We start from the raw sequence: 243,793 nt of genomic DNA on the forward strand, positions 1-243,793 counted from the left end.
TACGCTAGATGTACTTCAGTGATACTTAAAACTGGCACTAGCAAATACAAGAGCACCATTGCTTGCCCAACATTTCTAGGGCAGAAATCCAGCTGTGTGAGACAAGAGATGCTCATCTGTTTGGTTGCAAGTGAGGTTCTGTCCTTCCATTGATTTCACAGGATCTCACAGTCATTAATTAACATAACCGTGTTACTGAAAATAAACAGATTTGGAGTAGGATTGACAAATCAAATCATTAAAGTCATTGCTGCATCTTGGATTTCTAAAGGGCTGATTGCTCCTCATACCTTTTCCAAAAAGCTGATATCTTCTCGGCTTTTAGTAGCAAAAGCTTAATCATGTGCTGTGAAGTTGCTGAAAACTGCCCACAAAAAAGAAACCCTGCTTTTTGAAGCCCTAAATGCTGCAGGGTGGGGGAAGTGCTTTTCTTTCAAGTCTCCAAGTTGATTTAAGGGAAACGCTGTCTGGAAGTGCCTCACAAATTGCATGTTGTATTGACGTTCTGTCAAAGCCTTCAGTCGGGGAGCAGGTACAGCGCCGCGGTGAACAAATCCCTGCACAGAGAAGCAAGCACACTGTGCCACAAACAGTTCTTGCGGTCACCCCCGAGCTCCTAGAGCAAGTCTGCACTGCTTGTAATGGCTTTTGGAAAACAAATCCCACCTCTGGTTCACTTGCCCTCGCGGCTGAGGGCAGATATAACTGCATGGAAATCTAAATAATAAATTGCCCCGAGTGTTCTCCCAATGGTACTGCTATATTGTGTGCAGTTATCTGAGGATATGAATCACATGTCAGTGAATGAAGATAAAGATTGCACTGGGAAAACCGGGAATAACACTTGCATCCCACAGGGTATGGGGCCTGGAAATCACAACCCTTTGTTCTAGGAAGAGACATAGGCAGTGGTAGCTTATAACTTGTGTTCTGGTTCACAAGGCAAAGATTTGCCATTGTCTGTAACAAGAAACGGCTGGTTTTGGTAAAATTCTTTGGCACGCGGTTAGCTGCTTTAAATTCACAGCTAAAGCCTACAGCTTTAAGCCATCTTTCTACTCAGAGCAATGCCCTCTTCTTTAACTTATTCAGCCCAGAGGGCTTTTCTAAATTGCGGCAGCATGAGTTGTGATGGGCTCCAGCACTCACTCCATTATGTACTCCTCTGCACTCCTGGCATGCTCTCTGGGCCTGGGCCTGTGAAGGGGTTCTCGAAGGGCAGCTTAATGTTGTCTCCCTCAGTGCCTAACTTGAGCTATTTCCTCCCAGGGCATTTTTATGGACTCCTTGCACCCCTCTGGCCCTTTCATACTGTATGAAGAAGGCAGAGAGGGGTCAAGGATCTAACCCTATGCTGAGGTTAGTTAGCATGCAGGAGCTAATCCCCAACCTAGCTGTGCACAGTCTTTTCCTTGGTGTTGAAGGATGTTAGCAGTGCACCTTTTGACTTCAATTTAGAGTCCACTTTGCAAGAGCATAGTCAGGGTCACTGTCTCTCCAATAATAATGATGGAAATGAAACTACATGCAGACAAAGAAGCAAGCCTTAAAAGGTGGTGGAGTAGGGAAGGTGTATTAGGCGGGAGTACAAAAAGAATGGCTGTCTGAGCTGCATGGGGTAATGGAAGAATTCATTCTCCAAGCGGCCAGTCCTTATCAACACAGAAAATCAAACTATTACTGTTCAACTTCACATTTCCTATCTCCCATCTCTAGGTTTTAGGTTGCATAACATGCATCGCCAGGTAGAGATAGATAAGCTATTCTTGGACCTGAGACACAGAAGTGTCTGAATGACACGCAGGTGAGATGGGTATGGGTTTACAGCCCTGCTTAAGAGCTCCACTGATTTGCAAGCTAATATTCATGCCAGGGTTTCTTCTGAGGATTTTTGAATGAGTCTATTTTTAGATTTAACTGTGATCTTACTTCCTTGGCTCTTGCATGCATAATGCAGCAACAAGTGGCAAATTTACAATCAAGCTGCAAATCAGCTGAAAGCTGTCACATTAAATTAAAGCCCCTGACTGCTGCTCTGGGGGAGCTGAGCAAATATGTCTTTCTGACTTTGAGAAAGCTCTGCATGGGATCAGGTTGTGCGACTGACTGATAGTCCTGAAATCAAGCCATAGCGCTCCCATATTGAAACAGGTTTTTGATTTTTGGCCTGCTGTTTATCAGAACTCCAGGTTTTTTAGACATCACTTAGAGTTTCTTCTCTGGCTGATTCAAATAAAGTTCATGATGGAAAGCAGAAAGCCATTATCCACAGATTCTCAATCAAGCAAAAACGTATGTGCAGTGCTGAAGTAATAAGCATTCCTTCCTTTCTCTCTGGGAGTCATCACCAGCTAAACAGTTTCAAAGTACAGTAGGTTTGAATACTTCCCATCCCACAGACAGTAAAGCTGTTTATCAACTACCTATATAGTTAAATAATGTAATTTTTTATGTACTGACGTATTAATCAGACACGTTAGGGACCTGGAAAGAGCACGGAAGTGTGAGCAGTAGGCCTGTTTATTAATGAGGAAGTTATTACTTGTTGCTGCTGTTGTTTCAGTAGTGAGGTCATCATTTCTATGCAGCTCTGCAGCCTGGTTGAATGTGAGACAGAATAAGGATATTATCCCATCGTGGCAGTCTTAAACCATCAGCACATAACCAGGTAAGAGTAAAAGCGAAAAGTAGATTGCAGGAAATACAGCACCTGAAAGTAACAAAGGCGACACATGACATGATGTCGCAAGGCATGTGGGTGGCGCTGCTTTAGTACTATACGGCACTGAACTGCCACATCATGATGCACCCTTGGTTTTCGCACGTGCACAGAAATTCAGATACCTGATGGCCAGTTATGGTGATCACAGAGGTACAGGCACCAAGTTGCATAATGATGATTAAATATTCTCTAGCAGAGCACACCACCCATTTTTGCTTGAGGAATAACTATGTTACCTGACAGTAAGTGGAAGGCTGTTATTCTGTGTGTGGGCCAGTCACTAGGGTGAGACAAGGCCCTGCATACTTAACTGAGATATCACATACTACCTAGTTACACAAATGAGTTAGCCCCGCAGCAATTCCAGTTCCACCTTGGGTGTCAAATTAAGCCTGAACACACAAAGTTTCCTTTTCCCAGGCAAATAATTGATTTGTTAATTTTCTGGTTCTGCAGCCAAAGCAAAAAGTTGGAAAAAAAAGCCAGTGCAGACCAAGTCAAAATCAAATGGTTGCAGAACACTTCCAAGCTGTCAGTTGTGCTGTGAAGAGCTTTTAGGATACCTGCTGTCTGAAAAGTGCAGTAAAAATAAAGTCGTATTGTAAAAGTCATATTAATATCAAAGCCATGCCCTACTGATGCCTGGGTGACCTTTTGTCTGCTGCCTGCGGGAATGCTCAGAAACGGCATATTCTAATGAGTCACTCTAATGACCCAAAGTCAAGTCAGGAAGAAATAGTCTCTGTACAGTGCCACACTTAATTGGGAATTTGAGATGATATTCTGGAAATATCAAGTTTCTGTTGTTCATTTTGTGACTCTGCACAAATGCGGCACAAAACTCTTCACTGACTGCTTTATTAACAGGGCAATGTCATCCATAGACTGTGAACATTTGTGGTGCTCTCACATTTTGAGTTACCAAGAATATAATGTTGTGCGCAAATTAATCCTCATGTACAGTCCAAAACAACTTTATTTCAAAAGCCAAGTAAGGTTGCTAAGAGACAACATGTGCTTAGGATACCATTTTAAAATACCAGAGCAACAAAAAGGGACATAAATAGTTAAGCGGGGGAGGGGAAGGAGGGGGGAAATCTAACATTGGTCACATGATAAATGTTCTCCCCTTGAGCAAAATATTTTAAACTGGGTACCAAAAGCTAAACATCTAAGTCATTCTCAGCAGAGGAAAAATATGCAATTACATATCTTTTTCCTTCTAAACTGGACCAATTTTTGTGAAACTAGAACAAAATAGGGTGAAAATGGTGTGAAATGAAACGTTTTCCCTCCCAAAATGTTGGATATTCTGCACAGCCCAAATACAAGTTGCTGCATTTGATCAAATCATTACAGGATCTAACACTGAATCTGCAGCACTGCCCTATATTGGATGCCTCAGGGGAAAGAAAAAGACAAAATGCCCGTACTTAACCATCCACTGTACAGTTTGTGGGGAGGGGAGAGGAGAGGGGAACTGCACACTCTTTTCTGACCCCAGAGAAATCATTTGGCACTCTGAACGATGAGATGAATTCCCTTAATTGCAGCCTAAATCAGATACTATGGGTTTGTTTCACACTGAATTCTTTCAGTTTCACATCAATGTGCGTGCCTATACGTCACCCTACTGCAGGGGTGGGCCACTCTATGCCGCCTGTGGGGCCCCTAAAAAATTTAGAAAATTAATATTAATCTGCCCTGACTCCCTGTCATGCAGCCCTCAATGGCTTGCCAAAATTCGGTAAGCGGCCCTCCGCCCAAAATAACTACCCGCCCCTGCCCTACTGCAACGTAGCAATGTGCTACATTGCCATATGGCATATAGGGATCACGTAAGTCTACACATGTTCGCCAGCTATGTTGCCACAGTGGCACGCACCCTGCTGATAGCACGCCACTCCGTGACGTAGTGAGGAAATCTTCCCGTGCATGGCCAGTACGGCGCAGTACGGGCAGTTACTGCACCGCGTTTTCGTACTTCCTTTTGGAAGTACCAAAAAGGAAGTACTAAAAGGAAGTACTAAAACACACTGCAATAACAGCATCGCCGTACAGTGATGTGTGGACATGCCCAGTATTACTTAATTGATTTCAAAACACTTATTCTGGTATATCACTGGTGGAAGGCTGTTAGCATCAGCTCTTTTATTTTCAAATAGTCCCCTTTGAAATTAAGTTTTTAAAAGGGGGAGGTGCTCGTTCATATGAAAAGAAAACCATTGAAATTAAGACATGTCAAATAATCTCCCTCTGCTTCTTTTCAGCAGGTAAGTGAACTCCTGGGATCACTCTGGATCCCTTGCTCTAGTAGTAATGAAGAAAGAGGTCATAATGAAGAGATGTGAAGGCCTGCAGTAGTGGGGGGCACGAAATAAGCGCCATCAGTTCCGAGTTCGAATTGTTTCCTTCCAAAATCTCTCAGAGTAAGTTCTAATTATCCCAGTCATCACGCCAAGAAAAATAAATTAGAGCCTTAATTTAAATGGATTGCAATGTTGTTGAGTTATATAACCCAACAAGATAGTCAGTGTTGAAGTGGGCAGTATGTACTCAAGTACTGAAAGAAATTAATAGAAAGGTAGCAGGAATGGCGTGCGTGCTGAGCGAGGCTGGGTCAGGAGAGTCTCCCTGCTTTGGAACCGTATTGGCGGAGGTAAAGCTGCATACAGGGAACGCTGATTTGCAGCCAGGGAGCTGCAGCAAGCAGTGCGAGTGATTCAGCAGATGGCACTCTAACACTGAACCATTCCCTCTAAGGTGCCTGGAAGGTAAAGGAACCTGAGAGAGACTCTCACAGCAGTGAGTTTTAACTTATCAGAAGCAAGAAACAAGGGACAATATCTAAACCACATGCAGTATCTGAAAAATCAACGAGTTTAAGTGCAGAAGTGGAATAGTGAAATAGTGGAAGTGGTGGGGATCTGTAAAACTGAGCTTCCTGGTGCTTATGGCCATATGTCGTGCCTGTTTGTCTATACTGAAGTTTGTCTGAATGCCCTAGCCAAGTTCCAGTGTGAACAATTACATTTGACCTAACTGAAATGCCCTCTGTTGTTTCACTGGGTGTAGTTATTTGAACAATTTGCCGCCCACTTTTCTTCCCGGTCTCCTTTAGAACGACTGCTTTCCAGGTTCCTTGCTCCATCTGCACATCTTTGTTTTGGGTTCTTTCCCCACATGTGTTAACTTGGGTTTCTTACCCTGCTGAATTTCTTTTTGTTATTTTCATCCACTCCTTGAATGAGCTAGATTAAACTCCTGCTTCCCACCATTTCCAATCTCATCGCACCATCTGTTTTGAAAATTAGAAAGAAGCCTAATCTCTTTTAATGGCATGAAATAATGTACTTTGTTCTGGGAGTTTTCTTCATGGGATATGTTCTCCATTCACTGATCGTGCCATTGTCTGTGGGCAGCAATTTAAATCCAGTGCCATTATGCTCCCCGCAATGCTGTGCCTCTCTGGCTGTTTCGTTTTGCTTATAACTTTGCAGACATCTTTTAACATTTCAAGTTTATTGTCTTCTCCTGTGGAAAAAAATCACAACTTTTATAGGTTCAGTAAAGAGATCATTTATGCATTACAGCGCAAATGTTTCTCTATCGGGCCATATGAAGAATAAGAAATATCACACTCTATAGAAGGATAAATATGTTGTTTTCTTATTGACATTTAAGGTAGTCTGGTTTCAATAGGATGTCCTAGGTCAGAAAAAGAAAAAAAGTGAAACTAGTACAGTTTTCCTCTGCTAGAGCTCCCCTAGCCTTTACTTCTCATGAGGTCTCCTCCATCAGCTTAGCCCAGCCCTCCACATTTAGGCTAGGAACAGGAGTCAAAAAGCCCAAGGTGGCACTGATCTAAGTTATGGGGGTTTTTTGCAAACAATGTGGTGTAAATAGGTAGCAAACAGCATACACATTTGCACTTTGGTGTTGGCGGGGGAGAGACAGGACAAATCTTAGACCGGGTTCTGCCATTTTAAACCAGTCTGTGCGCGCCAAACTTCTGTTCTGTTACATCTCTAGAACAGTTTCTGATCATTTATACTGGTAAAAATGTAATATCTGTTCCTGGCCTTAAAGAATAAGGGTGGGATTCTCCAAAGCATTCAAGAGAGTTGCTAGGCCTTGTCCCTCCCCTAACTAAGGTGCTTTTGGAAATGCTACCCAAGAAAGAGTCCATCCTGCCAAGAGATGCAGAAGACAAGTCAAAGGTGTAGGCCATCAGATAAAAAGGCAATGATGGGGGCTGTGGTGAAAGTTGTTTCTATAACATAGACATCTGTAACACAGAGCTGGAGGCTCCTATTACTTGAAAAAGAAAACCTGAAGCTAGAGAGGCCAGGCAGTGGCAAAACCTTGCTGCCCAAGCAGGGGAAATGCCCATCAGGGTAAACAGTTGCAACTGTTGCCAGTCAGGAGATCTCTCCCTAGGGCAAGCTGGCTGCAAGGGAATAGGCAGCTGGAGACATGAGGCCATGACTACTCACCACAGGCCTGGCAGCCCACAAAAAGCCAACAGGGAAATGCCTAACTCGAATAGCAGGAGGCTGTGAGAGAAGGAGTTTTAAGTCACCATTGCAACCAGTCATGAGGCCCTGAGGAGGAACCCCTGCAGGTGATTAGAAGCAGGCCAGGCTTGAAGTATATAAGCCCAGGGCCTGAGCTAGTGAGGCAGTCTAGCCTGCAAGCCGCTGGGTGATGAGCTCCAGGCCAGAAAGACTTCCAGGAGATGCCAGGTTGATTTCTGGGCTGCTCTAAGAGCTGCCAGCCAAATACTGGTGCCTTTACAAAGGAACACAACCCTGGGTAAAGAGAATCCTTGTTGCAAGACAACAAGCTATTGCTGTTGTTGGCTATTCCTAGAGCAAGTTAAGTTTTTGGTACAGTTTACAACCGGTGGTTTGTGGAAGGGACTACGGGATGGGTCGAAGCTCCCATTAGTGTCTGAGAGGCATGTGACTGCCTTGAGCCCTGCCAGGGGTCAGGCTCAAGGTATAGATTGGAGCCAGAGGGCCCAAAGCAAGGCAGAGTTTGGTAGCTGCCACTTCTGGAAGTGGCTGTGGCCACTTCTGGGGGCGCCACGGCACTCCTACTCCCTGGCCAGCACTTGCAGGGGGGTAGGGAACCGGTGCTCCCTCCCGCCTCGCCTATCCATCACCTAAGCAGGGAGTGCAGCCAGTCAGGGGGTGCACCGGCAGGGGGTGCACCGGTCAGGGGGTGCACCCCCATACACGCCCTACACATCACAACTGAGTAGGGCAGGCATAGGGCCAGGGGCCCCAGAACTAAAATAAGAGCTGGTGCCTTGAAGCCAGGTCCAGTACAGCGGGCAGAGGCTGAGAAGACTGAGGCCCCAATAAGGGAGTGATTGGACAGTAAATCTGCAAGGCACGGGAGCGGTGTAAGGGGCAGATGGAGCCATGTAACTGGCCCTTAAGTTGGAGAGTGGAGACATCTGAATGCCCACATGAGATCGGAGATCCCTGGGGCAGCCTCCTTGTCTAAAGAGCTGAGAAAAACAAGGCACAGCAGGCAAGATGAAGGGGAGCAAGCCTGAGGAATGAGGGAGGAGCAGGGGCTGAATGCCTACCAGGGATTGTCGCGGCCATCCCTGAGACAAGTGCCTGTTATGACATCCCAAGACACGCTTGTTCCTCTGTTACATCTCAATGTTTTGATTGTCTTAGCAATGTGCAAGCAGAAGATGTTTGTAAATCTACAGTCGTTTATCATAACCAAAAAGACCATACCTAGCATTTACCTAGTCAACTGCTTATATTCAAGCAGCCACAATCGGAAGGGTAACAGGGGTCAGCTGGGGTTACTTAGGTCACTGGCAGCCAAGCTCACTCTGGTAATCAGGGCCAGTTTGGGACTAAAGCCTGCCTACCGCCCTAACTCCTGAAGCAGCCCAATGGGCATTGGAAACTATGGTCCCTAAAACTGGTAGGTTATGTTAGATACTGGATTTATTCATTTTGAGATCTGCTAGTGATCTGTTTATAGCAGACCCTATTTTTCCCAGGAGCCAGGACTCTATATGATCAGAAGAGAAGCAGTTGTAGAAGAGACAGAGCAACCAGAACCACTTGAGTTCTCCCATGAAATTGGCCTTCCATGAAGAGGTTACCAAACCTTCAGATGCATAAATAGTAGGGGTGTGCGAAATGGGCCCGATTCAGTTCGGCACAAATCAGGGACAGCAATTCGATCCGTTGAATCAGGTCACTGTCCCTGATTCGATTCATCCGAATCTGCCGATCTGATGCTGACTCAGCGAATCAGCAATTCAAACACAGACGCACGCAGCTTTAAAAGTTTTTTCTACATACCTTGAGGTAGCAGCACTACCGATCACTTCCAGTCTGCTCTGAAAAGTGGTTTGCATTTTAATTTGTTCCCTCTCAGGATCAGGCCTGAGAGACTGGAGGCAGAGTGGTTTTTTGGTGAGGAACGTGCCCCGACAGGTAGTCGGGTTTTGTTGTCTTTGATAGATTCTGGTGTGTAGTTCATGGGGGTACTGGAGATAGTTGGCAGGTTTTGTGTTTTGAGCTGTAGGAAGGTGGCTTCAGTTCTGGTGATGAGGTTAGGTGCTTGTTTGAATGTACAAACCACTTTTCAGAGCTGGGCCTATGAACTGCACTTCATCAGCCTCCTAGGTAGTAGGTACAGAAACTCATGGGCTCAATATACACAGTGGAGTTCTGGCACGCTACGACCTGCCGGACATCTGACACCCCAGGCACCTCTGCACTTTTACATGTGCTACTACATCCCCCTTTCTCCCCTACCCCGCACCCCAGCCTGTCCCTCGCCCCCTGACACCTGCATTTCCATTTTCACTGACTGGCTTTCTTACCTGCATTGCGGGCCAGGCCAGCCTCTGGCTTCTTCACTATTCCTTCCATCCAGGACCAACTGCAGGTACTTCCTCAGCCTAACAAAGGGGTTTTCAACCCTAAAGCTTCCAAAGATGCCTTTTTTTTAAGAATTCCTTTTCTTTCTTAATACACATATAGACATAAAAACACAAGATAAGCCATCACACACCAAGAGTAACATCGTATGCCCAACACAACACGACACAATATCTTGACTTCATGCTGTCAATTCCTTTATAAAAAGAAAGCCTCTGTGACAGTGCCATGTGGGTACCTTTGATGCTGCTGCTACTGGCATTGAGCCAGCTAAGTTCATAGATTCATAGATTCATAGATGCTAGGGTCGGAAGGGACCTCAATAGATCATCGAGTCCGACCCCCTGCACAAGCAGGAAAGAGTGCTGGGCCTACATTACCCCAGCTAGATACACATCCAACCTTCTCTTGAATACCCCCAGGGTAGGGGAGAGCACCACCTCCCTTGGGAGCCCGTTCCAGACCTTGGCCACTCGAACTGTGAAGAAGTTCCTCCTAATATCCAATCTAAATCTGCTCTCCTCTAGCTTGTGGCCATTATTTCTTGTAACCCCCGGGGGCGCCTTGGTGAATAAATACTCACCAATTCCCTTCTGTGCCCCCCTGACGAACTTATAGGCAGCCACCAGGTCGCCTCTCAACCTTCTCTTGCGGAGGCTGAAAAGGTCCAGTTTCTCTAGTCTCTCCTCGTAGGGCTTGGCCTGCAGGCCCTTAACCATACGAGTGGCCCTTCTCTGGACCCTCTCCAGATTATCCGCATCCTTCGTGAAGTGCGGCGCCCAGAATTGCATGCAGTACTCCAGCTGCGGTCTGACCAGCGCCCGATAGAGGGGAAGTATCACCTCCTTGGACCTATTTGTCATGCATCTGCTGATGCACGATAAAGTGCCATTGGCTTTTCTGATGGTTTCGTCACACTGCCGACTCATGTTCATCTTGGAGTCTACTAGGACTCCAAGATCCCTTTCCACTTCCGTGCCACCCAGCAGGTTATTTCCTAGGCTGTAGGTGTGCTGGACATTTTTCCTCCCTAGATGCAGCACTTTGCATTTCTCCTTGTTGAACTGCATTCTGTTGTTTTCTGCCCACTTGTCTAACCTGTCCAGGTCTGCTTGCAGCTGTTCCCTGCCCTCCGGCGTGTCCACTTCGCCCCATAGCTTAGTGTCATCTGCAAACTTGGACAGAGTACATTTCACCCCCTCGTCCAAGTCGCTGATGAAGACATTAAAGAGTATCGGTCCAAGCACCAAGCCCTGCGGGACCCCATTGCCCACACTCTTCCAGGTCGAAACCGACCCATCCACCACAACTCTCTGGGTGCGACAGGTTATTTAAATAACAGGTTATTTAACCTGTTGTCATATAAAGTGGTGGACCGGGCATGAGGCTGTAGGGGAGGAGGAGGCCTCACTGTGGCACACTGCCGTGTTGTGCAGAGGCCCCAGCACCAGGAAGAGTGCACCTTAACACACCAGGAAGAGTGCACCTTAACATACACAGTGTCACCCACCCACATCACGAGTTTTGGCAGCCAGCAGCTTAAGGTGCAAGGCCCCAGAAGACAGACTCCCCCAGTGAGACACATACACAGCTGGCAGGTTTCATGGCCTGGCAGGGCCCAGCACCCAGGCCTGCACTAGATTGCACCCCCCCCCCCCCCCCGTGCCCCAAGACAGACGTAGTTGCCCAAGCACCTACCCACATCACAAGTTTTGCCTGTCAGCAGCTTGAGGTGCAATTCCCCTCCAACCCCTGCACCTATCTTTTTGAATCTTGTCAGGCTTTGTGGCCTCAGCAGGGGTCACCACCCCGGCAGTTTTCACCCCCCTGTGGTATAACATATAGGCAAATTTGGGGTGCAGTTCCCCCCAAACCCCTGCACCTATCTCCTTGAAACTTGGCATGCTTTGTGGCCTCAGCAGGGGCCACCACCTCTGGAGTTTTCACCCAAATCAGAGACAAAACGATAAAGTTATAGATATTTCATTGGTCCCCCATTATACCCTATGGCCGGATCTCCGAGGCGGCTCCAAAGCTTCAGAGCCGCTTCGGCTGGATCGAAGCAGCAAACCAATCCGGATCACTGACATCCAAAGTGGCCGGATCCAAAGCTGGATCAAATACCTGCCTACTCACACAGGCCTAAAAGCTTTGCACAGCCCTAACAAATAGTTTTAAAAGCTGGCAGCATCTATCCCAATGAGTATAACAAGAGAACTGGAATTGCAGCTTGGGACTGAAAGCTGCGGGGGAACTTTTCATGACAACAGTGGAGCAGAGTCTACAAAGAGCCATACTTTTTGAAACAGAGCTTCTCTTTTGTGATGCCATGGAGCCTCGCAGATTTTGTATATTAGACAGTCTTCTAGCTAGATACCTCTTTGAGATCTGTTCATTGACTGCTGTTAATCTGAGATTTGGTTTGTGCCAGATACTTTTCATGATTTGCTGCCGAAGTTCTGGGAGAACGGGGAAGCAGAATGGAGTGGCCACACATTGGGCTCAGAGAGATTGTAAGGGCACAGGACAAAACCAGAAAGGGCAGGAAAAGAAGGTAAGGGTATAGTGGGATCAGGGCTGCCCCTCACACTGAGGGCCTGAAGACAACCTCTTCATGCCCAAACATGGTTCTCCCCTGTCCCATTGCAATAGAGCTGTGCAGAGGAAGAGTCACTTATATTTCTTCCTTTCATCCTGCCCAGCTCTTTACACCCTGGTACCTGCACAACAATGGGAAGAACCTGTCTTTAAAAGTGAAGGGGCTGGACTCCGGAACCAGGCCAAGGACAATTATGCAACTCGCCATAAAATAAACAGTAATTATGGGATTGTCCTAACTTGGGTAGGCCCTGAATACGTCTGTGGTTCTTGCATTTCTTTCAAAGGAAGATGTGGAAGTACTTCTTGAAGTTTCAGGATGTGATTAAGCCTATCACAAGGAATAAAGCAACTGCTTTCTTCAATGGTGAGACACTTTTGTTTAGAAGTTGTTAATGATTTTCAGGTCAAATCAAATTAGCCCATCTCCTCCTGCTGTTCTTCCATAGGCAAACTTCCCATTGATTTTGTGGGGAGTTATGCTTGTTTCAGGTTTCAGCCCTCAGTGCATGTTCATAGCAGATACCAATTAGTTCTGATTTTTACATTCCTCTCTGAGATTAATTATTCATGTGCAATTTTTTAGAAATTTGCAAGTTGGGACTTATGAATTTCAAGCAATTTCTGTTCCCAGAAGCTGGTAATAGCATTATGTCAAACAGATCAATTTAATGCACAATAAAGTCACAGTCTTAAGTTCTAATTAACCATCAGACTTCTTAATAGCTTACAAACTAAAATCACATTTAAATAATGCATTTTTCTGAGATGATCAAGAATTCTGTGTATTCAGACTACTGATGTAATTTAAAACATAAATCAATTTATGTCACCTATTACCATGATTAGCATCTCATGCCCCCTTTTACCTCTTCCCACTGTATAGTCTTTACAGGGAGGGAAATACTCTTCCTAATTCATCCTGGCTCGGGAAGTGTTACAGAAATGCCCAGTATTATAAAAAATGCAGGGCCACCTCAGACTATGTGAGACTTATTTGGGGCAATTTTTCACCCTTTGGAGTGACTGACTGGAACAGCTAGAGGGCAGTAAGCCTTCAAAGGTTGTTGTTTGAGAAAAAAAATGGTCGCAAGTCAATCAGTTTTTCTTCAAAAAACATGAATGCTTCAATTCAAGCAGCTGTTAAAGTAGTTTCTTTTTTATTTCTGTGACACCCCTCCAGGATTCTGTTGGATAAAACTTTAAAACAACATAGCTCTCCAGTTTGATATATTTTATTAATATTAATAATTAATTAATTAATTAATATTAAATGATTAAACAAACAGGTTAGTTATTGAACAACATATTGACAAATCAAATTAAAAGCATGTGGCTTCATTTAACTCATTAATTACTTTTATGATCAGTTTGATTATATCGTATCAGATAAACCAGCCATTCCTTTTTAGGTCTATGCAATAAGTTGGGAAAGCAGTAGCCTTGCCTAGTGTAACAGGATGCCATCCCCAGGGAGGTCAAAAATCCCTGGAGGAACCCCAGAGTCCCCCTTATTCCCATTCATTACTGGGCACAGTCTCCCCTTCCCCCTCCTGCCATGTCTTGATGTTTCTTCTGATTCTCAAAGGGGAGGATGCCCCAGGGCTTCCCAGGTCTGGTCTTTGCTCCAAAGAACACTCAGAGTTGAGGAGCTTCTGCCTTAAGGCTAATTGCATGGCTTCATACCACCCCTACACCATGCCCCATGCCTCACAGATGTTACGGTCATCACTACTGGGGCTTCAGCCTCCCTGGCCTGTGCTCCCTTTCTTTAGCTAAGCCATCTAGTCTAGGCCCACTGCATCAGGCCTGGCTTTGGGGCTCTAGCTCACATTTACACTGGGCCCCTGTCCTCTGTCTGCCAGGCCCTTGTGTGGCTGCTGCCTAGTACTCTCTCTCTCTGCCTGCTCTGTGTTCAGTAACTGCCTGAGACATAAGCCCGCCCCGGCAGGGCTCAAGGCTATTGCGTGCCTCTCAGAGACTAATGGGATCTCCTTAAACCTCCCCTTATAGTCCCAACCTAAACCACCAGTTTAAACTATAACATAAATGCTAAGCCCCTGGGCTATAACAAAGAAGAAAAATAATAGAGGCAGTGTGCCTGCTTGCCGAATGGCTCTTTCTCTCTGGGTCACTCTGTGCTGTGCCCCAGGCTGCAGAGTTGTTTTACTGCAGTCTCCTGGGCCCACAAGAGCCCACACTCTGCCACAGCCTTGGTGGGGTGTACCCCCGGCTCACCCCAGGGCTTATATAGCTCTGGCCTGAGCGCTCTGCTGGTCAAGTGACAGCTCCCAGTCAGCTGACCAGCCTGCAGGGCTACCCTTTAACCCCTGCTCTGCCCACAGGCTGTGCTCTGAAAAATCTGCCCTTAAAGGGGCCTGGTGGACTCTATAATGTTTACAAGTGTACCAGCATTTAAAAAATGGACCCACCTGAAAGAAAGGAAAGGGCTGCCTGGCAGAAAGCCAGAGTTTGTCCCAGCGGGGACACTGTAGACTCTGAGGGCAAGTGAAGCTGTTTGGAGACAACCCTGTTGGAAGTGGGAGGGGTGACATAACCCCAACAAAGTTTTGAAAGAGAGCCTTAGCAAAAGCCCGGGAAGGGGGCTGGGCTGGGATTGGCTGAGAGGCTTGGATAACAGGGGGGAGCAGTTTTCCCACAGGAGAGAACAAGAGAGTGAGAGAGAGTGGGGCAGAGGGACGGGTTGGAGACTGGAGATAGAGTCTCAGCACAGCGGTTCCTCGGAGAGCCCCTAGGAGTGCCCTGAGGAGCAGCAGAAAAGGCTGCCACAGGCGAGATGCAGTATCCAGTTCCTCTCTCCAGCCTGGGAGCCTGTGGAGGCAGGATCACAGTGGGGCTAACTGTGTGGAGACTCCAAACCAGGAAAGACCTGCCTGCAGCCTGGTAACTGGCTGGGTGAGCACAGCGGGCCGGGGGGGGGTGGGGGTTACTGCTGGAGTCTGCTCTGTTTTCCCTGAAGGGTGAGTGGCTCCAAGGGCAGAAAAAGCCCATGGAGGGGCTGCGTTTGCCAGGCTATGAGGCTGTGTGGGATAGGAGAGTTGCTACAGCCTGCAGCTCAGACACTGCTCCCTGCTAAGCCAGGGAAGGGGGTCAAAAGCAGGGGAAGGCTGTCTTGCAGGGACTGCAAAGGAGGAGCCACTGCCTGATGCCTGGAGATCCTTGCTGCCCGAAGACCCCAAGAGAACGGAGACAGACATTGGGAGCATCCACAGACCACGTGCAGGGACACAGACAGTTCCGCTCCCTGAGACAACCTGCCAGGGGCAGTGCACATGGGATCCCCAGTAAACCATGTGCAAGTGAGAGACTGTGTAAATAATTTCTTCAGGGTTTAGTAGTTGGTATATCGATGTGTTTATTTATTGGTTATTTGTTATGTTGTAAATAATTAAATCTTGTAAATATTTTGAGAACTGCCCGTGAGGGTGCTTGTAAGGGGAGGGTCTCCGCTCGGAGGCACTGCAGCAGCTTCCCAGGGGGGCTGGGCAGGGCTACTGGCTACCAGGTACCCCAGGATCCCACTATTCAGGTGAGGGCATGTGTTGTGTCACGCCCAGGGTTACACAAGCATAAACCAAGAAACAACAGATACAGGCAGACAGGTGAGAAATCATAGGGAGACTATACCAGGGGGTGTCCTGGGGTCAGTCTGTCCTTGGCCCACCCACCTGTCTTTGAGCTAACCACTCACCTTCTTAATTTGCCATGCCTTGATGATAGTAAATAAGATGTTAATCAGGTGGGAGGCTGCCCGTTTGCTTGCCCTGGTGCCAAGGGTGTCACACATGGCTCCGACCTTCCCTTACCGGGTCCCATGCCTTGCAGATGGCATCCGAGGCAGCCAGGCTCTCCAGTACCCTTCCCCTCTCAGCTGTGGTCCCCTGTATGGGATCTTTGGCCACACTGGCCCTGGCTGCATAGGCCAGTCAGACCCCATGCCCCTGGCTCTAGGTATCCTCGTGGTGGGCCCCTGGCCCTTTTGACCCCCCGGGCTCTGGCCCCAGCATTGACCAGTTCAAGGGTCCATCCAGTCAGGTCTGATCTTCTTGCCTTCTCTCCCTCAAAACTCTGCTGCCCCCTCATTGTAGTTCTGTACCACCTGAGCCTCAGCCCTCCCGAAGTTTACCTAGCTCTGGGCTCCCTGCCTGTACTAACTTGTACCAGGGCTCCCTCCACATGACAATTCATCCCAGGGCTTCCTGCCCATGATGTCTCAGCTCCAGGTTCCCCAACTATCAACTCAATTCTGGGGTTTTTCCAGCCAGGACTGTGAGAGGGCTGGGGTTATAAGGTGCCCCTACCAGTCTTTCACCAGGGAGGTGACTGGCCTGGCATTTCTTGGGACAATCCCTGGCACAGGTAGCCCCACCAAACCATTGTACCTTAGCAGGGTGCATTTTTTAGTTATGCCCAGGACCTGGGGTCTCCTCCATTCCCAAAGCCCCTGCTCATACCTCCAAGTATGTTCCATGATGTTGTGAGCAGCAGCTCCAGCCAGATGTTATTCTTTCACCTGCTAGCAGCAAACTGCTGGATCAGCCCTGTTAGCCTGTATCTAAAATGGAGGCTGTTCAGCCCCCTCCTCCAATCCCAGGGCCCTCCTGGGGTCATGTGACATTCTCATTAGGGCTATCATGCACCTACCAGCTGCTCTGCTGCCTGCTCGAAACACTTAAAGTTGCAGTCACCCAAGGTGCTCTGCCACAGAGTCATAAAATATTCTGACAAAATCTAAACAATGCCATGGGAAATTCTAATTTTGTCAAATCAATACTTTCCAATGGCAGACGCTTCCACTGGGAAATTTTTGACTGGCTCTTCTCACAACTTACTCTTTGTTTTTCAGTTCAGATTTAGACAGTATTTTTAACACACAAGTTTTGGGTGAAGGGTTAGATTTAGCTCAAAGCAAAAGTATTTTCCTTCCAAAAATCACACTTTGGGTTTCAGTTTTTGATATGCAAACCTATATACCTTTGAGACTTTATGCACACAGATGTGCTTATACCCTATTGATTTCAAAAGGAATTAAGCATATGAAGGTGCTCATGAATAGAGATGGATTTAATAAATGTAGCCCATCTGATTGGCAGGAACAAGGGATGGGTTCAATTTTGGTGTCTAAATACATTTTACCTGGGCTCGAGCCCTCACCCAGTCCACCTGGGAAACACTAAATGAATTCCTCGGGTGTCTCACGTAAACAAAAAAAAAATCCCTCCTCACAAGCAGTTTAAATACAAAAGACAGATTTATTACAGAAAAAAGAGGAAAACACCAAATGCAATATAAAACACTAAGAAATGCAAAAATCTAGAACTCTTGGTTCAGAGGTGATACCTTCTATTAGACCAATTGAGAAATTTAATTTAATAAAAGGTATCATCTCTAAACCAAGAGTTCTAGATTTTTGCATTTCTTTTTGTCCCAAACCAACACCACTGCCAAATACATATAAAACACTACTAACTACAAGACATAATCTATAGGTTGCACTGAGCCAGGGGGAGCTGTTAGAGAGTGTGAGTCCTTTGGTGGTGCAAGGGGCCTCTCGTTGCTCTTGGAGGAATGGTAGTGTGCCAATCTTTGCTCCCATGGAGAGGCTGTACATGTATGTGGGGAGTGATTGTGGCTTCAGATAGCACGTACGCACTTCTGAGCTGGATTATTTGGCCTGCTAAACCAAAGCTCCAGGAAAAACTCCAAAAGGAGCATGGTTGATTAATGGCTCTTATCAGCCCAACCAAACAGCTTCTCTACAGCAAAGGACCATCAGAACAAACAAGGGGAAAAACCAGGTCCCCTCCCCTCTAGGCCTGACCTGCAGGTAGTTTGGGCGAAGAAAGTTGCAAACCTCAAGCCTGGCCCAAAACTGGCAGGATTAACAGCTCCCAGGTTTCGACCCTGTTTAAACTGCCCAGCCTAACTCCTGGCCAGCAAACCCAAGGAACCAAAACTCTTCTCCCTAGTATTAATCCCTTAAAACCTCAAAAGAAAAAAAGGGGAAGAACCAGGAGGAGAGAGGAGTTCCCAGACTCTGGGACAATTCTCCCCCTCTCTCCCCTTGACCTGAGCTTTCCTTCTCGCTATCTGCAGACTCCTTCCCCCTTGGGGGAGACTTCACTTTTCAGCAGCTCCTAGCAGCTTCTCCTGCCCCAAACCAACCTAGCTCACCTTGTATCCCTTTGCATGACATCACCCTTGCCTTGTCCAATCAGGGAGCACCACACGCCCATTCTTCTTCCAACCAATCGGCCTGCAGAATCCTCTGCTTCTCCTGGCCAATGAGGTGAGAGGGGATTTACATATTTTCCCCAGCTTGCCATGTGCTGAGCACATGGTCAAAACACAGGGCCATGTTGCCCACATAAAAAAACACACACCCCGCCACAATATACAACCAAAGCGCGTGTGTGGGTGTTACATAAACGTATTTAAACGTATCGCCAGATTGGGACCATGGGTGCTCAGATGTATACTGGGAGTGGAAGTTCAAGTCTTCTACTCAGAAGCAGCACGTCTCTTTCCACATGATATAAAAGAGGAACAAAAACTCTCTTAGATGTAGTGCTTCAGCTTGGTAGTTTTCCAGTGGAGGTCAAAGACACACATACAAACACACTTCCATTTTCTGGAATCTCTGGCATTCGGGATGCCAGCTTTCCAAAAATGTTAGACTTTAGGGCTAAGCACCTGACCTTCCAATTAATCAAAGACAAGTGGGTACTGTTTCCACAGCATCTGTGGCTTTATCGACCAAACCCCTCATGCAACACTGGTAGATCAATTTCTGAACATTTATGCAGGCAATCAATGACTGCTCCTACGCTAGTTACGTTTGCCAAACTCCCACTGATTTTGAAAAAAAATAGCGAAAAAGACCCTTACAAGTTTGTACCAAAAAAAAATAGCATCTCAATGTTTTATAACATAGAATCCAGTCTCGGCTCATCCAGCACATGTCACTTCCATGTAGTGTTGTTTATTTGCCTGGTATGTTATAGACACCAATAGGGTACTCTGTATCTTTACCTTAGTGTTATTTTCTAATTTAACAGAAGCACAATGTTGGGAGGGACCTCAAGGGGAATCTAATCCAGCCCCTATATTGAGTGCAGCCTTTCTGGCAGCAGTGGGTTTTGAATTGACACCCTCCAGGGAGACTTGAGGCTTAATCCAGTCCCTCAAACCACTCAGCTGTGCTACCTAAATAACAAGTGTGATTCTACCAAATGAGCTATTTTCCCAGCACAACATGATACTGTGCTCTTGTCGCTGCTTGGTTGGTAGCGGGGAGAGGAGAAGCCAGAAGGAAATTAGGTCCTGATGCTGTATGCCGAGGTTATTACTTGCAGTGTTCCAGTAAATCCACCGATTTCTTTAAGTTCATAGTACATCTGCTGGCAGTGGCTTCCCAATGAAAAAAACTCTGTTGCCTGAGAATGAATGTACTGCTTATGCAGATAAGACTGTGAGTCTTTGTCAGACTTTAAGCTATTGCTTTCTGTAGATGAGTGGACTGAGCAGAAAGCCCCTCGCCATGTTTCTGGAAGTTGATGCCAAACCCTTTTACTAGCAGCATCCTCGTATGAATCATAAACCTTACAGACAATCACACAAACAATTTTACAGCAGCTCTGAGTGTGGAAAGAATGGCAAATGAGAAGTAATCTCACATGGAGCCAGGGGTGGAACAAGGCCCCCGGGCACTGACTAAGAGAGGGTGCCAGGATAGAGGCCCCCTGGGTAACCTGAACCTTTTTTGTCACTGGGGCGAGGGCGGGAGTAGGGGGTTGATGACAGCACTTGGTGACGGCCACAGTAAAGATGCACACAAGAGCAGTGGCTGCATTAACCCTTAACTGCTAGCCACACCAACATCTGCCCTGCAGCAGGGTGTAATCTAAGCCATTACCCTTGTGCAAGCCAGAGAGTGGAAGAGAAGGGAACCCCTGGCTAACTATTTCTGTGTAATGAAGAGATAGGGGTTTACTTGCACTGTCCTCTCTAGGAGATGGCTCAAGTGAAGCAAACCCTGCTGTGCCACACATCTGGAACATTTCCAGGTCAAGCTTCATGCAGGAAAAATCTTCTTACAAATGCTTTAACAGGGGAAATCGGAGGCCTGCTAGTTGAGAAACTGTGGACTGTGGAAGACAATTGTTGGGGTCTTTAGGTATCTGTTACCGTGAATTGATGGAGCATGATGAAGGTGAGTTGCTGCCCTTGGGAGCTTGCGTGGAAAAACATCATCATACCTTAATATTGGTAAGGATAAAGAAAGGTTGCTGTGCACTCAAAGGAGTGGTGGAAGCTGCAAAGATCTAGTCAGCAATGCTGTTTAGCACAACTGTTTCAAGCTGACTAAAGGGTGAATTCTGGATAAAAGCAGCTAATGGGGCTGAGCTGGAGGCACAGCTAGTGAAGAAAACAGACTGCAAGGACTTTGTTTAATGTAACTGCTTCTCATGGGAGCAAAGGCCAGAACTGCAAAGCAGGTCAGTCAGTCAGAAGGTAGGAGTGGACTTTATGGCTTCTTCAAAGCAGCAAAAAGAAGCTATTTGAATGTATTTACTAAGCTCATGTATTCGGCTAGTGAAGACTCCAAGAATATGAAGAACTTGTGAGATATAGTCGGGCGCAGCAATAGGCTATGTTTAAATCAGGCAGTGATCTTGGAAAGCAGTCCTATGTCAGATTCTCCCGGTATGTTAAGTAGCAGCAGCACAAGACAGGCTAAATCACATCCGGGAGAACGGCCTGAGAGCCTGACAGCAGTCTGCATCATCGTAGTCAACAACTGTAATGGTGAAAAAGTCCAACATAAATTCCATGAAACACATTTATAATCTAATTGACAAATACTTTCAGAATGGTACCCGCTTCCTCACAAAGCAGACAGCTCCAAGATGCAACAGAGCCTAGCAGCCCATAGGGTGAGCCGTGTGTAACCACCAGCACGTGAGGGAGTAGTGGGGCTGGCATCATATGTGGCCACCTTTGGGCGCTTGTACATGTGACGGGTTTAGGCCGTGGGTTGCATTCTATGCCCCCTAATTTGAAAGAGTGGATTTTTAATTAAAATGGGGGGGGTTTATTTTCTATCGCTGTTACAAGGAGGGGCCGGATCCTTTATTTTGAGGGGGGGAAGGGGGAAGCGGGGCAACAGAGCTGATCCTTTTTTTTTTTTCAGTGGAGCCTGCCCATAGCCGGGGGGCAACCTGCCAGTCGAGTGGCCCTTGAGCTGCAAGGGGCCCCGTTCCTTCCATCCACAGTGGTGCCCCTCTCCCAGGGCCACCCAAGCGGGCTGCTAGTGGGCTGGGTGCTGCCCCAGCTTGAGTTGGGGAAGAGCTGGGTTGTGCTGGGTGCTGCTTCCAAACTGGGACAGCACCCAGTCTACTAGCAGCCCACTCAGGCTGCCTCTGGGGGCACCATCACAGCAGAGGGAAGGACTGGGGGTCCCCGCATCTCAGGGGTCACTGGGCCCACTGGCAGCTCATCCCCTGGTCACGGGAGAGTTAGGCAGGCTCTGCTGGGGGAAAAAAAAAGGATTGGGCCCCTCACCACTTCTGCCTTCAGCAAGTGCCTGCCGTAGGTACAAGTGGTGAGGGGCCCTATCCTTTTTTTCTCCAGAGCCTGCCCACTTCTTCCTCAGCCAGGGGGAGGTGAGATAATAGCTGCAATACATCATTGCAAGCTAAACTACATAGGGATGATGCAATGATGCAAACTCATTTAAAACCCCCAATACTCTTGCATATGTACAGTATGATACCATTAAGCCACACAAAGTGACATTTTCATCACGTGTACATGGTAATGGCATCACACGTATGTGATTCTCCAGCCTGTGGCTGCTTATAGCTACCCAGTTACTGTTGGGTCAGTAGAGGGGCAGCCTCTGGCAGAACTCCAGAATGGAGCTTAAACCCTCACCTCCAGAGCCAACGCATACAGAAATTATTGCTGGGAGATCTGCAAACCTTGTTTCCCCATGACCAGAATTCAAGTAGCAGGAATCAGTGTGGGCTAATGTATTTATTAGGGCTGTGCGAAATGGCATGGTTCCATTTCACCTTCAGTTTCAAGGTTTCAGCGGAACAGCGTTTCATTTCGAGTTTCATTTTGATTTGAAACAGCTGTTCCATTTCGCTTCCTCGAAATAGTGAGGCTGTTTCGACACTGTTTCAACGTTTTGCCCACTCGCTACAATGGGGAAGCTTGAAACAACTTCTCTCATCTGGCAGGCAGATGAAGGCCCGCAACCCCATGAGGGCTGCTTGCCAATCCTCCTGGGGTTGCAGGTCCTCAATCTGCCTACCAGATGAGGGAAGAAAGACGGGTGCTGCTGCCTGGGACCGGGAGCTAGGGAAGGGAACTGAGCCCAATTGCTCGGTTCCAATCCCCAGTGCTAGATCTGTCTGGGGAAACGAAGTCAGCCCAGCTAGGCTGAGTTCCAGTCCCCAGCGCTATGATCAAGCTGGGGAAAGGAAGTCATGGAAAAAGTAGAGTTGTGCATACATGCAGGAATGAGGAAGGCATGGCTATGTAAGTAGAGAAAAGCAAGAATTCACCCTGTTGTAGGGCACTGAGAACTGGTTCACAGATTCACTGAAAGAGAAGGCAAACAGAAGAAGCTCAACACCTATCACAGTGGGATGCAAAGGAGAATTTGGAAATACCCCTGCAGACTCCTATGGTTTTTCATGAGAGAGTGAACATGGAGGAAGAATCACTGGTATAACAGTGGGATCTCAGTACCCTGCAGCCTTGGCTTCAGCAGATATTTGTACACAGTACATAGGGCAATATCATCTGAACTTGGAGGCATAAACCATGTGTTCACTGGAAATCTAAATCCACCTATGAGCGAGGTCCATAATACAGAATACAGGGACTCAGGCTGGAAACCAACATGGAAGCCTGCATGGATGACAGATTAGCTGGATTCCTGGGAGATACAAATACAATCAAACTCTTGTTGCTGTTTTCAATTTCTTCTGCTTTCAATTTCTTATTAAACTAAATGGGAGAAAGTTGCAATTATCATGGCAGGTAGAAATTCTACTAGTAGGTATCTTTATCTGCGTGTTAAGGTGTTGTGAATATTTATAACACCAGTATGTAGATGTGGGAGGAGTTGAGGCAGAAGGAAATTTTCCTGCCTGGTGCTGCTGGAGCTGTCACTTGCAGCATTGCAGTCCTGCAAGTGAGCATTCACAATATTTTTGCACTATCCCTGATCAAAATGTCATCTGCTAGTATTCATTGCTCTTTCTCCATGTCTCTCTTTGTGTGGGATGAGGGCAACAGAAAGTACAGTCTTTGTAGAATACAATCAGCCAAGCTCTGTGTCGATCTCTGCCCTCTTTGATACAGACTATTACCTTCAGTGGGATGATCTGGGGTAGAAGTCAGTGTAGAATTTTTCCCCGTATGTGTGTTTTTTTGACTAAAAAGTAGTCTGCAATTTTAGCAGAAGTCATTTTCATTGCTGGAGGGTGGGAAGGGGGAAGAATTATCACTTTGATTTTAAACTGTTTCCCCCGCCCCATCCCCTGTCCCCACACAGGGATTTTGATCAGTTAATCTCTTTAAGTAGCTGTGCTGCTGCAGATCTCTCAGTCATCTCGGGCGCGTCCAGACGACTGCACACATGCCTCTTGCAGCATTTCAGAGCCCTTTGAGATGCAGCAAGAGGCACGTGCAGAAACAAGCACATTCCTGGTGCTGTAAATTTGCAGCACAGGAGCAAAATTAGACTCCTGGATGTCCAGGGGTCAAAAAATACCCTGGGGGGTAAAAGCTGGGCAGGGCACAATCCAAGACCATGCCCTGAAGCACCTGGAGGCTCGGGTCCTCCACAGAGATGCTTTGGTAGCCAGCCAAAGGTCTCTATGTTTGGCCCTCACCCCAGTGCTGAAGCACACTGCCTGCCCATGTGGATGCAGCCATCAGTGAACTCATCAACAACCCTTTACTTGACCCGTGGGAGTGATCACCCTCAACCATAAAGGATCGCTGCCACTGCTGAATCAGAGCAGAGGCACTTTTTTTCCCCAGCTTCCAGGTGCTCCAAATCTCTCAGGATTTTGAGTTCTGATACAGTGAAAAGCTGAGCAAGTCCCACAGACTACAACAGATAGGAGGCATTTGGCATCATCCCACATAAGGCCACTGGTGGGACCCTGAAAACTGTCACTTCCCAGGTACAAGGGAAGAGAAAAAGGTCAGCTGTTCACCCTCTTCTTGATGCTGCTGAGCAGGGACTTGCCCTTGTATGTTCAAAAGAAAGTTAAACTTGAGGATAGGAGGTGAAGGAAGATAAACAGGATTATGAGTCATCATCTGCAGGAAGAAGCTGATGTAACTTGTAGCTGATTCAGTCCCATCCAAATAATTTTCAAATCAGATGGCATTTAAAGGAACCATTTTTCTTTATGCAGAATATGAGAATAGGTAGATGCCTTCTGCATTTAGAGAAGTGACTGTGATTTCAGCCGTGCATCATTTTGTAGACTATTTTAATTTGTTGTCAAAATATTGCATTGCAGGTAAGTGCACCACAGAATATAGATTTGCATTAAAAATGCATTTGTTGTGCTTTGTAGTGCACTTAGTTCAGTAATCTGAACAATTTCTGGAATGCAGAGCTGTTCTGCTGTATTAATTCAGACCAGTGGAAGCACAGCTGCTATCATAAGCATGCAAAGCCTGCTAGATATAATTAGCAAGAAACAAATTTTGGGCCCAGTTCTAAGACCCAAGGTTCCCTGTGTTCACAGTGACAGCAGGCATAGGGGGGTCCTCAGCACTTCACCCTTTTATAAAACAAAAAACATGATGGAAGAAAGGAAGTTAATGTCTCCAGAATCTATATTGCTATGTAATGTGCAAAACTGCAAGTAGTTTCATGCAACAGTATGCTGTGGAGGAAGGGAGGAAGGGTAGGCAGTGTTGGCAATTCAGAGGTATAACCAGCTAGTTTTTGCACCCTGGGCAAAACCCTAGAGAGAGAAAGTGTTGCTGAGCCCTGGGTTTAAACCCTGCTGAGCCAGGGGGAGATGGGTTGGGGGAGAAGAGTGTCAAGTGCTTGCAAGCAGAAAGAAGGTGCCCCAGCTGCTGCCAGCATGGAGCGCCCTGACTGCTGCTGTGACTGCTGCTGCTGCCATTGCTTGCTGCAGCATCAGTGCTGAGTACTTGCACCCAGCTGCTGCTGCTCTGTGACTCCCTGGGGAGCTGTCATTCTGGTCCCCCCCCACCAAGCAAGCACCCAGGGGTGGGGCCTTGCTTCTTTGCCCCCCTCAACTTATGCCACTGTACCAATTATTATGATTTTACCACAAATCTCATGGCAATAAGCTTGCTTCCTAAAACCCCAGTGACACAGATCCCTCTGGGGTGGTGGAGGGAGAGGGGGTTGCTTCCTCAGGACCCCCGTGGCCTTGTCTGGTCTCTAAGTACCCCCCAGAGCCAGCCCAGGTGTGGCTTCTCGAGTAGGGGGAAGCCCTAGCATCTTCAGGGAATTGGTGATGCACTATTTACCAGAGCGCACCAGGGAGTAACTAGGAGTAATGGGTGCAAACTAGTGGAGAGTAGATTTAGGTTAGACATTAGGAAGAAATTTTTTACAGTAAGGGTGGCCAGAATCTGGCATGGGCTTCCAAGAGAAGCGGTGCTGTCACCTAACTTGGAGGTCTTCAAGAGGAGGCTTGATAGATACCTGGCTGGGGTCATCTGACCTTGGTCCTCTGTCCTGCCAGGGGCAGGGGGTAGGACACAATGATCCATTGTGGTCCCTTCCGACTCTATAATCTATGAATCTATGAATCTTCCAACTTGGAGACCCCAGCCTGCGAGTCCCTTACCCTGCCTGGTTATCCGGGGACCTCTTCTACCTTCCTGTTCAGATCCTGACCGAGGGACTTTACCTGTTGAAAGAAAGAAGGTATGAGCGAACAGAAAGATGAAGTGACTTGCCTGAAGTTATACAGTAACCCAGGGACAGAGAAAGGAAAAGAGCCCAAGTCTCCTGAGTTCCAGCCCCGTGCTTCAAAAGGGTGCGATCAGGTGAGCATGGGAATAATTTAGGGATAAACCATGCTGTTCTTTACCCAACCTTTTCCGGGGGGGGGCGGGGAGAGGTTAAGAGTAAAACAACAGGTTTTGCATGTTTTTTATGTAACTTTCACATTCTGTTTATTTGCTTTTGCCTGCAGACAGATATATAGGTCAGGGCCGCTTGCTGGTGGTGCATTTAAAAGATGTCTTCGGTAATCTATCTCTGGAGTACATTTTAAGGTAACATGATACAGTTGTCATGTATTAATTTAGTACCAGTGTCAGTAGTGTATCTCTAGGGATTTCTAAATTGATAGAGATGTGGATATATTAGGAACGTTTTAAATTATATTCTGAATTTCAGTAATGACTAGGGATGTGAAAACAGGTGTAAAGAAGGCCAGAATGTTACCATATCATGATTCTGAAGGAACTAGAGTTAGATCATCCCGAACAGAAGAAAAGCATGTTTTAGGGTCAGAGTAAGCGTTTCCTCTTGCTCTTGCTCATTCTGGCAGGTTTAGCTTTATTCCTCCTCCTGTATTTATGTACAGGATATTTTTCTCCATAAACATGCAGCAATATATAAACTCTCAGAAATATATAATCCAGATCAGTCCCTTGTAGGTAGAACAGCAAGGAGGCCAGTGTCTTTGTCTTTTTCCTTGACAAACCAGCTCTGGAAATGTCTTCCAGACTGCTGACCCTGTCTTTAAATTTTCTATTCCATACCAATTGCAAGGTAACCTATATTTTTATTCTAACTCCCATCTGAGGAGGTCATACAAAGGAGAGTGGCCTTCCTGACTCCATGGAGTCTGATTCCCATAGCGCTTAGAAAGAGGTATTTATGGAGAGTCAGAAGAAAGAAGAGGGAGTGGGGAGAAGACGAGGCTTCCCTTGTCCTCCATGTAACATTAAACCATTCATTTGTTTCCCCCATGTCTGGCAGTAAACATGATGATAACTGGGCTTCTACTATGGCATCACTGTGTGAGACATAATACTAAATATATATTTAGCACGTTATTAAAAAGAGTTATACACCCTCATGTCCACCCACATGTAAATGTCCTACTGGCCTTTTTTTCAGTGGAAATACATACATAACAGGATCCTCCCATGCGACCCCCCCACACACACTTCACTGCAAAAGCCTGGAGAGTGGCATGCTAGAGCAGGGCAGCCACCCTGCTACAACTTTAGAGGCCTGAGTTGGAGCTTTACTTTTGACTTGTATTGCCAGCTGTCCCTGTGTGATGCAACTGCAAATGGGTTTTGTCAATTCAGTTGGTGAGTCAAGGGTGACTGGAGATGGTGCTAGGCCGATCGCTCCTACATGTGCCATCGACTACAGAACTTGGTGTGATTTGTCCAGATGGGCTGGCTAGAAGACTCCAATATGCCCTCATCCTTGATACCACACAAGCAATTTAAATAAGCCAGTGCATTACAGTGCAATTTCAATGCCCATTGAAAGCAAATCTTTCAAGCTTCTATGGTTGTGACCAGAACCCAGGACCTCAAGGGCCAGAAAAGTCTCTTCCCCAAAAGGACGTCAGTCCAGCACTAAGTTAAAGAGTAGAGGTGTAATAGGTTATCAGCCTGGAACCTTCCACCAGCACCAAGGTTTCTAAAATATGTTTATTGACAAGTGCAATGTATGATTTGTTCTCGGGAGCATAGGAAATTGCCACTGAAACTCTGGAGGAGAAATTTTATCTGTGTATAGTGAGAGCTTCAAAGACAAGGAGACTTAAGGGCAAATCCTGAGTATCTTCAATCTCAACAGCCATGTACTCAACAGATTCATTATTTATTGATGTGATGAGGGGTGGAAGCAACAACGTAGCACTGAGGAGCCATGAAACTAGCTTTTCCGTTCGAATTGGCAGCCATCTTGAAGCTGCCTGACATGTTGCCTGAGAAGCTGAAGATAAGCTCCAGATGGATTCCTGCAACACTTAGTTGCCTTTGCAACTATGACAGTTAATGGTAAGCATGGATTAAAGTTAGGTGTGGATCAAACTGTTGTTTCTTCTCCCCAGTTTTTGCATGTTTAAAGCATACTGCATGGTTAGTGGCTATGTCAATAAAGTGACTTGATATCACCACACCCCAGAAGGCTGTCACAAAACTTGGGTATGTGGATATGTTCTTTATTTTATTCCGGCACCAAGGGACATATTTGCCTTATAGAACTATGCAAAAAAGACTTTGTTGCAAGCCAAGTAGAAAGGAATAATTGTATGGGCCACTTTACTTTGATATGAACCTGGTGAGGCGGGAGACAGTGGAGTCAAACATTACAGCTGCCACAGAAAGTCTACAAGAGCCCTTTTCTCTGGAAACACCCAAAGAACAAGGCCATGATTATAGGTCAGGAATAATTTCTATTCTCAAGTTAAAAACATGGATACAGGTGAATAATTGAAATATCCCCCCAAAATGTAAAAACTACCTGCAGGAAGTTTACAAAGTTAAAACACAATAGACTTGACCTGTGTCTGTTGGAAGTCAACAGTCTAATGTTGTTGCTGGAAGTGGGAGCAGGAATAAAACCCAGGCATTATATTTATACAGCATGCTTCAAACTGAAGTTTAGAAAGACATTTTACAAAATGAGGTTCTGATTTTGCAATAGGAACCGCACCAAAGCTTTTTACTTTACATTAGAATTGATTCAACACAGTTGCCATTTACTTGGTGATGAGAGAGGCTGATATTTATAAATATAGACTGTCCCCACCGTACTGTTTATAAATGGAAGAAGGGTTAGGCTGGGTCACATGCGAGGCTTCAGCCTGTTCAAGGGAAACAGTCACTCTAGCCATGTCAAGCATTTAGAGTAATTTGTTTTTTGGATGCTTTCCAAATTGAGGCATTGAATTTGTAGATACTGGCATTGTTAGTGTGAATTGTACTGAAGATGAGTTAAACTTTGAACTTGATGCTGATAATCTGGTGAGTTTGCTGATCAGTTACAAAGAAATGCCCACAAAATGATGGATTCTGCGGTCAAAAAAGCTAAGGGCAAAACTTGCAGTGATTTCCCTGAAAACTTAGCTGTCATGGGGGGACTTTGGAAACAGCCAGAAAGCAATTGAAACAGATCTGAAAGACAAATTAGCACACACAGAAGAGCAACCAAGAAAATGAAATAGCTTGTAATGTATCTAGATGTCTTAAAAGTTTACTAGCATATCTCCGTCCTAATTTGCACATCCCTGAGCTTCTTGTCCAGGGCATCTCTTGGATCTCTTTCCCTCAGAATCACAGAAACCATGTGGCTGGAAGGGACCTCAAGGATCATCAAGTCCAACCACTTGAAGAAATGATGGACAGTTTTCTTTTATTCAAAGGAAGTTCATTTTTAATTGTCAAGTGCCGGGTGACTTTTCTGAAGCATAAGTTTTTCCTTTAGGACTAGTATAATAAGGATCCTAATCCTGTTACTCAACTGAGAGGGAAAGAAAAAGGGAGAAACAGGGGCTGGAGCCATGGGATTAGAAAGGAGGGACCCATATCAATGAGCCAAGGTCCTACCCCAAGGGTGGACAAAATACGACCCGTGGGCCAGATCCAGCCCAGCCAGGAACTATTTTCCTATTTTGTTTCCAATCCACGGAGCGTCTCTTGGCCTCACCAGGCCCAGGCATGGGGAGCAGCCCAGGCCGTGGCACATGCAGCCGCTTTTGCCACCGCCAGGAGCATGGCGGGGTGGGGTGGCACAGTGGCCAGACCCAGCTTCCTGGTAGCCCCCATGGTGGCTGTTCACTCTACCTCACTGCCATTGCCAGTCCTCCCTACACCCACCATGAGGGGTACTGGACAGAGTGGGCAGGTCAGTGGGGTCTCCATGGAGACTGGCCCAGGACCCCCCACAGGCAAGGTGTGCTCAGATGGGGCTGCAGGCAGGCGGGGAGCAGTGTCTAGGAGCAGGGTGGGCAGGGAGGGCAAGAGCTGGGATTAGAGGGCAGTGACAGTGCGGAGTCAGAGCCACAATCCTCTCCCCCCATGTCCTTGCCCACAAAACCAGCACACATCACAACGACATGCAGGGAGCAGATCATGGCTCTTCCCTGGGCCCTGACCCTGCACTGTCACTGCCCTTCGATCCCAGCCCCGTCCACCCATCCCACTCCCGGACAATGTTCCCTGCCCACTGCAGCCCTATCCCACGCACTTGGCTGAGTGTGCCCTGCCCATGGGGGTCCCAGCTGGTCTCCATGAAAAGCCCACCTACCTGTCTGCACCATCCAGTGCACCCCGCAGTGGGTGCAGGGAAGATTGGCCTAGGGCCAAATAGGATCAATTGCCCCCCACCCCTCTACCACACCAGGCCAGGTCAGAACCCCCTTCCTGACATACTGGGCATGGTCAGCCCCCCTTTCCCTCAGCATGCAACAGCTCCCCAAAAATTCCTTAAGTGGCCCTCCAGCCTGAATAACTGTCCACACCCGACCTACTCCTTTAAGAAAACTGGCTGGCATGGAGGCTGCCCATTAATCAAGAGACAAGACACCCCCATGAAGGGTGAGACAAGGCAGGTAATTGGCAGGCTAAAGCGGCCATCAGATACTCAAGCCCCTGCTGAAAGCTGGACAACAGGAGAAAAGAAAGGCAGAAGCCCGGCCGGCAGAGCAAGAAGAGGCTCCTGATCTGTGCGATGTAGGAGCTCTTCTGCTGCAGGCATCCAAAATCTGAGCAGCTCAGATGCTGGGAGCCTGGGAGGAGTCACCAGCAGCGGTGGCCCAATGCCTCCTGTGCCATGTGCATACGCCGGGCAAGAGGACCGCTGTTAAAGCAGTAGCTTTCTTTTTCCTGTTTTGTTTCCTTTATAGTAGTGTACTCTGGGAAGGGAAAGTTTAAGTGACAACCTACATTTTTGTTGGAGTTATACCAACGGGCTGAGAGTGGCTGTAGGGAAGTGTGCGGAGGCCATGGTGGGGCACCGGTGAGGTGCAAAAGGCTTAGGGTCCTGCCAGAGCAGGGCATGAGCTGGAGATGGCTGGAGGCTGATAGAGCCAGGGGTCAAAGCCCACAGGATGAATCAGGGTCGAGGACCCTGAATCAGAAAGGGCTGGAGCTCATAAGCCAGGTCTGGGCTCAGCCCCAGCTGAGGATCCCCAACTGGAAAAAGCGGGAAAAAGCTAGGGAAGAGTGAAACCCTGACAAGTGCTTGGAGGCTGGAATGGGCCAGAATGTGTATCGAGGCAAGGTTCCTCCAGGGAACGATATCCTATGACACCGGTGAGGCATGGATGTGAGTATGGGGGCAGCAGGAGGTCACAATTACTGTCCTTTAGGCTTAAATTGGGAGACTGTCCTGAAAGGGACGACTCCTGTAGAGATCAGCGCGGTGAAGCCCAGATGACCACGCAGAAAGGGGTTATCCCTTCTTTCTGCTGGAAGCTCCCAACCTCACTAATTGTAAAAGAAGATCAAGTCATTGCAAGCAGCAGATTGAAGGCAGACTAGAGACTGGGCAACTGCGAGGGGACCTTGGACATCGGATGGATAGCCTTGGGCCTGCTACAGCTGGACAAAAAGAAAACCATGTTGGGCTAGCAATCTTTATCCTACAGAAAGATTGTGATCCCTCTCAGATAGAGAGTAAAGCATATCTTGTGGGTTACTGTTGGCCAGGTGAGTGAGGCCAGCCACTCTGCATGACATTATCCTTCACAAAATCCATCAGGGTTCGTACTGCTTGGTTCAAGCTCTGCTGTTTCAAACACAGGTAGAATGGGATTAGCAAGCACCCACACAACCAGCATCGGCACAGCACCCCACCAAGCACAGCCGGCAAACAGCATGGATGGTACAGCCCACTATGCAGATGCCAGAGATTGGTACCCTATGCCACATGCACAACTTCCTCAGAAAATGATCATTTGGTTCTCCATGCAAAATTGTCCATGGAAGTTTGCCTTGTCCAACCTTTTTCCCCCTTACTAAAAAAAGAGGGTCTCTCCAGCTTTGTCTGAGGGAAGAGAGTTGTGTGACTTTACACTGCCCTTTTCAGAGTGGCTCAATCAGTTGCCCTCTTTTTTAATGTCCTGTTTCTTCCTTTAGATGACAAAATTTTATTACTCGGGTTTTATTTTTGTTCTCATAGCCCCTTGTAACTGGTCCAGTTGTCCTAGCGTGTGTATCGCCGGACCGTTAATAGAGGAGCTCAGCAGAAGTCTAGCTGTGATGTTCTGGCTTCCTCCGTAAATTTCTGTTGCTGCCTCAATGGCCTCCGTGAAGCAGGGCACATCTCCTGGACTTGTTGCGAATCTGTGAGGCCAGGCTCCTTGCACTTGAGCAGGTGTCAGGTTCAAGGCTTGGTGAGTTGGATTTCACAATGCATAAGACGCCCCGATGATGGCATGGATTAACGTAGTCGCATTTGCTCAGCTTGCTGCTCCTTCATGCCAAGCATGAACCTTTTGCTGCAAGGCCTCGACGGCTAGAGCTGGAACCGGGATGGGTCAGTAATAGTTAGCGAGCACTGGTACCGGATCGACTACCTTTGCTCAGCTCCAGGTTGCACTTCATACCAATTGCAGTGCTTCATCCTGGTCTACGGTCTCATTCTCAGCCTTGGCTACTAATCATCCCAGCCAGGCAATCGGGGTTTCGTCATTACGTATTCCAGTTTCTCGTCGCAACTCATTCATTTCGGCTCGTGTTCTTTCAAGTGTAGTTACGGTTATTTGGGTACCTTGGCCTTGCAGGCCAATTACTAGCTTCTGAACCGCAATGGGGTATGCTGTAGTTAATTCAGAGGGTTGTTGTCATTCGAGTTCAAATTCATCGTTCACATGCTCTCGTTCGCTTATGGTTACATTGGTTTTCTTTAAAGCTTTCGTATTGGTTGCTGTCGTGTTCGTACTTCCGCTTGTAGTTTCGTTAATCCTTGCAGTTTCCTTGTTTACTGGGTTGGTTCTTTTACTAGCTTCCTCAGTCGTATCCGTTCCCACGCTTATGGTCACTTTGTTGCAATTCCTGCAACTCATCCGGTTGCAATTCTCCCATGCGTCCTCTTGGTGGCGCTGGCTAGCGTACTGGGGCGGTGACGTGTGTACAGCGGGTGGCACTGTTGCGGGGGAAGGGCTCTCGCTGGGCGGAGCCTTGACAGAAGGCAGGCTTGGGATGGGCAGAGCTGGACGTCTTGACGTCAGCACAGGTTTCGGCGCAATGATCATTTGGCTGGCGCCATCTTGTAATGGCCGTTCAGCCAGATTTTCATTCACAGCTCTGGTCACAGCCATGAGCTGGGCCCTTGTGTCAGTCAGCTCCCTCAATAGAAATAGAGTGTATATTATTCGGCCCTTCTTCCATTTCGGCCCTGTCCATTTGATCTTTCTCCCATCTCGCTCCAGGCCTTCTCTGAGTTGGGTCAGGAGCTCGTGCCCCCTCGACCCAACTGTAAGTTTCGGGCAGTTGAACTGATCCAGAGGGGTATCTTCGCCTCCCTCCTTCACATATTTTATCCACTGGGAGAACTCCCAGTCTGGGCTGGAACTAGCCGTGCCCGAGGATTTCGTACGGGCCAGTGTTACAGTCCCAGTTTCTCCCTGTGGGCGATACATGGCCCGGGGATCCCACACTATACAGCCCAACGCTCCCGGGGTGAGCCGGATGGCCCATTCCTCCCCGCTTGTCCTGCGGAGGGACAGGTACCCGCTTATAGAGTTTGCGGCCAGGTTAGCGGCCTGGTGGAACGCTATATGCTCCCAAAAATCATCCGGACCGGTGGTCTGCTGGACTCCACTGCACCATGGGCAGCTTTTTGCAAGCTCAGACTCCATTTCGCCTGCCGTGAATCCTGTTCGTGAAGCCATGTCAAACCGGAGTTGGCAAGCCAAGCTCACAGTATTGGTCATGGTAGGACGGCCGGGTGGTGGCAATTGGACACAGAACAGGCGGGATTTTTAGTGTGGAGTTCTGAGGCACGGAAGCGTAACGATTTCAAATAAGAGGGATTTATTTTAACTTACGCTTTTGAAGGCGTAGGTTGTGATGCTTGCTTCAGTTACAGCATAAAGTTGTAATAAACAGAACGAACACAAACACTAACAGAGGGGTCTGTTGGTCCACAAGGTTCCCCAACGAGCCCTTGCTTTCTAGCCGAAGCTAGGTGCGGCTGCCCGTTGGTTAGTCTTAGGACTAGTCAACAGCTCATAAAGGGTTAAACGAACAATACGAACAAACGAAAACTGTAACTCGTTGAAAAGAATGAGGTGGTTGTCACGCCAGTCCAGTGGACACCGGATGGTCGAAGGAAAAGCCGAGGTCAAGAGCCGGAACGTGATGCAGCGGAAACGATCAAGGTAAGTAGGGATGAGCTGGATCATGGTCCATAATGGATGCCAAAGTCAGTCAGATGCCAGGTAAGTGAAGGCCGGAATCAGTGTCGAAGCCGTAGAGGTAATCGAAATCGAGGTTGAGGTCAAGCCAATAAGTTCGGTAATCAGAGTAGTCAGTACGAGAGAAAACGAGATCGAAGGTATGAATTCGCTGTGTGAGATTGCGAAGAGAACCAGGGGATCGAATCCCAAATTGCTCTCTGCCTCACAGTCCCTGCTGAAAGCAGCCTCTGCTACAGATAGCGCACGGTCTCTCACTCCCTCACCAACGACGCCCACACAGCCCCCACCCAGGTGGGGGGTTCACTCACTGATATAGCAGCCTCTTAGCCAATCAGGCTGCTTGACTGTTAGAATTTTCTAGTACGATTACATCATGCTTTTTTGAACTGAGCATGTGTGAGTTAGAGCTCTATGTTGTAACTGGGCATGCGCAGGGCTGAAAAGTAGGTCACCGGTGATTGACAAGCCAACAGGTCCCCCGGGGCACATGCTGGGCACGCTGTGGAATTTTCCATGAGCTCGTGTTATCTGCGCATGATCAGACTTAACTCGTGTGTTGCCAGCACCTCTTTAGAATGTTGTTTGGAAAAGTTTGAGTCAAAATGCCAGGCCATGACCTGGCAGACAGGGTATGAACTGGCATGGAAAATTAACTTTGGCTCATCACTTTCGTCACCGGTGTCCTGTTAAAGACAACTCTGACACTGAATGGCAAGACCATATTTGGGACAGCTTTGGTCATTGCTGCCTAAGTTTTTTCTATTATGAAGATACATTAAATACCTTATTTGCTGGAGTGAATCGGTCAGCTCCCTTTCCAGCCCTAAAATTGGATTAATATTTATAAAAAGGAAAAAAATGGCAAAGTTGATGCATCTCACTTAAGATTTATTATGCACACACCCTATGGGATCAGTTAAATGGAGAACTGGACTCCCATTCCTGTAGCTGGGTGTCATGGAAACATTTTAAACAGGGATTTTTATAGCCTCATCAAGGATTTTAATAAGGTCCTACTGGAATACATTTGGCTCTGGGTGACCTGTCATTTTTCCCAGAGGCTTTAAATGCATTGTGTATTTGGTATATAAATAGTTCCATTTGTTTTGCCATGACAAAGCACTTCTTAATAACATATAGAATAAACTCAGTTCCTGGATTATTCCGACAGTACCTGGTAAAAGATTTCAGAATCAGGTCTAATTATCAGCCAATTCTATCCAACTATCTGAGCCAGACTAATAATCATTTTAATGGGGGGAAACAAATGATTTCTTCTACTATAACCAGGTTATCCTTCTATATATTAAATATAATTAAATCCATATCGTATTTTGTCGTATCCATATGATATATAATCCATATTATATTTTATTATATTGTATTAAATATAATAACAGCCATATGACATATATGGCTCTTATTAGAGTTCATATTTTCAAAAGGCTGCTTGTAAAAACAGTCCTATGGCTCAAACAAGTAATAGCACATGCACATTTTGGAGTTGCAAATATAAACGTGCCTCTTTTCATCCTTTCCACTTAGTCAGGAGGTTGTACACAGCGTTTGGTGATGCAAGAGCATGACGTATCCTTACATTGCTGTCTTGCATACAGAATTTCTGCAATACACCTGTGGACAAGACTACAAAGCACTCAAACACTTCACTGCACAATGCATCTGCTCCTTTATTTAACTGTGCTACCCACATGAGAGATGTTATGCAAAGCCTCTATAGAGCACACAGGGCTCTGGCGTCTGGATGACGCTTCTATTCTATAAAATACTTATGTGAGTTGATTTTGGATGATTTTAAAGAAACCCTCCCTCCTCCTCACAATCTACTTCTCAGGAGTGATCCTGCCAATATTGCCCAGACTGGAATTATGGGGAAATTGAGACAGGACATCCTTAGGGCAGGGTCTGTGCTTTGCCAGTTCACCTCCCTGCTTGTCTGACATTCATCATAAAACCTGAGTGGAAATTATGATCATGGGTCCTTGTTTTTTTTTAAATAATGCTGATTTTTTTTATTTTTGAGGATTGCTAAACCAAGACACACTTTTAGGGATAAAAAAACTAAGTTGTAAATCGTGCATTTTCTGTAAAAAAATTCCAGTTGTGCCCAGGCACGTGCATTTTGTCCATGCAACTTATCTTTCTACTTTAAAAAAGCATTCTAATGAATGCTAACCATTAGCATTGTTAACCTTAAAGTACCCTCCATAAATTAGGTAAATCTTATTCTCCAAATGATGCTGAGAGGTAAACAAAAGACAAAGATGCTAACAGGCTTGAGATACCGGTGAAATCCAGAAGACCCATTCTTCCTTCTCATCTTTAAACTATCCTGCCCATTTTCACAAGTTATTACCCTTTCCCAGTAGCTTTTACATAAATTTGAACAGCCTGGCCACAAAGCATAACAGGGCACATGAGATGCTTTACTCAAGATTAGAGCAAATTACTGCCCAGTAAGCATCTCCATCTACACATGCACATGCTTACTGCACAGTAATGTGCTCTAATTGCGAATAAACTGCCTACCTGTAAATACAAGTGACAAATTTACTCCTGATTACTTACTGCACAGTAGCACGTGTATAGATGGTGGACTGGGAGCAAACATGCTTGCAGTCAGCGAGGCAGCAGGGGCCAGGAGATTGCTCCCTACCCCTGGGAGCTACCTGCTGCTAGGGCGGGCTGTGCCACCAGAGCCCAGGCAGGGACAACATCCCCCTGCTCCAGCAGCAGAGCTCCCAGCCCCCACTTCACAGTCACGATAGGGGATCGGGGAGCAGGGATAAGAATCTCCTACCCCTGCCTCATAGTGGAGGGGCCCATGCTGAGATATTCTTGTCTCCCAGTCCTAGCTCCATGGTTACAAATCTCCCATCCCCGGCTCTTTGATCGCAATCATGGAGTGGGGACCGGGAGCTCCCTGCTGCAGGGGCAAGGGGACATTGTCCCTGCCTGGGCCCTGGTCATGGAGCAGTTCCTAAGGAAGTGCCTGCTGCCAGGGCAATGTCCCAGCCCCTGTCAGGAGACAGCCGTCTCCTAGTCCTGTGCTCCCTGCCAGCTCCTGGGCTAGCACTCAGGGAGAGCCTTGAGCTCCCCTGGCTGCTTCAAATGGCTGGTGCAGGGCTGGGGAGTGGTGAGAGCAGACTTCTGTTATGAGCAGCAAATCTGCTCCTGCTTCCCCATATGTGTAAATGCCTTTCTGGGGTGAGTTAACTCAAGGGTAACTTATTCTGAAGTAAATCCACCTCACGGCATTTGTATGTGTAGACGTACCCACAGTGAATCAAAGTAATACTACTGTGATTTCTCTTTTTAAAGCAATCCGCATATTTTTAAAGTGTTTAACCATATTGGGTAGACACTTAGTTGGTGGGGAAGACTGAAATTGGACTTTTATCACCCGCTGATGCCAAGACGAACATGGGCTGGCAGTGTGGGGATGCAGTCAGGAACACCAAATGTACCTTGTCATTCATCCACAGATGCATCTCAAGCAGGTCCAGGGAGGTGATCCTCCCCCTCTATGCGGCACTGGTCAGGCCGCAGCTGGAGTCCTGCGTCCAGTTCTGGGCGCCACACTTCAGGAGGGACGTGGACAGCATGGAGAGGGTCCAGAGGAGGCCACTCGCATGGTCGGGGGCAGCAGGGCAGGCCCTATGAGAGTCTACGGGTCCTGAACTGTTCAGCCTCCACAAGAGAAGGCTGAGGGGGGATCTTGTGGCCTGTTATAAACTAGTCAGGGGGGACCAGCAGGCATTGGGGGAGTCCCTGTTCCCCCAAGCACTGCCAGGAGTGACCAAGAATAACGGTCACAAGCTGGCAGAGGGTAGGTTTAGGTTAGATATCAGGAGGCGCTACTTCACGGTCAGGGTGGCTAGGGTCTGGAACCAACTTCCAAGAGAAGTGGTGCTGGCTCCTGCCCTGGAGGAAGCTGGATGAACACCTTGCTGGGGTCGTTTGACCCCAGTATTCTTTCCTGCCATGACAGGGGGTCGGACTTGATGATCTGCTCAGGTCCCTTCCAACCCTACTAACTATGAAACTATGCTTGTTTGGGTAATTCAAACAGGGCTTTGCTGTTTTAAGAGTCCTTTTCTGCTTCTCTTTACTTGAGTCTGAAATATGGCTTAAATGTAATCTAGATCCAAACACTTCTCATTCTGTCTTTAAATGTTAATTAGGAAGAAGAAGTCTATATCACTCAACCAACTGTTCTCAAACTGGAGGCTGTGAACTACAAGGCTAGCTCCTACTCCATCTATTGGGCATCTAAGTGGATTTAGGTGCTTAAGTGCAATTATATTGCAACCTGGTTCAGTCCATTAAAATCCATGAATACATCTACTTTTGTAACACATTGTCATCTTACCCTTAAGACCTGAGTAATAAAAAAGCAGCAGAAGGAGGACCCACCCATCTCCTGTATAAACAGTTTTCCAAGGACTCAAGTATGGTGGACTAGAATTATATTTCGCTGCCTAAGTGCATTTACACACCTAATAGGCAGAATAGAGACTGTCCTTTTACTGTGCTTGAAGTTCTCATTGGTAGCCACAAATTGCTGTGCTGATTGCATGCATGATGGAGACTCTTCTTGTTTGCTTCTAGTTTCAGCATCACATTAAAAAAAACTAAAAAAAAGTGTAAATGCTAAATTAGTATTGAACCAGATTTGCAGGGGTCATTTTATTGAAACTCATGCACAGATGTAGGATTAACTATGTAATCTTTCTTTGAAAATATTAGTTGCCAGATGGGTATTTTCTGATCACAAATGGAAGGTCAGATGACGCACAAGACGGTATCTATGTTTAAATGTGGTCCGTGTCATGTTCTTGTCTCCATGAAGAAATATAGCTATAACAAGTTGGAATAATTTTCTATGTGGACACTGCATTCAAAACTAAATTATTCCCGAAAGTGCCATTTATGCCAGAATGGTGTCAATAAGGAAAAAACAAAGCAGAATAACATATCCCAGATGCCAGAAACCTTTTGCTGCTGTTTGCCAGGGCTTGCAACTTGGCCTCCTGCCACGGGCCACAAATCTTGATCTCCACCCAGAGAGCTCAAGCTACCTGCTTAAGCAATGCAAAGGTACACATTGCAGCAGAGAGGGCTGTGAAAGCAACAGGCAGATCAGCTCAGCTGTGTGCTGTCTGATCACTTGTTCTGGGTTATCTCAACCCAGATTGAACCTCTTTGTGGGCTGGATCTGGCCCCCGGGCGGGCGCTTGCTGACTCCTGACTTATTCCACTGATGAATTTCCCTGTGTGGACGGGGGGCTGTAAAAGCATTTGAGAACTCTAATAGTGTAGTCCAGTTCTTAAATTCTTCCTGAAATATCAGGTGCATACAGAATACTTTTCTAATTTCTATCCTAAACTATTGTGCGGTGTGGTGGTACACTGTTTAAACAACTACCGCGTTGCATCTTAGAAGTGACTGTGTGCCCAGAGTGAGTGAAGTCGTTCCTATACAATAGTTTAAAATATGTTGGGATATTTGGGGATGAAAGTCATTGATTATGTTAGTCACAATTGATTTATAATTCCTTCAAATACCAGGCAGGTCATTTTGTAGCTAATAAACAGAAGGGCAGAGGGTGGGGGGGAATCAAAGGATGTCTATCTGGCAGACTCAACAGAAAGGGAAATCAACAGACCAGGTCCCTACTTTATGTTGTTTCACATTCAGTCGATAGCACTTCATAGGTGAAATCCTGACCCTAGTGAAGCCAGTGGAAAACTCTCAGTAACTTCACTGGGGCCAGGATTTCAGTCTATCTGCCGTTCTCAGATGGTTGGGCATGAATAGCTCCAGCAGGACCATATCACGGATTATGCAATCCATTCCCATTATTGCTGCGCTTGACTCCCAGGTCACACAGAGCAAGTATTTTCATCACTGCATATTTCCCATGAGAAGGGGGCACACAGCATTTTTAGCTTAACTCACAGTAATCAAAATTTCAATGGTTTGATACCATAATGACTCAATTCCAGGAGACTAAAAATATATCCAATCTCTCTTCTTTAGAAACTTTGACGTAGGACCCATCTCCAAAAATCCCAAATAAATTTCTCATTCCCCGAAAACAAGAGCTTGTTATTCATAGAGTGAAAGTCATTTTGTTCTGTAGGGCATTTTAAAAAATAAAGTGTAAGCTATCTTTCATGCTTTCTCCAGAAGGATAATCACAGGGCCAGCAGAAAATAGAAGCAATTGGAATGTAGAAGCGATTTAGAGATGCTTGTTTAATCTCTGTAATTACCTTATTCAGGGCAGAGAGGATTGGCTAGAAAAGGTTATGCATGTTTCTCTATTTAAACATGCAAGTGCTTTCTCAAGGGGGGCAAATACATGGTGTAATGGTTTCTACCGATTCACACTAAAAGAAAACCACCGTGTATGATCAAGCAATTGATTTTTACACTTTGCTCATTATGGGCACAGTAATAAAAAACTCTGGGCTAAATGATGTTCCTTCGTGTGTGCACCCCCTCAGTAACTTCACGAGCCTGCATGGGAGGAAGCTGACATTAGAACTGGACCCTGCCGGTTGGCCAGCTTGAATAAAAGCTCCCGCAACATTTTTAGAGCTTGTAATATTTGCAACAAAGTTCCACGGAAATAGATGTGCAGGGTTTCCACCTGCCTTTTGGACCACAGTTTAATTTGGAAATGTCAGATTGGTTGGAGGAGTACTCTCAACACCCATTTAATTCACTCAGAGTTGAGAGAGCTGAGAGTCTCGTGAGAGCTACTCAGCGCTTGGCATTGCTAGTCCCAATTGCTCTCGGGCAGCGGATGGCAACCTTCTCAAGCAGTGGGCCAGAACAATCAGTGCCAGATTTAGGCTTAAGCTATACAATATGAGGGACCTCTAAATAAGAAAAATAAAACCAGGACCTTTTCATTCCAATATGACAAAAATATACATGTATATAGCTCTATGGTTATTATTCATCTTGGGTTCATAAATTAGCACAGAAATAACAATAATTCATCTTAACATTTCATGAAAATCCATTTTTGTGGATTTCATGGATTACTTTTATTATATGGGGCCCCTTAAAATGGACATAGTTTAGGGCCTCTACATGTTGTAATCTGGCATTGAGAACAACCCAGCTCTAGTCTGACACAGGCCAGGTGGCTTTGGCAATGGGGCTTTCCCTGCACCTGAGCTGCCATTTTTCCCACCCCCCTGCTCCCCACCTGGGGTGTGAGTGCAGCTTCTAGCCAGTGGGGAGCTGTGTTCATGCTGGCTCTTTTCCCAGTACCCACTTTCCCTGCCTCTCAACTGAGAAGTGGGTGCAGCTGGAAGCTGCCCGGCTCTGGCACAGCTCCCCATCAGCTGAAAGCTGCACCCACGTTGCAGCCTTAAGAACGGTGTAGGGGAGGCAGGGGGAAACAGCAGTGGCATGGGTGCAGCTCCTTGCTGCTCAGCCCTGGCTCAGTTGTAGTAACAAGCGCAGGAAAAGCCCTCCTTCTCCACAAACAGGTCCGTGATCTGAATCTGATGCATGGACCATATGTTGCTGACCCCTATTTTGGGTCACAGGCCAAACATTTCAAGTTCAGGAGCCAAAGGATACTGAGCATGGCTACTATGTAAAGCCTTTGACAGTAAGGCTGCATAAATCATTGTCTAAGGGTAGTCCTCAGCTTAGGAATCGTGGGCTTCATGTCATCAGGACTCATGAGCAAGGACTACAGTCTCAATTTCAGCAAAGAGCTTAAATGCATGTTTAACATCAAGCCAGAAAGAAGTTAATAGAGCTACTAAGATGTTTATGTACTTTACTGTATGGGTTACATAAGATTATGTAAGGGACTAAAAAAATGTTTTAGCCTGTTGGGACCAGAACCAGGTATTGTAGTATACAGCAGGGCCAAAGCCTTCTAGTAAGCTTCCGAGTCAGGGGACCACAAATAGTGCTTTCTTGATCCTTCCTCAGTGCATTTTGGGCACAGCTAAAAACCCTGCAGAGATACTTGCTACAGTCTGTACATTTAGAAACTCAGTAAGTAGATGCAAAAAAAAAAATAGTTACAAAAACAAGTACAAGACTGAAATGTTACACACTCAGAAGTTAGGAAACTTGATCTTAATTTGGCCCCTGTAGTGAATGTGCATTGTGATACCATCTTTAATTACACAATGACATACTATTTTCTCTATGCTGCTCTGGATATGAATAAGCAGTAATGAGGGGATCCTGACTCTTGTTGAAAAAGCTCAGAGGTGTTGGGTGAATGAAGCAAAAGGTTATAGGAAGAAAGGGATGGTCTTATGGATAAAACCACTCTGGAGAATTAGATTCTCTTCTTGCCTCTGCCCTGAGTTCCTAAAGATGCTGGGAAAGTTACTGAAAGCAAAATATTCATAACTGGTCACTAACTGTGCACACCTCATTTTTAGATGCCCAACTTAAGACCCTATGTTCTGTTTTGCTGCTGAGGGCTTGTAGCTGCCGCTGAAGTCCCATGACCACTTTGCGCATATACAGAGCTACATAAATCTAAGAACTCCAGAAAATCAGATCCCAGGTATCTCAAACTGAGTATCCAAAGGAATGGATAATTTGATGTTAATCTCTTTGTGCCTCAGTTCCTCATCTGTAATAAGGCAGTAATGTGGTCTCAATATGGATGTTGCGAAATCAATTCGCCATTCATGTTTGTCAAGCACTAGCATATTGTGGGATAAGCAACATAGAAAAGCCAGTAAGAAAGGGAATAGCTTTGAGAGCAGTGTCTGAAAGGAATGCTATAAATATGACACAGGATACACAGCGAACAATGAAGAGTAAATACAATGTTGAACAGCTGCTAATTAACAGAACCCAGTCTACTCCGTGTACTAAATGAGGCAGAAGTTCAAGTAAAAACTGTGTAATTGTATAACTGAGGGGTGTATAATAATATAGGTGCACGAAGAGCCCAAATTAAAGTAGCGCAAACACATTTCTGGAATTTTTAAACTGATGCTGAGCTATTATTTTCAATTAATAGTAAATTAACTGAAAAAAAATCTTTCAGGAGGAATAAAAATAATTGTGAATTTGGCTTGAATATGGTAAACTTCAGCTGATAAAGGTGGAAATTATTTGTTTTGCTATTTAAAAAAAAGAAAAAAATCAGTTGTCTGAGTCTTTTCTATGTGATTTCCCATGTTTTTAAGATAACAAACTAAATTTAAAAAAATTGGGAAATCCAATGACATATGCCATCATACAGACAGCTTCGTCAGTCTGTTTGGCATCTTTTGATTGAGCTTATCTGCTAATTGAGCTAATGATCTACCTGGGCAACTGATCACAATATAAATTTGTTCTCCACTGAAGGAGGAGGGATTTTGCAATTGAGCTTCATAAGTATTTACAGTTGCAGAAGACAAGTGAGATTTCTGAGTCTCAGGTTCAAGTCCAGGCTCTGGAAGGGTGTGTGGTGTAATGGCCATTGCTCCCAAAGCTTGACCCCTTCTGTTCCAGCCCTTCAAATTGTCCCAGTCCAATTCCACATTTTTACCCAAGACTGACACTTTATCAAAGTCCCAGTCTCCTCACTTAACCAAAACTACTCCTGAGATAGCTACTCCCATTCTTCTTGCCACATGTCCTATGAGTTTACCAGTCAAGTTCTCATTCTAGTCTCCCCAGCTCCAATCCCAGTCTCCCCACACCATTCCCACTCCCAGGCCCCTTGACCAGCTATTCCAAGCTCCTGCTCATACTCCCCAACTTCATTCCTACCCAACACCCCGGCACCCTCCCCCACACCCCACTCCCACCTCCTTTGTCTCCCAGTGGCTTTCAGTCCCTTCTCAAGTTTCTCAACCAGTTGGTCTGGCCTCAGCTCCCCACCCCAGTTGTCCCCCCAGCACACTGGATCAAGGTGCCAGCTGTCTCCTCTCTCATGACATCTTTCCCCCTAGTTCACAGGTTTGCAACCCTAGTTTTCTGGACCTGCCATTTTCACTCCCCTGGGCTCCTTCTCTAACCTGTTTCTACCCCACACCCACTCCTATCTCCTCCTGTTTTCTCCCTTGGCTGTCATGCATAGCCTCCTTGCCCAGTAACTCCTAATCACCTCTCTGAGGCTCCTCTTCCGTATCTACTCTGTCATGCTCTTCTTCAGCATCCTAAATCTGGCTCGTGTCTGCTGTGCATTTGAATCAGACAGTTTCCTCCTCCACATCGCTGCAATGCTAGCAGTTGAAGACATTGAGATGACTGGAAAGACAACCTCCCTGTCCGTGAACCAGTGTTTGGTCCCATCACAACCTGGAACAGCTGAAAGAAAACATTCCAGGGAAAGCCCAGCTTTTACCTCTTTACTCCTGGGATCAAACATTGCTGGCTGCTGTACGGTGACAGTGAAGGTCCTGTCCTATTATATGTCGAAGCTGCAACCAGTTGGAATATGTCTGGCTGTTCTGTGTGGCTACCCAGAATATTTTGTAACCTTCAAAAACAAGACATTTTCCCATAATCTCAGTCTCAGAAGTACCCAAACCATTGTAAAGAGGCAAGTACTAGACGTGAAAAAAATCAATTCAGTGGGTGCACCTACACATGCAATTAATATGATGTGATAAACTCCAGTGCAGTTTGTGCTAAAGTCAGCTGCCTGGGGCCCGGCACTTTGAGTCAGGACGAAGCAGCGCCGGCTAGCAGGGGTCAGCACCTGGGCTCCGGGTGGCTGGGTGTTAAAGTACGGGGCTAGATGGTAGGCATCCCTGGCATATTAGCACCCTCATGCCCCAGCCAGCTCCTCTCAGTGTCTACATGTGTGTTTTGGTGGAGTAAATTACTGTCGGGGACAGTACTATCTTACAGTGGAGTTAATTAATTTACTGTGCCCTAACACCAGTGCACATATAGACTGTAATGTTTTACCACTGACCTAATTAGTCAACTTGGCAGTAAAGCTCACGTATAGATGCACCCACTGGCAAAGTACTAGATAACTGAAAACAACATCTAATAATAGAAAGTGTTGGGCAACCTTAATAAAAGGTGGTATATCCAACCCTGCCTATAATACTGTTTACCTTTTTAACAGGGGTTTTATAGTGGTGGATTAATTAGTTAATGTTTGGGGAGTAATATCAATATAGAAAAACACTGGGTACTGCTTTTTTCCCCTAAAACATATTAACATTTGTATCAAATTTAGAACTACCTCATTCCTCTCTTTCTTCATAAAAGTTAAAATTTAGACGTAAACCAGCAGACATTGTATCTTCCAAATATTCTGAGCTCTTTCAGGTGCAGAAATTAACTAGCACAATGCAAACATTACCATTCAAATTAATATAGATGGTTTAAAAAACTTAAAGGACTTCTCCTTCACTTTCTATTATTATTCCATTTTTATATTAAATAAACACACATTTATCTAAACATTCATTTTTTTCTGTGTATACTTCGAAATATTTTAACAGACCAGTCCAGGTTGTCAGCCAACTTCAAGGGAACTTTAACAATGTATACAGATGAGGACTTGGCCTACTATATTTCAAAACATTTTTTGCTCAGTGGAGACTGAACTGCAAGTCTTCCAGGAACTCCTTTAACATGATAACATACAAGAATCGGTACTATCTAACCACAGTTTGTTTCTCTGCAATTACACAGGCTCTTTTTTAACACAGAAATATTATAAAGAACATAATGTGCTATGTCTGCATTCCACCTGTAACAGCGTGGAGAAAGAGACTTTCTTGATAGCACAAAGGAAAACATTTATTCTTTTCTACAGGACTTTAATCAATTTTGAAAATGCACATAGTTGAGATTGGAAATGGAAAAAAATAATTACCTTCTATTTTTGAAGGTTATGGTAATCAAGAATTTTGACGTTACTGTTACCATGTGGCAGAAGAAAAAGATTGCTTCAGGTGGAGATATATAAAATCATTGATTTGGAGCAAGGAAAATTGTAGTGTGATCCACAGGGAGGCATCCACACAGCTAGCTCCCTTTATGGCTAGCACTGCATGAACTTTATATTTAACAAGCCATCTTTAATATCTTACAGTGTTGCCAAACCTCCACTGGTGTAGGAACTATACCAGCAAATTAAATTTTAACAATGCAGGCCCTATTGAAATATGTTGTATGAAACTGTATTTATCCTGTACAAACAATCCTAAAAATAAACCTGCATATATCAAAATTATTGTAATCTATAAGGAAAAGAAATGCTTCAAACACTCCAAATGCCAGAAGAAGAATGAATTGGGATGTAACTGGATGTAATTAGAATGACCTTTTCTGATATTTGAATATATTAATGATGAGTTTTCATGTGTTTTAGGGGGGGAATCACTAGCTTTACACAACACAGAAAATTTTAGATTCCTTATAAAATAAACTGCCGTTGGACTTAAAAAATATACAGATTGTCACAGTAGTTCCTATGCCCGTTAATACAGTATAATAGAAATGTCCAATTTGCACACACAAACTCCAACAAATTCTCCCTATGCCTAAAGAAGGGTGTTTGTGCCCAAAAACTTGTAAGGAACAATTTTTTCCAACTATTGAGTTGGTCTAATAAAAGATGTCACAATTTACTCAAAGAAGCTTATCTGCCTATGTTGTTAGACCAACACTGCTATAACCAACACCCCCGAAACTTGCTTCCTCTGACATTTATATGGATTGTATTCTGTGCATACAGAATGTATGGAGATAATTTTGAAAAACAATTAGTAATTTTCCATGCAACTTCAGAATTCCCAATCTGAATCTCTGTAAAGTTGCTTCATTTCTGCCTTTTCTAAAAATTCTGCAGTGCCCCTCTCCATTGTCTCTTCCCATGGAGTGAGGTCTGCAGACAACCAGTAACGAGACATTAATGTGCACGAACTCTTTGCTCTCTGGAATTAACGGTGGTTAAATGATTTTGCTTCCACTACCAGGGCATCTTGGAGCAGACAGTTTTGAATGAATCCCCACATGCTGGCCCTTAGCATCTAACCTCCGTGTTCTAACTATTCTTTGCAGACATGTCATCCTTTCTCATCTAACTTCAACCTTTTATAACCTATTGCTACAAATATATATATTTTTATTTATAGAAGCCAAAAAAGCCAAGGAAAAAATCAGATCTTCTGGTTTATTAAAAAATCCAGGCCATCAAACTACAGACTAAAAAAGTGGTCATTTAATTGGTAATTGATTGTACAGACTAAGAAGCATTTTCATGAAATGTCGGGGAACTTGCTTCTTTACAGGCTGTTCGATCTGACCGGTCACTGAGCGAGTGACATAAGTATTGCTATGGCAACTACTATTTTTTATTATTGAATGCCAGAATAAATAACCATGAAAGGTCTATATAATGTGCTGGTTAGCAGATGTAAACCACCCACAGTTTGACCTTTCAGTGGCAAGAGCTTGAATACTGTACATTTCTTGGGCTACTTTCCTCTGTGATTAGTCTAAATTGAAGTCATGTGAAACTAAACATGGTGAACCTTTCCCTTGCACCAATGTCAGACTAGGTTAACACCAGTGGAATTACTTTGTTTCCCCAGGTATAAGGGGGAATAAATCCTTAAGCACTTTTTCACAAACTCAAGAACTTGTTGAATAGAACTCAAGAGGCTGCATGTGCCATCCTCCAGTATGAGTCTTTTTGCTGCCCTTTTGAATGCCTGAGTTACGTGCAGGCTCCAGCCCTCTGTTCTGTTCTGCCAAAATTGAATGAGCAAGACAATGTTTTTCAATAAGTAGAATAAAACTTAACTAAAGGGTTTCACATATATTGGTTATTGAATAAAATAGTAGTTCTTGTATATTTCATTTAACAATGGATATAACAGATCTAATATATTTACTCAAATTCAAGTTTTTTCTACCAATCAGCATGGTGGGGGGAGAGTTCCCTGTATTACCTTTGCATACAAGAAGATTTCATTAACTGCATAACCTATCATTAAACTGCTGCCAAAATCAGCTTGTGTTCAGTAATGGAAACCAACTATGAACCTGATTAAATGCAAATAACACTGCGCATGACTGTGAAACACATGACCCATACTGAACCTACCACAAGGATAGGCTACTGCAGCCCATGGTAATTAATTTATTGCACATATTTCCCCTTCAGTGCTATTTTTCAAGTCATGGTGAACCACTGTTTAAATTTGCTGATGATACCAAAATTTGGGGTGAGGTCAGCACGCTAGTAGGGAGGGAAAGACTGCAACAAGACCTGGACAGGTTACAGGGGCAGGCTAACAAAAACAGGATGCGTTTCAATACTGACAAGTGCAGGGTGCTGCACTTGGGCAGTGTGGGAGGGTGATTCCGAGGTAGCCACCCTTCCCTGCGCTGGGGACCGCCTCCCCCTGGCTAAGGGTCTCTCACCTGTGGTTGCACGCGTCCGACTCGCCTGCCACAACTTTGATTGTAATCCGGTTCAGTTTTTGAATGTCTGGCACGTGCCAGTCCAGAAGTGAGACTCCCCTCGTGCACGGGGTCCCGTCGATGAGGGCTCCACCTCCCCTACACCCTCGCCCGTACCGCCAGGGTAGTGACCGCCTATCTGGGCTGGTCACTTGTCAGGATAACGCTCAAAACCTCTGTAAAAGAACTGTAAAGGTCAACACAAAGTTAACAGCCAGGGATTCCCTAGAGTGAGGGGCGGCTTTGTCCCTCAGCCGCCTTCCACGATATTACCCTGTTATCACCCTTTCTCTGGCTCCCTCTGAGCTCTTCAGACCTCCCTAGGGCTTCCGTAGGCCACGCAGTCCTCCCAATTGCGGGCGAGGCAGCCTTACCGTCTGTGAGTGCCCCTGTATCAACGTATATACGGTTCCCGGCTGCTTCCAAGTTCAGCCGCTCCCGGCAGCATCAAACAGTCTGCGGCCTCGCTGGGCCACCTGACTCGGCTCCCGTGTCCTGCTGGGGCTTACCCTTACCCCAGAAGGTCCTGCCGCGTCTCAGGATGGCTTGCATCCACCCGTGTGTGCTCCCACCGGCAGCGGCTTCTTCTCGGCCTTCTTCCGGTCCCCGCCTGCTTGCCACTGGCGCCTCTTTTATGTCGGCCCTCTCCGTCCGGGCCCTGCCTTCCTCCCTGCACCTGGCAGAGGCACGAGTTCATCCCACACTCTCGGTCTGAGAGTGGGGCTCGAGTGGGATTACACCGGGGTGAGGAGCCTCGGAGCCTGCTGGCTCCTTCCCTCCTTCACAGGCAGTAGTAACCAGCAGCACACTGATAAGATGGGAAACTCTGTTCTTGAGAGCACAGAGGCAGAAAGGGATCTTAGAGTCATTACTGACTCCAAGATGAACATGGGTCAACAATGTGATGTCACGGTTGGCAGGGCTAACCAGACCTTGTCGTGCATCCACAGGTGCATCTCAAGTAGGGCCAAGGAGGTGATCCTCCCCCTCTACGTGACACTGGTCAGGCCACAGCTGGAGTAATGTGTCCTGTTCTGGGTGCCGCACTTCAGGAGGGATGTGGACAACATTACAATGGTCCAGAGGAGGGCCACCCACATGATCTGGGGACAACAGGGCAGACCCTACAATGAGAGACTGCAGGACCTGAACCAGTTCAGCCTTCACGAGTGAAGGTTGAGGCAGGACCTGGTGACTGTCTATAAACTCACTAGGGGGGACCAGAAGGGTTTGTGGGAGACCTTGTTTCCCCTAACGCCCCCTGGCATAACAAGGAATAACGGCCACAAGTTGTTGGAAAGTAGGTTTAGATTAGACATCCGTAAAAACTACTTCACAGTCAAGACGGCTAGGATCTGGAAACAACTTCCAAGGGAAGTGGTGCTGGGTCCTACCCTGGGGGTCTTTAAGAAGAGGCTTGATGCCTATCTGGCTGGAGTCATTTGAGCCCAGTTTTTCTCCTGCCCAGGCAGGGGCTCAGACTTGAAGATCTACAAGTTCCCTTCCGACCCTACTTCTATGTTTCTATGATGACTTCAGGAAAGGTGACTTTGACAACCTCAGGAGGATCGTTGTTGAGGCCCTAAGGGACCATGACTCAACAGGCAGAGGAGTCCAAGAGAAGTGGTTGCTCCTCAAGGGAGTCATCCTAACAGCACAAGAGATGGCCATCCTATCTCAGAGGAAGGGTAGCAAAAGGGCGCAGCAACCCCCTTGGCTCAGCAGGGAACTTGAGGACTTCCTACGCCTCAAAAGAAGACAGCTGGAAGTACCACCAAGGAGTACTCAGCACTGGTCCATTACTGTAGGGAGCAGATCAGGAAAGCCAAGGCTGCAACCAAGCTCCACCTAGCTACACATATCAAGGATAATAAAAAGTCCTTTTTCAGATATGTAGGGAGTCAGAAAAGAAGCGAAGGTAACATTGGACCCCTGCTGAACCAAACAGGACAGCTGATAACTGACACTCAGGAAAAGGCCAGCCTGTTCAATGGATATTTTGCATCGGTCTTTCATCAGTCCAATGGGACCACTCTGCCTAACAAGACAAGGGACGGCCAGGGTGAGGGTGTATTTATACCTAGCATCAGTGTTGATCTAGTAAAGGATCACCTCAAGAGGCTGGACACCTTCAAGTCAGCTGGTCCTGACAGATTACACCCTAGGGTACTCAAGGAACTGGCAGATGTCATAGCCCAACCATTGGCAAAAATATTTCAACATTCGTGGTGCTCAGGTGAAGTACCTGAAGAGTGAAAGAAAGCCAATGCGGTGCCCATTTTTAGGAAAGGGTGGAAAGTAGATCCCGGGAATTAGAGGCCAATCAGCTTGACCTCAATCCCTGATAAGATTCTGGAGAAAATTATCAAGGAGACCCTTCTGGATAAGCCAGCTGAAGGCAACATCCTGAGAGATAGCCAGTACGGGTTTGTCGCAGGTAGGTCTTGCCTGACCAATCTCATCTCCTTCTATTGTGGACAAGGGAGAAGAGCTTGAGGTCATATATCTGGACTTTAAAAAAGCTTTTGATCTGGTGTCCCATGACCTCCTCACATAAAAATTGGCCAACTCTGGCCTCGACTTCACCACAATCCGATGGCTGGGTAATTGGCTCCGAAGTCGGACCTAGGGAGTAGTGGTCGATGGTAGCAAATCATCAGGGCACTCCATGACCAGTGGCATCCCCCAAGGACCGGTTCTCTTTAACATCTTTATCAATGATGTGGACATTGGTGTCAGAAGTGCACTGGCTAAGTTCACCAATGACACTAAACTTTGGGGCATAGTGTCCAACCTGAGGACAGGCTAGTGATCCAGGCTGACTTGGATAAACTTAGTAAGTGGGCAGATACAAACCTGATGACCTTCAGTATTGATAAATATAAGGTATTCCACCTCAGGAGAAAAAACCCACAGCATGCTTATAGGCTCGGCAGCGCTACACTTGCTAGCAGCACAGCTGAAAGAGACTTGGGGGTCATGATTGACCACAAGATGAACATGAACCACCAATGTTATGGTGCAGCTGGCAAATCAAACAATACTCTGGCTTGTATCCACAGATGCTTCTCAAGTAAATCTCAGGATGTCAACCCCCATTGTACTTAGTCTTGGTGAGGCCACAGCTGGAGTACTGCATCCAATTCTGGGCTCTGCAATTCAAGAAGAATATGGAGAAACTTGAGAGAGTCCAGAGGAGAGCCACATGCATGATCAGAGGGCAAGATAATAGGTCTTATGATGAAAGGCTGAGAGCCATGGGACTCTTCAGCCTGGAAAGGTGCAGGCTCAGGGGGGACCTGAGGGCTTATTGATAAAAGGAGTGTTTATCAGGATCTGGGAGAACATCTGTTCACCAGAGCACCCCAAGGAAAAACAAAGACCAATGGTCATAAACTCCTCCAAGACTGTTTTAGGCTGGACATAAGAAAAAATGTCTTTACTGTCCGAGCCCCCAAATCCTGGAATAGACTACCTCCAGAAATGGTGCAGGCACCTTCTTTGGACTCATTCAAGAATCATTTGGATGTTTGCCTTGCTGGGATCCTTTGACCCCAGCTGACTTCCTGCCCCTGGGTCAGGGGGCTGGTCTTGATGAACTTCAAGGTCCCTTCCAGCCCTAACTTCTATGAAATCTGTGAAATCTATCAAAATACATTCAGTGTAGTGGTGGTCCAAATCACTGATAAAGAAATTGAACAGCGCAGGCCCAAGGACTGAGCCGTGGCAGACTCCGCCCACGTTGAATATGACCTGTCCACCACCACCCTCTGAGTATGATCCTTGAGCCAATCTGCAATCCATCTGACTGTGTAGGCATCAATGCCACAGTTGCCTAGTTTTTTCATGAGGATGGAGTGGGAGACGGTGTCAAAGGCCTTGCTGAAGTCCAGAAAGACTACGTCCACAGCAACACCTGCATCCAATGCTTTTGTGACCTGATCATAAAAGGCAATCAGGTTGGTCTGACATGACCTGCCCCTAATGAAACCATGCTGGTTGCCCTTGAGCATCATCCCTGACGCCGGCCCATCACAGATGTGCTCCTACCTAGGATTGAGGTAAGACTGACGGGCCTATAGTTGCCCGGGTCCTCCCTCCTCCCTTTTTTAAAGATGGCAATCATGCTGGCTATCTTCCAATCATCTGGCACCTGGCTGGAGCACCACGAGCACTCGTAAAGCCCTGCAATAACCCCTGCTAGCTCCCTCAACACCCTGGGGTGGAGAGCATCTGGACCCGCTGATTTGAACATGTCCAGCCCCTCCAGAAGTTCTCTAACCTGGTCCTCCCCAACCTGAGGTCTGGAGGCGTTCCCCTCGAGTCCGTCTTGCATCACAGTGGGGAAGTCCCAGTCCCTGCACAAGAAAATGGAGGTGAAGAATTGGTTAAAGAGGTCTGCTTTCTCCTCTGGCGCAACCACCAGATTGCCCAGAGGACCTTGCAGGGGCCCAACATTTCCCGGTGCTTTCTTCATCCTCCCTATATATTTGATAAAGGACTTTTTATTATCTTTGATTTTGGACACAAGTCTTAGCTTTATGTCCGCCTTAGCTTTCCTAACAGCCCCCTTACAGGCCTGAGCAGAGGAGGTATACTCCTCTTTGGAGATAGAACCCCCTTTCCACTGGGTGTATGCCGCCTTTTTGGCAATCAGGCATTCCTGGATGCCCTTGGTGAGCCAGGGGGGCTTTCGGGCACTCCTGCCCCCCTTGCTTCTTGTTGGGATGGTCAACCCTTGGGCCCTGAGTATTGTCTCCTTAAGGAACGACCACTCATCTTGGGAACTGAGCTCCCCTGCCCTCGAGAACCCCAGCGCCTCTCCCGCTAATCTCCTCAACTCGTTGAAGCTGGCCCTCTTGAAGTCTGGGGCTACTGCCTTGCTGCAGGCCCTTGACACCCTGCGCTGGATGGTGAATTCCAGCAAGCAATGATCGCTATCACCCAGGTGGTCAAGGACCTGGAGGCCCCTTACCAGGTCATCGCCTGCAGCCAGGACCAGGTCCAACAAGGCATTTCCTCTGATGGGACTGTGCACTTCCTGAATTAAGTGGAGGTCCTGTATCTCGGCCAGGAATCTCCTGGAACGGTCCGACCTGGCTGACTGTTCCTCCTAGCAGATGTCTGGGTAATTTAAATCACCCATGACAACTACATCCTTTGCCTTAAGTGCCTCTGCAAGCTGGCCCGAAAATTCCCAGTTCAGCTCCTCCCCTTGGTTGGGGGGTCTGTAGTAGACCCCCACCGTTAGATCCCTCTCACCACGGCCCCCTTGACCCAGAGCACTTCAGCTTGCCCCTCCTCTGACCCCATTCTGCTGGCAGAGGATGTGTAATGCTCCTTGACATAGAGCGCCACACCCCCACCTTTCCTTCCTTCTCTATCCCGCCTGTAAAGCCTATAGCCCCTAATGCTAACTGCCCAGTCGTGGGATGAATCCCACCACGTTTCTGTAAGCCTTATTATGTCTGGGTCTGAACTGGCTATTCTGAGGGTGAGTTCCTCCTGTATGTTCCCCATGCTACGAGCATTGGTATATAGGCATTTAAGGCCTTGCCTAGCTGCGTGTGCCACCCCCTGATTTGGGAGACTGTCTGGACCCCTGTTTCTTACCTGGGCACTCCTTGCATTTGTCACCTGTCTTGCTCGGGTGGTGTCTCCTCGTCTTCCTGCGGCCCCCTCCCCCAGCGAGGCTAATTTAAAGCTCGCCGTACGAGATCAGCCAACCTGGAAGAGAAGAAACACTTGCCTTTAGGAGAGAGTTGAAGCCCATCCCACCCCAGCAAGTCCCCTGCCCAAAAGCATGGGTCATTATCTAGGAGCCCAAGGCCTGCCTGGCAGCACCAACTGCGTAAGCACCGGCTGACCTTGCCAATGCAGGCCTCATGTCACCGTCCCCGCCTACTCACTGGAAGAAGAGAGGAGAATACCACCTGTGCCCCTGTCTCCTTAAGCTTGTCCCCCAGAGCCTTGAATTCCTTCATAATGCGGTCAGGGTTGCCCCTGACCGCATCATTCATTCCCATGTGGATGACAACCGTGGGGTACTGGTCTGCAGGTCGGATATAGGCCAGGATCCTCTCCGTGATGTCCCTAACCCGAGCCCCAGGCATAAAGCAGACCTCTCACATCATGGGCCGGCAGATGGGACCTTCCAGTCCTCATAGGATGGAGTCTCTGATGACAAGGACCCAGCATTTCTTCCTGCTGATGTTCGCTCTCTGCCCATTCTTTGTCATGTGGGGAGTGGCATTGTCCCCGCCGGAGGCAATTTCTCTGTCTTTCTCCTTCACAGCTGCCAGGGCATCGAACTTGTTCCCCAGGTGAACCTGGGGAGCTTCCACCACTCTAGGCCTAGCAGCTCTGGTTTTGGACACCTTCTGCCACTCCTGCGTTGGATGCGTCTCCTGTGGGCCTGGTCGCTGTACAGTGGGCGACCGGGCCTGCAGAGAACCAGAGATAGGCATCAATTTCATCTTCTGCATCCCTGATCCCCCTCAGCCTGCTCACCTCAGCCTGGAGCTCCCTCACCTGCTCCTCCAGGGCCCTAAGTCGTGCACAGGAGGGACAGGCAAGGGGACTACCAGCCCCCTCACCCCAGGACCCCACTGAGCTCCCCCTACAGACAGGGGGACTGATGGCCTTATGGCTAAAGGCAAGGACTTCTGTATTGGTGACTGACTTGTCAGCTTTGCGATGGATAGTAAAGGTGATCAGCTCGTGGTCGCTGTCACCCAGCTTTCCATCGACTCTTAGGTCACTGACAAGATCATCCCCTCTGGCCAGTACTAGATCCAGCAACACTTTACCTCTCCTCAGCCCATAGACTTCTTGGGTCAGTTAGAGCTCATCCACACACGAGGAAAATTTGCAACCAATCAGACTTGGCCGAGTGCTCTTCCCATGAGATGTCCAGGTAGTTAAAGTCTCCCATGACAGCTATGCACTAAGAACATTCCACATCAGCCAGTTTCCTGGTGAATTCCTGGTCAAGCTCTTCTGGTTAGGAGGTCTGTAATAGACTCCTACCATGATGTCCCTTGTGCCATGTTCCCTACATATTTTAACCCAGAGAGACTCCAGTCATACTTCCTGGGTGCCAATGTCAATTTGCAGGGACATGTAACTGTCCTTGACATAGAGAGCTTTTATCTGCACAATCACGCCTGTACAGGGTAGAGCCATCTATACCTGTGGCCCAATCACAGGTGGAGTCCCACCAGGTCTCCGTTATCCCTATGATGTCATAGTCATTCTTGTTTAGCAGGGGGACCAGTTCCTCCTGTTTATTCCCCAAGCTGCTGGCATTGGTATACAGGCAGGCAAATGTCTCATTGAGGGCCTTTGCCTTCCCCACAGGTCGTTCTGGGGTTAGGGCAGGGGTAGGTTCCCTTGAGTGCCTTAGCTTGCTGGATTTACAAGGGTTGCCCAGTGGGCTCGCAGTGGCGGTACGCCCCCCATCCCCTGGCAGGCTCAGTTTAAAGCCTGGTCAAGCAGGTCAGCCAGTCTGGCTGAGAAGAGCCTCCTCCCCAGTGGAGTGAGGTGGAGGCTGTCTCTTCCCAGAAAACCACTGCCTGTCTCACCGAAGAGTGGACTATGATTGTGGAAGCCGAAGCCTTTACGATGCCGCAGCGCCGCAGTCTTTGGTTGACTACCTTGACCCGTCTCTCCCTCCTCAGCCCAAGACCCACAACTGGGAGAAGCAAGGAAAAGACCACCTGCACCCCCAACCCCCTAAGCCCTGCTCCCAGAGCCCTGTAGTCTTTCATGACCTGGCTGGGATTGCTCCAAGCCGTGTCATTTGTGCCCACATGGATGAGGAGCATAGGGTAGTAGTCCGAGGGCCGGAGAATCTTTGGGATCCTCTTATCTGTGCCCCAGATGCAGGCCCCCGGGAAGTAGCAGAACTCCTGGGCCAGGGGGTCAGGGCAGAAAAGAGCCCCTCATTCCCCCTCAGGAGGGAGTCTCCCATGATGAGCACTCTGAGTTTCATTTTGGCTTCCTTTTCACTCCCACAGCTGAGGTCTACCTTTCGTTCCCATTTCCAATAAGTCCTGCTTCTTCACCAGACTTAGATGCCTGGCATACATCACCAAATGGGGCCCAAAACAGTTCACCAAGAATCCTTCTGTCAGCCCTTCTCTTGGCCTGTCACATATGATTGCTATGGCCCTGCCCTCCATGAGGTAGAGCTGGACCAAGTTGCCCTGTACCTCGTGTGCGTATAAATTTTTGGAGGATCCCAAAATACATGACAAGAACAGCAGGTTCAGGTCATGAGTGGGGGGCTAATTAGCACATGGATCTTTTGTGTGTGTGTGGGGTTAACCTTCTAGAGTTTACATACATACTGAGCAGCGCTGAACTGTGGAGTCACCATGGCTTGAAACTCTGGCCCTATGAGCTATATGGTAAATCATAAGGCATGATTGAGGTAGATGTACCTCTTGAAGGCTCAGATCAAGTGTAATAGCTTCTTACCCCTGCACATGCCTATTGAAGGCTCAGATCAAGCATAATAGCTTCTTAACCTGGTAGGGGAAACACCATGTATCTGTGTCCATGAAGTTTTCCTGAACAGTGATGCTGCAGAACTGTTCTTCTGGCATGGTTTAGTGTCTGCTGAGGCATAGTGGCTTTAAGCCCAGTTTATGCAAATGGGAGCCTCCTCCCTTGCTTCCTCTGATGGCCTTATGGCTACAGGCAAGCAAAACTTGGGGGCATCTGAACCCCAAGTCTCTGGGCTTCGGCTTGCAAGTAGGATGCTTGCCAAAAGTTTTGGAAACATCTGAAGCCCCAGGTGTGGATGGAGGATATTTGCTGGTAGTAGGCCCACTTATGGTTCGGGAATCTTGAATTTGGAATTAGTTTGGGCTAATTTGGCCTCAGACACAAATTAAAAAAATTAAAAATCTGCATATGAAATTAATGCAATGCAATGAACTCAGGTGCTGCATTTACATGTGCACCTGGGACAGCAGTACATTGAGCCAGGTTAGAGCAGCTCTGGCTGGCAGAGCCCAGGACTGCTCTAACCCAGCTCAACATACTGTGGAGGGGCTGGCTGGGGAATGAGGGTGCTTCAGTGTAGGGGCTGCCTGCTGGCTAGCACCCTCATGCTCCAACCAGCTCTGTCAGCATCTACACGTGTGTTGCTGTGCACTACAGAATGCTGCCATAGGATAGTACTTGTGTTTTCAAGTACTATGCTAACCTACAGTAGCGTTATAGTTTCCTGTGGCCTAATAGGGCCTCACATGTAGATGCTAAGAAGTTTACTGCAGAGCTAATTAGGTGGCTTTATAGTAAGCATTTCATGTAGATAAGTCTAGTTTGCATTATATTTAAGTAGGCACAAAAGTGCTGTTTATGGAGTACCTGTGCTAAATCTTGCATGGTTTTAGAATGTTTTAAACAGGCAAAGTGCATTAATTCTGAATGAACTACCATATACAAATAGATATATTTATTTCAAGGTCAGTGTTTTTAGATTTGCTTTTCACTTCCATATGCTTAAGGAGAACAGGGTCTGACAGTACAGAGGAGGGGAAGGAACTGAAGGGAGAAGATGTTGGGGTGAGGACAGAGGGCAAGGGGGCTACTTAACCCTTCCCTGCCTGCTCCTCCAGGACAGACAGCATGGGTAGCCAAAAGTAAGCGGGGTGGGGGGGGAGGTGGGGAGAGATTGGCAGAAGTAGGGAAACATCTGATGATGTTTGATGTATGATGTTCTGTCTGATACAAAAATACTGTACTTTGAAGGCATCTACTCTATATGGAAACCTAGAAAGTACAGATTTGCTACTTTTTATCTACAATAATAAAATTAAAATGATCCACTTTTCATTATTTAAAATACTAGTGCTGGAGGAACGAAGTGCTAGAGCAACAAAGAAATAATGAGTGGCCCCACAACCATGAAATTAGAGCTGCATACACACACACACGTGCACACCCCTGCCTTGTTCTATGGTTCTTTCAATTTTTGAATTCCCCCTGAGTATGCCTAATATGTGTATACAATCACAGTGCTGCCAACTTCCCAAAATGTATTATAAAATAAGGTGTTCTGGGCTCATGCTAAAAGACCCAACTAAAATAAAACAGCTGCCTGCTCAAACAGAGCTTCCAGCTTCTGTCCAAATTGCTAGAATTCGAATGAATTAACTCTTAACCCTGTCTCCCTCAAACCTACCCACTCTCCAGCCCAGCAATTAGTTATGCTCCCCTGTACACCAGCATCACCTCTTCCTTCCAACTGGCTGTGCATTAAGTAAATTACTGAGAGCACATCTGCTTCTCCTGAAGCTTGAGAACTGCTTCACATCCCTAAACAGTCTTCACCACTTTCCATGCACGGTGTTAAAAGGATGGAGATTAAAAGGGAAAAAAGGAAAATGCAGACACACAAAATGAGAAGAGGAAGCAGAAAGAGCTCGGCATTTTAGAGTAGCTCTGCTCTCTGTTCCCATCTCCACCCTTCCCCTTCTGAAATGGTAGGGACAAGTACACCTGCTTTCCTCCCACATGTAAAAACATTTCTCAACTTCTTTAGGAAGGATGAGAGCTCTGCCTGCCTCCTGTGTCAGTGCTGAGTGGCTGCTGTAGGCACGGAAAAGGGAAAGAAGCCAATCAGAGCAGGTTCCCTTTGGGCAGGGCTACAACTTCCTCTGGGGTTGGATTGGATGAACTCCTGAAGTCCCATCCAGCCCTTCTTTTCCACGGTTCTACAAATCTTCCTTCTTTAAGAGACTGGCCTCAGCAGGGTGCAAAATGCATTCCTGACACTGCTGGCTATCAAAAACTTGTTGTTTCTGCTATTCCTGGAAGGTAAAGAATAATCCCTCCCCCAGAGCATGAGAAAATTGTACATTAGCATTTCCCCAGCTGTTATAAGGCACAGAACTGAAATTCAGGAAATTTGTAACCTCTTAATAAGGTCTTTAACTGATAATTGAATGGGAGCTGGGAGAAGATTGCAGGCTGTAGCACGTCCTCAGAACCACTTGTTTCCCTCAATTACCCCTTGCTTCCACCTCCAAATGGATAGCAGAGTTATCTACAATGGAATGTAGACCTTGGAGAGTTCCTCTTGGCCCACTGGAAAAATACATCAAATCCATTAAAACTGGGTCCTGATATCCCAGTTTTAAACAGATCTGAACACCGTTCAGGGTATCAGAATAAAAGGACGGTCTGACTTGGCTCCTCTCTTCTACTAAGCATCTACGCAGGTAGCTCTGAACACTGGGCAAGTACTAGAGCAACACAGCGTCAGTCTCTCCCCATATTCTCTGTTTTGCATTTCACTCATTTCTGTGTACATCAGTGATTCTCAATGAGGGTCTCATGGGGATTTGGTAGCAGCTTAGAAATATATTGGGGAGAGCATCAGGGGCTAGGCATACAACTATTCACCAACGCACCCCAGGGGAAAGCCGGGAGCAACGGTCATAAACTCCTAGAAGGTTTCAGACTGGATATAAGGAAAAACTTCTTCATGGTTCATGTGACCAGACTCTGGAATAGGCTCCCATTGTGGGTGGTGCAGGCACCTGTCCTGGAGATCTTCAAAAGGAGACTGGACACACACCTTGCTGGGGTTATTTGATCCCAGCAGTATTTCCTGCCCAGAGCACGGGGGCTGGACCCAAGGATCTCACAAGGTCCCTTCCAGCCCTGAACTTCTGTGAATCTGTGTGAATCTGTCTTCTCATATTCCCTGTCTCTCCTGTCTCACTTCCACAGGTCAGTCATTTTCACATACATCGGTGATCTGCAACCAGCGTGTTGTGAGATCCCTTGGGTACTATGCAATATCAGCACTACTAGCTGTGCAAATACCTAGGATTCACAACCCAGAAACCTCAAGGAGGAATCACAGGGTCAAAGCCATTCTGACCCGTTGGGGCCCTTTTGGATTCATTGCAATGGAACGGGCTGTTACTTTTTCATGAGTGACCTCCAGACCCATGGAGGAGCCATGAGAGACATCACCCTTCACCGGAGGGCTGGCCCACAAGGAGTGAAAAACACCTGAAAGCCAAGGCCTGGCATTGAATTTAGTGTGGCGGAGACCCCCACTGCTGGTGTGCGTGCATCTGAATGGGTGTAACTGGTGTCTGTGCTTCTGCATGGGGATAACTGGCGTGCATCAGAATGGGTGCAACTGGTGCACGTGCATCGGAATGGGGGGTAACCAGCGTGTGTGCATCTAAACGGTTGGTAACTGGTGTGTGTGTATTTGAATGGGGGTAACTGGTGTGTGTGCATCTGGACAGGGGGTAACTGGCGTGCATGCACACTTCCCGGGGAGGCGGGACAGGAGCAGCTCGTTCTTCGCAAACGCGGGGCGTTCTGTCCCTCCACGGCTGCCGTCCCCCGCGTTTCTTCCTCCGGGGGAAGCCTCCTGCGCCTTCGGGGAGGGCGGAGCCGGGTCACGTGCCCGCTCTGCGCCGGAACTACAGCCCCCAGCCTACACTGCGCGCCGGGGCCGTCTTGATAGGGGTGCGGGGGGCAAGATGGCGGCGGCTCAACCGGGGCGGAGGAGCGGCTGAGGTGAGTCGGTGGGGGTGGCCCCCCTCCACTATCCCCTCCCCCCGCCCGGGGACGGCCCCCGCGTGTGGTGCGACCCCGGAGCTTGTGCCGCGACCCTCATTGGGGATCCGCGAGGGGGAGCCTGTGCCCACCCCTGGCGGATCCCCAGCGCTGCCCCGAGTGCCGGCCCGGAGCGGCGGCCCTTGGGGTCTGGAGTAGGGCTGCTGGCCCCGGGGTCCCCAAGGACGGCAGAGAAACCCCCAGGAGATGCTGAGCGTCAGTCACCTGGACATCCAGGCCTGTGTGTTCATGAAAATAAATATTACATGTTGAATCTGGTTTATAGCTGAGGGTTTTTAAGCGTAACAGGAACACGCATTTGCCTTCCCGCCGCTGACCGACACCAGCATTGCGTTGTGTTGCGTTGAGGGGATGTCGGCGCCAGCTGCGCGTGGGTTTCTGTGGGTTGGGACCGGGGAGTCGAAGGCAACTGGATGGGTGGGAGTCACTGTGGGGGAAGGGGTCTTCACACATCTGCTGGGAGGGCACTAGCAGGTAATCCTGAATGTTTTTGGAGAGTATTGGGGACAACGTCCTGGTGCAAGTGTTGGAGCGGCCAACTAGGGGCCATGCCGGCTGCTCACAGATGGGGAGGGATGGGTGGGGGATGTAGTAGTGGATGGCAACTTGGGCAATAGTGACCAGACTGTGATTGTCTTTCTCCATCTTTCCTTTCCTTGGGATCCTGAACTGAGTAAGGACCCTGGACTTCAGAAATGCAGATTTCAACTTGTTTGGGGAACTCTTGGGCAGGATCCCCTGGGAAGCTGCTCTGAGGGGTAGTTTGTAAGAACTGGAAACTTGGACCAGTAAATAAGGAGGAGTTATAAGAGCATTGCTCGGGCATGCAGGGATGAAGTCAGGAAAGCCAAAGCACAGTTGAATTTGCAGTTAGTAAGGGATGTGAAAGGTAACACAGGTTTCTACAAGTATGTTGGTAGAAAGAGGAGGATCAGGGCAAATCTGGGCCCCTTACTGAACGGGGAAGGCAGGCTGGTGGCAGAGAGGATGCAAAAAGGCTGAAGTGCTCAGTGCTTTTTTGTGCTTAGAGACTGGGATTTTTTGGGCAGTACCATCTACTGGACTAGTTGCATGGTTGGGAAAGACTTAGACAAGCTTTCGAATGCAGTGCATTCCTTTTTTATATTCCCAGACCATCATGGCTATAATGTCATGCCAACCCTTCCATAACAAAAGTTTGATTTTTCCCGGGTAGAGAAGATTGGAATGCCATCAGACGTTGCAGGTCTTAAGTTTATAGCAGGTGTGACAAAAGTTCAATTTTAGGCCTGTTAAAATGGGATTTTTATTAAATTACAAAATGCAAACAGTTGGTAATTTCTGTATTGCAGGACTGGTTTTTAAGGTTATAATCATACCATTAACGCCACCACATCTTCTAAATTAAACAGAAAAGTAATGCTGGAACGGATCCCATGGAGGTTTTTTAGTCTAGTGGTTCTCAATCTCTCTTTTGTATCAGGACCCATTTGTAAACACTGATGATAGGTCCCAACCCAGTGCCCTTCACCATTTCCCCCCCCCCCCATTTATTTGCTTTGTGCAGTTAGGAGTGCTTCATATCTAGTTATTTCCCTCCTTATTTGTGCACGTCATTCTGGCATCAACAAGGAAAAAATTGGGAAGGGCTATACAAGGCTCATATATAGGACCCAAAACTGTTAGATAATTTTTTTCACATCACTAGATACCAAGTTCACAGTAGCCTATTAAGACATTTCTTTCAGGGGAAAGAGGATTTTGTTGTTTGTGTTCAAATAACATGTTCAACTTCCTTGATGCAACATTTGGTTTGGCAGCAGCTTCTATTTGTGACTGGATCCTTTGCTTTGTTAGGAAGGAGAAATATGTGCTAAGATGCATCTATACAGTACAATAATGTGTTGGAAGAGAAGCCAAAGCTACTATTGAGCAGTACAGCATTGGGAATTTCTCTGGTAATCTCAGTCTTCTCCTGAAGACTAGTTTTAGTCTTTGCTGTGCCTGCTTTTTCCTTAAACTTGATGAAAACTGCATTGCATTTGAAAGCTTGTCTAAGTCTATCCCAGCCATTCAGTTGGTCCCACAAAAATGCATGCTGCTTTCACTGAACAAATTAGCATGGAACTCTGCCTAGCCAAATTAGTGCTTCAGAGATGGGCCTTGCTAAAAGAGAATGAACGGGTGGTTGTCCTGGGCAGCCTAGGAGCATTGTATTGGAGTGATTGCTACTGCTGGAGCGCTTGTGGTTTCTTTTTTTGTGGATAAACGTGATCATTCTGTAGGTGTCAGCTATGTGGGGAAAGGCTTCCCTTTCCCCACTTGTTTCATGAGTGTTCATACCACAGCTGCCAATTACCAAAGCCTTGTTTAAAATGGAGTGTGTTGCTTTTCCGTCAGCTCTTTTGAAATGATTCTGCAGTAAAATGAGACTGAAATTTTTGTAGTTTCCATGGCAACAATGTCATAATAATTGTACTTGTATACCAGTAGCATCTATTGAGCATCTCAACATGCTTTACAGAACTAGATTTAGCCCTGCAGGCATCCCAGTATGGAACATCTCATAGTGGAGAGGGTTGGGGGGAAATCTGAGCGACTGAGGCTAAAGCCAAGACTTACCCATGTATGCTGTTTGAATACCTTGGTTTGGGGTCATCCAACTTGATGTGCTGAGTGTCTGACTTGAAGCACTCAAAACTAATGGCTTAAGAGACTTGCCCAGTGTTGGATGTTATACAAGGCTTGTGAAAGCATTACGTTCATCTCCCAGCCCCCCAAAAATCTAGTTATTCTGACATCTATTCTGTACCCTAATCAAAAGACAGTAGCTATTCCTGCAGATGTAGGACTGATTTGTTTAGAGATTAAGTCAACTCTGTAAGAATTGGAGAAGATTTACTCTCTCCCCACCACGTGCCCATCCAATTTAATTAGAAAGGAAATAGCAATTTTTATCGTGATTGATTAGGGGCTGTGCCTGGAGCTTTTATTGGGCTCTGTACAGATTGACTCATTCCAGCCCAAAGGCTGTACTGGTTATTGTGGAACGCATGATAACAGGAATGAGATGGTGTTCTTCAACTTTGGCAGCTTATGTAGGTCAAAAAGCCACAGTTGTTGGATTAGTGTTTATAATTGACTCGCATAACATGTATTGAACATAGTATAAAATTTAGCACTTTTGCCTAAGCAGGGCTGAAGGGGATTCTACCAAGAAACAATATTTTGACTTTACAATGAAAATGATATGATTGCAAAAAAAGAAGTTTTTATAACTGCCTGGCATTCAAACTAAACCTGGGATCTGAAAATGAAGTTGGAATCTTTCTAACTTGAGCACCATTTAAAACAACAACAACAAAAACTTATTTTATTACCAGGAGAAGTCCCTATAGGCCAGTCATGTACTTTAAGTAATACCTCTACTGTCCTGTTGTTTTTATTTGTGAAAAATCATATATTTTCAGCATGGTGATTAGTGTATGGCGGGGGGCAGTCAGGCAATACCTTTACTTTAAGATCGTAGGTTGTTTGAAGGGCTGGAATAATAGAAAAACATTTTATACGTAAAATAAGAAAACTGAAAATGGAAACTATTGGAATCGACACAGAACCTAGTGTAACTAGTTTAATCACTTGTTAGAGTGCTGTTCTATACTAACACAGCCATGACTCTTAATTTTGGTACTTTTAGTTTAAAGCTAAACAATCTACAAAACAGTAACATTTAAATTGAAGATTGGTATAATTAAAACAAATAAAGGGGTCAGATACTATACTAGAAGGTTAAACCAGCAAGTTTGCTTTTACATTTACATTGTAATTACAGGATAAGAAGGAGCCAGCCTTTGTAATCTTAAAAATCACTTGATTTCTTTAAACAAAAACTTGGGTTTGACTTCATGGTGAATTTCTTGCATTCTAGCTCTTTGAGTAGGAGATCTGTTTTAGGATCTGCAATGTTTCTAGCATTCTTTGGAGTGGTATGCAAAATATTAGGAAATACTCGAGTTAAGGCTCTGTGTTCGATTTTAATTCATTCTCCTTATGTATGATATGGTTTTCAGACTGTTTTTCCACAGGAGCTTGTCCTTGTTCAGCAAATGTCAGCCAAGCAGTAAAATGGGCTGTTCTGTGCTTTTACTGGTGCCCAGTACATTAGCAGTGTGCAGCAATTTCAGGAAACATCCTGTTTAGCCTTTGCTAGCCTGGAAAGCAAAGTCCTTTTGTAACTTGACCAAGCCCTGTTACTGAGTGGTAGAAAGCTGCAGAGCCCCAGATAATGAACAGCTGGCAGTTAGAAAGATAATGGCCAATGAGATGCCTTCAATTCAGAAGGAGGAGGAGCCAGAGGCTATATAATCCCTGTATTTGGGGCAGAGACGGCAGTCTGGTCTGAGCAGGGCTGGAAGGAGGAGCTCACAGGTGAGTGCTTTGTAAAGTACTGTGTGGAGCTAGACTGACCCTGACTGCACTAACTGAAGGAGGTTTCAAAGTTTGTAGGGTCGGAAAGGACCTGAGCAGATCATCGAGTCCGACCCCTTGCCATGGCAGGAAAGAGTACAGGGTCAAATGACCCCAGCAAGGTGTTCATCTAGCCTCCTCTTAAAGACCCCCAGGGTAGGAGCCAGCACTACTTCCCCTGTGCATGAAGCTGAGAAGCAGTGCCAGAGACTGGTGAGGGACCTGTGAGTAGGCCCAAGAGGGCCAGAGCTGGTAGGAACCAGCAGGACTGAGTAGGAGCCTGGGGAAGGCTTTAAGAATATCTCCTCAGTTGCAACTTGGTTTTTGTAGTGTATTGTTCACTGGATTTATAAAGCTGTGAGACATGAAGGGGAGGAAGGGAGGCCACTGAAGATCCTCTACAAAGGGGTCTAGATTATTGCTGGATTGGTAGGCTGGCAGAGGTCCAGTGTATTGTGACCAGGCTGCCAGAGCCCTGAGAGATGGTGCAGAGGGGGTGAGAGCCCCAAGAGAAGAGCAGGGTGGCCAGGATCACATATTGTTTCTCTGGAGTCAACCTCCCAGGGTATATAACAACAATTTTGGAGTTGTCAGGTGAAAACAGGGTGTATACTAGAGCAGGGCTTGTCAACCTGGGGTACTTGAACCAATCCTAGGGAGTATGCATGGGCGGGCAAGGATGGAGAGCTGCCACCCACTACCCCATGCCGCTGCCTCCCAGGAGCAGGACATGGGGGGTGAGGACAGCAATGCCCCACACAGGTGCTGCCCAGGTGGCCAAACGTGGGTGGGGAAGCTCACGTGGCCAGCCACCACCTCGCACTGCTGCTGCTCTGCATCTGGCTGCTCATCCCCGCCCCCTTCTGCCCCTGCCCTTCTTCCTCCTCCCCCCCCAACCCTTGCATCTGGTCAGCAGCGGTACACTTATAAAAAAAATAAATAAAAAGGTTGAAAACCCCTGTAGTAGAGTATAAGGAACAGAATTAGGCCACAAGAAGGTGTCAGTCCCACTGCTAGCAGTACATCCCATTACAGCCTGACCTGGTCAGCATGCAGCAGTTGGATGGTCCTGGAGCTAGTGCAGAAGGAGTTTATACAACTTAGCTGGTGAATGCTAACATGCGTGTACTTTAAATATGCAAAAATGGCCATGTTTGCAAAACTTACAGGATCAGGTTTGCTATCCTGTCATAGGGTACTCAAGTAATGCTTCTGTGCTGCTGAGAATAATCCCTTGCTATTTATAAATATTCAGTCCCTATTAAAAAGCATGAGAGTGCTTTGTAATGTTGTGAGTAGACTATGCTTATGTTAATAAATTCTAGCTCAAACCTTATTCCTGGAAATAAATTCAGCTGTGTTAGTGGGGAAAGAAAGCATCAGCCTTGGACAGACAGCTGTATGTAGAATTTCAGCCTGAACAGTTAAGGCATGTTTTCACTGCTAACTTGCTGTGCTGAAATATATGAATCTCTGGTTCTAGACCATTTGAGTGTTACATTTCTTCCTGTCACTAGCCATGTACCTGCCATGTCATGTGGAAGTCGTTGTGGGCAATGATGCACAATGGTGAAGTGCAGGGGGACTAAACCAGCATTGTTACACTCAGATTGAATGGTGAGCTTTATTCCCTGCTTTGCAGGTTATACCCACTCTGGCTGTGGTGGACTGTGTCCACAGTGCTGTGGGGGCTACCAGAGGTCCCGCTCTTGCTGGGGCTCTGGCAGCTGTGATGAGAAACCCTGCTGCCATGGTCAGAGCTACTGCTGCTGTGGGAGGAAGTACCAGCAATACAGCCAGCAGCAAGGGGGTTAGTGCGGTGTGTGTAGATCCTCTCATGGCCCCTTGCTGCATCAGCTGCTGCTCCTGATAGTGAATGCTACCATTCCTATGGCCTCTGGCAATGGCGAAGGGTAGATCTGTCTGCAGCTGCAGTAAGGGACACCCCAACACTTTCCCTGCAGCAGCATGAGGTTGACAAGAGGGCATGAACTCCAGAAGTGGGCAACTCTTGTCATGCTTTTCCAGTCTGGTCTCCCTTGTTCTTCCCTGCTGTGGGTGCCACTGGGGCATGCTGTGCAACCAGGGTAAGAAGTCTTAAAAGAAGACAGTGAGAGAGAGAGATATTATTTCCCCCTCCCCAACACACACAAAAGCCAAACTCCCAGTTTTCATAGGATTTTTATGGAATATTTAGGTAAGCTAAGTTTATACAGAATTTATTAAAGATGTTCCAAAAAATCAGTGGCTTGATTTATTGTACTTGTATAGTATATTGTTTGTACAAATTATACTTTTATTTTCTTATAGCTTATTACATCTTGCAAAATTGAAGACAGCTTCTTGGCTAACAATGCCTGGCAGTAAGTATGAGCATATTAAATTACTTTTACATAAAGATTTTACTGTCACAGTATGTAATAAACGTTATTTAATTGCGAGCAAAATGTCCAAGTGAAATAAACTAATAATGAAGAGACAATTTTTTTTAATCTAAAATGAGATTCTTGTGCCTTTCCTTCACTTGTAGCTAGCTGTGAAACAACTCACTGATCATAATCTTGTTATGGTGGCAGTAGCACATAGCTTAAAGTATATAATTTTTGAAATTGCAATGTGAAGTACAGTTACAAAAGAAGGCTATGATATTCGAGTGTAACACGCTCATTTTTATTTTAATGATTACTGTTATATAACTAATAGAATTAGTATCTAACACACACAATAATATGGCTTAATATTTAATGTATTAAGGCCTGTACTTTAATACCTTAAAAAACATCATTTATCTCATAGAAAGAAAACCTTCATTTGAGTTTTAGGTAATGAAAACAACTGGGCTATTGCATGGTTTTGTGATTTACCATATTTACTGGACCAAAAGATAATACTGGAGGTGACCTTTCAATTGTTAGATTGTATATATAGAAAATAATAAATTTGTTATAGTTTTCCAGGTATAGAATCTTATTATTGGAGGTTTGCCTTGAATTTGTGCCCTTCTCTCGGCTACCGGAGGGGAAATAAACTGTGGTGTGTTAGGTGGCCCACTTGCCCTTTGCCCCCTCAGCTTCTCCTCCCTACAGTCCCTCCTCCCCCATACAATCAGACCCTGATCTGTCTGAGCACATGGAAGTGAGAGGCAAATTGGAAAGCACTGACTTCTAAATAAACATGCCTGTAGTAATTTGCACATATGCAAATTACTATGGGTACCCATAGACTTAGTGCATCTAAAATGGATGCATTTTACTTTTTTTTTTTTTTTTTTTTAAACTTAAGTTTTTAGCACGTGGTTCATAAATATACTTTTAAGCAGCATTTTTTTTACCTACTTGGAGTACAATCTGCATTATATTAGTCCAAAGTCAAAATGCTCATGATTTTACCATTTAGTTTGTTGGGGTGGGCCCTAGCAGAGTCAACAGCATTTCATGACCCCATAGCTTGCGGGGGAGGTGTGTGTGTGTACATTCCAGATACCCATGTCTTTCAGCCCTTCTACTTCTCAGGGTAGTACCTGCGGAAGTAATGTATAGTTAACCTCCCCCTTCCACTTCCAATGGGAAGATCTTGTTTTTATGTCCACTTAATGGAAGTGGGAGACTCCTCCCTAGCTTGTTCCTGGGGTTTTATGGCTAAAGACCAACATAACCTGGGGGCATCCAAACCCCAGCCTTGCTTGGGCCTTGCATAGGATGCCTACCAAAGGATTTGGAAACATCTGAAGCCCCAGGTAAGTTGGATGTTTGCCCATAGTAGGACCACTTATGGTTCTTGACTGACTCATGGATTTGGAATTGATTTGGCTTGGAACACAATTAAAAAAAAAAAATAGATATAGATATTAAAAAAAATATGAAAACAGGTAAGTTTCCTTCAGTATGTTTGCCTAATGTGGGCTGTGTGTTTTATAGTCATGCTTGGTGTTGGTTACGTTTACTCAGCTTCATAGCTGGCTTCTGTGACTGATTTTAGCAGCAGTTTAATGGTAAACCATGTATTTAAGGAGGCTTCCTTAGACACGAATGTAGGACGAAGCACTCTTTTCCCTAAGCTGATTGGGAGAGGGTAAGGAGGGACCGCATCTTGTATTTGAGTAAATACGGTAGCTTTAGAGTGATCTAAAAGTGCTATGTAATCTTTATGAAAAAGCTACCTATAATCAGACATGTGAACAGATGAGACTGTTTGTTTGTTTTTTAATTTCAGGTAATCTTAGTACCTGAGAGTCTTTAACAAAAAATAATTAAGAAAGCAATCACACTTTAAATTATGTGTTAGCTAATGGTTTGGGCACTTGTCTGTATTGATGCATAGGAGGGTTGGAGCACTGTTGTTGTTATGAATGATCAGGAAATGTGAAAAGCAAGGTTTTATATTGCCAATACCTTTTATTGGACAAACTGTATATTTGGAAAAGATGCTAGACAACCCATCAGGCACAAAGTGCCCTTCCTCAGGTCATTGAATTGATCTGGAAATTTTGAACACTGATACATTTCCGAAGGGCTGTTAATTTGTCCTGTGTATATAAATTAGTAATGTTGTTAGTTCTCTGTCTAATAGCATAAGTATCTTTATTGTAAAATACCTTATATTTTTGAGGTACTTTGTATACCTCAGAAATACTTTGTTTTACAGCCTTTTCTGTGAGTAGCTGTTGTGTAACTGCAGCATTTGAACCTTTGGTATTGTTTTATGACTCTGAAATAACTTTGTACAGTTTTTTCATCTGCATTGTTTTTCTGCATACTGGGATAAAGAAAAGGAATGAAATGCTTAATTTAAGACTAGGGAGATCTCTTTAACATAGCAGGAAAAACAAGTGATGCATCTTGCCAATACTAATAAATATTGTATTAAAATGAACATTCATTTTTTGAGACTTCTGGCATAGGACATTCTCAGTTTTATTTCTATAGAGAATATTAAAGATGTCAGGCAAAGGGGCCTACCAGGAGAAATTACATTTTTTGTTCTTATCTTTATCCCAAATATTTTTCTAATTCCTATCGTTAGTGGTGGTTAGATGAGAAGTAAATGCTATTCTTTCTTTTTCTTAAATCCTGGTGTTACTGATTCAGAATACATTACCACTGGGGTATTAAGAGAGAATAGATTCTGACTTGGGGGAGAGAAGTACATAGGACTTAAATTTACATTTAACAATGGGCACTTTTGCACATGCTCTGGGAGGTGTGGAGGGGGCACTTTAATTGGGGAGACACACAAATTAAAAGTGCCTAAGCATCATGTGTATCACTGTCCCCACACTGAAAAATGGCGGTGGTGCACTCTGAACCAAAGCTCATTGAATGAGCTTTAGTTCAAAGCACTCTACCACCATTCTTCAGCATGGGGATGCTGAGGCATGTGATACTGGAGCACGTTAATTTCCGCACTCAAGCAGAACATGCTGGATTTCCAGGGGTCAGAGCAGGCTCCATACATGTGTATAGAAGCCTAATATTTTCAGTCTCATTGAGTTTATTTTGTGTGTGGGTTTTTCCCCTCCTGAATTGCAGCATCTTTTCCTACTGAATTCTTAAGTGTTTTATTAAGTAGACTTATTCAGGTAAATAGATGCTTTCTGTCATGAATTATTGAGATTTAATTTGATTAAATTTCATAGTATCCATAATGGGCATAAGTGGAGTTCATATGTTTACCTTTGATTAAGTACTAGTCCAACATAATTTTCCTGTAGTTCATGGGTAACAGAAACAGGGCTTGGCCATTAGTATATACATACTTTTTCATGCTGCGATGCACCTGATCTCCAACGCATTGGAGCGCGCACAATTAATTGAGTCTGCCCTGCATGTGAGTTAATGTGCGCTGTTCTGCATCGCTTGCAGTTGCACGTTTTGCCAAGTTTACGTCAATATGGAGAAAATGGAGGTGGTGTGCTTTTGAACTAAAACACTTAATCAGAGATGCTGTGGTACCGGCGTGTGTAAAAAATGCCCTAAGATTTAGAAAGAAAAACTAGTTTATAGTTTGGTGCAGTGCAGCACAATATCTGGTGACTCTTGTGGAAAACCGGTGAGAGGGGATACTGGTAAAGGGTGATTTCCAAAGCGCTCATGTTGAATGTGGAAAAAATAAGTTAGTAAATCACACAGAAGTGACTGTGTTTGAGAGAGACAGATGCTTAGTTAAGTTTTTCAAACTGTTCTATGACATTTACCTCTGTAAAAATGGTGAAACAACTGTCAGTGTTTAACCAGTGATATTATGTCTCGTCTGTACATGATGTAATATTTTTTTTCAAAATTCCCAAAAGGATTTTTGACCAACAAAACAAAAACTATTCTTCACCAGCCACTGTGCACCCTTGTGTGTCTTCATTCAGGTGGGTTTTTTTTGTGAATTACAGTTATTAATTGCGTTTGTAGAAATACCACAGAGAACATTCTTATACAGGGGAAGAGAACTAAGCTACAAAGAGATCTTGGTACAAAGAAAATTGCAGCAGTGTGATATTTAAAACTAATTTGAAGGGAGGTTAAAAAGGAGAATAACAAATGTAGCTTCACAGATAAAACTAGAGAGCGATATTTTTATCTTTGTGGTAGGGAGGGAATATTATCAAATTATTAAGGATTTAGAGTATTAGCTATGGATAGGATTTGAAGATGGCTGTTTGTAAGCTTTTTAAGCTCGGTGAAACATGATGTAATCAAAATTTCCCTTGCTTGGATAATTTTGGATGGTATCACTCTTTTGAATAATATTAGTATTGCAGAGCTGTTCTTTTTTAAGCTAAATAATTGGAGACTTTTGCGGCATTTTTTGTACTTTCAAGAGTGCAATGAAATTGCGAAACAGTTTAAATGAAGATAAGTACCCAGGTTGTCCTTGGTATCTTAGTAGTTCTGTCACTTGTGCACAGGGTAGAATCATGCTTAATGACTCGGATACCTAAAGCCCTAAAAATGCCATTTACCTTAGAGGTGGGACAGGATGTGGGCCTCGTAAGCAGTACAGTTTTTTAAACTCCTTTACCTTCTCCCAAAGTCTTGGATGAGAGCGTTTAGAGCAAGGGCAGGCAAGTATTTCAGGTGGAGGGCTGCTTACCCAGTTTTGGCAAGCTGTTGAGGGCTGCGTGGCCGGCTGGGACCCTGTACTCCTGCCAACCTGCTTTGGGCCCTGCCAGCGCTGGCTTGGGAACATCAGTGCAGGCCCCGTGCTCCTGCTAGCTCCTGAACCCCCTCACTCCCAGTGTCCCCCTCAGCCCCGCAGTACAGGCAGCAGCAGCAAACACTGCCTGGCGCAGCAAGTGGGGGAGGGGGCTGCTTTCCTCCATGCTAGGCAGCTCCTGCTGCTGCAGCACAGCCCTGATGGGCGAGCCTGGAGCTGGTGCCGGGCCCAGGCTAGCAGCAGCACTGGGTTACAAGCTGGTGGTGAGCGTGGGGAAAAGTGGTCCTGCTGGCACCCTGTGCTGTAGCCACTCGCAGCCCGCATGGGGCTGCCTGTTCCCGCTCGAGCACCGGGCACAGGGTGGGGGAGGGGCTGCTTTTCCCTTGTGCTCAGCACCATCTTGTTCCCTGCCAGCAAGCAGGGGGTCAGGGCTGCATGCTGCCCCCTGCCTATACCTCAGGGCCCTGGGAGTGAGCGGGCATGGGAGCCAGTGGGAGCACGGGGCCTGCACCGGTGTCCCAGGGCCAGTGCCGGCAGGGCCCAGAGCAAAGCAGCAGGAGTACTGGGGCAGCGCCGGCACGGGCTCCATAGAGTTGGGCCAGCTCCCCCCCCTTTCCCTGCTGGTGCAGCCCTGAGAAAGAAGAGCTGAGCTGGCCTGGCCTGGAGGACTGGGGAGATACTTGCAGTCTTCCCCTGCTCCCCTCTTCTTACTAAGTTGCCCATGCCAGTGCAGCCAGGAGGAGCCCTGTGGTCCCAGGCCATAAGCCCCTGCTAGGCAGAGGCTTCTGGCTGGGGGGGGCAGGGCTGGGTGGACCCTGCTATTGCAGGAGCATGCTGGGGCTTCCCCTGGGTCCTGCTGCCCCTGCTCTTTTCATCTCTGACAGGAACCAGGGACAGATAAATATTAATGTTCTAAATTTTTTTTTTTAGGGGCTCCGTGTGCTGGATAGAATGGCTAAGTGGGCCGGATGCAGCCCGCAGGCCATATTTTGCCCACCCCTGATTTATAGGGCCATGGTTCCAGCTCAGGAAAGGCAAAATGCCCTTTCAGCCCTATATTTTAGTGACTCTGGGTTGTGTATTAGAGAAATGTCTCTTGTGATTCCACTTACTTTGACTTTGCTATACGCTATTACTGTTCTTTATATTGTTAATGGTAAATCATATTCTTCACTTCACTGACTCATAGCCTAGTACTCTACTTTTTCAGAAAAGAAAAATACCAACTTGTAATTCATTAGGTATCTTTGTACAGGGTCCCCTTTAGCAATATTTCAGTCTTTTGTTCTGCTTTGAAGTAGTGTGTTACTATAAAACTTTGAATTATTTCTATCCTGATCTTTTGAAATCTAGAGGACACATTTGTAGTTAGTGCTCCTTTGGGAACTCTTGTATCCACACAGTCACAAAACATTGAGAATATTTTACAGCTGGATGTGGCAGGGACTGTTGGTATGGACTGTGTTCTGGACAATCTTAAAACTGGAGATGGTTTTTTCTCCTAAGAAGCTGAAACTCAAGAGAGAGGATTCAGCAGAATATTGTAAAGCAGAATCATAGTTAACTTGCATTCCTTGTTCATCACCCCATCTGATGTTTGGTGGACATTTTTTCATAATACAGAAACTGCTTCCCTCTTCCAGTGCTGTCCATTTTGCTTCCGTAATGCTAAATCAGTTCCTTACAATCTCACCAGCATGAGACCTTCTGAAATAGGTAGGAGTATTGTGGGGGTGGGGAGGGAATTTGACTACTAGCTGCATCAGCCTTGGCATGGCCTTGGAGTCTGCACAGAGGTTGTGTGTTGTGTAAGTTTTCATGCCGAGTTGTCAGGGCACAGCAGAATTCCTGACTTGGTTACCTCAGTAGTCTGTGCCAAGGACTCTTTTAAGAAAGAGCTTCACTTTGTTATGCACTATAGCATCACGGTTCCCCATAGTCCGGTTGCTTGGTGGTTGCACTTAATCTCAGGCAGCTGAGCTGCAGGGAGCCCTTAGCATGCTGATCTCTCAGTCCATAGAGATTAAGTTCTTAGCTTCCATTTTCTTAGAACTGAGACTCTAAAAGTGCCCTGATTTAACATTCAGTGCCTCAGAAAAAGAGCAGCCCCATTAAAATGAACTGTAGACAGCTTTCAGAACAGTGCTGCACTCATTAGTTCTCCCCAGGTGATGCAGTTTCATGCACATTGACGCATGCCACCTTTAATTTCCAACTCAGTCATGCACAAATAACTTTCAGATCTTGCTATTACAAGTACTAAAAAGCTCTTAGGCAACCTGCTGTCAGAGTTCAGTTGTGCTTTGAGTGTAAAGGTGAGAAGAATGTATATTTTGGCTGGTATTGTGTTAAGTGACATGAATAGATTAGAATCAAATGTGATTTTTTTTTTTTTTTTTTTTTTTGCAGAGCATAATAATAAATAATAAAATTAAAAAATGAATACAAAATGGGTGACAACTGGCTGGAGGTAGCACTACAGAGAAGGATGAGTCTTGGTGGATCACAGACCCATGATGAATCTGCAGTATGTCACAGCTGCACAAAAGACTGATGTGATTTCAGACTGCGTCAATAGGAGCCAGAGGTGCAAGACATGGGAGATGCCACTTCTGAACCCACACCCACACTTGGCCTCAGTGAGGCCACAGCTGGAGTACTGCATCCAATTCTGGGCTCCACATTCAAGAAGGATGTCAGGAAGCTTGGGAGAGTCCAGAGGAGAGCCACGCGCATGATCAGAGGGCAAAAGAATAGGCCTTATGAAGAGAGGCTGAGAGCCACGGGCTCAGGTGGCTGCTTATAAGTATATAAGGGGTGTGCATCAGGATCTGGAAGAATGTCTATTCACCAGAGCACCCCAAGGAAAAAACAAGGACCAGTGGTCATAAACTCCTCCGAGACTATTTTAGGCTGGACATAAGGAAAAAATTCTTTACTGTGCAAGCCCCCAAGACCTGGGATAGACTCCCTCCAGAGGTGGTGCAGGCATCTACTCTGGACTCATTCAAGAAGTGTTTGGATGCTTATCTTGCTGGGATCCTCTGACCTTAGCTGACTTCCTGCCCTTAGGGCGGGGGCCTGGACTTGATGATCCTCGAGGTCCCTTCCAGCCCTAACGTGTATGAAATCTATGAAAATGTGAAACCCAAAACTGCGCATGATACTGTAGATGAAGCCTAACCAGGGCCAAGTGGAGAGGCACTTTCATTCCCCATGTCTCACCTCTGGCTCCTATTGATGCAGTTTGAAATCGCATCAGTCTTTTGTGCAGCTGTGATGCACTGCAGGGCATAGAAAGGGAGGCTGAAGGAAATAAGCATGTTCAGCTTTTGGAAAAGGTGATTAAGACCAGTTATGATAAATCTTCAAATGTCTCAAGGGTTGCCATAAAGGAGGAGGAAAATTCTTTTTTTCTCTCTTACTGCAGAGAGCAGCAGTATGTGGATCAGTGGCTTGAATTGCAGCAAACTAGGTTTAGATTGGATATCAGGAAAAAAAACAAACTTCAGTGTTAGAAGAGTGAAGCAATAGAATAGGCTGCCTATTAAAGTCTTGCAAGCTCCATAATTGAGAGTGTTCAAGACATTAGATAACTATTGGTCAGGGTTGATCTAGAATTAGCTACCCCTTTGCTATGCTGTGGGTATTTCCCATGCTTCTGGGATTTTCTGGCTACCACAGGGTCTGGGAAAGAATTTCCTCCTTCCTGCTCCTATATGTGTACGGTATTTTTATGTTCCCTAGAAGCACTGGGTGTTGGCTGTTGCTAAGGATGGGGAAATTGACTGGGGGGGGTGCCAGTTTTCCTGCTGGGACTAGTATCTGGAGGATCCAGGCTAGAGGGTCTTGCCCCTTTGTTCAGGGTCAGACTGATTATCACATTTGGGGTCTGGAAGTAGTTTTACCCCATGGTCATACTGGTGGTACAGGTTGGGGGAGTTTTTGACTTCTTTTGTAGTGGGGAGCATGGCCCTCTTGGATCTTTAGAGCATATTTGAACAATTCTTGCAGCTGTGGGACACAGACTGCTGGTGTTCCCCTGCTTTACATGTGGCAGGTTAGGCTTCTTTGCATTGTATTAGTGTGGCAAGGTTGATTGTGTAGTATTGGTAATAGGTTAGACAGGGATTTTTATGGGATTATTTGGACAGGGATGATCCCTGCCTCAGGCTGGGGTTGGATTAGATCAGTATTTCTCAACCCATGGGTCATGACCCAAAAGTGAGTTGCAAGAATGTTTAGAAGGGTTATGAGCAAGTTCCAGGAAAAACATGGGAAAGCATAAGTTTCCCCTTGCAGACTGACAGCATTCCAGTCTGCAAGGAGCTGCTTGGGGTAGTTGGAGGCAGCAGGCGCACGTGTGTCTGTGTGTGCACATGCACGTGGCCAGCATGCAGCCAGGCAGAGCCATGGGAGCTGCTCCAGCAGCTGGATGCAGGTAAGTCTCTGTGGGGAGTGGGGCCTGGAGGACCAGGGCTCTGGGGACTTTCCCAGGGAGGGGTGGTGAAGGGGATGGAGCTGCAGGGTGGAAGTGCCTGCAGGACTCTGGGAAGGGGGCTGAGGTGACGTTTGTGGAGGGGGACAGGGGGAAGGTACCTGCCCCTCCAGTGGGGAGTGGTCCTTCGTTGTGGGGTGGGGAGCTGTGTGGCTGGGCCGGCGGCACTGGGGCTGGTGCCCATACTCACAGGGGTGGTAGGCTGTGACTAGGCTGCATGGTGTGGTATGGGAGCCCCAGCCTGGGGCAGGGGGTGCCACAGGCCTCCCCTTCTCCTCCCTCCAGCTCATACTGGGGAGGACTCACTCTGTTGCCACCTGCATGAGACGGAGCCACTGCAGCCACTGCGCTTCAGCCCCAGTGAGATGGGCAGCTGGGGGCCCTGTCTAGCAGGGCTGGGGGTGCCAAGGGGCTGGGGCTGGGAAGTGAGGGGCACCACCAGGGGGGCGGTGTGTTGGGACTGCCCATCAATGTTTACAAATGGGTCCTGGTACATAAAAGGTTGAGAACCACTGGATTCAGTGACCTCTGCAGGTCCCTTCAAGACTTACTTTTCTATGATTTCAGTATGACAGGAGAATGATGATTTCTAAATGTCTCATTCTGTTGATGGAAAATGTGTTTTATCTTCATTCCTAGTTTTTATGTGAATGGGTTTTATGATTAATAACATGTAATGAGTGATCACAAAACCTATTTTGTATCCCTGAAGCATGGTGATTAATAAGCAAACATGAGGAAAATTAGGTGATATGTAAAAAATATCATATGATCTTTATTTTGACAAATGCCACTTGCTGTAGTCTTTGAATAATTGCTGTGTTAATGATGAGTATTATGAAGAGCTGCCATAATGCTGTTAAATGCTTGAGAATTGGAAACAAACTACTCATTAGGTATTCATTATATGAGAATTAGTAATGTTTTGCTGTAAGGCAGAACTGGTTGAGTAAGACTTTTTTTTATTTTGTTAACTTGGGTATACTCTGAATGTTAAAGAACCGTTCTGAATGTTAAGATGAGAACATGAAGGGAACTCTTGTAGCAAAGACAACGCTGCTGTGCTGAGATACGTGAACACAAAACAGTTTTTATTGAAATACTGCTGTGTTCAGCACAGTAGATAATGAAAGAATCTACAAGGCACAGAAGACAAATTTTACAACTGTGCAAACAAGACTAAACTTGGAGGAACTTGCCTTCCAGCCGTATATTTGCAGAATGCCTCTGGCAGAAGGTGGACCTTTGATAGGAAAGGGGGTTTATGCATGCATGGCTTTTTGCTGTCACGTGGGTTTTGTGATATCTAAGCAACAAATTTCAGCATAATAAAATGTGTGCAGTTTGACTAAATGCAGCCTGTATTTTTGTTTGTGTTGTGCCTCTTACCTGCTAATGTGATTTGTCCATTGTAAGAACTATTGGAGACATATACCAATCTATCAGCAGTAGCATGTATTTAGGGCTTCTAGTTTTAGATCAACGTGCTTTAGCATCTAAACTTTAATATATAAACATAAGTGAATATGTAATGGAAGTGTTGCTTAATATTCTTCACATAACTTTGTTAAAAAGCAACTATAGTTGTTGTTTACAGAAATTTTGTTTTTCAGCTTGTTTCATATCAGTCATTCAATAAGGATGCACACAAAGCTTAAATGATATTGATTTCTGAATCATGGGGTGGAAGGGTAGGAAGACTTGTGCTGATGTATGCATGCAAGTGCCCTGGTTCTAAATGCATGGCAATATAAAGATTGCATTTTATGTCCTTTTTTTTTCCATGTTACTAAGTGCATGTTAGTTTGGAAAGGCCACAGGTGAACTGGATTGAGAAGACTGGGTTACCAAAAACAGTTTGGCCTTCCTACTGTAGAAGACCAGTGATAGTTTTAAGATCAGGTACTTTATTAATAGTCTGGGATGGAAGAGGTATATACCACTTGACTTTCAACCAGCATAATATCAGTGCTAAAACAATGTGAATAATTGCTGCTAAATTAAAACTGGAATTGAGACAGAGGAGGAGTTCAATAAATAGACTGTCTTCCCATTTAACAGCTCTTCTGAAATTGCGTCCAGTACACAGACTGTGTTGGTTGATAGTGAAAGGACATAGTGTTGTAGCTGAGCTGCTATTTCAGAGTACGCAATAGAGCCCTACAGATAGGCAAGCAGAGTCTATTAGCCATACTCCACTGGCATGTGTGAAAATATACTCTGGTTACAGCACTGTCATCCACATATTTGTCATCTGACATCTGTAAATGTCAATTTCTTATAGCTTTATCCTACTTTAAATGTTTGGACTGAGAATTTCCATGCTGCATACGTGTGTGTAAGACAGCATTTGTTTGTTTTTTTGAACGTTCCAGCAAAGCCGCTGTAATGTTTTCCCCAAACAATTGGGCGATTGTTTTGTTTTGGTTTAGCTCGTGTTTGCTTTGGTGAGAAATTCTAGCAAGCCGTGGGGGGAGCATTTTGGCTTGAAGGAGGTGTTTACCATGTTGGTGAAAATCTGCTGTTAGTAGATAGTTACAAACCCCACTGGCCCTGGCCCCAGTTTCTATTTACTCCAGGCCCTGCATCTGCCCCACTCCCTTCTTCACTGCAGGAGCCTCAATCTGTGAAACCTGTTCCAGTGCTTTACTACCCTCCTCATGAGAGCTTTTCCTAATACAGGGGTAGGCAGTGTTTTTTGGCTGGAGTGCCAGTTTCTACCTTGGAAGGTGCCAGAGTGCTGACATGCTGGAGCCCGGAGCAGCTGTTGCAGCCTCCTGGCTACAGCTGGCCCATGGATCCTGGTCTGCTTGCAGCCTCTGAGCTGCCTGCTGGGAGCAGCTTGGGCTCTGTGACTGGCAGCTGCTGCTTAGAGTTCGGGCTGACAGTGGTGTGCTGAGCAAAATGGCCTTGTGTGCCATGCTTGGCATGTGTGCTGGGGGTCTCCTGATATATAATGTCAACTAACCTTGCTGCAACTTGAGACCGTTGCTCTGTCTTCTGGCACCACTGAGAACAGTCCAGCTCCATCCTCTTTGGAACCATGCTTCAGGGAGTTGAAGGCTGCTATTAATCCCCCCTCACTCTTCTCTTTTCCAGACTAAGCCCAGTTCCCTCAGCTTCTCCTAACTCTCAAGTCTTCAGAAAATACAATTAGATCTTCCTCTTGTTCCTTTAAGTATGTCCAAGTGACTCTGCTAAAGATACTATTTCATGTAAGTTATCAAAGACTTCCTTTATTTTTTGTAGGTGGATGCAGTTCAGCAGCCCACACACTGGTAAGACTGGGAATCCTAAGCATAATCAGTGTAAGCCATTTAAGATTAGGGATGTGAAAGGTTAAATGATTAATCATTTAATCAGTGAGAGCAGTGATAACCAGTTATCTTACCAGTAACCCTTTAGGTCAGGAAGGGTGTATTCTGGTAGGGAAGAGGGGGAAGAGAAGCCGCGGGGTGCTCCAGTGGGAATCAGAAGGCGGCAGGGCAGGTGAGAGGGGAACCTAGTACCCATAGTCTAAGAGGAAAATGACCAGCAGCCTAATGACTCATTAATTAAGCAATTAGCTGCTCCTTCATGGTGCTCCCTCCCACCCAGCCCTGGGCCTCCCATGGACCATCTGGCTGGGTTTGTTGCCTCCCACCCATTCAATGGGCTCCAGGAGCCAGGAACAGCTGTTTCTAAGCTGCTGTGTTATTGGTTAATCATTGAACCAATATAATTAGAGGAGGTGAAACAGATATTTTTTTAAACTATATTTATATCCCTACTTCAGTTGCCCATGGCACATTTCAAAGTTCTGGCTGCAGACCTTAAGTTATGGTTGCACTGTGGATCTGGACAGAAGTAACAATTGAAACCATTTCAAATGGCATCTGCACAAATGTACATTCCCATTTGAAATGTTCCAAAAAAACTGACATGCCTCGAAAGGTAACCTCTTCAAATGAGATGCTCTTCTTGAAGCATTTCAGTTTTTGTTTGTGTAGAGGAACAGGTCCTCCATAATCCCACAGTGCTCTGCTCTTTTCTCCCCTCTGGAGTGACAGACTGTGTAGCTGCTGAGTCCCAGTCCCTTGTCTTGGCTCCTCAAGTACACCAGGCTCTTCAGCCCCAGTCTCCTGTACCTCCCTGCTTCCATGAGGGGAAGTGAAGAGCAGGAGAGAGAGAAAAGAGATTGGGGCTGGAGAGTCAAAAACTTGGTTGTGGAGAGCTGGGGTGCCCCTGTCATTGCCTCCTTCCCACCTCACCCTAACTCCTCCAGAAGCATCTTCCTGGCCCCCGCCTGCAGCAGCAGCCCATCCTTACCCTGTGCGCAAATCCAGGGGGCATGTGCCCTCCACTCCGGTTCCTTCCTGGGCTGTGCATAACAGGAGGAGCTGCCCCCCGCCCATGCCGCCTGGCTGAGCTGTGGCTTTGTCCTGCGCCCCAGCTGGGCAGCGTCTGCTCCAGCCCCAGCCCCACTCCCTCCCTCACTATTGGGGGGGGAGGGGCCTTGATTTGCCCCCCTCACCCCCAACTTTCAAACTAGATGCTGCTCTCCACATTCCCGGGCTGCATTCCTGGCTGCCTGCATGCTGCGCTGCATGCACAGGGCATTTACTGACGGCATTATTGGCCACATCAGTCAATTGCCAGTAATGTTAATTTTCCTTATATTGGTGCCAATACGATAAGGGGCCAATGTATTGGCTCACGTCCAACAATTACTGTTTTGAGAATGAAAGGAAGTCATCAATATGAAAAAGTACTGAAATATGTGTTTCCATGTTTTAGAGAGCAAACAGTCAACCACAGAAAAGCAAAACACCATAAACCCAATGAAGCCCAGGGTTTGTTCTAGCTGAGTAAGATGCAGATCCTTGAAGGGCACATAGTTATATTAGTGTGTACATGGTGTTATTAAATGATTTAATATAGACACTTGGACGCTTTGGACTTGAATACAGTCAGAACCTTAGCTATGATGCAGCATTTAAGTCCTTGTGTCAGGCTATGCTTGACTCTCAAGATAAGATCAGGTCCAGCATGTGTCTCTGACTGATTCATACAGGACTGGTCCTTTGTAAGCTTAACAGTGATGAAAAGTGGCAGTCAGGGATATCTTAAATTCATTCTTTCTCAATAACAAGGGACATAGATTGAGACGTGATTGCAGAGAGGCCAGGAGGAGTTTTTGAAAGAGCCTGAAACGAAGCCTCAAGGAATAGCTAAAGGGTTAAGGGAAAGTATAATGAAGAAGAGATGATTAATTTTCCAAGGATGAGTGGGAACACTTAATGTACTTCCCCTGTTTAGCCGAGGAGCTAAATTATCAGCAGAGGGGCTCTGAGGAACAAGAAAATTGCAGCTACCTTAGTTTCCTTATCCTTTGATAAGGATATCAGCTGCTTCATGGAACAGCAGCAGTTCAGGCAGAAACTTCATACTAACTAGAAATCTGGAAATACTCTTTCACTCTCAAAAGATTAACATTCTCTTCTTGCCAGTATTTTGAAATTTATTCTTACTAATTGTTAAATGTTTGGCAAGTATTTATCTACATGGTATTGTCTAAGAAATGCTAGAAACTTTACCCGAGTCAAATCTTAATTCTTTTACCCATTTTAATTCCTGCCTGTTTCTCATATGATAATTATACCATCTAGAAGCAGCTTGTAATAGTAACACACAAAATATTAATTAACTGTAGATGATTAATATGCTGCTGAAGCATATTGTAAGTAAATGTCAGGTCTTCAAGGATGGAAGGGGCTTTAAACAAGATAATTAAGATGGGATAAGGCCAGTGATGATTAGGAAATACTATTGAGAATTAGTGGAGAAGCTCTCTGACAAGTATACATTTTGCAAACACTGAACCTGAATCAAAAATGCTTCAGACTGTTTGCTTTCTTAATTGTATGATCTTGTACCCTTCTAAACTTGGGAAATTCGGCTCTTAAGTTGGATGTGTAGAATTAATTTTGTATCATTAAGGTGTCTATAAAAGCATGTGAATAAGTTTGTACACGAGGCCAATTACATATTTATCATTCAATATAAACATAACATTGCTTCCTTGTGTACGTTTAGTTATTTGCATATGGTATAATTGCATTATCATTCTGTATATAGGTAATTTTTAATCTGGGATAAACACTCTGGTGAAAGAGTTTATCTGCAGTTCACTAGGTGGAGAAATGGAGGCTACAGAAAGATCCGGCTTGGACAACTTGCTGAATTTGTACCTGTATTTTCTTACGTAAAGTGTGCCACTATATATGGTATTCAACTTTTGCTTTTTGAAGGAGAGCCTGAAGGAAAAAAAATGCCCATGGCATTGGAAATTTGGCGTTGCCACTGTTCCCCTGCTGCCATATTTCTGGACCTGTGGGGCTCAGTTTTCCTCGCATGTAAAGTGCATTCTGACTTTCACCAGCTGGCTTATTTGCAGGGAGGGGAGAGGGGCGATGGGGAAGGTGTGGGTTCTATGTGATAAATTAAAATAATTTGTAAACCCAAAAGCAAATACCAGATCATAAATTCTCAGTGTATTTCAGTTATGTTTCAATTCAAATGAGTTAGCATTTTTCTTCAAAGCATTTCCCTAAAATTAATCCATTGAGCAAGAAGAAATTTCAGTCCTTGTTTATGGCCAAGACATGCGGTGTTACAATTTTTATTCTTGTTCTTTTGATACTTTCTGTGCATTACAAGTACTCTTGCATTTCATTGGCAATAATCAGTAAGGGTATATGTGTTGCTCAGTTTTAAAAAATTGAGAACATCTTCCATGTGTACAGTAACTAATTTCTGGTTGCTACAAATTACTGTATTAACTTGACTCCAAGATGAGGCTTTTGTTCCCAATATAAGACGGTGAGGGAAGCCTCTTGTCTTAGAATTGCATATGCAGTGGCATCGGGGGCAGGTATCTTCTGCAGCTCCTGCCTAGGGTTGTGGCTGCTAAGGCAGCCTTAGCTGCTGCCTACCCATTTGGTGCCCCCGTCTCCCTGCCAGGGGAAGGGGGAAGATTGTGGGAGAAGGACAGACAGGGGGCAAAGGTCAAGCTTCTTGACTACTACCCCCTACTACTTACTCCATTGCTTGCCCCCCGTCACTTCCCTACCCTCTTCCCCTTCTGTGTCCTCTATAAATTTAAGATGACTCCAATAATTGGATTCTAGACATTGAAAATTAAAAAGAATGTATACATCTTTAATTTCCATATAAATATAATATGGAAAATGTATATATTCTTTTTAATTTTCAATGTCTAGAATGTATGTATGTATGTATATGTTTGTTGGTTTTTGTTTCTTTAAAGATCAGATGACACATGAAGCCATCCATTTCAGAAATCCGTTGAGGAATAATAGATGTGATTTATACATATCCAGGTTCTGGGAGTAACAAGATTATATAGATTATTTTCATGAGGAATATTGATTTCCAATAGATCATATTGATTACAGGCAGCCCCAGCTTAGCGCTCTTAATTGGCTCTAGAAAAATCGAGCGCTAAGCAAAACCATGCTAAGTGAAATCCATCTGCCCATAGGAAAGAATATAAATATAGGCAGCCCAGGCCTGCACTCCTGCTGCCCTGCCCTGGGCCCCCACTGGCCCTGGCCCTGGGCACCAACGCAGGCCCTGAGCTGATGCCTGTTTCCCACATGGACTGCCTCTCACTGCCGCCGCCTCTCCCCACCTGCCAGCCCCACGTGCCAGCCTTGGCACCGGCACTTCTGCTGACCTGCTCTGGGCATGGGCCCCTGCCAGCCCTGGCCCTGGGCCCCTCATTCCTGCTGCCCCACCCTAGGTGCAGGCCCTTGCTGGCCCTGGCTGTGGCCCTAGGCACCGGCGCAGGCCCCACACTCCTCGCCATCTTCACTGCTTCGGCTGGTGAACTCAAGTGGTGGAGCATCCCACAGGAGCGGGTTGGATGTTAGCAGCCAGCTGGGAGCAGGGCGGGGTTGCAGCATCCATGCTATGTGCCTGGCTGGCTGTAAACTCCACCCTGCTCTGGGCCGGCTGCAAAACCACCCCGCCCTCATGGGATGCTCCACCACCCCACCAGGGTATATTCAACAGCTGTGCTTGGCTTTTCCCACCCCAACCCCATGCTCACGCCCACCCCCCACCTGCTGCCACTCACCGCATTTGCTGCTGCTGCCGCCACCGCTGCTTCTCCCTACCTTCCTGCCAAAAGTCGCTGATTCCACTGAGCGCTCAGTGAAACCAGGTTTCATATTTTCTAGGGTCAGAAGTGACCTGAGCAGATCATTGAGTCCGACCCCCTGCCATGGCAGGAAAGAGTAAGGGGGTCAAATGACCCCAGCAAGGTGTACTTCTAGCCTCCTCTTAAAGACCCCCAAGGTAGGAGCCAGCACCACTTCTCTTGGAAGTTGGTTCCAGGTCCTAGCTGCCCTGACCGTGAAGTAGTACCTCCTGATATCTAACCTAAACCTACCCTCTGCCAGCTTGTGACCGTTATTCCTGGTCACTCCTGGTAGTGCTCGGGGGAACCCCAATGCCTGCTGATCCCCCTGACTAGCTTGTAACAGGCCACAAGATCCCCCCTCAGCCTTCTCTTGTGGAGGCTGAACAGGTTCAGGACCCATAGTCTCTCATAGGGCCTGCCCTGCTGCCCCCTAATCATGCGAGTGGCCTTCTCTGGACCCTCTCCATGTTGTCCACATCCCTCTTGAAGTTTGGCGCCCAGAACTGGACACAGTACTCCAGCTACAGCCTGACCAGTGCCACATAGAGGGGGAGGATCACCTGCTTGAGATGCATCTGTAGATGCATGACAAGGTACGGTTGGCCTTCCTGACTGTGTCCCCACACTGCCGGCCCATGTTTATCTTGGAGTCAATGATGACCCCAAGATCCTTTTCCGCCTCCGTGCTGACAAGAGGGGAGTTCCCCAACCTGTAGGTATGGTGCCGGTTGTTCCTCCCCGGGTGCATCACTTTGCTCTTGTGTGTTGAATCCCATCCTATTCTCATCCGCGCACCCTTGTAACCTGTCTAGGTCCGATTGTAGCCTGTTGCTTCCTTCTAGCGTGCCCACGTCCCCCCACATCTTAGTGTCATCAGCAAATTTGAACAGGGTGCTTTTTACCCCCTCATCCAAGTCACTGATGAAGATGTTGAACAGCGTGGGCCCGAGGACCGAGCCCTGCGGAACCCCACTGCCCACATCCCTCCAGGTTGAGAAGGACCCGTCCGCCACCACTCTCTGGGTACGGCCCTCCAGTAAGTTGGCGACCCATTTGACTGTGTGGGTGTCGACACCACAGTTCCCCAGTTTCTTAATGAGAACAGGGTGAGAGACAGTGTCGAAGGCCTTCCGAAAGTCCAGGAAGACTATGTCCATTGTTACCCCTGCATCTAATGATTTAATGACCTGATTATAAAAGGCCACCAGGTTGGTCTGACAGGACCTGCCACTTATGAACCCGTGTTGGTTGTCCCTTGCTGGCCCCTCGTGGATGTGTGCCAGAAGAATTTTCTCAAACAGCTTGTCTAGGATCAAGGTAAGACTAACTGGCCTGTAATTTCCTGGGTCCTCCTTCTTCCCCTTTTTGAAGATGGGAACCACGTTGGCCCTCTTCCAGTCCTCTGGCACCACACCAGAGCACCACGAGTGCTTGTAAAGCTGTGCCAATTGTTCTGCAATGACCTCGGCCAATTCCTTTAGTACTCTAGGGTGGAGATCGTCCGGACCGGCTGACTTGAATACGTCCAACCCCTCCAGAAGCTCCCTAACTCATTCGTTACTAACCCTTGGCCCAGGTGTGCCTCCCCTGGGGCCCGAGGGGGGCCCTGCAGGGAGGCGGCTGTTCTGGTCCCTATGTAGGAGGACAGAGGCAAAGAAATCATTAAACATGTTGGCTTTGTCATCTCGTGTGATGACCAAATTTCCCAACGCCTCCTGCAGGGGCCCCACATTACCCGGAACCTTCTTTGTACCCCCTTTGTATTTAAAGAAGGACTTCTTGTTGTCCTTAATCTGGGAAGCTAGTCCCAATTCCATCTCTGCCTTGGCCTTCCTGACTGCCCCCCTACATCCCCGAGTGACTGCAGTATAGTCATCCCTGGTGATGTCCCCTTCTTTCCATTGGGTGTACGCCTCCCTTTTAGCAAGGAGACATTCCCGGGTGCTTTTGGTGAGCCACGGAGGCTTGTGTGCTCTCCTGCTCCCTTTGATCCTCGTTGGGATTACCTTCCTTTGGGCTTGGAGGATCGTCTCCTTAAGGAGTGACCCCTTACCTTGGACACCTGGCTCCCCTCCCTTCTGGGACCTCAGCGCTTCCCCAACTATCCTCCTTAGCTCGTTGAAGTTTGCCCTCCTGAAATCTAGGGTTGCTGCCTTGCTGCAGGCCTTTGTCACCTTGTGCTGGATGGTGAATTCCAGCAGGCGATGATCACTATTGCCCAGGTGGTCGAGCACCCGCAGTCCCCTCACCAGGTCATCTCCCATGGCCAGCACTAGGTCCAACAAGGCGTCTCCCTTGGTGGGGCTGTGCACCCCCTGGGTTAGATGGAGGTCCTGCACTCTGGCCAAGAACCTATGTGAGCTGTCAGACCTGGCTGACTGCTCTTCCCAGCAGATGTCTGGGGAGTTCAGGTCCCCCATGACTACCACATCCTTAGACTTCACTACCTCAGTGAGTTGACCTAAGAATTCCTGGTCAAGCTCTTCCCCCTGGTTGGGAGGTCTGTAGTAGACTCCCACCATTAAGTCTCTTTCCCCTCGACTGCTTTGTACTCTAACCCAAAGCACTTCAGAGTGCCCCTCCCCTGACTTCTTGCTAATTGACGAGGATGTGTATTCCTCCTTAATATAGAGTGCTATGCCCCCACCTCTCCTTCCTATTCTGTCCCTCCTGTACAGCCTATAGCCCTTGACACTTACTGTCCAGTCATGAGTTGAGTCCCACCACGTTTCGGTGATCCCCACTATGTCCATGCTGGTGTCAGCCAGCAGGAGGGTGAGTTCCTCCTGCTTGTTTCCCATACTACGAGCATTTGTGTAGAGGCACTTGAGGCCTCCTGTGGATGTGTGTACTGACCCCCTAGTCCCAGCGTTGCCCTGGGCCCTCTCTCTTACCTGTTTATTCATTTCGCTCGTTGGTCTAGGCTGGGCTGTAGTTGTGGGTGCTGTTTGGTCTGGCAGTCTGATGTTTCCTCCGCCCTCATCTTCCCCTTCCCCTGACGAGCCTAGTTTAAAGCCCGCCGGAGGAGGTCTGCCAACCTAGAAGAGAACACACGCTTACCTTTAGGGGAAAGGTGGAGCCCATCCCATCCAAGCATGTCTCTCGTCGTGATGTGCCGGTCATGGTTGAGGGAGCCAAAGCCCGCCTCGAAGCACCATTCCTGCAGCCGCCAGTTAGTCTCCGCGATGCACGTTTCATGCCGTCTGCCACGCCCACTCACTGGTAGAACAGAAGAGAAAACCACCTGTGCGCCCATCTCCTTCAGCACACGCCCCAGAGCATGGTAGTCCTCCATCAGGCAGTCAGGGCTTCTCCTGGCTGCATCATTAGTGCTCACATGGACTAGGACCATGGGGTAATAATCGGTGGGCTGGATTACGGTTTGGAGCATCCCTTTCACGTCCTGAATCCTCGTTCCAGGTAGGCAGTAGACCTCGCTGATTCCCCTCAGCCTGATTCCCCTCAGCCTGCTAACCTCCTCCTGGAGCTCCCTCACTTGTGCCTCCAGGGCCCTAAGGCAGGCACCTGCAAGACAGGTATGGGGGTCCCCAATCCCTGCCCCCTCGGGCCTTGCTGGGCAACTCCTGCAGGCCAAGGGGTTGGGGGACGCCAGCTCCCCCATGGGCTGTCCCTGCTCTCAGGAGCAGGGAGAAGAGGAGGGATCCAGGCACACGTGTGTCCCTCATGCACGTGTGCTCCCTTACCTGGCCCGAAGCAGAGGCGAACACAGCAGCAGCGGAGCCAGCAGCAGCTGAACCCCCTAAGGTAAGTGGGGCAGAGGGACTGATGCAGCTGAGCCAGATCTGGAGGGGAAGCCCCCTGGATCCCTCTTAACTGAGTCAGTAGGGAGCCGCGCAAACAGAGCACGCAAACGGGGGAGGGCTAGGGGGGACCGTCCCCCCAAGCCAGGGAAGACCCCCGGGGAGCAGGCTCAGGAGGTACCAGATTCCCCCAGCGGGGGAGCGTAGGGGGGGACCGCCGGCGGGCACTTCCGGAAATTTATCAATTTTAAATTAGCACTATTTCGCTATAGCGCTCATCGAAACCATGTTAAGTGGGGGCTCCCTTTATTTGTGTTCCCTTGCCTATAATTATGTACTGAACATATGTGTTTTTGGACATCTGTTTATCGGCACCTCAAACACTCGCTCTGAGAAGATTGTGAGTAACTTTTCCATTTGTAATGGCTGCAAAAAATCTGTTGGCTTAATTATAGATACTCACCTGGAAAAATGGAATTGTAGTTGATATAAAACATGTTTGATAATTGTATGGTACCCACCTACCCAGCTGTTCATGTGTGTAATCACTTTTTGACTTTTGATCTACTGAAGTGTTTGATATTTACCTTGTATGGCCTCAGTTAAAGAACTCCAGCTTCCAGATAGCAGGTGACTAAAGCCTTTCAGTTTGTGACTGAATGGCACCTCTAACAAGACCCGCTGTTTTTTACAGACCTTTTATTATCACTTTTTAAAAACTGTAAACCATAAGGAAATGGTACACACTATGATAAATATCTGCTTTTTTTCTATTTTGCTTTATTAGCAGCAGTAACATGCCACTTGTTGGTGGATGCAGGTTTTGCCAAAGGGAGGTGCAGGAGCAGGGTGGCTGCACCCCTGCTCCCAGACCCTCACCCCCACCTTCATCCACTGTTGTGGACAGTGCACCATGGGACTCTGTGAGCTTTTTAAAAAAAGTCCCCAAAGTACGCAAGTTTCCCCACCCTCTTCTGCTCCATGGCACCTGTGGTTTTGGGTGAGATGGTGAGTTCTCCCCACCCTGCCCGCTACCCCTGCCCATTGCCATTGCTGCTGTCACGGTTCCCAGGTGGAGCAGGCTGGAGAGATTTTGTGCTTCCCCTGCACCCAGGACAGTGGGGAAAATAGTAGTAGTGGCAGGCTGGGGAGGGAGGAAAGGGAAGGGAGGAGAGACGCACCTTTGAGTACAAATGGGATGGACAGGGTAGGGGCTGTCATGCTTTGAGGACTGTAAAACAGTCTCCAGAGGCTCCTGTGGCATGGTCCAATCCAAAAACAGGGTGCAGCCACACCACTGCACTCCTCTGAATCGCTCTGTGCATACCACCTCTTAAAGCTGTGGAATGAGAGTTTAAAGGTAGTTTAAGAGAAACCCTGCCAGCTAGCTGACTTGAAACACTCTAAGCATTTAATTTCTTTAATTATACCATATTTGTATAACCTGTACTCCTTGATCTTTAAATCTTCCCGAGAAGTTAATGGAACTCTGTAGCTCTTCATTTCTAGATGGTGTGGCTTCCCTGTGCCACACCATGTAGCACAGGGTGTTCAACTTCTGTGCACCTTGAGTCACCCAGTTGCTCTGGTCTTGGGTCCCAGGCCACATACTGTGCAAGATGCATGTTGTGGAGGCCGCATGGGTTCCCTGGGTCTCCTGCTGCATACAATCTCCTGTCCCCACTTCTGCTAGGAGCCACCTTTCCCTCTCCCCTTCCCCCCTGCTGCCACCGTGGAGGCAATTTTTTTTTTCACAGCCCCTTTTTCACTGCTCCCTCCTCCTTTTCCTTTCCCCATTCTGCCGTCCTGGCAGCCATACTTTTCTGTCTGTATTCTGATGTGTTCATGAACAATCGTTAAATTGTCGATCTTTTGCCCAAGTGCTTTGAATTGATATGCTTCTGTTGTTCATCTGGTAGCACTGTGACATGCAAATACCACTGTTTGGTGCCTAACTGCTTTTCAAAACACCACTACCATGGATTTTCAATATTCGCTTTCTTTAATAATGTTCAAGGTATGTGAGTCAGCCTGAGTCCAGGCCACTTGAGCTTGGGCATGCTGTGTTTGTTTGCTGTTGCTTATTCTGGTACTCGGGTGAGCTGGAGAACTTGGATACCAAAAGGGAACATCAAGATAAGGATTTCCTAGAAGAAATATCATCACCCTGGGTTTTCAGAGATATTATATAAAGGAACTGTTTTTGACTTGAAAACAGTCCAAAAATAATAATTAAAGGGATTTCATCAAATAATCATTTATTCATTTGGGTTTCTGTATGTTCCTGTCCTATTTTTGATTAGATAGTGGGTAAAAGTATACTACTTCAAAAGCTGCCCTGCTCTTAAAGCAGTTGAGAACGCTACTTTAAAAAAAAACTTCTATTAGCTTTAGATATGCCATTTGATTTAAATCAAATAGATTGAAATTACTGGTCAAGGAGCTTTGATTTAATCATTGTTTTCTACAAAAAGTGCATTCTTGTTGTTCACAACTCAGAGATAGATGTATGGGTCATCTTTGGGAGGTACACACTGTATATTTTAAAACAGTTACTTCTTTTGAAATTTTTTCAGATTAATTTTTGCAGCTACATCAGAAAACTGACTTATGATTTGGTTATTTTATTTACCAAAGCTAATTGAAGCAGATGCTTGTGAAGTCATTGGGAGGTGAACTATCTCCAATTCACCAGATTAATCATGGATATTTGGGGGATATTTTTGCCACACTGTATTAGAAGGAGGACAGCAACAACTGTCACCAAAAACAACAGACATTTAAATTTGTTTTACTTAACTAAAATAACAAACATGTATAATTTTTTTCTAACAAAACAAGCATATGTATCTTTGCCTCTTTAACTATTTTAGTTATAAATATGAAACTTTTTTTAAACAAAAATTGGTTATTTCAGCCACATCAACGTGAGAAACTTAAAGTACTGAATTATGCCGCAAGCTTAGTCTTCGCTTTCCTCTTCCTGTTTTTATACATAGACTGGAAAAGAAAGGCCAGCTTTCTTGCTTTTTCAGTTCCCAAGTGATTTTCTCAATTTAAGATGAATTAGTCCAGAGGAAGAAAATATTCTTTCTACACCTGCAGAAGACACTGCTGTTAAAAACTGGATTATCACTTCAATAGTCTCTGATGGATCCAGGTGCTTAAATGACTTCCACCAGTTGATTGGTATGACTTCCTTTTAAAATCTCATCAGCAAGCATATAATTCTTGAATGGTTCACCCCTAGCCCTGAAATTTATTACAGTTGGTATTATGGATGGATGGATGATTGCCCATGTCATAGCTCCTCTTCTTCAGCAGTTGAGGCTTGACCCTGGTACTGAGTATTGAGAATATTGGCAAGAAAATGAGTTGGAGATGGTACTTGATGCATTTGGTGGTTTGTTTGTTTTTTAATGCCTGTAATATAACTCTGTCATTGCTCATTTCTTTTTTCAAGGTCTCAGTCAGTTTCTTTCACAATTCAACAGTATCAGCAATAAAACAGCGATTTCCCTGTGCTTTGTTCAAAGCTACAGAAATAGGCTTCAGGATAGTCAGTATACACTCTACATTTCTCTTTAGTCCAATATTGAGAATTTTGGCTATGACAGTTCCATCTATTTGGTTCACAAATTGTCATCAGATTAGGCCAGTTTTCAATGTATCACTCAAAACAGTCCACTACTCAGTTCCATTGCATGTCTTGTGGGAGAGTTAGCTTGCTTCCTCCTTCTCTGTTCAGAGCAGCTGCTGCAAAGCTGTTACAGAAGTACTTTGCGATTTCAGCAACATTAGCCTTTATTTCTGGAGCGCTGAAGTCTTTGACTAAGAGGTGCATCAAATGAGTGCTGCCGCCCTATTTTATTAGCTTGAGGTTTTGTTAACTTCCTTCTAGATTTCTTCTTATCTTTGATACATTTGCAGCATTGTCTGTGACAAAGCTGCATACTAGACATTTGAATTTTTTTCGCAGTTTGTTATATCTTTTACTGCTACTTGTAAGTATTCTGCTGTGTGTGCATTTCCTGATGTACGGTTGTTTCTATAAGGGAGACATTCCCTTCTTCTGTTGTCACAGAGGCATATATTACTGGATCATTGTAGATGTTGCTCCACCCATCAAGAGACAGGTTGACAATTTTCCCCTCAAGACTTTTTGCATACCACTCAATTTCTTTCTCAGACACTTTATCCAGCAACTTGCTTGCTGTATCTTTTCTGCTGGGTGGACTGTATCCGGGTTGTAATGAGTGAACCGTGTCAATGAAGCGTGTGTTCTCAACCGTATGGAAAGGAGAGTTTGTCGCATAAACAAACCAAGCAATTTTTTTTTTTTCTTCATCAAGTACTTGCTGTGTGATATGCCGGTTCTTATTACAAGCGTATCTATGGTTGTTTCTGCATGATGGAGTTTTGTTTTTCTTTTTGCTACAGGTGAGATACTGTGTGACATACATTTGACTGGAACACTGGTATCATTAGCAGATAACTCTGAAACCGTAGTCAGTGATGATGATGTTGAAGATGGATAGTCAGAATCCTGTATGTTGAGGATGGATTCTCCTGGACAACAGAAGTAAATGCATTCGCTACATTACTGCTCCTTTAGTATTGCTCATTGCACTCAGTACTACTTTAGAAGTGAAACTGTAAAAGGAACATCTGCCTATTTCAGCCATTATTTTATATCACAACTGCATTAAACATATGATAGTTTCATAAAGTAACAACTGTGTTTGAACAAAAATATTTTTCTGAGAATTGTAGTCCAGAAGGCCACCCAAAAGAAATGGACAGGGAAGACTGGTAGTCCTTACGAAAGAAATAATGAAATAAGAAAGTTTACTAACCTGGAGATCCTGCATGTTCCATTCATCATCGTCAAAGCAGCTTCCCCCTGAGAAGGAACGCTTCTCATGATGTTGTTTCATTCAGGCAACCAGGCCTTGCATTTCTTTGTTGCACTGTTTTGCATTTTGCACACATGCCTGTCTTACCCACAGGTAGAGGAACTTGATTGAAATGTTCCCAAATAGGGTGTCTCATATAGCCTGGCAAGCCTGCTGCCATGGTAGGTTTTCCCTTCTACCATACTATTCCCTCACTTGATCTCAAATCAATGGAAAGGCTATACTCAGAAACTTATCCCTCAAGTCTTCTGGAATATTCAAAATGTTTCTCTTTTGTTTCTACTGCCCCTCCCTCCTTGCATTTATCTCCAGACTCCTCCTCCTTGCTCAGATCTACTCCAGCCCCAACAATCCTCTATTCATTTAACTTCTTGAAACTTTGCACTTTTAGAGAGAGGTAAGGGCTTGACTCTGTGTACACCAACTTTCAGAGAGACAGTAGGGCTCTCTGATGGCTAGGTAATCAGGTCTGTTATCTCTCATCTCCATATACTGCTGTTACCAAGGATGTTATCTCTGGAGAGAGAAATCCACAGTTTGAGAACTGAAATTAAGCATCACAGAGATGCTTAATGGGATCTTCTAGACTGAGCACCAAGTCCCATTGAATAGAGTGGTTTTCTTTAATCTTCTCTAATCTATAGAGAAGCCTCTGGGAGCCCCATAAGATTGGGCCCTTAATATAGTCCATGGCTTGTTGTTGACCTATTTGTAAAACTTTTCTAAAAAAGTTACATGACTATATTGTCTCAAATAGTATATAACTAGCAGTACCGACTCTTTGTCTGGGTTGCTATTTTTGTAATTGCAGTGTTTGTTTATTTTTAAAGAACGTAGTACGACGTATTTAGCAAGCATCAATATAATAACGACAATTGAACTGAATTCACTGTATCCAAAATGGAGCGGTACCAGTTTATTTGAGAAGAGAAATAATCCTAGTCAATGGAACCCTACAAAAGGGTCAAGTGAAAAATTATAGGTGGGTAATTTTCTTTGGGTGGTATTCAGTGATTTTTGGAAGGTTTGGAGTAGATAGGACCAGCCATTTTTGAGTTATAAGAGAACAGACAGATGCTTCATTTTATGTGTATGTGTATAAAATTAGAAGTTATCCCTATCCCATGATGATCTCTTTGAGCTTTAACATATCTTAAATTAAAACTTTCTTTATATAGGTTTTGTTTTTAAACATCTTAACAAAAAATGCTTAAATCAAAAATCTGATTTACATTTTTAAAAATCCAATTCTTTATTTTTTATTTTGGAAAAAGAAATTGTTGATTTTTATTCACCCCGGTGACTATTACATTGCTTCTACAAAAGAAATGTCAGGACCTTATAAAGGGATTGTAAGGGATTGTCATTGCCTTGAATCTACTTTTGCCACATTTTGAAGCATTTGACATGGTGAAGAGCACTCACTTTGAAAGCCCATTGGTCTGTCCAGCTGCAGGCAGGTAGAATAAGGTGGGTCCTGCCGTATGCCAGGAAGGATTTTGTTTGTTTGTTTTAGGCTGAAATTCTTTGCAGGGAGTGTCTTTACTTGCCTCTGTTTTATATCCAGTTTATGACGAAACAGGATTAAAATGTGCACTTCTGGGTAGAGTTAAGTGATAAACAGCAGCCTTGTCTGCACACTGGTACATGATGGTAAGCTTGAACTTGTATATTTGTATTAATATTTATAATGTGCCCAGAATTTCTGCCATTGAGCTGCTAACAAATACATACCTGTGTATCCAGTATATTTAATATTTTCTCGGTTTGGAAAATGTACCCGCAGTTCTTAAAAATAAACGTCAAGTATGAATTAAATGGCTCGCCTCCATGTTGCCTATGTAGTAAATTACTTTTACATCTGTTGGTAATGGAATACATACTACTTTCTTTCAGTCTTTCATAAAACACAAATTGAGGCATACAAAAGGAAGGGTAAATTCTGGAAGCTCTGGAACATATGGGATTTTTTGTAAAATGTGGTTTAGTCAGAATTAGTCGTATGAATAAAGTTAACACACATGCAAATATTTAAAATATTGGGCGTTAATTTGTGAGAGACAGTGAAAGCCAAGTGGAGTTACTATTTTCTCCACTCTTTCCAACCTACAACAGGACAGTGGGGAATGGAAATGTGCAATGTAGAAGATACCATCAATACTAGTAGTTCGTGCTGCCAAAGTCTCAGGCAAGCCTTACCTAAATTACACTTATTTGTCAAAACTGGGCCAACTTTGGCCATAGTAGTTAGTCTGATACAAAATATATATGATTTATTAGGCTGGAAATGTCAGATCCATCATTTATCTTGAGAAACTTTCAAGGAAAATTAGCCTCAGCGTTTCAGCTCTGTAGGACATTTGGGCTTGGGTCCTTTCAGTTCTACTTCTCTCTTAAAGAATTTAGAAAATTATATTTTTAAAGTTGCTGCCATTACACATAAATGAAGGTGTATAAAATGGGTTTCCCCCTACTTGGTAAAACTGCATCTGTATTGTCTTGCAAGTATTACATTTTTGAATCTGATTAATTACTTCAGTTATCAAATTATCCTATCCATGAACAAGTATAGATCCTTTAAAGAAAGTAGCTAAGAACGCTAAATTAATTTTACCCTGTTAACTAACTATAATAAAATAATTTTAAATCTGTTTTTCGACTGTGAAGTCTGCCATTTAAGTCTTTATTGCCACCTTAATATTTTCTAAATATTTAAGCTAATGGTCTTAATAGGCTTCTTTGAGCTAGTTATTATATTTTATTTACCTACTACCTTTGCTCCTGCACTGATAACTCAGTCCAGAAATATGTAAGCACGTGTATATCAAGAGCCCAAATGGAAAGTCAGCAGCTGTGACACTTTTGCAACATTTCTTGTTTGTCATTAAAAGTGATATATCTGCCTTTTTTTTCTAGATTTGGCAGACACAGCAGAATTTTTAGTATTTCTTGGTTTCCTCTCTGGATTTCTAACTTAATATATACGTGGATTTTCAAAAACTAGAAAGAAATACCGCTGTTTAACGCAAATATCATACATAGCTAAAAATATAAAATTACTCAACCTAGAGCTGTTGAAACAGCTTTTATCCTGTAATTGCAGTTTGAGACATTTCTTATTCAAAGCTTTACTTAACTACAAAAATGTGTCTGCCTTTGTCCCTGTTTAGCCCAGTTGATTCATTCATTTTGGATTTAATTTATTTTCTAAAAATCCTTAATTGCATCAAGCAAAGTGTGATCATTTGAGATTTAAGTGTACTATACTTCTTCAAAAGAATTTTTCTCTGTTGACATGACCATGAAAAACAATTAAAATTATTTTAAAGTTAATAAATTATGGCCTACCATTTGTCTTCTAGACTTAATTCAAATGGAAACTCTCAGGATCACAAACGAGGAACACAAACTAAAAGGGTAAACAATAGCCCAATACTGGGAATTCCAGAAACAAATACAAGATTATGAAGTAGACAAACATCTTTTTGGCAATACCTCTAGCCAGTAGAATTTTAATTGTGTTGTCTTCAGTCTCCTCCCATTACCTCCATTTACTAGGAGTAGGGCTGGAAGACAGAAGCCTTTATATTATTCCTTGAATTTGACGACCTTATTAGCCAACAGCTATTTGTTTTTAATTATTGAAATGTACTTTGCTACTTGTATTTCAGTTGGGAAACAGGAGTTGGTACTCGCTTGTTTTGCTCTCCGCTTTATTAAAAAATATTTTAGCAGAAAGTAAACTAGGTTTTCTTTTGATTCCAGATTTCCGCAGGATACTTACAATAGCTAACTGCAATGTAACAGGAAAAAGGAAATGCCCTTCCAGTACCCCAGCCGTTTGGAATGGGTGGTCTTAAAGGGATGTGTTTAATAATTGCAAAATTGTCATTGTACAGAGGAAATGTAAACTACCCCTCCCAACTGTGTGCCAATCCATGTGGTTTGTAATGATCTTGATTTAAGGAACAGTGCTTTTCCCTAATAAAAACTTTCAGTTGAGATGAGTCCTTTACCACAGTGGTTCCCAACCTTTTTAGATAGCAGGCCGGCAAACTGTGGACCAGCATAATGTAGTCTGGAAGTGACTGACCTACTGCAGACCGGCAGCCAACCTTTTTTATATTTGGTATATAAAAGGGTTGCCTGCTGGTGCACAGTACGTCCATCACTTCTGGACTCTTGGTACAGCAGCAAGCCCTCCCGTGGACCAGCAGCCAAGCCTTCACAGCCTGGTACCGGGCAGCAGCCTGAGGGTTGGGAACCTCTGCTCTACCACATTTTCAACCAGGTAGCCCTTCACCTCAAGGATGCACTTGTGAACTGGACTCAGGTCGGTAGGTATCAATGCTGATCAGTGACTGGAATGAGTTAAATATTCTAGTCATTTGCAAGTAGAGAAGAATACAGCCAAAACATATGCTAACTGCATATTGTGTAAGCATTCTTGGAATTCTAAATTAAAGAGAAAAGAATTGCTCCTTTCTTGGTGAACCCAGAAGAATGGACAAGGGCTGCTAAGGCACAGAGTTGGAACTGCCCTTTCAGTTCCTAGAAACAGGTGGCTATTGAGGCAAAAGGGATTCTTTGATGCATTAGAGCAGGTAGAGCCTGAAGAGTTCTTGAGTCAATGAGAGAAACTGGTTAAGACTTAAAGGAAGGATTGAGAGGATGGAGTTAATGGTTGGACTGCTTGCAGCCTCAGCTACCCCAATTTCTGTCACTTTCTTGCCAGAAGTGTAAAATCTTCTATCTGGAAGCTTCATCATTTATTTTTCATGAGAAACTATCACAAATGCTTTCCGTAACCAGCCCTACTCCTGTACTTAGACTCCATGTAACATTCAAATGTCAGAAGGAGCAATGATACTGCCTTGAAATTGGTGCCACACTTACCTCTAGTGTCAGGGGAAAGGAACTGCAGTTGCTTTACTGCTTCCTAGTTGAGTGTGTGAGCTGCATGGGTAATATGTTTTGAGGGAATAAAACTGTAAAGTATGTGCTAAATAGTATTTTTTTTTTATTGCATTAAATAAAAAGATTATGGCTGAAAATTCAAGAATTCATTCTCACTTCCCCCAAACTTCACTCCCTGTAAATGCTGAATTTCTAGCTTAAACAGTTTGCAAAAAAATATTTGGACTGAAGCAGACATTACTGTAGAAAACTCCAGCCTGAACAGTTACAATTTTGGTAAAGTTTTATAAGGACCTGAAGTCAATGGAAAGTGTTAGGGAACCCTGCCGGTATGCATCGTTACCAGTCCCACCTACTTTTCATATCTGAAGCAGTGCCCTGAGGCCAGCCCGTTAACTGAGGTTCTGTACACGCGTATTGTAATAGGAGGCCTTGTCCCAGAGAGCATACAGTACAGTGCATTACAATTAGCCTGAGTTTTCAAGGTGCTAACTTAGTACTAGGAAGGGAAGGATGTGGGGAGAAAAAATGAGGTTTTAATAAAACAAACCATTAAAGTATGTCTGCAACTAGAACAAAGGTGTGGGGAGGGAGAAGAAAAAGTAGCTTGCATGGAAGCGGAGGAGAGAAGGAGCATAGGAATGTAATTAGATAAGAACTTGATGTAATGGAATACTTCTCTGTAATGGATTAAAATTCTCTTTAAAGGCTCTATCCCAAAGATAAAAGCTTCACTGGGGATTTGATCTAATTGCTCAACGGTACTGAAAAGAATTCTTGACTGAAGATCTTAAACTTTGTGTGAGCTTCATACTTACTGTATTTTCCAATTTAACTTAAAAATCTAAACTAAGTTAAATTATCTAATTTCCTTGTGCAGTATCTTCTGTTGTTAAAGATTTAATTGAAAGGGTTTAAAAAAAATCCTAATGCTGCAATACATATTTGTATACAATAGTAATGCTCACTAATTGGCGCTGAATTAAGAAGTAGGCATAAATTGTTTGGCGATAGGAAAAGTATTTCTGTGACTTCCTATATTACAAAAGAGTGTTTATTCTTTGAACTTGGGTGGTTTTAAGCTGTATATGACTCTTCTTATAAAGCTCTAATTTTAAGGGTTACATTTCAGAAAGCTACTGTATGTGATTTGGGTAGTATAGATAAAGAACATTGTTTTGCAGCAGGATTGCCGTTTAAACAAATCAAATACATTACTAACCTATTCTAAGATCAATATATAAGAAGATTGAATGAAATCTATAGAATTTACTGTTTAACCTATGTAATTGATCTCTCTCTTGGCCAGTGAGAAGCCTTGTAAAGCTATATGCAGTGCACTGCATTATCTCTAAGTAGATATGCACAGGGGCGGATGGCTTTCTCAAGGCATATTCATGTATCACTAGTGGGAGACACTTGAGAAGAAAGTGAGGGAAGAAAGAAATCAATTACAACTTGAAGTCCAGCATGTCTAAACTGCCTTTTGAGTTTGGGAGCAGCTAAAAAGTAAACACTGAACTGCATGTGCATTGAGTAGAGAGGTAGTTAGCCGTGTTAGTCTGAAGTTACACAGAAGGAAGGGTAGAGTAGTGTCTTTTATAGACCAGTGGTTCTCAACCTTTTTTGTACCAGGACCCATTTGTATACAGTGATGGATAGTCCCAACCCAGTAAATAGTTTAAGTAGAAAACCGCCCCCTGGCCCTGCTAATGCCCCTCACTCTTCTCCTCTCCACTTCCTCCCTCCCCCCTGCCCTGCTGATGCACCGCACACCTGACCCATTGCCCCTCGCTCACGGGGCAGTGTGGGGAGGACACATGCCCCCCCAGATTTTTCTGCCCACCTCAGGCATGTGACTGCAGCTTGGCTAAACCAGCACATGCAGGAGCCACTTTCCTGGTCCAGAGAGCAGCTCCCAGCACAGGAGGGTAGAGTGAGGCCAGACTCATGGCTGCTGCTGCCACCACCACCAGGACTCGCGCACCAGCCATGCCGCTAGCTGTGCAAGGAGGAACGTATGGGGGAGGTGCCGCGCTGCCCTCGCCTCTACCAGATGCTTGTGTGCTGGGCTGCAGCTCTACCCTGCTGCCATGGCCCTGCTGCTGCCCCCCACCCCACCTCCCCTTTGGGACATAATTGCAACCTGAGAGGAACAGCGGTGGCGGTGGGGTACAGTCTCAGTCTCATGCATGAGCAGTGGGAGATGAAGGCAACATGGCCCCTCCCCCCACCAAATCCATTATTTCTGTTGCTGGCAGCGTGGCTAGTACAGGGGCCCCAGCAGTGGTGGCTTTTAACATCTTTAACTGTTTACTGCTATCCAATTTGTATTGACAGAACAGACTACTCAACTCAACTCATCCTGTTGATCTGTTTTTTTGGTTTTGAACATGTTCTGACAATGTTAGCAAAGTAAGACTTCTGTGGATGTGAGGCAGGCACACAGGCTCTCTTTGGAGCCTTGCTTGGATAATGAGACAGGAAACTGGGCTGTTAATTTCAGTCGCAAGTTGATTTAGTGCAGCCTTTGCGTCCATAAGGTATTGTTTAGAGGAGCGTGTGGGTCAACCTGTGGGTCGCAGCCCAAAAGTGGGTCTCAAGAATATAGGAAAGGGTTGCGAACAAACTTTAAAAATGGATTCTCCATTCAAGTAGAAAAATGTAGGAAACTGTGGCATTTCCCCTGAAGGCTGGCAGAGTTCCAACCTGTGAGGGGCAACTTGGGGCCTCCCATGCCCCCTCCAACCCCCCATCCCACACACTGTGGGGACTGGGGCCTAGGGGTGGGGGACAGCGGGTCAGGAGTGAGGGGCACTGGGTCAGGACTAGCCAGTTGTGTTTACACATGGGTCCTGGTACATAAGGTTGAGAACCACTGGTTTAGAGTATAAACTGGCTGCTGGCCTGTCAATGCTGAATCTTTCCAATTTTTTTTTTAAAATAGTGCATCTGTTTTGATTTTCAAGCTCTACAGTTTATTCAATAGATACCTGAAAATACTTTTCCTACCTTGTTTTTCTGTACATTTTACCCTAACACTTACTGCTCAGGTAGTAACATAAGCTGACCAATATTTCTGGTACATAAGGTTGAACATATCCTAAATGTATCTTAAAATATTTTATGGCATAATAAAATTTACAAAGAAAACTTGCTAAATTGTCCCACAAGAGTTTTAGTAAGTGTGTCAGAATTCTGTAATAGAAACCTGGAAAGCAGAAGTGTAAATTACCTTGATCAAAATGACTCTGAAGTCAAGTTATGGTGAGATTCATATCTGTGTAAGTACTTTCTGATTTGTTAGTATGTTGCAAAAATATTCTGGAAAAGATGATATTTAATGTTTTCATTGGGTTAGTATACTACATTCAGACTTAAACTGCAGAAGTTTGGCATTGAATTGCACAAGCTTAGTGCATGATATCACCCTACCTCTAAATCATGATGTATCTTATAGTCCTAAGATAATCTTATGCATCTTTTTCACATAGGATCACAAGTAAGTCGAGTCATTTGTTTGAAGTGAGATTCCATTCTCATTCAATGGTGATTAAAAAATATTTTTAATTATTTGCATTAATTAAAAAAAAAAGTGCAGCTGTTAAGTCTTTGCAGATTTACTGATTTATGAATCCTAATAAGCTTTTTGTTTTGTTGTTTTCATTTAAGGATGTAGTTATCTGTGAGCTTCAGCTGTGAGACTCACTAGACTTTGTTACACATTAGTGTTGTTTTTAAACAGATTTGAAATACAAAGGACCCATACATGTGCCCAATGCTGCCTCCAATGCACTGTAATTAAAACGCATTGGAGCAGACTAGATTAAAATAAACCTGCATGGATGTAGTATCAGACTTAACTAATTTAATCAATTGATTAATTGAATTTGCTGGAATGGTCTAATTAGAATGCGACACCAAGGCGGCTGGAACGTGTATTCAGCATCTCCATGTTTCAAAATGGTGGCGGGGGTACTTTGAAGTGCATGTGGGCATTTTAATTAGAACAGCTCCTGAGTGCCGCTGTAATTAATCCCCACCCCAAGAGTATGTGTAAAGACTCCCTTTGCATTGAAAGTAAAGTTTCCCAGAACAAACTGAGAAAAACAAATCTCTTGGAGGAAATGAGCTTTCTGCTACATCCCCTGCTTGCATCCTACCACCATTAGGTTAACATTTCTAAATATTTCTGAAAAAACTTATCCCATATCCATACATGCAGGCACACATGCTTGCAGCAGCTCAAGTAGCAGTAGCGCAAATTTGTGCTGGTGTTTTGTGCCTCAGCACACATGCCCAAACATACACTTTGGTGTAGGGCAAATTGTGCTGCTTTGCGCAAACTAACCCTGCTCAGCTCCTCCTGGATCTTCAGCCAAAGGGAGTTGGCTCCAGCACTATAAAAAGCTGCCCTGGCAAGCAGCTCAGAGCTGCTTGCTCTCAGGAGCTTCTAAGGCATGCCCATTTGGTATCTGGGGATACTAGCCTCCTGTGCCAGCTGGACTGCTGCAGCAGCCCTGACCTAGAGTGGCCCCTGCATCCTCTACCCACCACAGCAATCTGGCAGCTGTAATTTGCTGCCAACTGCGATAGCATCCACCCTGTTGGACCCGGATGGGGACTGCATGGCTGCCTGGGCTGTGGCATGGGCACTGCAGCAGAACCACCTGTACCTCTGGGTCAGTTGCCCAGTTGCCCAGTTGGCCTTCATACAGCACTGCTGTCATGTCTCCTGTTGCCCCCACTCTACCATCTGGGCAACCATCCCCTGGAAGATATGCTCATTGCAGTGGCCTGCTTTAAACCATCAAAATGTGTCCTCCTGGCCCCAAATGGCCGGGAGGTCAGCTGCTTCATTAGCCCTCCAGCTGGGTCCCTGGGTCCCTGATGGCGGCCCTGGTCAGGGTCCTCTACCCAGGTCTCATCAGCAGGGATCCTGGTTCTTTTTGTTTTAAAATTTCAAATTCTCTGATTTTTTTTTTTTATTTTATTTTATTTTTTTAAATCTCAGAACCTCTGATTTAAAATACCCCAAATTCATGTTTTCCTGTGATTTTAAAATGAAACACCACTATATGTATGTAGGTATCAGCTGGGCAGTGTTTTATTGCTATATTTACAATGGTAAAGCCATTTAGAAGCCTACGAGTGCCTCAGTCATTATACAGTAAAACTTGTGTTAACTGGCATTTTAGTAACCGGCATTTCTATTAACCGGAATTTCTAGCCGGACACAAGGGGAGGAAAGCTCGCACACGGCAGCCACCACCTACCACCCCGTGCTGCTGTCACTCTGCACCTGGCCACCACCTCCTCTCCTCTCCCCCGCCTCAGGTAATTGGGATTTTTATATAACCAGCACGCCATGTTCCCCACTCATGCTGGTTAACACAGCTTTTACTGTAATAAAATGAATTCTAAATATCTATATACTTTGCTTTTGGTTTTTTAATCATAGAAGATCAGAGCTCATCGAAATTGACTCTCGCAGCGCCCTTGAGGTAGTGTTTCCATTTAAAAAATGGGAAACCAGAAGACAAATAATTTACTGGCTAATAGCTTTTTAAAGCAGTTATTGAATTAAAATATCCAGACATTTGGTTGGCTAGAATTTCTTTACTCATAGAATATATACATAGTTTAAAAAAAAAAAAAAAGCTAGATCAGGAAACTTCCTGGAAAAAAAATAGGCCGTGCGTGAACAATTAATCTAAGCTTGCAGGGGTGCCAGTTTATCTATGGATCCTTCAGAGCACATACTGGTTCCTTCATTAGCAAATATTCCAGTTAGGTGACGGTATGCTTTCTTCTAGCTTCCACTGAATATGGTGTTGGGGTATAGTTTTTCAGTTTTGTATATTTGGACTTTTTCCCACTGAAAGAGATTTTCTTCCTCTATGTCTGTGACTTCCCACAAATACTGATATGCTGGGATACACAGAAAATTTTGTCCAGTCAGAAGAGCTTGACTGGACAAAAGCTTTTACAGGGTTTGAACTTGCTCTTTTAAGAGATAAGTGACCATCAGACTATTTAATTCAGAATTACATGAAAATTCATTTTGATTTCTTTCACTTAGTCTTTAATAAGAACAAAGCACTAATTCATACAGACTTAGACAACCAAGCAGGAGACCTACCAGCCTTTTCCTTCTACAGACCATGAAGGAAGTGTGCTGTTTTATATTTCTTGAATTCTAAGGATATGTGCAGATAAAGGGGAGACAGAGGGCCATACAGGACACCAAGATACAATAAAATTACTTGGTGAGTGAACATGATGCACTCTTGTTCAGTTTTATTAATTGGTTTTCTCTGGTTAAAGTATAGCATTGCTGAGAGAAACATGAGCATTAGTAAAATGTTAAGAAAGTGGCGTGTGTTAAATAATGCAACTAATTTGCCTTTCCTCGTATTTTTAGAAAAGGGATAGATCACATTTAACAACTCTTATCTTTTTAGCTGTTTTAACTTTCTAAAACTAAAAGAAATTGCAGGTTAAAAGCAGGTTAAATGTGAGATGCTATACATGGATTGTAGTATTCAGTTACATAATTCATATTGAACCTAATGCTCTGGATTTAGGATTTTACCACCCTTTTTGATACAAATCGCAGTATGGTTAGCTTTTTAGAAAACAAGCATGTAATAATTCTTATCTCAGTCAGATAACTCTCACATCTGGCAAACATGCTAGATTTTATAAGCATGAAGTAGTTCGCAAAAGCATTTCAGTGGATGTCTTTTCTGGCATAAGTGGGTTTAATGAAGGTGGCAAAAGGATAAAGTAACTGGAGAAAATATGCAAGAGGTAATAATTTTTTTGTTGATATCTTTTATTGGATCAACTGTATACTTGGGAGAGATGTTACACAAGCTTTCAGGCCCAATGTGCTCTCCCTTGGCATTTGTACCACAAAGCTTGTGTAACATCTCACCCGGCTATACAGTTGATCCAATAAAAGATTGCATCCAAACCCCACTAGCTTCGTGTGCATTTCCTGGACTGTTGTAGCCACAACGCTCCAGCCCTGAAGGAAGTAAGAACTCTTAAAGCAACTTTAAAATATAATATAGTTGGGATTTCTTACCCTGTGCAGCAAAGATTTATCTGTGAGAAAAGTAGTTATATAGGATTTAAAGTTGGTAATATGCTCTACTTAATTGTGTGGTGAAGTTACAGAGTAGTTTGAGATTAGCTTGATTTATTTGTACAATTATCTATTTGTGTAGACTTTATTCGTCAGGAATATATTGATTGAGTCCTATTAACATTCTACACAAACCTTAATTAGCTTCACTACCACTTTGAATTAACAAACAGCAGCTGCATTAGCATAGGTCTTTTTCCTTATCTCCCAACCCCTTCCAAAAATATTTTCTGTAATCACAGACATCATAGGCTGTATTTTACACAAAAGCTTGCTATAGTAAGATTGGCTGTGACAACACATTCATAATGTGTCCTTTTTATTTACAGTAGCACCATTGTTAATGGAATTTGATACCTGAGATTTTCACGTGTTTGCTAGCTTTATGGTGCTGTCACATACAAGGGTAATTAGATGAGCTTACAGTAATTCCAGTACCAGCACAAGGTTAAACATTTCTATATAACGTTTGAAGGATACCAAACTTGAAAAAGGACGGACTGTAAAACAAACAAAGACCACCTAGAAAGTAACTTCCCAGGATGAGGCAATATGTTCCAGTTCCAACTATTGAGCAGGAGAAACCCTATGACTACAACTTTGCATTGGAACCACGTCCGTATGTGTGTTTGGGTAAGTAGAAAAAAATTACTTTTGATGGGGAAGTGTTTTTCATGGATGGTTAGTAGAACCTTTATTTATTTATTTTACATAAATAGTATTCTTGTGTAAATAGTATTCTCTTTGGCAAATATACATGTCATTACCTAAAATATTGTATATTAAATCATTTAAGAAAATACACATTCAGTAATCAGAAAATATGTAATATTACCAAAGCAAGTGCTGTCCTACCATTTCAGAGTCACTTCAGACTTCATATTGCATGCACTTGTGAAATGATGCCAAAATACAGTAAGGAGAAGGGTGAAAACATAAGGCAGGAAGTGTTGGAATCTTTTGGGTTTTGTCGCACATACTCAAACTACTACGATCATTTATTTTTAGAATATCAATGTAAAACATGGCTTCAGATGGGAACGGGCTTCCTAACCCAGAGCAACAAAGCAGTCAATATGAGAGAGATGCAACTGCATTACAACTGTGTTGACAAATATAAAAAAATGCTGATTTTTTTTTTAATTTTTTTTTTCCAAACCTGTCCCTATGACTGACTATTAATACCAGTCTCTCTTTCCCTTTCACTGGGAGATACTGTCACTTGGAACAAAATTAGAAATATTTCTTGAGTATGAAATGGTGTTTCATTGTAATATTTTCATGTCTGTCTCTGAATATTTTCCAAAATCTAAGTATGCTACAGATGCTTTTTAATAATATGAAGAATAACAGCTTTGGTTCCTTTTTAATCTCTTACATTTATGGAAAAGACACTAGTCGGCTTCTTTCAATTTGAAATTTCTTCAATACAAAATGTATGAAATAAGTACAAAATGATATAAAATACTATAGCAAATCTATGGTGTGGGCAAAAAAAACATATTTCAAGTTGTCTATATAACATTTTCACTTAATCTTAATTATTAGCTGGGCAAAGCATTTTGGTATCTAGAGAAGAGAAACAATTTTGTACTGGTGAATTGTCATCAGTTAAACTTAAGGTATTGCTGCCAGAATGAGCTGGCAAAACAACTCTGCATTTCTGTGCAGGGCCCTAGTAACTTATGGCTTGAGTCAAGATCAAATCCTCTGAGTTATTATATGTACCAATTATTTGACTCCCAGTTGAAAATACTATTGGATTTACTGTTGTAGTTCTTGCTCATGGATATATATACGGCTAACAACCAAAAACACGATATGCATATAATGTTTTTTGTTGTTAGCTTTTAATTGGGCTTTTGTGAGAAGGGGGAGAAATATGTGAAAGAAGATTAAAAAAAAAAAAAAAGGTGGGGGGGAGAATTTTTAAATAAATTATATTTTTTGTTAACTGTCGAAAATAGTAATAGTGGAATTGCAAACAGCAGCAGTGGTTTGTTTTTTTTCTGTAGCCTTACAGTATTTCTAAAGTTAATTTGCTAAATCTGTTCTAAGAATTACTCAGTGGTTATTTGGTGCAAATAATATATTAAATTACTGTTTTGTACTCCATTGTAGATAATGGAACATAGAAGAAGTGGCAAAACTATTTCAAAATAGTGGGAAGCCAAAAATAAGTCATTTTTTGTCTAGATAAGGACCTGGGAGCCTGAAAAATTCAAGAAAAAGAATCATAGAGACCAGGTGTAGCTGTTCTGTTCTTGATGGATTTCATGTCTCTTACTTGAGAGATTTAGTATTCTAATATCCCTGATCTAGCCAGCTGTTGCAGATTCAGGCGGCTGCTACTGCTGGTTTTTTAGCCCATGTGAAGCCCATGTGAAGTATTGCAAAATGTACCGTACAAAATGTTTTTCAAAAATAATTAGAAGATGCACTTAAACTCCTAACTTCTGTTATGTAAATTTTTGATTAAAAGTTGGAAGTGGGGGAGGTGATCAGTTTGCTCAACGTTTCTGTAGCTGCCACTGTTGAAAACTATTGTGTGCTGTAATGTAATGTAGTCCGTCTCTTCCTCCTGGCTCTTACAGTGATGGTTGTAGTCATGTGTTCATCTCAGTATGATGTTCTTCAGATCGTTTGTCATGTTTATTTTCAACATTATTTATGAATGAATCAAAAGATTAGTGAGGAGTGTATGAAGGGCCATGCCCCATCTTAAAAGAAAAAGTTGTAAATTTAACAATCATTTGCTAGTTGTATAATTTAATTGTCTGAATTAGTTTATTCAGTCTAAATATGAATTAAATGGTTCAAATATGAGCATAACTGAAATAGGACTTGAATGAGAAATTCTCTACTAGAAAGGAGAGCAAAGAGTGGCAGTATCTAGCAGGGGTAGATCCAGAGGGCACAATTGCACCCCTCCACACTTTCAGACCATGTCATAGAAGCAACAGTTGTTGACTTTGCCCCTGAATGGAGTAAGAATACCACCCCCATGCTCAGCAGTATGTCTTCTCCCCTCCCATTTGCCGCCTCCCTTGCCTGCTGCGCTGCAGCTGCCCCCATTGCCTTCAGCTGCCCTGAGGCTGCGGGGGAGCTCCAGAGCTGCTCTTGGCCTGCTCCAGCCAGGCTGTGTAGGGCGCTGGACTCAGCTGGGGAGAGCAGCTGCAGTATATGGATTTTTTTCTCCCTGCCTTCAGTTTTTCCTTTTTTATTCCTTCCACCAGGTTGTTCTTTGCCAGTTTAGGAGCAAGCGCAGGGAGGGGGAACCTGCTGCCTCTGCCACTGTCGCCAGCTGAGTGAGACTCTCTGTTCCTGGCTGGAGCAAGACAAGAGCAGCTCTGGATCCCTCCCCTCACCCAGGGCAGCTGGGGGCACCAGCAGTGGCGGATGGAAAAGGGGACAAGCCACTGAGCATTGAGGGGAAGGGAAGAGAGGCCAAAAGCTGGGAGAGGAGTTTCTTACCTGATTCACAGAGTTATAAAAAGAGTCCCTGGCTATTGCTCCTGTGGCATGGTCTGCCTTGTCCTGGTGGGAGGAGGAGAAGAAGAAGCTAGGAGCGGGAGTTCAGCTACCCCTTCAGCACCAGTTGCTGCTCGTGGTATCTTGTGACCTAGTTCAAAAAGTGAACTAGGAATATTGTGATCAAACTTCTTGCCTAATTAAACTATGACAGCTCCCTTCATCAGTAGCCAACACAAGAGGAGAGAATCCCTGACTAGCCACTGAGTTAGAAACCAGAGGATGGTTTGTGCACAACTCCAAGACACTGGCTGGACATGACAGACTTTTCAACTGCATAAAGATGTTAATTTGAAGTAAAATTATACAACTGCAGACATGTATTTTTCCTTCGTCTGTGCCTACCCACTTTCAGCATGCTGCCAATAATGCCTCCAATAAATAATAGAATGATAGACAATGAGGGTTAGAAGGGACCTCAGGACATCATCTAGTCCAACCCCCTGCTCAAAGCAGGACCAGCGCCTCCTAGATCATCCCAGCCAAGGCTTTGTCAAACTGGGTCTTAAAAACCTCCAAAGATGGAGTTTCCACCACCTCTTTAGATAACCTACTCCAGTGCTTTACTACCCTCCTAGTGAGAGGGTTTTTCTTAATCTCTAACCTAAAGTTCCCTTGCTGCAACTTGAGACCATTGCTCCTTGTTCTGCCACCACTGAGAACAGTTCAACTCCATCCTCTAACTTAGACGTCAGGATAGTACGAAGGAAAACCTTAGTTCTGTTCTCTGGTTTGGAATGGATAGTTCCCTTTTAGTAGCTTCCACTTAAGCAATTTTTTTTGTATGTTTGAGTTAGGTTTTAGGAAAAGGACATGCTTGTTGGATGTCCAATTGCTTGCAAAATAGTCACTCTACTCTACTCTTCCTCTGCTGTATTCATTTGGGTGAAATTTGAGACTTCGTAGACTTTGTGGCTACTTGGTAAGAGTACCAGGTATTCCTCTCAATTACTCCTTTACTGAAAAGCAGATCAGGGACCTGACTGAGTTATCTTTTTTCCTGTCAGTGACTTGTTAAGCAAATCATGATACAGAGAATGAGGTTTATTTGTTTGTTTGTTTTAAATATTAGACTAGACTGTACAGCAAATAATTGATTGATTTAATGCGACTGGCATTAGTTGTGACAACTGTGTAGTATTCAGATGCTTATTAGAAGATATTTGCTAACTACATTCACTTCAAATTAAAATATTATATTGAACAGAAATGTTAACGTTCAGAAAAATAACGTTTTCAGACCAACAAAGAGGACAGTTATCCGTTCTGTATTTCTGGACATATGACTGTTTATTATAGAAATACCATATTTCCTCACTATGGATTTCCTGCCCCCTCTTATTGGGTAGATCGTGGTAGCCTGCTGCAATTTTTGCTGCCTCTGGAGACAGTTTGATTACCACTATGGGTCATTGCCACAGACATACTCCACCCCCTAACATTTATTTTAAGTAAGGACAGGTATACAGTAGTTGTACTTTTGTAAATCCTTTTGTAAATTTTTTTAAAACATTTTTTTAAAGAACTCTTAAAAGAAAAAAAGTAAAACAAAAATAATGATAAAAAAAAGCCCAACCCCCCTCCCCCAAAACCAAATAAAAAAACCCAACAACAAAAACCAACCCCCCCATTATCTTATTAACTTGTTTGGCAAATGTTTCTACAGGAGTATGCTGTTGCTGTGCTGCTTTGCGCCCTCGTTACAAACGGCTGGTGGATAACATATTTCCGGAAGACCCCAAAGTAAGCAGTAACTTAATTGAGCTTTAACATCTGGTAGCGATTTGAATCTTCTTGTTTTGGAATTTTTTTAAAAAAAACAGTAGTTATTTGACCTGACAAACTTTGTTGCGCTAAATTGGGGGGGGGGGGAGAAGAAAAGGTTCTCCATATTGATATTCATGTTTCATTTGTCACAGTATTCTTCATTAAGTGCATTTTCATATCATTTAGGGTTACAGGTTATTTAATATTAGGCCAGGGGGTTGTTTGGTCATAATCAAAGGTTTACCGATATTTCCTTTTTAACTCTATACATTTTTCTGAGTTAAAATATCTGAATATTCTGTTTCATAAAAGCATATTTTGATCTTCACCTTCTATATATTTAGTCAGTGTCCATGATGATTGGGGTGGGCAAGATGTGGGCCACCAGGCCATTCTGTCTGGCCGCAGGGCACCTAAAAACTTGAAAATTTAAATTTATCTGCTCCTGGCTGCCTGTCAAACATGACAGGAGCCTGGGGCAGTAGGACCCAGGAGCAAGGCTGACCTGACCTGGTCCCACCCCAGCTCCAGCCCCATCCTACTCCCTCCTCATCCAGCATCAGCCTCTGCGTACTTCCCTGCATGCCAGCCAGCCACTGCAGCACCATGTGGCCCCAGGCTATATCACTGGAGCATGGAGCCATGAGTGGGAGAGCAGGTGGGGTGTGTCTGTTTGTCTGTCGTGCAGTGAGGGAGGGCACAAGCAAGAGACAGAGAGAGAGTGTGTGTGGTAAGGGAGGCATTGTGTGTGTGTGGTGAGGGAGGCACTGTGTGTGTGTGTGTGTGTGGTAGGGGGGCTGGGGGGTTCATGTGTGGTGGGGGAGGCCCACAAGCACACCCCAGCATACACATGCACTCGCACGCCACCTTGCACTGCCATATATGCAGACCCCCACACCCCCTCACACACCCCAACCACCCTCCCCCACACCTCCCCACAAACCTATATGCGTGTAAATCAGGACACAAATATTGTGGCAATCAAATTAATGAATGCTGTAGATGTTGCATTTTTTTTTTTTTTTTTTTTTTTTAGAATATAATTTGGTATTTTTCTGGTTCTGAGATGTGAAAACCCCTTGCTGAAAGGAATATTTCTGGGGGCAAGGGGAAGGACTTCTGGTGGCAAAGGTCGGTGGTTAGTGGGTGGGACCTGTGGTCCCAATATGGCGACCAGGGCGTGGTGCACCTGTCAAGGGGCAGGGCTACCCATGTGGTCCTCAACAGCTTGCCAAGACTCGGTAAGTGGCCCTCCACCTGAAGTAATTACCCATTCTGATATAGATTATGTGTTATCACTTCACTTGCGTAGACTCTCTGCAGTAACATAGAATTATAGAAAATTAAGTTTGGAAGGGACCACACAAAGTCATCTAGTCCAGCCTCCTGCTCAAAGCAGAGCTGTCCCCAGCTAGGTCATCCCAGCCAGAGCTTTGTCTAGCCAGGTCTTAAAAACCTCCTCAACCTCTCTGGATAACCTGTTCCAGTGCTTTACTACCCTCCCCGTGAAAACATTTTTTTTCCTAGTATCAAGCCTAAATTTCCTTTAATGCAGCTTGAGGCCATTGGTCCTTGTTTTCTTATCTGCCATCACGGAAAACAGGGTAGCTCCGGGGCGGGCAAAACAATCCACAGGCTGGATCCAGTCCATCAACTGATTGGATCAGTCCTGCCGGGGGGTGACTGTATCCAGGCTGCGGTTCTGTGCATAGGGCTGAGGTCCACCTGTGCCCTCCTGGGGCAGCCCGTGCATGCTTCTGTCTATGCCTTTCAGTGGTTCCAGCCCCATCCAGCATGCACAGCTTCCTGGCGGGGCTGTTCCCAGTGCAGGTTCTCCTTCTGTCCCTGCTGCATCACTCTGGGCAGCACGTTGTACAAGGAAGCAATGGCAGCTGTGGGGACAGGTAGTAAGCATGACATGCCCAGGCAGATGGGAGGTAAGTTGCAGCTAGGTGGCTCCTGTCCCAGCACACAGGGCTTCAGCTCCAGCTGCTGGCTGACCTCTATCCATTCTGACAGCCCAGTGCATTGAGCACCCACCTGCATACAGCTGAGCAGGTGGAAGGTGGTGGGAGCTGAAGCTGGAACCCCGTGTGCTGGGGTAGGAGCTGCCTGGCTGTAGCTTTCCCCTGCCTGGCTGGGTGTGTTGTGCCCAGCATATGTCCTCACAGCCACCACCCCTTCCAGTGCTCCCTGCTGCCTGGAGTGGCTCAAAAGGATGAGCCACTAGAGGCAGGGGGAACTGAGCAGTACCTGGGCGATTTGCAGCTGCGCTGGGAACCTACGTGCTGGGGCTGGGGCCTTTGGCGGGTGCAGGCAGGAGCGCAGCATGGGTGGGAGTGGGCAGGGCTCGGCCCCACGCAGAGCATTGCTGGGGCAGCTGCAACCTGGATGCCAGGGGGGCAGACTGCTTCTGTCCTGAACCTCCCAGGCAAGCTCTGCTGCAAGTGCAACCTGCTCCCCCACCTTGCCTGGCTCCCAAGACCTAGTGCTAAGGCAGTCTCCCCCTGCTCCCCCACATGCACGCACTCTCCTGCCTCCCCCCCACGCCCTCCCGAACCATATACAAGAGTAAAACTTTATTTTAAGCTGTTATGCAATTGCCTCTATATATCCTACTCATACATAGGACAAAATAAATTGGGACAAAAATTACTTTTTGAAATAAAATTAAACTATAGTAGATGGTTGATTTTTAGAATATGATTGGCTTTTTATCTATAATTTAGTAAAATTATATCTTCTGAAAGATTTTGTATATGTGGCCCTCGGCAGCTTGCCAAAACTCGTTAAATGGCTCATCAGCTGAAATAATTGCCCATCCCTGGTCTAGTTCCATCCTCTTTGTAATTACCGTTCAGGTAATTTGAAAGACGCTATTAAATCCCCTCTCAGTCTTCTCTTCTCCAGACTAAATAAGTCCACACCCCTCAGCCTTTCATCAGAAATCATGTCCCCAGCCCTCTCACCATTTTCATTTCCTGACACAGGACTCTCCAGTTTTGTCTACATCCTTTCTGAAGTGGGTATTTGTATCCCTTTCAGTCCATGCTCCTTACAAATACAGCTCGATGCAAGTGCTCAGTAGTGCTAAATGTCTAAATGCTTGTGTTTCAAAACTACTCCAGAGTTTTTGTTAAAGGTTGCTCGTAAACTGTTTTGTAATGTGATGTGGCTTATGGTGCACTGGCACAGATTGTGTATGTATGTGTCGAAGGAATGTCAAGAAAACCACAACTTTCTGCCTCAGTAGCACTGCAAAAATGCAGTTATTCTCAGGGTTTAGGATGCATGTAACATTTCCAAATCACCATAATGTTTCTCCACAGTAATTAAACCTTATCTTGTTCAGCCTAGTGAAATATGAAATGATCAAAGGGAAGTTTAGGCAAAAGTGTGTGTGGGGGAGATGGTATGTAGTCTCTTGGTGACTTTTCTCATTGATGCTGGTAGACAGAAAATAAACATTTGAAAATGTTACTTTAGTGAGTAGATGGAATGGAATTTGTAGTTGAGATGCCAAGGTTTTTAATCACAACTGGTCTTTCATTTTGACATCAATAGTAGAGATGGGCAAAATGCACAAAATTTCTAGGATTCATTAGAAAAAGGGGTATTTCTTTGAATTTGATGAACACCTATATTCCTGTTTGTTTGCAAGTTGGAAACTCAGGTGAACAAGATACATTGGACAGGTTGTTTCGGAGTCGCTATCTTTTTAACCCCTGTTTGGTTTATAGTCCAAAAGTTACCATCTGGTTAGGCTGAATACTTCATATGTCTTATTGTAAACCTCTCAGAGCCCTTTTTGGAAAGGGCAGCAAATGTACCCAATGCATAAATAAATACTTTCTGGCAGTTAAAAGTCAATAGTATCAGCTTCTTAAACACTATATATAATACAGGCAAATAGGGAGGGAGCTGCTTTGTACAGAGATCATTCAGTTCTGTCTGATACATGACATTGAGGAAATAAACTGTTATTGTGGCTATACAAAGAATTTTAATTAAAAAAAATAATAATTTGACACTGCTGACATTAAGTTGGTTTAATGGTATTTTGAAGAACTTTATTAAACATACCTTGTGTGGGAAAATTCTGCATGTCAAGGATGATCGTGAACCTTTTCTAAGTATCTGCTTGTTGGAACAGTCGGGCAAATTAAAATCAATCTCTTTTTTTTTTCTTAGAAATATCAAGCTTAATTTTTTGTATTGCTAATTCTGTATTTTAGGCTTTAGAGCAGGGGCGGGGAAAATGCAGCCCGCGGGCCACATGCAGCCTGCCAGGCACTCTCATTCAGCCCACAGCACCCAACAACAGATTATGCCCTGCCCAGCTCTTCCACCCACGAGGGTACACATGCCCCAGGTATACACATGCTCCAATATACCCTGTTGCACGTTACTCCCATCTTTGCTGGCTGGGCAGGCCCTTCCACCCACAGCAGGTTCCAGGCGTGGCTGCCGCTGCCAGGGACTTGCTCAGCTTCCCCAGTCTCCTGCTGGCTCTGGGCAGCAGGAAGGGAAGCAGTTGAGGTGGAGCTGATCTGCAACTGGGCGGAAACACAGAGCATGGAGCATAGAGCTGGGTCTGACCACAGCATCACAGCATGGAGCCTGTGCCCAGGGGGTGGTGGTGGCAGTGTAGAGCTCAGGTGGGTGGCGTGTGGATATCAGGGAGGATGGGGGTGTGGAGAGCTTGCCATGTTCCCCCATAGCGTGCAGCTGTGGCAGGTAGCAGCAGCAGCAGCAGCAGGCTGGGGCTTTCAGGGCACTAGTGCCTGGCAGGGTCACCAGGCCATCCATCACATTACTCCTCACACTCGCCCAGCAGGGGAGGGAAGCCCCATGCAGTGAAGCTGTCTGCCTTCCCCTCCTGAGCTGGCTTCAGCTTGTGGGACTTCCCTCCTGTGCCACGTGAGTGCAGGGAGAGCCGCAGCAGATGGCCTGGCGGGGGCTGCGCTTCTTGCTACAATGCGCAGCGCTGGCCTTGCCAGGCACTAGTGCCCCCTGCCTCCTACTGTGTATGGGGGGTGGTCCCCACTCCCCTGTTACCCTTGGTCCTCACACCCCACAAAGCCACACACCCACACCCTTCCCCCACAACCCCCCACTTATATACAACCCCCCAACATACCCTATGTCCCCACATCTACCGTACACAGACACCCCCAAGCCCCTCACCACACACACGCACCCACCATAGACACCCTACCCCCCCCCACACACACACAAGCTATACAAGACTGAGAATATATGTTTGAGTTATTATGCAATCACCTCTATATACAGTATGCAAACACAAATCATGACAAAAATATTTTTTGTAATAAAATTTAAGTATGTTATTGTAGGTGTTTGACTTTACTGTGTGATATGGGTTTTTTTCTGGTTCTAAGATGGCACCCCGTCCCAAAAGGAATATTTCCAGGGGGCAAGGGGAGGGACTTCTGGTGACAAAGATCAGGGGTTAGGGGGTGGGACAACTAACCCAAGATGATGACCATGGGGTGGGACAACTGTCAAAGGGAGAGACTATCCATGCAGCCCTCACCAAACCTCATTAAGTGGCCCTCCACTCAAAATAATTGCCTGCTCCTAGTCCAGAGACATTTGTCCCAATTTTCTATACTTTCAGCAGCATAGTTCTAATTTTTATGGACTGAATACTTGCGCATTTTTTGGAAAAACTGAAGAATGCAAGTTTTCACTTACTTCCGTGAATTTAAAAAGGAACTGTTTGTCTTATATTAGGATGGCCTTGTTAAAGCTGATATGGAGAAGTTGACCTTCTATGCAGTTTCTGCTCCAGAGAAGCTGGATCGAATAGGTGCTTACCTAGCAGAGAGACTGAGCAGAGATGTCGTTAGACATCGCTTTGGGTAAGAAAATTGGTATAAATATAGCTACTGATAGCAACCTGTTTTTGTCATTACTGTACTGGTCTACACCGAGCCATTTAAGTCAGAAACCAAGGTATTGTTCACGCTCATGGAAAGTGGATTTGTATAATGTTATCGATTAGCCAAACGCATTTTAAAGTTTAACCAGGAAGTTGTATGCAGTGTTGGATTTGAAAGGGACCTAATACTGAGTTTAACTCCTAGCCTTGGGAGTTTTGCACAGTACATTTCCCTTCAGTTTGTCCAGCTGTTTGAGCTAGAATTGTTATACAAGCCAGTGTTTGACTATTGCATGAATTTCCATATATCTGAATTAAACTCATCACCTTGAAATGGGAGGAACACATGAGAACTTGAAAGGTACAGGCAAGACAGTAGTATGGAGATCAGAAGAGGGTATTAGAAAGGAGGAACATTGAAATGAATGAAAAGAGTATCGGGTGGGAAGTGATAGACACAATGAAACTGGTAACAGGTAGAATTGGAAGGGAATCTCTGGCTGGCAGTTAGGGTGGGACATAAGGGGGATACAAGTAAAATAACATGAAAGAAAAATGTCTGTATATTTTCACTGAATGCAACAATAATTGGTTTACCATCCTATTTGCATTGTGTTCCTATCTTTGCTAAAATGCCCAGATTTTGTCTATTTATGACAGAGCCATTAGCCACAATGGCAATAATAGGTACGCTTCCTTTTGTCTAAACTAACATGAAGGTGTGTGCTTACTCTTCATTCATTCTTTATCAGGTATGTTTTAATTGCCATGGAGGCATTGGACCAACTTCTGATGGCTTGCCATTCTCAAAGCATAAAACCATTTGTGGAAAGCTTTCTGCACATGGTGGCCAAGTTGCTGGAGTCGGGGGAACCAAAACTTCAAGTTCTTGGAACCAATTCTGTGAGTAAACCCATTTTATAGGATTGATATTTAACACGTCTATCAGTAGAATGACACAAAAGGTGAGCATGGAGGTAGCAGAACTTGCAAGTGATACAGATTTTAGTCAAGATTTAGGAAGCTTGTGGGCTGTTGAAGCACTTCTGTAAAGCTAAGTGAATTAGCATCATAACGCATGCAATTTGCACATATTCAAGGCAAAAAAAATTAGGAAATAATATTCTGAGACGCATTGCGAGGTTTGAAATTAACAGTAATTACTCTGGAAAAATATGGCCATGGCTGTGACTGTTCCATTGAAGACCTAGGATCAGGGTACAGCAATGCTTTAAATAGAGTGTAACAATGGAATAAAAATAACAGAATTGACAGCGTGGCTACAAATGACATGATATGCAGTTCTGTTTCATTGATACAGATCTGCAGAATAAAGAATGCTATATATATTACATAAACTGCACGTGCTTAACCTGTGTCATAATATAAGGGTAAGGTGGTGTCAAATTGGACTGAAAGGCAACTAATGGAAATAATTAAATGGATTTTTTTTATGCTGTGCAAAACCTTTTGTATAGCTGCCACAATATGTCATTGATGCGTAGCTTAACGGAATTCAAAAAGGAGTATTAAAGTTATTTTACCATTATAGATACCTAGGTACTCTATCATTTTTCAGAAAGATAGGATGTAAACCTGGGCTTTTTTAAGGGCATATGACACTTAACAGGCTTGCTTTTTGGATAACTTTGAGAGCAGATTCTTCCATGATGTCTTTTTGGGAGGGGTGGGGAGCAGTTTATGCAACTTCTTTTGAAATGTGTTACTGGACACTTCAGCAGAGCACCATACTAGATGAACTGTGGTCTTATGTCTTTGGTAAGTTAGTTTTGTCTCCATGTTGCAACTGAAATAGCTACAGCAGTGGAGGGCAAAGTTTTTGGCAGGCATGATGCCACACATAAGTTCATAACCCTCCCAAGCACCACTTTGATTTCCTTCCCCTGCCCAATCTGCTGCTCTGCTTTCTGCTCCCACCTCTGTGCCCCCTGGCTGATCTGCTGATTGCTTCCTTTCTTGTGGTTCAGGCTTCTGCCCTGATCTGCCATGTGCCACATAAAAGCTGCCCATGCCACTTGTGGCATTTGTGCCATAGGTTGGATACCCTTGGGCTACAATAACTCATATCTGTTGGTCATATTGCTGGTTTTAATAGCGGGAAATACTTGAAATTGTTTATTCATTCAAGGGCTGGACTCCACAAAGCACAGTTTTATTAAACTAAATCCACATTGCAAGTTGTAGTTTTGATTTTAAGCCGAATGATCAGTTCCTGAAGAAAAGGATTTATAAAGGAGACGCTCCCAGAATCCTTGCGTGCATCAAGCTGCTTTTGCAACAAAACTGGATTCTTGAATAATTGTACTCCAAAAGAGAAGGCTGAGGGGGGATCTTGTGGCCTGTTATAAACTAGTCAGGGGGGATCAGCAGGAACTGGGGGAGTCACTGTTCCCCCGAGCATGGCCAGGAGTGACCAGGAATAACGGTCACGAGCTGACAGAGAGTAGGTTTAGGTTAGATATCAGGAGGCGCTACTTCACGGTCAGGGCGGCTAGGGTCTGGAACCAACTTCCAAGAGAAGTGGTGCTGGCTCCTACCCTGGGGGTGTTTAAGAGGAGGCTAGATGAACACCTCGCTGGGGTCATTTGACCCCAGTACTCTTTCCTGCCATGGCAGGGGGTCGGACTAGACTATCTGCTCGGGTCCCTTCCGACCCTAGAAACTATGAAACTACTGTAGCACTTTGATTTCAGTCTCTTCCAGGCTTTGATCTGCATCCTGGTTTGTGCAAAGACCAGCAGGGCAGTGGTTTTTTACTGGGCTGAACTGTTTAGCCTCCAGATGATGTCTAATTTATGGTAGTGCCAGGCTGATGCCAGTTTCACATTTGCATAAGCCTTCCTTCAGTTTGTGGAAGAATGAGTTAAACTGATTTAACAAAACAATTTACAAGGAAAATTTTATGTTTAAGTTTCAAACATAATTTCAACAGCAGAGGTCAATTTTGGTCGGTGTTTGGGCACAGGTGTAAACAGTGGCTTTAGGGAAACATAGTGGAAACTTAAAGCCAGTTTGTTGCCTGCTGTTGAAATCCCTTCTGTGATTAGAGTCCCAATAGTGAGTGGCATGTGGCTGAACTTTGCTATTTCATGTTGATGGGAGATCCAGTTTGAATTGGTAAATAGGTAAATACAGACTCTTTCATAATGTCAGAAATTAGGTCATTTGCATGTAATTATTTCATTATTGAGGTACTAACAAGTAATCTGTTCTGCCTTTGGAAGTTAATGAGAACATAAAAACCCATTACACTGTTGGATCCAACCTTCACAGTTTGTGTAGAGGGGAGTGCAGATTGCTAACTACTGAATGAGAGGATTCTTTTTTCAGGCTAACTGCTTATTCTGTTGCAAATTATTTGGTTACCATGGAAATGATTGAAAATTACTGTTTCAACATGTACTTGAACTCAAAGTTTTTAATAGTGGTTAAAATTAAAGTTAAAGAAGACAAGTGTACTTCTGCTCATTGAGGCTGGCTATGGTTACAAAAGCCTTCAACTCTAAACTGTTTTGCAATCATGCTTTTAGTGTGGTGTGCAACATCTTAAATGGTTTATTTCGGCTTCATTTTCGCTTGCTAACTTCACAGCCATACCTCAGTGAATGGAAAGAAGCCCCACACAGTGGCTGGAAGTGTCATTTTTTTTCCAGTGAAGCCAGCCTAGATTAAATTCTTCAGTTTTAGGCCTTATATCTGTGATCCTGCCATCATCAAGGCTTTTCTGACCTCTGTAGCTCAGATAGCTTGGGGACAGAGTATCTCAGCCTAAGTTCTCTGCACCACTGTATGCAGTTTCTCCCCACCTCCTTTTCAGTTTAAAGACACGCAAAAACAAAGGTCTTGTCTTTATCAGGGCAGCAGTGTCCCCCAGCATCAGTAGACCCAAGAAACCATGCCCATCTCTAATCTTCAGGCATATTCCAGCTTTGGGTGTTGGCTAGTGAGAGGGCTCAAGGGCATGTGATGAGGACAAGTCTGAAGCAGTCTCAATGGCAGACTTTCAGGTCTGGAACATGCCTCTGTGGGGGTGGATGGGGCATGTGTATGTCCCCCAGTGCTGAGATCTATGTAAAATAAGACCAGGAGGTGACTACTAATTGTGACTGCTCTAAAGTGCTGCATCTTTTCTCCAACAAGTTGTTTTTTTTTTTTTAAAAGCACATTTCTACTTGACAGCTGTTTATCCTTTTTTTAAAGGGCTCTTAAAATATTTGTTCTTCCAGAGAGAAATGTTGACTACTTTTTCATTTACTTCCTTCATGCCTTTGACATCCCTTTGGGTAGTTGTGCAGTTTTATCAGTTTTTACAACTCTTTCCCAAAACAATAGGAGCAGGTGTTTTTATTAGTGAAATCATACGTCTACAAGACAGTGACAAATTTAACATGGTATTACAGTTCCTGAAGCTTAGAATTTTATTTTTTAAATGGAACAGGTTTCAAATTGGTGGCATCTTTTTACTCCTAAGTAAGTAGCCCATGAAGATGAGTTTGGAAAGTATGTGCTTGATATTGAAAATGTGGGGAAACAGGATGAAATTTCTTGGGTGCCAGAAATGTGAAATCTGAATGCTGTTTGGTAGCAGCCTTTCCTTTAGAAACCGTACGGGAAGTCTAAATTTAGCTCTTAAACTGCTCTTGCAGAATTTCAGCAGCCAAGCAATTCATAAAGAAACCCAAATGGTTTTGCACATGAACCATAATATGTAGTACTTTGAGCTGCAATATTCAAATTACTAGCAATCGAAGAGAACTATTACTCTTGGTCTTGCATTATTAGGCTTAACAGTTCCAAATTTTGACAAGGATTTTAGGCATGTTGGCTTTAAAGTTTTTAAGCACAAGTAAATTTTCAGTTTTGTTCCTCTGTCAAAGTATTTGAAATTCAGTCACTAAATTGTTTGTGGAGTGAACAGCTTGAACACCATGGGATACAGATTATAAAGAGACAATTGTCACTTTAACTATGGGGTGGGAACTCAGTTTTATTATGCATCTTATTTTAAGTTGATCCAAATGGCCTGGTAATTTGCCAGGTATAATATGAAAATGTTAGCTTTTAGAATATGATGAAAATGACTGAGTTTTGAGTTGCCTGTTTTAAAAGAACCAGTCCTCTGAATTGTGAAGTAGAACACAGGTAGTCTTTAAACAATTGACTGGAAATACTGTTTTCTGCTATGATCCCCCATTTCAAATGGGCACCTATCTTCCGTTCTGACAAGAGGAGTGAAGCCAAGCTGCTCTCGGGGAGGATGATGAGTCTCCCTCTGCAATTAGCAGACATAAAGAAATGAAGTCAGGAGCAGGTAAATGAAGAGGGTGGCTTGTAGTTTCAGTTATACTAAGAAAGGTGAGATGGCAGCCATTTAAGAGGGTACTTGTGGAATTCTCTGAAGTAGAGTATCTTCTTCGGACTCTGCCAAAAGAGCTTTCCAAAGCGTAGTGGAGACCAAAATGACATTTTAAACAGGAAAGGCACCCGACACCCAAAAGCTTGTCCAACAGCTCTCCCAACTTTTATAGTTGGTCTAATAAAAGATAAAAGAAAAAAGCTTTGGCTCTTGGGCATTCCCTGGAAACATCATGGCTACATCAGCATTGCAACCCTGCTATCTTAAACACGCAAAGTTTTCGTCTGTGATCTATTAAGCTAGGCCTAATGGGTTTCAATTATAGTGTCTGCAGAGTTTACCTTTTTTCTGAGCTAATTAAGAAGAAAAAAACTGAAATGTAAATAAATTAAAAACTGTATTTCAGAAGAAACCAACAGATTTACCTGTATATCTTTAGCATTCTTTCAAGGCTTAAAGTAATTTTAGGGAGGAGATGCTGTATTTGTTATACGGCAATTTGAATTAATACTTTAAATGTAAAACAGTTCATTCCCAGTTGTCTTGTGAAACATTCAACCTCTATATCTTGTTCGTCACCAGACTAACTACAGTGATATTGCAGAAACGTAATATTTGGTTTACAGCTGAACAATCTTTTTTTTTTTTTTTTTTAAGTGAGCTGAAAAGCAGTTCTAACAGAGTATTAATTGACCTTCTGAAATTTAAAGAAAGTAAAAATGGCAGTTTTATGGCACCGAAGCAATAGTTAAATATTTAATAAGTACGTCCATAATTATCAGAAGAGCTAAAATGTGCATGTACGAAAATAAACTGTTAAAGACTATTAAGACTGTAAAGAGTGTTTAGAAGTTGGAGGATGCAAAATTAATGTTGCTTGTACAGCCTTACTTGCAACCTTTTTTTGCATGTGCACTGTCAAACCATCATGCAATTACACTAATTTGACAGAACAAGTAGGGGATAAAAAAATTTAATAATCCATTCATTCCATGAGGTAGAGGTGAGAGAAATAAAATAATCACATAACTAGACAACATCATGATGCATGTGCACAAGGATACAACATTAAACCTGGAATGTCTTAACTTTTGAGTGCAAACCTAATGTTTTAGATGCTTTGGAAGTAACTTTCTAGTTTTAAAAAAAAAAAGTCCTTGAAAAATCAAGGAATTGTAGAATCATGGACAGGCAGGATCATCCCTATGCAAGGTATCCTATACAAATCCATCGTCTAATCTCTTAGCAAAATTACATGGTCAACCCTAAAACAACACCAGACATAACACCCTACTCTGCCACAGTTAAAGCAGGGGGCCACAGCAGCCAGTGTCCTGCTGCTGTAAGGGTTGTCAAAATACACTTGAGAGACCCATGGAAGAGGTCCATGCCCCCCCCTATAGAGGGAGCCAAAGTCTGTGTACCAGTCTGACCCCAAACATGGCAATTGTTCTGATCCTAAGATGAGGGGCAAGACCCTCTCGCCAGGAACCTTCAGGTTGAAGTCCCAGCAGGAGCACTGGCACACCCCAGCCAATATCCCCAGTCATGGCTGCAGCTGGCACCCAGCACCTCTGAGAAAAGCTTGGGAAAAAAAACCCTGATGCATGTAGCTGCAAGAGGGGAAAAAATCCCTCTTGGCCCCTTGCAGCAACCAGCAAAGCCCAGAAATATAGGAAATGCACGTAGCGTAGCATAGACATAGCTATACCTAGAGCGTCCCTGACCAGTGACTGGCCAGCCTGTTCCTGAATACCTCCAGTGATGCTGAGCCCACACCTTCTCTAGGCAATCTGGTCCACTGCCTTGCTGTTCTAACAGTGAAGAAGTGTTTTTAATTCTTCCTGATATCCAATCTAAATCTATTTTGTTGCCACTTTAAGCCTTTGGTCTACATCCTACTCTCTGTAGCAAAAGAGAAAAAGGTTTTCCTTTTCTTTTATGGTAGCTCTTCAGATATTTGAAGCCTGTTCTTATGTTACCTCTTAAGCACTTTTTCTGTAAACCGAATATCCCTGTTACTTCAACCTCTTCTCATATGACTTGTCTTCCAAGACCTTTTATCACTTTTTGTCACCTGCCTCCAGATCTTCTCTAACTTCTCCATGTCCTTTTTAAAATGTGGAGCCCCAAACTGCACACGGTACTCTAGATATGGCCTAACCAGGCCTGAGGAGAGGCACGATCACCTCCTGTGTCTTGCGCCTAATGCTTCAGGTGATGTAGCCCAAAACTGTATTTGCCTTTTGTGCAACTGCATCACACTGCAGGGTCATATTGAGTCTGTGATCTAAATCCATTCTGTGAAGTCATATTGGTCCCATCTTCCCCTACCTTGATCATTAGCACTGTTCAGAGCTTAAGGTCTACAATACCTTAAGCTTAAGCTCTGCCACTTCAGTAAATGGACTAAGAGTAGCAGGTAGGTTGTTTGGACAGATCACTAGAAAGGAGAACTTTTAGACACTCTGTTAGTGTTTCATGGCAGTTCATTCCCCATAGAAGAGTGTAAATTGTAGACTCTGTTTGATTCTAGATATGTTTAAATGTGTTCTTCTTAATGGTTGGAGACCTGCTTGTCCAGCTCTCTTTTTCTGTGCTTTCTCATTCTCCCATCCCTGCTGCACGTATTCTGCCCCTCCACATACCAAACATACCTAGTTCCTCCTCTTCCTTCTCATGGCTGTCTGGGCCCCAGCTGGGAGAGCACAGTTTCCTTGCTTTCATTCCTGTGACAGGTGGCACAGTCCTTTGGCTGCTGGCAGGAGCAATTGAAGACAAGACCCACTCAGCCCCTATAAGCTCCTGGACAGAGCATACTCTGTACGATCTTGAAAATGCAGCTGCCAGGTCATGAGTATGTGAACTTTCACAGTGCTTGCAAAAGATGCATCTAGAATCCCAGAGTGCAGCTCTTTTGCTTAATGGCCTTGCTCGCTGAGCATGAAGTTGCTAGACCAGAGATTCTCCTGCAGGGTGCCACAACACCCGGGGGTGCCTTGGCATCCTTTCAGCGGTGCCACACTTTGTTAGGATTGTGAAGTGTGCAAACGTGTTTCACAAGATAAACTCAGCTGCCCGTTCCTCCACACCCTTAACGTGTAGTTGAATCTAAAATGGGCTCTTTCTCCATGTTGAATGAGGGGGGAAAAAAACTCATCTTATTTCTTATTTGAATAAACATACTAATCATTTCAGACAGGAATAGCTACATTTTAGCTTCAGAGATTTTGGTTTGACGCCTGAAGCTTTCTCTGCAGCCGCTTTTCACTTTGGGCACTTAAATTTAAATGAAAGGTTAATCCCTTTTTGCCCCTGCTTGGTTAGGGATATGTATATATAGCACCTCATTAATGCTTTATTAGGTATAGGTTATGAGAACTCCTTCGCGTTTGCAGATATCATGTTTTCTTACGTGATCCAGTTTCACGGTAATGAAATACAGTACCTTTATTTTCAAAAGGCACTAACACAAAAGACTGAAAGGGTAAGTGACTTGTTGGCTGTAGAAAAGTGACCTAGTGAACTCATAAAAATATTTTTAAAATCAAATCCCAACTCAGCATTATTCTAAAAGTAAAATTACTTAAAAAAAAAAAACAAAAAACCAAAAAACTTGTTAAACTTTTTTTTTTTTTTTTAGTTTATGCTCCGTAGAATGATTTTTGTTAGTGCTTTTTTTCAGACTTTCCAAATTGTCATTCTTTAAAGCAAGTCCAACTGGCGTCAAAAGTTACCTATTCCTTTTAGCCTAGCGCAGTGTTATTATACTGATTTAGTATCATTCCTCTAAGGACCATCAATTCATTTTGGTCAGACAATACCCTGCTGACTTTATTATCCTTGTTTTCCCATCTGGAAAGACTGAAGTATGGGGATTAAATTATTTATATGTGATCACATACATGCCCCTGTGTATACCTCAGAACACAGCCTAGCTCTCTTGATTCAGCCCAGTGTCTTATGTATAGAGCAGGGGTTGGCGGCCTCTGGCCTGCAGGCCAGATCCAGCATGCCACGCGGTTTTTGTGTCCTGCCCACAGAACCAGGATGTCAGGAGGAATTCTGGGGTGATGGAGGGCAATGTAGTAGCAACACTACCTAATGCCACTCCAGCCTTCCCTGCTCTCTTATGTGCCCTCTTACTGCAACCGTTGCTTCTTTTGCCACTGAATTTCCCTTTAGGCTTAGTTGTGTTATTTTAACCTGCTGCTCCTTGAAGTCTGCTAACCCTTTGTATATAGCATTCTCCTGCTTTTCTCCGAGATGACCTACACAGTTTTTGTGCCATTTTAATGTTGCTAGTTTAGAAATGCGTCAAAGTTACACTAATAAACAATTTTTCTGCAGCGCCAATAACCCAGGTAGAGGTTTGCAAGGATTTAATCCTCAGTATTATTAAATCAATGCAAAAACTATGTAGACGTGTCCTTGTGCAGGCACCACAGCTTTGTAATGGATTTGTCACAACTTCAGTAGCAAGTAGGACTTTACATCTTGAAGCAAATCTTAAAATGCCTTACAAATGTGTGCGTTAGATATGCAAATTACAGGGCTTACTTAGTTTATCACTGAAATTCAGTGATTTTTGAATAAAAAATAACACTCCTGAACAACCTGAATGCACAAACTTCAAAAATTCCTAACCTGGACAGTACCCTTTTGAATGGAGTAGTATTCTTTGATTCTGCTTGTAGAAAAATTTAGACTTGTATTGTCCCAATCAACTCTCTTGTGAGCTGATGGCAATCTGATCCTACAAATACTTGGTTTAAAATATGCATTTAATCTGCTTCTACATATAAATGAGTAGTAATATAAAATCTAGGAAATTCATGAGTTGGTGGTACCTTCTGTATAAATGATCTTTGGGTGAGATGCTGATCTAAGTTTCCCTGATGAGATCAAATGTCCCAAGCAAAAAATTTTAAATATCATGGACTCTGTATCCTGGTCTAATTTCAGCTTCATTTTACACGTTGGTTTGTTTCTTACTACTGCAGTTCTTCTGTTCTCTAAATAACATTTCTTGTTAGAAATATCTTTAATAATATTTTATTTAAACTCTTGTTTCAGTCTCATTAATGTTTCATATATTTCAGATTTTATTCCTAAAGCTCCATACTCAATCCTTTTATAATTGCTCGAGCCCCAGAGAGTCACAATCCATCAGACTGGAATATTGTATTCTGTATCTCAAACTTTTATGTGCAGTAGTGGTCAGGCACAAATCTGTAGTCACATTGAACCATTTTGCATATGGTCTTTAATGAATATAATATTAATGAGATAAAACAAAATTGGACTTTGAAGATGTTCTCTGAAAGACTAGAAACAAACTGTAGTGCAGTGGCTCATTTGTCTTAAGGTGATGCTCCATTATCTGTTTGAGCTAGAACCTGGACCTTTTTTTTTATATTCTAAATGAAAAAGCTGTTAAGTCTTTTTTTTTTTCTTCTTCTTTTTTTGTAAAATTTGAATTTTCTTATAACTGAATTGTTGGTATACTAAACTTTCCTTTCAATTTTGTTAAATACCTGGACAAATATAGACTTGAACACTTAAATTAGTAGCATCACTGTAACATTTTCTTTCCTGAACTTCATGGCTCATTGAATGGTAGAATATTAATTATGTTCCTGTCTTGAAAATGACATTTTAGATGAACCAATTGCATTGCTCGGTAATTAATAGCATGAAAAAAAGACATAAAACAATTGAACAGTAGATGTTTAAAAACTGTTTTGGAAGATTTTCTTTTTTCTAAATTATAGTCTTGGGTAATGAACTACAAAATAGCGTTTGGCGAAAACTCTGATTTGTATCTTGTTCTCCTTCAGACAAATGGGTGGCAGCAGACATGGTGGTTTAACTGTTTCGAAGCTAACACCCATGGTATATTCTGCCTTTAGGAAGAACAGTTGTGATAGACTTGTCTGCGATGTCATACTGTACCACAAGTTCTAAAGCCATTTTTTTCAGTGGTGGCTGAAAATATAGTTGTAGGAAATATACTAAATGTAGCAGCAGCTAAAATAATAGGATGGTGATGAGATTTCTGGAAACAAAACATCTTCTGTGGAAGTCAGAAGAGAAGACGAAAGTAAGACTGGAAGTGTACTTATTCCATTCCAATGTAAAATTTGCTTCTTTCCTTGGATAGTGGGGTTATGGCTGCTGCAGATTTGACACAAGTGCCCCTGGTCTTCCAGTTATATCAGGCTGCCATAATAATAAATTCAGCCTTAAAGCTAAATGTCTCTAATTGTTTGATTACCAGGGATCCTGGTTTTTGTGTTTAATTCTCTGTTTAAAATCCCCAAAATCTGCATTTCCCTGTTATTAAAAGGAAGCGCCACTATATAGAGAAGGAGAGAAAGATATATCGCTATAGAGATACTGATATAGAGTGGCATTTCATTTAATGATCTTTCTACATGTAAGCGTAGATGTATGTATATATGGAGGGGGAGAGAGATCATTAAAATGTATATCAATATATATTGATACTTCTCTCTCTTTGCGTACACACCCTGGGGAATTATGTAATTATGCACACGTGCAATTTTGCACATAAAAGGCATGACCACACATAATTGCATAATTTAACCATGGCAGGCTCTGTGCCTCCACCTCCATGGTGTGAAGGCATAGACCTGTGCAACTGGACAGCTGGGTAAGTGGGGAGGAGAGCTCCTGCCTGCAGGAGCGGGGGGTGGTGGGTGTGGAGTTGTGGTTGGGCACGGGGGGCGGGGATGAGTGTGTAGTTTGTGGTTGGGTATGGGCTGCACGCCACTGAGTTGGTCTGGCTGGTTCGATGCCTACCCATGAGGCTTCCATCCCTCCAGCGGGGAGATGAATGTGGAGGCATGGAGTCCACTTGTCCTGATGACATGTGATTCCATGCCTCCATGTGCTGCTTACTGCTTGGCCTGATGGTGCACAACTCTATGCCTCCAGGTGTGGCTTCCTGTTGGAGAGCTGGAAACCCCATGTGGAAGGCTGGCTTGGCTCAGCAGAATGGCGTGTGGACCAGGAGCCATGCACCATTGAGTCAGGTGGCAAGCAGCACATGGAGGCACAGAGTTGCGCACCATTGGGCCAGGAGGGCTCCTGCTTTCCTTCAAATGCAGCTTCCTGCTGGGGTGCTGGAAGCCTCACCTGGCGGTACCTGCCTGGCCCGATGGCGGATGGCTCCTACCTCCAGTGGCACAATTCCCACATGCTGACACAGAGTGAACCCAGTGTGGTCCAATGGTGTGTGCCAGCAGGCCAGATCAACTCTGCGCCAGCCTGTGCAGGCCCTGGGACTCGCCCAGAGGTGTGCACCACCAAGGGCTCTGCCTGCCATGGCCACGAGTGTCCTGAGGGCTTCCTGCTTGCTGCCACAGAGCTGCTGACATTGGGGGCTGTGTACCAAGTGGGGGAGGGGGGTGAAAAATTGTGGTGTGCACACATACTTTCCTGTGCATAATTTTGAATTTTTCTGTGCATAATTCCATGGGGTGTATCTATATGTACACAGACAGACAGATGGATGTATCGGCTCCTCTTGCTCCCTTCACTCACCAAGATGTGGATCCAGCAGCAGCTGTGCCCCCTGCCCCCCACTGCTTTGTGGTGCTGAGGAGCCCTAATATGCCATTGCCCTTCACAGTGACCTGCTGCCCCCAGCCCTCAGACCCCCAGTGTGTGAGGAAGGCGGTGGGCAGTGGATATAGGCAATGCATGCAGATTGGGGTGGGGCCACTGGCAGGGTGGCACATGCTTCTATATATAATTGCTGTGCCCGTAGTGAGGTGCAGGGCTGCAGCTTGGCTGGAAAGGTTGCAGGCAGGAGCTGTCTCCACAGCCCAGCTGGGAGGACCTGGTACAGGGAGGAGGACTGCACCACCATTGCTGCCAAGATGAGGTGCAGCAGTGGTGTGGAGTTGTGCACCCCACTGCTACCAGACGGGCAGGGGGTGCATCACTTTGGTGGCGTGGTGCTCCTTCCCATGCCCCGACCCCACCCTCTGGGCCATGGAGGGAGCTCTTGTTGGAGCTGGTCTGACCATGCTGCTGACTCCTCCACCCTATTGTGACTACAGAAATCTAGGCATCACATGCCTCTCCCCACCCCCCAGCCATGTTACCTGTGGGCACCCCCCCCCACCCTCATAGACTTACCTGGAGCAAGCTGTGGGAGCTCCTCACCATCACACTGCCTGGTTGCCACATGCATGTGTGCAGTTGCACATACACATGGCGCCCTCTGCGTCCCACTCCTCCCCCAGCCCCAAGAAGCTCCTTGCAAGCTGGAACTGTGTCAGCCTGCAAGGGAAAACCTGTGGTTTCCCAGGTTTAAAAGAGAGAATTCATGTTTTTCTCCTTTTAAAGGAGATAATCTGCGTTTTGCCACAGCAAATAGAAAACCCGGATCCCGTTGATTACCATGAAAAAGCATCGTACATCTGTCAACAGGCTTGGCTTGCTTGGACATTTTGAGATGCCAGAAAGTTACTAATTTTTGTCAGATACAGTGCCCAAGTTTCACATAGTGAATGTAGCCTCAGGATCTCTTCCTTTCTTTCTCTTTCTTCTTTTTTTTACTCTGATTAGTGCTTTTAGTCTTCCAGTGCTTTTGAAACTAATAATTTTGGCAGTATACTGATTTGTGGTTTCAGCTACTTCTTAGGCTTCTTCAGTGACTTCTAGTGAAGGACTTATGCAATTAGCATCTGAAATAATGCATCCAAATGTTAATTTAGGTCAAGTTCTCTGGATTTTTGTAGCATAATTGATTTTTATGGCCAATGAGGATAGTTTGTACTTAATTGGAAGACAGTATTGAAAAGGATAAAAACATTCTATTTGAACTATTAAACGAGCCAACTAGTGCATTTGGTAGTTTATTCTTTGAAAGTTGCAGATACCTTTTAACATTTGGTATTAAATTGTGTGGAGTTTTGGGCTTATATTATAATGCCCAAGAATTTTGTGCAAATCAAGTGGCACTATAGAAATTTTGCTTACAGTGCACACAGAGTAAACAGTAAACAGCACCAAACATTAGGAGATGCCTTTATTTGGTATACAGTTTAGTTGGGGGAAAACAGTAAAAGGCAGTTAAATGGCTGTTGGTATTTGGTATTTATTAGATGAATTTCACAGATATTTAAGTGTAACATGCATAGGCTTTGTAGAGGCATTACATTTTCTAGTAGGAGAATCACTGCTTTCCTTGTAGAAACTATAGGCATGCATTCAGTGGCTACGTACAGATAGTCAAAAAGCTGAAGGCTGAATCGATACAATCTTTGCAGGTTAGTTCAAGCTGCAGAGATTGAACAAGAAGCAGGTGAACAGTAGGGCTGTGCAAAACAGCACCGTTCCGCTTCAGCGTTTCAACAGACCAGTGTTTCATTTTGAGTTTCATTTCATTTCAAAAGCGCTGTTCCGTTTCATTTTGTCAAAACTGTTTTGCTGTTGTGACGTTTCGCTCCTAGACTAGTCCGCACCTGGTGTCTGGTGTGCCGCTGGCCGCAGCCCACACCCAGCACGGGGAAGATTGGTGCTGCCACTGGCCCAAGCCGGCATCACTAGTCTCCTGCCATCTGGCAGGCGGATTGGAGCTCGCCCACACCCCGGGGAGGGCTGAAGGGACTGTGCCAGACTGGTCCTGGGGGGGTGTGGGCCCCTGATATGCCTGCCAGATCACAGGAGGCTGGTTCTCCCACCTGGGACCAGCGGCGGGGCCCGGGGCAAATGGGCTCACGTGGGGACCCACCCCGATCCCAGGGCCCTGTACCAGAGCCGGCCTGAGGAGGTGTGGGGCCCGGGGCAATCAGCAGGGGTGCTTCCCCATTTGAGCTGACTTGCCCTGGGCTTTGCCGCTGGCCCCAGGCAGCAGCACCAGCCTTCAGTCATGTGGCAGGCAGATCAGGGGCCCACACCCCTGGGAGCAGTGCAGCACAGCCCCCACAGTCCTCCTGGGGGTGTGGGCAGGCCCCGATCTGCCTGCTGGATGACAGGAGGCTGGTGTTGCTGGCTGGGGCCAGCAGCACCACCAATCTTCCAGGTGCAAGCTGTGCCTAGTGCCGTCCCAGGCAGAAAGAGCAGCTTCCTGTGGTCCAACAGTGCATTTCCTCTGGTGGGACTGTGCACCTCCTGAATTAAGTGGAGGGCCTGTATCTTGGCCAGGAACCCCTGGAACGGTCCGACCTGGCTGACTGTTCCTCCCAGCAGATGTCCGGGTAATTTAAATCACTCATGACAACTATATCCCTCGCCTTAAGTGCCTCTGCAAGCTGGCCCGAAAATTCCTGGTCCAGCTCCTGCCCTTGGTCTGTAGTAGACCCCCACCGCTGGTTCCCTCTCCCCACGGCCCCCTTGTATCTTGACCCTGAGCACTTCAGCTTGCCCCTCCTCTGACCCCATTCTGCTGGCAGAGGATGTGTATTGCTCCTTGACATAGAGCGCCACTCCCCCACCTTACCTTCCTTTTCTGTCCTGCCTGTAAAGCCTATAGCTCCTAATTCTAACTGCCCAGTTGTGGGATGAATCCCACCACATTACTGTAAGCCCTGTTATGTCTGGGTCTGAACTGGCTATTCCGAGGGTGAGTTCCTCCTGTTTATTCCCCATACTATGAGCATTGGTGTATAGACATTTAAGGCCTTGCCTAGCTGCGTGTGCCACCCCCTGATTTTGGGAGACTGTCCGGACCCCTGTTTCGTACCTGGGCACTCCTTGCATTTCTCACCGCTTCTGCTTGGGTGGTGTCTCCTCGTCTTCCTGCAGCCCCCTCCCCCGGCGAGCTTCTCCTGCCCTAGTTCCTGGCTCTGCGGACTTTAAATGCTGTGTGCACCACCCAGCTGTGTGAGGAAAGCTCCGGCTAGGAAAACTTTCTTTAGGGTAGTGCTCCCTATGCTTCCCCATGGACTTGCCTGGCCTAGGAAATGCCCTGGAAGCTTTGCCCAGCAACCTCACGCCACACCCCTCCAGTGGATCAGTCTGGGAGTTGAGTGGCAGTAAAAGACTCCTTTCCCCTCCCTTCCTCTCTTCTTCCCCCCCACCACACCTCACTCTTCTCCCCTCTTCCCCCTGCTGCTGCCTATGCCTTCCCTGGACGAGGGATCACCCCAGTCTTGGTAAGACCTGGAGGAGCAGGGGAAGAGATGGTGGCTACAGGCTGAACGCTCCTACTGCTCCCTCTCCTGGAAGCATGACTAGACAGTAGAAATTTCTGAGAAATTTCTTCCTCTAGAAATGAGCTCCTGTTTGAGGCCGTAAGCATTATTTTGAACGTTCAGATTTCAGAAGCTCTCACTTGCACTTGGGTTGTACTTCATGCAGTTACTTGTAAGATCACTTTGAAATAATGTACTGTAGCTCTAAATGGAACAACTTTTGAAGTAAAACTTATTTTTTCTTTTTAAGATAAGTATAGTGTCAGTTGCTTGAAAAACTGGCTATGGTGAGTCTTTTAATATTTGATGTGCTTGTTTAGATCCCTACCAGTTGGAACTGAGATTTCATAAGAACCTGTTTCCTTTTCTAAAAAAAAGTTTTCCAGCCATCAGTTGCAAAGGAAAGGCCAAAAGCAAGGAGGCCAATACATAAACTAAAGAAGAAAGCAAAATGAAATCCAGCATTTACAGATTTGCCTTGAAATGTTTCCCCTTCCCTCTGAGCACAAAGTCTGCATGAAATAGTATAATTGGGGCGGCAACTTAAAGAGGGTACCAGTATGTCTCTTCCCCCGAGGGTCTCTGCCACAGCAGGGCAGCCCAGCCACAGGAGCAGGCAAGGCGTGGCCCTGTGCCACATGGTGCATCTTTGGGGAAGTGCAGGGGACCCTCTAGTATGTTTAAACATTATTACTCAACATACAGTAACATGGTTGTTTTTTCTGTTCAATGTTAAACAAGATGAGGATTAAAAAAAAATCATGTTTTCGTAATTAATGCTTTGAAACAGTTTTCTTCTACAAAATGTATTGCAAAACTTTTCTAATACTGTTTTTCTTTCCTCAGTTTGTCAAATTTGCCAATATTGAGGAAGACACACCTTCCTATCACAGACGCTATGACTTTTTTGTTTCTCGGTTCAGTGCCATGTGTCATTCCTGTCATGATGATACAGAAATACGAACTGAGTAAGTGCCAGTTAATATTGTATTGTTATTTTCTTATTCAAATATTACTGTAGACTAGAAGCATATAATAATGTTCAGGGGTCATTCAAAGCCAGTAAACTGAAAACAAGTCAAGTGGCCCTTACTTGATAGAACTCCCTGGGTGGCTAAAGAAAAGTTTTATCTTTAACAATAGGGCTGTAGGATTCATGCAATATACCATATTTTCTTGCATGTGACATGTCTCCAAATAGGAGATGTACCTTGTTTTTGAAAGGCAAAATGAAGAAAAAAAGATCTTTCCTTGCAGTAGTAGTAACTGAGTACCGGCAGCAAGGGAGCTGAGACTTCTCCAGTATTCTGCTTTTTCTAGATCTGGTGCAGACTTAAGCTTCTGCTGGGCAGAGCCAAAGGAAAGTGACAGACGCTGCTTTTACTCTTATTTCCTTACGTATAGTTTGCAACGTAATTGCCAACAGCTAGGCTTTTTGGAAAAAAAATGTTCTGCTGTGTGCAAGGAAATACAGTATAAATTATCAGTACTCCTCAAATTGTTTAATTGATTCTAGTCACTTGACTTGGGTGTCATGCGACTGTAACAGTATGTCACACTTACCTTAAAAGTATATGACTGGTGTTCCTGAGCGCTGCTGGCTGCCTTCCAGAGATCGTGGTAGCTCAAGTAGTCATCCAACTGAAAATCACATTTCTAAGAAGTGAAGTAAATTCCTTCTGTAAAATAAAATATTCCCCGTGCAAAAGAAAAATAAATAAAAACATGGCTTCTAATGAACATGAACCTGTACTTAAATAAAGAACTGATTTCTTAACCCAGGGGTGGGCAAAATACGGCCTGTCAGCCAGATCCAGCCAGTGAAGAGGCACTGCCCAGCCTGTGGCACATCCTGCTGCCCCCTGAGCACGCAGTGGGGTCTGTAGCTAGACTGCCTTTCTAGGCAGTAGAGGTGGTGGCAGCAGCTCCTTCTGGCTGCTGTCACTGCTGGCCCCAGCCCCATGGTATTGGCAGGGACCTGCATGCACACCCCAGTGCACACCTTCCCCACTCTGGACTCGCCAGGTGGAGCAGAGCAGCTCCAGACCAGACGGGACCTGGAGGTAGAGGTGGTGGTGACAGCAGCAGAGAGGAGCCACAGGGCAGCTCAGGCGCAGATTCCAGGGAGCTGCAGCGAGAAGGGCCTGGCAGTGGCGGGGGGGAAAGCGCTTTTACCCTGGGCCCAGCAGCAGCGTCTGCCCAGCCACTACCACTGCTCAGCGTGGCCGGGCATTTGGGGGCAGGTGTGGGATGGGGTTGCACGTGAAGGTTCTGGCTAGTCTGGAGCTGATCTGCTTCACTGGGTGAGTCTGGAGCAGGCATGGGGTGGGATGGGGGCAGGGCTGTGTGTACAGGTGCCCACCCCTACCACAGGGATGGGGCCAGTGGTGGTGGAAGCCAGAAGGAGCCACCACTGCTGGGCTGCTAAGGAAGGCAGGGCAGGGCAGACCAGGGCTGGGGCTGTGGGGTGGCAGGGAGGAGCCACAGGATGCGTGGGCTCTGAGCTGTTGCTGGAGGTGCGGGGGGTGCTGACCAACCTGCACCAGCTCTCCAGAACTGCCTGTGTGGCCCATGGACCAAAATAATTGCCTGCCCCTGTGTTAACCTAACGAAACCCCTTCTTTCTCCCTTCCCCTCCCTCTCCCCCCCCAGGATTGATGTTAAATAGCAGGAATGGATGCAATACTTAAGCTATGATATGAGGGCCAGCAAATCAACAGCGTAAGCAAGTGCTGTAGAATAATAAACTAGTATATTGTTCTGTGGTTTGATTTGTGGCTTGTTTTTGTTTTTTAATTACATAGTCACTGCGTTCTGGTCTCTGGCTCCCCCTAGTGAAACATTTTTCACTTGTCTTGAATTTATATTACTAAAAAAGCTCAAAACATTTTCTGAAATCTTAGACAACTTTTATGCAGAGTAAGTTACATAACCATTGAATTGATTTTCTTTCCTTTCTATATGTTGTTCAGCGTTTTGTCAAAAGTGAAAATCCAGGTGAATTTAATGTTTATATTAAAATCAATCATAGTGGAAGCCTGTTGTGCTTTATGCACAGGTACGTTATAAAATCTTGCAAGCAGAGAAAGAAGCAAGTAAAACTGCTTACTGATCTGAAAGCCGTATTGTCATAATCAAAAGCAATATTCACAGTGCATCGTTATGCAAATTACTGACCTGCTTCCTTTTGTAAGTGATCACATGTTCTTCATAAAAAAAGTAGAGCTGGAAAGGACTTGTGAAGGTCATCTAGCCTGAGGCATGTTCATCCCTATCTAAACTATCCTGTACAAATCCTTGTCTAACTTATTAAAACTACACTATCAACTTTGTAACACATCTACAAGGCATAATGCCTTAAGCTGCTACAGGTAGAGCAGGGGGACAACAGCTTTTACTATCCTGCTGCTGTCCATTTATATGATGGAGTTAAATAGTAATTTTTCTACCTGGCATTTAACTTGGGCTGCATCTGCTTTTTTCCAAGATTTGAGGAAGGGTATTTTGTGGTTGAATGCTTGTCTAAGCTCTCTCAACTATATTGCTGGTCCAATAAAAGATATTACTAAACAGATTTATTCTTTATGGGACAGCATAGTTACCAAAAGAGTTGATAGTTACAATTAATGCAATAGCCTTTTCATGGCATTTTTTGAAATCGAAATGCTTTACACAGGTATATAATCCTACACAAACTGAAACAAAAAATTCTAGTGCACTTCATTAAGGCCCCCTCTACACGTTTGGTATGTTATTCAATTGCACAATAAATTTAGACTGGCTACACAAGCAAATTGACTGTGGTGCCTTAAAAAGATCCAAACAACCATAAAGTTAGTGGCAAATTACCTATCAAGCATGGCGGGTGGGGAGAGAAGCCCACATCATGCTGCCCCCCCAGCACCTCAGGCCAGGCCTGGCCTGGCCCTGCTCCCCCACTTTCCCTCCCGCATCCCCTACCTCCGTCATTCCAGGTCTGGTTCCCCCCCATCCTCTCCCCCCTGCTTCAGGTGTGGGCCTGTGCATCCTCCCCAGCCCCTGTCATTCAGTGCTGTGCTGTGCTGTGCCGCTACCGCCACCTCCCAGGAACGGTGGGGAGGGGAGCTTGCACACAGCAGTGGCAGCCGTGGCAGGTGGAGGGGTACTGCCACTGGTGACCCCCGCCCCCCGACCGTCTTGTTCCCCTTCCTCCCCTCTTTCCTGCTGCTTCCCCCTCCCTGCAGGATAACAGCATGCATATACTACTTTTTAAATGTGCATCTTGTATTTGACCAGTGTGACTCACTTGAAATTGTACTCCCTTTGTGCTCCTAGGGACTCGTAAGAAGAAAAGCCTAGGAAATTATTAATGTGAACTAAATAAAGTAATGACCTTATCTTTCTCTTTGTTGAAACTTAAGTTTTAACATGACTCGGTGAACAATAGATTTCATTTTTAAAAGGTCATGAAGTAGTTTTTCTTCATGTTTTGTTTTTGTCTCAAAAAAGATAAAGATTTGTTAGCCTGGGTGCTCTCAGCAATAACTTTCAGCTCCTTAACATAAAAAGTCTTCTAACTGAAATGCTGAGTACCACAAATAGAAACCTTAAAGCTGCAAAGCTTTTTACATGCTTACTTTGGAACTTCATATCAAAGAATGTAGTATAAAAGGCTAGTGATTAGGTTTAGTCCTTGTTAGAGGTCAAAGCATATTCACTTGCTGCTTTTCCACTCAGTTTTGATGTGTGTGTATAAACTCAAACCTGTATGCTGCCTTTGCATATATAGGGTTTACAGGTTTTAACCAGGTTCCAAATTCATTCTATATTGTTGTTTATTTGAAATCCACACTCCCTATTACATTGCCTTGTACCTTAAAAAAGCAAAAAAAAAAAAAAAAGCATGTTGTCTTATTCTTATTCTTATTTTGTTTGTTTGTTTGTTTGTTTGTTTTTTACCCTGTTGAAACCTTTTTTATTTCCTTCCCTTTCCTCCAAGGATCCGGATTGCTGGAATCAGGGGTATTCAGGGAGTGGTTCGCAAAACAGTTAATGATGAACTTAGAGCAACCATATGGGAGCCTCAGCATATGGACAAGATAGTTCCCTCGCTGCTGTTTAATATGCAGAAGATCGAAGATTTTGACAGGTACTTGCACTCAGGCTCGCTCTTCTGGCTTTTGAACAATTTCATGCTGTATTTGAGAGCCTTTCCCTTCATCATAACTCTCATTTCCAGGGGCTATTGACAACTACATTTGTAACTGACAGCATCACTATGGTTAATGGTTATTAATGTTTTACCTTTATAAAAAACTTTTAACACTTGACCTTCTTGGTTGTTCCAGACCTGAAACTTTTTTTCACAAGTTGTTTTCCCCATGTTTAAGCTTTAACCATGTTTAAGATTTTAAAAATGCTTGTGTCCTGTAATATGAGAGAGAGAAGTTGTAGAGTTAAGCGTTAAACAAATCCTTTTCTTTGGTGACTCAACCTGGCTTCTTCTTTAAGAGTCCACCTGATAATGATGCCAGTAGGTTGCTTCTGTACAACCAGGTCATACACTGTCACTCATTTTTTGGCTTTGCTTCCCTGGGCCTGCTGGACTTCAATCTTTTTTCCACCTGTTGTTTTTTTTTTAATTCTTCTGGTTGTTAGTACCTGCCTCATATTCAGAGCTAACGGTAGTTTTTCACATTATGCCAACACTGACTGTCCATTTCAGATCAATTGGAGTTGCTTGTCCTTACAGTACACACTGCATCAGTTGTCTCAGTGGCTTTCCTCCATGAAGCAATCTCCTGAACGGAGGTGTAGCAGCCAGGGGCTATGGCAGGAGCTGCGTCAGCTGTGGCAGCTGATGTTCATGTGCCTTCAGAGAAGGTGCTTGGGGCTGTTGCTGCAGTCACCCATTGTTGTTCTGTTCAGGATCAGTAGATATTTGCTTCTAGGCCCTCATATTGTCCCTGCAAACTAGGACAGCTTAATCATCCTCTACTGGGTTTAAGATGTCTCTTCTGGAAGAGAGGATTTCTCAGGAGCAAGTATGGAGAGGTATCTCATAAGCATTATATCTGCTTTTCCATATAGATTTAAAAGACTTGCCAGTTAATGGAGATAAAAAGCTTCCATTGGCTTAAAATGCCTCATCCAAGCCCAGTTTAAGGAGCACATTCATTTCACTGCACGTTCACTTTCTTCACCATAAAATAAAGTTTATCACTTGGTGAACAAAGGAGTAATAGTTGTATAAAGAGGGGAAAAAAAGGCTGATATGTAATTCATATTTGCTGTTTGACAGACTTAACTACTTTAAAACTTTTATAATAAAGATACTCAACAGAAGAAATGACTAATACTGTACTTTTTCAGGTGGCAAATAAGGGACTTCATTATGCACATATGACTGAAAACAATATTTATCAATTGTTGATCTGTTGGCCTTAAATGATGATACAGATAATTTCTCATTTTGTTTTGTGTGACTTTATGCATGCAGAGGGAGAACTGAGAGACATCTTGAAGAGTAGGAGTAAGAAACATATTGTTCTGGCAGATGGCTTCAAAGCATTATGTAGGAAAGAGCAGATTTTTCCAGCTCCTTAGAGAATAGCTAAGTACACAATCCCAATTTAAGGGGGAATGAAATATTTCTCTAGATGTTGGTAGCCTTTACAAAAGACTTCTGGAGTTTTTTAATTAACTTTTAGAAAATATTTTGTAGAATTTACTAGCAATAGGACCTTAAATATCCAAATCCCACAATTAATATTTTGCATACTTTTACTCTTTTTACACTGTTTAATATACTATCAGCCAGTGTGTCACACTTCTGCTCAATGATGACCATTACTTTACAAATCATTCAAGCGTACAGTAGTATCCCTTTACTTACTAACAGCAACAGAATAGAGTTTGCTACTCTGTTGTTAAATCTTCTGGCTGAAGTTAGTCGGAAAAAAATTATACCCAAATCAAAACTCTGCATCATAGGAAACAGTATCTTCAAGATATATTCTTCTGGCACAAAGAGTAGTGTCAAAGCTGTCTGGATGCTACTGCAACAGCTTATAGTTGCTTGATGTTTTTAAGACGTGAGAAAAGTGGGAGAGCAGAGTTCTGTGTTTTAAGTTGCTTCTAAGAACTGTGTTTGCTTCTGAGAACTATGATCTGTTTTTAAAGAAACTTTTTGAGAAAGAGAAATACATTCTGTTTCTGTTCTAATGAGTTTTTTATGAGCCTGCCCTATTTTACTGTCTATATTTTATCCATCCCTCATACAGGATGAGGCGGGGGGAATAATGCAATCTTGCTTTTCCAATCTGTTGTACAGTGAGTGCATAAAAGAAGCCTTTTGAAAGAAACTTTTGAGTGCTTCACTTTGTGGGCTTTAGCACTTTTAGTCTCCCTTTTATTAGGACTCTGAAAGATTTTTTTCCAACTACTCTCCTATTTGGTTTTCCAATGACTCTACCTGTCAGCTTGGTTAGAATCACAGAATGCAAAAACTGAAACAGGATTGTATGCACACAATCCTCAGTGAACATTTGGAGTTCCTATAAAGCCTTGCCTGATTCAATACACACAATAAAAGGTAGACCACTTTAAAGTTAAAAGTTCATATTGAATTAGCCTATAGGGCCCTGCTGCATTAAAGAGCTACAAAATATAGGGTCTTATTTCTTCAGTATGTCCCAGATATGCACTCGCTTGTCATTTTTCAACGTTGGGAATTTGAGAAACAAATGAAGAAAAATTAGCATGTGCTATGAAAAATGTAATCTTTTAGCTGCTTAAAAATACATTTAAAGACATTAAAACAGGGAAGGGTACAAGCTGGAAAAATACATTTTAACAATATTTCCATGTCCATTTCAGTTCTCCTCTCCTCACTTTGAAGTACTAAAACTAGACAGTGAATACTGATGTTTTAAAGAAATGTTATCCTCCCCCCATATGTATAAACTTCTGTATAATAAAGCTGTCTTCAAGCTTGAAAGTGTTCATACAAAAGAAGTGACAGTCTTGGAGTTTTAGCCAGGTAAGTAAGTTTAAAATAAACTGAAGAGGAGACTCCCTCGTGAATAGTATCATAAAACATCACTACTGGGGAAATTCTGTCAAACTGATACTGAAACAGCCATATATAAAGGTGGTTGTATTGATAACTATAAGACTAAAATGTTTAGTTCAGCTGTAATGGTTCAACATCTGTGTTGAATATATCTAGCAAAGGTAAAAGGAAGTACAAAGAGACGGCTTTTCAAGGTTACAAATTGAAAACGAAAACTTTACAGTATTAAAAATTTTGTAGCTGATGGTGAAATGTCTATATTTGAATATTGGCATAAATAATGGTTCCAAGTTGACAGCGGTGAACAATCAAAATTTAACACGTTTGTGAATGCTGTATATTTATTATTCTAATAATCACTCTTTCCTTTTGTATTCTAGTGGCCTAATCCATCATTTTAGGACTGCATTACAGAAAATAAACTTGTATATCTAATTGTGTGTATGTGAGAGAAAGAGAGAGAGAGAGAAATAATAGATTGCCTTTCAGAAGCCTAAAACTTTTTCTTCTTTTCATGGAATTTTTTTATTCTAGAAAATTTAAAAGGAGATGAATGTAGTGAATTTAAAATGGAACAAGTATCTGTGACTGTTTCTTTGATACTTGCAGGATAAAAGTAACAAGGATCATCATCCTTAATGCAAAGAGAGATTGTACCATAGGTTTCAGTTTTAAAATTGTAGTAAAAATTTCCATTTGTCAAATAAGTCCATCAGAAATTCAAACTATTTGCTTTACTCCCATAGGTTGAGTGGTTCCAGGTCTCCACTTGGTCACATAACAGTATGAGCCTCTCCTAATGTATCCAAAAGAGAACAGCCATTTATCAGTATCAGGGTCTCATCAAATCCCCAGAAATGCAATTCATTGTCAGTGAAAGCTTTAGGTCCTGTTTTAAGTGTACCCATAATGTTGATAAATATATTTAACGTCATGTGAGCCTACATTACGAATTACTCCTTTTCCTGCCGTTTATGTGACTTGTGGTTACATTATGCAAGGAAACAGTCATGTATTTTTGAAGATGCCATGGCCAAAAATAATTGGCATTGGGATCAAGTCATTTGGGGACTATTAAAAAAGCAAACAAACAAACTTTAAAAGAATTTATTTCATATGCAGTCTTTTGGCCTTATAGAATTGAGGGAAAACTTATGTATGGTATCTATAACTATTGTTATGAAATATTAAAGGACGTAGATTAAAGGGAAGCTATTGAGAGTGGAAAGGTCACATGAGAGAGAACTGAAACCTGTTTTAATTTATGGACCTCAGTCTTATTCATGAGTAGCAGCACATCAGGAAATAGAAGTCTGACACAAAGCTTTGGCAGCCTTGACTCTGGAGTGCATCTTTTTGCAGTATTGCTCCTTTGACTCTTCAGGATTTAGAATAGAAATAAAATGACAAGTTGTTCAAGGAAGACCCAAAACAAAATAAAACATGCTGAAATAAAATAGGGAATCAGTTTTATTTTGCATCTTGGGGGCAACTCAGAAATAAACAGTCAGCCAGCAGCTGAGTTTGCACCACATCTCTCAGAAGAAGAGTATTCTTGATGTCTGCAGTACTCATTCCAAAACTCTACAGCTGATGCAAACTGTTATGCTTGCCCACCACTACCATTGCTTTTCTGCTGCTTGCGGCATCAGCTTTGTATCCAGGCAAGAATCAACAGCCTAGCTTGGTCATGATGTTCTCTTTCCCCAAAATAATGAAGATAATGTTCCTATTTCTGCCAATGACCTGAGATTTTGCTATCATTAAACCCTGCCCAGTGCACTGTCAAATTAGATTTCTCCCCTAAGTTATACTGGCAATGGGGTTTTATTACTGACTTTACACTTGCTCATTATTTCAGTGATTGCACAAATTGCAGGTTTGCTATGTGGATTTTTTTCTTCCCTCTAATTTATTTTATGAAAAGTTGAGGGCCAGGTCGAGAAGGTCTTCCTCATGTTGCAAAATATGTATGGCTAGAAAATTAGATAATACTAGAATGTAACCTTGAGGAACTTTGTTAACAGTTTTAATCATAACTTTATTAAACTACAAAGACAGAATCAAGTCATGTTTGGTGTTTTCAGCTGATTTTGAGATGTGTAAAATGTGACATTTATATTAGGAAGGAGAAATCAAATGCAAAAATAAAACCTGAGGAATTACTGGCTAGGCAAAAGTCCAGCAGGAGTGGGTGGGTGGAGTGGATCATAAACTGAGGCAAGTGCAAATATCTACTCTGGCGTGTAATGGTAGTGTCATGTATAGACATAAAATGGTCTTTGCTGCTTAGTGTTGGTGAGCCCTTTGCTAGAATACTTTGTCCAGTTGGTACCACAGTTTAAGAAAGAGTCAGAGATATCGAAGAGAATACACAAGATGGCAGCAAGAATAAGAGGATTAGAAATAAGTATGGAGTGTATACCTATGGTAACCAATAATATAGGTACCATGTGCCTCATCATTGGTGTAGAAAGGCGGTAGGGTTACAACAACTTAGCCTCTTTTGTATGGACTCATTACTTGGTTCAGTCAATACTGGCTTGCAGCAACACCTAGTAAGAACAATAACCTCTTGCAAACAACATCTTCACTTGGGAATGTTTTCTGTACCACGGCTTCAGATGATGCTCCCTATAATAACAGCAGCCACGTTGGAGTAATTAGATGATGCTCCCTATAATAGCACCAGAGCACCGACATGTTGGTACTAACAGGCCTCAGCTGGACTAGCAAATTTAATGGTTACTGCTCTGTAGAGGTGGTCTGCTGTATGGTTGCATACATTTAGTATCAAATGCGAGCCACGGTCCTCCTTGGTACTGTACTTATCTTTGGTATCCTCTGCTTGCTAAGAGAAACTTTGCATCCATACATCATCCTGATTCTCAAGTGGTGATTCTTATTTACTTTATCTCCATACCTTAGGGGTCCCAGGCTGCCTTTTTTTCTTTAAGAATTCATATGCCTGCAATGAGGAGAAAGTTTAAAACACAATCTTATCAGAGGTAAGGGCCCCTTGGCAGACTTTACATGTGTTGCACTTTTATACATGAGCTTAGCACATCAAAACATAAACAGCCATGTGCCGCCACCTGTTGTGCTATAAAAAATGGCCAGTCTGCCAAAAAAATGGCAGGTTCGTGGCAAATAACTTGCTGTTTGAAACAGTAGAAAACTGAAACCTGTTTTTGTTATAGGCCTTAGTCTGCACTACATAAAGGGAATGTGTGTGCAGAACTGGCAAGTGGAATAGACTATGGGTAGGAGCACATCGGAGAGTAGAAGTTCAGCACATGAAGCCTGACAGCCTTGACCATGTTTCAGACAGCAACTTCTTTGTCTTAACTTCTGTCCAGGATCTTTTAGAGAGGATGCGGGCAGCCTGGAAGTGGGGAGCACCACTGAACATGCTGGCAGCCTGGGACTGGGGAACACCTGCACCAGTAGCACTCCCCTGCCTGAAGACACTTGTTTGATAGTGTCTTTAAAGAGCGTACAGGCAGCCCAGGACCAGGAGATGCTGCAAAAACTGATGGGACATTCAGTACCACATGTTTGGCTGTCTGATGGGCTCCCTGGGAATGGGGGAAGCTCTACTGACCCCCAGCCAAAGAATATACTTTTGTGAAAATTTTTGTCATACTCCAGGTAGAGAGGGCTGTGTCTTTCCATGGCACTGCACCAGCAGTGCAGCCACTAATACTGCCCCATGAGTGGCTGCCATCCAGGGTGATCAAGTGCCCAGTTGTGTGTCTGAGTGTACTTTCTACCACTACAAAAATAATGCCTGTCAGAGGCCTGTATCTGTTGTTCTTCTGCTAGCTGAGAGATGTTTTGTTACATAGTCCTCCTCCATGTACTGAAATGGGATCCATGTGCCACCTTTTAGTACACTGCTTGGCAATTTCCCACTGTGAAATAAATACACCACTCAAAAAAAAAATAAAAATAGTTATCTACCTGTACCGTAACTGGAGTTCTTCGTAACGTGTTTTCCATATGCGTATTCCACTACCACTTCTTTAGGTTACTGTCTTGTCCTCAAATATGTTGCAGAGAGAGAAGTACGGTGATGGCTGCTTCCTCACTGGCTTTTACATTTGTACAGTACACAATGTAGTTAAGGCACATGTGCTGACCGAGCAAACATTTCTGGCAAAAATCCTCTAGCCTGAAGTGCATGGAACATAAGTTTATGGTGCAATGCATACAGGGACAGTATATCTCAAAGATTCAAGTTACTGTTCAGGTAAACGTTTTTTCTTTTATCTTTCTGGCCTGTGCCATAAGTGTTCTTGGAGCCTCTTTTCTCCTTTAAAAGTCCAGCAAGCTTGTCACCCATCTATTTAGTATTGAAGCTTCTAATATAATGACATAACTGAAGACATTTGGTTTTGACTTTGCAATTTTAGATTATACCATCCTCAAAACATTAAAAGCTTCTGTGGCTGTTAGAAAGCTGAAGTGCTGTGAATTGCATGGGCATTTGACTAATGACATTTCAAATTTGACTTTGAGTATTCATAGGCTATATTTTCCAGCTATGAGGAAATTAATACTAAATATAACGTAGCAGTTTTAATGGATGGTCTTTGTAAACAAAGTTAACGCAGGTATTGTTAAAAGAAACTAATACATGTTCTTGCATTACTGTGAGGCATGTGTTTATGGTTTTAGTTTTATTATCCTATGCAGTAGCTTAAAATAGGCCTGTAACACCGTTTCAAAAAAGGCACTTCTCTTCGGTGGTGTATGTGCTACAAGAATATAAAACTTAAACCATTCTTTAGCAGCAATAGCATAATACTACTTGATATCTACTGTTACAGTCTAAATGCAATTTTATAATGAAAGAATATTAATATGAAAAAATTGTTAATGTCTGTTAAGATCTTAAGCACATGCTAACAAAATAGTTTTTAGATGCTTTAGAACAGGGGTGTCAAACTCATCCAGCCCCATGGACCAAATGAATGGTACAGGACTGGTCTGGGGCCTAGACTAGACCCACAAACAGGCTCCCCTCATTCCAGTCCTGCTCCAGCTGCTGCAGAGCCACTGGGCCACACATGGCTTTCCTAAAGCAGTTGCCATGTAGGGCCATCCAGCAGAGCCCACATGCTGCCTGTGGATCACACAGACACACGGGCAGCACTGGGGGACAAATGACATGGCTCCACAAGCTGCGTCTTTGACACCCCTGCATAAGAAAATGATGCCTGACCTTTTGGCCTTGTGGGCTAGATGAGTGGGGTGTGTCCATATGCTGGATCCAGCCCATGGGCCTGATCCAGTGAGTGCTGGATATGGTCTGCGGGCCGAATCTGGTCCATGGGCTCAATCCACTGTGCATTAGATCAGGCCATGATTCCCCGCCACCCCCTCTGTATCTTGGTTGCAGCCCTAACTCTGTGCCAAATCAGGCCCTGGCCCCACCAATCTGCACATACAAGATTGGACTGCTCTTAGCTCCCTGTACACCAGCACTCAGGGACAGGTCATTTGGCCTACAGGGCTAGGAAATTTGGCATTGAGGTTGGGGGAGTGATGGCAGCATTAATTACTGCTGCTCTCCCCTGACAAATTTCTAGACCCTTGGGAAGCTCTGTGAACTTAATCTAACTGTAGAGGTGAAGCCTAAATTGGTTTTGGTTTGGGCAAACTAAAATGGCTTGACAAAAATGAATCTGGTATTCTGTAAGAGAGAACATTTTTTCATATTGCTTTCAAATGTGAATATAAAGTCCTGGAGAAAAGTGAATATTTCAGATGATAAAGTCTGGATATTTCAAATGTCATGGTCATTGCTACTTTCTCAGATAACATCCCGAAAATACTAACATGCCCTCACTGCATGAATTCAGAAAAATAATTATTTGAAAACTTTAAAGTACTGTATGAAACAAAATATTGTACAATTAGTTTTTGTACTGAAATCAATGAACCAGAAGAATAAAAATGGATTTGCTTTTTAGTTAAAGGCTTCATTAGTAGATAGTGTTAAGTTTTTTTTTTCTGGTTTTTTCTTTCCGCTTTGTGCGTGCCTGTTCCATCCCTATTAAATTAAATTAAATTAAACATTCTTTAGTCAACAGCAGGATTTAGGTTAAAATAATTTCATCATTTTGTCTATACGAAGGGATAAAGTACCCTACTGTACTTCTGCACATTTTTTTATAGTTATTTTTATTGGTTCCTGTTATCTGTGTTTTAAAGATCAGTTTGCTTGTATAGCCTGTCCACCTTTTTTGGGGGTGGAAAGAGCAGTCTTTGAACAAGCACTTTTTTGCAAATACAGCAAAGTGCACATCAAAGTCTATATAGATTTATCTTTGCTCTTAAGAGTAAACAAATATATGAATTTAAGAGTACAGTTTTCAAGGTCCTACTATTAAAAATATTATTCAGTGATAGACAAATGTGAGATTCGGGTAGCCTGCAGTCTAATATAGGTAAAGAATAACATTCAGCAAAGACAAAAATTGGCAAAGCACTGTAATATCTTGGTCTGTAGTATTAGATGTGGGTAAACCAATACAGAAACTTAAATATTGTGTTGTCCTCTGCAATTGATATTGTGATGCTGGTGAGCAGTCAGGTGGAGGGTAAATTTGAAGTTCTGCAGAATCGAGCTGTGATGTGGCTGTGTGGGTGACAGTGTTCCAATTAGTTCCATCCGATAGATATATATATGTATATATTTTAAACTTGCAAGCCATCTGCTACTGCAAAAGTACTGAAATTGCATTTCACACTCGCCTACCTAATGAGGAGTGAACTGTGGGCAGGTGAAGGAGATCATTAGTCACTTTGTTCTTAATAAAGTTTTGTAAGTTTTTGCATTGATCTTGTTCTTTTATTTGATGTAAAATGTATCCTATTCTTCCCAGTAAATATCAGGTGTGTCTGTTTTATAGAAGTCTAATTACTTTCTTTGTTACAGTTTTGGCTTTTTGTAAAAGAGATGTAGCCCAGTTTCTTTTAATATCGTTAGGGTCCCTTCTTTATTGACTAATTCTTCCTCTCTCTGCAGTATACGTTTTTATTGAGGGAACTTTGTGTGCAATTGTCTTTACTAGTAAAAGTTGCATGTGAATTGGAGATATAATACACAACATTCTGGAGTGAGTTGCAACAGATTAACAGCACTAAAAACAGCTCAGGCTCAGCAGCCGTTAAAAAGGCAAACACTGGGATTACTAAAAAGAGAATTATAAACAAAACAAAGTATCATCATGCCCCTTTTACAGTCCCCGGTGCACCCACACCTAGAAGATTGTGCCCAGTTTTGGTCCCTACACATCAAAGGTCTAGAGAGGAGCAACAAGGATGAAACTGAAGTTTCAGTATATTTAGTGTAGAAGACAGACACTTGACGGGGATGAGAGGCATCTTGGCACACATACACCATGATCCAGAGGATCAGCGTTTAAGAGGCCCACGAGACCATCACACCAACACCTTCAGCTTGTACGCCTAGGCAAGATTATGGATGAGTGGAGGCTGCCCTACCATGTCCCCTTTAAACCATCAAGACAGAGTCAAAAGGCCAGACTGAGCCCAGACATTCAGTGCCTTGATAGTTGTAGCTTCTGCTAGACAGCCACAAATCTGAGGTGTGTTTCTGTCAGCGATGTTCCTTGAAACCTAAAGGTAGTATGCTTCAAACTAACAAACGGAAGCTTTTTCGCACAGTATATGTTGAAACCGATTGCCACCAGGTGTTGTAGAAGCTGCGGGTTTAGGCAGATGCAAAAAGGGATCAGATAGATTCTTAGGGAAGAGGAGCATCAGTAGCTATTGGGAGCCATGGGAGTTAGGGATGCATTCTTAGAATTAGAACTTGTTATACCTTAAATATCGGAGGCTACAAGTGAGAGAAGAACAGTGGTGGGAGGACCCTGGTCAGTCTGGTTCACTCTCCCTTTCAGCATCCACTCTGCCAGTGTGGGACACAGGATACTGGGCAAGATGGACCTATGGTCTGACGCAGTAAATAGCAGTTATGGTCTAGAGCAGGTGCTTCCATTTAGAGCAGGAGCAAAACTGCAGTTAGATCAGAGGAGACATTGTGACTTTACATAGCAGCTCAATTATTACCACCAAACTCTTAATACAACTTTTTATCAGTATTCTGTGGCAGAGGAGCAGTTCATCTCAAACTTGAAAGTCTTAAGATAACTGAAATATTGGCAGTGTTGATGAATATAACCTAGTGAACTAATATAAAGTTATTAATAGGTTTAGTCATACTAAATTATTTTACACTGAAAGCTGCATAGAATAAAGACTATCATTCTTATGAGGCAACTTACTTCCAGTCTTATAATACTAGATGTGTCCAGTAGATATCATGTCAATATTGATAGATGTTTTTTGTTCCCCAAAGTAGTAAATGTGTTGTGACGGCATTAATAGAACACTTACAGTATGCTTTGTGCTGAATGGGTCAGAATCTACAATCCCCGTTCCCTGCTGTTTGCTAGTTTGCTGTTTCCCAATATTATTTACCTACAAAACTACAGATTTTTTTTTTTCTCTTGATTCATGTTGACATCATCTTGCAGAAGTCATTGAGGGATGGCTTTATGTCAGGCACTTAAAAACTACAGAGATGAGTCACAGATATAACTAGTTAGGAGTATTTACCCCAGGAATATTTACAAGTAAACTAACTTTGACCTTCTTTCATTCCAGTCGTATTGGTCCACCTTCATCCCCTACAGGAGGTGAGAAAGAAGAAAACCCTGCTGTATTGGCTGAGAACTGTTTCAGAGAACTACTAGGCCGAGCAACCTATGGGAATATGAACAATGCTGTCAGACCAGTTTTTGCGTGAGTAAGAAATGAGTGCCAAAATGACTGTTTTTTCTTTTAGAAGTTGAAACTGCCTTAAATAGATCAGTAATACAAATGATACATTGAATTGTAAGTTTGAAACATCTCTTGAAAAATACTGATCTTTTATACTCTGAATATTGCTTTGAATCTTTTCCCCAGGTACTAGACAGCATCATACCTAGACTCTTGACAGCCTCAGGTGAACTTTTAGTATTGGGCCCCGCTTCGCCAAAGATCCTAATGATATTAACAATAAAAATTACCATTTTCAGGCCTCCTTTCTGTCCGGGCCCCAGGCGGCTACCTGTTTGCCCATGCCTGTCTCCAGCCCTGGTGCTGGAGGGAGGAACACTTCTAAAAATGAACAATTCTTCTCTTGTACATTGCATTTGACTCCATCTTTGTGCGTTTCTCCAAGACTTTAGGGAATTCTGCTTGTCAGATCTTCCCCAAGACAAAGTAGGACCTCTGGAAGCAATCTTAACTAGAGCCCTGGCAGATATCTCATTTATGGTATAATTAATGTATTAACTGTGCCATAAATAACAGTGTGTCACATGTTCTGCCAATTTTGTAGTGTGATAAAATGGCAAACCAGCCCCAAAGATATTTTACATTTAAAGGAGAAAATCTTTGTGACTGGCATTTATCATGCTTTAATTTGAACATGTGGTATCCAGCCCAGCATTGGTCTTCATGATGTGACTTTAAATGTCGCAGGCTCACCCCGTGTAGGGACACTTTGTAATCCATGCTGTATAGCCCAGATCCGTGGCATGGGCATCTGGAGACCTTCCCAATCTCTGTGTGCTTGCACACCTCTGACAAGTTGGCAGCACAGGCAGCTGGGGATAAGGTATCTCCATGTGCTCTGCAATCTACAGCTGCCTCTGGTTGTGGACTTTTACCAGCACTCATATAGTCGGGTGACATGGTGCGCCATGATCCCAAGCTCCCTTGCTCAGGTAGACATGGGCAGCAAGCTGCCTGCCCTGGCAGATGAATGATTGGGATCTGACACATTTTATCTGTATCCCAATCCTACCACTAGTCAGAGTCCCTGATTTGTGGCTTGTGCATGCCCAGACTAGAGATGAATGGGTGCGGCTTATTTCTGGGCAGCACTTTAAGGCTTCCTCCAAATGCAGTATATACATACCTTTGGTTCCTCATTCGAAACTAAGATAATAGTACTTTCGGCCTCATAGAGTAGAAAGATAAGGTAACATAAGTTCAGGAAGGTGACAGGGGTCAAGTAGATACTTAAGTCAAGCTTTTAAGGTAAATCTAGTGGTGTAGTTGAGGATCAATCTTAATACTCTTTTTCTTTGACAAAAATGTTCAATGCTCATTCCACATCTATATGCTCAACAGATAGTCTCAGATTCTCATTTTAATTTTCATTTAATCTAACAATTTTATCTAGTAAACTGGGTAATGAAAATCATGAAAAGTGTATGTAATAACTAGCTGAAGTACCATCCTTTGCCCGGGTTATTTTTATAATTGCAGCATTTGTTTATTTTCAAAGAACTTAGTACAACATATTTAGGTCAAAAATACTCTTTATTTTTTAAAGAACATACTGCAACATATTTAATATTTAGCATGGAGAGAGAAAAAGCAAGCATCAATATAATAATGACAATTGAACTGAATTCGCTGCATCTAAAATGGAGTGATACTAGTGTATCCGAGAAGTGAAGTAATCCTCATAATTTTCAACATACCTCTTTGGCTGAAATTTTGTATACTCAGTCTCTGAAGTCTGGGTTAATGGAGGAGTTTTCACAGAAAAGTTCTCTTTTATGAACAGTTTAATATATGGAAAACAAACAGTAAATGGAATGTCAACTATACAGTCACCTTTAAATTACATATGGGTATAGGAATAATTTGCGGATACAAACTGTGACATCTACTTTTATAGATGTTATTACTTTGATATTCACAGTGACTCTTTTGGTGCATTAATGGGCAAATTTATAATCTGTTTTCAATAAGGCAAATGTTAAAGAATAATTTTGTTCCATCATGTTTATAGATTTGCATGCCAACTGACAGCAGGCAGCATTTCATCTCTGACTATAAAGTGTACTTATATTTGGAAAGATAACTGTTTAAATAGCTCTGCCCCTTTACTCTGTAAGCATTATACAAGTCTCCTGAGCAACCAGAATTTTAAAGCAAAGGCTGCATTTTGGTAGCATACTTATTTACCTGGCAGAAAACACTGAATATAAAATGAAATCAATTATAGAGGCCCCTTAACTTTTGACGATTGTGGCTCTTACACAGGTGCAAGTAACCCTTGAACTCTTTGAAGTTTATACCAACAGATTATTTGTTCCAGAGTTTGAGTCATACCTATGTTGTTTGTAGAGTTCTCTTTACATTACGGTTTTGTTTGCAGTTTGCTCAATTAACAGTTGCTTATTTAAGAGGTGGTTTGATTTTTTTTTTTTTCCCCCCATAAAATCTAATCAACGTTTTGAATATAAAATACATTCCTCTTTTTTGAAAGCTTCTCTTCCTATACATAAAAACAGTGCCTTTCCCTTTTCATAAGTAATAGTTTTAATGTAAATCTTATGAAATATGATTTAATGAAAAAGGAAAATAGGCAAAAAAAATCCATCCTTAAAGAAAGAAGTTGCACACAGAATGTAAAAACTCCAGTTACATAGGAGTTTGTACACATGGGTCATCTCAACATTTTCAGCCTTTGGCCTCAAGGTAAATACAAAACCGTCCTGAACTGTGCGCCCCTTGTAGCTGCCACTTTGGAGAGGAAGTCTTCTCAAGCTGTTCATGATAGTGTTAGTGATGTAGCCATGATGGTCCAGGATTTCTTAGGGTGATGTCTTGCATTATTAAACTTGTCTAACTGGCCCAGCCTCGCTGCTCATCACGTTCTGAAAATCTCTGCAACTGGGCTTTCAACCCATTGGTGAGGCTCTCGCCCTTGCTCTATCAACTGTCTTGTGCAGACAAGAAAAAGTAAATCCAATGTTAGGCAGGCTTTGCTGCTCATAAGCTTTCGATCTTTTCATTAGGCAGTGCCGCATCTCCATGCTGTCTCCCACTCAGTTTCCTAAATGCACTTTCTGCTGTTCTGCAGCTGTTCAGGAAGGAGCTGAATAGTTCCTGTCTGGTAGCCATGTTTCAAGTAAGACTTTGAGAGCCAGGGACAGGGATAGCAAGCTGCATCTCCCAGAACAAATGGAAGGAAAATCTGAATGCCAGTGATATCTATTGTGTCCCAGGAGCCAAGTCTTCCATTTTTATTAATAGAAACACTCACGAGTTTTGAAAGATCCTTCCAAACTTTGTAGTCCTTGCCATTAGTGCCTTTTCCCCCTTTTTTTCTTTTTTTTCAAAGCAGCGCGCACATCTCTGGGTGGTAGTTCCAAGGGTTGGCCAAATTGTTGTGCTGTTCACTGGTAAAAGTTGAGAGGAATTTCTCAGATGGTAATGGTCATATGTTTCTGAACATTTGCAGATTCCTTGGCTGTTCTTCCTCACAAACATCAGAACCAAAAGGGACAGGTCTGCTTTTTTTACCCTTAGCCAGTCCATTAATTCATAGATTAATGTGGTAGGTCCTTCGTTTCCAAGTGTACTAAAATAACATAGCTGGTCTCTTAAGCATACATAGCTCTAGTAATCATGAATGAGAGGTTTTTGTTTTGAATCAAATATGTAAAATTTGGAGGCCTTACTAAATAGGTGATGGTTGGCAGTGTTAAAGTGATGTGTCAGATGTTCTGCTTGTGGGAATAGAAGAAAATAAGTTTAGGTTCTGTAGCGGATGAATTTCTGGTCCAGCAAAACAACAATGTTCTCTTTTTATATTGTGGTTCTGTTAATCATTCCAACCAATAATCTCTGCATGAACAGAATTGAATTTGGCCATCTGAATTCTGTAGAAAAAGACCCTGTTTACCAGCTGCTTAGCAATTTTGATGCAAAGCAAAAGACCTCTCCATTAAAGCAGAAATGTTTATCATTGGGATCTATTCAGAGTAATATTCAGCCCCTCCCTGAACTTGTCTATTTTGCTCATTTCAGATTATTATTATTTTTAAATAGTTGGCCTTTCAGTTAGTTCTATAAAAGTCTACCTACCTTCTTTTCTATTGGTAACAATCTCATTTTTGTCTTTGAGGGGATAGAGTAGAGCACTTGACTCCAGTTGGGGTTTGGGTGTGGGTGAACCAAATGAAACTGAATCTAGACAAGGGATTGTTTGTCATTGATGCAGTCACCATAATCCATGTCTTCATAACCCTAAGGCTAGACTATTGCAATAATCCCTATGTGGGGCTGTCTGTGATGATTGTCTGGACCTGCCGCTGTGCACAAAGCAATGGCCCACCTTCTGATGCGGGTGGGTCAACAGGACCACACACTTCCAGTGTTTTGGAGTCTGAATTAGCTCCCAATAGCTTTCTGAGCACAGGTCAAGGTGCTGGTTTTGACCTGTAAGTCCATAAACATTCTGGGCCTGTCTTCTCCTCTATGCGCTATCATGATCGACATGGTCAATCAATAGTAAACTCCTGCAAGTGTCATCAACGTGTCAAGTTTGCTTGGCAAAAACACTTGGGATGTCATTTTCAGCAGTCATTTTTCAGCTCTGGAACTCCCTCTGGAGGCATGCCAGAGCCTAGACAGCTTTTGAAAGTGCTGTAAGATCTTCCTGTTTGGGCAGGCATTTAGCCAACGATGATAGTTTGGAATATTTTTAGAACAAATTAATTCTGAACCAGGGTGGCACAAGATCTTTCCAAAAGTACTGCAGTGCCCAGCCCTTGGGTAAGGGGATAAGCAGTTGCTGCTTCTTCTGCCCAGTGCCAGGCATCCTAGCATCCCACAAGCAAGTGGCACTTGCAGCTTCTCCCCAGCCTTCCTACTGTGCTCGCCACCATGCCTATGGAAGGGTGAATGCAGGGTTGAAAAAACGTTGAAAACCACTGAGTTCAAGGGTAAATCTGAATGGAGGTGGTTTTGGGAAACAGTGGCTTAGAACAGACATTACCCAGAACAAGTTGTGGCTGGGTATGTTCCAGAATAGAAATATCCCAGGATTGTCATGTACACGCGTTGCCCTTCTGATAAGAGTTTAGTGAGGGGCTGACTGCAGTACTGCTTTTCTGCCATTGATTCCATGATGCGATTCCAGGAAAAAACTATAAACACTTATCCCATTTTTAGTGCTTATCCTGGGACAGTGAACAGGGCTGTCTGAACAAATACACTTTGTCCCAGGTTAAAAATGGTTTCTCTTAGGACAAATTCAACATCTGTTTGTAGCCAGTGTGCTAAAGGTCTCAGGGAGACATCAGGGTTCGATTGGGTTTTGAAACACTCTTAAGGCATAAGACAGCTACACTGTAGAGTCACACTTCTGAGAAGGGCAACAAGACAGCATATTTGAGCAGAGCTCCTAACAGCAAAGGCAATGCCTGGACAGTGCTCCAACACAGTGGGCTTAGGAACCAATGAGATCCAAAGATCCACAAGATGCTGGTAGGTGTCCAACAAGAGGGCATTGACCAGATGTAGGATATCACCCAACTACTGTGTTGAGTAGGGGTTGGGCAATTATTTGGACCCAAGGGCCACATAGGAAACTGTCACAGGTTAGGTGACTGCCTTTCTCCCCCGACATGCAGCAACTCACCAAAATTCCCTATGGGGCTTTGGGTGGGTGGGGAGCAGCGTAAAGCAGGTGGAAGACAGCCGGGAGCTAGAGCAGGATCTCCATGTGCTGGGTGGGAGCCGCCTAGCTGAAGCTTCCCCACTGCCTGGAGTGGCACAGCAGGAGCAGCAGCTGCAGTTGGAGGCAAAGAGAGAAGAGCAGCCCCACCAATCAGGGCCCCACCCAGCACACAGCTTCCAGAACAGCCCTGCTGCAGCTGGAGACAAGGGAGTGATATGGGGCCCTGTGTAACTTCTGGTGGGGCTGTTTCCCGGGTGGCTGAAGCCAGATGGGTGCTGCTGTGCTCCCCTCGCCTCCTCCGGCCACTCCTGCGCCTGGTGCCTTGCCTCATGCAGGTGGGTGGGAAGCTTCAAGCTGGCAGCTCCTGCTGGAGGTGAGGAGAGCAGAGGAGCATCAGGCTGACTGCAGCCACACTGGGAACAGCCCTGCCAGCAGCTGGGCGCTGGCTAGGGCCTGGGCTGGCAGAAGTATGGCACGAGCTGCCTCGGCAGGAGCAGTTGGGACTCGGCCCCATGTGGAGCACTGTGCTGGGAACAGACCTGCCAGAAGCTGCGCGCTGACCAGGGCGCGGGCTGGGGCCGGGGCTGGCAGGTGTGGCAGGAGCATGGCACAGGCAGCCCTGAGCAGGGCTCGGCCGCATGTGAAATGCTGTGGGGGCAGCCGCCGACCGGAGCTCTGCCGCACACACCCCCTGTCTCCCCTCGCCCCTGGCTGGCTCCCAGACAGCTCCCCCCCATGTGCACATGACCCCATTACTCCCATTACACCCCCCCCACTAGGGCAGAGTGTGCAATGAGCAGATCACACCTGTCCCACTTCCATTTGTTCATCCCCATGGTAGACTGGGATGCTGCTAAATGCACAAAATTATGGGGGGCGGGGGAGGTGCCTTCTGTCTAAAAAGTTTGAGAATCACATTTGGGGGTTCCATTTTATGTTGATATTGTAGTTGTCTTTTACGTTGTTTTGCTCTGTCACACTTCTGTTTTATGAGCTATTCTGTTTTCTTATTGTAAGTCACCCTGAGCAATTGGGAAGGGTGGAATATAAATTGAATGCATAAATAAATAAAATAATAAGTGCTTCATAATGTAATTGTATTCTCTTTAAGTTGTGAACCTGATCAAGAGCTTTCAGCGCTTTAGATCATTTGGTTCAGCCATCTGGATGATACTGCAAAAACTCTGTCTCAAGCACTGGTGGTTGGGAGGAAATGAGAAGTGGGTACTTGCCCCAACTTTGCACCCTGGGCACAGAGTGTTAACAAGTGCAGGGTGCATGCATTGTGGATTGGTATCAGTACTGCCTTCCGTTTACCAGCCACCTTTTGACAAGTGCCATTGGGTCCACCAAGGCGTGCAGTGTTTTTATACTTGTCTTGCACTCTTATGTACGATGATTAGCACAGCTAATGAGAAAGCAAAGAAAAGATTTCCACATGAAGATGATTCACAAGAGGGGTGGAGGAATGGGGGGCGGGGAAGCAAATTTTATGCCAGCTGTTACAATTAATAAAGTTATTAGGAAATGTTATAATCGACTGCTGTAAAGAACAGGCAGTCTGTTCTGTTAGGTCTGGTAGCAGCTAGCTACCCAGTTAATCAGTCTCCAGATTCTAGGCAAAGGAATTTAAAGCATCCTTTCATTTCTGATGCATTTTGAATGCTAACCTATTGTACGTACTTGTCCCTTCACAATATTCTTATTTGAGAATTGTCCTTAGAAGCTTAACATATGCATTGGAGAAAGCTAGGCTGAAAATGATTTTGCAGCTGTGATGTCAGTCTCCAGTTGGAATCAGCATTTCAGAAACATACTGCATATAAAAGCATTACTAACAGTAAAGACTTCTTAGACATCGGAGGTGGTTCAAGCACCTACATTGAACACCTTCAAGAGTAAATTGGATGCTTATCTTGCTGGGATCCTATAACCCCAGCTGACTTCCTGCCCTTTGGGCAGGGGGCTGGACTCGATGATCTCCCGAGGTCCCTTCCAGCCCTGATGTCTATGAAATCTATGAAGTAATTTTAAAGTCTCAATTTTTGCTCAGAATGCACAGATTATTATCAGACCATGCCGTTCTACCAAAGCTGAAACCTCTGTTTTAGACCACTTAAAGAATAATGATTTGGTATGATTTTTATATCGTCTAAAATGCTCACTTGCTTCCGTCTTCAGAGGGTATATCCAAAAGCAACAGTTACCCCCAGCTTCTTCAACTTCACTGTAAAATGTTAAGCCATTCGTATTTGGATATTAAAAGATTGATGTATATCTTAGTCACGCTGCATATGCTTGGAAAGCTATTTTACCTTAGATCTGCTGAGTTCACCATTTAGCATTGTGCTTAAACTTCAAGGTTACTTGCTAATTGTTGGGTAAATGTCTTTTTACCTGTGGTGGAAATGAGTGACCACATTTGCAAAGAGAAAGGTATGTCAAATTAAAACTTTGTCAGATCACCTTGTGCATAATTTTTTATGGATAGAAGTTATGAGCTACTCTGTACATGAGCACTACAATAAATAACTAATATTCTAGGGATTGGTACATGAGGGTAAACAGTATGGTTGAAGAACAGACCTTAAAATGATTACATTTCTTACAAACAGTATACAAGTAAAGTGAGACAGTACAATGGAGGAAGAGATCATGAAAAAGGGTGATTTTTGTGCTCTTATTCTCTCTGTATCAGTTTGCCAGCAAACATCACAAGTTCAGATATTATTGAAAATTAATGTTTTACGTCTACAGTGTCATCTTTATGCTGCATCTATAGCCAAACCACAGTAGTTTCATTATTTCATTTCAAGTTAGATACTTCAAGGCACAGTAAGTATTCTAGGCTCTCTTGTTTCTCTATGGCTATATTAGTATGAGGAGTTGGTACACGTCCATTAAAACTTCTGTTTTCATGCACAAGTAATACATGATGCATCATAGAATTCCCTACATGTTGGAACAGATTTATTTTCTTGAGTTCAAGAACTCACAAGCAGAGGACAATTATTACAATGGAGGGGAAGCTACTTGCTTTACAATGAAGTGGGGAAATGAAAATTTGGCTTTCTTTTTTATTTATCCTTTTTTGTTCCTTGTTAAACTAATTACAATACCATAAATCCTATTGCTTTCCAATTTTTGGACCAGTCTATACCAGGGGTTGGCAATCCCCAGCTTGCATAGCACGCAAGGTCATTTTGCTTGGCATGCCACAGCCAGCCTGGTCTCTGGGCAGCTACCACCAGCTATAGAGCCTGTCTGGGCTGCTCTCACCAGGCGGACAGGCTCCATGATAGCTGTGCACACACCTCCAGGCTGATGGTAGGGAACGGGCCTAGGGCAGCACAACCTCTGCCCCTCACTTGCTGTCCACCTAGAGGCGTGCGGGCAGCTGCCAGTGCCAGGAAACCTGGCCAAGGGCTCCAGAGCCTGGTGCAGCTGTTTGCGGCCTCCTGGATACCTGCCACAATCAGCCTGGGATCTGGGCAGCTGCAGTAGGTGGTGGGCAGGCTGCAAACAACTGCACCTGGCTCCAAAGCACTGGCACTAGCTCCGTGGCAGCGGCAGCTTCATGCATGCCTCTAAGACAGCAGAGGGGAGAACTGAGGTTGCGCTGCCTTGGCCCCTTCCCTGCCCTGTGCCCCGAGGCATAGAGCCGGTGCCAGGACTCCAGAGCCCAGTGCAGCTCTTTGCAACCTGCCTGCTGGCTGCTTCAGCTGCCCAGAGTCTGGGCCAGCTATGGAGGGCAGCCAAGAGGCTGTAAAGAACTGCACCAGGCTCCAGAGCACTGGCTTCTTGTCAGCAGCCAATGCCTGCACACCCCGGGAGGCAGGGCAGGGCAGGGAAGGGGCCGGGGGAGAGCCACGCCACCCTCTCCCCTCTGTTCCCCTGCCCCACCATCTGCCTGGAGATGCACATGCAGCCACCAGCAACAACAGGGATTGGGCCCCTTGCAACTCCCCTGCAGTCTGCCCCTCATACGCTAAGTCGAGGTATGGGTCAGGGTTGGGTTGTTTTTGGAACCCTGGCCAAAAATGTTGCCAACCCCTGGTTTATACCTTTTTAATAGCTTTCCTGCATATCTGTTTCCACAGTGCAAAAAGCAGTTTGATCTCAGATACCAAAATCTAGCTATAGGCCTATGAATTTTTAAAATGTTGACTACCATGCTTGTTCAACTATAAAACGGAAGGTAATGCTTTTATAATTAGAAGGCTGTTGATTTCAGTGGGATCTAGGGCTGTGTAAGATTATATATAATTTTTTTTTTTAGGTTCTCCAATAGAATAACCAACTTAAGGGCATACGATTTTTAGCATTCTGGTTAGAAATATTTGGCATGTCCAAACTTTAAAGCAGAATCTCTGGAGAAAATAAGACCTGTAGTTTTTAAAGGTCCAATTCTTTCATAATTGCAAGGCTGTAATTTTGAAGTGTAAGTTAAAAGAAAATGCTATTGGGTCATATAACAATGATAAATGGGGTACCCAAAATAGTTTTCTGTTATGCAAACAGATTTCATTTTTACTTTAAACTGAAAACAACTAATTACTGCAATACAACCCAAGTTTTTTCAAGAATCAGTTTTAAAAAAACCTAAGGAAAATAAGATCTGTCTTTTGGTTTTGTTACAGGCATTTGGACCACCACAGACTATGGGACCCCAATGAATTTGCTGTCTCCTGCTTCAAAATCATCATGTATTCTATACAGGTGTGTTTAATTTAATTTATTTTTTCTTGTGATTAAATTAAATACTGTCTCTCATATACATTCTGAGAACTAAACTAGCTGGGCTGTATGTTCATTACCTGTAATGGTGAGACTACTTAAAGTGAAAAACCCAGAATCCTCCTGCCTAACATACCTTATAGAAAAATCCATTCTAAACTCCAGTACATGTTGAGCCATTTAACCCTATATACATTCTCACCAAGAATCCCAATTATTCAGTATCTAATCCCATTATTAGTGTGACTAGTAAACGTGCAGAAGAAAGAAGAACACTAGAACTGATTTTTTTAATCATGAACTTGTATCCAAAAGGCACATCATTCCATCAAGTTATTTATTCAAGCTACTGATAAGTTATTCAACCAATAATTGCTGGTCACCCAGGTACAATTTAAAAGAAGCCATTCTGAAAAAAGTTGAGATATATAATGAAATTCCATCTAACCTACTATTTCTTTTTATCTAGATTTAGACCAATTGAGTATAGAAGAGAAGAGTGCCATGATGCAGGATTTCAGTCAGCACTGAAGATTTGCTGACTTTGTGTGGATTTATCTTTTATTGAAAAGAAAAGTTGCTTTCTTTTTTCTTCTACAGGCTCAATACTCCCATCATGTAATTCAGGAAATCCTGGGACACCTGGATGCTCGTAAAAAGGATTCACCACGAGTGCGAGCAGGGATTATTCAGGTTCTCTTGGAAGCAGTGGCCATTGCTGCTAAAGGATCCATAGGTGAGCTATATTCAATTATTGATGCTGGACCAAAGGACTGTTTTTGTGAGTAGAAATGAATTCTACTGTATCACGTATCATACCACATGCCTCTAAATAAGACATTCAACTTCTTTTTGAAAAGTAATATAGAGAAAAAAAATTCTAGAGTCACAGATGGTTATGACATAGAGTAAGTCCTTCTCGAAGCATAAAGTGTTCAGGAAGTGTGGTATCCCAGGAAATAGTCTGAGTGAGGCAGCCAGAACTTCTGGTATGGCAGGACAGCACAAGGCTAGCCCCTAGAACCACACAAGGACAGTAGTAAGATTATTTTTTACAGGAGCTTTATATAAAGAACTAGTTACAGTAAAGAAGTAATAAAGTGTTGTTTCTATACCACAAGCATCATCAAGTAGCTCGCCTGCCCTGTGCCAGTTCAGTTGCTGCTTCAGGTACAATCTACAGTGCTCAGTCAATATCTATTGCAAAATCCTTACCAGTTGTGAGAGGATTAACACTGGACTTTGCTCCTTCTATACATTGGACCGGGCCCCAGCTCAGGTAATCCAGATCCATGGTGAGACTTTAGAGAACATTGAATATTTCTCATACCTTGGAATCCATCTCTCTAAGAAGACTGTCATAGACGATCTTTGATTTCTTCATCTCAAATGTACAATTGCAGGCTTTGAATGTCTGAAGGAATGGGTGTTCGAAGAACACGACATCAGATCTGAAACCAAGCTCGTGGTTATCACGCAGTCGTGATCCTCAACTTGCTGTACCAAGCTGAGTAGTGGACAACATACAGTAAAGTTGTTGAAAAAGGATCAATGCTTCCTGCGGCGGATCCTTCGAATCCATCAGGAAGAGAGCCGTATAACAGTAATGTCCTTCCACAAGCAGACACCACGAGTATTGAGGCAATGATCATCCAGCATCAACTTGGTTGGACTGGCCATGTCATCCAGATGTCTGATTCCAGACTCCCGAAGCAAGTTTTATTCTCCCATCTCAGCCAAGGCATGCGCTCAAGAGGAGGGCAGGGAAATCGCTTCGGGGACATCCTCAAGGCCAATTCAAAAAAATGCAACACTGATGGCAGCTCATGGGAGACTATCACCCAGGACCATACCAAATGGAGGAAGTTTTCTGCAGGGATCTCAGCACTTTGAAACCTCACAACAACAGCAGGAGATGAACAAGCGGGAGCAGCAGAAATAGCATGTCATAGACCAAGTCAAAGATCCAGCACCACCCACCCGACAAGGAAACACGTATCTGATAGGGCTATGCAAAACAGCACTGTTTCATTTTGACTTCTGTTTCTCCATTTCAAAGGGACAGTGTTTTGTGTCACTGTTTCGAAGCACTGTTCTGTTTTGTTTTGTCAAAACTCTTTCAACACTGTTTCGACATGTTTTGACGTTTCGCCCAATAGGTCTATAATGGGGAATCATGAAAACGTGTATAACCTTGTCACTTCCTGCCTGATTCAAATGCCAGTTGCATGGATGGTAGCGCCTTCTGAGGGCACGAAGTCTGCCAACTTTCAAGGAGATAGGTGCAGGGGTTTCTGGGAGACTGCACCTCAAGCTGTTCAAAGCAAAACTCTTATCACTTGCCAGCAGTGGCAGCCTGCATGCAGATCTGAGGGTCCGCGCCCCCCAGGAGGGCTGTGGGGCTGTGCCAGACTCTTTCCGGGGGGGGTGCAGTCCCCCAGGTCTGCATGCAAGGTAGCCTGCTGTCAGTGGCAGCCTCCTGTCATCCTGCATGCCCATGCCCCCCAGGAAGAGTCCAGCACAGCTCCTCAGCCCTCCCAGGGTTTCACCAGGCTGCTGCTGCCAGCTGGGGAAACAGCCCGGAGCAGCTCCCATCACCAGCTGACAGTAGTAGCCTGCTGTCATCCGGCATCATCTGGGGGCCTGCACCCCCCAGGAAGGACTGGGGAAAGCGATCAGAGAGCTTGCGGAAAGATCGGTGGAGCTGGGGAATCCAACCAGGGACTGAAGGAACGGTTGAACATTCCCTCAGCCCCCTGTTTGCTTCCCCCAGCTCTGATCATTTCCCCAGCTCTTCCTGTGGGGCATGGGCCCCCAGATCTTCATGGTGGGTTTCAGCAGGCTGCTGCTGCAGTTTGTAACAGCGTGTTGAAACCCCCGCCCCCCGGGAAGAGCTGGGGAAATGATCAGAAAGCTGGGGAAAGCAATCAGAGAGCTGGGAAATCGAACAGGGGGCTAGATGTCAATATCAGAGCTGTTCTTCCCCCCTCTTCCCGCTCCCGCTCCTTAGTTGCTCTTTAGCTGCAAGCAAGCCCAGCTTTGAAACTCGAAATCTTCGAAACGTTTCAGGTGCCCTCATTTCATTGTGAAGCTGCTTCAGAGCCTTTTGTTTCATTTCAATTATTTCTGCTTCAAGCTCCAGACGTGTCGAAACAGCTTCAGAACGAAACACCCAGCAAAATTTCACACAGCCCTAATGTCTGAGCTGCATTAGAGCCTGTAAATCCCAGATAGGCCTCATCAGCTATTATTGGACACACAGATAAGCCAATCATGGAAGACGTCCTCAACTCCGAAGGATTGCCAAAAAAAAAAAAAGAATGCTGGACCAGTGAGAAGGGAGAGCTATGTTGACCGTCATTAAAGCACAGTATCTCCATGCTTCTTTTCAACAAAGAAAGGTCTGCTTCCCCACTTAAGACATGGCTTCCCAGGTTTGGAGGGCTGATTTTTTGGGCAGTAAGGTATGCGAGGTATGTCAGTAAATGCAGTACCTTTTGAAGTCTGACTCAAAGTTTTAGTCACCTGCAAGTGAATAAACTAACCCCATAGGCATTTTGAAAATCCCACTAGGCAACTCTCTATGACTAGGGTATCTTTAGAAAATGTTGGCAGTTTTTTTTAACCATTTAGTTCAGTAATGTTTTTCAGCTCTAACTCTATCATTTCTTTTTAAATGGATTGGGAAAGTTTTTTAGTTTACTTTCATTAGGTATCTTTCATTTGAAAACTACAAACATAAATCTGTATTGCTTTGTAGGCCCAACTGTCTTGGAGGTGTTTAACACCCTACTGAAGCACTTGCGTCTTAGCGTTGATTTTGAATTAGGGGACAGACGTAGCTCAGGTGACAGTGCCATTGTCAGCACAGGCTCCAAAGAAAGTGATGAGAGGATTGTCCAGAATGCCATTATTCAAACAATTGGTGAGTAAAGGGTTCTTTGGGGTTTTTTTAGTTTTTGTTTTGTTTTTTCATTTACTTGGGCACAGGCTCTTTAAAAAAAATGAAGACATAGATGTCTAAGTCAAAACCCAGAACCTCAGTAAAAAAGACATCCTATCCTTTTTATTCCTCCCTTTATTCTTCTCCCCACTGAGCTAAAAGGAAGAGTAGAGATATCTGACTGGCCTAGTTTTTTGGTCCTAAGCTGAGTTTTCAGGACTGATGATTACAGACTTTTCACTTACTTGTTACATGAACATATACCTCAGTCACTGCGGCTCAATGAGAATTAAACTATATAGGCCATATTTTTAGCATCACAGCATTGATAGAGACTTTGAATACATAGGCAGAAAAGCCCATTGCTTGTATTTATCTATGATATCCCTTGAAATGTAGATTCGCCCTTTAATTTACATTAGAATCATGAAAATTTAGTCTTGTGGATCATTGATGCTATTAAATACCTCTGATATGAAACCTGCATGGGCATTACTGTATATAGTAGGAAATGTATTTTACTAGTTCTTTAAAACGTATGAAAACCAATATTGAACATAGCTGCAACAATGACCCCTAATGGCCAGTTGTGTATATACATGAATTACTGCATAAGAGAAATAAAATCTTATTTTGGCATGAGCTTCTGTAAATCATTCCATTAATATCATTTCCCTTTTGCTTCCCTCTGTTCTTTTAGTACGAACTGTGTTGCAGTACTTTTAATGAAAACAATTCCACTAGCCATGCCCCCAATTTAAGGTTTGAATCTCTCAAATCTTGTTCAGTAAGTCTACCCGTTTCTTAGATCTTTATGCCATCATTCTGAGGACTCAGTAATTATTTTTCAGTGCTATAGTGAAACTGTGCTTTCTTGAGAGACATTTTTTATTATGGTTTTAGATTTCCTACTAGTGTTTGGTATACAATGGTACATAAATGAAGGAAGAACATAGTCATATTCTTGTAAAAGTTCTTTCAGCACCCCCTTCATGTCTGATAATAGCATAAAAGAGTGCAAAAGTAAGGAATTTAGTTTTGTTCTAACAAAGAAAATATCCAGCTCCTCAGTACTCTTGTTAACTAATAATTAATGTCAAATGTTCTAGTTTAAATCATATAATTACTCAGGAGGGATGAGAATAGCAAGTGTTTATCGGGGGGGATGATGGAGTCGTGACAAGATGGTGTACACTAAGGAGCATAGTTGCACAGATAAGGGTGAATCATATATATTACAAAGCAGTTTTTTTTTTCAGAAGGTACTGGAGACTTGGGTAGAAGTAGGCATTTTATTCTTGTTTTAAGAGTAGCTGATATTTCTTCTCTCTTCAGTGCTTTCTTTTGCTTTTATTTAGGGTTTTTTGGAAGCAATCTTCCAGATTACCAGAGATCAGAGATTATGCTGTTCATCATGGGGAAAGTACCTGTTTTGGGGACATCTTCGCATTCACTGGATACAAGTTACCTTGGGTTTGTATGCTTTCCTACTTTTTTTGATTATGAAGCCCTGCTAAAATGAAAAATTTAAAGCAAATTGAAATCTAAGATCCCATCTTCTGGGTTTAAATATCATTTATAAACCAGTCAAACACTGTGCCATCAATATGAACCTCATCTGCACAAGACACAGTTAATTAGAGTTCATTGGAAAACTCTCTTGACTGCACCTCCCCTTGCAGTAGTGCTCTGTGCTTCACAGTCTTACAGCTGTTTTGAAGATTATCCACTTACTGTTTCATTAATTCCATAAGTTTTTATGAAACGTGCTCTGTGAGCTAGATAGTTATCCTACGACTACAGATTGTTAGGCAGTTGAATAATTCAAAAAATGTTCAGCTTCATTTTGTATTAATTGCTTTTCAGATTTGGTAGTAGTCATACCGAGGAATTTATACTGAACTTATGTCACTAGATCAGAGCTGTGACATGGTGCTGCTGTGGCCAAGTTAAAATGCTCCACGTGCCTTCTGTAGAGGCCGACTGGGATGCAGCTATGGTCGGACCCTATGATCTTTCTGCAGCCCTTCCCAGTCTGGCCCTACATGCTCTTCCCAGAAAGAGAGGTGTAATGAGCAAGTGAGACTATCTGGTTCCCTTCTGTTTCCAAGAGGAGCATGCAAGTTCAGACCACGGAGGGCTGTTGGGAAAATAGATGCTCAGGTTGGTTTGTAACTGCCCTTTACCCTGCTCAATCAGAGCAGTCCTGCTATGTTGAAACAGCTATTTGCACTGCCTGACTGGAGGACCTGGGTGCAGGGACACCCTGGAGATATACTGCTGTGAATTAACTATATTTAAAAGTTAGACGTTGGTTTAAGTCTGTCATTTATGAGCTCAATTTTTCCTGTGACATTTTAACATAAAAAGGCTACATTTCCGCTTTATAAAAATAGTGATTAAGAGATCATTATTCATTCTAGGTATACTTGGTTACATGGTAACATCCTGAACAATCTCATTTTGGTTTAAATTGTAGGTCACCTAGAAGCAGATTATATTTGACTGATTTAGGTGCGGAAGTGAATTTAGGTGCTTAAGTGCAATTCTATTCGCTCAGCTCAAACATTAGTTAATGGAAAAAGTGGGTCAGTCTTTCTTGCTGCTTTTTGTACTCAACCTAAATGCTAAGATGAGTATGGGCGTGTCTATGCATACGTTTGCTGCTGCACCAGTTTACTCGCAAGTAAATTACTTGTGAGTGAACAGTGCTGGGCAAGCATCTACATGTGCAGAGAGATGGAAGCAGATTTGCTGCCAACCTTTTCCCGCTTCCCAGGGCTCTGCAATGGGCCTCTACTGCCACCCAGGGACACTCCAGGCTCTGGTTGCAGCTGCCAGCAGCCCTCTTCAAAAGGCAGTCCCACTCACTGCTCTTTGGCCAGCCTCTTCCCTGGCCAGAAGCAGTGTGTCCATCCCAGGAACAGCACACAGCAGCACTCTCCTCCCTGTCTGTGCCTCCCCACACTATGGCTGCTCCAGCCCCTGTCCCTGGCAGTGACCACCAGCGCCCCACGCTCCTGCTGGCCCACTGTGCCAGCTGCAGCCTGGCCCACAGCTGTCTTGCCCCTCCTGAGTCCCCCATGCACAGCAACCACCTACTGTGTGCCATCCCAGGGACACCACCACGCACCTGTCACCTACACCCCTTCCACCTGGCTGCACCCTGGCCACTACTGGGGCCACTGTCACCCTCCAGGGCTTCCATCCCTGCAGCCTCTGGGGTGCTGGGGCAGCCAGGACTGGTGGCAGCACGTCGTCCAGCACACCTGGGACAATGAGCAGTGGCTAGAGGCCTTGAGGATGACCTGGGCCTAGGATCTCTTGGAGTAGCTCCAGTCCCACCTGCAGTGTCAGCCCACTGGCATGCAGCCACCTGTCCCCATGGACACCTAGCTAGCCCTTGCCCTGCTCAAGCTGTCCACACCTGCCAGCCTGCAATATGTTTGCCACCTATTTGGCATGGGCAAGGCCATTGCCAGGGAGGCCGTCTTGGAGACACCCTTCAGGACATGTGCTAGGGTACACTATGCTCCGCATGCATGATCCCCTGGCGGTGGTGGTGGGATTCCCCAAGCGCATCGGGGCCCTGGATGGGACCTACATACCCATCACTTGCCTGCCCCACAGTGACTGACCCCATTACAGCCAGAGGGGCTTTCACTCCATGGTGATCCAGGGCATCATGGACCACCATGGGGCCTTCACACACATGAGTACTGGTTGGGTGGGCAGTGCCCACGACACCCATGTTTTCCAGAACTCTAGCCTGCCCAGCCTGGTAGAGAGTGGACGCTTTGCGCCAGGGGTGCTGGACCTGCAGCAGGGTGCCAGGGCTGTCCCACCCCTTATCAGGGACCCAGTTCACCTGCTTCTGCCCTGGCTCATGTGGCCCTACACCAGCCACCTGGACTCCTGCCAGGCCCACTTTAACCACTGCCTGGGCTGGACCCATGTCCTGGTAGAGCACACCTTCAGCTCCCTCAAGGGATGCTGGCATACCCTTATCTCCCACCTTAAATTTGCTGAGGACAACCTCCCCTGGGTCACCCTCACAGCTTGTGTGCTGCATGCCATCTGCAAGGCCTTGTTCCGTGAGGCCTGGGTGGAGGTGTGGCATACAGAGGATGCCTGGCAGTGGGAGCACCACCTGTGGCACCCTCCCTCTCCCTCCCTCCAACCCCCCCACCGTTGAGGCCCCAGGAGAGCCGTGCACCTGCTAGTGGGGGCCAGGACACTGGCTGTAGAAGGTGCTGGCCAGCTGCCTGCTCCAGCACTTCCTGCTCTAACCCACCTGCACCACTGCCCACGGATTCCCCCACCCCTAGCACCACGCTAGTTGCAGACATCTCACAAGAACAAGTTTTTATTCCCCTTGCATCAAAGAGTCCTCCCCAACAAACAGAGCCCCTCCACCACCCACCAACAATAAAACATATTTTCTCCCATGAAAACTTTGTTCGGTGTCATTTGTGTGCCATCCCAGTGTGGGGAGCCATGAAGTGGAGGCACCTGGGGCTCAGAACCCAGGGACCAGGCAGCTGCAGGCCCTATAGAGCCATGGGACAGAGCTGCTTATGAGAGTTTGCAACATTTCTTAGGATTTCACGTTTTGTCTCTTGATGAGAGGGGTTGCCTTCTAAATATGAGCTGGACATAATGTGGCAATGAGGGCTATTCTAATAAAATAGTAAATATCAACTGTTGACCGAGGTGAGTAGTACTTATCCAGTGGTCCGTAAAAGTTTAGTGTTCTCGAGCATGCTTAAATGATACTACCAACTAATGTAACCAGAACTAGATTTTCTCTTCCAAGAAGATAGTTTCTTTGTTTGAAGTGTCATTTTCTCTGAAGAGGCTTGATCTTCCTTTCTTATTTCCTGCTTGCTGATGGGATTCATTCATAGGTAATCGAGCTGAAAATCTTGGAATCATTTTGACAGTTCATTCATAGTTCATTTGAAATATATTTCCAGGGCGTCCCATTTTTGGTTGAGAGTTTGTTCCAGCTGCCTCTATTTTGTGACAGTTTGAAAAGGCTTCATGCCCTCTTGTGAGAATGTGACTAAGGAGCTGTAATTCTTATTCCAGTATTTTGCATTGTAGGATTTCTCCACCACTGACAGCTAGTTCAGAACGCAGTAGGAAAAAAATCTTGTTTTGGGTTATTATAACCAAATTGCACTCATACATTAGCAGGTCCATAAAGTAGTGAGTTGACTTGAGCTGGAAATGCTAATTTTTGAAAGACCTTAATCTTGTTTCTCCTAAATATATTTGAGACCTGATTATTGAGCCTTATATCAGAGAGTATCCTTATCACCTGTGTTGATTCCTGTCACTGCTGAAAAAATTCATTCACTCAAAGTGAGTGCAACATCAATATGCAAGCAAACTGAATGGCACTCTGCACACTTGTCACAAGGCCTCCTTGTATTGTAGTTCAGTCACAGTTTTCTGAGCTTTTATATTTGGATGTTCAGCTTTAACACACAGGATTTTAATACCCACAGTTCCTCCTTGCTTCTTTGGAAGCAGCAGCGCTTTGCATGTCTAAAAATTAGACCTAATTCATACTATGTGGGGTATTTAAAATATAAATTTAATTCATGATTAAGACACATATGACATTTACACAGTCTTCACTTTACATAGTTTACTTATGACCTTCTCTGTTTAATTGCTTACTCAGTTATGTTTTCCTGTAATTATCCTTTTGAAACATTAAACAATCATTTATTATATCTAATTAACTGATGTATTTGTGGTTGCATAGTATTTTGAAGATACACAGATACATAGATTTAAACTATTTTTTTCTTTTTCCAGGGATTTGGGAACTAGGCGAATTCAGATCATGTTGCTCAGATCTTTGATTATGGTAAGCTTCCTCTTACAGCGTATTTCCTAAAATACTGTATCTTCTCGCATACCACATGCCCTCAAATAAGATGAGCACTTTGTTTTTGGAAGGCAGAATATAGGGGGAAAAGACATTTTTCCAGCATCATGGTAGAGCTGAATGTGCCCTCAGCCAGCTCACTGGCTGCCTCAGGCACAACGTACAGTGTTAACCCATTCACAGCTGCTGCCAAATATGGCTGCTCAGCCACAAGCTATTGCCAATTCATCAGCAGCTGTAAAAGGGTTAAAATTGGACTCTGTCCCTGCTGCTTGCTGGCCTAGACAGCAGTGGCAGCCATTATAGCACAGTGTCTTCCTACTTGAATTCCTTCATGCTTCTATTCCAGCAGAGACGATTAGTTTCTCTGTTTAAAACACGCACCAATTTTGGAGGGCTCATTTTTGGGGGGGAAAGGTACATGTGGTATGCAAGTAATTACGGTCATCTGTTCTCTTACAAAGTAAGAATAACTTATCTGACATATTTTGATTCTAGCATAATTATAACACAAAGCATGTGTTCACATTAACAAAATCTAAAATGACTGCTCTGGCCCAGTTACGTTATAATTTGCGTAGGTAGCAGTCCGTTCCCCAGAGCATAGATATCAGCTATAAATAGCTGGCAGGCTTGAAGAATTTGAGAGAATTTGGTTAGTTTTGTCAACAGTGCTAGCAGATTCCAAAATCACATTCTTTTCCTCTCCTTCACTAGAAAAGTCCCGATTGGTAGGGTGGTAAGTGCACCCTTTAAAGTATAATAGCAGATGTGGTGTATCATTAAACTTCTGTAACATCTTCTGAGGCATTTTTACTTGCACAGAACACCTTAATGACCAGCACACCGGGAGTGCTGCTCTTCCCTAGGCCTTTCTCAGCGCTTTAAAAGGTCTCATCATGAGTATAGATATTTTTCCTCTGGTAAATACGTTTTCTTAATGTTTGGAGGTTTTTTGCTCTTCAAGTGATATGTAAAAACGCCATATACATTACTAAAATCCAGTTAGACTTATTCTTGCAGATTGGGGGCATGGGGGTAATGCTTATATGGACTTAGTTTGTGACTTGATTGTTTAGTGACTCCAGTGTTAGGATGTGTTTTATTTTATTAATGCTTACCGTGATCTAAATAAAACAAATTGTAAGCGTAACATGAAAAGGCCCAGAGTCTTTTACAGCGTGATGATTGCATACTAATTTTCCCCAAGACCACTGCCGTACTCGTTGCCAAGATGGACCTGCCATTGGGATGAATTAGAGCTGTATAGTGAAAATGGGGTGATAACTCAATTGAGTGCTGAGGATTGTCTGTTAATTCTTGAAAATTCAGAACTACGTTTTCAAAAGTGTTCATAATCTTCAAGTGGTACAGAATTTTTAGAAGTGCTTAGCTAGTGGCCAGAATTTTAGACTTTCTTAACACAGTAACAGTGGCAATGCTACCTGCTGAGGACTCTAAAAAAGTTTTCCAGTTGTCAGGTATCATGGTGGGAACTGCTGGAACCTGGACTCTTAATCTTGTCCTAAAAGCACTGCATGAATTCTGAGCAGTGGACTTTTTCCTGTGGTCAGATAGAAATAGAAAATCTGAACACATCACACTTTTCAACAGAAGGGTGAAGTTAGTGAGTTTTACACATAGTTGAATTAATATCACTCTCCAGCATAAGCATTGCTTAGTTAAACTTGTGGGTGCATTTTGTTATACCTTGACTCTGGGTTATTTAGGCCCCCTCTTCTGCATTGTTTTCATTTGCTCATCCATTTTCTAAATTACTGGGTTTGGGTATTGAACTATTCCAGGTCTGCACAGGCTTTCCTGAGAGAGAAGGAAATACTTCAGCTTTTTGAGTCTTTAAAGTAGACAGAGGTGTTTCCTGCTTAAAATAGAAAAACAAATTCTCATAATTCAGCATATACTTTATATAAGTAGAGAGTGAGATTTAGAAAACCAGTGTTGTAAAAAGTATCAGAAGTTGAAATTTCATCTGTCAAATAGCTGCATTATATTAGAATATTCAAGTGAAACTGGCTTGTTTTGACCAAGTTATAAGGGTTTGATAGAAGCACTTTTGTACTTAAATAATCTTTTCAGTCAGATTGGATTTTACCAATATCAAAACAAAGGCTGGACTCATTGCAAATAGACACCTTCTTAGGAGTGCTTGACAGTATGCATGGTAGAGAGCTTCCTTCGTTCTCTACTTGCTAGTTAAAGGGCAGGTTAAAGAACACTAAATATCTTTAATCTGGTTTTGGTCTTTCTTCAGTTTCCAGCCTATTCCATTCTTTGTTCAGTCCAACAGTGTGTGCAAGTATTGGATTAGATGTGCACTTGAAGGTCATATCTGCAACTGCTTTCATGGTGGCAGAACCCATGCTGATGCAACTGTAAGACCAGGGCTTTAATGCCATGATTCAGAGCTTGTTAATCAGTTGCACCTTGCCATTGACTCCAGTATACATTGGCTAGATAAGGCTGTAATTGAGAAAAAAAAATTGCAGTAATTATTGTCTTAAGTGCAGTCTTTGCATTAAGACTGCCTTGCAATCTGGTCACAATTTCAGTTTAAGAAATACTGCTTTCTTACAGGAAGGTGGGAAGGGATTAGAAAGCTCTGCTGAAGAGAGAGCGCGAGCCACATCACAAACACTGCCACAAAACCTACTTATTCAGGAATAAAATGAGACTTGTAAAGACTTCTTAAATGAAACATAAGTAGTGCTAATGTAAACAATAATGTCCTTTTAAACAACAGGTGACTTCAGGATATAATGCAAAGACCATTACTGCTGCACTTCCTGCTGCATTTCTTGATCCTTTACTGTCTCCTTCACTTATGGAAGACTCTGAGCTAAGGCAGCTGGTCTTGGAAATATTGCATAATCTTATTGATCGGCATGACAACCGAGCAAAACTTAGAGGAATAAGGTAATACAGATAATTAATTATATTTTTTCAAACACAAATATTTTAATGCACTATTTTTCCAGACTTTAGGTTGCTGGAACTGGTTCTTTACCCACAGTCCCCAGATCTTTCTCGTTTATTCATTTCTGTAAATCATTCTAATAATCTGCCTTGCTGTAACAAAATAGAAAGAGACAGTTAGAATGGTGGTTCCGTATCCAAATGCTAATATACTATCTATTAAATGGTCATTCTGAATAGTTAATGGTTTAATTAATTCTGAAGTTGTGTATTTCCTTCATGAAAGACAGTTTTTGCTCTGTAAAAGTGTTTTGTGCTTGTAACTATAATTACATTTATAGCTTTTCTCCTTTAACACTGAAAATTGAATGTCATTGTTAAACATGGATATAGTTAAAATGGAAATCAGTTCAAGAATGTTTTAAATAGCGTGTATGTGTGCACATATGTACACAATCACAGCCTGTTTTTCCCCATACATCTTTTTCTTTACAAATTTATAATTGGTAAGGTTGTCTTAATAAAATGATGTATTTGGTTGCCTCCAGAATTATACCAGATGTTTCTGATCTGAAGATAAAACGAGACAAAATTACACGGCAAGATGTGAGCTTCATGAAAAAGGTAATAACATGAAACAGTTAATTGTTTCCCTGAAGAAATAAGGGTGGGGGGATTGAATAATTTAACTTGTCTTTGCTTCTACAGTATTTTAATATACAATTGCATATCTTTAGATTATGATTTGATTTTAATTTAAAGTGGCTTTGAAATATTTACACCACTTTGACTTTTAGAGACCACCTAATCTTTCATTTAGTGGGAAAACTTGCGTGAGTAAAGTTGGGGTGGGGCATAAGTGTTTTCAGAACCAGGGCTCAAAACCCTAACGATGCAAGGAAAACTATCTTTTGTGGAACTCCCATTATATTAATGTAGCCTTTCATACAGATTTAATTCCAAAGGACTTCTGTAAAAATGCATTTCCTAATGAGAGTTGTTCATCTTTTCCATGTGGTGTTTACGTATTTTAATTGCATGCTGTTTTCAAGACACTTCTTTAAAAAGGCTTATGCAAGGGCAAATTTGCAAGAAAATAGGGAAGTGAATTTTTGAAGAGCAACATTTTTTGATATCTTTTTAGTTTACTATCTCTTATTAATAAAAGTTGTCTTTATCCTTTAAGGTTTTGCTTTGCTGCTCTGATTTCTCATTGTGCCTGATCCCAAAATGATCATTCGTATCTATTTGTCATGAGTTTCTGGCTATGGAGACGTAAATATCTTTGTTAGTTACGTCCTTGCAAGTCACAGAAAAAAATGTATTGGTTGTAACAAAAAATAGTTTTTCTATGGAATAAATTCAAATCACAAGAGAAATATTCCTTTTAAACTTATTCAGATGCTGCTTTGGAGAAGCTATTACTTTCATCGGCCTGGAGAAGCTGATGGGCACTCTTTTAAAAATTGAAGTTGCAGTTAAATTATTCTTGGCTTTTTCAGATATTCCATTTATTGATTTTGGTTTGATCTGATGTTTCCTATATAGTATAACACTTCCTGGGACATAGTGAACTGTTTCATACAGCTTTGGTTTTTTTTAGAAAAAATCACTAAATCTAAGTAGGCTTTTAGAAATGTACCTCACTATGACTTGTTTGATTGATAGTCCATATCACAATTTCTTGCTAGGTCTGAAATTAATGTTTTGCTGCTTATTAGATGTGAAAGAAGCATACTGGTTTTGTATTTTTATAATGCTTTCTTCTTTAAAATTGTTGAAATTTCATTTGTCCAAAAACACAAGTATTCTTTACATTACAGTCAGATAAAATTGAGTTCAATCTTTACATAAATGTTGGATTTCTCATGCTTTTGCTTAAGTCAATACAGTCAGGATTCTGTACAATATTCACATATGCCTAGGCTTATATTTTTACAACATCAGAAATGAAGAGATCTCCAGCCTTAACAGTTTTAACAAGAAGAACAGGTTTAATACTTCAGAGAAAAGTGTTTAGCTATTTGAGATGTATTAGTCCTCTAGTCTGTATGTGACACTGAGTTAGAAAGGGATTGCTTTTTATCTTTATTCTGGTAGTCAAAGGCCAAATTTAGGTAGAGAAATCCATGTCATAGTAAGCCCAACTCATTGCAAGGCCTGCACCTTTTATTTTCAAGCCCAAGGGATAGTTTGTCTTCAAAGATGTTCATCATTTCATTTTTATTTCCTAAAATTCAGTCTCTCTAGCCCGGATGAATCATCTTTGACTTGTGTATTACATGGCATAGTGATTCTCAACTAGGGTGCCGTGGCACTTTGGAATGTCATGAGAACATTTTAACAGTGCTGCACAATATTAACATTGGTAGGTGTGCAAACACGATTCACAAGATAAATCCAGAGATTTCAAATTAGAATCCACAATGTCAAAAACATTCTGACATTTATGGTTTTTATAAGTTCTTTGCAACAGAATTTTTCTGTAATCAAGAAACGAATGAAAGCTAAGAACTGAATTTTCCAAGGGGTGCCTTGAGACTAATGTGGTTCAGAACAACTGACATAGTATTTTTTGTAAAAACTTTGGGTCACAACTATTTAAAGAACATTATGCAAGTTAAAGCGTTTCCCACCTTGGATATGTTTGAGAAGCTGAAGTTTGAGTTTAATGTAGGTAAAAATGTACAAATTATCAGCATTCATATATTAGTATAAATACAAGAAGAAATTGGGCCAATAATTTACCCCACTCTGAATACTTTATTTCCTATATTTAATGAAACCTTTTTTCCTCTTGAAGACTTGGCTACAAGTTTCTTTGTTTACCTCTACAAGCTTCTAGAGCTCAAGTGAAAGTTGAGCTCGGTAGCTGCCAGCTGTTATACGTTTATATCTTCTATGGATTCAGTACACAAAACTTCTAAATCATTCTTGCCTCATTCTACTATATCATTTTGGGGGTTTTTTCCTTGAAATACAAATTCTTAAAGCTATTTTTGTGATATAAAAAGCAAAACCTTTCTGTTTAGTTGGGAAAGTTATTGGATTAGTTTTCGGGGCATCGGGTGATCTTTCTCAGGCCTTTGTGATGCTGAAGACGTGTCTTGAAAGCATATGTTGATAGTTATAGATCCTTATTCTTGTTTGGTTCGCTATTCAAGATGAAAAGGCATGCATTTTTCAATTATATTTAAGTTCTGTATTGACAAATGATTTAGGCATATGGGTGTCAGTGTGCAGTTTGCCTGCAGACCTTTCTTTTGAAAAAGGGACTAAGGTTCTTTATTTAAGAGTGTTTAAAAATTTTACTTAACATATGTTGTTCACTTCCTCCACTCCTATAAATTGGTGTAAGATAATTGAGTACTTCACCTGAATGTAAACATTGTACTGAGCAGATAGAATTAATGTGTGATTTGTGTCGCTTCGGGTTTGCATGTTACTCTAAAACGCCAATCAAGCTGCAAAATGAGTGCTTTTTGTTTAATCTCCTGTCTTGCATATATTTTAAAGTAGTCTCTAAACACGATGCTCACAATCTTTTTCTTCCTTTTTAGCACGGACAGCAGTTGTACAGGCACATTTACTTAGGCTGTAAAGAAGACGACAATGTTGAAAAGAACTTTGAACTGCTGTACACATCTCTAGCACTTACCACGATCGAATTAGCTAATGAAGAAGTGGTTATTGACCTCATTCGACTGGCCATTGCTTTGCAGGTATGCTTCTGAAATGAAGATGTGTGGATGGAGACCTTAAATGTGTACATTAACACTCAAACCTGCAACCACACCATTCTGTCCAAATCTAATCAAAAAATAATTGATGCAGAAGATACCAAATGAGCTAAGACATCCTTTCCTCGTGTGGCTATCACCAAATTTAGTATCAACTTCAGTTCTATACATTCTTTCCCCAAAGCTTACCAGACTCTCAGAGACGACCTGGAAATTTACTGCTGCTCCTAGAGGTCCTATTTTATCTGCAGCGATAAAATGAAAATTGATATTATCGGCAATTTGCCTTTTTTGGCTGATGTGGCCGATCATGTCACTGATGCACACAGCCAGAAGTGCAGCCTGGCAGCTTAGAGACAAGTGTCTGGCCAGTACGTTTGTGGGGAGGAAGGGGCTTGGAGAGGGAAGGGGCATGGTGAGGCAGATCAAGGCTCCCATGGTGAAGGAGGAGGTGGGCCTGGGGCTGCAGCAGGAGCAGGCACTGCGCAGCTGGGGCACAGGACAGAGTCACGGCTCATCTAGGGGTGTGCGGAATAGCACTCACCGTTGTGCATACCTGTGGGGGAGGCAAGGGGGGGGGGCATATGCTCCCTGGACATGTGTGTAGGGTGAGGGCAGGCTGCCTGCTGGGCACTCAAGGCTGGTACTGGGCTCTTCTCAGTGGAGGGGAGGGCTGGGCTGAGACTATGCTTGGGGTGGGCAGCAGCAGCACTGGGAGGAGGACTATGGGGAGAGCTACAGCCACCCCAGAATTCACTATAACCCCCACTCCCAGCGCCGCTCCCTGCCCCACCCACCCCAAGTGCAGCCCCAGCCCAGCCTTCATCCTCCTACCAGGAAGAGCCTGGCCCAAAATGCGCAGTGCACAAATCTGACGGGCACATGCCCCCAATGCCTCCTCCAGAGGTGCGTGCAGTAGCAGGAGCCACCCCTCCCCCACACTCCCTGACAAGCCCTCACAGCTCCATCCCCTGCGCTGCCCTGGCTGTGCAGCCCCTGCCTCTGCCCCAGCCCCACTCACTTCCTCTCTGTGGGGGTCTTGATCTGCCTCCCACACCCCTCCCCACCACAGACTTACCAGCCTGAAACTACTCTCCAAGCTTCTGGGTTGCAGATCCGCAATCGGATCATTATCAGCCAATATGGCTCTTTAATAATCAGCCATCAGTATCAACCCAAAAAGTCCTTCTCAGTGCACCCCTAACTCTTTCTTGAATAATAAAAATATATTTATTAAGCAAGGGTTTTATGCTATATAGTTCTGTATGTTCCTTATCTGTTACAAATCCGCCGTTAGACCAGTACAGTCAGTCCTTTAGAAGAATGTGAAGCCATAGAGTCTATTCCCTGAATTCTGATCAAGTTCTTTCCTCCTGCCACCAGCCCTTTCCCTTGATATGCATCAAAAGATGACTGAACTAGAAGATGTGTATCTTAACTGTAAAATGTCACTCATCCGGACCCTTATTAGCTAAAGCAAGAGGAAGAACTTTACCAGAGTGCAAATAATGAAACTAGCTTGAAACGAGATTTCTGACTTTAGCAATTAATATATCCCTTTAACACAGAGACATCTTTGCTTGTGTGGGTGATGCTGAAAATGCCTATAAGAAGAATATGAATCTAAAAAGCTTAATTAACAGAGGAATTTGTTTAGGTTGGCTTTTGAGATGGGAATTACTCAATGGTGCCAAATCCATATTTGAGAACCTAACTGGGACTTCAGCACAAACAACTGCTCACCATCTTTAAAAACGTTAAAAGTCATTTATTTAGAAACCTTATTTTTGAAAATAAAGCCTGGGCCTGTTTCTAAATAATAATAATAAAAAAAAAAAAACCTTAATTTTTTTTTGGTTAATTTCTTCAACACAAAATTCATTTACTTAAAAACTGCCTTTTGCTATGGGCAATTGTTATATTTGTGCTAGAAGAAACACTCTTCTCCAAACAGAAAATGAGACTGTAAGAGCTATTCAAGTGTTTTTTCATGCAAGAGCACTGGCTCTTGGGCAAAGAGAGAGAGAGGACGTACCTCCAGCCATGAAGATCCCTCTATCTCTTTTCTCTTGGGCAAAATTGAGCTAAAGTGTTATATTCCCCAGTGGCAAGCTGTCAGGGAGCCCTTTGGGAACCTGCTGCATTCTCCTGGGTCACCTGGAGCTGTGCACGGGGCAAAAGACAGGCACTGCAACTACCTCCGTCTGATGTCATTCTGGGGGAAGTGAGCAGCGGGCCATGTACAACTCTTCTCCTGGTCTTCAGGGTGTGAGACAAGGAACACCAGTAACTGCTCCTCTCCTCTTCCTCCCCCCTGAACTGTCTCGACAGGGGAAGGTAGCAATGAGGCACAGCCCGTTGCCCCTTTCTGAAGTTGGGCACTTCCCTGGCTCAGAGAAGGGGCTTGAGGGGCTGTTCCTCGCTGTGTTCCCTCTTCCCAGCCAGGTGACAGAGGTGCTCCCTCTTTCTGGGAGTTGAGCAGAGAGAGCAGCAGCACAAAGCCCCTGCCTGCTTCTTACCCAATGTGAGAAGCACTTAGGGAGCTGCGTTGATCCTTGCCACTTGGCTCCCAGTGTCCAGCAGCTGAGTGGAGGGAACAGCCTAGCAAAGCTTTTCATATGGAAAACTGTTGTGAGAAGCCAGTGGGAGCAGCTGCTGGCTACTTCTCCCCTCCAGGTTAGAGATGTAAAATTTCCGGAAATTTTGAAGCCATTGGAAAAAAACACATTTTTTTCTGGGGGACTTTCATAGAGAGGGGGATGGAAATTTGGGGAAAAATTGAAATATATGCAATACTGATTTTCTTAGCACCCTTTACAGATCTAAATTCACTTTACTATTTTAAGAACATAAAACGTATTATATATAATTTGGTTTGCTCATAAAATTATCATGTTTGGTATGTTTTATTAAATTTAAAAATGTAGTTTATTCAGTCAGTAATTACAAATTTACTAATTGAATTCACTTTAAAATGTTTTTAATTTTTGTTACAAGTGGAGCTACAAGCTGCTCTTAATTTTTTCCAGTTTATGAGAAGCAGGCAAAAATTGAAGTTGAAAATAATAGAAACCATCAACATTATAGCAAAACAAAGAAAGTTATTATGTATTCTGGACTTAGTCTCCTCCAGAGTGTCAAGCAGATGCAGAAAGGACTCATTTTTAGAAAAAGAGCTGAGAAAAAAAGGAATAAATCAAGACTCCTTGAATACAAATTTTGCTACATGAAGCTTTGCCTAATCAGTTTCATTTTCTGAGCTATCACTATCAGCAGTATCTGCTGTTTCTGATTCTTCTGATCTTTCATTGTTATCATCTTCACTGACTTCTGCAAACTGAAGATTTGCCCGAATTGAGACAAGCTTCTCTACTCTTCCATGTGTTAATTCTTTAATAATAATAATTCTTTAATTATTTCTTTATTTGGTGCGAGTATTTCCAAACATAGACCAGTTTCTTTCACATGCTGCACAAGATGGAGGAATATGAAGCAGGCAAGAAGCAAGAGGAGTCAGAGGCTGTGTTGTGAAAAGGCCTTGCCACCATCTTGCAAGAGGGATGGGCTTGGTAAAGTCCCAGGCTGCATTCCTGGACCAAATATCTGAAGATATTCTGTATTCTGCAACATTTGAGAGTACCTTTCCAGCATCAAGTCCTAAGTATATTGCTTGTTTTGTAATTCAGTCAAATGCAGTAGTAGCGTTATCATCATTAACATTTCTGCCTTTGAATCTTAGATCCAAGAGATCTGCAGCAGAATGAATTGACTGGCAACAAAATTCTTCCTGTCTGTTAATGCAGTCTTTCACATTTTTTTCTTCTGTACTTGTGAGCGGAGATGCACTTAGATTCTCAAAAGCAGTTGATTTTTATGTGTTCCATTCGGTAAGGCATGTCTGACAAAAGTGCACTGTCTGATTCAAATTCAGTGATTTGCTGAAGAAAGTGGCTTTAGAATCTTCAGGGCGTTCTGCAGCTGAACCCAGAAGACATCCTCATCAAGTACACTGTTCCTTACACTTCGGGGTACTTTAAGGTCCTCAGTTTTTACTGTTTCTTGAAGAGCTTCTTTGTTTTTTTAAATGAGATTACCACTCCTCCCCAGTGCTGCTTTCATGTTACTTGCATTGTCAGTCAGCAACGCAAATACTTTACCACTCCCAATCTTCTGTAAGACTTCACATATTTTACCACTAATATACTCTGCAGTATGCCTGTTTTCTCCTGTTTCAGTGCTTCTATAAAAAACTGGTTGAGGTTTTGTTATCACAAAGTTTATGATTCCTTCTCTCCTTGCACATTCGTCCATCCATCGGTAAGTACTGCAAGTTGCAGTGCTTTGTTGTTTTTTCCTTGTACAGATTGCATTATACGTCCAAATCATAACTCTAAATGAGGCTTGCTCAAAGAATGTCTGCTGGGCAAATGGTATGATGCTCTTAGTAATTTAAAAGCTTCCTGACAGTATGCATTTTCAGTTTTTGGCATCCCAGAAGAATATATTGTTCTTGCAAGGGCTTGGTCAATTTTTTCCTGATTTTTCAGATGTCATCTTGTCTACAAATTAAGCTATTGAGAGTCTTTTGCATACAGTTAGTTGCAGTATTTGGTTACTTGAGGATGTTGATTGGGCAACCCTTTGTGATGCTGATGTTATAGAAGCAGCAGCAGTAGGAGGACTTCTGGATTGAGAATGCTGGAAAGAGCTACTTGCACTTTCATCATCATGATTGACCTCCTCCTCACTTACACCCATGAAGGATTTTTTAATGTCTGCAGGACACTTCTTACATACAAGGATGTGTTTGGTAATTCAGTCAAGTCCTAGTAGCATTTGGAAATGTGTATTTCATTTGACAGTATTTGCAAATCACTTTTTTTTTTCTCAGAATAACTTGCAGTATGGAAATGCTTCCATATGCTAGAAGTTGGTTATACCATTTTGCTGAGGAAAGAAAAAAGAAAAATGTAATTTAGTAGCTAGCTTGTCTATATAAACACTAAGCTACAGCATGTACAAATTAAGTAATGGAGGGAGGTGAGGCCTCTTCAGAGTTCACTGTGAGCAACTTCCCTGCCCTGCATGCCTCACCTCACTGCTCAGGTTGGGTGACTTGTCACAAAACATCAGATTAGTAGGAATTCAGTTATGAATTACATAGGTTATGAAAATATATTAATGCAGCTAAAATATAGTTTCATATATTGAATTCAAAGAAATTTCAACTCTTACCTTTCAATAAAGACGTATACTTTCTATCAGTTCCTTTGTGCTGCTTCTGTACTTCTGTAGATCTCAAGGTCACAGGACCAGGAGGAGGCAGATTCTTTCCAACTCCAGAAACTTTAGACTTGCTCCGTCTCCTCTCCAGGAGCTTTTGAGCAAGCAGGGCAATAAGCTGCTTGTTTCTAATCTCTACAGGAATGAATGAATGCCGCTGTCAGTGTCCACTCCCAGTCCTTTGAAGCCAGGAGCAGCTCTACTAACCTCTAGATCAGAAGTCAACAGTAGAGGAAATCCAAAAACAAAGAAAGCACTGAATCTTTCTTCCTTCTCTTGTGGAAATTAGCAGTGTCCCCTGGGGCAGAAATGCATCCTGCTCTTGCATTTGAGTTGGACTGTACTGCCTGTCCTCAGTGTACAGGAGTTGTAATGATATGATACTGTAGATAGTCTTGCATAAAAGTCTTCCTATTACAGTTATTAGAAAACATTTGGGGGGAACTAAAGGGTAGCAGTATATGAACACACTCTCTCAAACATTTTATTCATCATTGTAAAAGACAATAAACTATAAAAGGTTTTTTAAATAAATTTTTCCAATCTTTTGGAAAAAAACCAAAAAAAAGTCCTCGGGGGAAGGGGGACAGGTTTTTTCCTGAATTTTTCTGCTTTTTTTCCGGGCCTTCACATCTCTACTCCAGGTCTACAGGAAGTATGAGAGCAGGTGCTGCCTACACCTCCTCAAGACCTGGAGTAACCCTGCTTTTGGGAAAACATGAGCGCCTTTCCCTCAGCTCTGCCCCTTCTGGTCCCCAGGAGGAGTGAAGCCAGGGGAGGTGTATAGCCATTCAGTCTCCCAGCATTTCTGCAATTTAACCCCGCTTGTTCTGGAGTTTTTGGGTTTTTTTACCCAAACCAGCCATTTTTGCTCTGGGGGAAAAAGCCTGAATACATGTATACTTCTAGCTTTACCGGGAGAACAGCTATTCTCTCAACAGAAAATGAATGTCTGTTCATAGCCTTTGTTGCTCCCCAGCCAGAGGGCTAGGACACGTGTATGTTCCACCTCACCATGTTTTCCAGCGGTTTCCCTAACATTTGCAGTACGGAATTGAGTGCCTGTCCGTGCATTTATTGAAGAGAGGCTGGCAATTGTAGAAGAATGAACAAAATGAGCAAATGTGCATTTTGAAGATGCAGCTCCCCACCCCCTTTTGAAGCACTTCTGTTTGTCCATAGCCTATGTCTGCTTCCTTGTGTGCAAAATCAAAATCCTGTCTCCATAAGGATGCGGTTAGGAGTGATTAGTTTTTGTGTTGTCTGGCACTCCATACTAGCTTTCTCTCTACCTTCTTCAGATTCTGTGTAAAATCCATAGTTTTAAATAGTTTCTGATTTCTGGAGAAGAATTTTGCATTTAGAGTAAAGGGAGTCTGGTTATGTGGCAGAAGAACAGAAGTCAAAAGGCATTATTTTTACCTTATTTTCTATCCAGAACGCCCATCGGTTCCATTAGTTATTCATATCCTGCTAACTGGAGGTCCCTAGGTTTTGAGCATGAAGTAGTTGTATTAGTACAGGAGAATTTTGCAAATGTTGGGCCACTTGATGTTTTCCTGTTTGTTGTAGGACATTGCCATCATTAATGAGGATAACTTGCCAGTGTTCAATCGCTGTGGGATTATGGCATTGGTTGCAGCTTACCTCAATTTTCTGAGTCAGATGATTGCAGTCCCTGCCTTTTGCCAGCATGTCAGCAAAGTAAGTCTGGAATGAGCCTCCTTTTTTAATGTGGTATTTCCTGCTGTATAATATTTAAATAACTTTTGCTAAATAATAGTTTATTTTTCTATGCTGATCAGATACTGAGATGAAAACACTAACTGTAGTAGGTAGAATATATGAAAATGCTACTGTTAAGTTCTTACAAGCACTTCCTACTTTTTCATAACTTGTATTGGTATTTAAATCTGTAGCAACTGTCTATCTAATAACTGTACCAGAGGACACATTTCTCAGTATCCCACTGCAGAACCATACCAGTATCGAGTTAGGTCCACTGTGTGAGATTCTAGGGAGAGAATGGATATAAACTACATAATAAGAGATCTAAGCATATTCTGTATCTACCAGTACTGCTATATCAGTCTTTCAGGCCAGCTAGCACATTAGAGAACGATCGCCTTTTCATATAGCATGTTTATTTTAGTATAGCAGTATATTTAATTCTTTAGTGGACCAGATCCGTTACCATTGTAGCTCTGTAACCTTCAGTTAAGATGTAATGATTTGCTGCAGCTAAGAATCTGGTCTGCAGTCGGCAACCTAAGCAGTTGTTAGATGCGGGTTATTTCGGGAAATAAAGTTTAGTTTGTTCAAACTAGAAATGCTCTTTTTCAGTAGGTTGCAATAGGTATGCTAATTTACATATGCACACAAATGTTTAAATATGTAAATATAAGATTGAAAAGGTTTCATTCATTCCTTCAAAACGGACTCTAGTTTTCCTTGTTTTACAGGTCATTGAAACTAGAACTGTGGAAGCACCCTATTTTCTTCCAGAAAACACATTCAACAAGTGCACGTATGAAGATATATAATTTATAATAGAATAGATGGGGATGCATTTAAATATATTTTGTACTGTGTACGTCATAGGAGTAGGTTGACTACCTTGAGAACTGACATAAAATATTCAAGGAACATATTCTCAGGAGAGGGCAAGTTAGTATTAAAGAAATAAAACGGGGCACTCAGCATTTTATATTAATTATTAAATGAGGTTAATCCAGTATACCTGCATCTTGATGCTGTGGCACTTGAGCAATTTTAGGTATCTTAGGCCCCCTCTAAATGTGCAGGTAAACGTGCAATAAGATCTAATGCACGATTCACACAAATAGTGTGTCTTGCAATGCCACACATGCATGGAGGAGCAATTGTGGGATCACATATTGGATCCCATTGCTTCTTATGGCTGGTCTCCCACTCTAGGGTTCATGAAATGCCTGCAGGGTGGGAAGATCACACTCATCTAGGGGGAGCTCACCACAGGGGCAATCCTTCTGTCCCAGGAGTTTCATGCAGCCCGGGACAGTGAGATTGCTGGGTAAGGGTAAGGTACACCTCTGCAACTGGGAGCCTCTACAGCTGATGGGGCTCCTAGCTGCAGGGGAGACCCTGCTACACATGCAAATTAAAGCTTGATAGCAATCAGCTATAAAGTTAGACCTCAATAAAGTGTAATAACTTTATAGTTGGTTGAAGCTTTTTATTGTGTGATAAGTACTTTGCACGTGTAGCTAGTCTAAAGGTAGTTGTACGGTTAACCGGTTAATTGCACAATACCCGTAATGTGTAGGGAGAGCCTCAATGTATAACTTAAAAATACAGGCTGGTTGTAGACATTAAAAAGCACACACACACCCCACCCTGTGCTTTACCAGAAGAAGCAGTGTATTACTTCGACTTGGCTCCGCAGCATCCATATAGATTGAGTGCTTCAGCAGGACTTTTTGGTGCTTTTATCTAAAGTCAGTTCAAGCACCTATTGGATTAAAAACTCCAGAAAAGCCCCACTAAAATGCCCAGTCTGTACAGACATCGGGCAAGCTGGGTCTAACTAACACACTGCCGCTTCTGGGCACGTGCTGGTATCGGCGAAGGAGCGTGCGAGGATTAAAGTAATCCACTGGGTTTTTGTTTTGTTTTGGGTTTTTTAACGTCTGTAAGCAGTCGTAGTGTGGTATCCTAAGCACTTTACCATGTGAGCACTACACCAAACAAAAAGAATTATTGTCTCAGCATGATCTTTCAACCCCATGAAAAACATATTGGAGAAATTGTTCTTGAATGTAAGTAAAAAACATCTTTTCTTTCTTTGTGATTTCTTTACAACTTTGAGATAGTGGATAAATTGAAAATAGGCAAAAATAGTTAAAGCCCAGACTGTGAAGGATAAATAGTTTTAAGTTTCAGATAAACCAGATATAGTGAGTTCACTCTTAGTATTGGAAAACTGTGCAGAGAAATTAGTATTGGCATGTGACCAGTTGAATTATCTTTATTTCCATCCAAATGTTTCTACTTACCTGAGTTGGCTGAAAACTTGTGAAAGAATCTTTTTTTTGATCCATGTCGGTAAATATTAACTGTTAATGTATGTTTAACAGTCTTCCAAAATCCTTGGAGAAGCACGAAAAAAATTTGTTTTTCCTGACAAACAAGATTGCAGAGTCATTAGGTGGCAGCGGATACAGCGTGGAAAGACTGTCGGTTCCATATGTGCCCCAAGTAACAGGTGAGCAGTGATAAATGATGCATCTGTTACAGTAGCAACTATTCATAATTCATTTTTATGCCTTGTCTATCACTTCACCCAAAATATATGCAACTTAAATACTTGGCATCAAATGCATTGAAAGTATAATCACAGAATTCTTCAGAAATAAGAATTTGCTAGCGGTACAGAAAATACTGTGAAGTTTCTCTAATTCAAATTGAGTAGTCAGTTTTCTGTGAAGATTAAGCAAAAAGGGAAAAGGGTTTGTTATAGATATTCTGTGTGTGCGCACACACACACACACACACACTTTTAAAAAATAAATTATGCCCTAATTTAGAAAAGCATCCCTATTTAGGAAGGACATTTAAATGTAAATGATCCAAAGGACTCTAACATATATATTTAAAAGTAATCATGTGACTAGTTGCTTTCCTGAAAGGGGTTGGATTTAACATATTTAGTCTTTCCTGAATCAGGACCTTAATTGGTTGTTCAGATGTACTTGGATAAGTAAAGTGGTTATTTTATTTTGGTGGTTGTGTTTCAGAAAAATGACCTGAACTAATGATTACAGGTGCAAGATTAGCACTGCGTAGGAAAACAAAATTTCCATCTAGCAGAACAGTCTGAGATTTTGAAATGTAATATAGTCAAAATCAGGGCAAAAATAGAATGTTGGAGTTCATAGTGAAAATAAATATTAAAATATTTATTGACCTTAGATTTATAATGTAATAGAATAAGTTTTAAAAAAACACTTTGAATTTTGATTTCCATAAAAATGTAAACTAATTTGATGTGTTCTGTTAAAATATTTTTGGCTTCGTTGAATTAACATTTTTAACAACAAAAAAAAGCTCTGTGAGAACTATCTAGTCCCAATTTATTAATTTTAATGATTTATGGGATTTTTAAAGTACAGACTTCTTCAGTAGACAAGTTAATTTTGTTACACTGCCCCATCCTGCTGAAAAAAAATGAAGTGTTGGAAGAAATAAGAGGTCGTCTTTCTGTCTGTTTTCAGATCTAATCTTTGGAAAGTCTTAAGCTGTGTTATATTTAAACAATAGGATTTCTTTTGATTTTTCTGCATTTCTTCCCAATTTTTGCTTTATAGCTGATAATTAAACATACATTTTTGTTCTTGTTATATATTTTTGAATTTAGCTCTATTTCCATCAGGCAAAAAGCCTCGTAAATGCAGACACAAGTCAAAAGGTAAACCAAACTATAGGTCCGCTTGCCCTCCGCATAGCTGTCCTCTGTGTGGCTAGGGCATTCTCAGCCACACAAGCTGCTTTTAGAAAACCTCTAGATAAATAGCCCAAATATTGTGTTGTGTTTAGTTTTTATGTATTAGCTGTCCTCCTGTTTGCTGCTGATACTGTAGCTATCTTTTCCAGGTTATACTTTATTTTACTCTTGGCGTTTCTGTCCTAAAATGCAGCACTAACTACTACTTGTACGTCATGGTAAGCTGTAGCAAGATGCCAGGCATCGACAGCAAGGTTCTGTGAAAAATTTCAAAATGTGGAAGGTTTTCTTGTTTTTAAACAATATGACAATCAATATTGCATTTTTCATATTTAACTAAAATCATTTTTTACTTGTTCCTCATCTTTTATTATGCCACAAGTTTTAAAATTGAAAATGTATATATTATTTATAAAAATTCAAGGGAAGGTAGAGGTTAATGGAATTGAGCCAGGGACTTGGGACTTTTGGTACAAGGGGGAGGTTCCAGAAATCTCGTCTGTGACTGCGAGGAAAATAAATTATCTCAGTGCTTCTGGTTAAGAAGATTTCCAGTGAAATACCATGTTGTATATACAACATACCCCAAAATAAGACACGTGTCTCATTTTAGGAAAGCAAAATGAACTGAAAAGGGTTTTCCAGAGTCCTGGCTCAGTTCTGGGGCCATGGAGCATGGGCAGAGTCTACTCATCATCCTCCTTTCCTGCTCAGCCAAAAACTGCTGCCATGTTCGCAGCAGCCATGCCAGGGTTAAGCCTCCAGCTTTTAGCTGAATAGCAGACACTGCCTTTCCTACCTCCAACCTGGAGGGAACAGCCCCTGGCATCCTCTCTGGCACGCTCAGGCCTCCATTCCACTGTAGGAATCAGATTCCTCGCTTACAATGCGCACCCCAATCTTCAATGGCTAATTTGTGGGAGAGGAGAGAGAGAGGTGCATAGAGTATGTGAGCAAATACAGTTGTACTTTTAGGTCTCAAAATGAACTTCTCATCAAGGTGACCAAGGTAGTTCACTCCTGACTACAGTTCAGGAATTTCACACAGCATTAGCTTTCATTCAGGCCTTCTCCTCCACATGAAGATTTTCAGGAATTTTTTTTGCATTTTAAATTCACGTGTCAGCTTAGTGCAAATTGAACTGTTCAGTGCAAACAGGTCCTTATTTTTTTGTCATAGTGAGACATCCACCAGAACAAGTGGCGAGCTTTCAACACAGGTGTCACAAGTGGCACTAACAGCCTTTGAATGCGACACATGGTGGACTGGGGAGAGGGCAGGAAGCACAGGGGCAACAGGGCAGGAAGATGAAAGCAGAGCAGCTTATTGGGTAAGAAAAGAGAATCAGAGTGGTACTTCGGGAGGGGTAAAGCTAACTTGCAGCATTCCTGCCCAAAAGGTTGGCCCCCACTTCACTAAGGGGAAGCCTGAGCTCGGATTGTAGGGCATGGTTTAAAAGCATGGGGTGGATTTTTAGCTTTAAGATCCAAGAGCATAAAGTTAGATGCCCATTTCCACATGTCCCTATGCAAACCCATTATTTTGCCTTTTCTCTGTTCTTGGAGAAAGAAAAGTTCCTGTGCTTATGTGGAAACAGTAATGCTGGAAAATAGGCACATACCAGTGGGGATCTACATGGACCAGAGGTATAACTCTAAATTTTAGGGCTCTGGGCAAATTTTTTGTGGGGTCGGGAGGCAAGCACTCCTTTGTTGGATCTAGACCTGTCTTGTGCCATCTTGGTCATAGGAGTGCATCTGAAGCAGCTCTGCTTTGCCTGCCCATGGGAAGGTCTTAACTGCCCTGGGGACTCAGCCCTACTGCTCCTGCTGCATCCCTGCACTCACATCCTGTGGCCAGACAGTCCAAAGCTGCTTCTGCTCCACTTCTAGGTCTGGGCAGCATAGGGTTGTACTGGCAGACCCTCTTCAACTACCCCCTGCCCCTTATATTACTTACATGGATGCCAAGGTCAGCAACATGGATTCAGGAGTACTCAGTGCTGGAATTTTTCAATGTAAGGTGTAAGCAAGCACACAGACTTCACAGAGCTATAAAATGTAGATAGGTTGTCTACATTGTTTAGTTTTAGGTAGCCAGTGATGTATCTACAGGATTCATTCACCACTGTGTCCATTCTTTTTGTGTGTATGAACCATTTGTGTACTGGGTGCACACATTTTGCTGCTGAATATCTAAGGGCCAAGATGGTTGACCTAAGTGTTGGTGTGTTTGCTGTCCATTTAAAGTTGGCCAGTTCCTTAACGATGTCATCATGAACTTACATGTGTGAATATTGTATGGTTGTCTAATAGCCATCACTAAAGAAGCATCACTTTGAGCTGAAGATTACATATTGTGTCATAAAATATATCCATAGAAATAGTTTTGTCTAGTCATGGAAATAAAGGGCTGATTAGTTTGGAGTTGGCTGTTAGATCTTAATATCTCAGCAATCCAAGCTGATCTCTACATAAGCTTTCTCTGTGGTTAGTACCAGAGATGCATAGATACTAATTTGTATTTTTGTAGACACAAGAAAATAACGTTGAATAACCTGGCATTTTTTTCTTGTCACAATATTCCAACACATAGCAACCAGCTATAACAAGATTGGGCCAGAAGATGGATCTGTTACCAGCAAGGAAATAATTCATTCTCAGATATAGTCCAGGAGACCTCTGTTCGTGATGAGGATTTTGCCATTGTTGAGTTAGAGCACATAGGGTGGGCAGTTCTTTGAAACAGGATCTACTTGCACATTCCATATATGTTTGAATGTGATTACTCAGTTACTGAGATCTCTGGTATCCTTAAATGACAGCAATTTTTGTCACTGCTGTAAAGTTTCATTTTTCTGGTGGACGTGGATTCTTTTCATATTTGTATGTTAGGTTATCATCTGCTCTTTCCACCTAGGGCATTATTTAGACCTCTCTCTAGTCACAATCTTCCCTGGGACAACTTTGTATCCTGCTTTGATGGGTTTTTTTTCCCTGTCTTCAATGGAGGCATTTGATGCTATATTCCTTTGATGACAAAGGAAAAACAGATCTGAGCATTTTCTGAAATATTCCTTATGTTTGCAATATCTCCACTAACCATCTTTTTCTGTCAAACATTTTGCTTCTGTGGACTAGGATTCAATCAGTGAAGTCATTTCCTATGAAATATCCTCCTTTGTGTATAAAGGCTGCATCCATTCATGGCATGGTTTTGTTATTCTAGATACTTTTTAGTATTAATCTCCTGTGAGCAAACATCAGGTTTTGAATTTGGTGGAAGGAAAAAAATAAAACCCGTCTTGATCATCTTCAAACAAAAAACAGTGTTAAGAACTTAAAGTGTGTTTAATGGATTGCAGCCGCGTTCTCATTTACATTAAAAGCCCTTTAACTGTTTTCTGACAATATAAATGAACCTTAAACTATGTGCAAATCTGACTTTTTTTTTTTTATTAAACATTTATGCACGGTAAAAAAAAAAAAAATGTAAATGAGACTCGAACCATACATCAGTTCATTAAGCACATTCCTTGTCTTGAGCACCGGAATAAATCCCATCATTTAACACATCATATTTTGAAAGGAAATGTTTTTGGATACACACTTCTGAGGAAGAAGTAAATCATGTGTGCTGTAAAAAGCTATCCCAGATTATCTCAAATGTTTTTGATGTAATTCTAAACAAGTATTGTTCGTGGATGGAATACGTGCAGGGTCTGAAAATCACTATCCAGTTGCTCTTAAAACTGCATAGGGTCATCAAATGTTAGTTGAATTTCTAATGCTGAATGTATGCTGTATCTTCTGAAATAGCATTATGACATCAGAACAGAAATTTGTTTAAAGAAAAAAGTTGCCTTTCATTCAGGGGTTACTCATTCTTCCAGTTTTCAAAAGAAATTTTATGCATCATTTTATACAGCATTTTACTGCAACATACATTATCTGCAGCATTTTACTTTGAAGACGGAATTATTGAAAGATCATCTTAAATACAGCCCCCCACTATATCAGGGAAAGCAGTGGCAGGGGGTGAGGGGCTAGACATCCCAACCCTTGCCCCCCTGTCCGCTCATGCCCGTGTCTGATCCCTACCACCTGTCTCCCCCAGTCCATGAACCCCCTTACTGCTTACTTTCAGGCATGACTTGCTCTTGAGAGTATCGAGTCCTTTGTGTTCCCCAGTAAACATGATTGGCACCCCCAGTGCTAGTCAGAGTGCTATATGCCTTTTAACAACAATTTGCAGGGCATTTAGACCTTAAAAAAAAATTTTAAAACAGGAAAAGCGAAATGAACAAGGAAGTAAAATTATGGTAGACATGAATTCAGTAGCCAAAGGAGAAAGGAAGGAGGTGTATTTTGTTCCCAGATAAATCTATTTCTTCCTGCAGAAAACTGAACCATCTGTCAAACAACCCTATTTTATTTTAAAACTGCAAACACAAGACCTTGATATATGCACTTTTATCACAAATATCATTCTCTTCCATTCAAACCTTTGTGGATTACCATGTTTGCTTGCAACAGTGCAGATTGCAATGCTTTTAAATTACTATTGTATTTCATAGTAACAGTTTCACCTGAGATGCTTGAATTGAGGGCTAGTAGGTGAAATGTTATTTTTTATCACTAATTCATGCTAGAACTTAGTATATTTTTTTCACAATTGTCCAAATGATAAAATAAGTGGATTTGGAGTTAAATTGCCAGATTAAAACAAATCTACAGCCATATGGAAAAGCCTGAGTTTACTTGTCTTATCTCTGATAGAGAAAACGTTTTTCTTCTAGATGAAGACAGACTTTCCAGAAGGAAGAGTATTGTGGACACTGTGTCTATTCAGGTGGATATTCTGCCTGGCAGCAACTCGGAGGATAAGGTATGAAAAACAGAAGTTATTTTAAAGGAGGTCTTTTTTTTTTTCATGATATGACAACCTATAGAATGAAACATTTCTAGTTTATCTAAAGAGAGTGTTTTCAATTTTGTTTTCATGGCTTTCCTACCAAGCAGTAGCGATCTGTTATCTAATTGATTGAAATTGCTGCTTGCAGTGCAATATATTACCTGTTTTGTATGGTAATATTAGATGTTGTTGGTTCATTACGGTTTTTAGACATTTAGCTTTCTACCAGTCTGATTTATTGGGGAAATATGACATACATGTTTGTCTTCTGCATAATAGATTATGAAATACTGCATTCTTACTGAGTAAAATATAGGCAACATCAAATATTTTAGCTCATTGTTACTGACCTGGTGTTAAGGACAGCCCTTAAGAAGCATAACTAAATTAATGAGTCTTATACTGTCCTTTGTTTTCTGGAAAGTAAGAAGAATTTATGCTAATTACCTTGTAAGTAATCTGCATTATGGCTAATTATTAGGGCATACCTTTTACAACTTAACTGAAACGTTAATGTTAATAACTAACATTTCCCTTTGCAGTTGCTAATAGAAGCTTATTCTCCAAAAGGCACATCGCAGTGTAAGATGTTCTGGTTAGCCTTGCCTTTTGGCAGTCACATTACATTCTCATATTCAAGTTAGGAGGAATACAGTATAGATAATGTCACGGGATCAACATCCCTTTTGCTGGAGGGCAGGAGCTCCTGCTCAGGATCCCCGAGAAGCAGCCTTATTTGGTCTCACTCTCCTGAGAGGACCCCCTGCAGCCAGCCCTAGCATGGCTTCACAAGGGGCAGGCCTCTGGGTTTGAGATGCTGGTTTTTCTCAGTCTTTGGCTTCTCCGGTGAGCCACAGCACCCCCACCTCTGAGAGCTCCTTCTGGTCAACTCCTGAGAAGAAGGGGCCATGTTTTCTCCTTTAAAGAGGAGGGGGTCAGGCTGCCAGTGTCCCAAACAGCACAGCAGGCTTTGCTTCAAAACAGTCTTTATTGTGCCATTCTGGTTCCTTCTGTCCTTCCTGCAGCCTTCTTTTCCTCCAGCTCTCGAAGCTTCAGTCTCTGTCCTCAGGCTCAGCCAACCACACTTGCAGCTGAGCTATTACAAAACTATAGCATTCATCAAGGGACAGCATTCATCCAGGACAATGAAATATTATGCCATGGGTAAACAATCAGGAAGCAATTTATGGGCCCTGGTGCCAGGCCCAGGCTGCAATCTCCCTCTGGAGTGAAAAGGACATATAGATGTCCTGCCTGTGGAACTATTTACAAGAATTATTTGTAGCAAAACTGCTCCCAGAGTAGTCCCCACAAGAGCTGCCAGCTAGGACTTGGCCACATAGCCGTTTTTGATACAAATGAATGACTCTAAGGTAGATGCACATTGGGTTTAAAAAACATACCCAGTCATTGATTGTTTGCTGTTAAACGAGGAGGGGCTGGAAGGACAAGATCAGATTGATGATTCTCTACCAAAAGTCACAAGGTATTCAACCAAAAGGATTTTCTATTCCATATTTATTCATTATAGTTTCTCCAGAAATGAGAATATAATACAAATCCAGTAACAACTACTAGACCTTCTAACTGTTTTTTATTTGTGTCTTCCTTTTTTTGGCATGCCTCGTGTTTTTTTTTAGCTCGGATTTGGTTGGCTTCCTCCTCCACATAGCTGGGATACTAACATGAGGCACGTGTTAAGATTATAGGGAAAGTCTCCATTCTCCTTACCAGTCCCCGGTGCCACAGCAGAATGCTGCATGCAGGTAGCATTTAGAGAGGATTGCTGCCAGTAGGTCTGTACTGAGTAATTGCACACCGTGTGTCTCAGAGCCTCATAATGGCTTTTTTTCCACGCTAGCAACTAAAAAAAATTAATCCCTTACACAAAGACAATCTCTGCCAAATGTCAAGCTCCTTTTCCAAAGTATGAAGACGTTCAAATTCCTCAGCAAAATAATTCAAAGAAATTTAACATGGGGAAAAATTTACTTTCCCCTAATATGATTTTCTTGATTTAAGTTATTTTGCTGACACTCTCCCCAGAAAAGGCTGAAAGTGAGCCTCAGGCAGATGTCTGTTTTAAGAAATATCCATCTCAGTAGTGAGTTTGTCAGGCTAGATAACTGAAGATAGTGACACCGATACTTTGTTGTCCCACACTGCCGCTGTAAGACCCTATCAGCTCTGCCTAAGATAAAATAAAGTTGGTGGATCACTGAATTATTGTTCTGAGCAGAACACGAGAATAATCAAACAGCAAATGTATTAAAATGGTGAAGAAGTATAAGGTTACTTGTTATATATATGATAGTAATCTCTATTTCTAAGAAATAAAAAAATCAGTCAAACACAAGTTAATGAGAAAAAGTGCTGTGACATTTAAGGGGTGTACTTGGTACTGTGACATTTAATGCATTTATTAGTTGCCATGTTACTACACGAGCATACGCAATTCTACTTAATTAAAAAAAACATTTATTTTCTGCAGATCAGTAACACTGAAGAAATCACCTTTGAAGCTTTGAAGAAAGCCATTGGTGAGATTTATTGCAAGTCTTTGTTTACATAGCTTACTCCTGTCCAATCAATGCAAGAGGCAAGGATTTGTTTTTTTGGTGAGGCATAGAAAAGTAGAGAAGCTTTTGAATGTAAGGCATGTCCAATAAATGAAATACTTGCCAGAAACAAATTTCTGACAGCACAGCATACTTAAAATATTATTTGGTTTTCCTGTCACAAAATGCATTGATTTGCAACTACATGTACTTGTTTCCAACCCGTTTCAGCGATCTATATTAAGCATTTCTCTGAGAATTATGTTTGCAAATTTCCTTGGGGGTAGTGAAACATACTTTAAAAAAAAAAAATTGCAAATGAATCTTGTTGTGACCTGTATCTAGATCTTGGCTCTTACAAGTTAAGGCCTGAAAAACACTTAAAAGATTCATGACTTTTTTTTTTCCCTTTGAAAAAAATTTCAACAGAGCAAAAATTTACAGTGTATTTTGAATAGCGGCGGCTATATTAACATCCCTCAGAGGTCGTCTTTTGTAAATCTTGCATTGTGAGTTTTAAGGGATTCTGTTTTAGTCTCCAACGTTTACATGTGATAACTTTGTAACTTTATAACTAAAAATGGATTTTTCCAACTGCCTATCCACCATACTAGACCTAGGAACTATGTGTTCAGCCAAATCATTTCTGTATTATATTTCACTATTAATCAGGGTTCTGCAAGTCAGATGCCCCTCCTTGCACTTTGGAAGGTAATTGTGGGGGACATGCTTTCAAAAAAAATATTGTTAGTGAGATTGTAATGTTATCTGCAAACCTCGTTATTCTCGTTATGAATGGAAATAAAGAAGCTCCTCTTGACCTTTTGGTCCAAACTAAGTTTCTTGAACTTGTTAAAAATTTGACTGCAGTACATGTAGCGTTGATGAGCTTACTGGCACTCAAAATTTTAATCTCTGCCAGTAACATGTTTGCAAGGTGTAAGTGCCCAGGTCCTGTCTTCTAGCACCAGTCCAGTTGCACCATTGGCAACTGTTGCAATTCTGATAGCTGTTTAGGTGATAACAAACACAGAATTGCTCTCTGGTTGATAAAAACAAGTTCAAAACACCCACATTAGCAAACTCCTCCAATTGGTAATTGTCCTCCAATCTTTTGCAATTCACAGATGTTGAAACCTTGCAACGCTAACTACACCTTGAACTTCTGAGTTCAATTTCACTGTATCTCCATGTAGATAAACATGGGCTTCTTAATGGCTGATGTTTCAACTGCAAACTGTTCACTAAAAATTGCTACAAGTACAAAATGATGCTTACATTTTGGAAAACTTTTTCATCCAAAGAAGATTCTCTGCCTGTTCAGAGGACTGTAAACCTTAGTCCCCTGATTTCAAAGCAGTGGTCAGTATATGTACATGAAGCCTCATTTTTAAGCATGTTGAGTTGGGATGGGGAGGGGAAGGAGGGAGACAAGTGGTACAAAAACATAGTACCTCTTAAACATATTGTATTTAAGTATAAGGGGCCAGCATGTAGTGATGGATGCTTATCAGTTACATAAGTAGAATGTTACATATGTTGGTCATTGAAACACAGAAGACCATGCATCACTCCACTGGTGGTGACCTACAGCTAAAATATATCATGCAACCCATATTCAATCCAAACTCCCGTTGGCTGAGTAGGGATTGGAAGGTATGGTCCTATGTTCAATTGTGCATGCTGGTGTTTTTTTTCTGGCATGTGTTGTTATTACAGGGAATGTATATGATGCGGCTAGTACTTGCTCATTTAGGCTGTCTAAATACTGTTCCTTTGAGGAGGGGTTCTCTGCTTTCTTCACCATTTTTAGGTAACAGTAAAGGCCAACCTCTTAGTGTTTGTGTCATTTATAAGTGGGCTGTTAAATGAATTGGAGCTCTTAAATTTTTTTTTAAAGATAATACTGGACTTGAGGAGCAAGAGAAAGAAAAGAGACGCCTTGTGATCGAAAAGTTCCAGAAAGCACCTTTTGAAGAAATTGCAGCACAATGTGAAACCAAAGTGAGTTCTTTGAATAATAATGCAAAAGCATTTGTGCAAGGGCTGATGTCAATGGGTGGGAATGGAGTTTGTGATAGCTTGCATTTGGTAATAGAGAAGCAGTTGTTTCCTTTTTCTCTGTATCTATTATACAAGTGTTACCAGTGTAGAATATCAAAATTACTGTGAGTATAAGTGGGATGAGTCCCCTTTTCCTTTGAGGAATATAAACTTTGTGTCCTCCACCCTACTTTTACTTTTATAGCCTTTGAAAGCTGGCTTTACAGCCATGTTTGTTTGAATTTGACTATTGTTTAGCAACTTCATTAATGATGTGGACATTGGAGTCAAAAGCGGACTGGCCAAGTTCACCAATGACACCAAACTTTGGGGCAGAGCATCCATACCAGAGGACAGGCGGGTGATCCAGGCTGACCTGGACAGGCTCAGCAAATGGGCGGATGAGAACCTGACGGTGTTTAACACCGAAAAATGCAAGGTTCTCCACCTTGGGAAGAAAAACCTGCAGCATCCTTATAGGCTCGGCAGTGCTGCGCTGGCTAGTACTACGGAAGAAAGAGACTTGGGGGTCATCATTGACCATCATTCCATCATTGACGGAAGAAAGAGACTTGGGGGTTCATCATGTTCAAGATGAACATGAACCTGCGATGCGATGCTGCGGCTAGTAAAGCGACCAAAACGCTGGCTTGCATCCATAGATGCTTCTCAAGCAAATCCCAGGATGTCATTCTCCCCTTGTACTCGGCCTTGGTGAGGCCGCAGTTGGAGTACTGTGTCCAGTTTTGGGCCCCACAATTCAAAAAGTATGCGGAGAAGCTTGAGAGAGTCCAGAGGAGAGCCACGCACATGATCAGAGGTCAGGAAAGCAGACCTTACGATGACAGGCTGAGAGCCATGGGGCTCTTTAGCCTGGAAAAGCGCAGGCTCAGGGGTGATCTGATGGCCACCTATAAGTTTATCAGGGGTGACCACCAGGATCTGGGGGAACATTTGTTCATCAGAGCGCCCCAAGGGATGACGAGGTCCAATGGTTATAAATTACTGCAAGACCGTTTCAGGCTGGACGTAAGGAAGAATTTCTTTCCTGTCCGAGCCCCCAAGGTCTGGAACAGCCTGCCAACGGAGGTGGTTCGAGCACCTACGTTGAACACCTTCAAGAGTAAATTGGATGCTTATCTTGCTGGGATCCTATGACCCCAGCTGACTTCCTGCCCTTTGGGCAGGGGGCTCGACTCTATGATCTTCTGAGGTCCCTTCCAGCCCTGATGTCTATGAATCTATGACTGTGGAAGCGCTTGAAAAAGTATCTTTGCATTCATGCCCACATAGGCCTAACTGACTGGAAGAATTTTTGCTAGTTCATAACTGAAGTCATTTGAAAATCTGGTTCAATTTTGCTACTCCCAGATTCTGTTGTACAAATCGGTGTAACCTACAGCCTCATGTATGTCGTTTATAATACCCTTCCCAAAACCTAGAGTCCTTAATGCAGCAGGAAAACAAAGCTGAAATAGTGGATACTGCCCATATTTACCACCTGGCCATGTGAAATGCACTTACTAAACTGTTCCGGCTTATTTCTATAAGCTGCTTTTCATCTGCAGTAGTTTTTCTTCAGGGTGTCATTAAAATCCTTATATTTTCTCTCTAGGCAAACTTGCTTCATGACAGACTTGCACAGATACTGGAGCTCACCATTCGGTAAGGTTTTATACGCAAAACGGTTGGCAGTAATGACAAACGCAAGTCGTTATTAGGGAATTCTGTGCTAGCTTGAAGTGTTTACCATGTTCCTAGACACCACAGCTTTAGTAAATAGAAGACAGTTGCCTTCAGTTAAAGGTTCTCCTAGGAAAACATTTGATTTTATAGCTATTTGCAATTTCTTTAGTTAGAGAAAAATATCCATTGCCAAGATCATCCTATAATCACATCAGATACTGCTTATTTTTAAAATTGCTGTGTTGTAATCAAAGCAGATCATTTAAGGGGAAAATTTGATTTATCTTTTAAATTGTTCTGAAGTGTCCACGGAGGCCTCAATTGAGCCCATCAATCTTAGCAACTTTCTCTGAAGTTTATTCACATAACTGAGGGTGCAGCTGGTCTCTGCTTAGGTTTCAAAAATGTTTCAGATGTGGAAGCATATTTGAGCAACATGGCACTAGAAATTTGTGTGGGTGTATCATATGTATTAGTCAGATTTGCCAAAATAATCTTGCTGCTACAAGGAAGGAAATATTATTTTCCCTTACGGTTGCTTCTCTAAGAATTGGTTAGCAATCTGTCCTTGTTTATTGTAACATGTCATGTACATCTGTTGTTCTACATAGATAATACTGTTTATTAATAATAACAAACCATATTTCCATAGCTACATTGACATCAATGAAGCTGATGATTCAGACAGACATAAACAAAAATGAGCCATTATAATTTGGTGTTCTTAAGAACTCAAGAAAAGGATAGTATAAAGACAAGGGGGAAGGGGAAATTACTTTCAAGTTTCCTGGCAGGTGACATATGGACCTCAGATAACAGCAGATTGTATATACATGTCATTTTGAGAAGTTAAGTCATATATTTGGTTTATCATTCTTCTTTTACAGTCCTCCACCTAGCCCTTCGGGAACGTTGACTGTTACCGCTGGACATGCTCATTACCAATCCGTTCCAGTCTATGAGATGAAGTTTCCAGATCTTTGTGTGTATTAAGTGTCTTCTGAAGTCTGCTGGACATTATTTAGAGTAGAGTACAATAGAAAGACCAAGAAGAGTTGTCAAGTTTTTGTTGTTTGTTTTGTCAAATGACCATAGTTTTTAGAAGAAACAGTGGACTTAAAACAAATAGGGATGTCTTTTAGCCAGCCTTCAAAATTATTCTGCACTGTTTATTCTTCAATAAAATTTAAAACTAGGTTAATTATGTTCACCTTATCAATTATTCTTTTATAAAGTATTCACATTTCAGTAGGTTTAAAACTCAAAAGAGAGAACTTTTTTGCCAAAGGCTCAAACAAAATATTACAAAAGTTCCTAAAAGTAGGTGCTGTATTTACAATTCATGGTTGCAGCCCTTTTCACTCCCCTTCTCCCCCAACTCACCCACACAGACCCACACCCCTGGTTTACCCAGGGTAGATGCTTTAGGCTCACTTAATCACTTAATGGAACAGTAATTTTGCTTCCTTATGAAAATGTTTTGTAGAACAGGGATTGGCAACTTTTTTGGCCAGGGTACCAAAATCACGCCAAGCTTTACCCATGCCTCGACTTAGCATGCCAGAGATGGGGAAGCCACAAAGGGCCTGATCCTCATTGCTGGCAGGGGCTGCACATATGCATCTAGGTGGACAGCGGGGTGCCCTAGTCCCTTCTCCGCCACGTGCTGCAAGCTGTGCTTGCACCTGCTACCTCCCTGGAGCTGGTGCCTGGGCTCCAGAGCCCAGCACAGCTGTCTGTAGCCTCCCTGCTGCCTGGCACAGCTGGCCTGGGTTCTGGTAGCAGGCAGCCAGGAGGCTGCAAACAGCTGTGCCAGGCTCTGCAGCCCCAGCACCAGCTCCACAGCAGCTGCACATGTGCCTCCAGGCAGATGGTGGGGAAGGAGGCAGGATTGCACCGCCCCAGCCCCTTCCCCTCCATGCGCTGGGAGCTGCACATGTACCCACTGCTGCCACAGAGCCAGTGCTGCGGCCCTGTAGCCCAGCGCTGCTGTTTGCACCCTCCCAGCTGCCTTCCACAGCCAACCTGGGGTCCAGGCATCTATAGCATGTGGCTGGAAGACTGCAAACAGCTGTGCCAGGCTCCACATCCCTGGCATCGGCTCCATGGCAGCAGCAGCTACACACGTGCCTCTGAGCAGACGGTGGGAGAAGCCAGGTTTGTGATGCCCAAGGCTCCTTCCCACCATGCAGCCAGAGGTGCATGCACAGCTGCCTCAGCCACATGCAGTTGTTCATAGCCTTCCAGCTGCAGCCAGCCCAGGCTCTGGACGGCAGCTGGCAGAAGCTGCCCAGAGTCTGGGTTGGCTGTGGCATGCTGAGAAAAATGGCCTCGTGTGCCATGCTCTGGCATGTGTGCCAGGCCGATCCCTACTGTAGAAGCTACTTGCTAGTATGGAATATATTAAAGAAACAACCTATCATCGGTTCAATTGCAGTAAAAATGAGCAACTGAACACTTGTTAAAAGTTTGTAATAAATGATTAATATACTGGATTTCTAAAAAGCTCATTGTGTGCTGTTTTTTGCTGAAAACTATAATGTTCTGCTTAAGAGATGGAAAGTCTTCTCTTGGCGCATTGAAATGTGCAATATTTTTTGATGTTTATGGATGTATAGTTTACAAAACTATGCTTTTGAAAAGGCAGTAGTATTTTGCTGTGTCTGTTTTAGATAAATGAGAGGTATATATTTAGTATAGCAATAAACTGAGGGCATTTTAAAACATAAACACAGAATTAGAGATTATATTATATGAAATGTTTCTGTAGTTTGGTAATATAGGTTTTTAATGATATTTTGCAAATTGAAAGAAAACTGTAGATGAAACATTTGAAAGTTTAGAATTTATTAGATGTGTTTTCAAGCAAAAGCATTTTACAGATCCACTGTTTGCATATATTTTTCTTGTGACTGACAAGTCTTCCTGTAGATATGGAAAATAGATGTGCAAATGTTCATAGGTTTATGTATCTGAATGTAAGTTTCAAATACAAATAGAAAATAAAATAAAATCATCCTCTAGTGAGTTGTACAGGATTGGAAGGTTATTGGCAGTGTCAGTGGGTCCCGTTGAGAAATTTTGACCCATTGAGAAATTCTGAGTAGCCCAATGCCATGTGCAGTTAGGCTTCACAGTCCAGTGTAGCTGGATTTTCTGGAAGTAGCAGACACTCTAATGGACATATGTTCTTGATACTTCGGTTATATGGCTTTCAATTTTTAAGAAGTTTGAACAAGTTTAGACCAAGATAAATAGTGCATTAGCATCAACTTTGTTTTAGCATAGAGAAGCAAGCCAATCTATTAATTGTCCTTGGCATTTCTCGATTTTGCACTCCTGCTGCATAAAGTAGGACTTCTGCATTTTTTTAAACTGAAGTACAAAGCTCCTTTTAAAGATCTTTAAAGGCATGAAATAGCATATATTTTTAGAAAGATTTCAGCTACTTAAACCTATGAGATGACACTTTCAGGAGTCATTCACAAAACTCAAAAAGGTAATTGAGACCTTCTTTTCAGTTTGACAGTGCAATCACAGCTGTTAGTGGATGACGAAACAGCCCCTTACCTACAGCATTCCGTTGTGATTGTTACTGCTGCAACGTATCAGCCTGATCTGACCAGAGTCATCACATTAATAGAACTCGTTGTCACCCTAGTTTTTTAGTTGTCACTTTTTGTTTTTTTAAGGTAAGCCATGCTAGTTTTTTGACCTATATAAAGAGTGTAATTTTTTAAGTAATGAATCAAACTGGGGGACACAATGTAAGACACCGTCCACTGATGTCATTTTATAAAGTAACACTGTGTGCTTTTGTACAAAAAAAAAAAAAAGAAATAGAATTAAGCAGTTTAAAGAATAAGAAACAAAGAATGTACTTTCATTTGCACTGTTGCAGTAAGCAGACTCTGCTGTAAATACAGACTTTCTTCTGGTTAACTGAATTTTGTTGCATGTATACTGCATGTGAACAATTCTATTCAGCATTTCACGTACAACTCATTGGTAGTCTGTTTATGAAGTAATTTTCATTTATTAACATGGTAGGCTTCCACGTGTTTTAAACTCAGACAAGCCATGCCTAGGATGTGCAGACAGAAAGGAATAAAAGGTCTGTAATCTTCAGAGTGTTGGCATGGCATTTCATTTCCTCCTAGCTGGAAACATAGAGTCTGGAGATGTATTCTGGCCATTTTGGACAGACAAAGAATTTGGGATTTATGGGGGTCCATTGTTGTAATATAGTATACCCGACAGTTTACCATAGGAAATCGTAGGTAATAAAACCAAATACATTTAAAACTGTTCTAATGTATACAGTTGCTTTGCATCAGTTATTTCTTTCTGTTCCTGAAAAGTTGAACAGCTTAGAATCCAAAATGTGCACAATGGGCCTATCGTATCTGTGATGGTTTCAATACTGTTTGGATGTTTATGGTACCCAGCTGATGTTTGTATGTGTTGCAGCTTTTGCTTTAAATTCTTTTAAATGTACTGTCACTTTGAGTAATATGAATTTTGGTAGCAATTCACTTAAAGTAAATGAAATCTGTGTTACTTTTGGAAGCAACAATTAGCCTGTTGTCCAAAGTCAGGGTAGGGCAGCTTTTTCTGTTTTATTGATGTTCCTCTATTTTCTGTACTGTCTGTAATGAACCAGTTCCATGAAATGTAACAATACACTGTGCAATCAACATTTAAGCAATAAATAAACCAAAAAGTTAAAATAACCGAGTTGGTTACAAATTAATATTGCTAATGAATGTACAGTGTTCAAAGTGAAAACACCAATATTGTCCTTTATTAGGTGGGTTCCTGTTTTCATAAGAAGCTAAGTAAAATTTCACTTCATCCAAAAAACCATTCCTTTTTAAACCTAAAGCATTTCACTCCATTATAATGTTGTGACTGTTGGAAAAGCCAAACAAATATGGCCAAGCAGCAAGATTTAATTAATTCCAAACAGTACATTAACACTACAAGAAGAAAGTGATACTGAGATGGTGCTCTGTCATGGTTTAAGGCATCCAAATGATAACTTTTCGTTAGTCTTTCTTTTACTTTTTTTAAGAATAAAGTTTTAGCCTAGGCCCAGAGCACCACACACACGGATCTGTTAGCACTGCAGTTATCAGCATGATGTGAGAATTGTGTAAAGGCACTGTTTGATTCCTGTCCAAACAACGATTCTAGCTGGACTACTAAGGAGCTATTTCAGCATCTCACTGCTTCTAGCACTCACCTACCTAACAGTCTTAAAATGTTTAATCTTTTCTTTTAAGACCCCGACACGTTATATTAACTGTGCACTTGAATGGTTAATTGCACAATAAATTTTAACATGCTACACCTGCAAAGTATTTATGGCAGATAAAAATAGCCAACTAGATACAAAAATGTTGAATAGTGTTGTAGCTAGCTTCTATCAAGCTTTTTTAATTTGAACATCTTGTCACCCACAATGTCATAGGTTTTGCTGGGTCCTCCAGCATCCTACTGTGCATGGTCACTCTCCCACTTTACGAGCCACCTATCTGCCAATGCTGACAACCAGCTTGTCAGTATTGGTATGACAGAGGTTGGCACTGGGACTGAGACAGCACGGGTCCAGATGCTGAAAAATCATAGAAATAAAGGGCTGGAAGGGACCTCGAAAGATTGAGTCCAACCCCCCTGTTTTGGGCAGGAATACTGCTGAGATCAAATGATCCCAGCAAGGTGCCTGTCCAGTCTCCTCTTGAAGACTTCCAGGGTTGGGGACTACACCACCGCCTTGGGAAGTCTGTTCCAGATTCTGGTCACCCTTACCATAAAGATTTCCTTACGTCCAACCTGAAACCATCCTCTAACACTTTATAACCATTGCTCCTTGTCCTCCCCTGGGGCACCCTAGTGAACTGTCTTTCTCCCAGCTCCCAATATTCACCCCTTACAGACGTGTAGATAGGCTGCAAGGGGTGAAGGTTTCAAGTTTCCCTGGTGAGAGGAGTCAAGGGGCTCCCCCTGCAGGAACCTTGACAAACCCTAAGCCTACAAGCACTGTAGAGCAAGGCACTTTAAAATGTCAGGTTGCAGGGAGCCAGGCTGAATGCAGTTTTTAGATGCACCAGAGCAAGGGATGTCTAAAAACCATACATGTAGCTGGGTTATTCCAGGGTCAGCTGACGGTCAGCTTGACTCCCAACAGCCTAGGGTCTTAAACCACAAAGCCCTGCATTGGGAACCTCCTGGGGGTTGGGAACAGCCCTGGGTCCTGGACAGAGCCACATGCTACCTGATGTATAGGACTGGCCTGGGAGCAGGTTTGCAGTGGCGCAATTGAGATCAGAGAAATCTTATGCTTCATTCCAGATATCACATCTCTTGCTATTAATGTATGGCATGACAAGAGGCTGATGCTTGACAGGCATAAAATTCCTGTGATCCAAATCCTGGCATAGGTTTAACATCTGCCTAGGAGTGCTTCCTGACAGATTGTGGATAGTTAATGACTGTGAGTCTCTTTTAAGCACCTTCCTTTTCCTTCTGACAACCTAGGTTTTGTTTTCACAATTCCAAAATCCTCTATCTCAATTTAATGGCTGTTTAGTATCGCAAAGGCTTTGCCACTTCAGATGGCTGAAATCTCTGGCCTTGAGGTTTTAACACGTGAGAAATGAAACAATACAGGGCAAAAATCCATGCTTAGAGGAGGTCTAGGTAATACTTGAGGTGATGGACCCAAATTACAGGTGGGGTTTTCCCTCTACAATGTCCATTTGAACAATGAGTGACATTTTGAGCCATATCAAGCCCAGCTGACTGGCAGGACAGTGTGGTTATCAGGATGCTGAGCAAGTACAGAGCAGCCAGAGCAAATCAGGCTGTGCAAGAGCAACTTCACTGTTGGGAGTTGTAATCTAGATACTATCCAAGAGCATGCAACCATGGCTCCCTTGCAGTACTACTAGCATAGAGCAGTTCCGTGTTTTGGGAGCACTGCACTTGAGGGGAAAAAATCCAGGCCTACCCAGTTGTGTGAGCCAAAGTATCCAGTATTCTTGAAATAGTGTTTGTGTGATGTAGCTGTGATTGTCCAGGACTTTTATGATGCATTTGAAAATGTATCTAACTTTATCACAATTATACAGTTGGTCCAATAAAAAATACCACCCATAGAAGTCCTTGTCCCTTGCAATCTCCTTAAAATAACTGTCCTTTTATTTAAAGTTTGAGCTTCCCCAAGATCTCAGAGACTGTTAATGGAACTCTGTTAATGATTTTATGTCTCTTCTCAGGCCTCGAGCACTTGCAACTGCCGAAAAGGTTATGGCAACAAAAATCAAATATCAGACTAATCTAGCAGAGGCAGTAAACGGTTTAGATTCACCAGCTAACTGATGCTTAACACCCTGCTGTGCTCATAACCAGCGCGCCTACACAAGGCGCTACTGCTCAGTGGTTACAGTGCATTTATTTAGTACTTGTATAATCCAGTATTAAATAAATGTGCAGTTCCTGTGGAGTAGTGACACTACTGTGCGGTTGTCTAATAATACTGTGCAGTAGCGTATTAGCATTGGGGATCCTGTGACACAATTAGCGTCTTGTGTAGACGTGCCCGCAGAGTGTTTATAGCCAACTGTGTCCTTGACCAGTTCTAAGTTTCATATGGATGGGAGCCTGAGTAAAAATGCTCATCAAAGGTTGGAGTATTGTCTGGACGTTACATAAATGATAGCACAATTATTGTTGTTTATCTAATGTGGTAGATAACGAGCATTTCAATAAAGCATCTATGAAGCCAAATAAATCCCATAGAGATTTTACTGGCATATAACTGTATCCTTGAGGGGAATACACCATGTTACAATTCAAATAACCCTTCATCTAATATTAAATCCCAACAGTTGCCAGAAAGGACTCTTTGAAACATCAGCTTTAACTGATGGTTTCAGAGCATCTACATCAATATATATCTGAGGAAAATAGCTGGTGCTCTTATCAGGCAATGGTGTAACCATCATATTTCATTTCATTTAAAGGCCAGTTTTGCCTGTTTCAGCTCCTTAGCGACCTGACCTTTTCTTATTTATTTATGAGAGACATGCAGCAACAAATAAATTGCTAATGTTACAGCAGGAAGTTGTCACCAGAACGTTAAATAAAATCCAATTCTGAAATTCAGATGAGTGTCAGTTTAGTGCAGTTGCATAATTACTGGGTGGGGCAAGGGGGGCATGAGTCCTGGGTGCTGAATACGATGGGCTGCTGGAAAACTATGGTGGGGGTGCCAGAACAGATGCAAATGTGTGTCCAGCCTCTGTGTCCAGGACCCAGGGCATGATGGCAGGGGAGCTTATAGCTGTGTGGAATTGGAGTTAGAGCTAGGGGCAGAGGGCAATGGATGTTCCCCCATTCTGCTAAATTAAGGGTTTTATATCTTTGCACAATGTTGCACTTGATCACACTGAGGGAGGGCGGGAGCAGCAAGTGAAAGACTAGGGGACACTTCCATAGCTGGTGGGACACTAGATTTCCCAATCCTCCCCCCCACACCTACTTCCCCCACTGCTGCACAGCTGGAGTTCTCTTGCTTCCACCCTCTGGGTCTACTTGTCCAAGGCACAGACCCTGCCAGGTATGCCTCTGGCTTAATACAAATCTTATTGCAAACACATAATTAGCTAAATCCTGCCATTTTGCAGGCATGAATGCTTAAGTGTCAGAGTATTTTGGAATTTTCTTTCAGATTTGACTGGATGCCAATTCTCAATCTATTTGGCCAACCCTCAGTTCTTCCACCCTTGTGTATTCTTTATGCCATTGAAAGTAGCTATAAGTTTGGACCTTCCCACCACTTCTAGCCACAGATCTTGTATTTTGTTGACACTGGAGCCAAAGGCTCCCCTGTGCTGCCCAGGGCTGGGAACCCCCGTCAGCTGATCAGGGCTTCTAGCTGGGGGACTGCAAGGAGCCAAGCTTTTACTACCCACTAGTGAATGGGAACCCAGGCTCATGATCCCCAAATGGTGTGCTTGGGGTCTGATGTGCCATCCCGTGTGGCGTGGCAGGAACCGAAATGAAGCCAAACATCTTTAAAACCTGGAATAAAACAAATGACCCTTTTGTTACCAGAGCTTCTGATCTATTTGGACTGCATACTTTCTTAAGCATCTGATGAAGTGAGCTGTGGTTCACGAAAGGTTATGTGTCTCTGATTCAGTTAGCCTGTAAGGTGCACCTCTAGTTTGTTTCCTACTTTCATAGTTTCATAGTAGCTAGAGTCGGAAGGGACCTAGGTAGATCATCTAGTCCGACCCCCTGCCTTAGCAGGAAAGAGCACCGGGGTCAGATGACCCCGGCAAGGTGCTCATCTAACTTCCTTTTAAAAATCCCCAGGCTAGGAGCCTGCACCACTTCCCCTGGAAGCTGGTTCCAGGCCCTAGCCACCCTGACTGTGAAGTAGCGCCTCCTAATATCTAATCTAAACTTACCCTCCGCCAGTTTGTGACCGTTATTCCTGGTCACTCCTGGCAGCGCACGGGGGAACAGGGACTCCCCCAATACCTGCTGATCCCCCCTGACCAGTTTGTAGCAGGCCACAAGGTCCCCCCTTAGCCTTCTCTTGTGGAGGCTAAACAGGTTCAGGTCCCGTAGCCTATCCTCATAAGGCCTGCCCTGCTGACCCCTGATCATACGAGTGGCCCTCCTCTGAACTCTTTCCATATTGTCCACGTCCCTCTTGAAGTGTGGCGCCCAGAACTGGACGCAGTACTCCAGCTGCGGCCTGACCAGTGCTGCATAGAGGGGGAGGATCACCTCCCTGGACCTGCTCGATATGCATCTGTGGATGCATGATAGGGTACGATTGGCCTTCTTGACTGCCTCCCCACACTGCCGGCCCATGTTCATCGTGGAGTCAATGACGACTCCAAGATCCTTTTCCGTCTCCGTGCTGGCAAGAGGAGAGTTCCCCAACCTGTAAGTGTGGTGCCGGTTCTTCCTCCCCATGTGCAACACCTTGCACTTATCAGTGTTAAACCCCATCCTATTCTCATCCGCCCACCGTTGCAACCTGTCAAGGTCAGCTTGTAGCCTATTGCACCCTTCTAGTGCACCCACATCCCCCCACATCTTAGTGTCATCAGCAAACTTGAACAGGGTGCTTTCTACCCCCTCATCCAAGTCACTGATGAAGATGTTGAACAGTGCAGGCCCGAGGACCGAGCCCTGCGGAACCCCACTGCCCACATCCTTCCAGGTCGAGAAGAACCCATCCACCACCACCCTCTGGGTGCGGCCCTCTAACCAGTTGGCGACCCATTTGACCGTGTGGGCATCGACACCACAGTCTCCCAGCTTTTTGATGAGGACAGGGTGAGAGACAGTGTCGAAAGCCTTCCGGAAGTCCAAAAAGACTACATCCACAGCAACCCCTGCGTCTAATGATTTGGTGACCTGATCGTAAAAGGCCACCAGGTTGGTCTGACAAGACCTGCCACTGATAAACCCATGTTGGTTGCCCCTGAGCATGCATTCCCCCGCAAGGCCCTCCTGGATGTGTGCCAGGATAATTTTTTCAAAGAGCTTACCCGGGATTGAGGTCAGACTAACTGGCCTGTAATTTCCCGGGTCCTCTTTTTTTCCCTTTTTGAAGATAGGGACCACATTGGCCCTCTTCCAGTCCTCCGGCACCTCGCCAGAGCACCACGAGTGCTCATAGAGCCGTGCCAGGGGTCCCGCAATGACCTCGGCCAGTTCCTGTAGAACCCTAGGGTGAAGATCGTCCGGACCAGCGGACTTGAACACGTCCAGCTTCTCCAGAAGTACCCTAACTAACTCCTCGCTAACCCTTGGCCCAGGCGTGTCTCTCTCGGGGCCCGAGGGGGGCCCAGCAGGGAGGTGGCTGAACTGGTCCCTACTTAGGAAGACAGAGGCAAAGAAATCGTTACTTTCCTAAGGTTCAACACAGAGCAATGTTTTTTCAGCTAAGTTGGAGCCTTTAAAATAGGACTGTGAAAAGGGAAATGTGGAAACAACTCTGAAATGATTGGAATCACTAAAACAATAAGATGCAGCAGAAGTCAGTAGCAAACAGTTTTTATTTTAAGAAATGTTAATGGAAACAGTTTGTTTTCAGAGAAGCCTAAAATAGGAGATGCTTGAAAATATTTTGACTTTGCTTATTATGTGAAATTAGTCTGAAAATGGTTTTATCTTCCTTGTCTTCCTTTTCAAACTTCCTATTACAAAAGTCGTAGCAAAAGTATTGCTAGAAACCGCATAGAGCAATTTAAGAGCGTGCACTATGTTTGAGCACCAGCAGAAACCTACACACTACAAGATGTACAATGTATAATAAAAGGATAGTTGTGATTTAATTTCAAGCTAAAAAAGAACGTACTGCATAACTGCCTTCCCTTCTCTTTTGAGTTTGTGCCCACTAAGGAGCTCAAAAACCGTAGACCAGAGTTTTGCTGCAATTGGGTAGAGTTACGGAGGTGTGATATTTATGAAAGTCAAATTTCCTGCTTTTCATCAGAATCTGAAGCTGTGGACAGACAATTCATTTGTTAAGCCCTTTTCCCAGCACAGAGTACAGGCATTCAGGCAGTTTGTGGTGGAAACAACCTGGTGCTTCAGCCATGAACTGTTAGCTTTTTAAGCAGCAACTTTGTTCTCTAGCTCTGCATATAACACCAGTCCCATTTCATGTGAGGCAACAGGGGTCCCGCAGCCCTCCATGCTGCTTTCCCCACTCCGAAGAGGGCAGTACTCCTTGCCCTTACTGCCATGGTAGGCACAGGGATTTCCTGTGCAGGTTCTGTTTTCAGCAGCTCCAGCTGCTCATCGCCAGACTGCCCCTTTCCTCCAAAAGGGAGAGGGCAGGCTCTCAATTACTGCCCAGCCCTGAGACAAGGGGAACGAAGGAACAGGCTTCTATTGCCCCCAGGACAGAGAGCTTACCTCTGTTCAGCTTGTAGCTCTCCAGCCAGGGCCCTGAACTACTTGTATGGTCCCCATCTTACCGTGCTTTGCAGCACTGCGAGGTACCTAGAAATCTGCAGTGCTGTAACTGAACAGTTCTCAACCTTTTGCACCTTATGTCCCACTTACATAAGGTCAAAAAGTCCTGGTCCCACCAGTCAATGAGCTGGGGGTGGGGGGACCCAATCCAATCAAAGCACACAAAAGCAAAACTGGAAGTCCTGCAGTGGCACCTCCAGTTTCACTGCCATGACCCAAGTCCCACCTAGATGACATTCACATCCCACCGGTTGAGAAACCCTTCTGTAACTAACAGCCTGTCCGTAGCCAGAGTTTGATGGATGTTCATGGAACATTGCAGGCCTTCATAAGCGTGGACAAAAACCCAGCTGACTCCTAGCCAAAACTTTTCACTAGGTTTATGCCAGCTAATAAATAGAACATGCATCAAAATCTGGGTTACTTGCTATAATTTGGGTCTAATAAGTATACTTGCAATATACGTTGGATTTAGAATTTAATATATTTTCACATTATAGTCCCGGTAGAGGAAATTCAGGAAGAATTTTCTCTAGGGGGCCTATAATGAAAAGATATCTGAAATTCCAACTCTTCAATTATTTTTGTTTTCAGCAAGGATCATCACCCATGATGTAGAGTGAGGGGTCTGGCCTTAGGCAACTGGAAAAGCCATTAACAAAAATCAACTGGGGCTTTATTTACTTGGAAGCTGAACGAAACTGTACTTGGTACTTTTAGACAGGGTCTGGCCTACTAGAGATGACCCTCAAGGCAGGCTCCTCTATACTAAGGAGTTCCATACTGTAGTGTGATATACTTGCAACCTAGTCTATCTTTCAATCAGTCGTCTGTAAGGAAATGAAAAGGAGAATTTTCAAAGACAAAATGGGATGCACAATATTTGACTCTCGAGCCCTTTATGCCATTCCACAACAAGGTGATCAAGCTTGGCTATCTCCCGTGCAGTGGTGCAGAGTAATCCTTTCCAAATGAAAAGCGTGCACCTCTCTTTCCTCTTCTTAAAACACTCCTTGGACCTGCCTCCTCACTGCTCTCCTCAGAGCTGGATGCTCTAGTGCCTATTCCTGAGCCACTTGAAGGCCTTTCATGTGTTGCACTCCAACACAGGGCTTTCTCCTCTTGGCAGTCTTGCTGGCTCGGGGCCTTCAAGCTGTCATTGAAAACAGCAGCAGCCATGCACTCAGCAGCTGTCTGATCACAGGAACACAGTAGCTTTTCACACATACTCCAGCCGATGCCTTCAAAAGACAAAAAATTTAAGATGTTAAAAGTTTGAAATTTGGACGCTAATTATCGTGCTTCATTTTAAAATGGTGTTGTCACCTATGCCACAAGGCTGAGTAACATTTACAAGAAAAGCCTTCAATCCTGGGTGTCAAAGAGACGCTACGAAATCCATATCTTGACACCTAACTGTAAACAGGTTTTGGGAGAGGCTGAGAGGCTGCAGCTCCCATTGATCACCGTGAGATCAAAAATTAACCTACTTACATTTGTGGCGTTCCACTATTGGTAGACACACCTCTTTCAGTCTGCTCTTGAGCTGCATGGTTGTTTCATGTAAAACAGGCCTTGGCTTCACCAGGAACAATAAGCAAGTTTTGGTCAGGTTTAGTCGCTTGCTTTTGTTAAGAACATTCTTAATGTGGTCACTTTTTTCCTTCTCGAGACAGACTCCGATGGCATGTAGACTCCAGCTGGTATAACGTCTTTTCTATCTAAGCTTTGTGAGGCTCTTCTTGTTATAATTCTACACTGATCTCAATCTGGCTCAGGAAGGAATGCCATAAATTTCATTATCTAACCCCCACACTTACACTTTGGTTTATGATCGAAACACACAACTTCAGATCTCAAAATTCTCTCTGGATGGCATCCGAGTTTTCTAACTTGTTCCATACAGCAGTGATGAGAGAAACAGCACCTGAAATAGAGAAGCCCACATCTAGCTCTCTCAAAATATGTAAGTGGTACTTATGTGACTGGAGTTAACTGCCTAAGATGTATTTCTGGACCACTTGCATGAATTTTAGATCCTACTTCACCCTTAGATTATGCATAACTCTTGACATCACAGAATGGAGGAGGAGTGCAAGCCAGAGGGCGTGTAGCTCAGTGAAAGGCGCTGGCCTGGAAGGATGGGCAGGCCCTGGGTCCTGTCTCCTGTCCCCAGTGGGACAGCGTGCCCCCCAGCTTATCCAGGAGAGAGAATCCAGGAGCCCTTGTCTTTCCTGACTACTGAATAAATCACTGGACCCTTCCCCCCCGGCTCCCCAAATGAACCAGCTTCTTCGGGAGGTGTGGGGGTGATTCTTGGCAGTGCCTGATCCATGGCCAGGTAGTTAGAACATTTTGCTGGGAAGTTGGACATGAAGGTTTCCCTTACCTACATCTGGGGGATGCTTTCTCACTACCTGGGCAAGTGCCCTAACCACTAGGCGGCTAGGCTAAAAGTGTAGGAAGCCCTTCCTCCTCCTCTGGTGTCAAGGTTCTGCAGCTAAGTTTCCAGGGACTTGCATGGAGTTAATGTGCCTTCCCAGGGCAGTAGCTATAGTGGATCCCTTCTGAGCATGCTCAGAGGAAAGAGGCAAGTTGCACATGGAGGAGTGGGAGCTAACCTAAGTGGCCTATACAGCATATGGGTGCTCCTTACCCATATAAAGGTGAGTTTGACTTGGCCCAAATGTTCAATTTTCTCTAATGCACTGTATCTCCCTGCATCGCAGCCTGCTTCCTTCTATTTTTTTTTAAATCTTTTTGGTGCATTGATCCTGTGTTGGTCTTTAATGGATAGGCTTTTATTTTTAAACATATTATTTAGACAGAAACAAAGCTCTCAGCTTCCTCTGACATCACTGCTCCTGCCTAATGCCTCCTGGTCCCCAGGCTTTTCTGTCTTAAATTAGTTGCAAGCCCCTAGAAGGACACCCCAATCTCTTTATGACTATAAGTATATAAATAATTCTCCTGAAAACTGAATGCATAATTAGTACAGCTAAGAATGTAACTGGAAACTACCAGCATCATAATGGTTAAATCCTTCAGCTGCTTCCCTGCTGAACATGAGCCCACCCAGAGAAACAAGCTCTGCCTACTTCATGTGCACCCAATCTGTCAGGCAGCATATGCAGCCTATAGGGATCCTGAGTTCATTCCCCGTGACAGAGCCTGGGTTAAGCACTAGTGGGCACAGTCAGGATTTTGAGCCTGGGTTAAGCACTTGGGCATACTCAGACTATGCTGTCTGTACTGCAAAACTGCTGGAGTTGGGTATTCCTGGAGCAGGATTGATTGGGAATGGTTTGTTTCTTGACAGTCAGGGTTGCCAACCCAAGAATTGTTTGTGGGGGTTTGTTTTTGGGGGGAGGCGCGGGGGTTGCCGACAAACTGCAAACTTTTTACTGACCATCAAACTTTTTTACTGACATTTGTTTTTCACTTTACAAGAGTAACCCTTCTGCCAGGCACTAGACAGCAATAACAAGAGCCAGGTTCAAATTTAGGTGTTTAACAGTAGCTTTTAACAGTCTTACTTGACTGAACAATGGCTGTGAACTGTGCTTCCCCCATCTCAGGGGTCCCCTACCTACCCCACACCCTGATATTTCTGACCACACCTTGCACTGTGCTGCCCCCAAGTCCATCCCTCAACTGACCCCTATTGGCTCTGCCCCCTGCTCCCTGGCACAAACCACCCAACTACCACTTCTCCAAACCCCGCAGTTCCACCCCAGCCACACAGCCCCCACTTCCCTTTCCCATCAACTGTCTCTAACTGCCCAGGCCACATAGCCCTGCCTATCTGCGAGGTGAGTAGCCATTACAGAAAGGCAGCTACCAAGATGCAGCAGCAGCAGCACGTGGCTTGGGGTGGATGGCGAGGGGGCTACAGAGGTTCCTGTGGGCCATAACAAAGGCCATTGCCAGAGAGCTCCCTGCAACATGCTAAGCTGTGCTCCCACTAAGACTCAAGATGGCACTGCTCTGTTCTCTCTGTCCTTCAACACAAATTCTTAGTTTTCTAAAGACAGATCCATTTTTATGGTCTTTATAGACAAGCATGTTTAGCCTTTTTTCCTTATGGACTCTCTGAAATTATGGACAGTTGGCAGCTCTGTCACCAGTGGTCCCAGGCTTGGTAGAGAGCCAAAATATTTGTGGCCAGAGTTATACATTAGGACCAGAAGAAACTTATACTTAGCTGGTCTTTGGTCCTGCCACAGCAGGTCAGGTCTTTTTGGTATAAGTTCTACTACTCAAACCTGAAAAGACCCCACACAATTAAGGTTTCCACCAGTGCCCTCCCAGGAGACTCTTCCATACCCAATGGAACTCACCCTGTAGTAGCTTTCCCTTCTCCTGAATTTGCCTTAATTTAATTTCCTTGCTCCTAGAAGTAACTTCCAGTGCCAACAAGAATAGTTTGTCCCCCTTGCAGAAGGAAAATCCTAATTGCATGGACTTCAGTGGGGCAGTGCTTCATCCCTGGTGATTATACTCTTCCAAAGGCGGGTGCAATAGTTCTGTCTGCAAACTGCCTTCCAACCCAGCCATTTCTTGACACTGCTTTTGCTCCACTGTATTCTTTCTTGTCTCCCTTTATTCCTTCCTTTATTCCTTTTGCTCCTCTTCTCTTCTCTACCATTTAGCAGCTTGCCTCCTAAATAAATCTCATCCTCCAAAAACCAGAACCCCTAATAGGACATTGACCACCATTACACTGATGACTGCTTATACGTCCCACTGCCTTCCTCTATGTTTTGTCTTTCTTCTTTGTTTAGAGCATAAGTTCTTGAGGGCTTGGGCTCTCTCTACTCAGCGTTGGATGGTCCCCTGGAACTGCTATAGTAAACGCAGATACTTAGCAGGTGTCAAGGAGCCAGCACCTGTCCAGTACATCTGCAGGAGAACCTCTTCCTTCCTGGCCACAGTAGCAGCCATAAGATTCAAATTCCTGTGGACATCTGTCAGTCAAACAATACAGCATTTCTCCTAGCTGGGGCAGCTCCTGCTTCACTTTCCCATTCCCTCTTATTTGCAGAAAGGTAAATCGGTCGCAGACTGTAAAGAAAAATGCATTGGTGAATAGGTAACATTTAAGAACTTACACATTCATCAGGGTAAGCACCACCTCTTTGGCTGTGGTTGGAAAGTATGGAGCGTTTGGGAGGCATCACAAAATAAATGCAAATGATTTTCCTTGCTAGGTTTAGTCTTGTATAATCCACATGTCCTCTCTGAGGCTTCATAAATGTGTCACTGAGTCTAAATTTACTGGAACATGTCTCCATAGGGGTCTAAATTTACTGACCGTAATCCTCACCATAATCATTGCAGTTTTCCCACTGTTTCTAAGTGGCGTTGATGAGCTATTCTTAAGTTGATCAAGATTCTTTTGCTCCCTTCTCATCTGTTTTATACACTTGTTCTCTTTTTGTTTGTATAGAATATAAATCCTTAGGCATTTCTTTATCACACCTACTCCAACACATTGACCAGGACCTGCAGGCATGACTAGAACAGAAGTTACCTTGTGGAGGTAACATGCTGCTGAATCAAGCCTAGTAAGTACTACTTAGCCTCAAGGAACTAGATCCCATTTTCGGATGGCTTGAGAAATCCTATACCTGCAGTGACTTCAACTGGATTTTATTTTCCTTCATTTCCATTCTTTAATTTGCGAGATTCTGCAAGACTCTTTTCATCCTGGAACCAATCTTGTGGCTATCAAGCTAGCTAAAATGTCTCCTGTAACATCTTTTGCTCCTGCTGTTCTCTCTAGGTGAGTGTTTGTAAACTGGCTGTTCAGCACAAATTGCCTTTGCTTAGAATAGACCATCATGACTTTATGGAAAAGGGAAACACAGGTGAAGTGAGTTCTCCAGCAAAAAGGCACCCAAAAGGAATTAAATGCTGTTAAAGACATCATTAGGAAAAGAAAGGCAGAGAATAGCAAAAGTGGGAAAACTGATTTTAATGAAGAAAATGCTTTTCCCAGCTGCAAAGAGAAGATGCAAATGAAACAGGAATGTGATGAAAAAGCTTTGCTCTTATGTATTGTTTCACATGTGTGGTGCCACTCTTCCAAGATAAAGTTATTTTTAAGGTTATGAGAAAGAGGAATTTGGTGCATCAGATTCTCACTAATTTGAAAAACAGAATTGTTGGTATTCACGGCTAATACAAAAGAAAGCCAGAGCAGGAGAGCAGGGACTACACAGGACATATTTTCTTCAGTATCTGCTGGAGGGATGTCTCTGATGATGTGTACTTGCCATGATGGCAGAGGCAGAATAGGCTTGTGGTTAAGGATTTGATGTGGGAGATCTGGGGTTGAATTTCCAGCTCTTCCTGTCTGACCTTGGGTAAGCCATTTCACCGTTTCTCTCCTTATCTATACAACCATACTTAACAGTGATCCTTTTGTCTGCCTTGTCTATTTGGACTGTACAGCCTTCGCCTGCCCCGGCTATATGTCGTTCAGTCCCTAACACTGTAAGTCAGTAAGCAGGAGGAATGGCAGGAAAATGGCCACGTCAGTGTCCATTTGTCCGGTAGTGACCTGGCCCCATCTTCCACTCCTGAGTTTACACCAAACTAAAACCCTCCTGAACCTAACCCTCCAGCTCCAGTTCCATTCAAACCTCAAGGTCCAAGTACCATAATATTATAGCAGAGTTACTGTGCTGGCTGGATGGGTTGGTATGGCCTCTCAGTGTGCAGCCCCTGAAGCCCCTGGGTCATTTCTATCACACAGGAAGGCAACTGGTCAAGAGAGGAACCCTGAGCAACGTTTCAGGTGGGAGCGTGCTTCCCTGCCTGCAGAAAACCATCAACGTGTCTTGGATTCAGCTTCAAGAGGGTGGCCCTGCTCTGCACCAAGTGTACACCAGTCTTGTCACTCCTGCTCATGTTCATCTACTGGGCCCATAAGCGCACACAGTGACCACGGGGAAAAGTTGGCATCTGAGAACTCAGTCAGCGTCTGGATTTCTCCTGCACTCTGACCCTGCCTCTCCTTCCCCATCTTCTGCTTTGGGGCTGTTCCTTTCACTATCTGTAACAAGCACAGGAGGTCTTTGCAGGGCAGCTGGGGCATACCCGAATTGCAAGTCTACAGAATGACTGATTGAACCTTCTCAGAGTTATCTACAGACGGCAGAGCTGAAAAGCGAGGGGGAGGGGGGTGCCTGGAGGTTTGGAGCTCTCCAAGTGGGAGAAAAGAAGTCTTTTTAGTTTCTCTGCTTTCTATAAGTAGCAAAATCTCACTTCAAGGTGTAATTAGACTGTTGGTCAAAAGACAAAACACAAGAAAATCTCTTTTCTGATTTCATTTTGGTTGCAGCATTTGTATCTAAGGATGCAAGGTTTCCGGTGAGGTAATAGCGTCTCCTGAATCAACTTGTGTAGCTGGGAGAGACAAGCTTTTTGGCTTCATGTGCCTTGGTCTCATCTGAGAATGAGGCAGTCATAATCCAAACTAGGGAAATTAGAGCAATTGCTTTCACTCTAACCTAATTAGGTTAATCAGTAGGACTGCTTGGAAGAGAAGTGCACCCGTATCACCTGTGAAGCAAAACAGAGTCGGCAAAGAAAGAAGTAAGGGTTAACGGGCCGGAAAACCAATGTTTCTGCTAAATTCATTGTTTTTGGTGTCTAGGAAAGTCATGACTTTCTGAGTGCAGGCCTGTCTTCTGAAAGTAGTGTGTAGGCTGGCTTTGAGAATAAGAATTATGAGAGCAAAAGTGTGGAGCCAGTGTTATATGAACAGTGTTCTCCCACCAGTGATAGGGCATTTCTGTCCTTACCATTTTTTCTACATGAGTTTATTCTGGAATATGGTATTAATTTACTTTCACCTACATTGTTTCCACCAGGGCATGGGATAATAGGGTTACCATATGTCTGGGTTTTCCTGGACATGTCCTCTTTTTGGGTCTTCACATCTCCATTTGGGTGTGTGTGTGTGGGGGGGGTGTTAAATATGAACAAATGTCCCGGATTTCACTACACTCAGCTTCAAAAATTTTCCTGGCACTTCCTGGCTTGCCCTTACAAGGAGCTTCTTGGAGCTGGGGGAAGCAGGGGGAGGGTGATTGGAAGTAGGGGCATCCTGTGCATCTGCACATGCATGTAGCCGGCATACAACCAGGCAGGGTGGTGGAAGCAGCCCCCCAGCTGGAATCAGGTAAGTCTGTGGGAGGCAGGGGTTGGAGGGCCAAGACTTGGGCACTATCCGGGGGAGCTGTGTGTATGCATGGGGAGGAGGGGATGAGTATGTGTGGGGGTTGGGTGCCTGATGACACTGGGGGACGCTGTCCAGGCACTGGGGCTGCAGCAGAGTGGGGGGAGGTACGGGAGGCACCTGCCCTCCAGCAAGGGAAGGGGTTGGGGGGGGAGCATTTGGGGGCAGCAGGGAGCTGTGTGGCCAAGCTGGCAGCACCAGGGCTGATGCCTGTGCTTGCAGAGGCAGGACTTCTGGGAGACACTGCAGGGCTGGGGGGAGCAGGGGATATCGGGTCAGGAATCGGGGCACCAGCACTGCAGGGCTGGGGGGACCAGGGGGCTGCTGGTCAGGAGAATGGGGCACCAGCAGGGCTGGCTGGGGGCCTGTGGCTTACGAGTGAGGGGCACCAGGGGGGACGGGGGGACTCTGGATTGGGAGTGTGGGGCACAGGCAGTGCCAGGGGGCTGCAGATCGGGAGTGAGGGGTATCAGCAAGGATGGTGGGCTGTGGGTTGGGAGTGAGGGGCACCAGCATGGGCTGGGGGCGAGGTACAGTGGGTCAGCAGTGAGGGGCAGAAGCAGGGCTGGGGGGCTGTAGCTTGGGAGTGAGGGGCAGGGGCAGATCACGAAAATATCACTGCCCCCCCCCAGCATAATACCGCCACCCCTCCAACAGGTGTCCTCTTTTTTGAAACTAGAAATATGGTAACCCCATGGATCAACCCTGTGAATCATCCATTGGGCATGTAGGATCCCTAGATCCTGGTGGCTTTGTTGTGTTTGTTGGCTTCAGTGATGGAAATGTGTTGGTGGAAGGTTTCGCAGGTGTTGTTCTGGCAAACTCTGGTTCTGTCTGAGCGTGGTGCTTAGCAGGTAGCTTGCTTGTGATGATAAGTATGGTAAGATGGTTTGAAAACCAGAGGGAAGGCTGGGATACATTTTTTTCAAATGATATAACCCTCTTCAAATACAGCTGGTAATTGCCTGGGTTATTTGTATACGTTCTAGTGCGGGATAGTATGTGACAATACATTTATTTTTGAGGTACCTATCTGAAAAAATATAAAGGATTTTAATAAACAGCTCCTTTTAGAGAGGTGAGGTCTATCATGACAGGTGGTTAGAAGCAGGCAGGTAGAAGGCATTAGCACTGTTATACGCCACACTTAGTGACTACATCTGCTGATGTGCTTATAACCATCAGTAACACATTACTCGTGTCTGTTACTTGCTTACACCAGAAGTAATCCTCCATAAACCATTTGCAAATGTAGTTGGTACTAGAGTGGGTCATTCATTTTATCTGACAGTTGACTTAGAAAAATACTGTGCCTACCTTTTCCCACATAGGGGTCAAGCTCCCCATCGGAAGGTGGCACTTCTGGAGACAGAGTAGAGTAGACTGTGCCCTCTCCTCCTATCTTCAAGGCTGTGTCTGCAGATGACATTATATAGATATTAGACTTTCGTGAAGACAGAAGGTTGTCTGCGTGTCCCAAAGTTCAGGATGTTGGTCCACAACATGAGCAAACTCTTCTGAAACATGTGCAGATCCTTGCTGGACAAATAATTTTGTCCCAGCCTGAATAGTATGAGTGAGACCAGCTTGTGAGTACGCTCAAATCGCCTCTCTGGGTCAGCGCTCTGCTTGGTGAGATGCTGTTGTGAGGGATTCATACAGGGATCACTGTGTCGGTAACCCAGCCTGACCACATGGCCCTGGGGAAATGCCAAGCCGAAGATGGCAGGAAACAAGAACAAAGATGTGCTGCAAGTTATAATGGAAAATGAACTTGATTCATTTGGCACTCGCCTTTGTTGGCTGTCCTGGCAGGAGCATTTTCCGTGGGTCTCTCTTTTGAGTTTGCAGAGTGGGTATCTGCAGGGGCTGTGGTAGTTCCCTCTACTGTGAAAGCAGGCTCCATAAATCCTGAAAGCACATTTGCAATGAAACATCCTTTTACCCCCCTCTGCTTAGATTGGAAGGAATAATAAACGCAGGAAGGAGAAATACCAAGGCAAACAACAGGCCCCTTGTAGCTGGGTGGCAAATTGACCTCCATAACAGTAGGATGCCATCATAATCCCAGAGCACAGGTGCAGACTGCCACAGGTGGGAAGAAGACCCAAGAGAAATGACATTTGAAGCAGAAGGCCAGAGCATTTCTGCTCTGGTTCGTTTCGTTGTACCCTGATCTAGCAAAAAGAGTTGTGCTGGTTAAAGACAACAAAAAAGTAACCTCTTCCTGTTATAGTTTCATAGTTTCTAGGGTCGGAAGGGAACTGAGCAGATCATCTAGTCCGAGCCCCTGCCGTGGGCAGGAAAGAGTACTGGGGTCAAACGATGCCGGCAAGGTGTTCATCTAACCTCCTCTTAAAGCCCCCCAGGGTAGGAGCCAGCACCACTTCTCTTGGAAGCTGGTTCCAGACCCTAGCCACCCTGACCGTGAAGTAGCGCCTCCTGATATCTAACCTAAACCTACCCTCTGCCAGCTTGTGACCGTTATTCCTGGTCACTCCTGGCGGTGCTCGGGGGAACAGTGACTCCCCCAACGTCTGCTGATCCCCCCTGACTAGTTTGTGACAGGCCACTAGATCCCCGCTCAGCCTTCTCTTGCAGAGGCTGAACAGGTTCAGGTCCCGTAGCCTCTCCTCGTGGGGCCTGCCCTGCTGCCCCCTGATCATATGAGTGGCCTCCTCTGGACCCTTTCCATGCTGTCGACATCCCTCTTGAAGTGTGGCGCCCAGAACTGGACGCAGTACTCCAGCCGCGGCCTGACCAGTGCCGCATAGAGGGGAAGGATCACCTCCCTGGACCTGCTTGAGATGCATCTGTGGATGCATGCCAAGGTGCGGTTGGCCTTCCTGACTGCCTCCCCACACTGCTGACCCATGTTCATCTTGGAGTCAATGACGACCCCCAGATCCCTTTCCACCTCCGTGCTGACAAGAGCGGAGTTCCCCAACCTGTAGGTATGGTGCTGGTTGTTCCTCCCCAGGTGCATCACCTTGCTCTTGTCTGCGTTGAATCCCGTCCTATTCTCGTCCGCCCACCCTTGTAACCTGTCTAGGTCTGATTGTAGCCTGTTGCATCCTTCCAGTGTGCCCACGTCCCCCCACATCTTAGTGTCATCAGCAAATTTGAACAGGGTGCTTTTTACCCCCTCATCCAAATCGCTGATGAAGATGTTGAACAGTGCCGGCCCGAGGACCGAGCCCTGCAGAACCCCACTGCCCACGTCCTTCCAGGTTGAGAAGGACCCATCCACCACCACCCTCTGGGTGCGGCCCTCCAGCCAGTTGGCGACCCATTTGACTGTGTGGGTGTCTACACCAGAGCCCCCCAGTTTCTTAACGAGAACAGGGTGTGAGACAGTGCCAAAAGCCTTCTGGAAGTCCAGGAAGACTATATCCACTGCTACCCCTGCATCTAATGATCTGGTGATCTGATCGTAAAAGGCCACCAGGTTGATCTGACAGGACCTGCCACTGATGAACCCGTGCTGGTTGCCCCAAGCATGCAGTCTCCTGCTGGCCCCTCCTGGATGTGTGCCAGCATAATTTTCTCGAACAGCTTGCCTAGGATTGAGGTAAGACTAACTGGCCTATAGTTTCCCGGGTCCTCCTTCTGCCTTTTTTGAAGATGGGGACCGCGTTGGCCCTCTTCCAGTCCTCCGGTACCTCACCAGAGCACCACGAGTGCTCGTAAAGCCGTGCCAGGGGACTTGCAATGGCCTCGGCCAGTTCCTTTAGAACTACAGGGTGGAGATCATCCGGGCCGGCTGACTTGAATACGTCCAACCCCTCCAGAAGCTCCCTAACTAAATCCTCGCTAACCCGTGGCCCAGGTGTGCCTCCCGAGGGGGGCCCAGCAGGGAGGTGGCTGTCCTGATCCCTACTTAGGAAGACGGAGGCAAAGAAATCATTAAACATGTTGGCTTTGTCGTCTGATGTGACGACCAAGTTTCCCATGTCATCCTGCAAGGGCCCCACATTACCCGGGACCTTCTTTTTACCCCCTACGTATTTAAAAAAGGACTTCTTATCATCCTTAATCTGGGAAGCTAGTCCTTTTTAGCAAGGAGACATTCCCGGATGCTTTTGGTGAGCCATGGAGGCTTGTGTGCTCTCCTGCTCCCTTTGATCCTCGTCGCTTAAAAGTGTCCATGTTGTGCTTGGATGGTAAAGGATTCTCCCAGTTATATAAGAAGCAGAAGCAGCTTTCAAGAGAAGTGGTGCTGGCTCCTACCCTGGGGGGTTTTAAGAGGAGGTTAGATGAACACTTTGCTGGGGTCGTTTGACCCTGTACTCATTCCTGCCATGGCAGGGGGTCGGACTAAATGATCTACTCAGGTCCCTTCCGACCCTAGAAACTATGATACTACGTGTCAGCCCTTAGCTAGTTTCCTGGTTAATTGCTCAAAAAACTCTTATCTGTCAGTGGGCAGAGAGTTTTGGGGCCTTTTTAGTCTATTTGTTTAGAGGAGGGTGCTGGCTTTTGAATACTTGGTTCTTAAGAAATTGCTTGAAACACAAATATTATTCAGCAACAACAACAAATATCCAACAACAAATAGCAACAGAGAGTAAATAGCGGCAACAATAACAACACGATAGCCACTAACCTATACCCATTTTACAGGAAAAAAACTGAGGTGATAACAAGAAGTTGATGTCAACAGCTACTCTGCAGTGTCAAGTGAAGACCTCTGACATTGCTCTGAATGAACTCGAGTACTTGAAGCTATATAGCCACTTCAGCACTGTGCTTTGCTAATATGTTCTTAGTTTGGCTAATAATCCAGGCTGTAGTCCACCCTACCATGGCTCTTCTACTTCCGATAGCTTTGGATGCATTAGCTCTGGTATCCGTGCACAGCACTGTATTGTAATATGGAGAGACACGGCCACTATGGACAATACAAAGGATAGCAACTGAATCATAGATAGCACCAGAGTGAAAATCCTTCTTCCTGCTTTCCCTATTCGGTGTCACTTGGTAGTTCCTGATCTATTTCAGTCTATTTCTATGGGCCTTATAAAAGTCCAATCAAAACCAGAATGAGGTTCCCTCAAACCAGTGTGGGATAGTGCCATCCCTACCTTTATTTGTATCCAGGGCTGTGTCTGTGGCTTTCACTGTAGTAACTGCAAAACATTCAAGAGCATTCAGGTTCATGAAAATATTGCATGAGGTAAGAGATAAGACGTGATCCTAAAGGGCCTGTGAATGTATTTGAAGATCTAATGTTAATATATTCTTGGGTTTTCAAAAGCCCAAAGGGCTTTGTAGCTAATGAGAGCCGGGCAACAAACTCCTGTTTGCGCCTTTGAAAATCCGGCCGAGAAATGGGCAGAGAAATGCCGGCGCTTTGCCTTGAGTGAAACATTCCCCAGCAGCGGCTGCAGTCCCAGCGTGTTGCACTCCTGCCAGGAAGTTCCAGGACGTGAAACTGCCTGGTTTAGTTTTGCACCTCCTGTTCAGTGAGGTGTAAAATATAAATGCAACAAAACGGTGAAATGGATCCACAGGCAGAAACGCTCTCGAGAGAGTGACCTGAGAGGGCGCTCCCTGCGAGGAGAGGGGCTTGGAGGTCCCCGGTGGAGGGGGCGACCTGGGAGTGGGGGGAGGTTGACCCCGGGAGATTTTCACAGAAACAGTTATGAGAGCGAGGTGGTAGTTTTGATTTTCTATGCTCTGTCGTCAAAGCCTTTATCACATCTGTTTTGTACCATTTGTTCTCACTTGTAGCGAACAGTTTTGGCTTTCCATCACTTTAGCAAAGTGCCTGTGGTTTTTTGGGCAAACTAATAACCTGGGTATGGCCATTCAGCAGAGTGGGGCCCCATAAGCTTTCACAACCCTGGGGTGTCTCTCTGGGAGCCCCCCGACAACTAGGGTTGACAATTCTGTTTGAATCTATTCTGGGAGGTTTCTGGAGCGCCAGTGTGCCCACGACACGCAATGCAAACGTGCCCGTGTGCTTGCGTCTATCAGTTACAGATTAGGGTGTGTAGACATTGCCAGGAAGGCAAATGTACATTGCTAGTACATTTTAAAACCCACTGGACTACTGTATACCCTGGATTCAACATTTAATATTAGTTTTAATAAATGTCCTGTCATTTATCTCTCCCAAGTGACTCTCAGCATCTCCTGGCGATTTATATCTAATTCCTGGAGACTCCAGGGCAATCCTGAAGGGTTGGCAACCCTGCCAGCAACCTAGGGTTTTGTTACAGTACAATGTCATGTTTTTTGTTTAAATATGGTTTTTAACTTGCCTCCTTCCTTATAAAATGAGCACATTTTTTGTCTCCCAGTAAAGAGGATGAAAATGATTGTGTTGAAGACAGCAGTGTCATAATATTACATCCCTTAGAAAAAGTGCCCCTTTGCTGCCAAATGCCATGCTGGTGTCACTCATTTGCAGGTTTAGTTTCAGCAGTGGATCTGTTCAGTATTTCCAATGACACCATGTTGTCCCAGTGACGCAAGAGAGAAATCTGATCATTGTGAGTAGATTTTCAAGCAGGGACATGCAACACTCACTTAAGAAGTTGCATCATTGTGGGCCTGGACACATGACACACACCAGTGTCATTCACATCAGTGTGGCACAGCAGTGTAATCATGCAGAGGGGTGCAGGTCCTTGAAACAGGCACAGAGCCTTGTCACCAGGTGGCAGGGTGCAGGTAACACCCGACTTCCCTTGGATAAGCTGCAGGTAGACTAGTGTGACACTGTCCTGCCCAGTTTCACTCCTGACTTTTCCCTGGGTCACTGTACACCAGATCTGAATAACTTACACTGATGCATGGCAGTAGGCTATGCCCCAGGCTTGTTTTTTTTTCCACACTGGTATAAAGACCCATTATACCACTGTAAAATGTGGCATGTCCAAGCCCTGTGGTGACCAGGAAAAATCAAAAGAATAACTCACTCACCTTTTTGTGTTGGCTCCGTTAAGGTAGCAGTGGTGCTTTCCTGCTCTCTTGCAATCACTACACAGAAAGCAGAGCACCATGGTAAGGAACCAAACAAGAGCTTGTCCTCTGTGCCACGACTTTTGTCAGAGACTCCCGAGGAGCGTTAAGGGACGTGTCACACATTACACTTAGAAGCTGGTTTATTGAGGTCACTGTAAGCATTACTACGAGTTAGAAAGTTTTCTCAGCAGTCACAAGGTAATGCTTATGGCAATCTAAATAAAACACTTACCCCAAGCTGCAGAGCCACTCAAGACTCCCGTGGGCTATGGTGTGCCGTGGGGGCTGGGACCAGCAAACAGCCATTTTTAGGTCTCAGCCTCAGCACTGCACTGGAGTCTCCTGATGGTGTTATCTCCATGGAGCAGTTGGGGATTCCCTCAACATGCTAGATAATAGGATCTGGAGATACTCCCCACCAGAAAAGGCTTAACTTTGGCGCTTAGCACGTCTTTTACTGCTTGAATGCTCAGACGCTGGTGTTTTAAGTGCAGCTAACGCATCCGAAGTGTACCATGTGACAAGGTCCATACAATTGCCCCATTTCATGGAGAAGGAAACTAAGGCCATGCCCCCCATAGAAACCTTACTGAACTCCCTTCAAGCACACTGCAGTGCTGCACGCGACTCGCTTCCCATTCCAGCCGCAGTGGGGCTGTGCCTGCGCAGCACTGAAGGCAGGCTAACTGCCAAGGGAGCAAGCTAATTGACTGTCAGTCACCAGCATTAATTAGCCCGCGTGAAGTGCTGCCTGGATGCAGTTCCACAGGTTCCGGCTCTGGAGGCAGCCCGCGCGGAGCAGCACGGTGTACTTAATGGTGATGCTGCCAGCCCTGGCATGCTGACCTTGTAGGCATGGCATAAGGAGGATAAGTGATACGCTCAAGCACATGGAAGGAGCAGGCAGCTGGGAAAATCCCCTCGAATCCCTCCCTGTGATCCTAAAGCGATCAGAGCAAGGATGGGCTGTTGCCACATGGTGCAAATAGTCATTGACATTGTGGTGGAAAAAAGTAATGCTGACAAACATCCTTACCTCCAGCTTGGGGAGTCCTCAGGACCACATCACTGGGCTCAGGAGACGTCACTGTCAAAGACAGGAAGTGTGAACAACCCCGCAGGAAACAAGCTGCATGTACAGCCTTTTACGAGATGGGGAGCACAGCTTTCTCAGAATATTTCCAGAAAGCAAACACTTCACGAGAGCAGAGCTGGATTTTTTTTTCTTTATAAGTTAAAATGCATTTTGACATCAAGAGCCCAGTAACAAGTGTATTTTGTAAGAAGGTGGGAAGCAAATATCTGGGCTCTAGATGCTTTTTCACTGCTAATGAAGTACCTCAAATGCTGTTCTGACATGAGGACCACATAGCTACGTGGTGTAGATGAGTGCACCAGGAAGGCCGAGTTGTAAAATGTAGACAGTGCCACGTGTTAACTGCCCTCGTGGTATTGCAGAGTTGTTCCTTTTCAGGCGAAGGCTATCTCTAACACATACTAACTTTAATAGGTCACAAAACTGTTGCATGCCCAAGTGCCTTCTCTTCAGTCACACGGAAAGTCAGCTTCGAAGCTAGGAAGAGACATCAAATTTCTTCCCAAACCATTAGACATCACTTCCTCATCATGCTGAGTTTAGCCTCACAAGTAGTCTTTTTTGTTGTCTGCTTTTAATCTTTTGACATCTGCAAATTTATATCACGGTTGCATTTTCTGTTTTGAAATTATGATAGCAGGAAGACTGCTTGTCTTCAAATGGGATGTTGAAAAGTGTTCAGCATTGATTTAATTCAACACTGAAGCCATGATAAGGCTCCCATTGATTGCAGTGGGAACCGAGCTGGAGTAACACTGAACGCTTGTCTAGCTCCTACCCTCTGTATTTTCCTGGATGCATTTATTGCGCATGTGACAGCAGTTTGCCATGTTTTTAGCTTTGTGAAGTTCCAATTAAATGCTCCCTCTTGCTTATAGTTTGGGTGCTGTGATGAAGAGCTAACTCAGTGCTCTCTAATGCTAATACATTTTTATTATATTCTTTAAAAAAGAGTCTTTAAAGGAATGCAAATACAGAAGCCGCCACTCACCTCCTGCTCTGGTTGTTCTCACATCTATGTGGTTGGGCCTGCTTGGTGTAACTGCAAACACAAAGACGCCAGACACAAAGCTAGGGGTGAGGTCTAACAAATGTGACAAAAACAGGGCAGCCACAGAGTAATGGCAGTGATGCTCAGAGCAGGGGGTACCCCAGCTGCTGTTGCCAGCTACCAGTGAAATAATTTTAAAAACAAAAACCACACTGAAAGCTAAAGTGTTGTCTTGACAGCCACAAAGCCCAGACTTTATCTTGGAGCAGTAGCTCAGTGAATCCTTGGGTATACCTATACCACATTGGACTATGCAAGGGAGCACTGGCATGAAAAAGCCCGTGCTGTGTCCTTCCTGCTCCATGCACACAGAGTGCCAAGAGACAACACAGCCATTCTTTGGCACGTGCCCGTGCTACTGTCTATCTTGGGCATGCTGATGGGTGCACCACTGAGCATGCCTAGCACCACTTTGCCAGGGGGTTGTTCAACTAGGATGTGGGAGATCCCAAAATAAAGGTGGCATCATGCATTCAACATAACACTTACTAAGTACAGTCAAAAAACCAGCAGACACACATTCAATGCAGTTAGCATATGTTAAGTGTCCTTGAAAAACTGTTCCCTTTCAGTGGAGGTTAATTCCTAAAGACCGAGGTATTGAATTTAATAAGTCACTACATCCCAGTGATTTGCAACTGAATGTGAACTTGTGACACCACCCTAAGGTGTGACACCACCCTAAAGACCTGGCTTACAGTTCTGATCTTCTACGGGAATGTCCTAAGCACCCATATATTGGCATTCTCAGTTTCTTTGTTGGAGACACTGTATAACTCTGGGGCATGTTCTTTTTGGGAGGCTCCTGGAGCTCTTAACCTCAAGCTTGTCTGTGTGTTAATACCTTCAAGTGGCTTAAAGCTCCTGTTATGTGTAGGGACCTACCCAAGTCATGATTACACAGATCTCACAGAAATTGCAAAATGGAGTGATTTCCATGAAATCTGTGGAGATAAAAAACTTACTAAAAATAAAATGCTGGCTCCCCAGTGGATGGCTGCCACCCCTATCCCTCACCGCTGATGAGCTGAGGGCTGCCTGTCACGCACTCCCCTCTCCACCAACCATCAGTGGGGCTGGATGACGGACAACCCTCTCAGCCAATCAGTGGTGAGGGGACCAGGCGATATGATGGAAAGCCCTCTCCACCAATCAGTTGTGGGTGGCGGGGCCACCATGGGCCCTCAGGCAATCAGAGGCATGCAAGGGCCCTGGCCATGATAAGCCCTCAAAAACGGCAGCCAGCACTGCGATCTGCCCGCAAAATCAGGTGGCCGCCACCTTGAGTTGGGTAGACCCCTAGTTATGTGGCTCAAATTTATGCCACTTCAAGGCAGAATTATTTCTTGATCCATATGACCCAGCTCCTATTCATTAAAGTGTGGCCACTCCTATGGGTGGCTGGTGCCACCTCAGTGAGGGGGACTTGTGCCCCCCCAGCAGCCAGTCAGTGACCAGAAGGAGCATTCTTCTGCACCAATAGGGAGGTCCCTACACAGCCAATCTCACCGACTTGGGGAGTGGCACTCCCAGAAGTGCCAGCAGCACTTCACCTGGCACCCCCACTCCCTGGCCAGCACTCCCGCCTGCCCCCCTGCTTGTTGCCTAAGTGGGGAGCACTGTCAGGGGGTGCACCAGCGCTCTCAAGGGGTGCACATGCACCCCGTGCACCCCTACACATCACCACTGGCCACTCCCCACAGTACACCACCCAGGTGGAAGGTGCGACTGCAAGTTACCCTTATGCCAATCAACATTTGTGCAGCTCACAGTGTAACATGTAACAAGGCCCTAATTCATCATCCTTGGGCTAGATTTGCATTTAAACCTGCTTGATTTACCACGCTTCTCCACATATGCTATCCCCTGAACTCAAAGCAGCATAGCTGTGCACACAGCTGAAAGACAGAAGTTATTGCCCAGACTCAGGGCTACACAAAGGCTGCTGCATTGTTTCCAGTTCATGAGGCAGTGCTGCGTGTTACAACATGGCACTGCATAGTAAGCAATCTTAGCCATAGAGTCCTTCCCAGAGCGAGCAACTGACTCCTAACCCAGCTGTGATTTCAGTCACACAGCACCCATTCCTCAAAGAACTGGGCTGTTGAAACCAGCCTTTGCCTGGAAAAAAGCATTCACTTGCAATGACAATACTGTCTTGCAAAGAAACTGTTGCACTGTAGTACAACTGTGCAAAACAGGGCAATACTATACTCTGCGCTCAGTCATGTGTTGGATCACGTGACCCTTAACAAGTTCTTATCTTCCCAGGATTCTTGGGGGGTTTGATTAGTCAATGCACAAACCTTCTTCCATGGAGGTTGTTGCCAGCAGTGTTTTATCATTCCTGTGATGAAGAAGCTCTGCAGAAATAAGAGAGTTCTCATTCCAAAGACACATTACAGCTATCAAAACAGTCAGCTCATTTGCAAATAAATCAGCATCAAATTGATGTAATGTGATGAGAGTCACTGGCAATGTTGCTGTGACTAAGCAGATCCTGATTATTTCTTAACATTTCTACTGCTGCATTTGTTCGGTGGTGATATTATTATGTTGCTGTCCGCACTGTGGGTGCAGTCAGCAGGGCAGCTCCCGCTGAAATTCAGATCATTTTCTGCAAAGTGTTCTAAGTTACGTTACCCCGGACCATACAGAAGTTCACTGTTGGTTCCAGGGGATGGGGGGATCTAGCTGGGGCTGGGAGCCTGCAGCCAGGCTCCAGCAGCAATGGCCACGGCTCTGCCAGCTCTCCCTGTTTTCAGAATGAGAGGGGGAAAGGCAGCAGAGAGACCTCATTCTTGGGGTTCCCCAGTCAGTGCTGAAGGGTGGGGTAGGTGAATTGCAGCCCCCTCCCCACCTTGGTGGGGGGGGGAGCTGCAATACACTCTCCAGGGGAGCTGAAAACCCCCCAGACTGAACTCCCCCACTCCCTTTCCCCCTCCCATTCTGAAAACAGCAACAAGCTGGGAGCTCCACAGACACAAGTTACATTTTGAAATGTCTTTATCTGGTATCTCATGCAATGAGGGGTCAGATTTTTCACCAGCTGGTCATTTTTAAAGCTGTCTGCAGCTGTGCACTTGTGTCTGGCCACAGCTATTGACTGCTTTCTCTGGCCAGATCACATGAAAATTGTCACTTCTGTCTGCACCACCTCTTTAGGTAAAAAGAGCAGTATCAGCATGAGAACAAATGGCTACAAGCGAGTTATGAATAAATTCGGTCTGGAAATTGAAAGAAGGTTTCTATCTATCAGAGGCATGAGGATTTGGACTGGCTTTCAAAGCAACGTACTGGGGGGCAAAAACCCTGAATTACTTCCAGGTTAGATTTAGCAAGTGTATGGAAGGCATAAGGAGACAGGATAGGGAGTTCTTGATTCAATAATGATACAGGTGATACCTGAGTTCCCAGTGCAATCCCCATAAAGGCTAACTCTTTCCCCCTGTGATAGATGCCTGGTAAATCCCATGTCGCAGGGCGGTTGCTGACTACTTGTAGGGGTCATGAACGGGGATCCTGGTTTTCTCTGACTAAAAAAAAATCCCCAATTTTTGGATTAAAAAAACTAACCCAAATCCATGATCAAAATAAAACACCACACACACACACACACACACACACACACGGCCACTTTTTTAATTCAAAAATTGGGGATTTTTTTTTTGTTAGAGAAAACCAGGATCCCCGTTCATGACCTCTACAAGTAGCCAGCAACTGCCCTGAGACATGGGATTTGCCAGGCGTCTATCACACAGAGAAAGAGTTAGCCTTTATGGGGATTGCACTGGGAATTCAAGTATCGCTTGTACTGATTATTGAATTGAGAACTCCCTATCCTGTCCCCTTATGCCTCCCATACACTTGCTAAATTTAACCTAGAAGTAATATCTATATATCTATATATAGTGGTGTTTCATTTTAATCATGGCAAATGTGGATTTCGGGTTACTTCTTTTAATCCCCAAATTGGGTATTTTTTTTATCAGAGAAACCCAGGATCTCTGGTCATGAAGGAGTTCTTTTTTTCCCCTTTCACAAATGCTATATTGCCTTCTGGGGCTGTTTGGCTTGTTTGGTGGGTGATAACAAGCAGGTTGCCTAGCCTTGTGGGTTCTGCAGGCCGTTTTGCTCCCTAAGGAGCTGCTCAGCCACTCCTCCCGCTTAAAACATAGTCTTTAGGTACAGAGCAAGCAAGCAAGCAAACAACAACAAAACCCCAAATCCTTCCACCCTAACCCAGGCAGTAGGAAGAAAGCCTTTGGCTCAGGGCCCAACACCTGGCCCCGCCTTTGCAGCAGGTTGTTCAGCTCACAGCCTTTCTTTTCTCCTTGCAACTTGCAGTTCTGCTTCCTCTCAGCTCTCTCCTCCGGGGTTTTGACCTCTCAGTGGGACACCGGGTCAAAGCAGAAGGCCTTAATAAGGCTGGTGACCCCTTCCGACAGGGCCAGACCTCCCTACTGCAATGTTCGTTTGCCTCGCCTCCTTCTGAATCACTGAATGCTGGCTTATTCTTCTGAATCACTGAACCCCATTTAAGACAGGGTTTGCCGTGGGTGGTGTGATGGGTACCTGACTAGTGTCTTGCTTTGCAGCTAAGGGTTAAAACCATCACAACATTTGGGGTCAGGAAAGAATAAAAATGCTTCCTTTTATGAGCGCTGTCCCACCAGGACATATAATAGGGAATCTCTTCATTTTCAGCGAGTGGAGGTCCCACTGAACTGCCTTTATCACCAGTAGGAAGAACAGTAGTAGTTCCTTGCTGCCTTCTCACCCCCTCCCACTGTTTTTGCAGTATATTGCTCCTGCCGTGCTGTCGCTCAGAGATGTGCAACCTCAGCATCTAGCCTGAGACAGAAGGCCCTGACTAACCTGGGAAAGTCATCTCATCTCCATTTCCTTGCCTATAATGGAAAGATGATACTCCTCTACTTCTCATGCTGTTTCCAGGATTAATTCTGTCAACAACTTCATCTTTGTGATGCTTCAAAATTACTTTGAAGTTTTGGGGGGGGAAAAAAAAAGATGCTGTGGAAATGATGCTAACCTCAAGGTCTTTAACTTGCCCTGTCCCATTCTATGTCTTTTCTGCCTCTGTATGAGAGTATTTGTATGTGCATTTGCACATACCCACTCACCCATACCACATTAAGCAGGTTGGCAGGGGGGGTTGGGGTTTTTTAAATATCTTGCTGCTTCATTAAGTCATATGAATGGGAGCTGAGCTATTTGAAAAGCTGATGCTGTTTGTTCAAATCTAGCCCATGCTGGGAGTGCCTGAACAGCATGGCTATCGTGTGACCTGATCACAATCCATCTGAAATGAGTGTTTGAGCTCCATCCAGTTCCCACGGAGCGGGTGTTCACACTAATAAAATGAGAGCCAAAATTGGCAGCAGGAGAGGATGGGTCGGGGAAGAGAAGGGAGATGAATGCCCCTTTCATCCTTCGGAGGCCAAGCCAAGGTGAGCTGAGCAGCGTAGGAATGGGGAGAGAACTGCGACCTCCAGCCTGGCAGCATTCACATAGAAGCGCCCTGTTTAATCCACTCTTCTCTTCCTAGCACTCACTGAGCAGCAGCAAATGGGACTAATGCACGAAATGGAGAAGAGGACACACTGCCAGATATAAGAAACCAAAATGCCACTGCCAGTGCTGTCCTTTTTGGGTTCAATTAAGTACCCATTTGTGGCAGTGGAAAGATTTCCCATTGACCTGAATGGGCGTTAGGTCAGGCCCTTTGATTATTACCTGTAACCAGAGTGGGACAGAAGGAGACATCCAGACCGTTCAAGGAAGAGTTAATGCGTGAGTGCACAAAACATTCAATGGCAGCTTTGTCACAGTTGCAGAGTAACTGTTCGCAAGGATCCCCAGATCCTGGAGACAAAACAGTTCAAACAAGGTGCTATTGAGATATTGGTTTCCACCATCTGCCTTTGATTTCCTGTAAAGTTTCCATCAACAGTTACATTTCATTGTCTAGTACACAGATTAATTCTGTATTTCTACTGGTTTTAAAGTGAAATGAATCCAATGGGTTGAATTGTGCTAAGGATTTTTTTTTTATTAAATTTATCAGTAAACGCCATCAAGTGTTTCAAAGGTCTATCATACATAGAACATTATCCATTATTGGCCATTACATGCTGGAGATGGGACAAGGTACAGGTCTTTTTGTATGTGCAGTAGGGGCATATCACAGAATACTAGAAAAAGGTTTGCAAAACAGTGACGTTGAAATATTATTTTCCCCCATGCCAATAATTCTTTGACAAACATATTTTGGAGAAGTAATTTATTTCCATGATCATCATACTTGGAATGAGGACCACATGTATGTATTTTAATTTAAGCAACAATCCCTTTTCTGTTTTCAAGTAAGGGACAGTTGAAAAAAACACTCTTCCTATTTCAAAGCAAAACTAAAGCAAAAATGGTCTCATTTGAAATAAAGAAGGAAAATAGGGTTGGCTTTTTAACTAAACCAGGTTTTATGGCAGAATGATTTTTTTTTTGTTGCTGTTACTGACCACTTACACTGGCAAAACTGGGATTAGATTCTGGTACGTAGATTTTTCTGAGGATTAGTTCTTGGTGGGAATGATTTTTGCCAATGTAAAAAATAAGAATGAACAAAGAGAGCATTTCTCAACACGATGGTAGCATCTGCTAAGCTTTTACCAGAGTTGAGTGGAGTCCTTTCCCCTTACAAAGGTACCAAAATGGCTCTTTGCTCTGCCCTTAATGAAAAGATCAACATTTTGGAAATACTTCCCACCATGCAGCTCTAATAACATAGTAACGTTGGGAGTCCAGCTGCACACGAGGCTTTGGCAGCCGTTGGCATTTAGTGTCTTGCTAGCAAATGTGCTCTGACGTTCATGTATTGTACTTATAAACTAAAACTGAGTCCTAGCAGCTGGGCATTAGAAAGGAAATGTGGGCTGAGATTTGGGTGGTGGAAGCAAGTTAGTTGAGCTTGCACAGGAAAAAATATGAATGAGAAATACGAGAAGCAGCAATATATCAACCGAGAGCACCTGAGAACGATAATACCTGCTGCTATGCCTTATCAAGGAATGTGGTAAGTTCTCCAGTACCAAAGTCTTTGATCAGGCCTGGGTGTCTCTTTAAAAGAAAGGGCCAGCTCATCCACAGTCTGCTGGGTTTGGTGCCAGGATTGGGGAGGTGGGGGCACTTCTGCGGCTCTCGTAAGCAGGAGATTGGACTGAGATCACAGCAGTCCCTTCTGTGCTTAAAATGAACCTGCTAATTTGATGCTTATATGGCCCTCCCATGACCTCGGTATCTGAGTGCCTCAGCAACAAGTCTCTGGGGCTTAATAAGGAGAAAAGGATTTTAAAAACCTATCAGACAAAGATCTAGGGCTTACATCTGCCCAGATGTCCCAAGTAAGACTAAAACCATACCTGTACAACATACTTCGCCCGGTAGGAGTGCCACACACAGGCTCCCTCCTAAACTTGAAACATGATGCCTCACTCCATTAGCTTGGAGTGAGGCTAATTGGCCCTGTTGTTCAGCAGTGCTAATTATCACACCTGAAGCTCTGAGCGAAGGCAACTACATTGCTTTCAGTTCAGAGGCTGCCTTCCCTGAGCAGTGCAGCTGGCTTGAGACCACTGCTGCTGACCAGGGTATTTTCTGCAGTACAGACATAGTTCAAATAGTCTTCGAAAGAGAACGCCCTTGGAATAGGCTAGTTCTGGTTTCTTGCAAAAGAGGGGCCCAGAAAGATTTAGCACTGATTGGGTTTTGTTCTCACATTCACTTGTGAATTGATACCTCTGAATAGCTTACCTTCAGATCTTACCAGAATAGCCACTCCCATCTTGAATGTTAGCCCTGTGTGATTGCTACATGATGGTCCATAAATACAGGGGGGCCATCACAGCCCATCCCACCGCCCCCCACCCGTCAGCTTAATGACAGGTTATAGGAACCTTACTGCAGGTGAGGTTTTTGGTAAGACAGCTGAAATCTGTCGAAATCTTTGCAGGATCCCACATACACTCCATCTCGACTGCTTCTTCATAGCATTTGCGGTGCTGGAAACAGCAGCTTAATTAAAACAAACAAACAAACAAAAAAATCAAACACAGAGCAATTAAAATCATGGTCTTTAATTTGTCCCAGTTCTGGGCCCCAGTCTGGAGTGGCTGTGCTCCAGTAATGGGTGTGTAGGGGCTCAGTTGAAGAGCTGGGGGACTCTTCTTTTCCCTCTACCTATTTGGCAGGCATAGGAGTTCATTCTGCTGGCCCTCACAGACTGGGGGGCCCTGGTGGCTGAATAGATGTCCTAGGCTGGGCACAGCAGGGTAGAGATGTGGTTGGCCCCGAAGGGAAAATCCCAGTTCCCCAGCTCTTCTCTGGCTGCAGTAAGAGTCACGGCAGCTGAAGCACAAATTAGGACAGGCCAGTGCCGGCAAATGAATGAGTATCCAGACTTATCAGGGAGGTGCAACTTTTTCCTCTGTCCTTGGGCCCCGCACTGTCACAGTCATGCCATTTTGGTGCTTGCTGGTCCCTCTCTCCCCTTCCTTGGGGACAGGAGCGTATGAATCCATCTGACAGGGATACTTGGAAGGAAATATTATGGTGGCAGTGTTGGCAGACATGGATTGTTGCTACCTGGGGGTGCTTGTTCATCCTCTCGCTCTGTTCCTCCTTACCACATCTGATCTACACAGGGAAGGAAATGGTTTGACTCGAATGCTACCTTCCTGGCTCTGGGCAACCAGGGAAAAAGGCAGGTCCCAGACATGGCTTGAGAAGAGACTTTTCTATCTTGGTACAAACGACATGGATGGTGGGGGTTGCCTGATGCAATGAACATCCCATGGTTACCTGTGGTCAGGGTTGTCCCATTCAGCAGGGGGGAGGTTTTAACTGGGAAAATCTGTTTGGGTCATGTACATTTTGATGCTGGGCGATATATATTCTTGTTGCTCAGCCTCCTTTAAAATACCCAGGAAGCAGCAAAAGGAGCAGAGCACAGAAGGAAACATTTTGTTCTAACAAGTTCGGACTGTTCGACCTGCCAGGTGAGACTCCAGCTCTCTGGTATCCTTTTGCTACCTCTCTGCTGGCACCTTATTATGGTGCGATTACACCGGCATATCACGTTCAGACCAGGAACATTTTCCACAAAGGCCACAGTGACCTGACAAGCTTGGTAGGAAAAAAACCTTGACTTGTTTTCTTCAGCTCAACAGACACAACTAACTGTATTAGGTTTCCTACATCAAGCCAAAGTGGGTGAGCTCCAGAATAAATTGTCTCTTGCGTTAACTAATCAAGGAAATCCTTACTGCAAGCATCACTGGAGCCTTTTGGCAGTGGCTGTAGAGCACTGTTTATGCCAACAGTGCTGAGCACTTTAAATACACATGGATCTACAAAATCTGAATGAACTAAGCTCTTGCAGAGTTGACACAATTACAGGCATGTGTTTGTAAATGGGAGAACAATGCAAAGCAGAACAAACATAGACCGGTTAAGGGGTCTTTATAGCTGGAAGGCATCAGGAGGATATAAGGACACCGCATATTTTTGGTGCTATCTTTCACTCTATTCTTGGGATTGTTCCACGTGCTACTATTAGGATTTGTGCTCAGCAAATTTTCTAAGCAGTAAGGGAAAGTTATCTTGGACAAAGGGAGGGAGGCCTGGGGACTGAGTCCCTTGTCCAGCAAAGTGCTTTAGGCACATGCTTAACCTTAAGAGCTTGGTGAGACTGAAAATGATGAGAAGTGGTGCCTTGTGTTCTGCCAAAGACTTCCTATAGCATCCTTGGCAATGGCCACAATCTCTTTTCTAAGCCAGAAGGGGAAGATGAGGATACTTCCTTCCCTGGCATTGTTATCATCATCACCATCACTATTTTGACTGCTGTCAGGCCAAATTCATGACTATTTGTAAAGTGTGATGAGACCCATGGATGGAAGGTGCTAGTCCATGGCAAGGCTTTATCTGTCTCCTTATGATCTAAAGATCCCAGTTGTGGTCCCTGGTTTTCCCCTACATGACACTGCTTTTATGACAGTAGAGCTTCACCTTCAACGCCGTTGTGCTAACATAAGGTTGGCACAGTGGAGAAGGCAACCAAGACCTTTAACATTAATACCAGGTCTAGCTGTGATTCTTTGGGCTTTGGCAGCTCTGTTTTCTTTTTGTGCCTTGGAACAGAAGATCAGGAGATAAAAATGAAGTGGGAAATGGGCAGGCAGCAGTAACTCCTGAAGCGCACAGCTCTTGGGAGTGTCCAACATGCTATCCGCACTGTCCCACACCAGGTAGTTCTCCATGTCAGTGTCTCTTTCAAGGTCCTATCTAAACCCAGGCAATGTCTTGTATATAGTAATAGGAAATCAAACCATCTACATTAGAGTTGTCCACCTAGAAGCCCCTGGGCCACGTGTGCTGCCCCCGAGACGTCAATTGGCAATGTCGATCCTGGAGCTTCTCTCTACGCTGCTCCAGGTCCTGCCGCTGCCACTAGAGTCTCCTCCCTCCTCTGGCTTTCTCTGCCTGTCCCCATCCCTGAGGGCAGGGCTGTAGGGCTGAGGGAGCCCATGGTCGGGTGGCTCAGGGGAACCCAAGGACCCCATGCTGGATGGGGGGCTGGCGCAGTGCAGTGGGGCACCTGTCACAGTACAGAGCAGGGAGGGGACAGACACCTGCCATGCAGTGCAGCATGGTGTGTGGCTCACACGGCATGTAGGCAGGTTGCTTGTGGCCCCCTGCTACTCAAACGTTGGACAGCCCTGATCGACATCATGTTACCCAGGGAAGAAGTCCAAAAGATGTGACAACCCCACTCTGAATCCACCTGGTTGAAAAGACAGTGTTTCTAGGAGTCTTTTGCCAGGCCAGAGACGCTTGGCGGCTCATCCTGCAGCCTCTCCGGCTCCTGTCTGTACATAGCGCTTCATTGAAACGATGATCGGTCAGGAGGAAGTGCAGCCGTTGAGCTGTTTCAGGTATCGAACCATTGAACTGAATCAAGCTCTGATTTCAGACTTGTCAGAGCATTCATTCAGACAGCGATTCGTGAAGCCTTTCACAAGGAGTCCAGTGACTTTCTTCTGCGTGGAAATGAAAATTTGGTTTTCCTACTCATTAGATGCTGTGAGGCTACAGCATACTCCTCCTCCTCCTCCAAGTAAATCTGTCAGTCCTCTGTGAACCATGAGGCTGTGGCTCACTTCACAGATGAGTATTTGTGCATCCGTAGCACTTTTTTTTCAAGTGGGATTGGTCTTTATTTCACTTTTTTCTGACTCTTAACACTTCTTTTGTTATCTGAAAATGAAACATTCAGATGCATCCCGACCTCTGGTTATTTTAACTAGTCCAGCTAGGGGGAACATGGACTGAATTACTATTAAGCATCCATCCACAAGAGCTAGCGAAGATCATGCGACTTAAGATTGATGCCAGGAGATGAGAGTTTAAGGGGGTTTAGATGTTCAAGGACAAAATCCAGATGTTGCCAAGCAACACACTTCCAAAACCAAGTGGGATCTTGCCTGGCCGGGGTTGGCAGAGCACACCTGTGAGATCAGGTCTCTCTCAAATCACTGCCTGGAGAAGGAGGAAGGTGCCTAGTGGTAGTAATACTTGCCTGCAAGGTCTGAAGCTAGCGTTTCTGTCTTTCTTCCTTTGCTGAACAGGGCCAGTGAGAGTGAGGATGACTCTGAGGGACTCACCGGAAAAAACTGGGCACCAATCCCGTCTCCACTGAGTGCTTTAGTACCTCATGTATTGTTCGGGATCAGCTGGCCACCCCAAGAGGGGCAAACCAACTGTTAAGTTTCAGACTGTAATAGCAAGACTTGAGCTGTGGCCAGAGAAGAGCCTGTGAATAAAACTCACCTGTCCGTTTCATCCACTGGAAGCCCTTCCATCTCAAACCGGCAAGAACAGCCATAGTCTTCAAAATCCCTTGGGCAAAGTCCAGTCACGCACTTCATTTTGTTCACAAAATTGAGCAGGGCAGGGAAGTTAGTGAAGATAGACTGAAGCCAAGTGAAGTGAGAACCCAGGCAGTCTGCAGAGGCAATAAATGAAAGCACACAGCACTTAGAGATGAAGGCAGGGTAAATTTTCACCTTGTAAATTAACCGATGGGTGGGTGGGTGGGTATCACAAGCTTTTGTGGACTGAAGCTCATTTAATCAGAACTGAGACATCATCAGAGACTTAGCAATGAAGCTGCTGATGTGCTCTTTCATGGACTTGATTGGAGAATGAGGGCTTAAGGCTACAACTGTTGCAAGGGCACTGGTCATTCTGGAGTGTTTCCTATTGGCTTGAAGGGAAAGCTGTGATTTCAGGAATTACCCCATTATTGATTCATACGTATAACAGCACATTCAATGCTATTTTTACTTACCAAAGCAACCAGCGCTCAAGTTGGTACTTACCAAAAAATAGTGTAACACTTTCTACATTTTGAAAGACTCCATTGAAGAACGTGATATTGTCTAAGGCAAAATAAGAAGAAACGCTGTTATAAACACATTGACAGGGGGAAAAAATTGCCCTCCAGTGTGTGTCTTGCTCCCTTTAATTCCACTATATCCATTCCAGTGAGAGAGATAAATGGATTTGAGGACCTAATATTGTTTGTAATTCTTAGTACTGCCAACCCAAACACTCAGCAATTGTCAGGGAGGTCCCCTCAGTGTCTCTAGAGAAAAGGTCCCTGAATCTTGTACTCCATGGTCAATCAGCCCTGAGGCCAGTGCTCTTACATCCAGGGAAAAGAGGTGCATGTAAAAAGTGAAGCCTGCTGGGAGGGCGCTTGTACATGTGCTGTTACCATGTACACATGATGAAAATTTCCCTTTGTGTGGCTTAATAGTGTCCTACATTACACGTATGTGAGTTTGGGAGGTTTTAAATGAATTTGCATCATTGCAAATTAAAGTACAACCCAATGTAATTTAGTTTGCAATGTTGCAGCTGGGAATGTTGCAGCCATTCATCTGTCAGCTTGTCCCCCAGCTATGGGAGAGGCGGGCAGGCTCTGCTGAAAAAAAGGATCAGGACCTTCGTTGCTTCTGCCTTCAGCAGGCTTCTGCGGCCTGGGGCAGCCCAGGAGCAGGCTGGCTTGCCCCTGGGGCAGTGCAGGGAGGCAGCAGGAGGGTGGCTATGGGGAGAAGGTGGGGGGCAGGCTCCGTTGGGGTAAAAAAGGGATCAAGTGCCTGCAGCTGGCAGGACAATGACATGTGTACAGTGACAGAAATGTAACACTCACCTTCTCAATTAAAAACTCACTATTTCAATTTAGGAGGCATAGACTGCAACCCTGAAGGACTAAACGCCCGTCATGCATACAAGTGCCCTGAGGTTGTTGTTTGACCTCTGCTGCTGAACCATCCTGTGGATCATCTCATTGCATGTGGCTGGAATAAATACCTTTTCTGGGTCTCTTTCCCAGTAAGGCTGCACACTGGTGCCTTTTAATGCCTGGAAATATTGTAACAAGAACCACAGTAAACATCCTTACTCAGATTTCTTTCAGCTGCATGGGGAAGCTCTGGTAGAAGTGGTGTAGGCTCCAACTCTTGGGCACCTGTCTCACCAAACAGATTTAAGAGGAAAGAATTTTAAAATGGAATAAAAAGTAGGACACAGAAGTAGACGGGGAGTGTTTTACTACCTTGGGACGACAATGCGCTGGTTCAGCATCCATTCAAAGGCGCACTGACATCCATCCGTACGCCGCCCAGGAGCACTTCCATCATGCTGATCTCACCTTTCAAGTTAAGTTAATGCTAACATGCTTGGCTAGACATGGGTGGGCCCCGTATTTATGTACCTTGCTGAGCTCTAATCTTTAGTAGGGGTACGGATATGTGCTATTATACTCTGTTGTACACTTCCACTGTCCCACCTAATCATAGTGCAAACTCCTGTTACCTTCAGTGTTTTATCTCCAAGGCTAGAAAGTTTCTGTCCTGAAGCTGTATAGGGGT

At 44.0% G+C, this 243,793-nt stretch overlaps 2 protein-coding genes across 6 annotated transcripts; one reads left to right on the top strand and one right to left on the bottom strand.

Moving 5' to 3' along the window:
• Nucleotides 1–61,600: 61,600 nt before the first annotated feature.
• On the top strand, nucleotides 61,601–205,132 carry EFR3A (EFR3 homolog A). Of its 5 annotated transcripts, XM_090040662.1 has the most exons (26): nucleotides 61,601–61,700; nucleotides 68,517–68,569; nucleotides 107,279–107,436; nucleotides 112,001–112,077; nucleotides 117,859–117,986; nucleotides 118,759–118,909; nucleotides 135,401–135,522; nucleotides 139,533–139,682; nucleotides 151,308–151,445; nucleotides 161,817–161,895; nucleotides 162,514–162,649; nucleotides 165,674–165,838; nucleotides 167,215–167,329; nucleotides 171,686–171,737; nucleotides 174,520–174,692; nucleotides 175,241–175,316; nucleotides 178,253–178,414; nucleotides 185,288–185,419; nucleotides 186,178–186,242; nucleotides 187,831–187,958; nucleotides 193,997–194,085; nucleotides 196,604–196,652; nucleotides 198,571–198,674; nucleotides 200,329–200,378; nucleotides 201,287–201,381; nucleotides 203,921–205,132. In XM_090040662.1, exons 3-26 carry the CDS (start codon nucleotides 107,346–107,348, stop codon nucleotides 203,923–203,925), a joined length of 2,532 nt encoding a protein of 843 aa, XP_089896788.1. In that variant the 5' UTR covers nucleotides 61,601–61,700; nucleotides 68,517–68,569; nucleotides 107,279–107,345; the 3' UTR covers nucleotides 203,926–205,132. The 5 variants fall into 5 exon arrangements, with proteins under 5 accessions (XP_089896788.1, XP_089896791.1, XP_089896787.1 ...); XM_090040665.1 differs by lacking the exon at nucleotides 107,279–107,436 and adding an exon at nucleotides 94,258–94,399 and having other exon boundaries at nucleotides 201,287–205,132; XM_090040661.1 differs by having other exon boundaries at nucleotides 201,287–205,132.
• Nucleotides 205,133–213,344: 8,212 nt separating this feature from the next.
• On the bottom strand, nucleotides 213,345–243,562 carry OC90 (otoconin 90). The gene is made up of 12 exons (XM_090037716.1): nucleotides 243,523–243,562; nucleotides 243,325–243,390; nucleotides 242,237–242,296; nucleotides 241,686–241,860; nucleotides 237,757–237,869; nucleotides 235,536–235,664; nucleotides 232,845–232,867; nucleotides 232,085–232,160; nucleotides 228,668–228,718; nucleotides 217,301–217,475; nucleotides 214,232–214,338; nucleotides 213,345–213,652 (listed from the first exon to the last, which is right to left on the bottom strand). The coding sequence occupies exons 1-12, from the start codon at nucleotides 243,560–243,562 to the stop codon at nucleotides 213,345–213,347; spliced, it is 1,323 nt and encodes a 440-aa protein (XP_089893842.1).
• Between the last annotated feature and the right edge of the window lie 231 nt (nucleotides 243,563–243,793).

Source organism: Crocodylus siamensis, chromosome 3, assembly GCF_052110815.1.
Source record: "Crocodylus siamensis isolate JL-2025a chromosome 3, ASM5211081v1, whole genome shotgun sequence".
NCBI lineage: Eukaryota > Metazoa > Chordata > Crocodylia > Crocodylidae > Crocodylus > Crocodylus siamensis.

Bases quoted from the DNA above. Each gene is read 5' to 3' on its own strand.
- EFR3A (XM_090040661.1), top strand. From the start codon at position 107,346: ATGAGGCAATATGTTCCAGTTCCAACTATTGAGCAGGAGAAACCCTAT. The intron at 174,693-175,240 runs GTAATACAGATA...GGTTGCCTCCAG, and splicing joins GCAAAACTTAGAGGAATAAG to AATTATACCAGATGTTTCTG. The intron at 200,379-201,286 runs GTAAGGTTTTAT...CTTCTTTTACAG, and splicing joins ATACTGGAGCTCACCATTCG to TCCTCCACCTAGCCCTTCGG.
- OC90 (XM_090037716.1), bottom strand. From the start codon at position 243,562: ATGATGGAAGTGCTCCTGGGCGGCGTACGGATGGATGTCA. The intron at 235,665-237,756 runs GTAAGGTTCCTA...TTTTGTCTCCAG, and splicing joins TACCAAAAACCTCACCTGCA to GATCTGGGGATCCTTGCGAA. The intron at 214,339-217,300 runs GTGCTGGCTCCT...TCTCTATTTCAG, and splicing joins CCTGCAGATGTACTGGACAG to GTGCTGTTTCTCTCATCACT.